At 49.8% G+C, this 279,185-nt stretch overlaps 11 protein-coding genes across 26 annotated transcripts in view; 7 read left to right on the top strand and 4 right to left on the bottom strand.

Moving 5' to 3' along the window:
• NMT1 (N-myristoyltransferase 1) overlaps positions 1-29,641 on the bottom strand; it is a 29,959-nt gene extending 318 nt beyond the window's left edge. The window contains exons 1-12 of the mRNA XM_045983953.1: positions 29,477-29,641; positions 16,994-17,102; positions 14,471-14,615; positions 9,289-9,407; positions 8,405-8,496; positions 7,302-7,418; positions 6,397-6,567; positions 5,493-5,601; positions 2,584-2,754; positions 1,826-1,993; positions 683-820; positions 1-39 (exon numbers count right to left, since the gene is read on the bottom strand). The exon at positions 1-39 is cut by the window's left edge and continues 318 nt beyond it. Of these exons, the coding sequence (XP_045839909.1) occupies positions 19-39; positions 683-820; positions 1,826-1,993; positions 2,584-2,754; positions 5,493-5,601; positions 6,397-6,567; positions 7,302-7,418; positions 8,405-8,496; positions 9,289-9,407; positions 14,471-14,615; positions 16,994-17,102; positions 29,477-29,607 (1,491 nt within the window). The 5' untranslated portion in view covers positions 29,608-29,641 and the 3' untranslated portion in view covers positions 1-18. The remainder of the gene's footprint in view (positions 40-682; positions 821-1,825; positions 1,994-2,583; positions 2,755-5,492; positions 5,602-6,396; positions 6,568-7,301; positions 7,419-8,404; positions 8,497-9,288; positions 9,408-14,470; positions 14,616-16,993; positions 17,103-29,476) is intronic.
• Positions 29,642-29,940: 299 nt separating this feature from the next.
• Positions 29,941-57,993, top strand: DCAKD (dephospho-CoA kinase domain containing). 6 transcript variants are annotated; one of them, XM_045983957.1, is made up of 7 exons: positions 37,279-37,330; positions 40,800-40,888; positions 43,567-43,707; positions 49,202-49,425; positions 49,802-50,005; positions 53,403-53,490; positions 56,742-57,993. In XM_045983957.1, the coding sequence occupies exons 4-7, from the start codon at positions 49,314-49,316 to the stop codon at positions 57,031-57,033; spliced, it is 696 nt and encodes a 231-aa protein (XP_045839913.1). In that variant the 5' UTR covers positions 37,279-37,330; positions 40,800-40,888; positions 43,567-43,707; positions 49,202-49,313; the 3' UTR covers positions 57,034-57,993. The 6 variants fall into 6 exon arrangements, with proteins under 6 accessions (XP_045839915.1, XP_045839911.1, XP_045839914.1 ...); XM_045983954.1 differs by having other exon boundaries at positions 49,198-49,425; XM_045983956.1 differs by lacking the exon at positions 40,800-40,888 and having other exon boundaries at positions 37,274-37,330; positions 49,198-49,425.
• A 41,696-nt stretch (positions 57,994-99,689) lies between these two features.
• On the top strand, positions 99,690-106,707 carry C1QL1 (complement C1q like 1). Its single transcript, XM_045986192.1, has 2 exons — positions 99,690-100,562; positions 106,030-106,707. Exons 1-2 carry the CDS (start codon positions 99,966-99,968, stop codon positions 106,207-106,209), a joined length of 777 nt encoding a protein of 258 aa, XP_045842148.1. The 5' UTR covers positions 99,690-99,965; the 3' UTR covers positions 106,210-106,707.
• A 2,873-nt stretch (positions 106,708-109,580) lies between these two features.
• Positions 109,581-111,706, top strand: LOC123930063 (60S ribosomal protein L27a-like). The gene is made up of 2 exons (XM_045986271.1): positions 109,581-109,617; positions 111,161-111,706. The coding sequence occupies exons 1-2, from the start codon at positions 109,581-109,583 to the stop codon at positions 111,652-111,654; spliced, it is 531 nt and encodes a 176-aa protein (XP_045842227.1). The 3' UTR covers positions 111,655-111,706.
• Positions 111,707-116,060: 4,354 nt separating this feature from the next.
• On the top strand, positions 116,061-136,108 carry KIF18B (kinesin family member 18B). The gene is made up of 16 exons (XM_045986191.1): positions 116,061-116,184; positions 125,141-125,467; positions 126,285-126,442; positions 126,734-126,838; positions 127,019-127,129; positions 127,229-127,426; positions 127,584-127,760; positions 128,314-128,388; positions 128,532-128,632; positions 129,109-129,271; positions 129,614-129,741; positions 132,338-132,537; positions 132,743-133,274; positions 134,210-134,299; positions 134,782-134,885; positions 135,087-136,108. The coding sequence occupies exons 2-16, from the start codon at positions 125,149-125,151 to the stop codon at positions 135,197-135,199; spliced, it is 2,574 nt and encodes an 857-aa protein (XP_045842147.1). The 5' UTR covers positions 116,061-116,184; positions 125,141-125,148; the 3' UTR covers positions 135,200-136,108.
• Positions 136,109-143,178: 7,070 nt separating this feature from the next.
• On the top strand, positions 143,179-152,289 carry LOC123930221 (glial fibrillary acidic protein). Of its 2 annotated transcripts, XM_045986526.1 has the most exons (10): positions 143,179-143,654; positions 144,568-144,628; positions 144,829-144,924; positions 145,630-145,791; positions 147,118-147,243; positions 147,422-147,642; positions 148,219-148,262; positions 148,622-148,741; positions 149,992-150,077; positions 150,736-152,289. In XM_045986526.1, the coding sequence occupies exons 1-10, from the start codon at positions 143,194-143,196 to the stop codon at positions 150,775-150,777; spliced, it is 1,419 nt and encodes a 472-aa protein (XP_045842482.1). In that variant the 5' UTR covers positions 143,179-143,193; the 3' UTR covers positions 150,778-152,289. The 2 variants fall into 2 exon arrangements, with proteins under 2 accessions (XP_045842482.1, XP_045842481.1); XM_045986525.1 differs by lacking the exon at positions 148,622-148,741.
• A 638-nt stretch (positions 152,290-152,927) lies between these two features.
• On the bottom strand, positions 152,928-154,256 carry FAM187A (family with sequence similarity 187 member A). The gene has a single exon (XM_045985466.1). The coding sequence runs from the start codon at positions 154,235-154,237 to the stop codon at positions 152,996-152,998; it is 1,242 nt and encodes a 413-aa protein (XP_045841422.1). The 5' UTR covers positions 154,238-154,256; the 3' UTR covers positions 152,928-152,995.
• Positions 154,257-154,264: 8 nt separating this feature from the next.
• Positions 154,265-158,288, bottom strand: CCDC103 (coiled-coil domain containing 103). The gene is made up of 4 exons (XM_045985467.1): positions 158,204-158,288; positions 157,138-157,289; positions 156,587-156,719; positions 154,265-155,703 (listed from the first exon to the last, which is right to left on the bottom strand). The coding sequence occupies exons 2-4, from the start codon at positions 157,278-157,280 to the stop codon at positions 155,251-155,253; spliced, it is 729 nt and encodes a 242-aa protein (XP_045841423.1). The 5' UTR covers positions 157,281-157,289; positions 158,204-158,288; the 3' UTR covers positions 154,265-155,250.
• A 290-nt stretch (positions 158,289-158,578) lies between these two features.
• Positions 158,579-200,319, top strand: EFTUD2 (elongation factor Tu GTP binding domain containing 2). The gene is made up of 28 exons (XM_045985634.1): positions 158,579-158,665; positions 161,737-161,845; positions 170,323-170,488; positions 171,748-171,826; positions 173,486-173,561; positions 174,057-174,122; positions 174,903-174,938; positions 177,267-177,357; positions 178,302-178,384; positions 181,120-181,286; positions 183,647-183,771; positions 187,572-187,635; positions 188,010-188,100; positions 189,809-189,944; positions 191,077-191,204; positions 192,104-192,297; positions 193,538-193,649; positions 194,019-194,159; positions 195,030-195,131; positions 196,059-196,141; positions 196,917-197,003; positions 197,184-197,310; positions 197,507-197,594; positions 198,228-198,346; positions 198,530-198,624; positions 199,125-199,278; positions 199,426-199,533; positions 199,850-200,319. The coding sequence occupies exons 2-28, from the start codon at positions 161,741-161,743 to the stop codon at positions 199,943-199,945; spliced, it is 2,919 nt and encodes a 972-aa protein (XP_045841590.1). The 5' UTR covers positions 158,579-158,665; positions 161,737-161,740; the 3' UTR covers positions 199,946-200,319.
• A 139-nt stretch (positions 200,320-200,458) lies between these two features.
• Positions 200,459-206,813, bottom strand: HIGD1B (HIG1 hypoxia inducible domain family member 1B). 5 transcript variants are annotated; one of them, XM_045985637.1, is made up of 5 exons: positions 206,700-206,812; positions 203,908-204,147; positions 202,281-202,430; positions 201,546-201,680; positions 200,459-200,927 (listed from the first exon to the last, which is right to left on the bottom strand). In XM_045985637.1, the coding sequence occupies exons 3-5, from the start codon at positions 202,378-202,380 to the stop codon at positions 200,863-200,865; spliced, it is 300 nt and encodes a 99-aa protein (XP_045841593.1). In that variant the 5' UTR covers positions 202,381-202,430; positions 203,908-204,147; positions 206,700-206,812; the 3' UTR covers positions 200,459-200,862. The 5 variants fall into 5 exon arrangements, with proteins under 5 accessions (XP_045841593.1, XP_045841594.1, XP_045841596.1 ...); XM_045985638.1 differs by lacking the exon at positions 203,908-204,147 and having other exon boundaries at positions 206,700-206,813; XM_045985640.1 differs by lacking the exon at positions 203,908-204,147 and having other exon boundaries at positions 206,715-206,813.
• Positions 206,814-211,333: 4,520 nt separating this feature from the next.
• GJC1 (gap junction protein gamma 1) lies at positions 211,334-255,702 on the top strand. 6 transcript variants are annotated; one of them, XM_045986626.1, is made up of 4 exons: positions 211,334-211,853; positions 232,145-232,255; positions 248,674-248,749; positions 250,515-255,702. In XM_045986626.1, the coding sequence occupies exon 4, from the start codon at positions 250,535-250,537 to the stop codon at positions 251,723-251,725; it is 1,191 nt and encodes a 396-aa protein (XP_045842582.1). In that variant the 5' UTR covers positions 211,334-211,853; positions 232,145-232,255; positions 248,674-248,749; positions 250,515-250,534; the 3' UTR covers positions 251,726-255,702. The 6 variants fall into 6 exon arrangements, with proteins under 6 accessions (XP_045842582.1, XP_045842580.1, XP_045842581.1 ...); XM_045986629.1 differs by lacking the exon at positions 211,334-211,853 and adding an exon at positions 230,118-230,148 and having other exon boundaries at positions 232,109-232,255; XM_045986628.1 differs by lacking the exon at positions 211,334-211,853 and adding an exon at positions 231,895-231,938.
• Positions 255,703-279,185: the final 23,483 nt, after the last annotated feature.

The following is a 279,185-nucleotide window of genomic DNA, read 5'->3' as shown; positions in this document are numbered from 1 at the left end:
AATCTCACTGGCAACTGATTACTGTAACACCAGCCCAACCTAGGAGAGCCAACGGGGAGAGGCAGAGTTGAGCTGACAGTTGTCCCAAGTCTGTCCCCCCTTCCTTTTCCCTCCATATCCCACTTCAGAAGTCCCAAAGGACGGAGTCCCCTCGGTGCCACTGGGCTGTTTGAGCAGGCTCACGGGGAGCCCGGACCTTTTGCTCAACCCCATGAGGGGCTTCCTACATCCCTCAGATCCTTTGAGGAAAGCAACCGCCAGTCCCAAGGCCTGTCTCCAGCTCTGTCACTGATTTTGTAAATGCTGATGACTCCACAGCCCGGGGCTGCCCCCTGGGGCTGGCAGAGGAACTGCTGAGGGTGACGCTGGGATGAGGGCAGGAGCCCAGCAGAGGAAACCCCTCAGATCCTTAGACTAGAACCTTCCTGGCTAAGCGCGGGCAGCAGTCCCCTGAGGTAGTCCCCAGTGTGCGGCTGAGGCGGCTCACCTCATGGGGGAGAGAAGCTGGAGACAAGCTTCTTGCTTTTGTGTGGCTCTGGGGCCTGTCTCCTTTGCCACCCTCACACCAGCTGCTGAAGGGGAATGTGGGCCCTGCCGATGCTGGGGCTCAGACCCGTGGCCCCGTCTCTGCTGGTGACATGAACCCCCTGAGCCCAGCCGCGCTGCTGGGCCCAGACGTTACCTTCTCCGCTCCCATGCTGGGGCATTTCCAATTGTAAAGGTAATACTGCAGGTTGCCGTCCCCTATGCCGAACTTGAGCTTCTCCAGGAAGGTTTTGTTCTCCATGAGATCCAGTGCATTGAACACGTCGAACCCTTTCTGCGGGGCAGCAGGGAGAAACAGGAACGGGTGAAGAGAGAGAGAAGCTGCCTTGCCTTCCTGCTCGTTTCTACCACATCCCAGCCATACAGCGAGGCGCCCGGGAGAACCACCTCCCTTCAGAAGCGCCGGCTGCATCTGTGTTCGAGCCGAACTCCTGCCAGCGCCTGCTCTCCAGGCTGGTTCTCGTGACTCTCAGAGCACCACGCCACCCGGCCCCTAGTGGCCACCAAGTGCATCCTTGTGTCCTCGGCGCCCCGGTCACTGCTCCTGTGCTTCCGTGTTAGGCCTCCCCAAAGCACGGCACTGGCACAGTCTTCTCCAGAGACCAAGCCCCAAAGCGCGTCCTCTAAGAAGCTGGCAGCGATCAGCGGCTCAGCACCTGTGCTGCCCCTTAGCTCCCTGACACCCCAACTACTAGGCCTTCGCTGTGTCCCCTGGGCTTATGGCAGCTATCACTCTGCTCTGAGACTGTGACAAAGGCACTTCCTAAATCTCACCTGGTTGACCAGAATGTCTTGCGGGGCACAGGCTGGACGGGCCGCCATCTGCCCGGCCCACGTGGACTGGCCTCAGTTCAGGTAGGACCCACGACGAAGGGCTGACTGACGCTGACCTCTTCGGGGGTCAAAGCACTGGCCCGGGCCCCACCCCCGCCATGCGCTACAGTCAGCCGCTCCCGTGACTCACCACGACAGAAACCCAGCTCCCCACTCCCACGCTGGGGAAGTCGTGAGGAAAACCCCTCTCCTCCCAGAGCAGGCCTCCTTGGCAGCGCCTCCCATGAGAACGAAACTCACTGAAATAAATCAGGAGTTCAATGCCTTTGCTTCCCATGGACGTTCCTCGCTCCCTCCAAGCGTGGAGCTGCTGGCTGAGAAGCGCTGGGCCCCTTCCTACGCGGAGCGGGAGGCCGAGCAGGGCCGGAAGCCCCGGCCTACAGGCAGCTGTGCCCACCACGGCTCCCACGGCCCCGTCCCCACGCCTCTCCGGTCTGCTCCTCACCATTTTGGCGAGAACAAGGGCGTCACTCATGAGGTCTAGAAGAGGGGTCTGGGTGTGGACGTTGTAGAAAGAATAAGCAGCCTTTAGACTCTTGTGGGTTGGATGGTTCATGATGGTGGAGGGAAGCGTGTAAAAGCTGAGGAAGTCTGTCACCTCACCACTTGTGTTCTGAAGGGAGAGCAACACAAAGAGGCAATGTCACAGGCCTGGGGACGAAGCCACCGGGAAGAGCTTCCTATGGCTCTCACACCACCCTTAGCAGCTCTGCCCCCCGAGATGACTGGGTACCCACCAAAACAGGGGGCTCAGCCAGGAGGGAACACACTGGCCAAGGGCACCTGGGGACAGAGCCAGGAGGAGAATCCAGGCCGGACTGCGGGCTGCCCCTGCAGAGCGCTCCCTGCGGCCCACATCCCCGCTGACCCTGGCCGGCACCACCATAAGCACGGCGGGCGGGTCTCCAAGGCTCACTGAGGAAGAGAGGCCTAGTTCTCTCTACTCTGTCACCCGCACGGAGACTGGGGGTGGGGCGGGGGCAAGAAGGGCTCACATCAAGGATGTGAGCTCACATCACAGGAGCTCACAAGGGCATCCTGTTAGCAAGTACAAGCTACAGCTTCCTCTCTTTAGGGAGGACCGAGCAAGGAGGCTTAAGGAAATCTAGGAGGCCAACACTGGCATCCATCAGTCGGGCCTTCGGTCCCCGAGCCGCTGGAGGAGAGTGCCTCTCGGGGACCAGAACTCCCTTCCCCCCTCACCTCCACCACGAAAGTGTCGATGATGTTCTCCTGGGGGTAGAACCAGTGCTCCACCTCCTCCTGGCTCATGACTGGCGTGAGGTGAAACTGCTTCAGGTACCTGGTGAGGAGCTGGTGTACTACTGGAATGTCCTTCTTTTCCATTGGTCGTAGCCCAGCTGTCTTGGGCGTCTGGAAGGCAGACAGACAGGACGGTATCAGATGTGCTGAATGTGAGCCTCCCGACTCCCCCTTAAGTTCTGAAGGCACTGGAATCTTCAGGCTGTCTCCCTTCCTACCCCAACCCTGGAGGCATCCACCCGGGCCGTCAAGAGAGAACCCTCAGTCACCACTGGCAGTGGCCTCTCGTGGCCCCCAAACCCTCAGGCACGAGTCCTGCCTCGTCAGGATCTTTGGGCCTCTCCCTCCCAGTGAAGGCCACCCTCTCTGGCTGAGGCTATTGCTTCCATCTCTTATCCACATGGCCCGGGCCACTTTCCGAAGAAAACACAACCCATCACGTCCCTCCCTCTGTATTAGGGATAACACGGAGCAGGAGACCTTCCACCCTCTGGACCGGTTGATAGTTCTGAGCCCAGTGGGTCTCAAAGAGGCTGATTCTGAATACAGGACAACATTCTGAGACAGCTTCGGCTGTCACAACTAGAAAGGGTGCTACCGACATCTAGCGGAGAGAAGCCAGGGAAACTACCAAACACCTTAGAATGTACAAGACGGTCCCCACAACACAATTACCCAGCCCCAAATGTCAATGGTGCCATGAGGGAGCAAAACCCTCATGGATGTGCTGGGGTGGGCACAGGCCCGGGCTACTCATCCACCCAGCAAAGCCCTTCTTGGCTCCTCTCCTCCAAACCTTCGCCACCTTGTCCCACTGCGCCGCAGCTGATCCGTCTGTGCTGGTGTGGGCACAGGCCCGGGCTACTCATCCACCCAGCAAAGCCCTTCTTGGCTCCTCTCCTCCAAACCCTCGCCACCTTGTCCCACTGCGCCGCAGCTGATCCGTCTGTGCTGGTGTCTCTCCTCTGGACTAGGAGAGCACTTCACAGACCAGCTCCTCACCTAGGCATGCTGGAACCCCAGGGCCCAGCAGAGTCGACACCCCAGGCCTGCTTTGTCTACTCAGACCCTGCCACCAGCCAGGCCTGCTGCAAGTTAAATTCTGAAGAAAAGCACCAAACTCCTGGGACTTCATCTTAAATCAAGATCCCACCCCACAGCTGCTTTTTCTTAAGGCAGGCTTCCGTGGAATGAACCCATGTGATGTTCTGGAGCAAATACTGGGTCTCATAGAACACCCCCAAAGACTCAGGACACAAGGCAGGGTCAGCCAAATCTGGCAGCAGGGTGGGGTTACAGTTTATACAGCTTGGTTACCGTGTGATTCAACTGCTTCTCTGTGCAGAAACTGTTTTGTTTTGTTTTGTTTTGTTTTTTATAAAGATTTTATTTATTTATTGGACAGAGATCACAAGTAGGCAGAGAGGCAGGCAGAGAGAGTGAGAGGGAAGCAGGCTCCCTGCCGAGCAGAGAGCCCGATGCGGGACTCGATCCCAGGATCCTGAAATCATGACCTGAGCCGAAGGCAGCGGCTTAAACCACTGAGCCACCCAGGCGCCCCTGTTTTGTTTTTTTAAGATTTCATTTGTTTATTTCACTGACAGAGGTCACAAGTGGGCAGAGAGGCAGGCAGAGAGAGAGATGGAAGCAGGCTCCCTGCAGAACAGAGAGCCCGATGTGGGGCTCGATCCCAGGACCCTGAGACTGTGACGTGAGCCGAAGGCAGAGGCTTTAATCCATTGAGCCACCCAGGCGCCCCTAGAAACTGCTTTCAAAGAGCTGTTCCAGCACCTCAGCCACCCAGATTCCTCACTAATCCTGGTATCTCCGGGGAACACTTATTGACCTCATTTCTACATGGCAGCTCCCACAACGACACCTCAAATTCTGCACTGAAAGGGGCTCTCACCCACGGGCGGGAGATCCAGAGACAGTCTTCTGGCTGCGACACTACTTTAAGAATGCCCTCTGCCCGCCTGGAACTCAGGATAAATCTGTCCTCACAACAGGAGGAGAAGACACTCATCACAGCCCCCCCAATCTGTTTTTTGAGGCGGCATCTAACTGTCACAGTCTCTCAAAACAGGACACGGCTGACCCGGACTCAGTGCTGGACCAGCCTGATCCCAGGGTGATTAAGCCAGCCTGATAGCTGACAAAGGCAGGCGGGGAGCCCCCTGATCGGTGGGCACCCAATAACCATGCTAACCCTGGAAGCTCTGCAGGAGGACAAGCGACTTTGAGGTCATCAGGCTTCCAAAACCAGGCACAAGCAGAGAACGAGCAGCGGCATTTCTTCCACTGGAAAATTAGGTAAACTGAGACCCAAAACAGAAAACCAGCTCACTCTAGGCTGCCTACTCCTTCAACTGGCCAGACCTGGACTGCGGGGACTGGGATTAGGAATCTGGGCGACCCTCCTAGGCTACGGTCACACCTTCTTCCACTCAGTGACAGAGGCCGGGGAGACGCTCTGTAGCTTATGTACACAGGCCCTGGGCAGCGCTGCGCTTCAGTAAGTGGTTTGTCTTTCTATTTATGCCCCGCTCGGGCTCCAGTCACAAAGAGTAGGTGTTCTCTGAGCTCATCAACAGCTGACACGGTAGCTAGCCCAGGTGCAGACGCAGGAGAACTGAGAAAGTCAAACTAAAATAAAACCCTTGCTACAGACAGCAGAGACAACAGAGACAGAAAGTCGAGGAATTAGGAAAACTCTGAGTTGGGTCACTTTTCTGATGCTCCCCCATTCCCACAGCTCCGCCAAAGCGTTGCTGCGTTCCTGCTGAGGGCTGGGCTCTCAGCCTCTCCCGCTCCCCTACCCCCAACCACCACCCTGGAGCACCACTGGCCTCTGGCAGTCGGTAGAGCTTCATGGTACGCTGCATGGTCATATTTCTGCTCAGGTGGGAGAACTTCACTTCAATCAGCTTCCGTGGATTTAGGGACCGATGCCAGTACCTGTGGGGGACACAAATGTCCTATCCTAAGAGGATTCTGGCAAGTCCCACGGAGAGCAATGGCATGGTACTCTCCAGATGGCCAGCAGGTGGCGTGAGAGACACACCAGGCCCCAAGAGTGCCCGGGGCCAGTGCTGGGCTCTCCAATGTGCCCCCAGTAAATTCACAGCTGTCACAGCTCTCGCTGAATCCTTCTACTTTTCTTGCCCCAATTCCAAAAGCCAAGTCCATCTCAGTTCTCAGAATGTGCATCCTCCTCCTCCTCCTCCTCCTCCCTCCTCTACTGCATTTGCCTGGTGTTTCAATTCTGAAGTTCTCAAGGCAGGGACTGTTTCTGCCAACTTTCTGGGGCAGAGGCTGTCCTTGGGTCCTGCTGGGATCAAGACATACTCTCTTTGGCCCACAGAATATTCAAAACAAAATGAAGCTAACCACTTAAAACTTCTGGACATTTACTATCAAAACCCAGATTTGGATTGGTCCGTAAAAACTACAAAAACCCCAACAGACTGACTCCCACTTCCAAAAGGCAGGAATCAGCAGGACTAGAGAATGGTGAACCCCTCTGGTCAGGGCAGCCACTCTCCAGTCTGTTCCTACAAACTCCCCCTTCACTCTTCTGTGCCCTGCACCTGCTCCCGCGGGCAGCCACCAACCCCCTTATCAGACAGGAGAGAAGCAGGATGCTCCCGGGCACGCACCGACTGAGGGCCAGAGCCACGCCTCAGCGATGCAAGCTCCTCAGCAAGAACGGGCACAGCCAAGACGGGGGAGTGCCTGGCGGGAGACCTTTACCTGCAGGTGCCAACAGGCTTTGGTAATACCACCCCGGCAGTGTAAACAGCTTGGAAAATGCCCTCGAGGTGAACCCGCCGGGTTATCTCCCGGATCAGGACTGGAGCCACCCTCTTGGAGCGCAGCTTCTTGTGGACACACAGGAAATTGATCTCCACCATCTTCTTCTCTCTGGAGAGAAAGGAAAAACCCCCAGTGACCAGCTTTTAATGAGGAAGGTAATCCCTTCAAGATCCGGGAGCCAGCACGTTGGCTCCTGCTGCCCCCCTGCTCTGGCAACACCAGGCAAGGAAGCCATTTCTTTCAACCAGACCTCACTGTCAGAGGGAGGTGGGACTCAAGCCAACTTGTTTATTTGGAGGCACCACCAGGACCTGCCTGGTGAAACCCCACGAGTAGGATGGGGAAGTTCCCCCCTACAGCTGGCAGGGTACCTCAGAGTAAGTCAAGGGCTAGCTTGGAATGGCAAGGGTTCTGACACCCACGAGAATCTCCGTCTTGAAGCCCAGAGGACTGTGGTGGTTGGTTCTGATGTTTCCAGGGAAAATGGAGAGCAGAGCTCAGAGCCCCCACAATTGGATGTTGAGTCACACTGGCTGGGGCCCACTTCTGAAGCCGCTCAAGTGCGCCACCAGGAGACAGGCGTTGTAAGTGCAAACACAGGTCCCTGTGCAGATAGCTCCCTGGACCTCAGGGTGGACCCCATCCAGCCCAGATCACCAACAAGAGAACCAGCAGCAACTCAGTGCAAGAGACGGACAGTTCCTGTTATGAATTCTATTCCCAGGACCTGAGTTCCTTCCCTTCACCCTTTCTTTCGTGGAAGGTATGCATATCTTTTCTACCCCGCTCTCAGACCAAGCAGGATGGCGGCAACGTGGGGAGCGGTTGGTGCTGGTGCTTACGTGTCATAGATGTGGATGTTTGCCGGAATGGCGCTGATGAACCCAACCAGCTTCCGACTTGAGACCACTCGAACCCCGCAGTGCCACTGGGGGAGCCAGCCAGGCGGCCGGAGAGCCCTAGAAGAGAGACAGAGGCCGTGGCTGCAGGAGACCAGTGCGCTGGGCAGATGGCTTGCGCTCCACAGCCGAGTCTGTTCTCACCTCCTCCTCTACCTCTCTGGGGGTTAAAAGCTAATTCTCTTTAGGGCCAAGCCCTCCTGGACACACATGGGCCCCTTCCTGCGGCTCAGCCCACCTGGCCCACTCACCCACCCAATCCAAGGCTGTCATGCTGAGGACTTTGTACCCGATCGAATTTCTTTGTGCTCGCTCACTTTGCTTGCTTAAGCCAGATGACCAGCTCAGAGTCTGGAGGGTCCCATGGTTGTGAGTCGATCATGGAGGCCCCTGAGCTCTGGTTTCCACCTGCTCTCCAGGCACCACCACCCCCTCTTTCTGCCTGCCCAGTCTTCCCTTTCAGGCAGTCCCTCTCCAGTCCAGCAGGGCCATTTTCAGATAACCAAGCATGCTCAGGAACTGGAGAGAAAATGACTCTTTTCTTTCTTTTTTTTTTTAAGATTTTATCTATTTATTTATTTGACAGAGAGATCACAAGTAGGCAGAGAGGCAGGCAGAGAGAGAGGAGGAAGCAGGCTCCCCACGGAGCAGAGAGCCCGATGCGGGGCTTGATCCCAGGACCCTGGGATCACGACCTGAGCCGAAGGCAGAGGCTTTAACCCACTGAGCCACCCAGGTACCCCCCCCCCCTTTTTTTTTTCTTGAAATCTCATTCCTCCTTCCCTTCTTATACCAAGTCACCATATAACATATGATCTCTTCTTCTGGGAACCAATGCCACCAAAGCCTCCCTCACCCAGTCATTCTGCCTTAAATAAGGTTTCGATACTTAGCTCCACTAGAAACAACTTTCCTTCAGATGTGGGAACTCAAAACAGACACCCTCATTTGCCACTCAGAGGCTGGTTCTTAACAGGGAAAGTAGGTCCACCGTGGGGTCCTGCCCCACGCCCTGCCCGAGCCGCCAAGAAGGCCTCATGGCTCACCACAGCAGAAAGTCCGGGGAGTAGTCAAACCGGAACATATTGTCGTCATCCTCCACGTAGTTCTCATTCAGGAGGCCGTAGAGCTCTTTCAGCTGCGGAGAGACAAGTGGTTGCCTCAGAGCCACCCTGCCATTGTGGGGGGCAGGGTAGGGGGAGGCAACCCCGACTTCCTGGGGCTCTAAGCTTTCCAGAAGGACAAGGCAAACTACAAAAAACCAGGTTTCGTCTCATAAATCCGTTTTGCTCCTGGCATGGCAGGGACTCTTTTGGAATAAGCACCCTAGCTGATTTAGGGAACCAAGCCCCCGAGAGCCAGAGTGGCAGACTTGAGTACATAGAGCGACAGAGCAAGAATGGCATCCTGCTACCCAGCCAGTCCACTGTAAGACAGGGAATGAACGCACAGACGACCCAGACAACAGCTGCACGCCAGAAAGGCAGCGCCTTGGGGAGCTACACAGCTTAACTCTCAATCCACCTGAGAAGCCAGAGACTATTTAATGCGGCATCTTGTGGGGAGGGGGGCACCTGGCTGGCTCGGTTGGTGGAGCATGCGACTCTTAGGCTTGGGTTTGTGAGTTTGAGTCCCACATTGGGTATAGAGATTACTTAAAGAATAAAATCTTAAAAAAAAAATGTGGTGTCTTGGGCAGGCCTCAGAGGCAACAGATGGGGGCCAAGGTGGGGTGTGTGTGTGTGCGTGTGTGTGTGCACGTGTACGCACACACATGCACACACATATGCGCGTGTCTGCTCCAACCTGCTTGGATCGGCTCTCAAGAAAGTCCCTGAGGAAGGCCTGAGGAAGGCCTGTCTCCACATGACAGCAGGGCTCACGGAAAATGGCGCCCAATCCACAGAGTGGCCTGCTCAGTCCTACTCACCACACCACGGTCCCCCAGGTCCAGGGCATCCCAGGTGAAGCCCTGGGGCAGGGTGTAGGGCTCCTGGCGGATGTTATCTTTGTCAGGCTCCACGGGCCCATGGGTGTTCACCACTTCTCCTGGAAGAACAGCACAGCTGTGAGCCTCACCCTTTGTCTTGGGGGGGTGGGGTGGGGGACTCAGCTCAAACATCGACCACAGCAAATTCCTCCTGTCCCTAGGAGCCCTCCATCTAGAAGAACACTTTGTGCTTGGCAACTGCAGACCGTCTCTCCAGCTACCCTTAGTCCCCAACTGAGAGCCAACTCGTAGCAAAGCCTTAGAACAATCACTGAGATCCAAGGTGGTTGGTTTTTTCGGAAATTCTTTTACATCTCCCTTTGGTTACTAAATGGCAAACATTTATCTTGACTCATTTGGCTTCCTGCCTCCCGGCTGGTATAAAAAGGACTGTCATGGTCCTGGCCCAGGCCCATCAACCTGGATGGATTTATAAGGAGTTGCAACAAGGCTGCTTTTGTGTCAACAGCAACAACAATGTACGGGGCCCACTGCTGAACCAGACAATGGCAGCGAGGCGCCAGGCTCAATCTTGGCCCTGCCAGCCTTGGCCTTCAGCAATGTGGGCCAGTTAACTGCTGCTGCCAGCTTGGGCCCTCAGTGTTTACAGAGCCCTACAAGTGTCTTTAGGCTGAATCACTGAATCTACACAATGCTGCCGGGAAGTTACCCTCTGCCACACCCCGGCCCTGGACGCCGCCCCTCCTCTGTGCAGTGTGCGGGACAGTGCTGGGGGGGGGGGGGCGGCTCAGATGATACAGCTCTGATGCCCATGCATGAGATACACCTGAACAAACTGACCACTTAGTTTTGGCCCTTGGGATGGTTTGGTTTCCACAGTTCAGAGCTCATTCATATTCACACTTGAAAGAATGCAATGTTTAGTACATTCTGAAAACAGAACCTTCAAAAGGGACCCACTCAGTACACTGCTTGCTCCCGGCATCCGGCTCTGTACACTCTCAGCACTCAATTCAGACTTTTACTGACTTGCAGAGCCCTGGCCCAGATATGTCACTCCAGTGTACTGAAGGCAGTGGTCACAGACCCGTGGGGCAGGTGTAGTAGAAGAGACCGCCGCAGGCTATGAGGGGAGGACAAGGCCATTAGGACTGACCGTCTCACTCTCCCTCACTCAGCACATGTACCGAGCACCGACCTGCGTCAGACACTGGGCACAGGTGCACAGCAGGGAAAAGACAAGGTCCCCGGCCCCACAAGATGGACCACCTTCTGGGGAAGTATTTAGTAAGTCATTACCAGTGTGCTGGGGGTCACAAACTGGAAAGCGTAGGCAAGGAAGCAACTGGCCACCTCCTATTTACCATCTGGTTTCCCGGGAGATTTGCTTGGGAAAGAGGCTATATTTTTCTTCCCTAGTTTAGAAACTAGTCTTTTGATTTATTCATAAAATAGCCCTAATGAATTAATTCAACGTAAGTCAATCTACTTCCAGTCCACTGCCATGTGAAATGTTTGGGGCTCACAAAGCCGAGAGGGCTACGTCCTTGGCAGGTCCCTAGGACCTCTCTGCCAGTCCTGTGGAGGTGCTGGTCGGTCCCTGCCTTGTACTGAATTTACACTTTTTTTTTTTTAAATTTATACCTTTTTTCAAAATACATTTAACTTCAGAACCTCTTTCTTATTTTTTCCTAAAATGATTTCCATGGGCAAGATATTGGTAGTCTTCCCCACTGTAGTACAATCATCTCAAGGACTAATCTTTCCCCTTAGGCTGGTTACTAGGCCCTGCGTGCAATGACCATTTCCATTCACTCCTTCACCACGTGTTCATGGAATCCCAGGGCGCAGCAGTCCTGGGGCAGGAGCTGATGCGATGGGATGGCACAAGCCCTGGTCACCACAGGCCCCGACAGACAGGTGAGCAGGCACCTCTCCTGCAGCAGGATGAGGGTCCCTGACCATGATAAGCCAGCTTCCCTAGGTCATCTCAAGGCTGTATGGTATCTGTAAGACACAGCTGACAAAGTAGAGTTCCAGGACTCTGGGATGCCAACGGAGCTGGGGAGCAGCCCTAGACTCCTGCACCGTCCTGCCAGCAGCTGCTACCTGCGGGAAGAAGCGGGTCTTCCACCTTCTCGGGGCTCTCGAGCGCCTCCTGCCGCCAGAGAATGGTCAGGGTACATACAGCCAATGGTCACTAGACCACCGGGACCCAGTAACCAAGTAAGGATGCTGGGAACTTTAAAAAGGAAACTTTGTACTTTCAGAGGGTTTCTTTCTGTACATTCTCCCCCCAAAATTCTCTCTGCCTTTCAACATCAAAGATCCAAAACCACACACCACAGCAACCATGAAAGACTTGGAAGCAAAGAATATGAGATTTGGGAGACTTGAAACCGAACGGACAGGGCAAGGAAGAGGGTGAGAGTGGGAAGGCTTCTCTCTCACAGCCCAGAGAAACCACGTACAAGTCTGAGTTTTCCCTTGGGTAGTTACTTGTACAAACGAGTCTAAGAATGGCGAAATTCCAATCCACAGAGGGGATTCAAAGTTTATTTGAGAACAGAACTGCGCATGCCTTTGGGAACATAGAACCGTCACTGTCACACAGCCTAAAACAGCTGCTGTTCAAAAGGCTCCTCCATGGCGAATTTAGGACTGTAAACCACAAAATCCCAGGTCTCTTTAGCGGCATACGACCTAATCGCACCTCTCCCGGCAAGGTGGGCAGTAAACAGTACACTTGAAAGGCTTCGCGACCGCTGGTGGGGAAGATCACGGCAAGAAGCTGTAAGTCACACTACCCCGAGGAGAACTAGGCTGGCACCTCAGCCACGTGGGCCAACCGAAGCTTCTGAGGTGGTACTCCCTGCGGGATGCCTCATGAAAACAAGGGAAGCCTTCCTTTGGGCCTGACCATGGACCTGAAAGGGAGGCTGGTCAGGTGCTCAGAGCAACGGCCCTCCCCCCGGGCCCCACGTCACACACAGCCCCAGAGGCACATCCAGAAGAAATAACAGCTGAGCTCGTTCCACCTTCCTGAGGGCGTCAGGGCTCCTACAGCAACCTCGTGGCTTTCTCACAAGCTTTCTGACAGTGAAACTGGAGACCCTACATTTACGGGAGGAGAAACGGAGGCAGGTAAGAAAGTAACTGGACTGATGAGGAACAGAAAGAAGTCTATGGACCCCAATTCATCTCTGTGAAGAATGGAGCTAAGTTACCCATTCGCAAATTCTTTTTCTTTTTATCCCCCCCCCTTTTTTTTAAAGATTTTAATTTATTTATGACAAAGAGAGGCAGTGAGAGAGAAAACACAAGCAGAGGGAGTGTGAGAGGGAGAAGCAGGCATCCTGCTGAGCAGGGAGCCCAATACGGGGCTCAATCCCAGGACCCTGGGATCATGACCCAAGCTGAAGGCAGATGCTTAACAACTGAGCCACCAAGGCGTCCCCATTTGCAAATTCTTTTTTTTTTTTTTTAAAGATTTTATTTATTTATTTGACAGAGAGAAATCACAAGTAGACAGAGAGGCAGGCAGAGAGAGAGAGAGAGAGGGAAGCAGGCTCCCTGCTGAGCAGAGAGCCCGATGCGGGACTCGATCCCAGGACCCTGAGATCATGACCTGAGCCGAAGGCAGCGGCTTAACCCACTGAGCCACCCAGGCGCCCCCCCTCATTTGCAAATTCTTAATGAAAAATAAAATTGGACCAAAAACCCTAAAACCCATCTGAAAACTGGGCCAAGATGCCCGGCGGCCACCACAAAATGCCTCATGAAGCATTTCACTCAGAGCTGGAAGGTGTCGCTCTTGACATTCTTCCTGCTCCTTGGTGGGGAATGGTCACTGGGACCTGCTCCTGGTAATGCCCTACTAACAGCATTACTGTGACCCACAGCCTTGCTGGAGGCCCACAGCCAGTGGGCCTGGGACCTGGCTGACCTGGGCAGCCTGACAGACAATGCAGATGGGTCGGGACAGGGTTCTGGAATAGTGCCTGCTATCAAATCACCACCCCTCACCACCCAGGCAGTGCTCTGCTTTCCACTCCCCGTGGGGGCACACCTCAGCTCGCTTCTGGATGGTGACTGAGCTGCCCAAGAACCGCATCTACTCTACAGCAGTGCCTGAAACCTGCGGAGTGGACACAAATGCCCTCCAGGTTCCGATGTCACAGGTCTGACGTGGGGCCTGAGAGTCCACGTGTCCACAACTCTCAGGCAATGCGCACCCTGCTGGTCTGAGGACCACAATGAGTAGCACTGTCCACCTCTCGAACAGATCATCTCTGTGGGCACAGCCGCCCCTTTCCCCTCTCCAGTCTTTGGCCCTGCCCTGCCCTCACCCCCTCTTCCCCATCAGCCGTTCTGGAAGAGACCAGTCACACACGCAACCTGAAGGCCACTTACATTTGGTATCTGAACGCATGTCTTCTCAACACACTTACTTTCTCAGTCACAGAGAAAATGGGCATTGGGCCATCAACAGGCCCAGAATCGTGCAACCGTTCCCGAAACTTCTCCACAGTCAGGTCTGAAGTTAGCCATCAACATTAGCTGTGGCTCAGTCTCAGAAGGCATCTCTAACTCTACTGTGTTGGTCTCTCTAGAATCTTTTTAGCTTTTCCGCCTGTCCCACCCCTTTACGAGCTTAGTAGAGCTTTTTTAAAGGATGCCAACCAGACCTGCAGAGGGCATTCCTGGGGCAGAGTCATCACTGTTGAGCAAATTGTCAGGTGCAGTTGGGAAGCATACACTGGCTGAGAGACAAAGGCAACGGACTGGGGACTCGGCCCACCCCAGGGTCAGATATCTACCCGACAAACAAGAGGGTCTTTCTACAAAATCTCTATGGGAAGACAGACCGGTGGGCGTACAACCCCACTCAGCCTGTGGCAATACAGTTTCTTTGTAGATTTATAGTAGATGATAATGGACTAAAGGAATAAGTGCTTGTTCTCGATACGTACTCCTGTGAAACAGTAAGGTCCCTGAACATTAGTGTTTCCTACACTGCATTTTAAAGCCTACCCTCTAAAAATAACCATCAAGGAACTCCAAGACTCTTCCATCCTCTCCCCACAAACTCAGTGTGGCATCCGACGCACAGGTAAGACACATTCCTCCCCATCGCCTGGGGAAGAAACCACATACATACCCAGTTTGGGGACAGGCTGCGTGTCCCAGAACTGGTAGCTTCGCTTGCTAGCCTCCTCCATGGTTTTGGCAGGCCCCTGACCCACTGAGAAGAGTTCAATGGCCTTCTGTATTTCCTGTATCCTCTCGGCTGGCAAAGAGTTCATCTGGATGAGACAAAGTTGGGGAGAGAAAAGGACCATTATATTAATAAGCACTTTTGATTAATCACAAGTGTAAGAGTTAAGGGGTATAACTCAAGGAAGGGGTGTGGTTCCTCCATCCCAATCCCAGAGGTCAGATGTCATATGTCAACCAGAGAAAGAGTGGTTGGCGATGCGCTCTCTGGATGGTGGGTGCTTATCCTTCTTAGCCTCTTCGTTTGGTGGCCAAAGGAATACACGTTCAGTGTAAAATTTCAAACAATGCAAAAATATATACTATATATAGAAAGTAAACAGCCAACAATCTCACCTCTTAAATATAATCCTTATCATCAACAGTCTTAATTTAGGAGGTAGGGTGAAAAGAGGTAAATATAATTTCAGGCTTTTTTCCATGCAAGCTCCAAGCACACACGCACAATTGCCAAAAAAACAGAATTGGGTCAGATGTTATTATTCTATATGCTGTTTGTTCTTCCTTAAAAACTATGTCTTAGGGGGGCGCCTGGGTGGCTTAGTGGGTTAAAGCCTCTGCCTTCGGCTCAGGTCATGATCTCAGGGTCCTGGGATGGAGCCCCGCATTGGGCTTTCTGCTCAGCGGGGAGCCTGCTTCCTCCTCTCTCTCTGCCTGACTCTCTGCCTACTTGTGATCTCTCTCTCTGTCAAGTAAATTAATTAATTAATTAAAAACAAAAAACAAAAAACTATGTCTTAGAGATGCCTGGGTGGCTCAGTTGGTTAAGCATCTGCCTTCGGCTCAGGTCACGATCCCAGGGTCCTGGGACTGAGTCCTGCACTGGGCTCCTTGCTCAGCGGGGAGCCTGCTTCTCCCTCTGCTTCTGGCTGCCACTTGTGCGCTCTCTCTCTCTCTGACACATAAATAATTAAAATCTTAAAAAAAATAAAAATAAACACTACATCTTAGAAAGCCTTCCATGTGGACACGCAGACCTGCTCATTTGAACTGAGTCCACTTTGTGGACGGACCACAATATATTTAGCAACCTTCACTGATGGGCATTTTCGTGGTTTTGTTCTTCAGCTTTACAAAAAATGCCATCATGAATTTTCTTATACATCTATTTTTGTTCACTGAGATATGTATTTCTGTCAAATAAAGTCTAAGAAAGAGACCTTCTGGGTCAAAGGATATGCACATTTGAAATTCTAATATATACTGTCATTATATATAATATAAATTACGTATTATATAATAATATAAATAATAATCCAATGAACAGTATGTTCATTTTTTTTAAAGATTTTATTTATTTGACAGAAAGAGACATAGTGAGAGAGGGAACACAAGCAGGGGCAGTGGGAGTGGGAGAAGCAGGCAGTCAATAATGGTATTTGTTTTTTTCCCCTTCCCATGGTGGATTTAATATTGAGAATAGTAAAAAATCACTGGAAGGAGCGCCTGGGTGGGTCGGTTGTTAAGTGTCTGCCTTCAGCTCATGACCCCAGGGTCCTGGGATCGAGCCTCTCATCAGGCTCCTTGCTGAAGCAGGCAAGCTACTTCTCCCTCTCCTACTCCCCATTTGTGTTCCCTCTCTCACTGTGCCTCTTTCTGTCAAATAATAAAGAAAATCTTTTAAAAAAATCACTTGAGGCCATTTCTCAACAAGGTAGGAAATTCAAGCTGGAGCACGACATTTGTGGCTGTGGGCTACTGGAGTGAGACTGGATTTCTTGTGAGGCTTAGACACTGTTCTGGAGGTAATTCTAAGAGAGGGATCATACTTTCAGGCTTCTCCCAGGGTCTACTTTGAAGGGGGCAGCACTTACCCTGAAAGAAAAAGTTTTCTTGTTTCAGTGTTGTTTTATTTCTGGAACTAACCCATCCCTCCCAGTTCTCCCGGTTCGGGTCGGGGTGTCAGTTCTGGGCCGGCCGGTCTAGGCCAGTGGCTCACAGCTGTGGGGGCCTCGCCGTTTCCAGCACGGCCACGACGGCCATCAGGGAATGCTGGCCGTATCTAAAGGGTGGCTTTCAAAAGAGCAGGCCTCTTCTCCTCCCAGGGGTGGGACTCAGGACAGAAAGGGCTGAGAACCGCCACTCCAGGTGGAGAGCCTGTCCCCTCGGGCTGGCTGTCGGGCACCTCGCACAGCCCCTCGCCTACGCGCACCGAGGGGGAAACATGCTCAGCAGACGGTGTGTAACGTGCTGTGGCTCCTAAGAGACCCAGAGCAGTTTCATCCCCTCCGTCAGGGGCAGCAGAGGGCGGCAGAGGGATCCACCCTCTCCGTCCTGAAGCAATACCAGTGGCCTGAAGCAATACCAGTGGAGAGGGTCAGCCTGAATTGCTCTCCGTACTGATGGGCGAACTCCCTCCTCTGAAAAAGCGACTCCCGGTCACACGGAAACAGAGCCTCCTTGTTACCTTCACAGGCTGATCCTGGGCTGAGTCTGTCTCACTGCCTTTCTCTTTCTTCTTCTTCTGTTTCTTTTTCTTCTTTTTGGCTCCAGTGTCATTGGCTGGACTCAAACCACTGTAAGACAAAGTAAATACTGATGCAGGGTTCTTAAAAAATCATCTGTTTTGAGCTACACCGACAAAGAGCTTTCTGTGGAGCCAGACCTTCCTTAATCAGGCCTGCTGGCTTCAGGAGCTGACCAGAGAATCCAGTCCCGGAGGGGCATTCGGAGGACACCAGCAGCTCGCCGCACTCCCGCCAGCTCTGGGGGGTGGGAGTAGGGTAAGGGGGAGGCGTGGGAGTAGGGTAAGGGGGAGGCGTGGGAGTAGGGTAAGGGGGAGGGCTGTGCGAGAAATGTCCTATTTGTCCGGATGGACCTTTTCAATTCTGTTTTTATTTTATGTTTCTTTTCTTCAGATTGCTAGAGTGCCGGCTCCAAAGGCAAATGGTAATTGTTAACGGTGGCAATTCATACCACCAACATGTCCTGGGAGCCCTGGATCTAAAACGATGACAGCCCAAAGCAGTCTTTTTGGAAATCCTTCCTCACCCCCACTCCCACCCACCCGGTGCATCAGGCTGAGTGAGATTTCTCCAGCTGGATCTAAAGCTCAAGGCAGCACTGCAAAGGGAGGAAAGAAGGAGGAAAAAGGCAGTTCCACGTTGCTGAGGTCTGTGTCCAAGCTAGTGAAACAGTCGTGAGCACTGCCTGAGTCAGGCCTGCAGGACCTGGGGCGACCGTCAGCTGGCGCAGACTGGAGGATCACCATGGGCAAAGCCCGGCACCTGGGATCTGGGGAAAAGAACAGTGAGGCACCCAGCCACTCCTGCCACAAAGCGACTATATGAAACCTGCCTGTCTGTGAGCCAGTAAAGGGGACAGGCCCTCTGCATGACACGGCCCACGAATGCAGCAGACAACAGTCTCGTAGCCACATTTAAACATCTCCTACAGCATTTCATTATTGTTTTCTGAGGCCTCTCATCTTTACGGAGACACAAATCACATTATACTGTGTTTCTTTCCCATTTTCCATTCATTTGCTCCCTAAAGTCTTCTCCCAATGCTTACTGATTTCTGGGTTTCCTTCCTTTTATTTTACCTTTGTATTGGGTTTTCTTTATTCTATTGATGAGCTTTAAGGTTCACCTTGCAGCTCAGCTTTCTTAACTATGGTTGGACAGCTGACCCCTGAACAACACAGGGGTTAGTTAGGAGCACCAACCCCCGACAGTTGAAAATCTGCACACAACTTGACTCTCCCCAAATTAGCTACTAATACCCTACTGTTGATGAGGCCTTACCAATAACATAAGCCAATTAACACAGATTTTCTAGTTGTGTCTATTATATACTGTATTCTTCAGATAAAGTAAGCTAGAGACAAGAAAATATTATCAAGGAAAGCCGAAGGAAAATACATTTTATAGTGCTGCACTGTTAAAAGTTCACATGTATGGGCGCCTGGGTGGCTCAGTGGGTTAAGCCTCTGCCTTTGGCTCAGCACATGATTCTCAGGGTCCTGGGATTGAGCCCCACATTAGGCTCTCTGATAGGCGGGGAGCCTGCTTCCTTCTCTCTCTCTGCCTGCCTCTCTGCCCACTTGTGATGTCTCTCTGCCAAATAAATAAAATCCTTAAAAAAAAAAAAAAGTTCACATGTAAGTAGACCCATGCAGTTCAAACCCCTGCTGTTTAAGGGTCAACTGCAGCTGGTTTCTGCCACGTCTACACTGATTTCAGCATTGTCAGTCTGAGACTAATGCCTAAAGTTACTCTGCCATCCTCCCTGGAAATCTTCCACTGAAAAGGTAAAGTCAGTAGTCCCACCCGAGAATCCAGGGAACGCTCATTTGCAGGATGAGCTAAGTGCAGGGCTTTGGCTGTATATTCTAGATAGCCAATTTCCAAAGAATTAAAATAGTATAAAATAAAAAAAAAATAGTATAAAATACATTTTCCACACCATTATGATAAATTCCATTTAAGCTTTATTTTATAATTCAGAAAGCGTACTTGGTCTTAAAATGTCTTGGAGTGATTATGAATATTAATTATCCTCTCATAACAAGCAGTACTGTGTAGGGAGAAGGCAATCTGCAGCCATGAGCAGCCATCTCCTGTGGGAGATGTACCTATTCCTAGGCCTGGGAGGAATGCTGGCGTCCAGACTTCATGACCTTACACTTGGACTAAAGTTACCTCCAGGGGTGCCTGGGTGGCTCAGTGGGTTAAAGCCTCTGCCTTCGGCTCAGGTCATAATCCTGGGGTCCTGGGATAGAGCGCCGCACCGGGCTCTCTGCTCAGCAGGAAGCCTGCTTCCCTTCCTCTCTCTCTGCCTGCCTCTCTGCCTGCTTGTGATCTCTGTCTGTCAAATAAATAAATAAAATCTTAAAAAAAAAAAAAAAGTTACCTCTAGCCTGTACTGGATTTCCCTGATGTGGCCATCTTTCTGCATCACTGTAAACTCTAGTTGGCTGTGGGACTCAGCTCTCTGGAAAAGCTTTCCATACTAGGAAGCATGTCCCTCCCAGGAAAGAAAGCCCACAGTGACAGCTGCCTCTTAACCAAGAGGGTATCGAGCCCAACTTTTCCCTAGGCCCATAATCCTCAGTCCCCAGCTAGCTCACTCGCTCTTCTCTCGCCCCGCCCTGGCATAACTGCCTGCACCCGTCTGCCAGGCCTCTAGATGGTCCCTGACGCAGGGAGACTATGAAGTCGGGGAATCTGGTAAAGGCTGGAGGTTACTTTAGTCCAACTGCACCTCCTAGGTATTATCCTAATGGGACACAGAAGGCATACCATGGAAGGAAAACCAGTAACATTCAGAAAGGGAGTAAGGTGAACCCCTTAAAACCAGATGCTCTGCAAAACCCCCAAGGCCACGGCAAAGTACAGAAACCAGGAAGTCTTTTATGGCCTAAAGAAAACTTTTCCAGTTAAGTAATTCAATGTTGTTATCGTCTACAGGCCTATTTATAGCCTATAAAAACTCTATGTGGGGGGACACCTGGGTGGCTCTGTGGGCTAAGCCTTTGCCTTCGGCTCAGGTCATGATCTCAGGGTCCTGGGATCACAACCCACATTGGGCTCTGTGCTCAGTGGGGAGCCTGCTTCCCCCTCTCTCTCTGCCTGCCTCTCTGCCTACTTGTGATCTCTCTCTCTCTCTGTGTCAAATAAATAAAATCTTAAAAAAAAACACAACTCTATGTGGTTTTAAAATTCCAGGCATAGTCTCACTTCAGTCTCAAGAGTATATGGAGCATTATAAAATTTAAAAACTGGTTGATGTTAGGAAACAAAGCAGGGTCCCACTGTTGATACAATGTTAGAAGTCCATTTCAGCTCACTGAATGAGTTACCTCGTCCTTGTCTATGAAGTACCATAAAAATATATTTTTAAATAGCCCTATGGTTAAACAAGTTCAAGGCAGAGTTGCTGTGTATCAACCTTTCAGATACTTACTAAACACATTTTCACATAAGGGAAATAGAAGAAATTACTTTTCCCAACTTCAGAAATCTTTCCAAGTAAATCACTAAGAAATGACCTTCCTGCCTTTGCACTGCTACACAGTGGAGACACTTAGAAGCAGCTATCGCCTCATGGACCCCCCTTTTGTGGAAGGATCTTCGACTGAATTCTTGTTCTCTTTTATACATCATCAATATATGTGCCTGAAAAACTGCAAAACCCACACTAAACCCAGAGAGCGAATCTCATTTTCCTTGTACTGCCTTGAATTTGCACACGCAGCTACTGAGCAACACTCCTGTTTCGACTTGTACATCAAGCACAGGGAAAGATGAAGAACAAAGGGAAGTTAAAGAAGAGCGGTTCTCACCGAGCTGCCAGTACACAGCTACACCCACGAGAACGCAGCATGAGCTCACCCTGGTCTCACAGTCAGCAACCAAGACGGGGGGAAGATGGATGCAGAAGAGATTTCTTTTTTCCCAAAGATTTTATTTATTTGAGAGAGAGAGCGAGAGAGAGCGCGTGCACGCACGCAATTGGAGTAAAGGGGAGAAGGAGAAGCAGACTCCCTACTGAGCGGGGAGCCAGATGCGGGAATGATCTCGGGTCTCCCGGGTCCTTGGGATCATGATCTGAGATCATGACCTGAGCAGAAGGTGGATGCTTAACGGATGGAGCCACCCAGGCACCCCGAGAAAAGATTTCCAAAAAGCTCACCAGGGTTTAGTTTTCAAGGTGATTATGGTAATTTTTTTTTTTAAGATTTTATTTATTTATTTGACAGACAGAGATTACAAGTAGGCAGAGAGGCAGGCAGAGAGAGAGAGAGGAGGAAGCAGGCTCCCCGCCGAGCAGAGAGCCCGATGCGGGACTCGATCCCAGGACCCTGAGATCATGACCTGAGCCGAAGGCAGAGGCTCAACCCACTGAGCCACCCAGGCGCCCCGATTATGGTAATTTTAATTATTCAAAAGAAACCAAGCTCAGAGGCCTTGAGAGTAAGTCTTCAAGAAGCCTCCCAAAGGGGCACCTGGGTGGCTCAGTGGGTTAAAGCCTCTGCCTTTGGCTCCGGTCTTGATCTCATGGTCCTGGGATGGAACCCCACATCAGGCTCCCTGCTCAGTGGGGAGCCTGCTTCCTCCCCTCTCTCACTCTGCCTCTCTGTCTGTCAAATAAATAAATAAAATTAAAAAAAAAAAAAAAAGGAAAAAAAAAAAAAAGGCAGCCTCCCAGGAAGCCATTTCAAAGAAGAGCTTCAACTTGGATTTGGGGAGAACCACACCAGAGGACCCCACTGAAGCAGGCTAGTCCTTCTCTAAGAATTCACATCATTTTTAAAGGGACCTGAAAACCACACCCAGTGGGTGGGTATCCCAGTATGCACAGGGATTCTGCGAACTCAAATAGCCATCTCTTAGAGAGCACTCTAAGCCTGCCAGTCACCTTAACACACTCCAAAGAGATGGGCCACAACCATGGAATACAGAAAATCGAAGTGTGACTTCGACTCATTTGGTTCCAAAATAATGAGAGAAGAATTAGCAGAATTTGCCTTGCTGGGGAAAAGGGGGTCCCTACAATGGAAATGGATATAGGAGTTCACATAAGAATGTTGAAGTCTACACTCTGACGCTGATAAACTCAAGTCATTAATGACCAACCTGGCAAATATGGAACAAATTAGCAGAACGACAGAGTCAGGAACAGGGAAGACAAGAAATAAAAAATGTCATTAAAAAAATTTTTTTTTATTTAAGTAGGCTCTATGATCAATGGGGGGCTGGAACTCATGACCCCAAGATCCAGAGTCTTTTGCTCTACTGACTGAACCAGCTAGGAGTGCCAAGAAATGTCATTTAAAAAATTTTCTTATTTATTTATGTGAGAGATAGAGAAAGTGAGAGAGAAAGCATGAGAGGGGAGAAGGTCAGAGGGAGAAGCAGACTCCCTGCTGAGCAGGGAGCCCAATGGGGACTCAATCCTGGGACTCCAGGATCATGACCTGGGCTAAAGACAGTCGCTTAACCAACTGAGGCACCCCGGTGCCCGATATGTCATTTTTTAAATGAAGGCCAAGATATTCTAAGTTCAAACACAGAAATCCCATGGGTGCTCTCCTATAAAGTCAAGGCTCTGGGGAGGAGATAGAAAATGAGCCTCAGTGCTGATTTCTAGAAACAGAATGCAGTACCAAGATGTGCGAGTGGGCGGCAGGGAAGGGCATGCTGACAGACGAGCAGCACAAGCAAAGAACTTCCAGAAAACACGACAAGCAGGAAGGGTCCATAACACAGGCCTCCCCTCCACCCTACCGGGAAACAAAATCCACTCAAAGGGGTGTGACTGGGGAACAGAAGGCTGTACTGTGGGGGAGTACGAGCTCAGCCACCAGGCCTGGAACGACTGTCAGGGCCGCCCAGCTTAACTTGCTGTTCACAGAAGCAGAAACCAAGGCCCAGACACGTGAGGTAAACTGGTCACCAACTAACCAACTGGTGACCAGGGACAAGCCACTAATCTCTAACGACGTGGACTGTTCCTTCCTGAACAGCACGGTCTTGTTTCTGTGGGAATTTCTCTGAGTCTCCTCCAAAGCCCAAAGACAGTTTCATCATACAAGGCCCTAAAACAAATTTCTGTGTCTCAGAGGAGCACGTACGAAAGGCCAGGAGGACCTGAGCCACACTTTACCCAGGAAGCCGCCTCTGGCTACACTAGCTCTCCCTGGTATCTTGCTAAGATTATGATCTCCCAAACGACTGAATATTTTACATAGAATAATGGTCTGCTTCCTACCTTTCCAGTAAGATTAAAAATTTCCTGAGGGGTGCCTGGGTGACTCCGTGGCTAAAGCCTCTGCCTTCGGCTCAGGTCATGATCCCAGGGTCCTGGGATCGAGCCCCACATCGGGCTCTCTGCTCCGCGGGGAGCCTGCTTCCTCCTCTCTCTCTGCCTGCCTCTCTGCCTAGTTGTGATTTCTCTCTGTCAAATAAATAAAATGTTAAAAAAAAAAATTTTCCTGAGCATAAGGACATCTGATACAGCTGTTTCCTACAGCACCCCCAGCTGCGCCCAGTGCACAGTTAAGAGTTCAACAAATAACGTGCTTGACGGACACTTTCCCAGCGTAATAGACTAAAATAAGACCCTAAGAAGCTACAGCCCAAAAGAGGGTCAGCAAAACATCTCCAGTTACGTTTCCACAGGGCAGCTGTGTTAATAGTCTATGAAAAGTGTGGAGGGGCGTGTGGCTGGCTCAGTCGTGAAGCATCTGCCTTCGTCTCAAGTCATGATCCTAGGGTCCTGGGATCGAGTCTCACATCCAGCTCCCCACTCAGCGGGAAGCCTGATTCTCCCTCTCCCACTCCCCATGCTTGTGTTTCCTCTCTTGCTCTCTCTCTCTGACAAATAAATAAAATCTTTAAAAAAGAAAAAAGTGAAAACAAGAAAGCTCCACTGAAACTATTTTAAATCGTTCCAAAGTCTTAAACGCAGACCGTGCGTTTAGTTTTGATTATGAGACCAACGGGGAAAAAAAAAAAAAAAAGAGTTCCGAAAATAAAATTCACAACTTTTGGTCACTTATTTCCCACCCCCGAAAACTGGAAGTTAATTCTTTTGGCTAAAATTCAAAATTTCCAAATTAAACAAATCCTAAGCTCTAACATCCTTTTGATTCTACTTTTGCATATCAGGAAATCCTTCTGCAAATCCATTTACTTATGAGGTGTGAGAGGTTCACCAACAATCCTCTTGGTACTCAGAAGGCCCAAAGAGGTGAATGAGAGGCATATGAGGGTACCGGGGTGGAAACCACACGGTCTGACTCAGTGTCACATGCCTATCCTCTGTATGGCTGTGGCTGCAGGGTCACTTACAGCAATACCCAAAACTCTGCACTCCCATCTATCAGTTATTTATATAAAAAACTGCGTGTGAATCTTAGATGATGGAGGGAAAACAAACAAAAACCACTTTAGTACTCTGCCATCAAGGTGCCCCAGGAGGCCTGTGAAAAGAACAGCAAGTTGTGGGAAGCGATTACAAAAATTGTTTTACTGCCATCCTCTGCCCTTCCTGGGACAGTTGGCCAGAATTTTGAGGGTGAACAAGCCAGTTCCTGCCATGGAGAATAACTGGGGCTTTTAAAAAAAAGGTGGGGGGGATCGCAAAGGCTCTGATAATACTAAACCGTTTAGAATGGGGTTGAGACAGAAATGTAAATTCCACATCCTCTGGGTTGCTTTGGCGAGCCACACTGTAACCTGGCAACTCCCAGGTCAAATCAGATGCTGTTCAGAGACCATTTTCAGTAATTTTCTGAGCAATGAATGAATCACTGCTAGCAGAAATTTCACACACCAGAACCTCTGCAAAAGATACTTGTCCACTGAGAAGAGTTTAAAGGGGCCAGCCATCTCCATCACCAACTGGCTCCCTAGTCTGGGAAAGTTCATGGATTACTGAATGGATCCAAAGGCAGGACTCACACTGCTTCAGGGTTGGGAAGCAAGAAATCAAGGCAGTAGGGAAAAAACATCCAGTAAATTTGGAATGGATCTTCCAGGGTGTCCCAAGCAAGAGGTGGAGATGCAAATCCCAAGCCTCACTACCAAAGCTCAATCAGTCTTCGTAAGTGAGGTCTAGGAGATAATCCACGGAAAGGGCTTAGCGTAGTGGCCAGCACATAGTGATAGTAACAACAGACATTTATCAAATGCCTGACAAGAGTGTGACCTCCTCAGCTGCCTCTCAAAGTCGCAGCAGGAGAAGCAGTAGAAAAAAACTTTCTAAGCAAGTACCGACCCTGTCCAAGAATTTCAGTTTAAGTTTGGTTGGTTGGTTTGTTTGTTTGTTTTGGTGCTCCCAGTAGAGCAACAATCCCAAGAGCACCGTCCTTGAGGAGTCAGAGGAGAGGCGTACAGGGTACAGGTTTCAAACAAGGTTAGAGAGAAGAGCTGAAGAAGCTCCTCCTAAAGTCATTCAAGGGGTGCCTGGGTGGCTCGGTGGGTTGAGCCTCTGCCTTCGGCTCAGGTCATGATCCCGGGGTACTGGAATCGAGCCCCACGTCGGGCTCTCTGTTCAGCAGGGAGCCTGCCTCCCCTCTCTCTCTGCCTGCCTCTCTGCCTACTTGTGATCTCTGTCTGTCAAATAAATAAATAAAATCTTTAAAAAAAAAAAAAGTCATTCAATCCGTGGTCCCCAACTCTATGGCTTCTGCAGACCAAGGGTTAAGTGCAGACTTAGTGAAGCTGGGAGATTTGAAAGTGAGCACATCAGTTTAAACAATGTGAAAAATCAGCAAAACTGGTGTGCCATGAGCAGCAGTCTCCCTGAAATAGGCTCTCATTTGCTTTTCATTTCTTCTGCTTTCCAGTCTCTTCTCTTTGAAGCGGCTCTTGATTAGTTTCTTTTTTAATTGCCACTTAATTGGGAAATAAAATTAGAACACTTATTTGATATCAGTGATGAGGTTTCTCTTTTCATTTCTGCTTTGATCTAGTTTTGAAAAACCAAAAGCTGAAGGGAGAAATTAAGAAAAAGGGGCGAAAAAGATTTCTTCTTTCCAAGAGCTAGATGCAGCTCTAAGCCACCGAATATGAATATGGAAAGAACCACTCTCGGAGAATCTGACGGGTAAAACAAAAAGCAAGTAAGGCTGGCTTTATGGCATTTCCTTTCAAAGAGATCGCCGTTTTCTCTTAAGTTTTTTCATAAGAGGTAACAGCTCAGGACTAGCGAGGAAAACTTATAAGAACTCTTCTTAACCTGTCCCCATGAAGTAAGAAAGCAGGATGGGAAAGAGACATTCTTGTCAAAGGGATGGCTTACCAGCATCTCAGTGGTATCAATGACATTGAAAAATAAATTCTAAAAGAATCCTAGGAACCAAATAATATAAAAGTCCTTTCCTGTTCCAATCATCCAAATAAACCTTGTCTGTTAACCCTAATCTAAAATCTACTGCCAGCTAGTAATTTATTCCTTAGTAACAATTCTTGGAAAGACTTTCACTAAAAACAAAGAAGCAAATTAAAGCATACGGATGGATGGTGAACTGCAGGGGAATACAGTATTAAGATGACCTTAGTCTGGGGGCATCTGGGTGGCTCAGTAGGTTTCTGCTCAGGTCACGATCTCATGGGTCCTGCAACAGAGCTCCACATGGGGCTCTGCGCTCAGCAGGGAGTCTTCTTGGGATTCTCTCTCTGCTTCTCCCCTAATTCCTCTGCACACTCTCCCTCTCAAATAAATTAAACCTAATTTATTAACTGTAACTTATGTCAGGCAAGTATACTGGGGGAAAAAATGCCACCTGCCTTTGTTGAGTAGATTAAAAAAACAGTATATAGAGAAACTATAGAGATACATACATAACAAATACAAACACACAAAATAGAACACACACCTACAGTGCATGTATGCATGTGCGCGTGTATTTCAGTGTATATGTGAAATCTATACTCATCAAGCGTTCACTTAATTATGGTTGTTTCGTTAGTGTAAAGTACTGTGAGCCCATCCTAAAAGGAAGGCCTCAGTGAAAGGCCTTGTGAAACTTGGAGGATCCCCAGTTTTTGTAGGTATTTCACAAGAAACTGTAGTTAAGGCTCACAATGAGACTGAGTTGGTGTAAGAAAGTGTGTAAGAAAAATCTAACACTCTTTCCCTCAGCGAGGAGAAACTCCGCCAATACTGAACTCTGAATTTTAACATTGGCTATTTGTTCATCCACCAAATACTCACAAACGCCCATTAAGTGCCAGGCGTCTCAAAGCCATGGTCTCTCTACTCCGGCACCTTACAATCAGGTGAGGCGGGGAATGGACACACGTTATTTGATAAAAGCTACAAAAAACGAAGTATGTGATAAGAGCACAAGCTGGGGGAAGGACGGGAAGATTTGAAGCAAGAACAGGAGGGAGGGGACAGGCTGTATTCCCCATGTTATCTCATTTAATCCCTACCACTGGAGGTTAAGTAACTTTCTCAAGGTTACAGGACAACTAAGTGTCAGAATCAAGCTTTGAACCCAGGTATGAATGAACCCAAAATCCATGCTCTTTCGGTGCCACACTGCTTCCCCAAATCATTTCCTCCAACAATTAGTGAGAAAATATTAACTCTACTTCAGATTCTGAGTGCCAGAATTAGCCAGTTCTCCAAGCTAGGTCTTCTGTTTTCACCTGTCACCTCCAAACTCATTTACACAGACCTCTAGATTTGGTATATGTGCTGCCGAAGAGAGCACACACAGACCTCTAGATTTGGGATGCTGATAAATTTGTTCACCCAGACCATATATAACCATGTACAACAACAAAACACCATCAAAGTTTTTTTTTAAGGTTACCACTTTGTTGTATTATAAATAAAACACAGAACTTTCTGCTAAATAGTTTTGCAAACTGATTCACAGATCATGGGGAAGAAAACTAATTAAAGAGCTACAGATGCTGGTCAAGGTAACAGTTTAGCAGAGAAAAATAAAAGCAACTACACACAGAGCAAACAAAAAGCTTTACTTTCACTTCTGAAAGGACTTCTGAATTCAGCAGCTCTCATCTATAATTAGGATTTCTACTCAGGAGGGCTGCACTTTCCCTTCTTCCTGTTTCTACTTCCTCTTTAAAAGCTCTTCCTTTCTTAGGAATCTCAAACTTCAAGGCTTTTGTTACATGAGATCTGTTGTGAGTTATAGCAAAAGAACACATTCTTATAAAACCAGATCTGACAAACTTCCTTTTCCTCTACATTCTTCTTGTGATTTTTTTTTTAAGCTGCTCAAAGAACATAAAAGCTAGATCTTTTAACCTAAGGATTCATCACAAACAGATTATAAACAACTTAATTAATCCTTTGTTCTTCCATCTCTACAAGACGGTGGAATTTTTTAAAGTTTATCCAAAGATTTCAACCTTTTACCTTTACCTACAGGCAACCGCTAATACTGCAAATGACTTCATGACTATGAAAATAGGACTATCATACACACACACACAAACACACAGGCACAAAATCAGACACTACAGGCTCCCACGCAAAGTTATACGTCCAAAAAGTCTCTCATAACTTTCCGTTAAAAAACATAGGGACAGAACTTCAGCACCGGCCACTGTAAGGATAAGAAGAAAGACTGATAGGGTGTGGCTTACAAGAATGAAAACTGATTTGGAAGTAGAACTCAACTCTGAAACGCCTGATGAATTTCTTCTGTCCAAGCAACAGTTACTAGTAGGCAAGACTCTGAAGTACAGGAACTGCAATATTAAACCCATTTCTAATCCCTGTCCAAGCTGCACCATCACTCAATTTCTTGAAGCTTTAAGGTTATTTCACAAAGTTAAAAGAACAAAGATCCTGGAAAACCTAATTATATACTGTTCAGGAAACTTATAGATTATCTGGAACCACGGGCACCATATACATCAAACCATTATCGTACAGTAATTACACTGTAGGGTTTATAAGGTAAGTTTGTATTTTGAGATTCTCCTGTTAGTGACACTTTACAACATAATTATGGTTTGTACAACCTGATATATTTCCTCATTGAAGGTGAGCTGCAGCGAAATGTTTTATTATTCGTTTATTGCTAATCACGTTGTTCACACACATCTATAAGTAACGTTCCCTTTGAACTGTACTGTTAGATTGACCCGTGTTGTGCCATCGAAAACCATCGTCCAACATGCTCTTTTCCCTGCACGCGGGTGAAGCACAAGAGTGGAACATTACACAGAAGAACTTTTATATAATAAAAGTATTCAATGTCTCCGGCCCTTAATATACTGAGCACCCACCCTGGTAAATGACAAAGACAGCAACCAATCGCCAGGCAAGATACCAATGTCTCAGCCAATTAGAATATGGGGGTGGGGTTACCCTAAGCTCCCGGTGACTTCCCCGCACCCCCGAGACCCAGGTTGTGGGAGACTGGACGGGAATTGGACTCCGAGAATATCGTTACCCCCGGCTGTAGCTGTTGTCCTCCTCGTTCTCGCAATCGCTGCAGTGCTCATGGCCGTTTCCGTTCCCTTCCATCATCTGCGGCAGCGGAGGTGCCGGCGGCTTCACTGCTGTCTCACTCTCGTCCGCCATCTTGAGTTTCGAGAGCCGCCTCCGCGCCTCGCTACATAGGGGGTTCCTATTGGACGAGAGGAACTTGCGATATATTCTGGGTTTTGTAGTTTTTGGGTCAAAGGGAGCCGTAGCTAGGTACCGCTCATTCTCGCGAAACTGGAACAAGGTGGACTACAGTACCCAGAAATCATAAAGGGAGGCTGCCCTGGGTGGGGGACCGACACTACCCGGAAGTCCTGGGCGTTCAGCCGCGTTTCCAGGAAAGAAGGGACCCAAGGTTGGCGGGGCCGACGCTCAGCGACCGGGCGGCGCATGGCATACTGGGAATTGTAGTTCGATGCTTGCTTAGGGTTTCGGGATGAGGCGCCAAAATCCAAGGTTTGACCTCAGCCTGCCCTTGCCAGTGCCTGGGCCACAGGTGAGCCGTTATTGGCTGCCGTTAAGGACCGTTACCATTACCGGGTAAGTAATGAGGCCTGAGGCCTGCGGGTGCTACCCATCGGGAGCCCGAATGCGTCGGGCCTTCTTGCAGAGCCTTGGTTGTAAGAAGCCAGATTGGCTCCTGGCCCCCTTTCCTCCCTCGGGACTCCAGGCGGCTCCGGTCGTCTGGAGTTCGAGGCCTCTTGAGAGACGGTGGATGCTGTGTGTGGAGCACTGATCCTGAGCCAGGAGACCAGACTGCTTAGTTTGGCTTTGCCGCTTCTTGGCCTCCAGCAACTGCTCTCCACGAAGCTCACACCGTTCCTAGGATTCTCCACATGCACTTTTTAATGAGCACTTACATGCCAGAGCCTGGGGTAAGGCTTTTCGTATATTTCATTTAATCCTCTCAACAAGCCGAGAAGATACGTTGTTGGCACAGACGAAGAAATGTGGCCCAGATTGGTTGGTAAATCGCTCAGTCACAAAGCAAGTAAGTGCCAAATCAGTGTACAAATTTGGATCCGTCTGCCCTTCGGCCTTCTGAATTCTCTATCACTACAAAAGTCCCATTGTCTGCTTGAAAATCAGTTATTAGAAAGTAATGGTAACATCTCATTCTAGTTTTAGCCTTGACTGAATGCTTCAGTCCCTTGGGTCTCACCCCAGTGTTTTTGAGTAATTGCATCTGAGGCTTGAGGCCAGCACCTTAAGACACGGTTCCCATTTCTAGGGATTTCCCATTCAGGTTGGATTGTGGGTTGTACCAGAAGGACATGTTCTTATCCTCAGAGAGCTCCATGGCCAGAAAAAGGAATGATCTTTGCCATTGGGAAACAACGTGGAAAGAGGGAGAAAGTGGGAAGAAACAGTCCCATCTAACTTAGGGAGACAAAACAAAATAGAGCTAAATATTGTCAGTTCTTCGTTTTTCTCAGTGGCAGGCACAGAAGTAAATGTGATCCCAGGGATGCCTGGGTGGCTCAGTGGGTTAAAGCCTCTGTCTTAGGCGCCGATCATGATCTCAGGGTCCTTGGATCAAGCCCCACATCAGGCTCTCTGCTCGGCAGGGAGCCTGCTTCCCCCACCCCCGCCCTCTCTGCCTGCCTCTCTGCCTACTTGTGATCTGTCAATAAATAAAATAAAAAATCTTTTTAAAAAAATGTGATCCCAAACAGCAGATAATCCCCAGTCATTTATATCGGACTTTAGAAGGGAAGGACATCGACTCAGACTGACTGCTGTCACCCACACTCATCTCTCCAGGACCAAGACTGCTGTCCGTATGATGTACTCTGTGCAGCTGCAGGCCAGAGGAAGGCGCCAGAGATGATGATGATAAAGCCTTATATGTGTTAGATGGATTTGATTTCTAAGTGTTTGGCTTGTAGGTCATGTGACCTTGTAAAGTAGGTAGGGAAGGGAACTTGAGAAAATTGAACTTGCAGCAAAACCACCACCACCTCACAATGATACTTAGTAGCAGAACCAGAACCCGCATCCCTATTCTAATTTCCAACCCTGTATTTTCTCACAGATAACCAGAGGTTGAACAAAAGCTAATGAAACATGACCAGGGCAGAGTGATTACAGGGTCCACTGTGAACCCTGCCGTTCTTGTGGTTCAGAGCTCAAGAAAGACACTGCCTTGGGGCGCCTGGGTGGCTTAGTGGGTTAAAGCCTCTGCCTTCGGCTCAGGTCATGATCCCGGGGTCCTGGGATCGAGCCCTGCATCAGGCTCTCTGCTCTGCAGGGAGTTCCTCCTCTCTCTCTGCCTAGTTGTGATTTCTGTCAAATAAATAAAATATTTAAAAAAAAAAGACACTGCCTTGTATTTTACTCCAAACTGCGCAGTTTTTGCTCAGTGGAGAGCCTTTCTGGGAGGCTCAGACAGGCAATGTGACTATCACATCCAAGCTCAGAATGCAAGTCCCAGTCGAAAGTTCTGGAATCCAGCACCTCTGAGAATTTCAGAGTTCAAAGGTAACTGAAAGGCCGTTATTCCCCCTCTGTTAGGATCTTTCAAGTTAGAATGCTCACTTAGATTTTGTAGAATCTGTTATTTCTCTGTAATAAAATGTAAGTGTTGTATTTTTAAAAAGAAATTGAGTGTATGTGTTACTTTTTTTAAATGACTGCTGAAAACTTGAATATTGCCACGTGTGATTTTGGAATGTAAGTTTACTTTTCAGTTTATTGTCACGTTGGGACAGTTTCCTAAATTGGGTTTGTGGATAGTTTCTTGGAATTCCAAGAGTTCTCACATGTTTTCCTCCCCGTTACCCCCTCCGCCCCCTTTAACAGAGAGCCTTCTACTTTCAGACAGTTCTTATTGGTGGAAAGTTGGCCAAGTTCAGCCTTCTGGAGTTACATGGAAGCTTATGATCCTGTGTCCTTCTACATAATTGTTACATATTCTTCCATTAATATATGGTTCCCTAAAATTCTTTTTTCCAAGGTAAACTTTCTCAGCTTCCTGAGTGCCTCATCACATTAAAATAGCAGGATTTTCCCATCTAGCCCTGCTGGCTCTTTCTATCCTCCCCATTCTGACAGAAGCACTCTACAAAGGCAGTGAGGTACAGCAGAGCCCAAAGGGTGGCTGAGGAATGTGCCTGTGAAACCCTGCAGATTCTAGAGTTTACTCCTGTGGATACCTCTGCTATCCCTTCACAGTTGTTACTGGAGACAGAAGACTATAGTGATTAAGAGAACATACTTCAGAGTCAAACTCTCTCTGGGTTCTAAATTCTAAAAGATAAAAAATTTTTATTTTTTATTAACATATAATGTATTATTAGCCCCAGAGGTACAGATCTGTGAATCTACCTCTGCCTGATGAGTGACCTTAGGCAAGTCACTTTACCTCTCTGAGCCTCAATGTCCTCACTTATGAGACGATGCAGGCAAAATACTTAGTAAAGTGTCTGAGACAGTCAGTATCTACTAAATCATTATATCCCTTCCCAGGAAGTCAGCATTCCCTGTGATGATCAAAGAAAAACTTTCTCACAATGTCCATCACAGATCAAGGCCCTTGCTGTACTCCTAGCATATCAGAGATCCATTTCTTCTAATGGGCCTAGGAAAGCATGAACCAGGTTGTGGTTCATTTTTCCAACACCTTGGGCACTCACCACATGCCAGGCTCCACGGGAGGAACTAGAGAATAAGGGATAGAACACCACAGTCGCTCCTATCCCGGCTTCACTCCACACGTTGGTAGCTACACAGACCGACTGTTCCGGTACAGTGTGTGAGAGAGTGGGAACACCAAATGCAGCTCAGCCTGGGGGCACCCTTAGCCTGGGGAAAGAGGTTCCGGACGAAAACATGGCTGAGCTGAGTTTTCAAAGGGGAGCCAGACAAATGGGGCGGGGGGGGGGGTAGGGGCGAGTCCAGCTGCCGGAGAGTCCCTCTCTTGAGGTCCCGCAGCAAGAATTATGTGAGCATTTTGGAGACTGAGACTGAAGAGGCAGTCAGGAGTCAGACCAGGAAGGGATGTGGAGGCCATGCTGAGGGGGTCGGGCTTTATCCTGAGGACTCTTGGAAGCTGCTGAAAGATTTTTAGCTGGGGAGAGAGGGGATGAAATTTTTTTAATTTAATTTTTTTTATTTTTAATTTTTTTATTAACATATAATGTATTATTTGCCCCAGGGGTACAGGTCTCTGAATCTTTAGGCTTACGCACTTCACAGTACTCACCATAGCACATACCCTCCCCAATGTCCATAACCCAACCACCCTCTCCCTCCCCCTCCCCCCAGCAACTCTCAGTTTGTTTTGTGAGATTTAGAGTCTCTTATGGTTTGTCTTGTTTCATTTTTTCCTTCCCTACCCCCCAAACCCCCCACGTTGCCTCTGAAATGAGGATGAAATTTTTGTCATTGAAAGATCATACTAGGCAGCAGCCTGGCTGTCCTAAGGAAGAGAGTTTTTCTCTGAGGAACAGGGCTGGTGTGCTCAGTTGTGAATAAGGGATGATCTTGGGCAGCTTCCTGTCTCTCCTGGAACTCTTTCAGGAAGGGTACCCTTCCTTCTCTTTGATAGCTCCTGACACATGGGTCTGGAACGCAGTGGGTCCAGCCTTCTGTGGCTTAAATCTGTGGGATTTAAAGTGTGCCAGCCACTCCCTGCTCAGTGAAGTTGGGAAAACCAGGTGCAATTTGAAAAAATAATACGGCCTGACTGGGTATGATTAAATGAGCTGGAGAGATAAGTTAACTGAAGTTTGGGGTGGGGCAGGGGGCGTGCAGATCTTTGGGTCACCATTGTTAGAAAGGAGAAAAGCAGACTTTGAACTTGGCCTTGGAGGCAACTTAAGTGCCGGATCCTCGGTTATAATTTCTGGGGGCCATGTGGGCCTAACCCCTGAGATGGCTCACAGGTGTGGTTTTACTTTTTTGTTTGTGTGGTTGTACAGTTTGCATCTGTTTTCTTCTGTGTTCCATGAAGGCGGGGAATTTGTTGGATTTTCCTGTATCCTTTGGGCCAGCACAGAGTGGGCCCTCAATATTTGTTGGATTACTTAATGTGTGAATGAATGGTGAGAAAGAAGGGTTAAAGGCTTCAGGTGTGGAAACATTACAGGGAAAGGGCAGAGGCAGGAACACGCAGTATGGTGACCCATTGTGTTTGTATAGTGTTTATTGCTCACAGAATGTGCTAGCAGTTTCTTTGATCCCCACCATCAATTGTCTCGCCTGACACCGTGCAATGAACAGGGCAGGTGTTACTCCCATTTTACCGTGAGAAAACAAGAAGTTCAGTGATTAGTCTGAAGTTGCAGTGCTACTTAGTCTGAATTTAGACTTGAAAATATCACTTTTTTTCTTGGCCTTCCCCAAGGGAGAACATATGGTGAGACATATGTCTAGAGGGGTGAACGGGGCCAGGGTCATAGAAGGCCTTAAGTTTCAGGCTAAAAAGTTTGGACTTTATCTTTCACCTGGTGACAACCTATGGGAGGTTTTTTTTTCCCCCCTGAAGCTGTTTAATAAAGGATAAATATTAATGGTATTTGTAAGGTGCGGTATAAATTTAATTGCATATTAATATTTATTTAAAATAAACATACGGAAAGTTAGTTTAATTTTAAGAACCAAGAGTCAAAGACCAAGGAGTCAAAAGAGTCATCCCTCTCGGACTCAGAGGGTGGTTCATTAAACAACTTGAAGCAGCACAATAGTCCATGTATCGTGCTTAATGCCAAGGACAGAGGTGACTGAGATGCAGGTCATTGTCAGGATGAAGTGAGACCGTGTAAGCAGCTAGAGCCAGTTTATTATTGCTATCCTGAATAAAAGAGAATATGTGTTGGAATCAAAAAAGCCCTTAATGGCATCAGCTCCAAACCACCAAGGCAGAACTTCAGTTCCGAGGATGTACTTGGGTTGAGGGCCTTGTGGCATCCTTCAGCCTTTCCTCTGGGATCATACTAGCAGAGATGCAGAGCAGAGTTGCAGCTCCTATAGGCCCATTGGACCACAAGGATGCCTACTTAAAAGACAAGGCCCCGGAAAAAAAAAAAAAAAAAAAAAAAAGACAAGACCCAGCCTGTAAACTAGTGCTCACAATACCGTAAGACAGTGTCTGGGAAAAGCAGGATCATCTGCAGGGGTTTCCTAACAATATGCCCCAAGAAGAGGTTGCTAATTTGAGAGAGGGGAAGGTGTATTCCTATCCCTGTCATTGCCATGGCAGCCACGGTTGGGAGTTGTGTATCCCTCTGATGTGACAGGAGTAGGGACAAGGTTCAGAACCACAAAGCTAGGTTATCTGTAAATTGTTTGATGCAAAAAGCAAACAGGACTGTTAGATCTGGCCTTATGGAATGAGAATTGGAATTGGTCTGCATGATCCCACAGGTTAGAAGTAGGGGAGATATTGTATTATCTAAGGAAAAACTTTCTTACTGTCAGGACTGGACTTGAAATTTGGACAGCATGACGCTCTCTTGAAAAACAGTTCCCGGGGCACCTGGGTGGCTCAGTGGTTAAGCGTCTGCCTTTGGCTCAGGTCAGGATCCCTGGGTCCTGGGACTGAGCCCTGCATCAGGCTTTCTGCTCTGGGGGAAGCCTGCTTCTCCCTCTCCCACTCCCCCTGCTTGTGTTCCCTCTCTCACTGTGTCTCTCTGTCAAATAAATAATACAATCTTAAAAAAAATAGAAAAGTAAAACAGTTCCCTGACACTGGGCATGGCCAAGCTTCGATGCCAGATGTAGAGGAGATTCAAATGCTGGATTGCTGTTTGGACCAAATGGGCCCTTTGATGATGAAATGCAAGCCTATTTATTGAGTGATGGCAGCCAGTGCTGTTGACATGAAGAGGAAAGGTTTCAGGGACTGGAGTGGTCAGAGAAAGATGTTGAATTACTTCTTCAATGTATCTGATCGCTACTATGCTAGGCACTGGGGATATTCCTGGTGAAGATAGACAAGATTCCTACCTTAAGGGCGCCTGGGTGGCTCAGTGGGTTAAGCCTCTGCTTTCGGCTCAGGTCACGATCTCAGGGTCCTGGGATGGAGCCCATGGGGCTCTCTGCTCAGCAGGGAGCCTGCTTCCCCCCCCCACCCCACCCCCACCCCCGCCTCTACTTGTGATCTCCATCAATAAATAAAATCTTTTTTAAAAATGGGGGGGGGGCAGAAAGCAGAGGTATTTAGGGAGAGGGCAAGGAAGCAGGGTAAGGACCACTTGGTATATGTGAGGCACCATTAGGTGTTATGTATTTCTAATGCTTTCAACAAACAGCCAAGTGGCCATTTATCCCCACTTTAATAGCGGAGACGGGGTGAGAGGCTAAGTGACTTGCTGGGCTTGCCCGGACAGAATGAGCTCTACAGCCAACTGACACTGTAAGAGAGCAAACGGATTAACTTCCGAGAATCAGCTGCCTCTTGTGTGAAACGCGGACGGTGTCAGTATCCACCTGTGAAAATTCAATGAGCTGATGCCTACACACTGCTCTTAAGACCTGTTGGGCTGGAGGCGCTCAGTTACCTGCCGTATCCATTGCCAGGGCCCGCAGGGCTGGAGGTGGCCAAAGCCTGAGTTTGAAGCTAGTACTTTCCAGGGTGTTTTGTTTGTTTGTTTTTCTTTATTCCCTCGGCGGGGAGGGCTCCGGCTCGGAAGACACGCGAGGCCCACCAGGCCCAACGCAGGGAACAACACAGCTTCCCGCCCACGTATCCCGCCGGCCGGACGTCCGGTCCACGTGCGCGCGCTCCCGAGGCCCCGCCCGCCGGCCGGGAGCCACCCAGTAAGCGCCGCAGAGATTGGGCGAGTGGCGGCGGCCCAGGCTGGGTCAGAGGCGTCGGGTACGTAGCGCGCCGCGCGGTCGGTTGGAAACGGCCCGGCGCACGGGTGGGGGTGTGGGGCGGACGGTGGCGCACGGGAGGGTGGCGCCCCGGGGCTGCTCGGTCCCAGAGGGCTGGGTCCACCCCCGGGGTTCCGCGTCGCGGCGCCGGGCCTGGCTCTAGGGCGCTCCGAAGCCCGCCCGAGGTGCACCGGTGGCCTTGCGCGGTGGTACGGGCAGTGCGCGCCTTGTTTTTCCAAAGCTCGGCTACAGTCTGTTGAGCACATACTGTATAGCAGCCCTTGCGTCTAACGCTTTGGCATCCCTGGCTCATTGCCTTGACAGCAGCCCTGTTAGGCAAGGTGTTCTTTCCCCTGTTTTACAGCTGTGGAAATGGACAAAGGTTTACGGCTAGAATTGCGGCAGAAATGGTGGGTTCAAACGCAGGTTCAGTTCAAAGCCGCTGTGCTTCAGAACTTTGTGGTCAGGTCTGTTTTATTTTTGTATTCAGCGTCTGCCCTTTCCAGTTTTCTGAAGCCGCGTACCTTTCCGACTCCCAGTTTGCTCATCTGGAAAACGGGAGTGATACCCATTTCATAGGATAGATTAACGGTGCTTCGACGGGTACTGCTGTTTGGCTGAGTGATCATCTCCGTCTTTCAGACAAGGCTTGGCCTCCACTTTTCTTTTTCCCAGGAGGCTGGACTGGATGTCAAGTTTTAGGGAAGACCGCGTCGCCCCCCGCCCCCCACCAGGCCTGGGTGACAGCATTGAGATTCCCACTCATCCACTGTTAAAGAGGCGCCCTGGCCCCTACTTTTCTTCCTTCCCCAGGTTCCCAAATGGAGACATTGGCACCTCCGTCATTGAGTTTGCCCATGAAGTTTTATTTCTCCCTTAGTTATGGGAAGATTATCACCTGAGTGAACATTGACATTGAGTCCTAATTTTAAAGATGAGGAAATTGAAGCCTTTGAATATAGGTTTTCGGGGATGGGGAGTGTTGGCGGGGGCGGGGAGGGGGGAGGGTGGTGGCTGATTTTTACCAGAATAAATCAGATGGATTTGGCTGGGTTCGGACCTAGGTCTTGGGCAATACTAGAGCTCTTGACTGATGAATAGAAAGTAGACAGGCCGGTTGGGTGGTTTTCTCTTCCGAGGGCAATAAATTCCCACCGGATCCTCTTCGGTCTTGTGCAAGGTCTGAATCCGTCCTCCTGAGAAATACATTTAAAGGGTTCAGATCCTTAATTGGGGCCTTGCCTTAGGAGAAAAGATTAGGGCTGGTAACTGAAGGCAGGCAAGCAGTGAACTTTGGTTTGTTTTTAAAACTATCCACGGGCATGTTTTTAAATAGCTAAAAATTTTCTCTGAAATTTGCAAAGGATATGATTTCTGGATAATTGTAAATATTAGACACTTAAAAAATGAAACTCTTATATTAGGCATGTAAATCTGCAATGGAATTTCAATACCATAGTGATTTGATTTCTTTTATCCTCTAAAAAAGTTACAAGCCAGTTTAACCTTTGAAATTTTGCATTGCCTTTAGTCCTCCAACTTCTATTTCTACCTAATTTCCTCCCCAGAATTTTTTTCTAGTATGATACATTTTATCCTCGAAAGCCTTTGGTTTGTCGTCCTAATTCTCTGCAACAAACAACAAAAAAATTAAAACTAAAACATTTTGAAAATTGTCTTGTGGTCATAATATTAAATAATTTCTCCTGGATTGAGTTTTTATCATTGTAAAATATAGAGTTGATTGAAACACCTGGTTTTTGATCAATTGTTAAACGTAAGTTTAATTTGAAATGCTTTTCCTAATAAGTTAAGTGGAACTTTTTTAACAGTTCACGTGTGTATTTAAAGTTCATGTATGTTTGCTAGAATGACCAGAGCTTTAATTCATGATGAGTAGCACTGAAAAAGTTGGTTCATGGAAATACATAGGACTTGAAGGCATTTTGTTGTGGTAACATTACTCAGTTCTTTGAACACTCTCTACGTTATGGGCCCAAAACCCCACAGTAATCTGTCATTGAAATCAATTATTTATTTTTAAAGACCCTATTTATTTATTTGTTTTTGTTTTTGTTTTTTTGACAGAAAGAGACACAGCGAGAGAGGGAACAGAAGCAGGGGGAGTGGGAGAGGGAGAAGCAGGCTCCCCGCTGAGCAAGGAGCCCGATGCGGGGCTCGATCCCTGGACCCTGATAACATGACCTGAGCCGAAGGCAGACACCTAATGACTGAGCCACCCAGGCGCCCCTGAAATCAATTACTAATGACCTTCCAGTACACAGTTCTTTCAGGTCCCTCTTGAACTTTATTCAAAGATTTGGACACCACCTGACTCAGCAGAAGCATTGGTTACTCAGTCATTGTAGGCAGGCACATCCTCAGCATGAACACTGATGGTTCCAAGTGCCCTTTGGTGGTGCCAGGGGAATTTTGCACTAGGGACAGAGCACCTTAGTAAGAGTTTGGCCTGGGTGGGTAGTTGTGCCTTTCTTTGAAACCTGGGACATGGGGCAGGTAAAGGGAGACCTGGGAAAGGAAAGGATGTAGGCATGTTCCAAAGCTGGTCTGTTCCCATTGGGGCTGTGGGCATTGAGTGGGAAATGTATTCCTCCTACACTGTGCCTCTGTGCCCCTTGGAAGATCTTTAAACATGCCCTAGGCGTCCTGGATCTACCATGCACAAACATCTTTTTCTTTTTAAGATTTTATTTATTTGACAGAGAGAGAGCCAGCGAGAGAGGGTATACAAGCAGGGTGAGTGGGAGAGGAAGAAGCAGGCTTCCCGGCGAGCAGGGAGGCCGATGCAGGGCTTCATCCCAGGACCCTGGGATCACGACCTGAGCCAAAGGCAGACACTTAACGACTGAGCCACCCAGGCGCCCCACAAGCATCTGACTTCTTTTAGCTTTAATTTCCTCGCCTTTAGAATGGGCATAAACCAAAGAACTGACTTCACTGGGTAGTTGTACTGGTCAGACGGGATGAGGGACATGGACAATGCTCAAATCATGGGCGGCTACTCTTTTTTTTTTTTTTTTTTTTGAGATTTTATTTATTTATTCATGAGAAGCAGAGGCTGAGGGAGAAGCAGGCTCCCGTGGAGCAAGAAGCCCAATGTGGAACTCGATCCCACCTGGGATCACAAACTGAGCTAAAAACAGACAATTAACCCACTGAGTCACCCAGGCACCCCCCACTCTTTTTTTTTTTTTTTTTAAGATTTCATTTATTTATTTTAGAGAGTGAGTGTGCACAAGTGCATGTGTGAGCGGGGGTGCAGTGGGGGAGGGAGGGAAAGAGGGAAAGAGACTCTGTAGACTGCACTGAGCTGCGAGCTTGCCCCCGCATGCGCACACACACACAGGGCTCCATCCCGTGACCCTGCGCCTGTGACCCCAGCCGAAACCCAGAGTCCCCTAGCCTCTTAACCGGCCGAGCCACCCCAGCAGCTATTTCTTATACTCTAGTGTCCCGCGTCCTGGAAACCTCGCCTTCCCAGCCACTCTCTGCCTCAGTTTCCTCATCTGTGAGTCCAAGATATTGTCATCCCAGAAAGGTAGGAGTGGGAAGTGATGTGGGAAAGGTTTTGTGGTTCTCGTGGTAGGTTTTCTGAAGCAGATATGCTGTTATTTTATTTAGTTATTTATTTTTAAAGATTTTATTTATTTTTTATTTATTTGACAGGCAGAGAGGCAGGCAGAGAGAGAGAGAGGTGGAAGCAGGCTCCCTGCTGAGCACAGAGCCCGATGTGGGGCTCGATCCCAGGACCCCAGGATCATGACCTGAGCCGAAGGCAGAGACTTTAACCCACTGCGCCACCCAGGCGCTCCAAATATGCTGTTATTTTAAAATAGTTAATTTTGAGGGTTACCGGGGTGGCTCAGTTGGCTAAACGTCTGACTTCAGTTCAGGTCATGATCTCAGGGTCCTGGGATTGAGCCCCTGTTGAGCTCCCTGCTGTTAAGCCCTTCATCAAGCTCTGTGCTCAGCAGGAAGTCTACTTCTCCCTCCCGCCCCTTTTTGCACATTCTCTCCCTCTCTTAAATAAAATCTTTAAAAATAATAAAAACTAAAATAGTTAATATGAAGGTCCTGCTTACCTATGAGCTGGACATTTTTCTGCATGCTTTATGTATTCATTCAACGGATGTTTTTGAGGGCCTTCTATTTGTCAGGCCCTGTTTTCAGCACCTTGGATACAGTAGTGCCCAGATTCTGGGGCGAGGCATATTACAGTAGATGAACACGTGGATACGTAATGCGTCGTGTAGTGATAAGTTGGTAAGTGCTATGAAGAAAAGTGGAACCGTGAGGAGACTAGAGAGTGAAATGAGGGGGCTATCTTATACATTCGGGACAGCCTCTGATAGGGTGATGGTCAGACAGAGGAGAGTGTAAGGCATGCAGCCCTCTGGGGGAAGAGATTTCCATGTGGAAGGACCAGCATATCCACAGACCCAAGGTGGGAGTACGCTTGACATAGTCAAGGAGCAGCAAGGTGACCAGTGTGCCTGGAGGGCTGCGGTTAAGGGGGAGAGTGGTAGGAGGTGCTGGGAACAGAGTTGCCTGCATCCATTGTGGAGCCCCGGTAGGACCCTGTAAGGATTTGGCTTGTGCTCTACGTGAGAGAGGAACCATTGGAGGGTTTTGAGCAGAGGGGTGAAATGATTGGATTTGCATTTTTAAGGGCTCGCACTGGCTGCTGTATCACGAGCAGACAGTTGGGGAGCAAAGGTGTCAGCAAGAAAGCTCAGACGCTACTGCAAATCCAGGAGCAAGACTGGTGGTGGAAGGACTGAGTGGGATCTCCCCGGGTTGTGAAGGTGGCTGGGAGCACAGCCAGCAGGGGGCGCTAGTGGGTGGGATGAAGATTGTGAGCCAGGAGCCAGGAGGACACCCAAGTTTTTGGCCTGAGCAACTGAGAGGGTGAAGATGCCCTTTGGGGAAGTGGAGTAGATTGCAATGACTGTGACGTGTCACACACTGCATGGGGGAAGAGGAGGTGACCGTGACACATGTCACCTCATTCAATCCTGACAAAACCCATGAGTCGTCATTATTAATCATATTTTATATGCAAGGAACGAAGCCACAATGCTGAAGTTGCGCAGGGCCACACAGCTGGTTAAGGGGCAGAGCTGAGATCCCAGCCGAGGCCTCTGTGACTCCGAAGCCTTTGAGAGCTGGCATTCCCTGTGATCCTTCTGCCTGAGCACTAGCATAGCAGTCCAGTGCAACAGCCTCCCTGGCGACCCGTAAACACTCCCGAACTGATGGGTTATGCTTGGAAAGTGCTTAGGAAGAGTGACCTGTTCCCTCCCCTTCCCTTGGTGTTGGCAGGGGAGAAGGGAGACGGCCAATACCTTCTCTTGTGGCTCCCTCCAGGTAATTGGCGGCTTGGAGGAGGTAGTGACTTAATAGGCCTAGCAGACGAGAACTTGCACTGAGGTTTAAACCGCAGCCTCTCCCCAGTAATGAAAGATTAGGAGGGGGGAAGCCATAGATAAAAATAGCACTTACTAGTTAACTGGAAAACAATATATTTTTGCAGCCACTGGTTCCACGAGAAAATAATTGGGTCCCAAGGCAGGGAATGACTCGTTTTCATGAATGATTATATTGATCATTGGAGCAAAATGGATACATCCCCTTTGGAAAGCAGTTCGAAGGAGAAGCGTCTGGCAGGTCAGGCATGCCCAGTGAGAAATCCTGGGAGGCTGCAGGAGGAGGAGGAAAGGAAGCTGCAAGCTAATGAGGGAGCCAGGTCCTGGCCCCCCCCCCCCCCCCCCCCCCCCCCCGCACAGGCAGGTAGGGGCTGTTGATTGGGAGATGCAAAGCAACAGAACTTGCTTAAGTCCTGAGCTCTCCCCAGGGAGGAAAGAGTGTCCATTCAGGTATCAGTTTCTTATTCTGTTTAACCCTTGGGGTGTTTTGTTTGTTTCCTCCCCGCCCCCAACCCAGAGGGATATACTGTCCTCAGGTAACATGTTCTCATGGAAAAGAGAGCAGGCTGGGAGATTGGTTCCAGCCTCCCCCTTGCCACTGACAGGAGATGTGACCCCAAGTATTTTCTGTCCCCTTCTGTAGTAATGGGCTTATTCAGTTCATTCTATAAAAAGCTTTCAAACACTTTCTCATAACTAATAGGGAACATTGGTGAGTGCTTGGCAGAAGTGTATGCCAGGCACTTAGAATGAAATTCTTGATATGTATGAAGTCTTCTACTCTTCACAGCAACTCAGGGTAGGTGCCGTTACCTCCATTTCATGGATGAAGAAACTGAGTCAACGGAAGTTTAAATAAGTCACTTGACCTGCATCACTCACCTGGTACGAGACAGATACTGGACGCTATGCTGGATGCCAGAGACAAAAGGTTGGAAAGGGCACGGCTCATGGCGTAGTGGAGCTTATTTTATTTAACATGTTGGAAACAGTCACACAACCATGATGGCTGCAGGGAAGGAAAAGAATGGCACAGAGAGAGGTTAGGGGCCTGATTTGAGTGGGGGGATGGACAAGGCTGCTCAGAGTGGAGCTACGATGTGCCCTCTTGCTGCTTTCAGGTCCTCACTTAGACCTCCCCGGTACTGATTTAAGATGTTGACCCCCCCAGGGCGCTTCGGTGGCTCAGACGATTAAGCGTCTGATTCTTGGTTTCAGCTCAGGTCATGATCTCAGGGTCATGAGATCAAGCCCCGAGTTGGGTTCTGTGCTCAGCACGGAGTCTGCTGGAGATTCTCTGCCTTTCCCACTGCACCTCCCCCCCCCCAACTGGTGTGCATGCTCTCTCTCTCTCTAATAAATGAAATCTTTAAAAAAAAAAAAAAAAAAGGACAGTGACCCCCGTTGCTCTTGATATGCTCCCGTCCAACATCCCAACATCATACATATTGTAAATTTATTGTTTCTGCCCTTGCCCTCCCCCATCTCCTACAGTAGACTGGAGGCTTTGCTTGGAGGGGGCAGACCCTCTTGTCTTGAGCAGGGCCTGGTTCCTGATTGACTGAAGGAGTGCATGCAGAATAAGCCCGGGGGAGTTAGACGGGAAGTGAGTGGGGTGGCAGGGGAACAGAGCCTGAATATTCAGGGACAGAAAGCAGGTGTGCAAGGCATGGACCAAGTTCCTTGACTAGGGGGTGGGTGGGGCAGAGGGGTCGAAGGTGAGTATGTTACATGGGGCCCAGAGGCTTCTGTGAGAGTCTAGGAGGATAGAAGGAGAGGGAAGAAGGCCAAGAAGGTTTTAAGCAGGAGAGTGACAGGATCAGAAGTCCACTTGAAGCCATGACCTTGGGCATCTTGGGAGAAGCCAGACAGGGGCTGGAGGGGGTCACTGCAGAAGTCTAGGCGCAGGGGATGGGACTTAGGTTTGGAGGATGGGCGTAGTGGAGTCGGGACTAGGACAAACAGCAAGGAGTGGCAGGGTTTTGTGTCTGGAGACCCATGAAGCAGCCTACTCTCATTTTTCCCTATGAGACACCAGAAGAGGAGATTTCAAGAGAGACTTTTTTTTTAAGTTTTTTTTTAGAAGAATTTATTTATTTGATAGAGAGAAATCACAAGTAAGCAGAGAGACAGGCAGAGAGGGAGGGGGAAGCAGGCTCCATGCTGAGCAGAGAGCATGATGCAGGGCTTGATCCCGGGACTCTGAGATCATGATCTGAGCCGAAGGCAGAGACTTAACCCTCTGAGCCACCCAGGCGCCCCGAAAGGTTTTACTAAAGTAATCTCTACACCCACCATGGGGCTCAGACTCACAACCCCGAGACCAAGAGTCGCACACTCCACTGACTGATCCAGCCAGGCGTCCCAAGACTATTCTTTTTTTTTTTTTAAGATTTTATTTATTTATTTGACAGAGAGAGATCACAAGTAGACAGAGAGGCAGGCAGAGAGAGAGAGAGGGAAGCAGGCTCGCCGCTGAGCAGAGAGCCTGATGTAGGGCTTGATCCCAGGACCCTAAGATCATGACCCGAGCCGAAGGCAGAGGCTTTAACCCACTGAGCCACCTAGGCGCCCCAACCGAGCCTTTTCTTTACACCCTGCTGTCTTTCCCCCAGACAGGGAGAATGAGGGAGAAGAAAGAACTTGGATGTGGCTCCCCTGGCTTGGAGGTCCGCCTTGGCCGATGCAGCCAGGCCTGGGATCCTTTCCCGGAATCCAGCTCCCATTTCTCTAGTGCGGGGCATTCGCTTTCTCTGTTACCATGGGACTCAGTGTCTCCTTTCTCTTGTGCAGGGCATTTGCTTTCTCTGTTACCATGGGACTGTGTCTCCTTCCTCCTCCGGCCAAGTGGCTCTGGGAGCAGCTTTTGGTATTGAGGAGGAGGATTCCCGGGCCACCAGCAGTCTCATCACTCATTGGTCACCCAGGCGAACATCTCCCGACAGCCGCACCACAAAGGGAGGAAGAAAGCCCCAGTTAGCATCAGGCCCTTGCTCATAGGTGTGGACACTGAGGACCAGACGAAGGGAAGGGGCAGACATGTGGGGGACCAGCTTATTGTCATTTATGGAGCACTGTCCATCCTGGGCCAGGCTGATGAGGAGGCTCCCACTGTCACACAGTTTTATGACAGAATGCAGAGAGACTGGGACCCGGGCTTTCTGACTTATGGTCTATAACCTTCCTTTTTTTTTTTTTTTTTTAACAGATTTTATTTATTTATTTGATACAGAGCGAGCACAAGTAGGGCGAGAAGCAGGCTTCCCACCAAGCAGGGAGCCTGATGCGGGGCCGGAGGCAGACGCTCAATGACTGAGCCACCCAGGTGCCTCTAACCTTCCATTGCAGCAGCGGTTCTGATGCACCGCTGGCTGGGACAGTAGGGTGGAGCCTGGGTTTCTGTACCTTCTCTGAAGTTTCGTAGGGAATTCAGATCAGGACCAGGTTGCGGAGTTGCTGTGACATTCCCACTGCTTGCATGTAAATGGCAATGGAATGAGGGGAAACAGGCAGATTCCAGACAGGGACTTCTATGCCAGAGCAGGAGTGGGATCGAAGGCACAGGTTACCAGAGGGGGTCACTTCTCCGTGGGTCTCCCTGGGGAAGAGCTGTGGATAGGTCTAGGTGAGCCTTAGGGGTGGTTGGAACCTCAGCCTTCTTTTCCTCTTTGCCAAGCCACGAGGGGCCATGGGCCCTTCTCTTGCTCACTGCAGCACCCTCCCTGGGCAGGCCTGTGAGTGGGTCTGCACATGCACGAGCACACACGTGCACGTGCGTGCACACACACACACACCCAGGCCCCGGGTGAGTACCGTGTGATTACTCTGGCACCCCTGTTGCTGCTCTGCTCTTCTTGGCTGCTTTCATTTGTTACTGTCTCTTCCTCCAGTTTTCCTGGGGGGCAAGACCTAAAAGTTTTCCTCTGGCTACCCGAGAGGTCCCCAACGTGGAGCTGCGAGGCACAGAGGCGCTCTGCCCGTGGTGAGCGGAGGAATGAGTTGGGCACGGCTTGTTGGACAGGAACAGCTGTTTTTTGTCTGGCCCCTTTCAGCCAGGGGCCCATGGCCTCCCAGGGCATGTGCTCCTCCATCCCCTTGGCCTTCCTGACAGAGGCCAAGCAGCTGTTGGTCTGTTTCCACAGATGGTCGTCGAAAGTGCAAAGAAGGGAAGCTACTCATTAAGTTACCCCAAGAGTCTGGGACAGAGTGGAGCCTGGAGTTGAAATCCATGCTCTGGTGGCTGCCATAAGACCTCACCCCCTGTTCTGCAGAGGGAAAACACCAGTATGATCATCTAGAAATCATTTTTCTTGGGCTCTGAATTGATTTGCCTATAGCCATAGTCACCGTCCTTATTTTCTCTTAAAGATAAATTAATTTTTCATTTCCTGAATCTGTTAAGGCAGGAGTCTAGACTCAGAGGTGGGAGCCCTGAATTCATCTCAGGCTCCACTCAGAGCTGTGGCCCTGGGTAAGTGCCTTCCTCTCTGGTCCGTCATCTCCTCACTGTAAACGAAGAGGCAGAGTCGATTCCAAGCCTGGGACACAGCAGAGCTGTCTCATCACTAGACTTGCCAATTCAGAGCGTCTCAGGAGGGGTCCTAGTCCTGTGAAGGGACAGGAGCTGAGGTCACAGGATCTGCTGGGCCTCCTCAGCCAAGTCTGGCCAAGTTGGGTGTCCAGATGACAGTGGCTTGCTTTCAGCAGTGAGGGGCCAGGGTCCGGTGGCGAATTAGCCCTTGCCCCTTCCCTCCGCCACTGTCTCTTCTCAGGTTCCGCTCCCATTCTTCCAGACTGGTTTTCTGCAGAGGAGAGGCAAGCTGACAGCTTCAGGGACAACAGGACAGAGCTGGGATTACAATGCAGTTGCTGGATTTTCCATTTCAAAGCTTCAACTGAGTGAACAAAAGAAAAAAATTTTGACAACAGAACCCTATCCTTAAGTCCTCTCTGTGACAGCTGGAGGGAGACCACCTGGGGGCCGCTCCTGGTCACAGAGGTTAAGGAGAAATGCTTCACGAATGGTTCAATGACCGAGTTAGGTCTCTCCATTTGGATGACGACTCTCGTGGGCATTCTCGTCTCTCCTCTGCTGGCTGCCCTGGGAGAGCGAACCTGGGCAAATTTAAACTTCTGGGTTGGTCCCCTCACCGCCCACACCCGAGCTGCTGCCTCCCCCGTCACTTGGTGCGTCCTCAGGGGAGGCAAACTCATTTCGGTATAAGCTCAAGCAAAGTGTAATTAGGACAGTAAATCTGCCATTTTAAAAAAAAAGTCCCATGACAGATTTCATGGTCCTGAAAAAGTGATTTGATGCTGAGGGAGGGATAGGGGAGACCTGCCTTCAATTTTATTTCTTTCAGCCTGGGAGCAAAGTCTGAGACACGGTAACCCTGAACCCTGTTTACTCCAGGAAATACAACATTACTTTAAAAAAGTCTTTTGTAAGATAGTCTGAGGCTATAAGAACGGGGACGTTACTTCACGAATGTCTGTTTTAGTCTCCGTGCCTTGCGGTGTGACTTTGGCATCTGCCTTCCATCCCACGTCTCTGTCCTCACTTCCTCCCCTGGACATTCCCGGTGGAAATGACAGTGTCCTGAGGGCTTCCAGTGCATTTTCTCATTTGCTCTGCAAACAGCCTTAGGAGGTAGGTTCTGTCACCCCCATTTTATGGATGAGAACACTGAGGTTCTGAGAGACAGGTGACTTGTCCAGGGTCTCACGGCATCCTAAGTACATGGAGAAATGGGCTCCAAAGAGACCCCCACGCCAGCTCAGGGTTACCTTCTACAGGCCGTCATCCTTCCCTCACAGTCCTCCTGGGCAAGTTCCTCACTCCTCTGACTTCAGACCTCCCGGCCCCCGAGCCATCGCTTCCTCCAAGCTCCCCATCTGGGCCACTTCTGGTTGAGGAGGGAGATTTCTTCTCGGACACCCAGACAGTGCTGGTGCTGGGGGGTGGGCAGGCAGGACCATCTTCCCCGGGAGCCTCAGGGTCCCAGACTATAAAGTGAAGGCCAGAAGGGGTGCTCTGTAGGCATCTGGAAAGTGCCTTGGATTCCCCACAGAGGGACAGGTGTCCCCTTCCGATGCAAAATTTGCCTGCAGCAGGGTACTGCTGCTTCCAGAAAGCACTCTGCTTAACAGCACCTGACATTCTTCTGCTTACTCAGCATTTTGGTTGCTAAATTTGCACTGTGTTGGTTTGTCTTGTTTATGAATGCTTTCTAAAGACTACTGGAGGCCCGTCCTGAAAGAGTTTTCTCTCTTAGGATGGATCCAGAGTTGCCCACGCTCAGAACAACACTCTGCCTGGGCAGGCCGCATCTCCCTTCCGCTCCTTTGCCTACCCGCCCCCCCCAAACCCTGCGCTGGGTCTTCAGGCCCTGACACTCATCAGGCCTACTGTTGTCCCCAGGCAGGTTCTTCTGGCATTCCTGGGACGGGGCATCCCAACCAGCTAAGCGTGCCCTACTCCCGTGATTCCTTGACTCCTGGTTCGGCATTCTTACGGGCCTCCTCTCTCCTGGGAAGATGTTCCTGGTGGGCCTCACAGGGGGCATTGCCTCGGGCAAGAGCTCGGTGATCCAGGTGTTCCAACAGCTGGGCTGTGCGGTGATTGATGTTGACGTCATCGCCCGCCATGGTGAGTTGGGAGGGGCAGGTGGCGGGCCCCTGCGCAGCAGCTCCCCTATACCCCTTTCTGCCATCGTGTCTCCCTTTTTTCTAAGTCCTTTCAAGGCCTTGGAGGACGTCAAGGCTTTCGTGTCGGCCGTGGTCTGATTTCCTATTCCCTGCCCCCCATGTCCTCGTCCCTCTGCTTCACCTCACCCTGTGACCCACTCGAGGGGTTTCATGCACTCTGCTCTCCTTTCCAACTCCTTACCCTCCTCTCATTTGGTTTTTGCTCCAAATGTAAGAAGCACTTGTGGGTTCCCCCATCCTTTTGCCTCTAGTCATTTGGGAACCTCCGGCTGGCCTGGAGGCTCTAGAGAGTGACCCAGCCCCCACCTCATGCACAGTGGTCCAGCCAGGATACCCCGCCCACCGGCGCATCGTGGAAGCCTTTGGCACCGAGGTCTTGCTGGAGAACGGTGACATCAATCGCAAAGTCCTGGGGGACCTGATCTTTAACCAGCCCGACCGGCGGCACCTGCTCAACACCATCACCCACCCCGAGATCCGCAAGGAAATGATGAAGGAGACCTTCAAGTATTTCCTCCGAGGTAAGACCCAGGATGTGGGACAGAGGTGAGGCAGAGCCTTCTTCTTCCAGGGCCGGGGCCCTCCTCCTCTGTGGAGAGGTTAGCCAGGGAGAAGGGGAGCTGGCTGGCCTTTGCACCCCCGATGCAGAGCCCCACGCAGCCCCAGAGGAAAGGCGCACATGTCCCTCAGCATTTAAAGAGGTTGGCAATTGAGTGAGAAGAGACACTTGAGGCTTTTGAGCCGCGATCCCGGGGAAGTTAAGTTGATTTTTCTAGCAGGGTTGGGAGTAATAACAGCTGACAAATGGTGGCATCTGGAGACCCGAGTTTCAGTCCTGGCCTCGTAGCTTCTAGCTGCGTGACTTTGTCAAATGAGCCAGCCCCTCCCCTGCACAGTGAGGCTAATAATGCCAACCTCGAGAAGCTGTTCGGGGGGGACTGGGTCCACATGAGTAACCATCGATCGCCACATGGTATGAACCGTGGTCGGAGTCAGATTTGGTGCTGGTCAGGCTCCCTGGGAAAGTAAACTTGCAGATTGGACCCTGGGGAGGGCCCAGAATGGCCAGGGCAGGTACAGGGTGATGGGGGGTGGGAGGGTCCTACACGGAGGCTAGTCCTTTGGGGTGAGGGCTCAGTGGAGAGAGTTAGCTTGGCGTGTGCTGGGACTGAAAGGAGGGACAGTGAAAAGCCAGGGTCTGTGCTCAGCTGGCAAGAACCTTCTGGAGGTCAGCAGCCTTTCCCAAGCTCTAGCTCCAGTGACAGCCCCGTTCGTAGGAGGGTTTGGGGCCAGGGTGACCTGATCGGGTGCAGTGTGGGGTCAGTCACCAGCAGTGGAGAAGGAGCAGAGGACAGTGGCTTCAGATCAGGTGGGAGGCTGGCCTGGGGTCCCTGCAGATCCACCTGCCAGCCTCTGGCATAAATGGCCACCAGCCCAGGCATCAGAATGGAAAGCCTGGCTGCTTGTCTCCCCATTACTAGTCACAGTGCTGAGACTTTGTTCCTGGAGGGTATGGGAGAGCCTTCTAGGTTTTCTCGTGGCTGTGATCCTGGCCTTATTCTCAAGTTCTCATGTGGAGTGGGGAACCTCTCCCCATCCCATCTTCCTCTGGCCTGCACCTCCCTTCAGAAGGAAAGAGAGGACTTAATAGACATCCACGGTGTCAACCTCCCCCAGCCCCATCCCCTTTCCCCTGCTCTGGCCGAGGCCAGAGGGGGCTCAAGGCATCCTCCCTGCTGAACCGGCTTGCTCTGTGTCTCAGGACCTTGCTGCAGACCTCCCTCCCTCTCTCCTTCCTCAAGGAGAGTCTCTGGACTCTTTTTGCCTTTGTCCAGCCTCTTGTGTCTGCACGAGGACCCCTCCCGGCCCCTACCCAGGAGCGAAGCCTTCTGTCTCTCCACGATGCCCTTTCCGCGTTCGCTCCCCAGCCAGTTGCAAGTACATCTGTAGGGTTTGGAGGCGGCGCGGCAGCTCTCCCCTTCTGAAATCAAGCAGCGGATAATGTCACCCGCTCCAGAGTTCTCCTGCTATGTCATCCACCCCGCCTCCCCTCTCCCCAACCACCACCACTCAAATAAAAGCCAGAAAGCTCTTTTCAGCTCGATAAGGTGAAAAATGGGGACGACAGCTGTGGCTTCCGCAGTCCCAGTTTTTCCCTGATGAGTATAACAAATACAACTGTCAAAGTTGGTATAATCAAACGTCAGATAAGATCACCAGCTGCTGGGGAGGTCTCTGTGTAGGCAGACGGATGTCTTCATAGAGTCAGGATAGTTTGCAGAGCTTATCAAGCAGGAGGGATGCGACAGCTGAATAGCCCTTTGCCGGTGAACCAAAGCGCTGGCCACAAGCTCCCGAGAGGGGCCGAGGAGAAAGGACAGTGCAGGGACAGGGACGGGTGGGGGCAGAGCAGGGACAGGGACGGGTGGGGGCAGAGCAGGAACGGGAGATAAGAGGCCCAGAGAGGCTCTGGTCTTGGCTTCTTCTCTGAGCTGGGAGGGGAGTGGGGGAACGGGGACTGTGGGCCCCCCCTTCTTCCAGGGAATGGTAGTAATAATAATCATCATTTATGGAGCCCTTGGGAGTGTCTGGGTGAGGTGCTGAGTGGTTTCCAAACCTTCGCTCATTTGATCCTTACCGCCTTCCTGGGAGGGAAGTAGCCTTCACACAGATGAGGTTTGTTCAGGGGCCCAAAATCAGACGGTGGGGAAGGGGGGTGTGTGCTGCAAACCCAGGTGTGTCATCAGAGCCCATTCTCCTAACTCCCTTGTTCAACTCAAGGTTTTTCTTGGGCTTCCCAAGCAGCAGATCCTGGGGACCAGGAGCCCCCGTGGATTGGGTCGCCCGCCCTGTCCCGTGTGTGTGTGTCTGACTCTGTGGTTGGAAGTATTTGTGGGGGGGATACCATCCAAGCCGGGCAGGCATCTCTGGGCAGAGGCAGTGCCCAGCCCTTTCCCTCATGGCTCCTGGACCCCTGCCAGATTTTTATACACACACGGGGGACACTGGCCCAAAGAGAACTAGGGGTGTGGAGACCGTGGTGTTTGGGAGATGGGCAGCCCAGGTACACGCCCTGTCACCATGGGTGAGGGTACCGCCCTTGACTGGCCTTGGCTTGTATCTGGAGGGCCAGCCATGTGACTTATATTTGCTTAGTCATAATCACCCACCACAACAAGACCAATCCGTGCAGTCCTTGGCTGGAGGCCCGCCTCCAACGTGAAGAAGTCACCTCTTCCTTCCTGGGGCTGCTCCGCTGCCCCTGATATGAATCTCTCATGAAGTGTTGGTAGAGATAGCCATGCAGGACACTTCAGCAGGGAGCCACACTTCTGGTTTTTTGTGGGGGTTTTTTTTGGTTTGTTTTTTTAAGCAAAGATGGGTGAAGGAGGGCAGAAAGGGCCCAGTTCCTCCTGGAAACTCCCCAGTCTCCTCCAACTCTGTGTTATTTCCTTGCTCATAAATAACAACCCTTTAGGTTCAAGATCAAGGTGAACTCAACTCTTGGCGCCTGCCCTGCTCTCCGCACCAGCTTCACCTCCCATGGTGCAAGGCCTCCACGGCCAGAGCAGTAGAACATCGCTGCCCCTGATCCTTTGCTGTCCCCCATTCCTGGAACCCCCACCTCCAAACACTCAAGTTCAAGTATCAGAAGCCCTACATGCATTTCAAGGCCAGTACAATGCATCCCTCCTGCAAGGTCTTCCCCGATCCTCTTAGGCAGGAACGACCTCTGCAGCGTTCTGTTCTGATTGGCATTGGCACTTGCAAGTATGCCTACCCTTGTAGGGTCTCCCCCTTTGCTAGGGAGCTCTCGATGGTAGGGGCCAATGGCTTCTATTCTGTCCCCTAGCCTGACACACCATCCTTAGTGTTTCCTTGCGGAATTGAACTGTGGGCTTCCCGGCTTCTCCCCAGGATACCGCTATGTGATTCTGGACATCCCGCTGCTGTTTGAGACCAAGAAGCTGCTCAAGTACATGAAGCACACGGTGGTGGTGTACTGGTGAGTGTGTGTCATGGCCTGGCCTGATCAAGGCTGGAGAGGTGGGCCCCTGGAGTAAAGCATCTACCTGCGGAATGGGCCACATCCCTTTGCCCTTACCCCACAGGGCCACCAGGAGGCCCTGGGGATTTGGGTGGCTGTGCCCAGAACCTATAGGAACGACTTCTGTACCTGATCCAGATATTCCCCCAAGTAGGTGTCAAGCGAAGGACCCCAGGCGTCTCTAGTTACTTAGGAGGGGCTCCCCCTGCTGGCTCTTGGGGGCACTTCAGCCCAGATGCCCTGAGCTGCCCTGTTCTTAATCCCTGGAGCCCTTTTCCCTCCTCTAGCCCTCCTCACCTTTCCGGACAGCTCCTGCGTTTACTCCTTCACTCAGTTTACCTTTCAGCATGTGGTGTTTAGAGCAGGAGCTGATCCTTCTGAATTACAGAAGAGAAACTCAAGGGGGGAGTTACTTGCAGGGGGTGTCCAGGGTCCATCCCGCCCCTCCCGCCCTGGGGCAGCACCTATGAGCGGACGTGTGCCAGGAGTGAACTGTCAGAGTCCAACTAAGGAGGGGGCTTTGTTCTCAGAATCCCTCAGGACACGACGCAAGCCAGAATCCAGGTTTGGCAAACAGAGCCAGATCAAACCGTCAGCAACAATGAGTCACAGTCCCAGTGGGGTGAGTGTAGATGAGGCTGTAGGATGTGTCCGCCTCCCAGAAACTTCCTGGATGCCACCCACAAGTACCGCACACACAGAGGTGGGCACTTGGCTCTGTGGGTATTTTGGGCCCAGGCGCCTCTCCAGAGACGGGTGCGTGGGAGGCTCCCAGCGCCACCAAAGCAAGGCCCCGAGCACTCATGCCCTGCGCTTCACCCTGCCCGCCCCCACAGCTGCCCACCACGGGCTGCCGTGGAGGGCCTGGTCTCAGGCATCCTCACAGCTCCTCCCCACCCTCAGCCCTCAGCCCGTGTCTCCCGTGGAAACCCGCAGCCTCTCCGGCTTCTTTATTCCCTGTCTGTGAAAGGCTGTCAGCGAAGGCCAAGCACACTCCAAGAAGAATTTGCCTTGGAGTCTTAATACAACTGGAACTTTGCATCAGAGGGTCAAAAAAAAGGGGGGGGTCTTCCAGCAGAGTGAGAACACTGGTTCTATCCACGGTCCCCAGGTGACCCCACGCCTGCCTGCCTTGCCGTACTTTCCTTCTGGTTCGGTCTGTTTGCTAAGAGCAGAGGGAGATGTGGCTCCCAGCAGATGCGTTGGGTTCCCTGGATGGGGCCGGAGATCCTCCAGGTAATGGAGATACCATCACCAGCGGGAGGCGCCTTTGCTGGAATCCCGGGTGCTGTTCACGCCCCACTTTCAGGCTCAAGAGAGAGGCCAGAGACCTGGGAATGAGTGATCATTTGCTTTTCATTAAGGGGATCTACACGGTACAAAACTAAAGATCCCCTCGTGGATTCCTTTACCTATCCGAGTATCCCCGGCGTGGCTGAAATAATAGGGGGCATTTACCAAATCTATGTAATACCAAAATGGGATTGTACCCAAATGGGATTGTTCACATTTTTTTAAAAAGATTTTATTTATTTATTTGATAGATCACAAGTAGGCAGAGAGGCAGGCAGAGAGAGAGAGGGGGAAGCAGGCTCCCCACTGAGCAAAGAGTCCGATGTGGGGCTCGATCGCAGGACCCTGAGATCATGACCTGAGCTGAAGGCAGAGGCTTAACCTGCTGAGCCACCCAGGTGCCCCAGGATTGTTCACATTCTTGAGAAACTGGCCAGTCGCAGAGTAAGGGTTTGGGTAAAAATCCTCTTCCCACAAATAGCTTCAGTCCTTGAACTGAGCATATGGGCCTCTCTCTGAGCCTCAGGAAGGGCTGTGAGGGACCTCTGCCTTCACGTTCCAGGAAGCCCTCCAGTCTAGGCCACATGTTCTGAAGAATATGTCCTCACAGGTGGCTCTAAGCCACCTTTGTTCACCCAGATTTCCCCAGCCCCAGGCTCACAGCATCCCTAAGAGGCAGTCCTTGTTTTTAGCCAGGCAGGAACTGGCCCCATGATCTTGACAGGACACTATCCCTGTAACAAAGGAAATCAGAAGTCCAATTTACTTTTTAAGGCCAGTATAGATACCATTCTCCTTCAAAGTCTTCTCTGATCGGCCAGCCAGAAATGATTTTCTGGAGCATTCTGGTCTGAACGGCATTAGAATTCACCAGTGTTCAGGTTGTGTCTGTCCTTGGAAGGTGTGTCTTCACATCCCAGGAGGCCCTCTGGTCCTAGGCCACACCTAAAAGGAGACCAAACAGTAGTGGTCAGATTCTCTCATCTTACCACCGGGAGAGCTCAGGCCTAGCGGCTCAGCAGACAGCCCCCAGACGGCAGAGCCTGCTCCCTCTTGTTACCCCTCAGGGGCTCAGGTAGCCACGGAGTTAGAGGGAGCTTAGAGATGACTCCCTTCCAGAGGACAGCCACAGGCAAGACAGGAAGTTTCCTGAGGAAGGGCCTAGCTGGTAATGTCAGAGTGGGCAAAAGACATATTCTTCGAATTTCCTTTGGAGTCAGGGGACTGGGCGGTGTTTAGCATTGTCTGTGATGCTTCTTCCTGTCCCAAGGATCAGATCCAGCTCTCAAGTCCTTGCTACATGGGGAAGCACCTTGGGGCTGGCTGGTCCCCCTGGGTCAGTGGCATCAAGCCTGACAGGCACTCTCTTGGCTCTCGGTGTCCAGGGGTGGGGGGGGAGGCAAGGAGAGGGGTCCCTGTGGTAGCTCAGGAAGCTGTGTTGGATGCAGCAGGCCCAAGCCCCAGGGGAACTACAGGAAGCGGCCGGCTGGCAGGCACAGGCCTGCCAGTAAAGGTCAGCCATCCAGGGACTCAGGATGTAGCCGTCGCCAGACGACCAGATCTTCCCAGCTTATAACTGGGAGATCGCAGGCCTAGTGGCAAGGAAGGGAGCCCCCAGATGGGGGAGAGCAGCCGCTGCAGCCCTTCCTCCTCCCGTTGACACCGAGGGGCTTCCGGAGCGCATCAGCGCTGCTAGGGTCCTGCGAATGCGATGAGGCCCCCCGAAACAGATTGGAGGGGAGGGGAGGGGAGGGGAGGGGAGGGGAGGGGAGGGGAGGGGCTGCCCACCCCCCCACCCCCCGCCCACCCCCCACCCCCGCCCACCCCCGCCCACCCCCCACTGCCCACCGTGACTTGCCTGTGGGAGGGAGGCTGGGGCCTGCAGTGCCTGAGCAGCCTCCCACCCCTGCCCTCAGTGACCGGGACACGCAGCTGGCGAGGCTGATGCAGCGGAATAGCCTGAGCCGGGAGGACGCAGAGGCCCGGATCGAGGCCCAGCTGCCCCTGAAGGACAAGGCCCGCATGGCCCGCCATGTCATAGACAACTCAGGGGAGTGGAGCGTCACCAAACGCCAGGTCGTGCTCCTGCACGCGGAGCTGGAGCGCTCCTTGGAGTACCTGCCACTGAGGCTCGGAGTCCTGACAGGTCTCATGGGCCTTGCCGGCCTCCTCTACCTGCTCACCCACTACCTCCTGCCTTCCCTCTAGCCAGGCCCTCCTGACGCCGAAAGCCCCAGGCCTTGATCTCTCAGAGTCCGGAGCAGGTGGCAAATGCATCTTGTTTCCAACCATGCCCGTCAACACACACACACACACACACACACACACACACACACTGAATCTGGGCTGAGCCTGGCACAGGGCCCCCCTTCTTTGGAGTGCATCCGATCTGAGGCAGAGAAACAGCCCTGTCAGTGGATACCCCTTCCCACCTTCCTAAGGGCCCCTCCCTCTGGAGCCACCCATGGAATGGTGTCCACCATGGGGCATGAAAGCAACAGCGAGAAGCTGTTGTGAAATTCTTGGGGGTGCAGGCAAGGAACACTGTCTCTGTGGCTATGAGCAGTGTTCAAAACTGGGAGGTTCCCTGGGCTTGACCCCTCTCCAGGCACATGTCCTGTCATGACCAAAACCTGCGTCCTGGACCTGGGAAATAACTGGTCCAACAGAATTCTCCCCTAGTCTGGAGCCCTTGGCCCGGATGCAGTGAGGGCTCCCTTGCTGGTCATGCTGTGGTAGAGCCTCTTGTGGGATGACCCACTGGTTCACCTTGGCCTTTCTCCAGCGTTCCCCACACCCGCTCCCCAGCTGCCACCTGTCGGCCTCCCACTCCGTGTCCTCCTTGCCCTGAACTCTCAGTAGTCCACGCGCACAAGGCTGTTTCTTGTCTCTGTGCCTTCGCTGTGCTGTTCCCTCACCTAGAATACCTTTTGTTTTTCTATAGCTGGATAACTCTCAGCTCAAGCACCATCTGGAGCCCCGGGCTATGTCGGGTGCTCTGGGAAAGCCCCCCTCCCCAGCCGCCCGCTGTGTTTTACTTTATTGGTCCCTCCTACTAGACTGTCAGCTGTTCGAGGGCCACGTCTGTGTCTTGTTCATCTCCGTGCTCCTGGTACAGAGCCTGACTCGCCATTGGTGCTTAATAAAATAGAGCGTGTTGATCTGAAATGCCCCGCACTGCCGATTTTCCCCTAGCACCGTGGACTGACGAAGGTTCCCAGACTTGGCTGATGCCACTTGGGGTTATACGTGGCCTCCTCCCACATGAGGCGTGGGTTCCTACTGCCCCAGAAGATTCAGCAGCCCTCCGAAGTCTCCTGAGGCCCCAGGAGGATTCCAGCTAGGCCCAGGGGTACCCTGTGGGAGGTGGGTGGAGGTTTGCTCGCTCCATCTTCCTTCCCCAACCAATTGGACCAGCGTAGGCTTCAGCTCTCTCTTGCCACCGTTGGCAGACCTGCTGAAGTGCTGATCCCGCCCAGCAGCCTATTAAGGTCAGAACTGAACGTGACAAGTGCAACAAGGCTGTGGTGGCCATATTTAGTGCTCCCTTTCCCAGAGCTGCTCAGGCCTTGAAGACCAGCTCGTGAATGCATTGCACCCCCAAGGGTGAAGAAAGGCTCAGCTAGGAGGTGTCTGGCTGCAGGGTGGGGGCTGGGGCAGGAGGGGAAAGCAGAAGGCAGCTGCCTCCCCAGGTGCCTAGGACCCGGCTAGAGGAGGAAAAGGAGGAAAGGTACAGACCCCTTACAGTGCCCTGCCACCCCCGGTTGGTGAGAAAATGACTCTTCACGAATGCCTGTGACCTTCTGGACAGAGTGCTAGACATGTAACACCCTCTGGGTGGAATAACTCTGATTCCAGGCCCAGAGAGGTCAAGGGATCTGATGCAGTTCACAGAGGCCGGCACTGGGCGGCCGGCAGCTGAACCTCTGAGCAGCCGGACCTCCCGCCTGGTGTTTCTTTGATCAAGTTAGCTTCGTGATGCCTACGTCAAAAGACCTGATAAGTGGAGGGCAGCGAAAGCCCTTTGCAAACTGTAAAGTTCCAAAGAATTACTTTCTCTCCTGCTGAATTTGATGCAAAAACATGGGAGGATAGCCAGACTGGTAGGTGTGCAGAAAAGGTGGGCCAGGCTTTCTGGAGCCCTGGTCCCGCCCTACCTCCCACCTCCCCATCATGTCTCCCTCCTCTGACCTCCCCTTCCCAGGCTTCTTGGCCCTAAGCAGCCTAAGGAGGCCTACTGGGGGCTCCTGGCTGGCCCAGTCAGTGGAGCATACAGTCGCTGGTGAATTCAAGCCCCACACTGGGCTTAGAGCTTATTTTTAAAAAGAAAAAAAGAAAAGAAAAAGGAAGAAAAGAAAAAGAAAAACGAGGAATGAGGCCTACTTTCCCCAGGACCTGACTTCACTGTTAGGCCACTCATGGGGCTCTCGAGCCCCTGGAAACAGCGGGAACCCAACTCTGCGCCCAGGCGGGCGGGCCGGTTCCCTTCCGACCGGCAGGTGGCAGCACCCGCCCGGGTTGGGGTCGGACCTCCGCGGCGGGCGCTCGTGGAGCGATTCCCAACTTTCTCCCGGTCGCGCTCCCGCCTCCGCTCCGGGACCGCGGCCGCCTCAGATCCCCGGCCCAGCGGCTGCGGCGGGAACGCGGACGCGCCGCCTGGCCTCGGGCGCTAATTAAAAAGCTGTGCTGCTCGCCGCGTCCTCTTTGCAGGAGCTGCGGGCCCCTCGTCCTCCTGGCGCCGCGGGGAGGAGGGATGTGTCACCATCCCACCCCCGCGAGAGTGACCGCCCCGGGACCCTGGCCTCCTACCCTTCAGCCGCGTGCTCGGGTCCCCGTGCTCCATTCCCGGACTCTAGGCCTTACCCACCCCGCGGAGCCGCAAAGACGCCTGCCACGGTGGGGGGAAAGGGGACAGGCGAGGCCCCTAAAACCGCCCCCATTCCCAGGCTCGGGCTGGCCCCAGGATAACTAGCAGAGCTTTCCGGTTTACAAAGCACATTCACGCAGTCATCTTGAAATCTGCCAACTCGGTGAAGGAGTGAAGGAAGCAGGGCTAGAATTCATGGTTGAGCAAATTATGGTATCAAATTATGGTTGAGCACCCGCCCCAGGTAACCAACAGGCACAATCCCCAAGCTTCTGGATTCCCACTACCTGCACCGCCTCGTTACTTACACCTTGACTCTGTGCCTAGGAGTTAACTGCCAACTCATCTTCAGATATCCAGTCTCTCCCTTTCCTTGGGGAGGTTGAAGGGAAGGTCAGGGACAGGTTCCTGACACTCCATAATGAGGCTTCTTGGCAAGACCCTGGATGGGAGAGGGACAGCCATGTCTGCTAAGTGACCCTAGTTCTCACAAAGGCACCTTAGATCAGGAGGAACCAGTCCCAGGGGCAGGAAAGGGAATGGGGCGGCAGTGATGACCCGAGGCCTCGGGGCCACACAGAGGCTGGCTGGAGAGACCCCCAGAGGTGGCAGAGGAGAAGGAGCACAATGAAAGGGGTAGTGAGGCACTATGCGCTGCTTTCCTGCTTCTTCCCAAGGGAGGTGGTGGTGGCTTCTCTTTCTCACCCACAGAGCTGAGGCTGCACCCAGCTGGGGCCCAAAGAGCCTCCTCCCTTTGCTTCTCACCCGCCCCTCCCCATCGCTCAGATTCCAATACAATTTCCAGCTAACCAGCATGTCGATAGAACAAGTCGGGCAGCCGGATTGCTGGCCAATTACAGGAAATCATTCTGCTCCACAGCTCAGCGCCCAGGGAGAGAAGGGAGGGAGGGAGGGAGGGAATGGGAGGGAGCGGGCGCCCAGCTTGCAGGCTGGAAAGCAGTTTGGCTTCAGCAGAGGAGCGCTGCAGTGCCTAGGAGGGACTGGGGTGGGAGAGCAGGGGTGGATGGGGAGGCTTATGAGGGCGGTCCAGTGGGGGGCTCTGACTCATCCTTACAGATTCTCTGTAGTAAAGATGCTCCAAGCCACAGAGAGAGAGAACTGGAGACTGAGGGCCCATGAAAAGGGTCCAGGAAGTGAGGCTTGGAGTAGAAGGGGGACAGAAGGGAGGGATGGTGAGACCAATCTCCCCTAGAGCCCTGGGGCTGAGAATGGGAATGGTTCCCAGGTCTCCCTGGCCCAGAGGAGCACCACCAAGCCATCAGAGTTCCTGGAAGCTGGGCACAGAGGCGGCACCTGTGATCCCACAACCAGCCCTGAACCAAGGGTATCCTGGGAGGCCAGGGGAGGGGGTTTGAAGGGGAGGACAAGAGGAAAGGGGCTGCAGCCTGCAGCTGAGTGGACCAGCAGCAGCCTTGCTTAGTGAAGGGGTAAGTCTGGAAGTGACCCTTCTACCCCAGAAGGGGCACAGCAGTGTGGGAGGGGACAGGGCTTCCGTGCTTCCCTTCCCAGATCCTCTGCCTTACTTCTCACCGCTGGCCCTCAAGAAAAGTTCACTTGGATAGAAGGACCCCGACTCCCCTCCACTGTCGTGAATCCATCTGAACTTACCCCTACCTTCCACACTGACCTGGATGTCTCTTCGCTCCCCCCCCCCCCAATGCCTCATCACACCTTTCCCAGAACTGTCTGATCCAGCCCCCAGGCTGCCCCAGCCAGCGGGCCCTGAGATCCCTCCCCTTCCCACCTCCAGTGACTGATTCGCTCCCCTTCCCAGCCTTCAGGGTCTCTCCCCCAAAGAACTGAAAGATCACCGGAGGACAGAAACTTTGTGGACTAATGCGCTCAGTGAATGACGTTGCTACGTTCATCTGGAACCCCACAGGGAGGCAACTGTGACCCAAAGATCCTTCCCCTGCCCAGGCTGTAGCTATCTCTCTGGAACCCCTCCCCAATTCCCCAGGACCTCTCTGCTCCTCCCAGCTCCAAACCCCGTCCTTCAGGCCCTGCCAGGGGTGGGACGTAGGTTGGATTCACCCTCAGCGCTGAGGCTAACCCAAGGGTAAACAAACGCGCAGACATAGGAGAGGAGATGGACCTCAGAGCCCAGTGCACCAGGCACGCAGCGGAGCCCAGGAAAGACGCTGAGTGAATGCTGTTGAAGGGCAAGGCAATCATCAGAGTTCCTTGGATGGGTTCACTGGGACGGGGGTCAGAGTCCTGGGACTCCTACTTCCCCGGGATCCCTTTCCCGAGTACACAGGCTTGGACGTTCGGAGTGGGGTATCCAGGCTGGCCCTATTCGTGTCCTCCGTTTGGCACACAGTGGGCGTCCGGCGCTCCGCGGAGCTGATTAAGCCGCAGCTCAAAGCGCCGCCTCCGCCTGCCCTCCCTCGGGCTCTGCCTGTCGCGGGCTGGGCTCCTGGTGCTCCGCGATCCGGAAGAGGGCGCCCGCCCCGCCCGCGTCCGCGGTGCCCCCCGCCCGGCGCGTGGCGCTAGCAGCCCGCAGGCTCCGCGCCATCGATCGGGCCGTGGGGACCCGCGCGCAGCCGCCCCCCACCCCCTCGCTTTTCGCTTTTAATTGAAGTTTGTTTGAGCAGAGTGCGGAGCGGGCAGAGGCAGAAACCAAATATTTAGTTGCTGCAAATTGGCACCTCCAGATCAATTACCCGGCCCGTGTCAGGGCCTGCGCCGCCCCCCCGCGCCCCACGGAATCTCAATGCCGCGCTGCCCCCGCCCGCGCCGCCTGCCTCTGTTCCGCGGCACGTTTCTCATCAGCTCCGGCCATACATCACCCGTGGCCGCGAGGGGAACAGATTTTCAATGGGAAAAGTTCCCCGGGAGGGTCCTCGTTGCTGATTCCCGCCGCGCCCTGCGCTGTCTGGCCCCCGCCCTCATCCAGCCTGTCTGATGGGGACAGCCCCCCAGTCGGAATGAGCTTTTTTTTAAAAAAAAAGAAGTAAGCTCCATAGCAAGGACTTTGGGTCACACGGACTTGACCCAATCCTAACTCCTCTTACCCTCTGGGTGACCTAGCAGAAGTTATTTATGCTCTCTGAGCCTCAGTTTCCCCAACTGTAATAGAAGGTCAGCCTTCACCTGGCAGTGTTGTGGAGGTCAACAGCAGAGAGGGTGAGAGCCCTGCACTGGGCTAGCACACCGTGGCTCTCCACAGATTCTAGTTCTCAGCCCTGCTGGGGGGTGAAACAGGTTCCAGAATGAAGCGAGAAACACTGGGTTGGAAGTGACTCAGTGAAGCCACTGGGAAATACCACAGGGAAAGCAGGGGGCAGCAGGGGGGCTCTCAGAGTCCCCAGCAGAGGCTGAGCCCGCCAGGCTCCATCAGGGAAAGGTTTGACCCCTAGCCCAGGTACATCTGGGTACAACCAGAAGAGGAAATGCTTCTCAGTGTCGAGGACAGAGAGTTAGCTGGGCCTGGAGCAAGCCGACAGAGCCATGACCCCATGGTTGGACCAAGGAAAGAAAGAGGCTGGGCGGGTTCTGAAGGTCACTGAAGGCTGAGTGCGAGGAGGCTAAGCCCATGGCGGGTTAGAGCCCTGGGAAGAGTCAGGAAGCTGGGCTGTAGCTGAGACCTGCCTTTTCCCAGCGGTATGACCCCAGGCAAGTTCCTTAACCCAAGATTCCCTGTGTGTAATTTAGGGGCCAACACGCCCTACCTCCCAGAGCATTTGTGAAGAATAAAGGAGACAAGGTATGTGACAGGGAAGGAAACACACCGACAGGCATTAAGAAGCTAGTCCTGGGGCACTTGGCTGGCTCGGCTGGTGGAGGGAGCAACTCTTGATCTTAGGGTTGTGAGTTCAAGTCCCACGTTGGGTATAGAGATTACTTAAAAAATAAAATCTTAAAAAAAAAAAAAAAGAAGAAGAAGATGGTGCCGGGTTTGAGTTCTCATGCTCAATGTTGTTTCCATTCCAAGAGCCCCTTGAGGGAACTGGAGTCAAATAGTTTGGCGTTTTTATTTTTTTTTAAAGATTTTATTTATTTATTTATTTATTTGACAGTGAATGAGCGAGAGAGATCACAAGTAGGCAGAGAGGCAGGCAGAGAGAGAGAGAGAGGGAAGCAGGCTCCCCGCCAAGCAGAGAGCCCGATGTGGGACTCGATCCCAGGACCCTGAGACCATGATCTGAGCCGAAGGCAGCGGCTTAACCCACTGAGCCACCCAGGCGCCCTAGTTTGGCGTTTTTAAATGGCTGCCTTGCCCGACAGTGTGACCGTCATTCCGGGTGGGAGGAAAGGTGTGGGGAGAGGCTGTGGGGCCCAAGCTTAGGGCTCTGAGAGCCTTTCCTCCCCTCATCTTACCTTAAAGAATGAGACTGTCTCTCCTCCCCCTGGCTTCCAACACCACCACCTCCCTCCAGGCAGAGACCCATGCGCCCACCTTGGGTCCTCAGGGCGGGGGTCACCCACGCCTGGAAGAAAGGTTCTTTCCCATCAACTTCAGAGTCTGGCTGGAAAGTCAAGGCTGACCTGGACTCTGGAAACCCAGTAGCAAGTAAACTCACTCCCCAGCCTCTTGATTTTCCCAGCTGTGAAACGAAACCATAAATGGTGAGCCGCTGATGACAAGGCGCTATTTGGACTGGTGGGTGACCTCTAGGAGTTACTGAATCCTTTGCCCCATCTTCTGTACAGGCTCCTACCCCTCTCTTCCCCCCCTTGCAATAGGATTATCTCTGCCAGCTTCCTTGGGGACGGCAGCCACTGTCAAAACAGGAAGACCTTCCGACAGTCTATCTTAAATCCCTTACCGCCTCCTTCAGGGAGAAGTTAAAGAACAAACAACAAAAGATAAATGCTTATGGATAGGCAATGCCACACTATTTTTTTTTTTTTTTAAATACCCTCAAAGAGGCCAGGGGGTGGGAATTAGCTTCGGACACAATGCTCTTTACACTAAACATCTTGGCGATAAATATAGCTATGTAATTCTTTTTTTTCTCCTTGGCAGAGAGAAAGGCTGAGGCTGGGCAGAAAGGCAGAGGGACCCAAAAATATAAATCAATATGTGACTTTAATATATGTGCTCTCGGTGTCTGTGTGTGCTGGGGGATTATTAGTAACCTTGATTCCAGCTCAGTGTCCATGTGAGGCAGAGAGACGCACGGCCCCCGGGGAGGAGAACAGAAATTAGGAAGCCAAATTCTTCTCCTGATTGACACCTGGGTAAACATTATCCCCGGCAGAAGGGGAAGGAAAAAAGATCAATGCCAGGTATTTTTATCACGTTCCAGGGACGGACAGGGGGGGGACATTAAAGAAACAGTCCCCTAGCCTCATTAGAATAGGCTCATCTCCGAGAAGGAGGCAGGCGGGGTGGAGTCCAGGTGGACAGAGGTCAGCAGAGGATCAGGACAGCAAGGGAGAGAAGTGGGTGCGACCCAGGGAGCGGTGGTGGCCCGCTGCTTCTTCTGCCCCGGGGCACTTCTGTGAGCAGCAGCCGGTAAGAAAGAGCACGCTCTTAATGAGAGGGCAAAGGCACCCGCTTTGATGGGGAGAATCACAGGCCATGGGTCTAATGTGAAATAAGGATCTGGCTTCAGTGGAGGGCCGAGGGGTGTCCGTCATCATGGGGTTACCAGTGGGGTTGTTCCTAGTAGGGGGGCTCCTGTAGCATGGGGAGAGGAGAGTGGCATCAGCAGGGGTCTGGGGAGAAAGACGGGGGAGAGGGAGGGTCAGCACCCATGTGGACAGAGGGGCATCTTTCCGGAGGGTCTTGGAAAGTGGGCCTCAGTTCTAGAGTCAGGAAACACCTGGGTTCATGTTTGATCTCCATCCCTTCCCTTCCTGGCTGTGTGACCTTGGCGAAGTCAGTTGACCTCATGGAGTCTCGCTTTCCTTAATGGTCAAACAGAGGCAGGTCACTGCCACGCCTCTCTCCCAGTTTACAATGGGATTATACAAAACGCTGCCCAGGGTGAGGGACTAATGTTATCTAGAGTAGCACTGTCAAAAAGAAACATAATGCAAGACACATAAGTGCTTTTAAATGTTCTAGCAGCCGGGTTGAAACAGTCCAATGAAATAGGTAAAATTAACTTACATCATTTTTTTAAACGGTGTAACCCAATATATCATCTCAACCTGTGGCACCAGCCACGTTCCAGGGCCTCAGTCACCGCATGTGGCCAGTGGCTACCGTATTGGACCAGCCCAGATCTAGAATAAGAAAACCACAGGGCAGGGGCTTTTGCTCCTGTGACAGTGGGAAGGCAGAGGGCAAAGTGCACCCCTCTGATCTAGGAAACAAACAGAGTTGCTGGAGGGGTGAGGGAGGTGGGAAAGGATACTTGGGTGACGGGCATTAAGGAGGGCACTTGACATAAGGAGCCCTGGGTATTCTAAGCACCTGATGAATCGCTAAATTCTGCCTCTGAAACAAATTAAAAAATAACAAATTAAAATAAAAACATTGTACCGATAGGATAATTCAGTAAAGTCATCAAAAGTATATAAAATAAAACTGCTATTTATGATTAAAAAAAAAAACCCTCCCCCTTTGCGTAAGGAGGCCCCAGCACCCTAACAGGATGGGGGGGAGGCTGACTGATGGCAGCATCTTTCTTCAGGGGGTCACCCAGGTCCCGGGCTCCCCTGGGGCAGGACCTGGTGCCGGGTGGACGCCGAGCCTCCTGGCATCCCTGTGCACTTGGGGCAGCCTGGTGTGGAGGGACAAGTCTGCCAGCTGAACTTGGAAATGTCTTTCATTCCTGGTGCCTCTGCTTTCTGGCTGGAGTCTGGAGTCTAAGGCAAGGTCCCTCCCTGAGCTTGATGGGCTCTCAGTGGGGATGGTCACGAGCAACTCTACTGCAGCCAGAAGAGAAGGTACACTTTGTAAGCCATGAGCCTGTGTGAGCAGAGGAGGAAGTGGGGAGGGTGGGCCACCCCTCCCATGGTGGCTGTTGCTGGGCATGTTCTCAGGGTCTGCAGGGGTCACCCTACAGGGAGTCGGTCACCCTGCAGGGGAGTTGGGCTCTAGCTAGAGGAAGAGGATAGGAGCAGAGGCCCAGGAAGGGTGTGATTTTCCAGGAGCCACACAGCAAATCCAGAAACAGCTTAGCAGAAGCTTCCAGGTTTGGAACCAAGACACCTGGGTCCCGCTTCTCAGCTGCTCTAGACTCTAAGATTTGTGGGAAGGAGCAAACAGGGCTTATGTCAGAGCAATGCAAGGGGTGCTCGGTCCTGGTAGGGGGGCAACCCTCCTGGGTCCAGCCTGACATTTTCTGCTGATGCTGGAAGCTAGAGAGGGGGAACTGGCAGCCTGGCACTCTCACGCCTGGGCTGGCTGGTCCTATGCCCGAGGAGCCCCCACCATATTGCCCAGTGGTACTCCCAGTCCTGGTGGCAGAATTATCCTGCCAGGGGACAGGTGTGGGGAAAGGCACCCAACGGCCCAGCACCAGGGGCCCCCGGCACTCCTGCAGGGTCCTGAGAGCCATGCTAAGGTCTGAGTTACAGCTTTTGCAGACCCTGCAACGAAGGGTAAGCGCCGAGATTTTAGGAGATCTAAACCCAGGGAGGTCTGGCACATGGACTTCAGAAGCTCCAAGGCCATGCCTCCTGTCCCCTTCATGGAAGGCAAAACCTTGAGTATGTGCATTTTTTTAAGCTGAGTGTCTAAGCTTCTGTGAAGGCTTAGAAGTGTCTGTGAATCCTAAAAGGGTAAGAACTACTGCTCCAGACACACACACACACACACACACTCACAAACACACACGCACATGATACACACTCACACAGACACACAAATACATATATACACCTACACATATGCACACGCGCACACATGTATCCACACACATGTGCGCTCACACATATACACACACTCTCTTCCTGTTTCAGTTTTCTTCCATCTTTCCATCCTGCACAGAACTTCCTCCACATACATTTTCTCTGCAAAACTGCTTTCAGCCTGTTTTTCCCAGCGAGAGACCCGGGGTGATCCCTAGTGCCCACCAAATGCATTTCAGATGCCTTGGTTTGGCATTCAAAGGTCCTTCCCCCGTAAGGCCCTCTCTCCTGGACACAGACAGGAGCCTCATTTCCAGGCTGGCTTGTGAGGTTCACTGACCCTGCCGGGTGCCATCCACCTCCCTGCCTTCCTGCAATCTCCCTTCCAGGCGACTTTCCCTTCCTGCAACAGCGGTCCTCTCCTTGACCACATCCCACCCAACTGCAAGGCCTTCTGTTCACAAGCCACCTCTTCAGGACAGCCTTTCACAGCCTCATCAGAAACGCCTGCCTTCCTCCCATTCATCCCCGTGTCCCTTGCATGTCCCTGGCCCTGGACGCTTATCTATCAGAGTCTCACACTCTGGGTCTCCGGGCCCTGCACCCAGGTGCCACCCTGTGAAAACTAAACCCAGGGCAGGGCCAGGCAGGGCTGGTCATGAGTCCTCTGAATCCAGATCCCACCATCACCCTTCCTGCGCTGCTCCCCTGACCCGCAAGTTAATACCAAGGTCAGATATAAGAAAAAGTAGAGGAAACAATGTTTTGCAAATCACAGGGTAAACTCCCTTCAAGGGCTCCCCTCCTCCCAGTATTCTTCCTGGACTGCTGCCCGCCCTTGGCTCCAGTTCCCCCCGCCTCTCCCTGTCCCCCTGGCCCAGATGTCCAGAGCCTGACTCAACTGTAGAGACTGCGTCTCTCTGTCTCTGAGTCTGGAACTCTGCCTGTGTCTCCAGACATCTGGTCTCCCCCATCAGACTGGGATCACTGGGAATGTGAGGACCTACCTTTTTTTTTTGGTCTTTTTTCCTCTTTCTTTCTCTTTTTCTTTTCCCTCTCCATTCAAATAAGGATTTCAAACAGCTTTCAGACACACGTGACAAGATAAAAAATGAGAGAGGAAGCCAGGGGTGGAAAAGGTCCTGCCTTCCCCTTCCCCGGGCTCTGTCGCTGGCACCCATCAAAGGGCACCTTTCAGAACGGCCCATCCTGGGCCTCAGCTAAGCCCATTCATCCTGCTCTGCAGGGACCTCAGGTGCGGACTTGGCCAGTGCCCTCCTCCCTCACCAAACCACCAGGCTGTGCTGCCAGCCCTGGCCCTGCCAGCCGCCGCTCACCTGACCCAGCCCTTCAAGCTCTGGCTCTTTCTCTCCGGCCTCCATCTGCAACCACAGCACATCCCAGCTGTCTGATTAACTCAATTGATTAATTAAGCTCTAATGAGAGCTGTGACTCACCCCTGCAGCTGCTGACCAGGAGGCCAGCCATGCCATGAAGGGCTTGGGGGCCACAGGCACAGGCTTCAGAGGGCCCAGGGGACAGGAAGCTCCTGTGGCTGGTGCCACTGGTAAGGGAAGCACGAAGCTTGCCCAGGGCTCAGTCTCCTCCAGAGCCCTGGCGGGTGAGGGGGTTCTGTGGGCTCTTTTGGCCAGCCAGTCAGCTCTAGAAGGATCCATCTAGCACCAACCTTGCTGAAAGGCAAGGAGGGCAGAGCAGGGATCGATTGGCAGAGAGGTGCAGGGAGAGGACTAGATCCCTTAAGTCTCACCATGTCTCCCGGGGGCCCAGACAGCACTGGCCACCAACCACAGCAGCCAGCCCCGCCAGCAGCCCACTAGCTCGGCAGTTTCCGGCCCCCACAACACCCAGTGGGGTGGTCTCCGGCTACTGGCTCCCAGTCCCATGTATCCTCGATGGGTCTGCAAAGCAAGTCCTGAATTCCAGTCCCTCCTGCCTCCAGCCTGCCCCACCAGCCCTGACCCCTGACAGACCCTCCCCCAGGCTCTGCCCCCTTGTCTGGGATGGGGGACAAACGCCTCCCCCTGCCGTTAACAACAATAATCATCTCATCACCGGTTTCCATCTCACAAAGAACATCCATATCTGGGGCGCCTGAGTGGCTCAGTGGGTTAAAACCTCTGCCTTCGGCTTGGGTCGTGATTTCAGAGTCCTGGGTCCTGGGTCCTGGGATCAAGCCCCGCATCCGGCTCTCTCTGCTCAGCGGGGAGCCTGCTTCCTCCCTCCCTCCCCCCCCTTCTCTGCTTGCCTCTCTGCCTACTTGTGATCTCTGTCTGTCAAATAAAGAAATAAAATCTTTAAAAAAAAAAAAAAAAGGATATCCATATCCATTCTTCTCCAGAATCCTGTGAGGCAAACAGAGCAGGGAGTCCATTCTAGAGATGAGGAAACTGAGGCCTCCGCTTGCCCAAGATGACACCTGGCTTTTTCTTGCTTCTTGGCCTTGGCATTCATTGTTGGAAACCATTCCTCTTCAGCTTGGAGACCTCAGTGTAGGGGTCACCTCGACTAGGAAGCTGCCTGTCTCCCCAGCTGCGGGAAGGCACTTCCTATCACATCCCACTTGGGGAATTGTTCATGTTGGCCATTGGGCCATGAGGGCCACTGCCGGTCTGTCTGTCCTGACTTACCCCTGGTGCCCTGCTCAGGGCCTCACGTGCTTTAAGGCATAGTGAATATTTTCGGGAGGAGGCAGAGAAGAAAGAAATGAATAAGCCGCTGCAAGTGACAGATATTCTGATCCCCAGCTCAGGGCTGGGAGGAAGGATGCTGCAGGGGACAGGCAAGTCTGACTGGTATGGGCATTCCAGCTGAGGGTTTGCAGGGAATCTACAGCAAGCCAGGGCTGCCCTGGGACCAGGCAGCAAGCATGGAAACCCCTCCCCTTCCCATCCCCCAGGGAGAATATGGTAGGGCCTGGGATGGGGGGTGGGAGATGGTGGGTGCAGGGCAGGAGAGGGTGGGGAGGGCGTAGCTCTGGGACACTGGAGCTTCCTACAGGAGAGACAGGAAATCTGGGGTGAAGACAGAGCCCTGGCTGGAGAGGAAGACTGCATTGGAGTCCTCGCTTTGCCTGACATGCCCCCCTCCACCCCCCTGCCCTCCCTGTGACTTTGGGCATGCGCTCTCCCTCACTAGGCCTGTGAATTGAGAAAGTCCCATGATAGAGTCTCAGCATCTGTCCTCCGCCGCTGGTCTGGGAGGCCTGCCGCCCCAAGAGACATCAGTGACCAGGGGAAGTAAGTAAATGGTGATGAACAGTAAGAGAGGGGGTTGTGACACAGCCCGGAGCCTCTGATCCACACCCAGGACCCCCTCCACTCCTCCCAGCTCCTCCTAGTCAATTACCAGCTCAGCTTTCAAATCGGGCTCCAGCCAGCGACTTTACTGGAGAAAATGACCACGTGATTATTGCAACCTTGCTCCAAACACCATTTTAATTGGATCTGAGAAAAGGCTATTTGGACATGGAAGGGCCATTCGGGGGGCGGCAGCAGAGCAGCATGGGAATGTCAAGGAGGGGTCTGCTAGCCCCTGAGCCTTGAGCAGCTGTGGATGCTTCTGCACAAGTCCTCCCAGACCACCACCCTCTCTCTGATCATCGTGGACCTGGAGTTAGCTTTAGCAGGAAAGAAGAAGATGGTGGTGGTAGTGGGGGCTTCGCAGGCAAGCAGGTTGCGGGGCCGAGGGGTTATGATTCCAGCAGCTGAGTTTCCTGCCCAAAGCAGCCCTCAGCGACTTAGGAAACTGCTTTTCTGCCAATCTCCTTTCTCTACCTTCAGCCCCAGACCACCTGGGAGTAAACTTTTGCTCAAACACTAGCCCCGAGGAAGCAGAATTGGAAAGAACATCTGATTTTCCAGAATCCAGCAAAGCCTTCTAGAGGGATTGGGGATTATCTGCTCCAGAGATCACTCTGTCAGCCTTCTCCCTATTAGGCAGATAATTGGGATTTGGGTACATACTAATCTTTCTGAGCTTCAGCTTCCCCAGCTGTCAAAGGGACAGTTGGTCCTAGGTGACCCCGAAGGCACCCTCCCAACTCAGACGGAAACCATTTCAGCTGATTCCCCGAGTGTCCTCCATGAGGCTGGAGAAGTCCAACCGCAACCCCTCAGTGGCCGATTCTGGGCGGCCTGTGGACTCCAAGCCTTGCAGGGTCCATCAACCCTGGCCCCTAAGTTGTCCCTCCCCACCCCTGAGCCAGAGCTCTACCAAGGGCCCAGTGGAGAGCATGAGTCTGGGATCGGGGCAGGAAGGCCGGGATGGGATGTGCCCCAGAAGTTGAAGTGTTGGGAGGAAGGACACAAGAAAAGCCACCTCCCCCCCCCCCCCAACTTTGACTGCATTTTCATGTGTCTCCACGTCTGGCCTTCCCAGGGCTCTCTCTAACAACTTTTTTCCATCGCCTTAATGAACACTGTGTCAACACTTTTTTTAAAAATTGCTTAAAAGCTGCCATTGTGGTGAATGGCTCCAGAAAGCTGCTCACGGCAGGAGGGAATGTGTCCCCCTGCACCTCCAACCAAGACATGGGTGCCGGGACTCCAGGGAAGACTGGCTGGACCCTGGGACAGCCCAGCAACTGCCAGTCAGTGGCAAGCACTTACGGGCACTTGGTGGGCATGGGTGGAGGGACAGTGGGGCAGGTACAAAGGGAAGAGAAAATGTTGGTTAAATTCATCCGTCTGAATTTAGCCCCTCCTGGAGCCAGGGAGGGGGCCAGTGTGGCCTCTGAGAAGCTGACAAGCTTGTCTGTAAGGCAGGACACCCCTTTCCTGGATTAACCTGGAACTTTAAGACATGGCAGAAAAGAGGATGAAGAAATGAGACCCTGGGCACTTAGGAGCCATTAGTGTCCATGGGATGAAACCCAGGAGGACTTCCTGCAGGAAGGAGGTCTGGGCATGGTTTGGCCTCAGGGACATTGCTGGGCACTCTGGAGGACCACACAGCCAGGGTGCTCAGGGAGAAGAGGCAAGTGGGAGAAAGCAAGCCAGCAAGCCTTGTGGTTGTATATTTTGCCTCGCAACACCTGAGAGAGGGGGCAGTGATTATCTCCATCTTACAGACCAGAATCCCAAGATAAAGACAGGCTCACACACTTGCTGGGGCCGCATGCAGCCAGAAGGGACAGAAAGAAGTTCCACCTGCCCCTCTCCCTGAGCCCCGAGCGGGTCGGCCTCATGCCAAGAGCACCAGCTGGCAGAAGCCCAGGGCTCCACTGGGAATGAGGAGGCCAGTGCCCTGGGGATGTCTGGGATCCACGAGGATCCAGGAATAAGATCTGAGACAAACAGGACCCCAGCCCTCCAGGCGAGTGGCTACTTGGAGTAGGGGGGGTGGTTCAAAGGCTCGGATGAAGGGAAAATTATATTGTCGAAGAGGAAAGCCAGTGCTGCCATCCCTCTTTCACTCATTAATTTCTGGGGAAGTATTAGCTGTCAGCAAGTAGCGGCCCTCCAATTCAAATTACAGAATTTGAATTCTTAATTTCTCCTAATCCATCAGTGAGCTGCCTTCCTGGGCTAATATTAGCAGCGCTGGCGAGGCTCATAGCGCAGTCATTGATGTCTCCCCCATCCCCAAGAAAGCCCTAATCGATAGGGTTGGGCCTGGAGTGGGCGCTCAGAGGCAGGGACCCCCCCACCCTACTCCTCAGCTGCCTCTAGTCCCAGGAAGAGTGCGGAGTTTGGGGGAGGTCCCTGGAGAGACAGGAGAGCAAAGGAGAGATCGGGAAGGCAGAATCAGAGCCTGAGAGACTCGGAACAAGAGAGGGAGGGAGGCTGAGACCGGGGGAAAGACAAAATTAGAGAGACTAAGAGAGGTTGGAAGCAAAGTGATGGGGAGATTGGGCCAGAGGCGCAAAGAGATGGATGGAGATGAGGTGGAGAGGAGAGGGAGAGCCCTCCAGAATCTGGGGTCGTAACAACCCACACGCTGACTTTGTTCACAGGAAAAGCACAGCAAAACCAAAGCCCTGTGGGACCCCACGGGGTCATGGACGCATAGTGTCTCATAGATACCATGGAGCCCATAGTCCACTTTGCCTATAGATGTTCTGGAGTCAGTCGTTTCAAATCAAATCTTAGCTCGAAGGTCTCCTCTGCCAAGAAGCCCTCTTGCTTTCTTTCCATCTGGCCACATCATCTCACCACCTTTCAGCAGCAGCGCCCTCTCCTGGTCAGCTATCTGGGTCCTGGAGACGCTCTGTAAGGATGCTTCTTTGTACAGGTGGATTGAGAAAGACAGGACAGGTGGGATGGCTGCTAGGCAAAGCATTTATGTGCATTTCTATCTCTCTCTTCAACAAGACCCTGAGGTAGGAACTATTCTTATCCCCACTTAATAGGTGACGAAACAGGTGTTAAGCCACAAGGTCATGGGGCCATGAAGTAGCAATGTCGGGATTTGAACCCAAACTTGCTGACTCCAAAGCAAGATGTTTAACACCATGTGACAGAATCTTGAGGGAAACCTCCAGGGGATTGTGATGCAGTCCCTGCCCTTGTTGAACTATGGAAGGGTGAAGGACACATCAGACCAGCCCCATGACTTCCTCACGTGACCCTGCTTCCATCAGCCAGACTCATTAACAGCCAGATGGCCTCGTAGCTTCACCCCTCACCCAGCCCACACCTCTTTCTCCTGCTTTTCCATCTCCCTAAATCCGACCCTTCATCCAGACAGGCCCGGTTCAGATCAGGCCTTTTGCCACAAGCCTTCCCGTGGCCCCATCTCTGGCCTCCTCAGCCTGTCCCTCCCTGGCCCAGTCCTCGTCCTTTCTGTGAAAGTTCTGCCTTCTCAGCAAGTTGTGAGGCTCTCCATGCAGAGCCCAGGTGCCCTCTGATGTCCTGGGAGCTCAGCCTTGCCCAGACAAGTGCTCAGTAAATATTTGTGGGCTTATCTACTGATTGATTAGGGAGTGAAGGCAGGAGGCCTGGGACAAAGACAGCTCAATTGAGCAGTGTCCCTCCCATCCTGGGCCCCAGGGAGGTATCAGGAGCTGGAGACACACAGGTGGGGACTCCAGGCCCCAGCACCTGTGAGTGGCCCAATATGGGCCGTGCAGCTGTCCCTGTTGTCCCAGTCCCAGCTGTCCCTTGGGGGATCCTGTCCCCCAGGCTGGAGGATTTGGGAATATGAGTGGGAAAGGGAAAAAGAGGGGTCCCTCAGCTTGGGAAGGGAGCTCTGTAGGCGGCTCTTGACGTTCCTCTTCCCTCCCCAGCTCTGCCCAGGTCCCCGAGCTGGAGGCCAACTCCAGGATCTCCCCCAGGGTTGAGGTCACTGCCCACACTCCCTTTGCTGTCTCTGCTACTCCTACTCCCCTCTCTGAGAGGCTGAGCCTTAACAGAACTATTTCAGGCCAAACTTCTGAATTATACATGCTCTGGACAATGAGGCCATCACTCCTGATCTGTGGCAGTGGGGATGGGAGTCGGTGAACACTGCGTCTCACTTTGGGCTCAAGTGTTCTGGGTCTTCCCTGAACACTTCCAGAACCTTCCAGAAGGAACATGATGGGGTTGCCTGCATGCACTAATATAAAGTTTGTGACCAAGGGATGGTGGGTGTGAATGAATCACTGTGGGTTCAAAGGTAGGACATAGAGTTTCTCTCTCTCAGAAGCTCCAGGATGGTGCTGGTCCAACACCTCGTGGTCTCCCAGTCTGTGTGAGGCCAACGTACAGGATGAATGGGGACCCAGATTCACGTGGGATGATACCACAAGTCATCCTGCCTTGGCTGGTGGTGGGATCCTCAGGAGCCAGATGGACAGAAAAGACATATTACCCCATCAGGACCAGACATGGGAGAAGTGAAGGCTAGGCCGTTAACTGCTGGTAAAAAATGGCAGTGATGTTCACCATGAGTCGAGGACTTCCTCTGTGTGCATTTTACATATAGGAACTGAGTTAAATGGCACGACACCTCTGTACCATACGTACTATTGTCCCCATTCTACTGACAAGGAAGCTAAGGGTCAGAAAGGCTAAGCAACTAGCTCAAGATTGTACACAGGAACTGGCAGAATCAAGACTAAGACAGCTAAGAAAATAACAGGGCAAACCACAGCCTGGGAGGAAATATTTACCCTACCTGGAGTTGGATCCAGCAACCTCTTACAACTCAATAATAAAAAGACAACCTCATTTTTTAAATGGTCAGGAGAAGATAGAGAATGACCGGTATGCACATGAAAAAGATTTTCAACATCATTCAATAACAGGAAAATTCAAATTAAAACTACAATGAGGGGGCGCCTGGGTGGCTCAGTGGGTTAAGCCACTGCCTTCGGCTCAGGTCATGATCCCAGGGTCCTAGGATCAAGCCCCACATCGGGCTCTCTGCTCAGCAGAGAGCCTGCTTCTCTCTCTCTCTCTTTCTCTCTCTGCCTGCCTCTCTGCCTACTAGTGATCTCTCTGTCAAATAAATAAATAAAATCTTAAAAAAAAAACAAACTACAATGAGATACCGCTATACACCCATTAGAAGTCTGCCCACGCTGAGAGCGTCGGAGAGGTTGTGAAGAAGCTAAAACTCTCCTACAGGACGGCAGAAATGTACAAGGGTGCAACTACTTTAGAGAATAGTCTGTCAGTTTCATATAAAGTTCAACATTCAATGACCATAGAACCCAGTCGTTCCACTCCTAGGTATTTACCCCAGCAAAATGAAAATATACATTCACACAAAGACTTGTACACACACGTTCACAAACAGCCCAAACCTGGAAACAACACAAATGTCCTTCAACAGGTGGACAAATGATCACATATTCATACAGTGGGCTCTGACTTGGTGATAAAAAGGTATAAGCTACTGACAGAACAAAGACAGGGATGAATTTCATAAACATTATGAAAAGTGAAAAGCAGCCAGACACCAAAGAGTACATATTACATAATTCCATTTATATGAAACTCTAGAAGAGACAAACCTAATCTATACTGACAGAAAGCAGATCGGTTGTTGCCTGGGGCTGGGGGGAGGCTAGGGATCGACTGGGAAGGGGCATGAGGGAGCTTTTGGGGATGATGAAAATGTTCTATATCCTGATGGTAGTGGTGGTTATATGTGCATATAAATTTGTCAAGACTCATCAAACTGAACACTTAAAATGTGTGCATTTCGTCGTATGTAAATTATATTTCAATAAAATTGGAGAAAGAAACCCAGGTAAGCGGAGCTGAAATCCACACCTGTAACTATTATATTGTGTCTCCTGAGATAGTGGCAGGTGAGCAGTGGGGAGGCAGGTGAGCAGGAGGAGGAGAAAGACCTGGGAATCTAGAATTGATTACCTGCCCCCACCTGGAGGAAGCTTTGAGCTTTCCTCTGCCTTATTGCCCCCCCCACCCTTAGGCTGTCCATGGCTTTCCCTATAACCTGGGGAACTGGCCACCTGGGAGTGTCTAGTCTCCTGCTGGGATTCCCCTCTTTGACTCACTGCATCCTGGTTGGTGGGTCAGGAATCCCCAGGGAGGGTTAGTATTTTGTTTCCTTCCACCTCTAAGGATCAAGTCCAGCCTGCGTGCCCCCAACCAGAGGCCCCGCCTCCCCACCACCCCGGGGACTGTTTGGTGCTGGGCCTCCAGTGCCAGGGGAGGGGTCATGGGCACTCAGCACTGGGGCAGGCCTCAGGGTCACCCACCCAGAAACCCCCAGGAGAGGCCAGTGTGCCAGTGCTCAAAACCCCTGGTCCTTGCTATTAGCATCAATAGTTTCTTTTTTAAGATTTTATTTATCTATTTGACAGAAGAAGAAAAAGAGCATGCGCATAAGCAGGGGAAGGGGGAGAAGCAGGCTCCTTGCTCAGCAGGGAGCCTACCTCAGGGCTCCATCCCACTACCTTGGGATCATGACCCGAGCCAAAGGCAGATGCTTAACTGACTGAGCCACCCAGGAGCCCCTCATAAATCGTTTCTTGAATGCCTATTGGGTGCTAGGCTTTAAGTTAAGCTTTATGCCTGCATTTTCTCCAGCAATCCTCTGGGCAGCCCTAGGAGGCTGAAGCTGTTGCTGTCCTCATGTTACAGATGAGGATGCTGAAGCACAGAGAGGGTAAGTAAGCAAGTAAGGGCACACAGCCAGAGGGTGGAAGGAAAGCGGACAGCAGCCAATGCATTTAACTTCCCAGCCACACCTGCACCAGCCCCATCTGAATCCCCTGAATTATTAAAAATACAGATAATAATTATTTAATTATTTAATATTAAATAATTTATTTAATTATTTAATAATTATTAAAAATACAGATTCCTGGAACACCTGGGTGGCTCGATCGGTCAAGCATCTGCCTTTGGCTCAGGTTATGAGCCCAAGGTCCTGGAATCAAGTCTGGTATCAGGCTTCTTGCTCACACTCAGCAGGGAGCCTGTTTCTTCTTCTGCCTGCTGCCCCCCCCCCAGCTTGTGCACCCTCTCTCTCTGACAAATAAATAAAATATTTTTAAAAATACAGATTCCTGGGTTGATGCTTTGCTTTGTCCTTATTCCTTCTAGAGTCTCAGGAGTGTATCCAGGTGAAGGACCAGCCCTGGCCCCACCGGGCCATGAGACTCCCCCACCCCCAGGTACAGAGAACTAAGCTCTACTTGGCTGGGCACCATGTCAGTCCATTGGACTGGGGAGAGAGGCAGGGCTGAATCTGGTCAGGATGGGCTGGGGTTGGGGGCTGGCAGGGAAAGAGGATCTACAAATAGCAGCAAATTGCTCATTGATTTCTGTCCTGTTGGGGGGAGCCCTGGGACCAGCAAGAATGGGATTGGGTTTTAACTAGAGAAGTGGAAAGGGCAGGTGTGCAAAATCAGCAAAAATACCAGAGCCCCTGTGCCCCTTAGGTACCAGGGCCTTGTGGTCCTGGGGAGCCCCCCCCCCGGGGTGCAGGTTCCTGGAGGCTGATCCCAGGGTCCAACTGGTATAATCTGCAACCAGGAAAACACAGAGGGAAGTGTTCCTCTACCAAAAATACCCACTTTTCCAAGATGACCCATAATTCAAACATTTACCCCTTGGGACCCTTAAGCACACACACCAGTCACACCAAATGCCTGGATGTGGGAATCAGAAAATAACCTGTATGCCTAGAAAGAGCACTGGAGAGGCCTCCTAACAAGTCTCCCTCGTCCTGCCCGAGCTCCAGGCTCCTCGGAGTTCTTCACATGTCCTGCCTGCCTTCCCCTGCCCCCATCCCCCGCCCCTCCATATCTCTGCACGGGCTCCTCCTTCTGTCTGGAACCTCTTCTCCATCTCCTCTCCACAAATCCATGCCCTGTGCCATCCTGAAGACCCAGACTAACTCTGCTTCCTGCCCAAACCTGCCTAGCAGTCAAGAGCCTTTTGGGGTTCTGCTTCCCCTAAAGAAATTCACACCTGGTGTCTCTTTGCGCGCGCGTGTGTGTGTGTGTGTGTGTGTGTGTGTGTGTGTGTGTGTGCATGGAGAGGCTCAGTGAATGCTGCTGTCCTGGGATTTCTTGGGCAGGAGTCCCATTTCTTCCACAGGACAGTAGGGGTCTGAGCGCCAGGAGCCACACCTTAACCATGACCGTCATGGCCCCTCCCACAGCAGACAGCATGGCACACAGATGCTGCTGGTCAGCCGTAGACTCATGGTCTCAGAAACCCCTGCAGCTGGAAAGAACCATGGTGGCATCTTGTCCCCTTCCCCCTGCTCAGCATGTTCTAACAGTGGACGGCTGTCCTTGCCTCACTCCAGGAATTTCTGCCCTGTCATCTGGAACGGGCAGGTATCTTGACCTCAGTCTGCCTTTCATCTCTGTCTCCAACTCCTTCAGCTCCCAAGGCCCCCTGTAATTCCCCCGACCCATCCTCTGTGGTGACCCAGTGGGCCCCAAGCCCACCCTGCTTTTGTGCCAGGGGAAGACAGTGACTCTCCTTGGATCCCTGAGATGGGGCTAGAAAGCAGGAAAGGGGTGGAGAAGCCAAGAGAAGGCATTACACTCAGCCTTGTTTTCAGCTCAGGACAAGTTACAAGGGTCTCTGGCCAGGCCCAGGAGAGGAGGTGGTGAGGAGCCCAGATATCACCCCTCAGGGCAGTGGGAGCAGCAACCGTCCTCCTTGGAATAATGGGGAAACTGAGGCCTGGGGAAGGGACATGACTTGACCACGGATGCCCATGTCAGAGTCCAATCCAGAAGCCAGGTTCTCACCTTGGGTGTGGGGTCTGCTGCACTCTGACTCCAAGGTCAGCGGCAGTCAGGGTACCATGGATGGCACACACAGGTCCCTGGACGAGCCCCCCAGAGGATGAGGATGAACAGAGAGCCTCCCGACCCTGAGGCTGGGGCTGGGCCAGAGCTTCTAGGGACAGAATGATTTCCTGTCACTTGGCCCCTAAGCCCAGAGCAGCTGCTCCCTCGTCTAATTAATGGCCCTGGTTCCAAGTCCTTGGTGAAGGGGGATCATAAGCAATCACTCTGTATGAGGCTCCACGGAGCTTTCCATTAAGCAGGGAACCAGGAGGGACCAGGAGCAGCCAGGGCAGCGCACAGTCCCGCCATGCCGAAGACTGCACCCCCTTCCCACCTCTCATCCTTTTCTCTCCCCCAGCCATTCCTCAGCTCTTCACTCCCTCCTCCCCTTGGCCAGGCTGCCCTCCGTCCACTGCCCTTACAGACCCCTCGCCTTCCAGTTCACCTTATCCCCGCCCCTCCTCAGAGCCTGCCCCTAACTCCTTCACCCTGAGCCCCCACGGTCCACCCCTTCCCGGGCTTCAGGAAGGGAGTGGGCAGGGAGCGGTGCCACCTTCCCCCTAGAGCTCACCTGGAGTGGAGCAGTCTCGGAGCTTTCCCTGTGAGATCAGCCCAGGTCAGAACCATGATCCTCCACAGACTGTCACTCCTAGTAACAAACACCCACCCTGGCTTGGGGGTGCGGGGTGGGGTGATGGAGGCATCCAGCAAGCAGCAGCCAGACTTTTCTGGGGACAGCCCTGAGATAGTGAGGAAAACCCTCCCAACCAAATTCTGCTGCTGGTCAGTGCCAGCTGGGAAGAGTCCTCAGGGCCTGGCCAGCTGAAAAAGAGCAAGACTAGAGACCCAACAGTCCACCACTGGCTGACAGGACAGGTCCCAGGAGCCAGAGAAAGTTTGGATTATGTGCCCAGTTAGGGTTAGGGCAGTCCAGCTGTGACCAGCAGATGTCTGAAGAATGGTAGGTAAAGCATGGGATCCGGCAGAAAGCAACAGATGACAGTCAGTGATAGGGGGTAGGGTCCTTGTTAGATACAGTGTCAGACGGCCAGTGGAGATTGGTTTGGAGTGGTTAGTTTGGGGTAGTCAATTTGGGGAGCTCCGTATTGAGGTCACTACTGGATGTTGGGGTAAAGATGTTGGTATGGGTGGCCAGTGTTGAAAGGATGTATTAACTAGCTGATGTTGGGCCATTAGGTATGACTGGTCAGTGATAGTCATTGTGGCTGGTCAGTGATAGATGGTTGACATTGAAGAGCTGGTTGGGTGGGGCTACCAGTGTTGGGAGGTTGGGGCTGGGTCAAAAGGTGGTCAGGACTGCTGGAGATGGTTACTTGGCTAGTCAGTGTTAAGAAGTAGACAATGAATGGTCAGTGCTTGGAAGCTGTCACATGGCACCCCCTTTCCCGCTCTGCATGTTGCGTGATAAAGCAACACCGAGCTCAGCCCCTGGTTCCCTACCCCAAGGCTTCCTCCAGTCCCAGGCTACATTCCTGCCTTTGTCAAAGCAAAGCTATCCTGGGCCTGAGGTGGGGGGTTAGTGTCTGGGATTATGGCAGACCCGGATTATGGCAGACCCAGACCCGAAGGCAGGTCAAGGTCTCTAGAAGTGATGGAGGGGGGCATAGGGGGAAGGCAGGGAGCAGAAGTGCTTAGAGATGCAGCAAAACTCCACAGGGGCTGTGGGCCTCAAGGCCAGGATGCTCATTGATGAATCGATTCCCATTATTGATGCTGCTTGGAGAAGTTTCGAAAGATGGAGCTGGGGGAGAGGATGGAGTTCTCCCGGAGAAAACCTCAGCACCTCCTGGTCACCCAGAATACAAATAAGGCCATTTACTCACCTGGCCCTTCACGGCTGTCCCCCACCCCCCACCGCCAGCAGTGCTGATGAGAGGTGGGGGCGTGCCCCGAGCTGCAGATGGGGGTGCAGGGGATTCATGGTGGGTGGTGGGCGGTGGGCTACAGCTCTTGGGCAGCACCCCAACTCTGGGCAAGCTGTAGGCCTGTGGGCCCATGTGCAGGGAGCTCCAGGTTTTCATGCGGCAGTCACAAGAGATGGAGTTCAACCACCTGTCAGAAGTTTTTCCAAAAAGCAGGTCATTCTCTGTAAGAGAAAGCTTCCCGACTTCCAGACGCACAGAGTGCCCCGGACTGAAAGTGTCCAGCAGAGTTTGGAAGGCCCCACTCAAAAGCCCCCAAGTCCAAAGGGAAAAAAAGACTGTGCCTGCTCCGAGTGCATTCATCCCTTGAGAGGAAAACAAGCGGCAGGTTGTCCCGGGGCACCTGGCTGGCTCAGTTTGTTGTCAGTTTAAGCCCCACGTTGGGTGTAGAGATTACTTAAAAACAAAATCTTTAGGGGCACCTGGGTGGTTCAGTGGGTTAAAGCCTCTGCCTTCAGCTCGGGTCACCATCCCAGGGTCCTGGGATTGAGCCCTGCATCAGGCTCTCTGCTCTCCTCCTCTCTCTCTGCCTGCCTCTCCGCCTACTTGTGATCTCTCTCTGTCAAATAAATAAATAAAATCTTAAAAAAAAAAAAAAGAAAGAGAAAAAAATAATAAAATCTTTGGAGGGGGGAAGAGAGAGAGAGAGAGAGGCAGGTTGTCCTGATTGAAGGAGAAGGCGGTGCCCCAGACCTGAGATTGGAGGCAGGGACGTGGAGGCCAGGGGAGTGCCAAGTCTGCAGGGGGAGGTACAGGCTGAGGACCCAAGCCCGAGGACCAAGCCCGAGGACTTCCCATCTCCAACTTCCCTGGGGCTGGCCTCAATTCACCACCACTTGCTGTGACACTCTCCACCCCACCTTCTGCTTGCTGTTCCGGACTCCTCTGTCCCTGATGAATTATTGAATATACTCAAACCAGCAGGAGGCCGGGCCTGCCCCCTCCTGGCAGAGAGGGGACATTCTCTGCATGCGCATGCGCACATGCCACCTCCCAGGAGGCCCGCCTTGTCCACCTCTTTGCCCCTCACCCAAGCACCCCGCCCACAGGATGTCTCCCAAGGGGACTTCGGCTCAGAAGGTGCAGCAACCTCCTCTGCCTCAGACCTGAATCCGCAGCTGAATTCTGGCAACTTGCTTTGGGACTTTGGACAAGTCACTTACCCTGTGTCCCTCTGGACCATGAGTGGGCTGGCCTGCCAGGTCCCTGCGAGGGCTGACCCTCTCTGAGCAGGAGTGATTAGGAGCAGTCTCTGTTTGAGACTGTGACTTGTGACCTCAGGCAGTGACTCAAACTCCAGGAGCCTCAGTTTCCTGTAAAATGGGCACAAGGCAGGGCGGGGGGGGGGGGGAAATAGGGCCCAAGAGCAGCAGTTGCCTCTTGGAATCATTAGAAAGAACAACGCGATAAAGGCAGGAAGTGCTCAGTACAGGGCCTGCCACGTGGCTACCTGCCTGGTAAATGTTGCTTATGTTGTGACAATTCTCCTGCCAGGGGTAGTAACTGTCTCCGACGGCTCTTCTGTGGACCCCATTCCTCGTCTCCAGGCAGCTCGGCCACGGCTGGGACTTCTGCCCAATTCTTGTCCCACGTGATCAGTGCCTGCACAGCCTACCGTCTGATTTCCGTAAGTGCCACCTTCGCCGGGCTCCCCTTCCCAGGGACAAGGCTGTGCAGCCCCCTCCCTGTGCACCCACTACCACTCCTACCACGGGGAGGGCCGCCTCCTGGCCCCCTTCTCCTGCAATTATGTAGAGCAAACAAAAGCAGCTGATGGGAAAGGAGCTGCTATTAGCTTAACCTTTCGGGACTGGAGCTGCTGGGACGATTCGGGGAGGCCCGTGGGGAGGGGGCTCCTGGTGCAGGTGGGGCTGGGAGAGGGAAGGCAGAGGAAGGGGGGTGGGGGGCACACTTGCTCTGAGCTACTAATGGGTAGGACGCAGGCTCAGGAAAAGCAAGGAAAGGGACAGAGAACGAAGACATGGAAGTGGAATGAAGAAGACTGGAGTGAGGAGACTGGTATGGGAGAGGGGGAGGCAGAGAGAGCCTGGGGAAATAGAGCCCAGAGCTGTTCTGCGAGCTCCCGCCACGGGGGTCAGAGTGCACTGCCCCTTCGCACAGTGGGATGGGACGTCCGAGGCCATGACAGCTTTTCTCCGTCTGTTGCTATAGAGAGTTGTAGAATGAGGATTGCGGGAGCTGGAAGAGGCCTTGGGCATCACATGGCCCAGCTCTCTCACTTTCCAGATAGGGAAACTGAGACCCAGAGAAGGCTTTCGACTCTCCCAAAGTCAGAGCAAATGCTCAAAGAAGCCAGGTGAACATTTAGTTTCCTGATCTCATGATGCTGAACTCTTCCCTCTCTATCCTTCTATCTCTGCATCCATCCATCCATCCATCCATCCATCCATCCATCCATCTCTCTAAGCAGGCCAGCTGGGTTCCCAGTCTGAAGGCATTAGGATTTGGTGGGGGGACACCACAAGGAAACAAAACACAGGATGGAGAGAGTCCAACGAGAGACAAAGTTCCCACAAGGCATGACTGCTTCTCCTCTGTAGATTTAATATTATGAAAGTGTGTCAGTTTGTACTGTGAATAAATATCTCCTGCTGGGTGAATCAGGGAGGCTTTCCGGAGGAGGTGACTTTTTGCTGGGAGGCCTGAAGGATGAACTGGAGGAAGCTGTGAGAATTGCAACTTTCCCAGCAGAGCTAGGGTCACGTGCTGCTAGAAGCTGGGGTTTTAGGGAGGCCTTTCCTCCTGTCTCCTCTGAGTTCTGGGAGGACAATGAAGCAGGTGTTCAAGGAGCTTGGACCTTGATTCCATGCTGGCCTCTCCTTCCAGATGGGCAGGGTGCTGGACGGGGCCATCCGTGGGCAATGGGTCAGGAGTTGCGAGGTGGAGGCATTGCTGAGGGTGATCCGGTAGCAGAAGGGGACTTCTGCCTTTCTTCCTCTTCCCACCCTTGTCTCAGTTCCAGCTCAGGTGGGTTAGCTGAAGGGGGGTGGTGAGTCAGAGACCTATAGACCCTGGGCAAGAGCCTTCCTTCTGCCTGACCTGGGCTTGGTCAAGCACGGAGACTGACTTCGACCCCTTCATCCTGCAGCCCACTCAGGGGGCCGCGGGAGGGGTAAGGGAGGGGGTGGGAGGCTTGACTCACACTTAGCCCACAGCCTCGGCGAGACAGCAAGGAATATTTTTAGGAGCTCATTAAACAGGGAAGAAAGAAAGGGAAGGGAAGGAAGGAAGACGAGGATTATGCATTATTTTTCATCCAAGTGACAGCTCTGAGCATCTCCACTGGAACTGTCATGCAAAAGAAATGGCATGTCTAATATTATTATGGGACGGGTGTGCATGTGCGTGCGTGTGCGCGTGAGCGGGTGTGCCACTGGTGTGCAACCCTGTGGGGTGGGGGGCCCTCAGGTGAACCTGGCAGGCCCACGTGGGTGACACCGGGCCAGCGTGCTCGTGTGTGTGAATAGCAGCAGGGCGGCTGTGCATGTGTGAAGGCGATGTGTGCCCTGGATGAGGGGACGGGAGCCCAGTGACTGTCACTGTGGGGGAGACTGTGCGGAACTGTGTGTAATGGGGCATGCAGACTGTGTACAACTCTGTGTAATTGGGTGTGTCTAACCGGGTGTGCGAGACAGTGCCGTGAAGCTTGTATGTCCCACCCCCCTCCCCGGAAAGGTGTGGGGAGGGCATGGGGGTGAGGGAGGGGACAGCGTCCCAGGTGAGGGGGCAGCGGGGACGCAGAGCAGGGTGGGGACGCAAGAGAGGAGGGAAGAATGGGTGGTGGGTACCACTGGCAGTCTCCTTGGCTTTCCACTGCCCTCTGCAGAGGCAGGGACTCTCATCCTTTCTGTTTCATAAGTAAAGTGCTCATGAGAAAGCTGAGGCTCAGAGGGGTTCAAAAGCAACCCCAGCCTCCCAGAAGCCAGCAGGGAGCTGAGCTGGGATTTGAACCGGCATCTGCTGAGTCTCCACGTGCTTGCGGCCTCCAGGGTTTGCAGAGCGGAGCCCGAGATCTGGGGCAGTGGGAAGGGATCAGTCCGGGAGGCTGTGACCATGAACTGGGAGTTTAGAGAGGCTTGCAGGGCTGCTTCGGGGTTCTCTGGAGGGTCTATATGGAGGACAGGTGTCCAGCATGAGGAGGGGTCCCGGAGAGCTGGTGGGATGCCCAGAGCGGCCAGCCTGGTGGGCTGTCAGCGGCTGAGCCGTGGCGCAGGCCTGCCGACTCGGTAACTAAAGCCAACCTCGTAAGTGGCTAATTGATTTCTGTTCCCTGATTAAATGTGCGGCACTTTACATGGCAGCAGAAGGAGGTCAGCACTCCCCCCACTTCTCCAGCGCCGCGTGCAGAGAGACAAAGAAATTGATTTTCCAATCGATGCTCTGAGCAATGATTAAATGTTCTCTGCACAGCGGGCCTAATGAGTCCCCGAGGGGCGTGCCGGTCCTTTAATTAGAGACTCCCATGGGGGCCTGGGGTAGGTGCTGTCCTGGAGAGAGGGGGTCCAGCCTGGGCGCAGCCCTCACCCACAGGGCTGGTGGATGGGGCCCCTGGGGGAGCACTCTGGTCCAAGAGATGCTCTGTAGGGGACTCTGGGCCTAGAGATCCTGGGGAGGGGGGTCCCTGCCAAAGCCTCTCTGCCCCCTGCCCCCCAGCATCCAGCTAAGCCAGCAGTTCTCTTTTCCGTGGGTCAGTCCAGTTCCTCCATGGCAGCGGCGGTGGCTGCTGCGATCAGACCAGACCGGACAGGAAATGAATCCCCTGTAAGCGACTGCGTTTTCATTACCCGGCTGCCCCATTGGAGGACTAAAGACTTTAGAAATTCAAATGAGGCTCTCGGGGGAGAGCGGGGCTTAAACATTCCCCTGCGCAGGCGGCTTTATTGAAGGAATAAAACTATATTTGCAAAGTAAGATATTGAGGCTGTCAGTTTCTCTTAGGGATATAATGAGATCCTGGGAGGGAGGGAGGCCAGCTGGATGGAGCTCCCGAGGGCGGGAGCCCTAGGCAGTCACTGGGGTGAGCTGCCAGCAGCAGGCCAGGCAGAGTGTCCCCTGCTCTCCCATTCTGTAACCACCAACTGGTGGGACCTAGACTCCTTCCACAGATCCATGATCCCCACCTCCCTTGCCAGAGTTCCCAAGAGAGATGCAGGCCAGAAGATAGTCAGATGGTACTGCTTGGCCATAGAAACCTCAAGACGGTGGAGCCTTAAAGTCCCATATACACACAACACACACACACACACACACACACACACACACACACACACACACACACCCTCTACCCCCCAGCTCTCTTGTATGTAGGAGACACTGGTGTGGGACTGTGGCTGAGTCTGAGTCTTGGTTCTGCTACTTTCTAGCTGCATGACCTTAGGCAAGTTACTTAACCACTCTGTGCCTCAGCTCTCTTATCTCTGAAGTATGAGTGCCTGGGCTATTGGGAAGAGTAAATGAATGATTACACATAAAGTGCTGAGCATACACTTGTTTTATGGGTGACATGCAGTAAATAGTGGCTGTTATTAAAGAGGTAGGGAAAGAGGTAGAGGAAGGTAGTGATCAGCCAAGCTCCCCGCTCCCTCCAGGAGGCCTTACCTTATTCTTAGAATCCAAGAGCTACTATCACAGGCCCTACAGCGCCACCATCACCGCTGCCGTCTCCACCACCACCCTGCAGTCACCACGACCACCACCATCATCATCACCAAGACTCAAGATTTAGAGTCAGAGAGATAGTTTCGAGATGGAAGGACTGGTCAGAGGAGTCAGAGGGAGTGAAACTGTGTGGGGTGAATCCCAGAAGGCTTCCTGGAAGAGGAAGTTTGTGAACAACGTGCCACCGAGGCGCCATTCTTCTGCTCTTTTTCCTTTTTTCACTAACTCCTGGTGGGTCGAGGTGTCCTTATCTGCAAAAGGAGATCGTGATCTCTCTGCATTGCTATGGAAACGATGCAAGTACCATGGGACCTGGCTGGCGCATGGTAGGCCCTCAGTGGATTAGCTAGAACTGAGCTCTCTCCTAGCTCTCAAAATCTGAGCATAGGATTCTGAACTGAGCTCCTACGCCACCATCATCTACCACCAGCAGTCACTACCAACCATCATCACTGTCTACCACCATCTACCACCACCCACCACCGCCTTCTCTGTCATTATTGCCAGCTCCACCACCATCAACACCCTCGCCACCTTCACCACCACCTTCTCACCGCCGCATACCCGCAGTGATGCCTTTTTTATTGAGAGCCAGAGGGGCGCCTGGGTGGCTAAGCGGGTTGAGCCTCTGCCTTCGGCTCAGATCATGATCTCAGGGTCCTGGGATGGAGCCCCGCATCAGGCTCTCTGCTCAGCAGGGAGCCTGCTTCCCCCTCTCTCTTTGCCTGCCTCTCTGCCTGCTTGGGATCTCTCTCTCTGTCAAATAAATAAATAAAATTTAAAAAAAAAATTATAAACTTGAGAGCCAGAGAGAGGTGAAACAGGATGAAGAAAAGGGTTGTTCCTCTGGAATGTTCAGATTGTCCAGGGGGCAAAGCCAGGCTTCTCCACCCTCTTCTCCTCAAAGAGGAGGCTCCCTTCAGAGCAGAACTGGACGTCCTAGGAGGACAGCATGAAGCACAGATTCGTAGTGCATGCACCCCCAAGTTCTCCTGCACACTCTGCCCGAGCTTCTTCCCCGCTGCCGGTGAAGAGAGATGCAGTGTATAACACTGGAAAAGGGGCGGGGGGGGGGGGGCTAGCATAAGCTGAGGTCCTACTGTGTGCCAGGCACCATCTTTGGTGTTTTATATACTTAAATTTTTAAAAATATTTTATTTATTTTATTTGACAGAGAGAGGTCACAAGTAGGCAGAGAGGCAGGCAGAGAGAGAGGGAGAAACAGGCTCCCCACTGAGCAGAGAGCCCGACGCGGGGCTCGATCCCAGGACCCTGAGATCACGACCTGAGCCGAAGGTAGAGGCTTAAACCACTGAGCCACCCAGGTGCCCCAGTATATACTTAAATCTTATTTGATGCAGATGGTACCACTGTGATGGGTACTAGTTACTGTCTTTTAGCAACTGGGAGAGAAGAATGATTTGCCTGAGGTCACCTGGCCAGTGAGTGTCCAAGCTGAGAGTCGTTCTCACCTTCACACTCTGTTCACCATCCTCAGATGGTCTGTCTGCCCAGGAGGCAAGACCTGCAGACGTGGGGGGAAGGGATGTTGACCCTGGGATGAGAGAAGGATTCTGCGTCACTTTCAAGCATTCAGCTGGAAGAGCAGGACATCTGGGTCCCCAGGCAGGGCGCCTGGACACTGCTCCCTGGCCTCCTGGGGGCATGATGCGTTGTTGTGCATTTGTCTTCTTCGATCAACTCTAAATACTGTGCAGGCGAGAGCCCTGTCCGGCTTTCACACTGGCTCCCGGGATGCAGCACAGAGCCTGGCACCTGGATGAATCATGGTTGTTGAGCAAATACATGAATGAACCCGTGAAAGCATGAATCAATCAGAACGTCAAAAACTGGGTGGAAGGCTGCACCGACAATGGAAAAACAGGAAAACAGCAGCCAACGCAATTTCCCCTGCTTTATTATTATTATTATTATTATTATTTGTTTGCCTTTCTGATTTTGTAGAAATGGTCATTCCCAGACTTCAGAGCACACACTGACTGATTGATGCCCCAGAACGAACACCCTGAGACAGACCCGAGGCGAGAGCGATGATTATTTAACGCGGCACCCAGGGGCCCAGGGCATAAGGACATCATTCTCGTGCATGGAAAAGCAGATGAAATAAAAAGCTTATGCCAAAAACATGTTTGGTTCCTCAAAGTGGCTTTCTTCCCCAACCCCTTCCTCAAGCCCCTGCCTAACACACGGGGTCCTGTCCATGTCTGGTGGGTCCTGGGTGCCCCGGAGCTGAGAGATCCCATGGTTCCCAAGCTCAGATTCAGTGGCCAGGGGCCTGGGCAAAGTCTTTCGGTGACCAGGGTCCAGTTGCCTCCCTCCCCCTGGGGTGGTCCTATGAGGTAAGGGCGGCTGGGCAGGTCACTGGTCGCATCTGGGCCCCTGTGGGTGATGAGATGGGTGCTGATGGGTGAGTTGGCAAGCCAGCCAGAGTGGCACAGCCAGCCGCCCTGGGCACTGTCTTCTCTGCTTGTCACCACTCCCAGCTGCCCAAGCAGCAAAGCAAAGTCACAGTGACAAGGTCCAGAGGGGAGAGCCTCCAGCTGGGGGGTGGGGCTGGTCTCACAGGCCACTGGAGCAAGAATGTGACAGCTTCTCATCCAGGGGGGCCCTCTGTCTCCAGTTCCTGCCCCATCTGTCCTGACCCCACTCAGCCTCCATTTCCGTGTCTTGCCTTTGTCTCTGTCTTGTTCCTGTTCCAAGCTGGTATCAGCTCTGAATGGCTCTTGGGCTACACCTCTATCCACTCCTCCTCCCTCCTCCTCACCCCCTGACCTCAGGGCCAATGCCCTCTGCTCCCTAAACACACACACACACACACACACACACACACACACACACACACACAGCCCACCTCACACAGGAAGCAAGAGTTTCCCTCCCAGGACATGTGATTAAGACCTGTGAGGAGTGGCTGGGACCTGGGAATCCCAGGGGATCGTGGGTGTGAGTTGGTGTGTGTGCAAAGGTGTGAGCATGTGTGAGTGAGAGTGAGATCAGTGTGGATGTTAGAAAGTGTGTGTGTACACGTGTGAGCGTGTATGTACAGGAATCCATGAGACGGTGAATGTACATGAGTGTTGAAAGGATGGGTGTGAGGGTGAGTCAGTGTGACAATGGGTGCATGAGCGGGCGGGAGCTGGGCTGGGGCTGGAAGGAGGAGGGCAACTCTCAGTATGGAAGCAGAGCCCAGTGGTGGAGAGACAAATGCATCCTTTGAGCTTCTGTTTCCAAATGTGGAGGCCACCGGCCCCATCCCCAGCTTGATCACCCCCATCTCTGTCATCCTGGGCTCCCTCAAATCAGGTCAGGGTGTGGGGAAGGGGGAATGGAGCTTCTGAGCTCCAGGCAGGGCCCCTGCCCGCTCCTTGGGCCTGTCAGCCACTGATCTGTTCCCTGTTCCTATAAATATTTACAAATCCCAGCTGCTGAGGAGCAAGATATCCTCCACCAGCTGGGTCTCCCAGCCTGGAAGCTGAAAGGGAGGGAACGTGGGGGACAGACGGGCAGGGCTGCACTGGAGGGGCCGGAGGCCAGGACTCCTGGGCTCAGCTCCTCATTTTGCCAAAGGGGAGCCTGTATGCCCCAGTGTGTCCTCTTCAGGAACGGTGGAGCCAGAAATCTCAGTGGCATCTGCTTCAGGACACCTGCACCATCCCTACCTGGGGGGAGGGGAGGCGGGGATGTTGGGCTGGGGGAAGGGTCCTCCTTTATGGCCAAGCCTCCTGCCTCCTATTAATGTTTCTCGATTAGGGGTAAAGGGAGGGGGTCTTATTTTTTAAAAGATGCAGAATTCTCCCTGAGCCCCTAAAGTGTGTAGTCTCTCTGAACTCAAAATCTTCCCCAGGACGCCTTGATAAATCTATCTGGATCTTTCTACACTGGAGGCTGAGGACCTGCAGCTGGGGCGGTTCCAATCACAAGAGTCCCTTCTGTAGCCTCCCTCAGGGTAAAGCATTTTCATCTGACCTCACGCTCTACCCCAGTCAGCCTTGTGGTTTCGGGAGCTGGGCTGTTTGGGGGACCTGGAGGAGGTTATGTTAGGTGACAGCCCTGGGGAAGGCTCACTTGTCCCAGTCTGTCAACTCCGTGGCCCAGGCTGATGGCCAGATGCCCTGAGGAACCAGCCCAAAAGAGTATCCCTTCTCGGGCAAAGATTCCTTATCAATTATCGATCTATTCCCGGTGTCCTGTGCAGTATCAGGCATAACATAGGTCCTTGGGCACTTGTGTGGAATCATCAGTCATATTCCAGGATCTCCAAATCGAGTTTTTCCAATGGCACTTGGCAGTGACTTCCAAGGCCTAGACCCAGAAGGCATTGCGTCCTGGGGGATGATACCAAGGTCCAAGATGACCGGGGTCTCCTCGCTCAGACAGGCCCAGCATAGACACAGGAATTCCCAGTGCCAAGTGAGTTGAGATCTCTTCCTCTATCTTAACAAGAATTTCAGATTTATTTATTTATTTATTTATTTATTTATTTTAGAATTTCAGATTTATTAATGGTAGACCCTCCTGGGCCCCAGTGGACTCCCCTTGGCCTTGCCCAGGTAACGCCTGTGTCCTGGCCTAGATTGTCTAGGAAGCCAGGCATGGGAGTGGGAGAAAAAAGTAGGAAGCAGGTATCCCATGACATTGTGGGTTCCTGGCTGCTTGTGTGGGACACCCAACTGGAAATTGGGCCCTAATGCGACATCAAAGTCAAGCAGGGAGTCGCCTATCAGGGGGCAGAGGCCACGACTGTGGTTTCCTGTCTTCTCCCGGGGGCCCAGGCCAGCTGTTCCCTATGGCCAGGGAACCGAACCAGCGCAATTTCACAGGGTGAGAAGGAGCTAGGGAAATGCTAAAATCTGCCAGTCTCCTTAGGCTAGAGCCACAATGAAGGCAAGAGGGAGAAGACACAGGTCAGGGCAAAAAGGGAAGCTCAGGCGGCCAGAGATGGGAGCTTTCGTTGGCAAGAAAACATCTGGCCTCACCTCAGAGAAAACTGTGACCTTCTCAGCTGCCAGAGAGGAAAAGCAGGGACAGGGGAGGAGGGATCAGGAAAAGGACGGTCTGGAGCTGGCAGAGAGGTCCGGTGATGGCAGCGGCAGGGGAAGAGTTAAGATTATTCCTAAAATAGCCCAGCCAGAGCCTAAACCAGCCAGCTAGTGCCTCTCCTGGAGAGCAGATCTATAGCGGGAAAAGTCAGCCTGCTCTGCGCCCACCGCCTGCTGCCTGGCTCAAGCTGCTAATTAAGCCTCCCATCCCACCCCACCCCTCGCCAGCCCCTTCTGTCCTAGCAGGGGACAGGTGCACACCAGCAGAGGGGCCCATGTCTCCCCCAGGGACAGGGAACTCCAGCTGGGACCAGCAGTTGTGTCCTGGAACCCACCTCCACACACCCTGCCTCCCCGCCCCCGACCTGGGTCTGGGATGGGCATACAGACAGATAGACAGGCAAAGTGCAGGCCTATGGACGAGAGGGACACTGACAGGTCAGAGCAGCCAGGTTCTCCCAACCCGCCCTGGCCCTGCCATGCACAGTCAGCCGTTACAGGCTAGAGACCCTCAGATGCCCTCATATGCCCGCTTCTCCTAGCTCTGTGCTCCCGTTTGCTTGGGACACCCTGGACTGAGGCTGGGGCAGGGAAAAGCCAGGGGAGCCCCTCCGAGAATAAACCACATCTCTGTTTTGGGGCAGGACCAGCAATGTACTTTACAGGACCCAGGCTTGAGAGGAAAATGCGGAGCTCCATTCAAAAATTGTGAAGAACTTCGAGACGGTGAGATCGCACATCCTTGGAGCTGGCCCTGCTCGGGGGTTTGGTTTAATGAACATTTACTAAGCCCCCGCCGCCCTGTTCCATGGCTCTTGGGGCTCTGCCACCTCAGAGAGGCTGTCTCAGTCACTGAAGATACAGAGCTGAGGCACTCCAATGTGAGCACCCGAGTACAGACAAGGGACCGGACCACCCCTCCCCAGGCTGATTTGGGGCCTCCAAGGATAGTGCTGCAGACAGTCCCAACCCGCACACCCAGCCGTCAGACCTCTCTGAGCTGCAACCTCTGCGATGCCCCCAGAGGGTCTGTGGGGACCACCTAGTACAGGGGTGAGCAATCAGCCCCTCCTCCTCTTGCCTCCCGACCCCCACTGATGGGGCCCCGAAAAGAGCCCAAGGGGCTCCCATCTGGCTCTCTTTCAGATAGGTATGACCTGGGGCAAGCCACTTCTCCTCTCTGGGCCTCAGTTTCCCCATCTGTCAAAGGAGAGGTCTCTAAGACCTTTCCAGACCTTAAGTTCTCAGTCTCCTGGGATAAGAATGTGGGAAAGCTTTTTCCTAGAAGAGACAGGGCTTCCAAAGAAAAGACCTTCCCCGGTCAATCTGGGGAGGAGGAAGCTTTCTCCCCAGAACCTAGGAAAACCAGCTGCTCCCCAACTCCCAATTCCTGATCCCCTGCCCTCTCCCCAGTCCTTCCCTTCTTCCTTGCCTTCCACCACCTGGCCTGGGAGCCGGGGGTTCTGGAATAGTCAATGCCTGTGGGAGGAGGGGAGAAGCAAGTAGACCCTGCTGGCCAGGCGGGGGCCTTCTCCCTGCTGCCTTTGCAAGAGGCTCAGCATAATTGCGCTGCCTGTCACTCCCGCGTCCTGCTATCTGTCTCTCAGGCTGACCCTGTGCACCCGCCATTATATTGGTTCCTGTTGGGGCTACAGAACCTCATTACTTATACATGAAGCCGGGAGATGCAGGCTGCGCTGAGGGGAGATGAACCTCCTACTAGGTCTCCTGTCCCACAGCCGGGGCTTTTCGGAGCTGCCTCCCGGTGTTGGGTTGGGACGGGCAGCAGGCAGCTGCTGGTCTGAGGTGGGGAGAGAAGGAGGTCCAGGGCTGAGCAGGTCTCTGGAGCCCCCAGGCACAAAGCCCAGACTTCTCTGGAAAAGGAACATGTGAAAACCTGACTGTGACTTGGGTGCTTGGCCTCTGCCCCCCTTAATCCCATTCACTTCTCCTCCAGATATGGGGCTAGGGGAGGGGCTCCTAAAGAGGGTTCCTCACTAGCATCTGAGACCCAGCCAGACCAAGGAATCCTAATCCCAGGCTGGTTCAGCCCACTGAGGTGTGTCCTGGTCCTTCACCCCAAATCCCAACACAACTTGCATTCTCCCGTACTTTCTGACTAAACGTTCCCTCTCCAATGGGGGTGAAATTATGGAGGCTTTTCCCATGGAGGATCTGGAAAAGTGTCTGAGTTAAAAGCTCATAAGGGGATTTTAAATATTTTAATGGATGTCCATGGAGAGTTTCTTTAATAGGAGAATTGCAGCCTCTCGGGGCTGCCCTGGACAGTTCTCCAGCGCAGAGAAAGACATGAAAGCCCTAAAAATGTGATGAGACTTCCCTAAACACACGTGTCAAGTTGACTGCTTACCAGCCTAGAGAGCCAGCCTGTCTTCTGCTCCTAGATCTCCATCCTGCCCAAGCCAGGACCAGAGGCCAGTGGCTTCAACCCAAAACCCAAAACATGCCTTTTATACAGCGGGACCTTGATCCAAGCCGTTCTTTCTCACTCAAGTGCCTTTCCTTGATTTTCCTACCAGGTACGTGCCTGTTGGGCTGGTAGTAAAGAACCCCTACCTGGGGTCAAACAGGCTTGAGTTCTAATCTTCTCTCTCTTACCAGCTGTGTGATCTTGAGCAAGTTACTTAACTTTTCTGAGCCGCCACATCATCATGTCCAAAGTGAACACGATGATGCTTATTCCCTAGCCTTCCAAGGAGAATTAAATGAAATACAGTATGTACATCTGTTCCCAGGTGATGACAAAAACATTGGTCCATCTTCACTCATTTTATAAAATTTCAAGATCCTTCTAGAAATCTGAAATCTCCTGCTCCCCCCCCACTCCTATCCCATCAAGATCAGGCCACAATCAGCTGTCACCTAGATCACTGCAACTTCCTCCTACTTAATCTGTCCATGATACTTACTCAGTTTTAACCCCTCCACCTCACAGTAGCCAGAGTGATCCTTCTAGTCTGAAAAATCTGATTATATCACTCACTTAACACTGTTCAATAGTTTCTAATGGCCCTTAGGATGGATGATACACTCCTTGTCACAGTCCACAATGTCCTGCAAGCTGTCCCTAGGCCTGGAATAATCTTCACGCCCTTCCTCATAGCTCCAACTCAGGTGGCCTCCCTCTTCAACTTGCCATCCTTTCATCAGGGCTTAACTTGATGTCACCTCCTCCAGGAAGCTTTCCGTGATTGCCTCCCTCCAGCTGAATTTAGCTGACCTTGCTGCGTGCTCCTACAGCACCCCACGTGTTCCCAGGCAGCTTGTCAAGCTACACAATCAGTTGCTTGTCCAGGTTCCTGCCATACAGTGTAAACTATAAAAGGTCAGAAGCATGCTCATCACTGTGTCTTATGATAATAAGAGATGTGGTGGACAGTCAGTTTATATGAGCTTATAGAATGAATGGAAGCTGGATGCCCGGGTAGATAGACAGACGAAAAAAAGTGACACCTCCCCTGTGAAGCCTTCCTGGAGTTCTCTGGGCATGGAGTTTTTCATCTGTGCTTCATAAAGCCTGGTACAAACCTCCTCTCAAGCCTTATTTTTTTCTCAGCTATAAAAAGGGGGAAATAACACAGCCTACCTCATGGGGTTACTGATATTAAATGATATAAGCCATGTAATAGTTTTAAGTCTAGGATAATAGGTTGTTAAATTTGAATAAGATAATCCACTTAAAGTGCTTAGAACAAGATCTTGCCCTTAATAAGAGCTGGGAGAACGTTAATAACTATCATAACATTTACCGTTGCTTGCTGCCTAAGTCACTTGTCAAAGAGCGAGCTCCTCAGGGGTATGGTTTAGGTCTTCCTCACTGGGGGGGCACACCAGCCCAACCACACCACATCCCCTCGCAAGACGGGGATAAATGAATGCAAATTTCCCAGCCTGATGATTCAGGGCACAGCACCACCGTCATCACTCACAAACTCAGACACACGCTAACACAAACCGTCTCTTACACATTCACACCCACTCACATTCATTCAAAGAACCCCAAAATACCACAGAGCAGCCACCTGGTTTCCTAAAGTCAGCCATGTGGAAATGAAGGATCTTACTCAATTTACCGCACCCTCCACACACCACGGCCATGGCCAGCACCCTCCCAAAAAACGACAGGGGCTGTAAGAGTGAGGGGGCTCCCCCTCACAGGAGGGAAAGCAAAGCTGGGTCTTCAGCCCCCAGCACGGCAACATCCCAGCCAGGGATAATGCTGTTCTCCATACACCTGTTCCATCAGGGTTCATATCTTCCTCCTTCTGTAAACGGGGTCCTTGGCCTTGGCAGGTGCTTGAGGAAAAGGCCAGAAAGCCAGAACACCTGGGGTCCTTCTTCACACTAGGGCTGTCTCTGAATCTGGAAGCATAGGCCATTGTCCTCCTATCCTAGTGCCAAGCAGAGCAACCTGTAGGAAGGAGTCAGGAGAAGGAGACCCAAGGCCTAGGGTGGTGGAAGGGACTTCTAAGCCTGGGGGTGAAATAATTGTATTAGCCACTATTTATTGGTCTAACCAGGGTCCCACACGGAGCCCAGTGCTTTCCATACATGATATCTCATTGAATTCTCACAGCCCTTTTTCTGGAGGAGGACACTTGAGGCGCTGCAGGTTAGACTATCCTAAAATCACCAGCGGGGACTGGCACGCAGATATCTAACTCCAGAATCCTCAACCACCAAGCTCTAGCGAATTTGGGGTGGGTGGAGTGGGAGGACTGGGAGGGTCCTCAGTCAGTAAACGGGGGGGGGGGGGGGACATCCCCCAAGGGATCGCTGGTCCCCTAATCGGCCAGGTCCTCACTTCCCCCAAGGAAAAGGGGCCCCAGACACCGCGGTGGGGGTTCGTCTCCCCCCCCCCCGGGGGGGGGGGACCTGGGCGGGGCCGAGGTGGGGCGGGGGCTGGGTGGAGATGGGAGCCGGTGGCCCAGGCTCACAGGCCAAGATGGCTGTTAATTAAAGTGCTGGCACCAGCTCCTCTCTGCAAAGTTTGAAGCCGTTATTTTCCACTCCAGCGAAGCGGGGAGAATCCGGCTGGGCTGACAGAGACGCCACACCGCGCCAGAGAGCGGGCGCTCTTTCGGGGGGCGGGGGGCAGGCCGCCTCGCCGCGCGGAGCTCGCCCCACGGACGCTGCGAGAGCCCGGGTTGGAGCGGGGGGCGGGCGCTCCCTCCTCGTCCTCCGCCCGGGGCGTCCGCCGCACTTTCCCGGCGGGTTCTGGGAGGGCTGCGGGTGACAGCCGAGTCCCAGCTGCACAGCAGGGGAGAGACCCATGTGCGTGAGAACCTGGGGGGAGGGGGGCTGTGCAAATCACACGCTAAAGACCACGCAATTGTCCCTCGGGTCACCAGCCTTGTCACTCTACGAAGAGACATATTGGGGGAAACCAAGGTGGGGAACAGGAGGCCGGCTGACAGCTGAAGGCGACTCTTTCTGGGAGGTCTAGCTCCCCAGCCTAGCGCCCCCCTCCTCCCGGACTTAACACTTTCCTCCCTTTGGGCATTGAACGTACCTGGAGACCCAGTCAGGCTCGGGTTGGAAGGGAGTCGGGCTGCCGGTTTGAATCCCGACTCTACCACTTACTAGTTGTGTGACTTGGGGAAAAATCTCTTCACTTGCCAGAGCCTCGGCTTTCCATCTGTAAAATGAGAAAAACGATGGGCTTTACCTCTAGGGCTTGGTGTGAAGCTCCAGTGTGATCGTGTATGGAAAGCATTCAATACAGAGCCTGGCACACAGTAAGCCCTGAATAAATGCTATTTATTGAATTGATTTAACTCCCTCCTTGGTGCTCGGGGGTCCCTCCAACTGGGCTGTGCCATCAGAGTCCTCTCTCATAGCCCTTCATTTGATATTCTCATGTCCTTTTCCTCCTCCCAGTGCTGCGTGGGGTAAGCAGTCTCATCTTAGGGTAGAGAAAACCAGAGAATCATAAGGATGGTTGTGACCAGTCAGCACTGGGAGAGTGGGAGGTGGGAGGGGGCCTCTCAGAAGAAAAGGAAGAGGCTGGAGGGTCATCCTTTAGCTGCAGCCAGAGGCCTCTGGAGGCAGAGCCCTCCTTGGTGGGCTGGATAAAGGAGGGTGAAGGAGAACAGTGGGGCAGTGAGAGCGGGGCCTCAAATAATGTGACAAATATTTTGATGGAAGCAGACACATTTCCGTTTGTGCAAGCTAAACACTTTACTGCACTTGAGGAAGAGGGTTGCCTCGTGCAGCCTGAGGGGGAGAAGCAGCAGGGGGCTGCTGAGGAGGCCAGGGTGGTGGAGGAGCTGAGGGCCTGGGTGAAACCAGTCTCCCCTCTTGGAGGCTGGAAAAGGGAGCTACCACCCAGGGACTGTTTGTATTGGTCAAAATGAAGAAATGAAGTGGGATGGATGCCCACTTTCTTAGGGCCCTCATTTCTCCCTTGTCTAAAAGCAGGGACAACCGGAGTGATCAGAGGAAAATGGAGGACACCCCCCCCCCCCCGCCCCCAAGGAAAAAAGCAGCCTTGTCTGGCCTGGAGCTCGTGAGGAAGGGGCAGAGGCAAAATGGACCGTCTAGAAGATCCCGCCCCTCCTGGAAGAAGACGGGGCCAGGGAACACCCAGGATCTAGAAAAGAGAAGGGGTAGCTGCTGTCAGTTACTTGGGATCTCACCGGGCACCCCGACAGGCACATGACCCCCAGATCTCCTGAACGGGTGGTCTGGGAGGGCTGAGCGCAGAATGGCCCCCTCCCCATCTTCCTTTTGCCTTCTACTCTTCTTCCCTCTCAGCGTCTTCCTTGTCCCTTTTTGCTCCCCACTCTATACGCCCCTCAATTGCTCTTTGTCTCCAGCAGACTGGGGAACCGTCCTCCCCGGCCTCCACCCCCTGCGTGGGGTGGCCCCTAGAGTCTCCCTCTCGATTTTCTTGATTTTCTTTAAAACCGACACTCGAGGCCTCTCCTCTCGTCTCCGTCGGCGCTCTCTAGCTCTCCCTGTGGCCCTCTCTTCCATTCGGTCTTTGATCCCTACTCTCCCCTTTCCTGTAGGAAACTCTACAGTTTCTCAGATTCTAGCATCCTCCCCATTTCCGAATCTCAGTCTCTGGCTCCGTGAGTCTCCCGGCTCCTCTACCGGCTCCGGCCTGCTTCTCCGCGGCCCCGCCCCCCTCGGTGGGCAGAGCCCTACCACCAGCGGCCCAATTAGGTGCCGGCCCCTCCCACAGCCCCACCCCTCGCGGGCGCCGAGCAGGGCGGAGCTGGTTGGGCGGGGCGGGGCGGAGGGGGCGGTGGCCCGAGAGCTAGGAGGCGGGAGGAGCCCGGCAGGACGCGGCCGCCGCGTCTCTCAGTCCGGCCGCGCAGCGGGAGGGAGGCGCGAGGCAGGAGCCGGCGGCTGGGCTCGGCGGCGCATCCAGCGCAGCGCGGCGCTCCGGGCCCGGCCCCATGCCCGCAGCCCCGCCGGACCGCCCCTGAGCGCGGGCGCCCTGCCCGCGCCCCCCGCCCGCCGGCACCATTGCCCCGACGGCGCGGCCGGGCGGCCCGGCGCTCCCCAGGCTCCGCGCCGGCCGGAAAACGCTGCTGGCGGCCGCTGCGGGCGTGGTGATGCTGCTGGTGCTGGTGGTGCTCATCCCCGTGCTGGTGAGCTCGGGCGGCCCAGAGGGCCACTATGAGATGCTGGGCACCTGCCGCATGGTATGCGACCCCTACCCCGCGCGGGGCCCCGGCGCCGGCGCGCGGCCCGACGGCGGCGACGCCCTGAACGAGCAGAGCGGCGCGCCCCCGCCTTCCACGCTGGTGCAGGGCCCCCAGGGGAAGCCGGGCCGCACAGGCAAGCCGGGCCCCCCCGGACCCCCTGGGGACCCAGGTCCTCCGGGTCCTGTGGGGCCACCCGGGGAGAAGGGCGAGCCGGGCAAGACCGGCCCTCCCGGGCTGCCGGGTGCAGGAGGCAGTGGCGCCATCAGCACGGCCACCTACACCACGGTGCCACGCGTGGCCTTCTACGCCGGCCTCAAGAACCCTCACGAGGGTTACGAGGTGCTCAAGTTCGACGACGTGGTCACCAACCTAGGCAACAACTACGACGCGACCAGCGGCAAGTTTACGTGCAACATTCCCGGCACCTACTTTTTCACCTACCACGTCCTCATGCGCGGCGGCGACGGCACCAGTATGTGGGCGGACCTCTGCAAGAACGGCCAGGTGGGCCCGGCGGGGGCATGGGGCTGGCCTGGGGGCAGGGCACCCAGGGAGCCCGGGACGTATGGGTACCAGCGGGCACAGGTGGAGACCCTACAGCGGCCCCGCTTAGGCAACACATGCGGGAATGGTGGACCGGTTGGCACTAACTCCTCGACTCCTGGGCACTGGCTGCAAGGCAGATGCTGCTGGGCACCCGCGCGCGGCATGAAAATGCGGGAGATAAAACCAAATAACCAGGGCGCAGCGCTCCCAGGCGCGCGGACTGGTGCTTGGGGGCTTGGCCCTTGGGATGCGCTATCTGGGAGCTGGGACTGTGGTTGATACCAGCGGGCGATTAGGGGAGGGCAAAGATGGGCTCTGAGGAAAGGCAGCCTCTGGCGCCCGCGGGCGTCCAGGCGCACCGCTAGGCGCGCAAACCGAGAAAGCAAGACGTTTTGGGCACAGAGGCAAAGGGAGCCAGGGGCGCAAAGCCTTAGCTGCAATACAGCCTCTGGCCCTGAGAAGGAATCCCTGGGCCAATCTGACACCCTTGCAAAACCCGGGCACTTTCCGCTGTGTTAGAGCTGCGGGCACAAGAAAGCAGCCTGGGGGGGAAAGTTTTACCTCCTTAGGCGGGGCAAAGAGGTGGAAACTCCCCCTCCCTGGATCATGCAGCTGCCGCTCCTGACTCCCAGAGTGTCTGGGGATCCTCTTCGTCCCCTATCCCCATCTCAGAGACTCATGCCTGCACTCAGATCAGGGAACTGGGAAGGTAGTGCATGGCGCTCTCAGAAACTGCTGCCTCCCCCACCTCCCGGATCAACCTCGACCTAACCCTGCCCCAGGGTGACAATTTTGCCCAGCTCCCTTCCCTTTTGATACACCCTCCCTTTCCAGTGCTCCTAGACCACAGTGGCCTAGGGCACTCCCCACTCATGAGGGTGGGGTGGGGGGGGGTGAGGCAGAGCATTCCTGTGGAAGAAGGAGACTAGCAAGGGTCTGGAGTAAAGCTGGGAGGTGGGAGTTGGGAAGGAATCTCCCACGCCTGGGACCCAAGACCCTGTTGGAACCCTTCCCACTGCAGTATTACCCTGAGGCAGAGCCTGGCTTGGGGGGTGGGGGAAAGGACAGTCATGGGAGTCAGCACAACGATTACAAGGCACCTGTAAGTCTACCCCCTCTTCTTTTTCTCCTGCCTGCCTCTTTTCCTACTCTCCCTTGTCCCTGGCTCTCTCCTGTGTCCACCAGTCCTATCTGCCTCTCTGGGGTTTCTGGCCTCTTTCCCTGGGCTTCACACCCCTCTTTATTCCTTGAGCGTCTCTCTCCCACTTGTGTCTGTCAGGCTTCCTGCATCTCTCCTCTTTGTCCTTGGTTCCTGACCCAATGGGAGGCCTCAGTGTCCAGTGAGGGCTTACTCAGCATACAGCCCCATGATTCCCCTTATTAATCACCTATAAGGGATGCCGCAATGTCACCTTCATCAATGGAATGTCTTCCTTTCCCAAAGAAAGTTTGGGCTGGCCCCGAGCTGAGGTTTCAGGGGGGCTGAGGGCCCATTTTGCCCAGAGAGGGAGCTGGTCACCAGACCCCCAGTGGGCCCTAGACCTTGCACGACCTGGGAAGGTTGCAGCAGGGCCCTAGAGATGAGGCCAGAGGTGGCCCCAAAGGTGATGTGTGCTTGGACAGGGGCACTTGCTTTAGTCACTGGGAGGTGAAACTGTCTCAAAGGCTCTCCTTTCCCCATCAGCAGGGGCAAGGCATTCACAGAGCCTCACAAGGAGGTACTCACGGGAGATGGGACCCAAGGCTAGCAAGAAAAAGCAGGTGGCTTTAACTAACAGTTTCACAGACCCAGCATTTTAACAGTTACTCAAACCATACCCCAAACACACAAAAGGGGGCCTACACCCCTCTCCCGTGCATCCTTTGTGATTGTCTTTCCAGATAGCTCAAGAGACTCATTCAATCTCACGAGTCATCCCCTGTATTCATTTTGAACCCCTACTGGGTGCCAGGTTCGGAGCTAGGTAGCAGGGGGCAGCTCCACCTGCCCTCTGGGACCTCACGGTCTGTGCGGGGGGGGGGGGGGGCAGTGGCAACCATACAACAACACACCCCAGCAATTAGTGTGTTAGAGGAGGACTGGGAGCCCAGCTGGCAACTCCTGCCCCAAACGTGTTAGCTGGAGGGAATGATTCAGTGGGCCCTGCCCCAACTCAGACCAACCTGGTCAGGGGAGAAGTCGGCGAACCTGGGGCGGTCCCCAAGGTAAGGAGATTCGTCTAGAGAGAAAAGAAGAAGATCAAGTGTAGGAAAAGGCTGCCTTAGAGGTAGAAGAGGACATTCAAGTGAGCAGAGAAAGAAGGACGGCAATGGGCAATGGACGGGAACAGAACAGAGGGGCTTCTGCCTCAATTGACTTCAAGACCAGGGGCAATGCTGGGCTCTGTGCTTTTCCTTTCTGGCTTCCCACCTGCAGAAAAGCTTCCAGAATTTCCTCAAAGAAGCTGAGCTGAAATTGTTCCCTGGCCTTCCCCTGGGCAAGACAGGGGGAGAGGACACTACCTTCCTGCCTGGTACAAGGCCCCCCACCCCCCCATCCTTGCCACCAGTCCCTCTCTCTAAGGGGACCCTGAGTCACCACTGCACAGCCTGATGGCACCAAGCCCTGGTCATTAGGACATAGGATCTGAGGAGCCCCAGGAAGGGGCTCTAGGTTGGGGGTTACCTGAGTGAGGTAAGCTCCCTGCAGCTGCCTCAAGGGTCCCCAGTTCAGGTGGGTCATGGAAGATAGGAAACTAATAAACTGGGCCGGGATAGTGGACTGTGTGGAAATGGGCCAGGGCCCATGGCCAGGGTGCCAACCGTCCAGGGCAGGGGCTTTGGGAAGGTGTGTGTATTACAAATGGGGGAGGGCTCAGACAGCAGAGCCTGAGTGAGGTGAGAGGTGGGGTAGTGTATGAGTTGAGGACTCCCGTGGAAAGGCCTCACTGGAGCCCAGCCTGGCGCCCGGCAGTGGGAGAGGGGCTCCTGCTGTCCTTTTCTAGCCTTGAATACCTTTCATGGTGCAGACCCCTGTGCCTAGCACAGTAGGGACCCGGTCAGTGTGTGACAGCACGTGTCCCCTGCGAGCCCAGTGGGTTGCCTGTGGGAGCCCTTCCTGCACCTCTGACACCCCAGCATGACCGGGGGGCAGGGGCATGCTTCTGGGGTTCTCCCCCTCCTCCTGCCAGGGCCCTGGTCAGACCACTGCCTCAGTTTCCCTTTGGGCAGCCCTCGCAGAGGTGATTCTACAGCGCCCCCTCGCGACAAGTCCCAGACTTGCTTTCCTGCTTCCATGGCAACCTCCAGTCCCCAAATTTCCCCTTGGCCCCCAGGAGGAGTTGGATGCCTCCACCGTTTCCAGCCGCAGGCAGAGAATCAGGACCCCTGGGTTCTGTTCCTGGATCCCCCACCGTCTAAGGATGGAGGGGCATAAATTCTCCCTGCCTCCATGGATAATTAGGATAATCACAGCAACAATCATGGTGATGAATAAATAATAAACATAAGCGTAACTGTTCTGATGCCTGTCACATCACCAGGAGAACCCCGATGACAGATGACTCTATTCTGATGGATTTGGCTATTAAGAAGCACATTGTTTTAATGAGTTAAGGCTAAATTAATCTGGGTAATAAAAATAATTGTTATTAGTAGTAATTTATTAGCAAAGATAATGAAATGCATGTGTAATAATAAATACTATGAGGATTAGGGCCCAGGGAACAATACAGAAGTTGGCTGCTTGCTTTGAGCGCTTGCCTAGAGCACAAAAGCCCCATCAAGATTAAAATTTTTTTCTTCAGCACCAAAGGCTTTTATAAAGGTTGCAGTGGGGAGGCGGGATCTTCTTATCCATTTTCTAAACAGAAAAACTGAACTTCTAGACAGACAGCACCTTCCCCTTGTTTGATTTTCTCTCCCTTTGGCTGAATTGCGAGCTTTCCTAGCTAAGTGCCCCCCCCCCCCCCCCCCCCCACCAACAGTGCCTTCCCTGAGGGGAGGGAAGGGGCTGGAAGGATCTGGACTTTAAATGGCAGACCGCATGCAAATGAGTCGAGTCCTGTTGCGACGTATTGCTGAGTCAGCAACTGTGGCCCAGCGGACCTGGCAATTCTGCCTCCCACCCAGGAAGAAGATGGGGCCCTTCCCCTTATTTGCCTGTGGCCAGGCCAGACTGTTAGCCCTTGGGGGAGAGCTGCTTTCGTGGAAGGGGTAGGGTGGAGAGGGGCTGATGAGGGGCCGGATGAGAGAACCCCTCCAACACAAGCCTGCACCTTGGAGATGGCCCCTCTCTTCCCATTCTCCACCCAGGCTATCCTGGAGAGGCCCCAGATTCTATGGCTCACGCCTTGGGTTGCCTCAGTTGTGGAAGAGGCATGCCTGGAGGGAATTTGCACACCGCCACCGCCCACCCTCAATACCTTATGATTATAATCAGAGCCCCCAAGAGTGACAGCAGGCTTCACACCCAAAGGCTGGGGCTCTCTTATTCACCATCCTGCCTGTCCCACCCCTCCCCCATCAAAACAAGGATCAGCAAGGATATCAGATCAGACTGAGGGTCACAGAAAGATGTAAAACCTGGATTTCTCTTCTTCCCACCTACTTCCTTTCTACCACCCTGGGGTGAGAGATAAGAGGAGCCAGAAGTCCTCTGCCAGGGGGCGGCAGGGGGGCAGTAATAGTCGCGGGCTATGTAGCAATAGCTCTTTGGAGACCAGGACGCAGGCTCAAACTGAGCCTTGGGAGGGGAAATAATTACCAGGACTTCCCTCTCACTGCTCCACTGTGAAAGACTCCAGAATGAACTACAGACGAGGAGTTGAAAGATTGGGTTCTGGTGCTAGGGTGGTTGCTTAGTAGCAGCCTGGCATTTGTCTAGCCACCTGGCCTTTGGGGCCAAGGAGCACCCTTGTGTCCATCCACTGATGCAAGCACAGGTGGGTATGGCTGAAAAGTAAGGCATTATTGCTACAGTTAAAGCAGAGAGGAAGGAATGATAAGGAGAGAAGGGATGGTCCTCCATCAGCTGGTATTCCAGAGAATTCCTCTTTGCAAAGAGGGCCATCCAGGCTGGGACATCCTGGAGGCATTGTTGAGGGCCTCAGCAGGCCAGAGGGAAAGACCTAGAGGCATTAAGGAGGCCAACTCCACCTCGGTTCCTAATTCAGATCCAGATGAGACCAGCCCTAGAAATCCAGGGCTCCTCTAGAACCCGGTCCCAAAACACAGTTAGCATTGGAAAGGGGTGGGGTGGGGGGGATGATGGGAGAGAAGCCGGCTGAGAGCTGAAGGCGGGGGCTTTGAGGTCCTCCAAGATCCGCCGCCCCCCACCCTCCCGTGGCTGCCATACCTCTGACAGTCCCCTTCCCTCCCCGACCCTACTTCTCTCCCTCCTCCCCTCTACCCTCTCACACACACCACCCCTAACCGCCCCCCTCAGGTGCGGGCCAGCGCCATAGCCCAGGACGCAGACCAGAACTACGACTACGCCAGCAACAGCGTGATCCTGCACCTGGACGCGGGCGACGAGGTCTTTATCAAACTGGACGGAGGCAAAGCGCACGGCGGCAACAGCAACAAATACAGCACATTCTCGGGCTTCATCATCTACTCCGACTGAGCTCCCCGCGCCCCCCTCCGTCCCGTATCCGCCCACCCACACCCCCGCCCGGGGCTCCCCTCCCGGCTGGCTGAGGACCACCCAACCCCTCTCTGCCCAGCCCCGGCTGCCGGCCCTCCCCGGCTATGACGCCCCACGGCCAGTCCTCACCACCGCCCCGGCCGAAGGCTAGGCTCTCCTGCCGGCTCGCCGCAGAGCCGGGTCCAGAGCGCGCCCCGTCCCGGTCCGCCAGAGGCGGTGTCGACCGTCCCCGCTCCGGCTCGCGCTGTATATTTGTACTATAGGACTGTTTATGGCCCACCCTGCTCGCCAGCCGCCCCCGGACTGGGGACAGGTCTTGGCGGGGACCCTTCCCGTGCTTGGATGCGCTGCCCTCCAGCTCCGGGGTGGCGCCTCCTGGGAGAGGGGTGGGTTGGGGCCGCATTGCGTCCCAGCACCTGCTAAAGCCCCAGCCTGGCTGTGCCCCGTCTGACCAAAGCTCTAATAAAAACACTTCCACCCCGCTGGCTTTGGGTCTGTGCCCTGGAGAGGAGTTGCAGGAGGGGACCACAAACCCTGCCCTCTTCCAGAAAGGAAAGGGGTCTGCCGAAGTTTCCCATGGATCTGGGGGCAGCCAGGTGCCAGAATCTGAGCTGTTCCAGCCTGGGCGGCAGAAATGGGAAGCAGCCCAGTTCCATCATCACCTTCCATGGCGGAAAAGTTCCATTTGTTTGTCCTTGAACGTGGCATCAGCAAGGTCTAAACTGGGACACCCCGGTTCTCAGTCCGGCACCACTGTGTGTGATCTTGGGCAAGTCCCTCCTCTTTCAGTTCTGGGTTAGTGACAGCAATGACAGGAACACACTTTGCACTGAAAACTGGTTGACTTTGGCCCAGGCGCTTCACCTCTGGGCCTCAGTTTTCTCATAAAATGTAAGTGACAAGACTCACCTCGCGTGACTGAGGATTCGAGAGGTGTCAAGTCCGTGTCCAATAAACACAGCTTTTATTATTTCTACGTCACTGAAGGCTTGCACAACGCTTCCAGTAATGGCATCTCGCTCAACCATCCCAAGAGCCCTAAGAGGCTGGGTGAGTAGATTTTGTTCTTCTTCCAGGGAGGTCAAATATCTTGCTTCATGTGACATAGTCACTAAGTTCTGTGACTGCACTCGAATCCCAGAAGCCCGGCTCCAGACAACACGCCGGGTCTCCTTGTCTTGTCCCTGAGGCCCTCACCTCCTATAACCGGGACCCACAACAGTTGCCATTAGGACATTTCTAAATAATAATAACTAATACGCAGGAGCAGCTGGGGGCACAGTCGGTTAAGCACCTGACTCTTGGTTTCAGCTCAAGTCATGATCCCGGGGTCCTGGGATCGAGCCCCACATTGAGCCCTGGGCATGGAGGCTGCTTGGGATTCTCTCTCTCCCCCACTGTGGCTCATGCGTGCTTTCTCACTCAAATAAATGAATAAATCTTAAAAAAAAAAAAAAAAAGGAAGAGCTAAGATTTAGAGAGTACCCACTGTGTCAGGCACCACATGACAACCTTATGAATACTATCTCATAGATATGTAGGTGGGGTGGGGCGGACTGGCAGGAAATGCTCCCCTGTCCGATAACATGGGCACTGTTATCTTACCCATTTCAGATGGGGAAACTGAGAGAGGTTCATACTTCAAACTTCAGAGAGGTTAATAACTTACCAGGGTCACAGAGCTAGGAAAAGGCCAATGTCAGTATTTGAACCAAAGACCTTGCTCGGGACGCCATACTTCATAAAGATTTGGGATATTTAAAGCAGAATTGGGGAAGAATGGCTTTGAGGCAGCTCTGTCCCTGCTGGGCCAGCCCTTCACTCCCACCCCCGCCCTACAGAAGCTTGGTGTACTTACAGGCATCTGTGCTGGGCAGCAGTCCTGGGGTGAGCCTCTTGGAGAGTCCCAAGGCTCTATATTGAGGAAAAGTCCCATCTGGCCTCCCCTCCCCCAGCCGGCTCAGCTGGAGAGACAGGAAGGAGGGGTGGCCTCCTTCCCAGTGAGGTCCCATGTATGGACCCTTGTCATGGCTGGCAGTCTTGAATGACTTTCTTTATTCTCCCTTCTCTCCCCTATTTCCCCCTACTGCCAGCTGTGGCCATTTAATAAAATTAGCTTAATGCTTGTTCCTTCCCTGTGGGGTCTGGAGATTGAAATCCGCAGGTCCCCACAAACCCAATAAAACCCCTGGCAGGTCTGGCTGGAATGAGAGTCTCCTCGGGAAAAGTGATTAGATTAGGAGGCACTTCCCCCTGTCCCCAGTGCCACCCACAGCCCCCTGTGATTCTTTAATGGCCACATTGGCCTGGAATCACACAGCCACATGCCTGGGAGAGCTCCCCACCCCTCCCCAGAGACAACAAGGACTGGTCTGGGACCTCTGCTACAGTAAAAAGCATGATGTTAATCATTTCTGTAGGGAGTGGCTGGCTGGCTTGTTTGCTTTGATTTCTGGTGACCAGACGATCCTCATGTCATTTTGAGGGATGGGCCTCATATCTCCATTTTGCAGATGAGAAAATCACAGTCTGATGAAAATCTGTGACTTGCCCATGGTCATGCAGCAAGTGTGTGGCATAACTAGGACTGGACTGAAGCCAAGTGCTTTTTTTTTTTTTTTTTTCCCTTTGCAGGGCACCTGGGATACCTGAAGTCACTCAGGCAGCATCCCGGCTGCAGGGGAAACCATTAGGGAAGTATCTCCCCCATCAGACAGGGCATCCCCAAGGGCAAAGTCTGTTTTGTTTTGTTTTGTTTCCCCTCAGACTTGGGATACCAGAAGGCAAGGACTGTGTCTTCACCATCAGAATGGGAAGCTTCCTGAAGGCAAGATCTCTGTGTCCTCCTTCAGACTGGGGGTCCTTAAAGACAGTGTTTTTGAGCAAGTAGAGGGTAAGGTGTGTATCTCCACTAAGACCAGGATTGGGGGGGTTCCTAGATGCAGAGATTGTGGCTTTCCTCTCAGTGGCTCTGAGGGTAGATACTGCTTTTTCTATTAAACGAGGGCATTCTAAACCAGCCCCTGGGACTGGGGGTTCCCTGAAGGACAAATTCTGTCCCTTTATCCAGCTTGGGGGGTCTCTGAGAGCAGGATCTGTGTCTCCCCTCAGACTGGGGACTCCCTGAAAGCAGGGCCTGTGTCTCTCCTCCTTCTCGGTCACAGGCTTTCTGGCACAAGATCATTCCGGCGGGGGGAGGGGGGCAGGGCTGGCTGGATGGTAGAAAGGAGGCTGCCCAGGCAGAATGGCAGTCCCACTCTGGAGGAAGGAAGAAAGCTCCCCAGACTGCCTCCCCTTTAGAAAGATGTGTGATTAATTAATGAATAATGTCCCTGCCAGAGGGTGCAAGGATGGAGGTGGGCCTGGAGCTCACCCACACAAGGAACGGTAGGCCATCCTGTGCCCAGCGAGCTGCTAGCCCTAGGGGCTGGGGCTGCCCTGCTTTCTGGGGTCATGGGCACCAGAGGGGACAGCAGGAGCCCACCGCTGGGGACTGTCCTAATTGGATGACTTTGCAGGATGGCAAGGCAGGTGCGCTCAGCTCGCCGCATCAGCTTGCTACAAACACATCTGCCATGGCGAGGTCTGGGGGTTAATTGCCTCCCGCCTCACTCCTGGTAACCGATATTCCATTTACTGCTCGGAGGGGGAGCTGCCCGGAGAATCAATCCCGGACAAGCATCCAGGAGACAGGGGAGCTGCGGAGGCATGGGAGCTGTTTCCCCGGAGGATCTCTGAACGCCAGAGGAGGAGGCAGGAGGCAAGGGCCCAGAGAAGGCAGCTGATTGCTCCAGGCTCCGGGGGCCTCACCTGCATTCTCGCAACCCTCACAGGACCCCAAGGGCCAGGAGAAAAATCCCAGGGGTCCAGAGGCCACACTACCCCAGCTAGCCGTGCTATTTCCCCTGCCCTGGTTCCTTCGGCATTTATTTATCTGTGTGCCCCCATAAGCTGTAGCAGGTTCGATGCTGTTAATAAGATTATTTTCACAAGCAATGAAGGTATATTTGAAAAGCGGAACTGGAGGTGTGAGCTCCTCGCTCCCTTCCAGGTAACAAACCTTAAAATCCTACAAATGAGGTGATAATAAAGTGGAAGTGAAGAGTCTGCACAGGTGCGGAACTGGGAGGGGGAGCAGGGTTCCTGAGAGGTGGCAGCTGGGGGCTGGGGGGAACTACCTGCTTTCAATGTGCTCCCCATTTGTCCCATCCACCAGAACTGAGAATCAAAACCACTGAATGGGTAACTCCTTATTCCACAGTCGGGAAAACAGAGACCCCGAGAGGGAACCAGGGTCGCTTAGGTTGGTTCAGAGACAGCAGAAAACGGTAGACATGGAGAAGTGTAGAAAGAAGAAGTGGGTTCAGTCCTGGCCAGGCTCGGTGTTTCAGGAAAAGACACGAGACTTCTGTGAGCCCCAGTTTCCTTATCTATATAACGGGGCCAGTCAAAATATCTACTTGAGGGGTCGTTGTGAGATAGTGCATTAAGAACCTGTTTTCCTAAGTTATAAAGCAAAATGCAAGTGCATTACTAGCATGACCACCCAAGTCCCCTGAGCCCCATGATTTAAACATCTTTTGGTGGCACTTCAATGCCTGGGATGGTGATGATGATCATCGAAGAAGATGAAGGTTCCCAGGGTGTTCTCCCACCTCGGTAAGCCCAAAGCGAATGTGGGGCACTAGGGAAAGTGTCTGTTGGGGGTACCTGAGATGTGGAGCTGTGTGTTGAGAATAGGCGCTCTGAGTTGTCCCGTGTCCCATGTGGACTCCCCCACGCCCCCGCCTTCTCTTCTATGGCCTCCGTTTTGGGGTGAGAACACAGGGATATCTCGAGGCCGTGGTCTGCCTATCTCTACTTGCTCTGCTTGTTCCAACATTACTGAACATCTTCAGTGGGTCAGGTCCTTGTTTGTGTGGGTTCCAAGAGACACCCAAGAAACCCTCTGCCCGCTTTTCTGTCTGGCCTGCCGACTTGCCTTCCAGACTGAGGAAGACCCGGAAACTTCGGGGCCCCGTGAGCCACGGCCATGGCCGCATCGGCAAGCACCAGAAGCATCCAGGAGGCCGGGGTAATGCTGGTGGCATGCATCACCACAGGATCAACTTCGACAAATATCACCCAGGTTACTTTGGAAAAGTTGGTATGAGACATGACCACTTAAAGAGGAACCAGAGCTTCTGCCCAACTGTCAACCCTGATAAACTGTGGACCTTATTTAGTGAGCAGACACGGGTAAATGCCGCCAAAAACAAGACTGGAGCTACTCCTATCATTGATGTGATGCGATCGGGCTACTACAAAGTTTTGGGAAAGGGGAAACTCCCAAAACAGCCTGTCATCGTGAAGGCCAAATTCTTCAGTAGAAGAGCAGAGGAGAAGATTAAGGGTGTCGGGGGCGCCTGTGTTCTAGTAGCTTGAAGCCCTGTGGGGAGAGGTTCATTAAATGCTAACAAGTGCTTTTCTTTTCTGGTCTGGGTGTAAATTCTTTAGCACCCCTACCTCCCAACCTGTATATCAGAAATCCGCCTAACAGATTTCCAGGAGTAAGGGTATGAGGGCCTGAGACTCTCTTGTCAACTCCCCTCAGAAAATCTGGAAGAGATAGCATCAGCACTTAGAGGACTTGGCCCAATACCTAACTAGAACATTCTCATTTATAAAGTGAGAATGATAGCACATGTATGTATCTTAGAGTTGAAAGGCCAATTTTGCATTGTGTATTCTGAATTTACAATGAGTAGGAGAATATACCCTTTAACTGTAATACATGGCTCAAAAGGGAAGACTCAGGGTTGGTTATGTTTTGTTTAAGTAAGCTCTTACCAGCATGGGGCTTGAACTCAAGGCCCTCAGATTAAGAGTTAGTTGCTCTACCAACTGAGCCAGTCAGGCACTCCAAAAGGGAAAACTCAGTTTTGATGGAGCATTCTAAAGAGTAGACAAAGTGATAGGATTGAAGTGATTGTGAAATTTCTGAGCCGAAGGTTTTTCCTCCTTGACTATCTTTTATACCATTCCAGAATCTTGAGATGGGGCCCAGAAGTCTGAATCTTAAACACACCAGGGCTTTTGAAAGTGGTTTGGAATCTAAAAAGCATTTGTCAGGGTGTACGTATCCCTGTGTATTAATGTTCAAAGAGCTACATCATGAAATGCTAAAGATTCTAGTCCGAAATTAGCATAAAATTTGGAAAAGCCAGAAGCTGTACTTGGGCTTTCTAAGGTTTGTATCTCCTCCAAACACATAACGATGACCAGTGCTTATGTGCAGATAGGACCTTCAGATCTCAGGGTAAATTGCAATTTGCTACAGTTTTTCTGGTTCTTTCCAAAAATTGTGAAATTTTCTTTGGCCCCAAATAAAGTTGGTGTCTACAACCCTGGCCAAAAAAATAGGATGACACTTAAAATGCAAAAAAAAAAAAAAAGAAAGAAAGAAAATAAAAAAAGAAACCCTCGCCCAGTCCTGCTTCCCTTCCTTCTCTTCCACACCTGTTCGTTCCAACAACACACCCCAGTAAACTTCCTGCCCCATGATCCCCACCTCAGAGTCTGCCCCACAGAGGACCCAACCTGTGATACCTGCCCCTGATCTCATCCATTTTCTAAACGCTTCTGCCAGTTTTACTGAGGACCTATTATGTGTTAGGCCTGAAGCTAATTATCCAATGGGTGATCACATCTCCTACCTGCCACCAATTCATAAACTTCTCTGCATCTGGGTCTCTCCTCTCCCCCCATTGCCTCCATGGGAGAGCGGTCCCCCCTTCCAAGGCCCAGCCTGCCCCTGTGCTCTACATCCAGGCCACCGCCCCCCCCCCCACCCGCCAGGATGACCAAAACTGTCCTTCAAACCGGAAGTCCCTTATTCTAGTAAACCCCTGAGTCCCAGCTAGGCTAACAGGATTGGTTGATCACTGTATCTCCCACCTCCTTGGGGACTTCTAACTGATCATCACACCTCTCCTTACTCTTCAGCAGCTCCCTCAGTATCTAGCCCCTTCCCATCATCATTTACGTGTCTCCTTAAAAATCCTCCCTTGACCGCACATCTCCCTCCAGCTTCTGCCTCCTTCCTCTGCTCCCCTGGACAGCCAGATGCCTTAAAAGAGTGGTTACTCCTTTCTCATCTTCCACTCCGGCTGCTGCCCTTCTCTGAAACTGCTCATGCCAAGGCCACCTATGATGACCTTCTTGTTGATAAACCGAGGGGACACTTTTCAATCCTCATTGCGCTTGATTTCTGCGCTAGGCCAGACCTTGAACAAGGTCTCGGACTTGGTTAAAGGACCTTTTAAAATCGCTCTATATCTGAAGCAGCAACTGCCACACCTGTGTGCAAAGGACGGGCAGTGAGAAGGGTGCAGTTGAAAGGATGTGCCCCCACCCCCAGCCTCCTCTGAGCACGTAGGGTGGGGGGTCCTGCCTGTTGCAGAGTGTAAGATATCCACATACCTCACAAGAGCAGAGAGCCTGTCGCCTTTCACAGCATACTGGCCACATCAGTTCAGAAACATCTGCCACCATAGAGGGCAAAAATTCTTCACCTAACCCTCACATCTGGGTTCTAGGCCTTGAAATTCGGATTAGGCCAATGCCAGGCTAATCTCCCTTTATCATCATCTGCAGCGTAGGGCCCGGGGGTCTCCCATTTGTATTCCTTAAGGTGGGCCTGGGTACGCCCTACCAAGGCTTCCCAGCATCACGAACTCCGTTGACTCTCTTGCCTGCAAAACCCCTTTCCCTTGACTTCTAAGATCCAAGGAACAGCTCCTTTTGCTCCAACTTGCATGCCACTTCCCCCCGACCCCCTCTATTGTTCTCGTTATCGTCCATATATCACATCGTTTTTAGTACTTGCTTAATTGTCTATTTTCTCCCATAGACTGGCAAGCTCCATGAAGGTAGGAGGTGGCGTTTATCACTCACCACTCTATCTTCTGGGCCCACCAATAAATACTTATTGGAAGAATGAACACAAGAACACCTAGGATCATTTCACTGATGTCTGCAGTGTGCTACACTTGCATTATTTCTAATGTTTGCAACAAGCTAAGTGTCCCCTTCCCATTGCCCACAGCCGGAACAGCCTCTGCCCCCTGCTTCGCCTCACCTTCTCCAGCTCACTGTCCAAACCAGAAGTGGACCAAGGCAAGACCTTGGCTGACAAGGACACAAGAGGAACTTGTTCCCCTGGTGGCTCGTGGGGACCCCAAGCCCTTAACTACACCCTGAACCTCCGTTAAAATGCATATACCCCCGGGGTGCCTGGGTGGCTCAGTGGGTTAAAACCTCTGCCTTCGGCTCGGATCATGATCCCAGAGTCCTGAGATCGAGCCCCGAGTCGGGCTCTCTGCTTGACAGGGAGCCTGCTTCCTCCTCTCTCTCTGCCAACTTGTGATCTGTGTCTGTCAAATAAATAAATAAAATCTTTTTTTAAAAAATGGATACCGCTGTGAGAGGGGAGGGGACCCCTAAACTGGAATCTGTTTTTTAACAGTTGTATTTCTCTTGGATAGTGCAGATGGCAAGAATACCCCGGTTTTCTTGTAGCTTTACAGTGACAGCACCTTTCCATCGTTTTCTCATTTTATTCTCCCCCCAAACAACAATGCTAACCCATTGTGTAGCAGGCAAGGGAGGTCCAGGTAGGTGAATGAAGAGTTGGGTCAAATCAACCAGGTGTTAAACAGTGACTCCACTATCTTGAGGGAAGTTTGCCTCCTGCCTTCTCACATGCCTCAGACCTGCTCATTGTCCCAGGGGACAGATCAGGCGAATGAAACTGGTAAGCTCCTGGCGGCCACCACCTGTTTCATCTTGATCAGATTCATACAAAGCTATCCCCTTCCAAATGCTGGGGGGCTTTCACATACATGCTGTGTTAGGTGAGAAGGAAGGGCAGGATATTCACCCCATTTTATGGATGAGGAAACTGACACTTCCAAGGTCTCGGCACTAATTGTGGCTGAAATCAGGCTTCCTGATTTCAGTGCAGGGCTCTCTTTTTGACCTCCACAACCTCCAGTGTTGAGGATCAGCATGACGTTGGCCTACCGGAATCCAAGAAACAGGTGGTTATGAAGGATGTAGACAGTGGTGCTCTAAGGGGCCGAGCTTCGTATTCAACAATCAGTCCATTATATTCCTGACACCAGCAAAAGGGTGGAATTGCCATTCTCTGTCTCCGATGGCTTTCCCGTCTGAAGGAGGTTCTCAAAGTCCATTCTTGGGAGGGTCGCGGAGTGAGAAGAGCCCCTGGACAGCGGCTAAAAAGTCCCTCTTGAGGGGCGCCTGGGTGGCTCAGTGGGTTAAGCCGCTGCCTTCAGCTCAGGTCATGATCTCGGGGTCCTGGGATCGAGTCCCACATCGGGCTCTCTGCTCAGCGGAGAGCCTGCTTCCCTTCCTCTCTCTCTGCCTGCCTCTCTTGTGATTTCTCTCTGTCAAATAAATAAATCTTTAAAAAAAAAAAAAAGTCCCTCTTGAATCGGTAGACGCCGTCTTAGCCCACAGAAAAAGACTTGAAAACATGTTCGATATCTGGTTGCTGCAGCTGGTGATGAACCCAGTCCCAGGTACGACAGAGTGGGCCGCGCTTTCCCGGTACCCCAGCCCCATACAGGTGTCTGTGGGTTTGGCGAGGCCAGCCCAGAGACGATCTCAAAACCAGCAAGCAGGAAGGGGAAGTGCGCAGGCGCACAGTTGACTGCACGCGCCACCTCAGAGCTTGTACTTTGTTACTTAGGAAACAGCCAATCAGCGGTCCGGACAGGGACCAATGGGAAGCGCGGATGAGCCGACCCGGCTAATTTGAACGCGCGGCGCGGGGCCCAGGTTGGCGCGGTTGAGGAGGGTGTGGGGAGCGCCTTCGGGTGGTCTGGGGCTCGGGACTGCGGCGGAGGGACCCGGCTGCGAGCGAGGACAGCGGCGGCGGGGAACCGACGAAGGGTAAGCTCTGACCCACGGCGGAGTCTGCCCCGCGGGCTCCAGCTCTCAGGGCGGAAGCGGTTTTTGTGCCAGATCCAAAGGTGCAGCGTGGAGACCTAGCCGGTTCTGGGTGGTACCCTCTGAACAGGACGGGGGGGCGGTGCGGGGAGCGGGGCTCTTCATTCCACATCTGCGTGGAGATCGGGGTCCCTCTGTTCATTTGTAGGGCACCTGGGCTGGGTCCGCACAGCTGCACCGGGTCCTGCCCTCTGTGCATCCGCTCTTTGAAAGGTCCTCCCGCTCACTAGAACTGGAGACCTGGGACTCCTGCACACCTGTGTGGAGTAGCTAAGACCCTCTCCGCACATCCCTACGGAAGAACTGATTGCAGAGCTGTGCCAGCTGCCGAAAATTAGTTACTGGGGTGCTCAGTAAATAATTTGATTGAATAGAGGAAGGAATGGAAAGACTACCTGTATGACAGAAAACTATGCCTTCTGCTACCGCTCCTAGGATGCCTCCCCTCTTGGTTTTGGCACTTGTGGCCCTTTAAGATAGAACAGAACAACAGAATACATGTGTAGGAAATTTTTTAAAAGGAGTTCAAAGACATTAATTAATGAAGTAGGATTTTATTATGTGATAGAGAGGATTAACTTAACCAAAAGCTGTATCTTGGAAAAGACTAGTTAAAAAAGCCAAACCTCTGGCAATGTTGGTTAAGATATAAGGAAAAGAAACATAGAATGATCTCAGGAATGAAAATAGGGGCATAACTTCAGTTACTTGGAGAATAAAGAGAAAAAGAGACTTCAGTGGAACACCCTTTTGACAATGCTTTTGGACAATTTTCTAGAGGAAAAAAAACAGCAAAATTGACTCAAGAAGTTATGGAAATTTTGAACACACCTAGAACCATTGAGGAATTGAATTCATTTAAAATCTCCCCATCTAACTAAACAAAACAACACCCCCCCATGAAACTCCACCAGAAATGTATAAGCAATTACAAGAAATTATTCTAATCTTATACAAACTCTCCCTAAAAAAAAAAAAAGGAAAACCTTCCCAATCTATTTTGTGATATTGACAATCAGACAAAGAAAGTTACCAGCCAATCTTCCTGTATAAATGTAGTTGTAAAAATCTCAAATAAAATATTAGCAATCAGAAACCAATAGTTTATATATAAAAAAGATCATGACCAAGTGGGGTTTATCCCAGGAATATGAAAATGGCTTGAGATTAGAAAATCTAATACAATTTACACATTAACAGATTAAAGAAGAAAACCTATCCCATTAGGCACAGAAATAGAATTCAATAAAATTCTGTATCCATCCATGAATTTTTAAAAATTTGGTAAACTAGGGTTGCCTGGTGGCTCAGCTGGTTAAATGTCTGGCTCTTGATTTCAGTTCAGATCATGATCTCAGGGTCATGAGATCGAGCCCTGCCTCAGGCTCTATGTTGAGTCGGCTTGAGATTTCTCTCTCTCTGCCCCTGTTCTCTCCTGCTTGCTCTCTCTCTCTCAAAATAAATAGACCGAAAACCCCTATTTTCAGTCTATTTTGTGATATCAACAATCAGACAAAGAAAGTTACCAGCCAATCTTCCTGTATAAATGTAGTTGTAAAAATCTCAAATAAAATATTAGTAATCGGAAACCAATAGTTTATATAAAAAAATCATGACCAAATAAAATCTCTAAGGGGTACCTGGGTGGCTCAGTCGGTTAAGCATCTGCCTATAGCTCAGGTCAGGGTTCCAGGGTCCTGGAATGGAGCTCCCTGTCGGGTCCCCTGCTCAACAAGGAACCCGCTTCTCCCTCTCCCTCTGCAGTTCCTCCTGCTTGTGCTCACTCACTCTCTCTCTCAAATAAATAAATAAATAAAATATTTAAAAAAATTTTTTTGGTAAACTACAAATAGAGGTAAATTTCCTTAAACCAGCGGAAAGTGAAATAACAGGAGATCCCCTGTACAATTAGGAAAAATATGATCATTCACTATTGTTGCCACCATTCAAGATTGTACTAGAGGTCCTAGCCAGAACCATAAGACAAGAGAAAGAAATACAAATAAAATTAGAAAGAAATAAAATTATCATCAGTTATGGCCTTATGATTGTCTATATATAAAGCCAAAAAAAGACCTCTCCTTCCTCTGAACGACCCTGGTAGAAAGAACCAGTGGTCTTTGGATGTTGCTCTGTGGGTACTAAAGTCAGGGGAGGTAGAACTGCAGAAACCAGGCTACAGAGCAGAATAGCCTAGGATGAAGAATAATGCCTCTGGTGACCATCAGAACAAGGTCAGGTTCTGGCCTTGCTACTTACCATCCCTGTGACAGGCGCCTTCCTGAGCCTCAGTTTCCCTTGTAGAGTAGGACTGTAACAATTGTATCAGTAACTACAGACTGAGATTGTTGCAGAAGTTAAATGACACCATTGGTAAAGCCACTAGCATAGGGCCTGATGCATAATTACGCGCTCAACAAATGGTAACTATAACAGTAATTCTTTTTAAACTTTGGGATTCAGACCCTGCTCTTCCCTGGCTCTCATTCATTCCTAGGACAAACACCATACAGCATCTAGTGCATGCTGAATTTGGTGTCTAGGTATCTGGGGTGCACAGACTACATCAGAAGGGGGTCCTGATCTCTTGAAGCTTGAGGACAAGAAACACACGCATGAGAGATTTAAGAGAGTGAGGAAGGGGGTTACTGCAACCCCTGTGAAAACAGAACATCCAGGGGCTAACTGCCTTCTCCACCTTCCCGGCTCCCAGTGTCTGCAGGCAGATCCCCTCAAGTCCTCAGAAATTCTCCAGGGGCTTCTAAAGAGGTGGGGCTTGTTCATCCCTAACCCTAAGAGAGTGGGCAGAGGAGCCTACCCCCAAAACAACTGAATCTTGGCTTCCCAGCCCCAGCTCGGCAGCGGACTAGCCTCTGGGTTTTAATGAGCTGCCCTGGGTTAGAAACAGGACGTGATTGTGGCTGGCTCAGAACCCTGAAGATCTTATTAAAGAATCATCTCCCTTGTACTTTGGGCTGAAATGCTCTTTCCAACCGGGGATCAAAGCAAACTTGACAAACGTTCTCTCATTAATCTCCCCATCCCCCTGGGGTGGGAGCAGATCCGGAGCTGTTCTCTCTCTGGCTCTCAAGGAGGGGAAGCTGATGCGACATTGCCATGGCTGGTGGAAAGAGCTCCCCACCGGTCAGATGCAGAGCAGACACCAGGACCCAGGCGTCCCAGCTGCAGCCCTGCCAAGTGTCACCCTAACTGCCCCCCCCCACCCTGTGCCCCCAGCGCAGTCTCAGGAAGAAGGAAAACATCTCATTAGGCAAACAGTCTGCCTCACTGGCCCTCAGGAGGCGGAGAGGAGAGGACTGTAAAGGTTACGCGCATTCCGTTACCAGTGCCCTTTTTAATTTCCTGCTTAGAATGTTGGGCTGCTCTGTGGCTCTTCCTCAGCTCAAACCCTCCCCGCGGGGCGCTGGGACTGCCATTAAGCCAGACAGCATAGACATAGACGGTGGGGCCAGGCACCCTCTGCCCTCACTTCTCTGGGTACAAGAGTGGGGCTCCCTGGGGGGCAGGAATGCAAAGATGAGAGTCAGGAACTCTCTCCGGGTGTTGAAAATTAGGTACAGTCCATATATCTGAAAGTGTTTGCTGAATACATAATGCTAGTTACATAAAAGGGATTATAATTATTATATAAACATATGGGACTATTACAACAATGTGATCATGAGAGCGTAATATATAATACCATTGTAAGGCAGTAGAGCAGACTCTGCCGTCAGACTGCCTGGGTTGGAACCAAGCTCCATCACTTACTAGCCTTGGGATCTTGGGCAAGTTGCTTACCCTTCTCAGTCTCAATTTTCTTGTTGAAAAATGAGCCTAATAATAGTATCTATCTTGTGGGATTGCGATGGAGCTGAAAAGGAGATTGTATGCATAGGGTGTTTAAAACAACCCCTGCCACAGTGAACACTCAGCTTTTCTGTTTATTGTGGCAGTCCAATGGCTGGGACAGGGAAAGAACTATGCAATGTAACAAGATGATTCTTGGTTGATAGCTTTCCCTTGTTCTGCTTGAGGAAGGAATGAAGATGTGTTGGGGGTAGGGGACAAGAGTTTCAAATCAGCTCAATTCTGCCTCATTCCCAAAGGAAAACATGAGTTATTTACTAGAGTATTAGAGAGAAATCTTACTTTTCTTTGCCGAATGACCTGGGTTCTAACAGTGGGACCTAAAAAAATCTTTCCTGGGGAAACATTTATCTATTTACATCCCCCAGAAACAGCCCCTGTTCCTTCACCCTTTTAATATATCCCAAGAGTTGGGATGAGCTTTTCCAGGATAACCATGACAATTCCAGAAATCCCATCTGTACCCTTGGTAGGCTGGCTTGATGGAGAAATGAGAAAAGCAAGAGAGAGGGTAGATTAAAGGATGGGGCACTTGGCCAGCTCAGTCGGTGGAGCCTGGAAATCTTGATCTCAGGGTTGAGAGTTGGAGCCCCACGTTGGGCACAGAGCCCTACCAAAAAACCCAAAAAACAAAAACAAAAAAAGATTAAAGGAGAAGCACTGTTACCATCTCAGCCCTTGTCAAAAACCATCTGATAAAATTTAATGCCCATTCCATGGGGCACCTGGGTTAAAGCCTCTGCCCTTGGGTCATGATCTCAGGGTCCTGGGATTGAGCCCCACATGGGGCTCTTTGCTCAGCAAGGAGCCTGCTTCCTCCTCTCTCTCTCTGCCTGCCTCTCCGCCTACTTGTGATCTCTGTCTGTCAAATAAATAAATAAATAAAATCTTTATTTAAAAAAATTAATGCCCATTCCTAATGGGCAGTGGAGGGTAGGGAACTCAATATAGAAGGGCTAAAGATAGAAAGTATCTGTCATTATTTGCAAACTATATCATCATTTAGTTGAAAAACCTAAGAGAACCCATGACAGTCTATTAGGGAGATCAGTAATGTGGCCAAATACAAGATCTGAGTCCAGAAAGCAGTTGCTTTCCTACGTTCTGGCAAATAAAAAAATGAATCAGAAAACACAATTTTATTTATTTATTATTTTTATCGCTTTTTTAAAAAACTTTATTTTTTAAAGATTTATTTTATTTTGAGAGAGAGAGAGGGAGTGTGTGTGAGCGAGCAGAGGGGCAGAGGGAGAGGAGAATCCAAAGCAGACTCCCTGCTAAGTAGGGAGCCAGACACGGGTCTCAATCTCACGACCCTGAGATCGCAGCCTGAACTAAAATCAAGAGTCAGATGCTCAACTGACTGAGCAACCCAGGCGTCCCATTAAAGATTCAGTTTTTAAGTAATCTCTACACTCAGTGTGGGGCTCAAACCCACAGCCCTGAGATTTTTTTTTTTTTTTTTAGATTTATTTGTTTATTTGACAGCGAGAGAGGGAATACAAGCAGGGGGAATGGGAGAGGGAGAAGCTGGCTCCCTGCTCTGCTGAGCAGGGAGCCTGATGTGGGGCTCAATCCCAGAAGTCTGGGATCATGACCTGAGCCAAAGGCAGACGCTTCACTGCCCCATCCACCCACGTACCCCAACCCTGAGATTAAGAGTCGCACACTCCACCGACTGAGCCAGCCACGTCCTCTTGAAAATGCGATTTTGAAAAGGGCCTATTCACAATATAATAAAGACTAGACAATAACCAGTAACAAACCTATCAAGAAATAGGCAAAACTCATGTGAGAAAAGCTATGAAATTTTACTGATGGTTTATATAAAGCAAATGAAGAAAAGAGATATGGGGCACCTGGGTGGCTCAGTGGGTTAAACCTCTGCCTTCAGCTCAGGTCATGGTCCCAGGGTCCTGGGATCAAGCCCCGAGTCGGGCTCTCTGCTCAGCAGGGAGCCTGCTTCCTCCTCTCTCTCTGCCTGCTTCTCTGCCTACTTATGATCTCTGTCAAATAAATAAATAAACAAAATCTTAAAAAAAAAAAAAAAAGAGATATGAAGTTCCTAGATAGGAAGACTTGATATCATAAAGATGTCAGTTGTCCTCATAATAATTTATACATGCAAAATACTCCCAAAATCTTAAGCAAGTTTTTTTCATAGAATTCTGTAAGCTGATTCTAAAATCATATGCAAGACAAGATGCCAAGGACAGTGAAGAAAATGAACAAAGGGGGCGCCTGGGTGACTCAGTGGATTAAGCCGCTGCCTTCGGCTCAGGTCATGATCTCAGGGTCCTGGGATCGAGCCCCGCATCGGGCTCTCTGCTCTGCAGGGAGCCTGCTTCCTCCTCTCTCTCTGCCTGCCTCTCTGCCTACTTGTGACCTCTCTCTCTGTCAAATAAATAAATAAAATCTTTAAAAAAAAAAAAAAGAAAATGAACAAGGTGAGGTGTAATATAGAACCACAGCAAGTTCCTGCAAAAGGAGCTTATCAGTAGAGTAGCACAGAGCGCCCCAAAATAAATTCATGTTCATATGAGAATTTAGTTCTGTTAAATGTGCCATTTCAAACTGATACAGAAAGAACGCACATTAGTAAATGATATAATCACTTACCATTTGGAAAGAAAAGATATTTAGAAGCCTCATTCATTTAAAAAAAAAAAAAAAAAAATTCCATCTGGGTAAAGACCTAAATGTAAGAAAGAAAAAGTATCAGACAAAAATATAAGAAAATTACCTTGGGGAAGGAATGTCTTCTTAAATATGATATTAAAACCATAAAAGAGAAGGTTGGCACATTTAACCATTTAAAAATGAAAAACTTGAGTATGGCGAGGGTAGGATTTTTTTCCCAAGAATGCATGGTTGGTTTGATACCAAAAGTGATATCAAAAAATTTACCACATCAACAAAATAAAGGAGGAAAAAACCCACATAAACATCAGGGGGTGCTGAGAGATCATTAAATAAAGTTCTAGACATTTCCAGTAACAAGTCTAAATCAAATAAGAGTGGAGGAAATTCCTATTATGATAATTAACTATTTGTCCAAAACTAATTTCTAATTAGTGACGCACTAGCAACAGTTCCTTGAAGATGAAGAGCAAAACAAGCACGCTCATTATCATCACTATTATTTAATATTGTTTTGGAAGTTCTAGGAAATGCAATACATAAGAAATAAAATAGTTAGTATAACCATGGAGAAAAAAAGGGGGGGAGGTTTTCTGACATAATTGTATACTCAGAAAACCCAGTAAGCTTTAATAAAAAAACAATTGGAACTAATCAGAGAGTTTAAGGGTGACGGGCAGAAGGCAAATGTATAATTCTCAATTGTGTTTCTCCATACTAGCAATCAGTACAGAAATGGGGAAGGGTGCTCCGTTCATAAGAGCAATTAAAGTACTTGGGAATTATCTTAAAAAGACAATTACAGGGGCGCCTGGGTGGCTCAGTGGATTAAGGCCTCTGCCTTCGGCTCAGGTCATAATCCCAGGGTCCTGGGATCGAGCCCCGCATGGGGCTCTCCGCTCAGTGGGGAGCCTGCTTGTTCCTCTCTCTCTGCCTATCTCTCTGCCTACTTGTGATCTCTGTCTGTCAAATAAATAAATAAAATCTTAAAAAAGAAAAAAAAAGACAACTACAGAACCTATCTGAAGAGATTAAAACTGTAACATCTTAGTGAGGGGCATAAGAAATACCTGAATTAACAAAAGGCAATAGCCATATTCTAGCATGAAAAGGGTTTGTTTGTTTGTTTCTTTTTTTTTTTCCCATTTTATTTATTTTTTCAGCGTAACAGTATTCATTCTTTTTGCACAACACCCAGTGCTCCATGCAAAACGTGCCCTCCCCATTACCCACCACCTGTTCCCCCAACCTCCCACCCCTGACCCTTCAAAACCCTCAGTGTTTGTTTCTTTTAATCTTTTATTTATTTATTTAACAGAGAGAGAGATCATCACAAGTAGGCAGAGAGAGGGAAGAAGGGAAGCAGGTTCCCCGCTGAGCAGAGAGCCCGATGTGGGGCTCAATCCCAGGACCCTGAGACCATGACCTGAGCCGAAGGCAGAGGCTTAACCCACTGAGCCAGCCAGGTGCCCCAAAAGGTTTTTTTTTTTTTTTTTTTAAAGATTTATTTATTTATTTTATTGGAGAGGGGCAGAGGTGGAGAGAGTGAATCCCAAGCAGACTCCCCACTGAGTGCAGAGCCTGACACAGGGCTCAGTCCCACGGCCCTAAAATCATGACCTGAGCCAACATCAAGGTCGGCTGCCTAACCTGACTGAGGCACAAGGCGCCCTGCATGAAAAGCTTTCATATAAAATAAATATGCAAACAATACTATTTCGCTTGTAATTCCAACTGGGTGGGAGGGGGTGGTGCTCTGGGTTGGAGATGGAATTGATAACATTTTCTTAAAGGCAAGTAGAACAGGGGCGCCTGGGTGGCTCAGTAGCTTGGGTGTCTGCCTTCACCTCAGGTCGTGATCTCAGGATCTTGGGATCGAGCCCCCCATTGGGCTCTCTGCTTAGCAGGGGGTTTGCTTTTCCCTCTCCCACTTCCCCTGCTTGTGTTCCCTCTTTCGCTGTGTCTCTCCCTGTCAAATAAATAAATAAAATCTTTTTAAAAAGGGGGGAGAGGTAGAACAATAAATGCCTGAAAACAGTTCAGAAAATCAGGAGAAAGAAAGACTAACGGTAGTGGTTGGGAGGGGAATGGTTCTTGCCTTACTAGGTAAGCAGCATGCTGTAAGGGACTGGAATAGAAACGGGGGTATATAGACAGATTAGCGGGACATAAAAGCCCAGTCATACGCCTCTGAAGAAACCTCAAGTCATTTGGCTATGACAAAGAGATATTTATTAATAATAATACTCTTATTCTCTTGAGGTATCACATGGAGATCGGCTGCTGGGGAGGGAGTGGGAGAAGGTGCTCGAACATTAGTCAGGCTAAGGGCGTACCTCGTCAGGGCTGGGGTCAGATCGGTCCTCCTCCCTGTTGTGTGTCTGCCCAGGTGTTGCCATGGTGATGCCAGTGGAGGACAGCAAGGTGCGGGTCGTGGTGCGGGTCCGGCCCCCCACCCCGCGGGAGCTGGAGAGTCAGCGGCGGCCTGTGGTTCAGGTGGTGGATGAGCGGGTGCTGGTGTTTGACCCCGAGGAGCCCGACGGGGGCTTCCTCGGCCTCAAGTGGGGCAGCACCCACGACGGCCCCAGGAAGAAGGGCAAAGATCTGACGTTTGTCTTTGACCGGGTGTTTGATGAGGCGGCCACCCAACAGGACGTGTTCCAGCACACCACCCACAGCGTTCTGGACAGCTTCCTCCAGGGCTACAACTGCTCAGGTGAGAGCCGGGGCAGGGAGGAGGGAAAGCCCCAGCTGGTAGCAGCCTTGCCTCCCTGCTTCCTTTTTTTTTTTTTTTTTTTTAATTTATTTATTTGACAGACAGAGATCACAAGTAGGCAGAGAGGCAGGCAGAGAGAGAGGGGGAAGCAGGCTCCCCACAGAGCAGAGAGCCCAATGCTGGGCTCGATCCCAGGACCCTGGGATCATGACCTGAGCCAAAGGCAGAGGCTTAACCCACTGAGCCACCCAGGCGCCCCTCCCTGCTTCCTTCTGAGGGCTTCCTGAGTCCCGTGACTGTGCCCTCCTTCCCCTCAGCTGGCCCTTTCGTTCTGTGTGCGACACACCCTCCCAGGCTCTAGTAGTGGGTCACACAGACATGGTACCTGTCCTCTTGAGGCTTGTGCTCTAGACGGGGGAGAAGATACTAATCACAAATCAGCCCCACAAATGTGTGATTATAAACTGAGGTAAGCGATATGAGGAACAGAGAACCACAGGCCTTTGGTGGAGGAAGCTGCCCAGCCTGGAGAAGGGCCCCCTGGGAATGAGAGAAGCTCCCACGAGCAGGGGAGACCCCTCTGCCCTGCATCCACAGGCCCGTGGGGAACTAGGCCATAGGCACCGGGAACTGCAAAGCTGCAGTGTGAACATGGGGGGGTGCGAGTGCGTAGGAGCCCTGGAACCGAGCGCAGAAAGGCACAGGAAGGGGCTTGGGGAGAAAGGGGGCACTGGTCTGGATGGCAATGCACAGAGGGACTCCTAGGGAAAGCAGATCGGGCCCCCCCACCGCCCTCCCCCGACTCTGTCCCCCACAGTGTTTGCCTATGGGGCCACCGGGGCTGGGAAGACACACACCATGCTGGGAAGAGAGGGGGACCCTGGCATCATGTACCTGACGACCATGGAACTCTACAGGCGGCTTGAGGCCCACCAGGAGGAAAAGCGATTCGAGGTTCTCATCAGCTACCAGGAGGTAGGGCTGTTCCTTCCCAGGCCTGAGCAGCCCCAGTGATCGTGGGAAGAGAGTATGGGAGGGAGTCAGCAGCCCAGAGGGCACAGATGAGGCTCTGAGAGACACCACATTGGAGTAAAACCTGCCTGTCCTGCTCTCACCGCGTACCAGTGTCCTGTAGAGGGCCACTCCTGGCTCGGCGTCCTGCCAGGCTTTCCCAGCCCTGCACCTCTGCCCGCCCCTTGTCTCTGGGGAGAGGGTTCCTGAAGGGCCCTCTCTCTCAGGCCTCTCTCTTGCCTCCTTCCTCCTCAGGTGTACAATGAGCAGATCCATGACCTCCTGGAGCCCAAGGGGCCCCTCGCCATCCGGGAGGACCCCGACAAGGGCGTGGTGGTTCCAGGACTCTCCTTCCACCAGGTGTGGGATGGGGTTCGGGTGGCAGGAGTAGCCCCGCTGCTTCTCCAGGGTTCTCTCAAACCAGGCGGTCTGGGGATGCCCTGGATCCTGGGGGGTGGTTCTGGAGAGCAGCTCTTCCGGCTGGGGGAGAAGCCCCGGCTGGGGAGACCACAGCGCCCTTCCTGGGCATCTCCTCTGTAGCCCACCTCCGCGGAGCAGCTGCTGGAGCTGCTGACCAGGGGGAACCACAACCGCACGCAGCACCCGACTGATGCCAACGCTACATCCTCCCGCTCCCATGCCATCTTCCAGGTGAGACGGGTAGAGGGTTGGAGCCCGAAACTAGGGCTCCTGATGCCCAGCACCCCTCACCCCTGCTGTCTGTCCTCCCCCCTCCCCCTCCTGCCCCAGATCTTCGTGAAGCAGCAGGACCGGGTTCCAGGTCTGACTCAGGCCCTTCGAGTGGCCAAGATGAGCCTGATTGACCTGGCCGGTTCGGAGCGGGCGTCCAGCACCCATGCGAAGGGGGAGCGGCTGCGGGAGGGCGCCAACATCAACCGGTCCCTGCTGGCCCTCATCAATGTCCTCAACGCCCTGGCCGATGCCAAGGTAAAGCCACACAGCCCCAGGGGCCTGCCTGGGACAGCCACTGAGTGCCCGAAGCCCAGGGTCCTTCCTTCCAGCCCTGGGCCGGTGGCCCCTGGGTCTTAGCCGGGATAAGTCCTGTCCAGCCATCTCAGCTCATGCCCTCTTGCTGTCCCCCCAGGGCCGTAAGTCTCACGTGCCCTACCGGGACAGCAAGCTGACCCGTCTGCTCAAGGACTCCATCGGGGGCAACTGCCACACGGTGATGATCGCTACCATCAGCCCCTCCAGTCTGACCTACGAGGACACCTACAACACCCTCAAGTATGCCGACCGCGCCAAGGAGATCAAGCTCGCGGTGTGTGCAGGCCAGAAATGGCCCACCTGGTATGGGGTGGGGGGCAGGAGGAGGAAGAAACAACCCACCAGCATTTTCCAATACCCGGAGCAAGCATTTCCCCAAGGCAGAGGGGAAAAGTTCCCTAGTCTCTGTCTTCAGGGAAATTCTTTGGGATAGAAGTGACTCAGTGCCCATCCTTGGGCAGACTCCACCTGGGGGAGAGGCAGGACAGTCTCCAGGCTTGAAAAAGAGACGAAGCTATCACAGCAGTGGGCTAACAGGCAGAGTCATCTCAAGACGGAGACGACAGAAGGGTGGCCAAGCGCTGTCCTGTGAGAGCTGCCCTGGCCTGGTGAGGGCGTACTGGTCAGGGAGTCAGGGGTCTCAGGTTCAAAGGCATCCTTCTGCCTTTTGCAGTGGCCTCAGGCAAGCCACTCACTGCCCTTCTGCAGTCTGGTTCCCCCGTGGGGAGGGTGAGGGAAGTGCCTCGCTCAGAACCTGACTCTTGCAAGCGGTTGCCAAAGCTGTTTTGAGTGAACACATGAACCTCTCCCCTGGGCCCCCATGTCAGCTTAAGAGCAACGTGATCAGCCTGGACTGTCACATCAGCCAGTATGCCGCCGTCTGCCAGCAGCTGCAGGCTGAGGTGAGGGGCCCACCTGGGGAGCTCGATGGGGGGGCCGGGCAGGGTGGGGCGGGAGGGCCAGAGCCGGGCCCTGGGGCTCACGGGGCACAGCCAGGGCTCTGTGCTCTCCTGGGGCTCTGAGGGACTGGTTGCTTTGATGGCAGGTGGCCGCCCTGAGGGAAAAGCTCCAAGTATATGAGGCGAGAGAGGGGGCCAGACCGCAGGACCTCCCGAAATCCCCCAAATCGGGCCCTTCCCAGCAACTGTGAGTCCTGTGGGCGCGCTTGCCCTCTTCGGTTCAGCAGGGAAAGCCCCCCTTCTCCAGCTTCTGTGCTGCCTCCCGGGGTCCGGGGTTCCCAGCCCGTGCCCAGCACACCGATTGTCACTCTCGGTGACACTCTGGGTGACAAGACACTGACTGTCGCCTCTAGTGCTTGCTCTCATATGACACAGTGCCTTCTAGACAGTCCTAAGAGCAACTCTAAGTAACATTAAAGTAGAAATGCTCCACATCAGATGACTAAGTGACACCCCCAGCCCACAGAAGCAGCATATACTACTTAAAAGCATGTGAAGTTAGGGAGGGGGCAGCATTGTTTCCTAAACCAGGAAATCATGGACGCTTCCTACCGTCCGCTACTGCCCCCTTGTTACCCAAGCTGGGCCCTCTACCACCTCGTGCCACAGAGACCCTGCCCCTCCCTGCTTTCCTACCACTCAACCCTTCCCTCTCCCGACTAGCCTTCCCATCCAGCCCTGCACTCTAGAGCTCCCCCCAGGGTCTGCAGTCCTTCAGGAGGAGAGCCTGGGGCCAGAGACCCAAGTGGGGAAGGTCGTGGAAGGGAACTCACCAGACCCGGAGCTGCCCCAGGAAGACGAGGACAAAGACGCGGTGGAGAAGGAGGTAGGAGAGAGGGGATGGAATTTGGGAAGCAATGGCCCTCCCCAACTCATAGACTCCCTTCATTTCTGGGTTCCTTACCTGGATGTCTTGCGTCTTAGTCATTGGGGGCTTTCAGATCCTATGCAGGAAGGGTAACTCCTCTGTGTCTGCACTGAGGCGGAAGCCCCCAGAAGGGGAGCAGGGAGGGGGAAGCGGCCTGGGAAGGAGAAAGTCTCAACTAGGACCCAGTCAATCCAAGAGTCACCATTCCCACTCTTGGGGGATGGAAAGGTTTTAAGATCTGCTTATGTAGGGGAGGGTGGCCGTCCAGGGCCCTCTATCTATGACTTCCTTCCTCTTTAGGTTCCCATCCAGGTACCAGAGCAGATCCTCGGACACCAGCTGCCAAGGTCCCCTAGCCTGACCCTGCAGCCCAAGCCAGATGTGGGCTGCCTCTCCCCACAGAACTTGGGCAGAGACCATTCTAAGCAGTAGGTGTCTTCTTGCTCTCCTCTGGGGTTCAAGGTGGCAGTTGATGGGTTCCAGACTTCCTGGGGTGGGAGCTGGTATTAAGTACATCGCAAAAATTTTAGTTTTGCCCTAGTTGAGAGTTGCGTCTTTTTTCCTCAACATTGTCCCTTATCCGCTTCCAGCGAACTGGAAATTCTCACCTACTCTGTTTACTTACTGTCCTCTCTATTCTTCCACTCTGTCCATTTGGTGGAAAAAACACCCAATTCCATCCTGGATTTGGCTGGCAAGTTAGCCCCAAGTTAGCGTGGGTCTCCCAGGCCTCGCACTCTTCTTCCCAGTCTGGGGGCTGAGCTGCCTGTCCCCTGCAGGGAGGAACCAAGCAGCCGAGAGAAGCTGGGTGGCAGACTCAGGAAGGGACCACCTTCCTGAGCCAGGTGCTTACCATGTGTCTTCACCAACAGATTATGGCCATTTGTTCTCAGAAGTAAATACAGACCACTACCCAAAGCCAAAGAGAAATGGATTCTGGATCCTTCTTTCTGTCTTTAATAGAGAGGTCCTGCTAGTATGTTTTTTCTTGGCCCCTAGAACATAAATCCCTGGCTACTTAGCTTTGCTGCTGCCAACCCCACTCCTGCCTCCCCAGCACGCTTCACGCTAGGCAGTATATTTAAAGCTTCCGGACAGAAGGGCTTGTTTAATTTTATTTCTTGTTGGGGAGTGTCTGTTCCCGACTCAGCAAAAATGCCGCAGCCTGAATAATCAGCGGCTCATTATCTGTCCGCGGTGCTGACTCCCCAGGGCCCTGGAGTGGCAGGGATGCACTGGCAGGAGGTCCCCTTGGCCCCGGGGCTCCCACCGATGAGTCAGGGTCTCTGTGCCCTGGTATCCCCCCACTGCCAGGACGGAGGACACCGGGGTTCTCATTTCCGCTTTGCCTCTAGTTTTGTGGTCCCTAAAAGGTGCTTCAGTCCTAGCTATGATTTGGGGATCGGTCTTCATTCTCTCCACTTCTTAGAGCTAATAATAGATACTAATAAAATGTGACAGATAGACCCCACATATAAGGGGCTGCAGAACATGCTAGATCTTCTCCATACTTGGAGACACCCTAACAACCGGATAATGAAAAATCATTTCTCTTTGGCTTTAGACTTTAGAATCTTAGACCACCAGGGCCCTGAGTGGATCTTAGATTTTCCAGTTCAATGGTTTTTTCAGCATTTTTTTAGCCACCAAGTCCTTTTTTCAAATGGAATTTTACGCTGAAGTTTAATATGTAGAACAGATAAAGCAGAGTGACTCCCATTCTCAAGGTCCTCTGATGGGTTTCTAGAAAACTAATTTGGAAATCTCTGGTAAAGACCTGCTGCCCGCTGGCCAGATCGGGACCTGAGGCATTCACCCAGGGCCACATGGCCAGAGGGACAGGGAGAGGCTTGAGTCCCCGCCAGCCAGGCCAATGCATTTCTCCCTAGACGCCCCCTTCTCTCAGTGGTCTAATCTTCTTATAATGTGTGGCTCAGGCAGACGTCGAATGAGTTTCTGCTATGTCCTTTTTAATTTATATCCTGCCTTCTTTCAGAAAGGCCTGGAGGCTGCTTTGTAAAATGAGTTTGGATTCCCTGAGCACACACTGAAGGCAGAGGAGGGGGTCCAGAGATGTCCAGGCAGGTCCTGCTACCTGAGGATAAATGATTGGCCATGAATAATCCCCACCGAGATAATTGTGTTCATTCTTTTATCACAGGTGTGCCTCACAGGAAGGAAATTTGCTTTATTAGAATCTAAATTTATACCATCAATAATCGCATTACCCTCATAATTCCCTTTAAATAGCCCCTCAGCGCCTGTGAAGTGGGCACTGATTCACACGGGCTCTTCCGGGATCCCAGCCACTGAGTAGGGAGTGCAGACTGTGTGTGCTTTTGAGGGGCCTCTCAGAACCAAGACCAACACGGCCTATCTCATTCTGTCTCCTCTTGTCCTCCCAAGGTAGACATTTTCATTTTACAGAAAATCGTTAACCTTACAGTGCTTCATACGTGGCTGGTACTCTTTAAACACTTTACGTATCTAAGAATTCATCTGCTCTTCCCATAACCCTAAGACATGGGTGCATCGGTTATCCCCATTTTGAGGATGTGGAGACTGAGGTCAAGGAGTGCTTCCAAGGTCACACAGTGGGAAGTGTCAGAGCCTGGGCTTGAGCTGATAGGCTGACTTGAGCCTAGCTCCTCCCTACCGTTGCCTCATGTTGCCGCTGGGTCAAAGAACTAATTCGAGATCATAGGTAGTGGTGAGTGGCAGAGCTGAGAGGAGACGCAGACCTTCTGGGCCGAGGCCATTTAGTGCCCTTTCCTACTTCCCAGGTCCCTATCTTTTTTGGGGGGCATATTTAGGGATGAAGCCCCACCCCCGCCTTGCTTGTGGCCGTCTCTGCCAGCCTTGGTCTTTAACAAGGGCCCGGCAGAGCAGGACCCACTGCTGGGAGGACGGGGTGAGGCCAGGCAAGAGGGAGCCAGGGGACCGGCCCCTTGTGGGCTCCTCACCACACCTGGAGCCATGGCGCCGGGTCTGAGGAGGGCTGGGACCCCCTTCCCTCTCTTCCAGGTTGGCCTTGAAGGTGCTGTGCCTGGCGCGGAGGCAGTACTCCCTGCTCCAAGCGGCCAACCTGCTGACCCCCGACATGATCATGGAGTTCGAGACGCTGCTGCAGCTAGTGCAAGAGGGAAACGCTGAGCCTGAGGCAAAGGCCTCAGGCACACCCAGCCCGGCTCAGGGGCTGTCTCTGGAGCCGTGTTCCGAATCTGGTGAGTCTCGCCCCTGCTCTGTGTCCAGCAGGGCGCCTCGGGCCTCCAATGCTAGGTCATGTTGCGCTACACGGGACTCGTGGCCCAGCTGTGGAATTAGGGGCTCCTGTGTGTCTCTAGTGTCTCTCTCCCCAAATTCTACCCATTCGCCTTCCTTCTGGCCAGTCCCTGATCTCCCCTCAGCACCCGCCTTCTCTGTGCCCAGATTCTCCAGGCTATTCCGGCCCCGTGACCCGGACCATGGCAAGGCAACTGAGTGGCCTCATGCCCACCCTCGGGGTCCTACCAGGGCCCGACCGCACCCAAGCCCAGGTTTCCCGGCGGCCCACAGAGAAGAAGAAGAGGAGGAGGAGACCAAGCCCCTCGGAGCCAGACAGTCCCCGAGCCCCAAAGCCGGGAACCAAGCGCCAGCGCCAGTCTTTCTTGCCCTGCCTGAGGAGAGGGTCCCTGCCTGAGGCTCAGCCTTCACTCGGGCCCACCACCCCCAAAGGGGAAAAGGCCTCCACGACTTGCCACTCCCCTCGCATCTGCTCAGCCACAGTCATCAAAAGCCGGGTGCCCCTGGGCCCCTCTGCTGTGCAGAACTGCTCCACCCCTCTGTCCCTGCCTGCTCGGGACCTCAATGCCACCTTTGATCTCTCGGAGGAAGCCCCCTCGAAGCAGGGTTTCCAGGAACGCGTTGGCTGGGAGGATGTCCCCCAGGAGCTGAACAGGCTGGATCAGCCCTTCATCCTCAGGTGGGTCCTTCAGGCTCCCTCCCAACCTCCCTCCCAGCCCTCCAGGCAGGGACTTGGGTCGGCAAGGGACAGAGGTGCTGCCGAGAGAAGTGGAAGCAGGCCTGACTCTCGGAGCCTGGTTGGCTGTCTCCCTCCCTTTGGTCTGACCAGTGTCAGTCCCCAGGCCCAGGAGGGATGCTCCTCTTGGGGGCCCTGCCTTGTCTGTCCATACTCCAAAGCCACCAGCTCTGGGACGGTTGTGGCATGCCCCTGAGGGGCTAATGGGGACCCCCCACACACTTGGGGAGGATCAGCAGGAGCAGGAATAAGGAGGGGGCCTTCTCCTCTCTATTCCTCTGTATCACTCACACCCTCTGGCCCAGTCTTAGTTCCCATCCTGCTGAGAAATGCGTATTTCTGCCATTTCCACCCCGGATTTTACCCTCTAGCCCAGCATCTGGACCTGGGAAGGGGATCCTCAGAAAACTCTATTCAGCATTTTTTGGTGAAAAGATGAAGCTCTCACCTGCCAGGGTTAGGGGAACAGTGACCAGCTGAGGAAAGTCCAAGGCCAAGAACAAACAGCAGACTGACCTTGTACTTGTGAGGCCAAGGGCAGCAGGCTGCCCATTGCACCCCCTGCCCCTCCTACCGCCTGAGCCACCTCTCAGTAACAAGCTCACAGCCGGGCAGGTGGAAGGGTCAAATTGTTTGAACTCCAGTTCCCTGAACGTGCCAGAAACTGACATCTGGATGTTCTCCCAGAACAGACCTGTCACTCAGCTGTCAGCCCAGGCTGAGCGAGGCAGGGAGAGGAATCCACCTCTAAGTAGGAAGAAACCTCAGAGGTCATCCTGTCCAACCTCCCCACCCTCCAAGCTTCGGGCTGGAGGGAGGAAGTGCCCTTTTCTGGTTCCTTCCTGATCTGCCTCCATTTGCCTTCCTCCCTCCCGCAGTGGACCTGTGCCGCTGTTCACCATGAAAGGCCCCAAACCAACATCTTCCTTCTCTGGGGCCTCAGCCCGCAAGAAGAGGCGAGCTGCCAGGTGAGGCTGGGGCGGCGGACGGGGAGAGACAGAACTTTCCCCAGGGCGGTAAGCACTGAGCCAACTACGGGGTCTTGGCTGTGTCTCTAGACCCCTCAGAGCCGGTAGCAAGGGTCTCATGGGCAGGGCCAGCGTCAGGTTTCCTGACTGAAAGGGGTTCCCTTGGCCCTTGCGAGTACAGGATTATACCCGAAGGGAAAGGTAGCTAGCTCCCTTCTTCAGTGAAAGACTAGAGGCTCCTTCTCCTTGAGGGGGACATTCAGTGTTCACTGGTTAAACTGGGGAGCAGACCCCACCCCCCACCTCTACTTCCCTCCCACACGCCACTAAGCTCCCTCCCCAGATCTGCCTTCAGATCTGGCCTTGTTGGTGCTTAGCCTCCCCCTGTTCTCAAGACTTAGTGTCCAGCGGTACCCCCTAACCCTACCCCATAGCCCAAAGCACGGCTGTGACCTTCCTACCTTCCTTCCTTCCCTCTCCAGTTCCTCAGTCTCCCGCTCCCTGGGAGTGGCCCGGGGCCGCAGCCGCATCGCCCGCCTCCCCAGCAGCACCTTGAAGAAGCCAGCTGGACCCTTCGCAATCCCAGGTGACTGGCACTGGGGACAGGGATGGTCTGGGCCGATGGGGACAGGAAGTAGGAGGGGACAGGATGGGCCAAGACCCAGGTGAAAGGAGGGCCTGGGGTATTTTCCAGCATCGCAGGGACCCTGATGAGAGAGGTGGAGGAGGGGTGGGGGAGGGGAGCAGTGGGACAGAGGCTCACCATCTTCCTCCCTGCCTGCCCCAGCCAACTGGCCCGTGGAGGCCCCCTCCAGTCCCCGCTGCCCTGGCAACCAGCAGGAACTGATGGGGATTGGGAGAGCCCTGTCGTCTGGGAGCTGTGTCGCCAAGGTGTCCTGACCCACCGACCCCTCCTGGTCCCCAGAACTGCCTGTGCCTGGAGCCCTGACCTGCCTTCCTGCGCTTGGAGCAATGAATGCCAACACCCTCTTCCTTTCTGAACACTCATCGCCATTCATTCTACCTGCCCTCTTTATCAATCTCTTGTTACACTCAGCTTCTCGGTAGGCAGATATTCATCTTGAGTGTTAACACGTTGCTATCCTGAAGGTGCAGCCACTGAGGTGCCTGGGTGGCTCAGTCGGTTAAGCATCTGCCTTTGGCTCAGGTCATGATGCCGGGGTCCTGGGATCGAGTCCCACATCAGGCTCCCCACTTGGCAGGGAGCCAGCTTCTCCCTCTGCCTGCCACTCCCCTTGTTTGTGCTCTCTCTCTCTTTCTGTCAAATAAATAAAATCTTTTTAAAAATAAATGTAGAAAGAAAAGGGGCAGCCATCATACCCTGCTAGTTCACAATGTTCTCCATGCAAGCAGGTGGCTTTGGGGGAAATTGCTCCCCACCTCCCATCTGACAGAGGGCTCTGTGCGCTCTTGGCCACTGTGCAAGGGAGAAGGGATGAGGACAGGGTGGGGGTCCCAGCTCAACTCTCCCTGGTTGGTGAGAGAGGGGAACACACTCAGCCTCATCCCCGCGGCCTGGAGCAGGAGCCCCAGCCCCAGGCCACCATCCTGGCGATGATGCAGAGGATACTAGTGTCTCCATTTCCAAATGAAGTCAGCTTCATTGTTTTTGCCCTATTGGGAACAGGATGCACACTCCATGTAAAAAGCATAAAGAAGAAAGGGACACTCAGTTTTAATGCTACTACCTGGGCATGAGCGCTGTTCGTACTCGATTTATAGCCTCTGATCCTTTATTTCTGCATATATACTTCTATATGTACCTGTAGATATAGATACATTTTTTTATTGTAATGATTAATAAACCATCTCCATCATCTGTGTATGTGTCTTTCAATGTACCTGGGTGGGGTAACAACACCTCCCCACTCTCCCAGACTTCAGGAAACTTCTAAGTATAGAAAACATCCCCTACTGCCTCCTCCAGGGCCTTAGTTTGGGGCCTCGGGGTGATCCCCCCCCTTTACTCTGTGGCCCCATCTCCCACTAAGGGCCACTTCTCCTGAGCAGGTGCAGAAGCCGTCACACCTACAGGCCTGCTCCATCCATCTGCAGTCGGGCATAAGTTGCAAAGAGTTCTGCTGTCAGAGACAGTGTTTAGGGGCCCCAGACCTCAGGCGAGGCCCTAGGCTAAGCCCTGACCGCAGGAACCCCATTCAGTCTTCCTCCTGCGGCCCCAGAAGCCCCATTCCCACCCCGGTTCAGTTCGTGGGTTTCCTCTGCATCCGTTCCGATGGTGAGGGTTCCACCCAAGTTTACCTCCGTCTCTCTAGGAAGATGCGGCGGGCTGAGTGAATGAATAGTGTAAACAGGATGATAGGAGTCTGTGTTTAACTTGCTCGGGAAAACAAACATGTTCAAGGTATTTAGCACATTGCGAGCCGTGTGTGTAAATAACGCTGCTAATTTCAAATGAGTCCTCGCTGTGCTGGGGAAGCGGCCGCCCCCTCTACCTGGTGAGCCCTGCCCCATTCAGTTTTGCCTCCATTTTTGGAGGAGGAGAGAGAAGAGCCCACAAGAGGAGCACTGGGTCCCTCCCGGCTGCAGGCAGCACACAAAACTTTGCGACCTAAGAGGTATAATGAGGACAGATTCCAGAAGGTTCACAGAACGTGCCCAGGGTTAGACAGCAAGCGGCCGTGCCAGGATTCAGACCAGGGTCTGGTTCTTCACATGACACAGAACTGCTTCCCTTTAGAAGCGAACAGGCATCATTTCTTTCCGTGCGCCTGGCGTTCCCGCCTCTGCAATTAGTCTTAATGAGTTTTTTTTTTCCCCTTGGTGCTCCGTGATTCCCACAGAAGCCGCCACAGCCTCCCATCTGTAGCCCCCAGCGGCCTGGTGTGGTGCCTTGACCTTGGGAGGCCTTGTGGAGCGCAGGTTGGATTCAAATTGAATAACTTGCCCGTTTCCCGGGGCGCTCACATATATTATCTCATCTGATGGTCACCGTCACCCCTGCAAGCGCCGAGGCAGCAGGCGCAGGACACGGCGGCTGGTAACGAGGGCCAGAAGGGCGAGCTTCACACGACGGGGTCCGCGGCACGAGGCAGATTTCTCCGAGGCTGGGGGCAGCTTGCCAGTGGAAGGGGTCACTCTTGACAAGGATGTTCTGCACCCGGCCATTGGCTTGGCAAACATTCGTGGCTCCATGGTGGAAAATGTGTTCTCGGGTGACCCATTAAATGTACAAAGACTCTGCCAGTGGAGTTAAGGACGTGTGGCTCCTGCCCTCAATCACAGGAGGTCGGGTGAAGAGTGCTCGCCGCATGGCGTCCTGCTGGCTGAGGGGCCGCCTGGCTGGTCTCAGCCTCACAGGGAGCAGGCAGGGGCTGGGCGGGGTGGGGGGTGGGGGGTGGGGGGGGTGGGCAGCGAGCTGACAGCCAGTTCCCAGCTGACCTCTGTGGGCGGCAGCGAGGCTCCGAGATCGGATTGTTCTTACATAAAGAGTCATCCCTGAGACGCGGCCAGACACGGCAGACCCCTCGTCCCGCTTCGCTGGCCTTCTCCTACCTCGGGGCTCTGCACAGAGCCACCCAGGAGTCCAAAGTCCTGCCCAGTTCAGAGAACCAGACTCAGTGCCAGGAGCGGCAGACACAGAGAACAAGACACTGTCCCTCCCTGCGGGGAGTCAGGGGAGCACCTGTCCCTGTCACCTGAGGGTAAGCCCAAACCTCCTTTGGTGTTGGGACCTGTCAAGGTGGGGGGGCTGGGCTCTCCCTTCCGGGTCCTCCCACCCCCAGCCATCAGCTCTGCAACCCACCCCCACAGGGGACTCTGTCACCACATGGGGAGCCCTTGGCAGCTACTAACTCAGGAGTCCTCCCTCTCATGTCCCTGTTTGACTGTCTCTGGGTTTTCCCAGGAATGCCCCTCTGGCTTTTAGCTAAGTTTGGGGGATCCTGGCTCCCAGACAGAATCTAGTTTGTGGTTGTCTTCCCCCCTCCCATGGTTCTTTTGTGAAGAGGGCTCTCAGAGGGCTTGGAATGGAGGCTATTGGGGGGAGAAAGGGGCCAGAGTCACCCCGAGGGGCCTGGAGATCATGGCTGTGTTTTCCAGCCCTCCCGAAAACGTTCCCCTGAGCCCGCCTGCAGCCCTTCCATCCTGTTCCCTGGCTCATCCTGTCCATTTGGAGGACCACTGGATTGGAAATAACAGGCTGCCCGCCAGCCTTCTCCTCCCACCAGGGACACATCTGGGCCCTCGCTTCTCACCCTCCCAGAGGGACGCAGTCAGGCAAGGAGACAGAGGGAGCAGAGAGCAGAACAGATCAGGGAAAGCAATTAAAAAGCAGGTCTCAGGGTTAGAGGCTAGAAAGTGGGGGGCAGGCTGGGGCGCCCAGGAGGGTGGGAAGAGGGGGATTGGAGAGAAAGGGGCCGCACTTATTAACTCCAACACAGCAGCCTGCTGCCTTGGTGTGCAAGGTGAGCCAGCGAGCTGATGCCTCCAACAACGTGCTGACCGATGCCAGGAAGGAGGCAAGGGAAGGAGTCTTGGGGGGTGGTTCATCTAGGAACCCTTCAACAGCCACAGGAGCTGGGTACTTCTCACCAGTGGAGCTGGCTCGGCACAGGCTGACAGATGATAGGAGAGGGGACAGACCCTGGCCTGAGGCAGCCCTCCTCCAGGCTGAGAGAGGGAGAGCCCCTGCCCTCGAGGAGCTCCCATCCGACAGTGAACCATGGGTGCTCACATCAGGGAGCCCCCACAGCAGAGAGGGTGTCCTGATGGACCCTATCCTTAGGGAGATTCCATTCTGATGGGAGGTCATATAGGTCCTAACATCCGGAAGCCCCTATCCATGGGGGCCCTTCTCCTGGGGAAGCCTCAGGCTGAGGGACAGGAGAGACCCCCCTCCCACGGGACGTGATAACACACCAAGAACTTCTCAAACTGATGGAACTGTGGGCCTCAAGTCTGTGGCTCGGGAAGGGCAAGGATGGAAGGACAGAGTCCCAGGGGGAGTCAGGGAGGTGAGAAAGCAGGCTGGGAAACAGCTTCTACTCTCAGTCTCCTCCAGGGCAGGTAGAGATGACCCATGTGTGGTCCCTGGCAGACCCAAAGCCACGAGCAACTTGTGGTCTGGGTGCAAATGGGGCCACCTGCCACCCTCTCTCCCTTGGCTGCTGCCACCTGTGTCCTGTCCACACTCCCAGGTAACGGTGCTGGGGAGATCCCTATATGGTGTCCCTGTCCACCCCCAGCGGGGTCAACAAGACACGGCAGCGCCCAGGGGCCGGCCCAGCCCCTGTCCCTCCAGGCTCACCCCATCGCTGACACAGAAATAAGTAAAGCACCCGGTAGGTGTTGTTAAATGCTGTGATTTGTCGAGCAACTGCTGTGTCCAGCTTTCCCTGAATTTATCCTCCCCGCTACCTTGGAAGTTCACCCCGTTTTACAGGTGTGAAAATGGAGCTTCTGAGAAGTTCCTGAAGTTGTCCAAGATCATGGAGCAGCTGAATGGCCGTGACCTCGCTCTCCTCTAGAGGGCACTGTCATAGCAGTCAGAAGCTACGCTAGAGAGTACGTGAGATGATCCTTCTTCTGGGTGATAGAAATCTGGGTTTTGGAAAGCAGGCTTGCGGCTTTGAGACCCGCTCCCTCCCTACTGCAGGACCCTGCTGCCGCTCGGACACTGCCATCTAGTGGCCAGCAGGGCCTGCTTCCATTCCTCAGGGAGGGGGCTCGTGTGGGAGGGATGGACTCAGTAGTAGCCAAGGAGTCCACCCCTTCTAAACTCCCAACTTCTCTACCTCCTGCGGGCACATGAGGACCACCATGCTGTGCCAGGCACTGGGAACGGGGTGGGGGCCCGAGGGGAGCCAGTGGGCAGCAGTCTAGTGGCTTGAATCTAAGGCTGGCAATTTAGAAAACGCGGGGCACCCTCGTGGGTGCTTTGAGGCCGGGTGCGGTACTGATCTGTCCCAAGAGGCAGGAGGACATCCTGGCAGATTCTCCCGACGCAGGGGAGGGGTGTGGGGGCAGGAGACCATCTCGTCTCCCTCTCAGCTTGAACTGGGTCATGGCTTGGCTGAAGGTCCCGCTGAGAGGCATCTGGGCATCCTCCCTCCAGGGCCTGCAACTTTCTGTGGTCTGTGCGGAAGTCAGTCTAGGGATTGGTTGGGGCTTAGGACGTTGAGGCCCTCCGATTAGGGAACCAGGAAAGGAGAAGCCACATAAGGGCCCTGAGCCAGGCCAGGAGGACAGGAGTAGACAGAGGCTGGGAGCTGCGTCTGCCTGGGGCAACGGTGCAGCGGAGTGGTATCTAGACCAGAACCAGAGAGGGAGGGAGGCAGGGAGGGAGGGAAGGGAGGCGCGGCAGGGGGTAGGAGTGGGAGTGGAGGGAGGGGGGAAGACAACTGTGTGTCTAACAGTAGGGCTTGGGTAAATTAATGCATACCGTGGTAAACCATGCAGCTGTTAAAATGATGATGTGGATAAATATTTATTGATATGGAAAGATGTTCACAACATATTGCTGAGTGAAAAAAAAACAAATTACAAAATAATTTGTACAGCATGAGCCCACTTGTAAAAAAAAAAAAAGGAATTTATATATGTGGGGGGAAATCTGGTACTGTTTATCCCCAGGTGGTGAAATCATGGCTAATTAAATTTTTTCGTTTTGCTTATCTGTATTTTCTGATTTTTCTACCACGAATGTGTCATACAAAATAATGAAAGTCTGGCAAACAACCACGGCCGTATCTGTCTACCTCTCTGGTTCTTGCGTGGACATCCGTGGACAGTTAAGGGCTGAGTGTGGCGAATGGGTCTAGGGTCAGATGGAGGTTGAAGGCGGAGCCAGGAAGCCTGGGTGACACAGGTCGGTGGGGGGGGGGGGTTCTCTCTCTGTTACTGCTGCTGCTGTTGCTGCTGAAATAAGCCTGGGTCACACACCACACAGGGACCCGTCACTGAGCCTCATTGACAAGCCTTTCCTGCTCTCGTTCCATCTCCCCCCTTCCCCAAGACTGCTTTACACTCATTGCAACTACATTTCACTGGAACAAAGAAGGCTGCACACTGTGACTTGCCCAGTGAGCTAGATGGTCAGCCACTCCTAGTCACAGAGAGACTTGGGAGGAGGGTTTGTCCCATCTTTTTCTTCTTTTAATGCCCCGTGACTTTCCCAGCTCCTCCACTCATAGCAGGATCAAAAGTCACGGGGCATCCCATCCCCAAGGGTCCCTTCCCCATGTTACTGCTCAGGTCCAGGGTCAGGTGTGGTTGAAGACTTAGAGACCCTCACCTTCCCTCTCTGTGCTGGGATTCACCAGGGAAAACCACGGCAGGCAGCCCATAACATGCCCAAATGGAGCGCGTCTCCCCAGCGTGGGGTAGGAGCTCAGGGGTGTGAGCTGGCTCTGGGAGCTGGGGAGGGGCAAGCAGCCAGGCCTTGTCTGCAGAGCTGGAGACCTGGCAGTGCCCAGCTGGCTGCCCCCACGGGGCCTTCCTCTTGTGCCCACTGAATGACTCACCTTGGCACAGACCCAATGGCCGGGGGTGGGCACAGAGCCTGCTCCCCACTGCACCCCGGCCCCCTCGGAGGCTTCCGAGAAGCTCTTTGAGCTGGGGGCTTGGGCTGTACTCTGCCTAACAGCCTGGCATCTTGGGATTAAAAACAGCGCAGCCCCCCGGGGGCTGCCCTCTCCGTGTGGCGCCCTGACCAGTGGTGGAAAACAAGGCTCTATTCAGCAAGTGTCCAGGAGAAGGGATCAGAGGCCCAGGCATGGGCGGCGGGGGGGGGGCGGTGCGGGGAGAGGAGGGCTTCCCAGAAATCCAAGGGCACAGAGAGGTGAGGGGCCTGGGTGAGGCTCTGGCCCCCAGCAGGATCAGAACACAAGGGTGGACAGATCTGAAGGGTCAGGCTACAGGACGCCAGCTCTGGGCTCCTAGTGTTGATCCAGTGGCTCCTGGGTTCCCAAACGGACCTGTCCCCAGAGTCCTTTCCATCCTCTCAGCCTGATGCATGGGAACTCAAAGGAGATAAATCTCCAGTGTGAAAGGGAGGTGAGGGGTAGCTGGGGAAACAGGGTGATGCGGGAACAAAGATGGGAGCAGGGACAGCCAGCTCATCCGTAAGTGTTTTTTGTGTGGCTGTCAGGGCCGGCTCCAGACGGGGGTGCAGGGCGGCCAGGCAAGGGGTGAGGGAGCCCCGTGGGACTGAGGCAGGGGCTTATGTGTGGTCCAGGGAGAAGGTCAGGGAGTCCAGCACCCGCCGCTCTGGCCCCCTCAAAGCTTCCATATTCCTCCCTTCATTACCACCCCCCAACTGCTAGACAGAGGCCTCAACTGACCCTCTAGACAAAGGGCTGGTGTCCGGTTGCAGCCCACAGCCCTAGACCTCCGGGGAAGGGAGAGCAGGCAGGAATGCTGGACGCCCATGTTCGGACCGAGGAGTCCAACAGTCTGCTGGGAATGGGGCTCAGCAGGACACTGTAGCACAGGCTGCTTTCTGAGAGGGGGGAACATGTTTGTTCTTTGCAAGTTCCCAGACTTAGCAGGAGGAGCACTGTGATGGGGTCTAAGAGGTGGAAAGCAGGTCAGAGTTTATCTGATCCAGACCTTTCTTGGCCCGTCTTCCCAGGGAAAGGGCCTCCTGGCCCAGTGGTTGCGGACGCTGACCAAGTATCCAGCCCCAGGCGCGGCCCATGAGAACCTCTGTTGGTGGCCAGGCTGGGGTTGCCCTGCCTCTGGGCACAGGGACCTCAGTGGGGTGAGACGAGCTCTCCTCATGGCCGAGCTGTGGCCCAGCCCCTCCCCCTCAGGCTATGCCAGGGGGCGTTGCAAAGGGCAGCCTGGGCAGTGCCAGGCCAGCCCACGCCTCCATAAAGCCCTCACTTCCCAGGAGCGGCCAGAGCCCAGCCAGCATGGAGAGGAGACGGGTTGCCTCGGCTGCTCGCCGCTCCTATGCCTCCTCCTTGGAAGTGGTAGGGGGAAGTCTGGTCTCTGGCCGCCGGCTGGGGCCGGGCACCCGCCTCTCCCTGGCCAGGATGCCACTTCCACTCCCAGCCCGGGTGGACTTCTCCCTGGCCGGGGCCCTCAACACCGGCTTCAAGGAGACCCGGGCCAGTGAGCGGGCGGAGATGATGGAGCTCAACGACCGCTTTGCCAGCTACATCGAGAAGGTGCGCTTCCTGGAACAGCAGAACAAGGCGCTGGCCGCAGAGCTGAACCAGCTGCGGGCCAAGGAGCCCACCAAGCTGGCCGACGTCTACCAGGCTGAGCTGCGAGAGCTAAGGCTACGGCTAGACCAGCTCACGGCCAGCAGCGCCCGGCTCGAGGTTGAGAGAGACAATCTGGCACAGGACCTTGGCACCCTGAGGCAGAAGTGAGGACGGGGCCCGGGGAGAGGGACTTCATGAACAGGGGAGATGCCCCCGTACCCCAGCCCAGCCCCAGCGGGAGCACCGCAGACCTGCATGATCTTGGGCAGGGGACTTTGCCTCCATGATGCTTGGCTCCGCCGTTTTCCCCGTCTCTGGGAGGGTAGGGCTGTCCTTGCTCCCCGAGATAATGGGAGGCACAGGGAGGAGGCCCAAAGTCTCAGGGGTCTGATTGCCAAGGAGCCAGAGTACTCTCAGCACCTCCGCAGTGGGGAGAACTGTGCAGGGAGAGTCAGGGACTCTGCAGGCGGGGACCCCACAGGCAGGGGCCCCACAGGCGGGGTCTGCGCATTTCATTCACTGGGGGGCCTGATGGCCTTGTGGGTCCGTAGAGAGGAGGAATGGGAAGGGAAGATTGCTGTGCACCAGGGGGACAGGACTCCGGAGGAGAGGAGGAGAGGAGGAGAGGGAAAGAGCAGGCAGGCCTGGCCTTGGAACACAGGTGATACTGCCTGTCACCAGCTCATGACCCTGGTCAAGCCACTTTGGCCTGCAGAGCTGTGAGGGATTCTAATAAAACTGTTTCCAAAGGTCAGAGGAGATCCCAGGGACGGCGGGTTTTGCTGAGCTGGCAGGGCACGCGTGTGTGCCCTCCAGGGCGGGAGGATGAGTGTGTTTGTGCATGCAGCAGTGAGTGTGTGTTGGTAAAAGCACTGGTGTGAGCAGGAGCAGGTGCTAGTAATGAGCTAAAGCAAAGGCCCTTGTCTGCTCACCCTCCTGGCTAGGGCTCCTGCCATTCCACTGGCTCTGGGCAGGGGTCAGGGGAGGGGTCTCTCTGGCAGCACCCTCCAGGGAGATTGGGGAGGAGTCCAAGATCCTCAGAAGAGCCTCACCCAGGGATGTGTTCCCCTACCCCAGGCTCCAGGATGAAACCAACCTGAGGCTGGATGCTGAGAACAACCTGGCCAACTATCGACAGGTGGGGGCGGAGGCGGGACGGCTTGAAGAGAGGGGAGGGGAGGGTAAATGGTAGATGGCAGTTCACATAAACAGCCCCAAGCCCAGCCCTCCAGAGCAATGTGCTGCTCTCCCCAGCCACAGAAGGAGGGATCAGACAAGGATAAGGAGTGGGGAGAAGGAGTCTGGGGTCAGAGCAGCCTTTGCCCCTCCCTGCTCCAGGAAGCAGATGAAGCCACCCTAGCGCGCCTGGATCTGGAGAGGAAGATTGAGTCTCTAGAGGAGGAAATCCGGTTTTTGAGGAAGATCCATGAGGAGGTAAGGCCAACATGAGGTAAGGCCCAGAGATTGGGATGGATAGAGACAGAGAGGCTGAGCCTGAGAAATACTCAGAGAGAGAGAAAGAAAATGAGAGAGACTGAAGGAGACAGACCTAGAGACAGGAGAGCACCCTCAGCCCCTGGTGAAATTCACACGGACACACCCCACTTACTAAGAATTATAATAGACCTTGTTGCCCCATTTTTTATTTCACTACAGCCTTGTGAGATAGGAACCCTTCCAGCATGACCTCTGTGAAACAGAGGAGGACATCCAAGCCCAGACAGGCTAAAGAACTCGCTGAGGTCACACGTCTCTCTCCATTTAAATGAAAGCCATTCATTTTAAAAAGACACCACTGAGCTCTCTGACTTCAGATTATGGATTCCGAGTCCACGATATGGTAGAATCTGGGAACCCACAGACACACCCACACCACAGGGACTCAGTCACTCACAAGAACACAGGCACGCTTTCAGGGCTTCTGCCTGGCCGAACCTGGGAGGAGGACACCAAGAGGCCCCCAAACTACCCACTGCTCCCCTAGCCTGGGCCATGCCCTTTCCTCTAACCAGAACTGCCCCGTTTCCCTTAGCCAACGTCAGTGTCCAAGGGGCAGCCAGACAAGGGTGTAAAACCGTGGGGAAACCCCAGGGGCAGCCTGGGCCCCCGGCTGGCCATCCCTTCTCTCATTCTGGCCAGGAGGTGCAGGAGCTCCAGGAGCAGCTGGCCCGGCAGCAGGTCCACGTGGAGCTGGATGTGGCCAAGCCGGACCTCACGGCGGCCCTGCGAGAGATCCGCACGCAGTATGAGGCCATGGCGTCCAGCAACATGCACGAGGCTGAGGAGTGGTACCGGTCCAAGGTAGACCTGACTGTGGGCCAGTAGGCAGCCCTGCTGGTTCCATACCAGAGAACTGGGGAACAAGGGAGGAGGAAGCTGGGAGAGGATCCTCTCTGGGTGACTGACCGTCACTAGAGAAATGAGGTGGCTTGCCCAGGGTCACACAGGCACCATTACTTTCAATAAGTATTTCTTTTCTTTTCTGTTTTTTAAGGATTTTATTTATTTTAGAGACAGAGAGCATGAGCAGGGGGAGGAGCCAAAGGGGAGGGAGACAGAGGGAGAAAGAGTCTCAGACTCCCGCTGAGCATGGAGCCCCATGCAGGGCTCGATCTCACCACCCAGCTCGTGACCTGAGCTGAAACCAAGAGCTGGACACTTAACCGACTGAGCCAACCATGCGCTCCCGCAATAAGTACTTCTTGTTACTATTACTGTTATTATTAGCCAACATTGTTGCTGCCAGGCCTTGAGCTTTACATGCATTATCTTACTTGCTATGAAGAAAGTACTGTTCTTTGACAGATGAGAGAACTGAAGTCCAGAGAGGTTAATGAGTTTGCCCAAAGTCACACAGCTCCTCAATGGTAGAGCCGGATGTCTAACCCCAGCCATTGCTCTTGGGAGCCTGCATTCCTGATGCCTCTGCTGTCTGTGTCCTGGGTTACTGAACAGCAACTGTGTGTCAGCACAGCCCGGGGTCCAGAGACCTGTCCCACCCGGGGGACGTGATGTGCACCCAAAAAATGTGTCTAGAGAGAACACTGCCAGGCAGAGTTTATACAGATGCAATGTGTGGGACAGGGAGGGTATCGTAGAAGGGAGGGACTTGGGGCTAGGCGGGCCTGGCAGCCAAAGAACAAGAAGAGAAGAGGGAAGGGGCATTTGGAATGCAAGAAAGCACAGGGCAAGGGCCCAGAGATGCCAGCCCAGGGCAACGTGAGTGGCAGAAGCTGGCGAGGGCTCCAAGCATGTTAAGGCGAGAGCTTCACTGCAAGCTAGGGGAGAGAGAAGGATCAGACCCCAGGGTACTGCTCGCCAGAACGCCCCGGCCACCGTGAGAGAGGCCAGGGTTCAGGCTCCTGGATAGTGCAGGGGATTCTGGGTCTGGGTTCCGCGGCAAACATCATTTGGTCCTTCGTTCCCTACCCAGGCACTGTGCTAGGTGCTAGAGACGTGGCGGGGGCCTCCTGTACCCTCTGCCCAAGGGTCCCAGTCCTGGGGAGACCTGGACACCAAGCCTGGGGTCCTGCCCATCTCCCTGAATTCCCAGAGACCAACTGGCCCACACGGCTCCCACGATGTGGAGCCCAACCGCCCCTCAGCGTAGGGCCTTCTCCCTGCTAGTTTGCTGACCTGAACGACGCTGCTGCCCGCAACGCTGAGCTGCTCCGCCAGGCCAAGCACGAGGCCAACGACTACCGTCGCCAGCTGCAGGCCTTGACCTGCGACCTGGAGTCCTTGCGGGGCACGGTGAGCGCCAGCAGGGCCACCAGTGGGGCGGAGGGGACCCGGGTGCAGGCGAGCCCAAGCCCCAGGGGGACCCGCAAGACAGGGACAGGACCGGGACTGAGGGCGGAGGCTCTGAAAACTTACTTGGGGGACGGGCCAGTGTGATCCCGCGCTGAGGCACCTACATGCCACCCTACAGAATGAGTCCCTGGAGAGGCAGATGCGGGAGCAGGAGGAGCGCCACGCACGGGAGGCAGCGAGTTACCAGGAGGCGCTGGCCCGGCTGGAGGAGGAGGGGCAGAGCCTCAAAGACGAGATGGCCCGCCATCTGCAGGAGTACCAGGACCTGCTAAACATCAAGCTGGCCCTGGACATAGAGATCGCCACATACAGGAAGTTGCTGGAGGGCGAGGAGAACCGGTGAGCTGCAAAGCCCCCCCCCCAACCCCCACCCCGTGGCCCTGCAGCATCCTCCCTGCTGTCCCTCCCCGGACTCTCCTTTCTCCCCTCAGGGACTGTCAGATTCCGCCTGTGTCCTGCCCCCTCCTATCTCAGTGCTCAGCACGTTGCTCGCCTAACACACAGTAGGTAGTCAATAAAGGGTCAGGAAATGAATGGATTTGAGTTAAGCAGTGTTGATGAGGCCACGGGGTGAGGACTTGGGTCACCCCCCCAAATTAAGAAACTCACTCCCCACCCTCCCAATGAAGACTGGACTTCTTTTCCCCTGACCCATCTCTTTTGGTCTCGGAAATTTTCCCCCCACTTCCTCCTCCCCCTGCCATCCTCCAGGCCTCCACTCTTTCAAATAGAGACTTTCCCCCTAGCGGACAACACCCAAGCCCCTTGCAGATTCCTAGCCCCAGGGAGCATGTTGGAGGCTGGAGAAAGCCAGGAGATGGGCCTTGAGGCTGTCATGCTAAGCCCGGACCAGGGCCTGGCTCCAGGGATGTCCCTGGGCAGCGCGGTCACTATTCTGCCTTTGCTGTCTTGCAGCATCACCATTCCTGTGCAGACCTTCTCCAACCTGCAGATCCGAGGTCAGTAGAGCAGGGCCTTGTGGGCAAGGGGTTGGATTCCTGCCCTCTCCCCCAGGTGGGCTGCTACTCTGGCCTGGGGCTGAGGACCAGGGCAAAGGGGTCCAGTCCAGGGGTCTCCTTGGGATCTTCATAATTCACCGCAGAGCTTCCAGCCAGAACACAGCAGTCCAGGGCATTCCAGGTGGGGCTTGTGGCTGCTCCTGTCCTGCGCCCCATTCCCTACCCCTGCACCCCCTCCTACAGCAGAACTGGGCGGAGGTCTCAGCCTCTGCCCTGTCTGCAGATCCCTGAGCAGGCGCTTCCCATCCGAGTGTTTTATGTTTTTGTTTTTGTTTTTTTTTAACTGCTTGTCACTACAGGGGGCAAAAGCACCAAAGAAGGGGAAATTCACCAGGTCACAAGACATCTCAAAAGCCTCACAATACAAGTTATACCAATACAGGCTCACCAGATTGTAAATGGAGCCCCGCCGGCTCTCGGTTAGCAGCCTGCCCCTCAGACTCTCAGACACGGTGCTTTTCTCGTTTTCCCTGTCCTCCTGGGCTCCTTCCTCCCAAGTTTCCCTAAAGGGCCAAGCTTGTGTCGTTTTCCCAATGACCTCAGTGCGCAGCCCAGAACGTGGCACTGGGTAAATGTAGGCTAAACTAGCAGAGCTGGCAGCTGTTCAAAGTAGTACATCCTCTGGTACTCAGAGGAGATGCTCTTGGGCCTCTGGGCGAGTGCCAGCCTCTGCCTCACCTCTTCCCATCCCTGGGAGGGCCCCCCAGGTCTTGCCGTGCCTGGTGGCCGGATTCTCTGCTCAATTCTTCTGTCCCCGAGGCTCCGCGGCTCAGCTCAGTGCTGATTCAGCCCACAGGATTATTTCCCCCTGGACCGCTGCTCTTGCAGTGAATAAAGTTTTATGCTCCCTGCTCTTAATTTTAAATATTAGTGAGTGTGACATGTTACATTTTTCTCTCGGGGGCGCCGGGAGCTATATTACTTCTTACTTGGATGTGGCCCTCAGATGATTCTTATCTAAAGGGGGGGAAAAATACTTCTGCTCTAGAAATTGAAGAACATGAGCTATATGTGGCCTAGGGGCCAAGTTCAGGATCAGAAGTTTAATCAGGCAGAGCAGGTGGAGGGAATACTGCCAAGTGCCAAACAGTAAAGGCTCAGTAGGGCCCAGAGAAGTGGCAGAGAGGAGGGAAGGAGGGACAGGGGAACGGGAAAGGGACCCATGTGTATTGGACACTAATATGTGCTAGGCACTTAACATGTATGATCTCAGTGAACTGACTCTGCTCCCACCTAGAGAAGTAGACGCCATCATCCCCATTTTGCAGATAGGAAACCGAGGCTGGGACAGGTAGATTAACTTGCCTACTGCCTTGTGGCTGAGCTGAGACTTGAGCTCTGGCCTGCCTGATTTCAAAGCCCGTGTGCTCCTTCCTTAGCCCAGTGCTGGGGTGTCAGAAGGCCGGGGGCAGATGAGAGCTTGCAGAGGGACCGAAATGCAGCCAGACCAGGAAAATGGGCAAAGCACTGGATGAAGCGGTCAGGTCTTGCCTAGCACCATGGGGATTTGGGGATCTCCAGCCCCTTGGAAAGAGCCTAGGCTCTCTCTGCCTGGTTGGATAGACTTTCAGTCCCCATCACTGTGGGTTTCATGGGGAAGCTGGGTGGGGGGAAGATGTTTGGTGCCTCAGGAGCCAACAGGAAACATCTCCTGTCCCCGTGCCTGCAGAAACCAGCCTGGACACCAAGTCCGTGTCAGAAGGCCACCTCAAGAGGAACATTGTGGTAAAGACCGTGGAGATGCGGGACGGAGAGGTAAGGGGGGAAGACCTGAAATTCTGGCCCCAGCAGCTTGGGCTGCCTCCAGGAATTTTTGAGGACGGGCTTTGGAAGAAAGCCTAAACTGGCACATAGAAGGTTCTCAGTCACTCGGAAGAGCTTCCGGGGAGGTTCTGGAAGAGGGGAAGGACCCTGGATGTAATTCAGTTCCCTATCCCCTCCACTGGCGGATCCAGGGAGCCTGGGTGTGGAGGCCACTGGCTGGAGTCCTGATTTGGACTTTTTCCCTGAAAGCCCGCAGGCTCCCCCAGCACCAGGCCTGGGGAGAGATAGAAAGAAAATTAAAGTTAGTAGCTTTCACTCCCAACTTTCAATTTCTGGCTTGATTAAAGGAACCAGGAGGAGGAATAAGAAGGTGGGGGGGGGGGATTTGGCATAAGCCCTCCCTGTCACACCCACGACGGTCCTAGCCAAATTTACATCAGCTCGCCACGTGCTGGGCAGGGTACTAAAGGCTCACGAGTGTTACCTCATTTCCTGGCGGCTGCGAGGCGGGAGTCCTGGTTACTCTCATAGAAAAAAAGGATCCAGGAAGTCTGGGGATTTCTCCAAGGTCGCAAGGCCTAGCAGGGGTGGGCCTGGTGTCCGTGTGAGCCCCTGACTAGTGTGCTATGTGTTTTTCTGTCCCCTGCAGGTCATTAAGGAGTCCAAGCAGGAGCACAAGGAAGTGATGTGAGGCAGGACCCAGCTGGTGGCCCCACAGTGGGCCTGAGTAGATGGGATTGTTGCCGCCTCCTCTGATAGCGGACTTCCCCAGACCCGAGTTCCCACCCACCCCGGCTGCTCCCCTCATCCCTCCACCTCCACACCAGCTTGTTGCCCTAGACTCTGTGGGTACTAGACCTGCAGACAGCACCTACCTACACCCAGAAACTCCAGCTAACAAGGCACCCAACCCAAAGGTGCAGCCTGGAGGGGCGTGGCCAGCATCTTGGGTTAGAACTGGGAGATGTTGGGGAGGGCCTGGGACCCCATACATCGCCCTCCACATCCCTAATCCAAATTGTCATGGCAACTGTTGCCAGAGCCGGAGGTCCCTGGGGGTAACTGGGAAGTGGGCCTTTGAGTTTCCTAGGGCTGCTGGAGGACAACAGAGACTCTGAGACAGGAAGGGGAACTCCCCATAGGCAAGATAGCCCTGGCAAGAGGTTTCTTCTTCTAGACTGACCCTGAACAGTCTGAGAGTGGGCGGTGACATCCTACCACTTGGGAATAGTCCCCAGACAGAATGTCTGGCCTGCCCGGATCCCCAAGGGGCCTCCTGAGTGACGATTCAAGTGTCTCAGTCCCACTGACCTGACATGGGGGCACACTGTGGGCATGCCACGGGCGTGTCGGAGTGTGATTCTCAGCACTTGGGGGATCTATAGTGTAAGTAGAGAGGGAAGGGGTGCTGGGAAGGAGTAGAGGGGGGCTGCCTGGCCCCTAGGTTGGATACAGAGAGAGGTCAAGCCCAGGAGTCCTCCCTCCATAAGGTTGGAGGGGAGGCAGGTGGAGGTGGTGGAGGAAGCAGCTGGGAGGACGCCAGACACCAGAGCTGGGGGTTGTGGGCAATCAGGTGCCCCTGGCCTGTGGGTCGTGGGAACCAAGGAAGTGACTCATCCTCTTGAAGTTGCTCAAACAGGACAGAGAGGCTGTTGTCCCCAGGGCACGCTTTGTCCCGTTTCTAAAAGCCCCTTCCTTGCTGCATAACCCCTCCATCCAGGCCTCGGAGCCACCGCAGCTGCTGCCTCACGACCCCAGCAAACACGGCTGGGTGAAGCCACCGCCGTACATGTGACACTCTCCACCCTACGGTGACCTGCTGCTTTTCCCTAACCAAGGGCCCTTGTGGTTCCCCTCCTACTCAAATACAAAATGTGCCCTCGTATTGTAGGTAGCACTCTATTTTACCATTCGTGAAGTGGAGGGACGAGCAGAGTGAAGGCTCTGGTTTGTGCTCTGCTTTTCCATGGAAGGACCGTGGGGGACAGCCACAGGACTATCTGTGCTCAGAAGTAGGCTCAAAGGGCCCACTCCAGGGTCCCCCTCGCCTCTCTAAAGCCAGAGAAATGAGAGTCCCTCCCTCTTTCTGAGTCCCGGTGCCCTTTCCCCCCTCTCCCTCCTGCCACCCACTGCTGCTAACCTTCAGGGCACCTCCGCAGCCTTTACTCACTAAGGTAAATAAAGACAGTTGCCGTGGCCTTCACCAGAGTGGACGCTGATCTGTTGGGGTTGGGGAGAGGGCAGGAAGTAGCCTTGGAAAAGACTCAACTTGCTTATTGCTGATCGTCTCAGGACCCCAAACCCCCCAGCGGCAGCCACAGGACAGATCCCAACTCCAACCCTGCTTCACATGGCACCCCAGTGCCCTCCACTCGGCCCCTCTTCTCACTCACCTCCCAGCCCTGGGGAAAGCCCTGACTTTGACTTCCACTTTTCTCACCTGTTTTCCTTGTTCTGGTCTTTGCCTTTATTCCCAAACCTGCCGTTCCAGAGATGAGGACATATTCTAGGCTTCCCCACTCCCTCTTCCTCTCCCTGCTGCCCCCAATTCAACCAGCGACCACTCAGCAATCCTCCAAGGCAGGAAATAAAAGCACCCCAAACACTGTTCCAACATCAAAAAGGCCACTTGATAAATATCAGCTTCACTTCTTCCTTCTCGGAGCATGAAGTTGGAAGAGGCACGCTCTGGCTCCTTCCATACTGGCCTCCGTCCCCCGTCTCTCGTCTGCCTCAGGCTTCTCCACCTGCCAGGAGCAGGTTGTAACTAACAGATTTACACACACACACACACACACACACACACACACACATACCCTTGCCACACAGACCAGCCAGAGGCATCCGGGATCGCTTAACACACACATCTGAGCACAACTGGTCTTCCAAGCGGGGAAAGAGGAGGGGACCTAGAGGGAGTAGTTGGGCCAACAGCGAGATACGTAACAGCAGCAGCGACAGAGGTGAATGGTGACAAAGACGGCCGTGATGACCAGGTAGCCTATCAGGGTGAGCTGCACAGCGGAGCGAGTCTCGGGGTCCGAGAACGAGGCCCGGTGCTGGCCTCGGGCTGTGACACCCAGCCGCAAGCCGGCGACCCTCACGCCCTGCCGCCAGCAGTAGTAGATGCCCCGGTCACTGAGCTGGGTGAAGCGGATGTGGAGGTGGTTGCCGTGGTCGATGAACACCCGCATGGACCGGTTGACACCTCGCAGGTACTGCGTGCGGTAGAAGTACTGGCGGTCCTTGTCCCAGGCCACGGCGTGCTCTGGCCGGGCCCCGGGACAGGAAATAATGAGTCCTTGGCCCAGTCTCTGCTGGTGGAACTGGATGGGCACCTGAGGCAGCCAGGGCCGGCTGCCCACCTTGGACACATAGCTGAGGATGGCCACCATGCCCTCACGAACCTCCTTCTTCTCACAGGGCACCACGCAGCTCTGCACCAGGAGCTCGGGGGTGTGCTCCCTGGCCTGAGCCCGAAGCTTCTGGGGCACAGCCTGCGAGCCACAGGACACCACGTCGGGCAGGGTCCTGCGGTAGCGTGGGGACAGGTCCGGGCTCTGCAGGTAGCAGAGGCCAATCCGCCACTGCTCCCCTCGCACTCCACAGCGGTCACACGGGGTCCACTCCCAGAAGGTGGTGAAGATGTGCAGGTTCCCGCGGTGCTCGTCTGCGAATGGCTCCTGGCCCTGGTCCTTGAAGGTGGCCACCATGCCCTCCCCACTTTGGACGTCCACGTCGTAGGCATAAAAGTAGTCCCCCTTGCGGGTGCCGCAGAAATACAAGCCCGAGTCCTCGGGCTGCGCCCGGAAAACCAGCAGGCTGAACATGCGGATGCTGAAGCGAACCAGCATGTCGCTGCCCACGCGCACCTGGGACTCCTCCGTCAGCACCCGCCCGTCGAAGTCCGTGAGCACTCTGGTGTGGTCGCTGCCCAGGTGCTTCTGGTAGTACCAGACCACGGTGGACACCTCCTCGGGCTTGCAGCGGCAAGGAAGCTCAAAGCTCATGTCTGCCAGGTAGGCTGCGTTGTCGAACATCAGAAAGGCTGGGCAGGGGGTCTGCTGGAAAATATTCTCCTTCTCCACAATTTCGAAGGCCTGGAGGCTCCCCCACACCCACAGGAGCACAGTGGTGTGGGCAAGGTTCATGCCCACAAGAGGCAAAAGTCAGAGGGGGCGGGGCAAAACCAAGGCCCTCAAGGCCTACGGGGCTTCTAGAAATCCCTGCCAGGAGCGGGCAGTCTCTAGGAGAAAGGACTGAGCAGCCAGGAGAGGAGTAAGAATCTGCCGGGGAAGCGGTCAAAGGCAAGGCAAGTTTATTCCCAGCTGATGTACAAGATGCCCTTCTCGTGTTCTAGATGCGATCTTGAGGGAAAGACCATTCTAGAACCTGGCCCTCTCTCCCCTTTCTAGAACACTGGCGCACACTCAAGAATGGGTCAGGGGAAACCGGAATGAGGAGCAAGGGCACAGGTGCTAGAACAGGCAAATCTCTCACCTTCCTGCTTCAGGCCCTGCCTGCTTGCTTGGTGGAAAGGTCTTCCCTTTGGGTAATCCAGGAGTTGAAGAAGACCCACCTGCCTGCACGTCTGGCCATCTGAAGACTGGGAGGCTGGCCTGACCCAAGCTGATGGCCTGGGGCTTTCCCAGGCCCAGCCTACATAGGAATTCACCCCCCGAGGAAAATACTGGACCTCAGTGAGGTAGCATTTGATTATTTGCTGATTAAATGTCCCATTCATTGATTTGGGGTATTCTTGTTAAGAGCTATGGAGATCAGTATTTGTTTACCACGGAAGATTGATGATTTTCTTTTCTTTTCAAGTAGAGGATTTAACTGGTATAGCCAGCATTTGTTTGGGCACACACTCATCTCTCAGGACTGCAGGCTAGAGGCTTGGCAGACTCTAAGGGTGGGAAGCAAACCTCTTTCAAGTTCTTGGGCCTTTGACCATCCTGCTGCTCTACATAGATCAGAATACTGAGCCACCAAGGTGGCTGGAGAAGTGGGGAAGAATCGATTCCTGCATATCCTCTGTAAATTCCAAGTTGAGAAGGGAATTAGGTGTGGGCACTCGTTACAGTCCTGAGCAGCCCCCAGGACAACAAGCAAAAAAATGCCTCCAGTGGTCACTGGGGGCCTCTGCAGGTAACTGGCCCTGTCAATCCACCTGGTACAGCGCTCGCAGCTCCTGCAGGAGCCTCTCCTCCTCCTGGAGCTCACCAGGCTGCTCCTCCAGACCCCGCTCCTTCTGGCTGAGCCCCTCCATTGTGGGCCTGGGAGCACTCGTGGTCTGCAGCTTCTGAAACAGGCCTCTGCAGCGCTCTCTCTCCGTGGGGCTCAGCAGGCTCAGGTTCAGGGCGAAGCGCCCAGTGCCAGCGAGGCTGCGCAGGATCCCTAACACCACCAACCGGTCGACTGGCCTCACCTGATCAGCCAGTGCCACCAGCAGCTCCCCTAGAAGTCCAAACCCCACGTCCGTCTGGAAGAGGTGACCCAGCTTTGGACCTCCGAGCTGCAGCAGGGCCTCATAGCGCTCTGGCCCGCTCCGCAAGTGCCGACGCCAATCACGGTAGAAGTCTGCGGAGGTCTCAGGCTGGAAAAGTGTTTTCTCCTGGATCACAAGGAAGGAAAAGAAAGTCCCAAGCTCTTCCAGCTGCTTTGCGGCACTGAGAGAGTGACAGTGAGCGGAGCCTGTGGGTTTTTGTCTTAGCTGTAGCGTTGCTCTCTGAGCCCTGAGTAAGCTGTGGGCCTGGTTTTCAGATCAGGGAACTGGGAAGGGACAGCAAGGGAGGGGGTCCCAAGGAACCCAGGCCACGATTTGAGAATCTCAGTTGCACCAGGATTTTCCACTGATGAACGTGAACATAGTCCTGCTCTGTGAGAGTAAGTCAGGCTTTACTCTGAGCTGGGCAGAGGGGATGATTGGAAGCTTCAGAAAGAGAAAAAGGAATTCAAGGGGAGTGTTAAAAATCTGACGGGCAGGGCGCCTGGCTGGCTCAGTGGGTTAAGCCTCTGCTTTCGGCTCAGGTCATGGTCTCAGGGTCCTGGGATCGAGCCCTGCACCAGGCTCTCTGCTTGGAGGGGAGCCTGCTTCCCCCCCCACCCCTCTGCCTACTTGTGATCTCTGTCTGTCAAATAAATAAATAAATATATTTTTTTAAAATCTGGCAGACTGGGCCTCTCTCCCAACACTGACACAGAGGATTACACTATATACCATATAACGTGAGGGCAGAGCACCTTAAATCTGATCCGGGAGTGCAAGCAAAGTCTGAGTGAAGAAGACCAGCCTAGCCCATTTTTCTGACTTGTTCCACCCAGTTTAACTCACCCTCACCATCTGCTGGTTGCTTTTCTCTCTGGGATTGGAGGCATTAACCTGCCTCTGTTGGCTTAACGTGAGAAAGAAGGAAGACGTGTGTGTTGTAAGAAAAAAGGATTGGAGGTTTAGGGCAGAGGATCCTACTGGGCTGAGGAGGCTGGGCCTCCCCTACCTGGGAGACTTCAGTGGCCTCATCCTGAGAGGTCTCTCTCTGAGTAGCACGACAGTTCCAGGCCACAGTCCTCTTCCCTCCTATCTTGTCCTTCCGCTCCAGTGGCTTCAGATGTGATGCAAGGACAATCCCTCTGTGGGCAAAGGAAAGAGATCGGAGGATAGACTTCATGCTATGAAATGGGCGTGGCTGTGAGGTGGCTGCACTTTGCATCTTAGAGGTGAAACTTCCAGCAAGCCAATAGGACAGCAAGAGTGACGGCAACAATGGCTGACCATTTTGAGCGCCTCCCATGTGCCAGACACTGTGCTCAACATCTTACATGTAACAATTTACTCAACAGTAACAATAGTCGCTCTCTTTTACAGATGAGGAATAGAGGCTCAGAGATGTTAAACAACTTGCATGAGACCACACAGGTAGAGCCAGGACGGAGCCCCAGATTATCTGACTTGAAAGCACATGCTCTTATCCACTACAGTTCATCAAAACAGGAGGGTCTGAGAAAAACTGCATTAAGCTGAAAAAAAGAAAAATTGCATTACACCAACCTGAACTCCTCATAGGAAGCCACCCTCTGTTCCACGGCCCGTAATTTGGCAGCATTCTCGCGTTTGTATTTCTCGTCAGCAGTGAGTGCAGCCTGTAGCTCTTTCTCCAAAGCCTTGAAGTCAATGATGTCATTCCTTTCCATGGCCTGTTTCTAGGAAGGCAAAGGGAATGGACATCAGTGGAGGATCAATATCGGGGGAGGAGGATGCGTCTGTATTCTCTGCTAGCAAACAGAATGACCCCAAAGTGCTCTGGATAACTTTCTACTTATCTTGAAGGGTGTTAAAACAATCTAGTCCTCTACTTTACAGAGAGGAGCTGAGTTGTTGCACAGTGAGGACTTGCTTAAGACTTGCCACTGAAAATAGAATAGAGTTCTGACTTTCAGTTTGGAGCCCTGTCTTAATTTTGTTCTCTGCCTCCAGAAGTATTTTAATTTTGGTGCTTCTGCTGAGGACACATTTGGATTCAGAATTCAGTCCCTTCACTCTTCCATATGGGCTCACTCCATACCGAGTGACAGAGGACCTCCCACAAAAGCAGAACTATTGTGAAGTATACTCCTGAGCCCAGGGATAAAATTTCACCCATCATGCAGTGTTTTCAATGGGGAAAGATACTTCTCACCCAAACCAGATGCAATGACTGAGTAGGAAGTCAAGCAAAAGTGGCAGAGGAGGGGGGATCTCCGTTCCCAAATCCCTCAGTCCAGACCAGGTCTGGATCACAGGTCTGTAGGTTCTTGAGCAACCTCTTTAGTTCTGCCACTGTACTTCTGCGCCCTCTACGTATGTGAGGCTGATTGATCCGTTCTACAGGGAAATCATCGTATGAGTGCTAGTGAGGGCTCTGGCATTTACTTCGGCGCGCTGAGCTAGGGTTTGTGGCCAGCCGTAGGGCAGGGAAGCAGGAGGTCTGAGACCAACCCCATTCCTTTTCCCTCCACCCCGGCGTGGGTAAACGAACACCGTGAAAGGGGCGGGGCAGGCCAGGAACTGAACTCGGGTGTCCCGGCTCCTGTCCAGTTCTGTGCCCTCCCCAGATTGAAGAGAGAGAGCAACTAACCCTTCCGCCCCCCAGCACTGCACCCCAGGTCCTCGGGCCTAGGTTTCCTTGCTTTCTTTAGGAATACTTAGACGAGAACAGCACAGCTCAGCGTAGACCAGGCCCAGCAGCTGTGGTTGCTCAGCAACTGCTCAAACAGTCTGACCACGTGATCGTCCCGAAGGCCCCCTTTCAGGGTGGCTCCGAAGCGCCTGACCAGATTCTTGCCTCCTAAGGCCTCGGTCTTTTTGGAGCAGTCCACGCCTTGGTTTGAGGGCCCACGACCCCACGTCGCCGGTGTCTGGATCCGTGGTTGGAATTCCTCCCAACTGGTCCTCAGGCAGAGGGCAGTCCTCGGGGCAGAAACGCGACGGCAGCGTCTTCGGGGTCCTTCCTGACGGCGGGCGCAGCGGCGCGGCGGCGTGTGGCGGAAGCACGGTCTCCAGCGGCGTACTTGGAGCTTTAGGCTGAGCAGGCCCGCAGGTGAGGGGGCGCGGGTCAGCGGCGGGAGAAAGTTGCTCCTGGTGGGATGGGAAATTAAATAATGTCAGATCTGGAAAAGACGTTGTAGGTTTTCTGTCCCCTTTCACGTTACGGATGGGTAAACTGAAACGTGGAGCGGGAAAGCGAATGAAAGACTCCCCCCCCCACCCCAACCACCACCCCCAGCACATATCTCGATTCCAGGGTTCCCTCACTGTCGACCATCCATAAAATCCCTTCGCTGGACAGGGGTCGTTGTCTTACTCCCTCTTCCATCTGTGCCTTCACCCCTTCTCTACTAAGCTCCCTCCGTCCTTACTGTGTATTCGTTTGAGAGCCGGTGTTATAGCGGGAAGCTGCAGTGAGGTTTGGTGACTAGTTTTGTGCAACTGTGGGCAAGTCAGCTATCTTCTCTGTGCCTTGTAGGAGCCATTCACTCATTCAACAAAAACTTATCGAGGTTTCGTTTTGTGCCAGCACAGTTCTAAGAGGAAAAAAAAAATCCTTTACTTAAATTGTAGTTGGGGAGATGATAGTGAAAGTAACGTGAATAGATATATGTGAGCGAGGGACTAGTACTACTACCAATAAAGTAATAATAAAACCGTTAAAGTGGGGGGTTGGAGAGTGTGAGGGGAGGGCCGTTTTATGGTGACATTCTCAGAAGTGACATTTTAGTAGGGACCTGAGTGAAACGATAGAACAAGGTATAAATATCCAAGGGAAGAGCATTTCAGAAAAGAATTTCAAGTGCAGTGGCCCTGGAGCAGAAATGAGCTTGATTTGCTACGAGCAGCCTTTTATAAAAATGTGTGCAGGCACTTCGTGGATCTTGGAAGAATGAAATGAGCACAGATGTGATGGCTCTTGGGAAATAAAAAGAATCCCTATGGATATGAAAGTTTCCATTATAATTTACATTTCATTACAAGGCCCTGGAGCTAGTCCTTTACTTGGATAGATACCGCTATCTCAAAATTAAATATTCTGTTCAGGTAACATCCAGTTCCTGCTTATGCAAGGTGCTGTGTTGAGCATTGGCAGGAAGGCACAAGGAACACAGGGTTCCTTTATTCAAGAAGGGCCAGAAAATAATGCTTGCTGACACTTACTGAGCTGAGGACTGTGATAAGTTGTTTACACAGACTGTTTTGTTTAAGTCTGAAAACTTTATGCAGGGGGGATCGCTCACTCCGTTTTCCAGTTGGGGAAATAGATTTGGAGAAGTGAAGTAATTAACCTGAAAGTACCTTGCATAAGTGACAAACTTAGGATTCCAGTCTAGGCCTTTCAACCCCAGAGCCCTAACCCTTACACCACCTCTGGTTTGCTGTTTATTACTTATAAACGGTACGGTTGTTGGGGAGGGTAATTAGTAGTTAACTGCCATTCAAGGCAGAATCAAATGCTGATTAAGGTATGAAAGGTTGAGAAAATGAGGATCTAGAAAAGCTTGAAGGAGGTGGCATTTGAATTTTTACTTTGGATAGAATTTCAGTAATTGAAGTGGAGAAAACCCACAGAATACTTAAGAATTACAAAGAGAAAACAAATAACTATATTGGAAAAGCCTGGCAGATACTACCATAATCAAGTACTTTAATTAACATCACCACTAATGGGACAGATTAAAATCATGTACCATCTGATAGGAGATGTACTGAAAAGAAGACCGCATTACTTCTGAGATATCCCTGCCCAAAATGCAAAACCTGACTCCAATCATGAGGAAACAGACATACCCAAGTTAAGGGATATTTTACAAAAATCAGTCGCCTGTAATCTTCAAAAGTGTCAGGTCGTAAAAGTCAAAAGAGAGACTGAGGAGCTGTTCCTGAGTGCAGGAGACTAAACACCTGACCGTTAAATGCAAACATGTGATCCTGGATTGGAACCCTTGCTGTGCAGGGCATTATTAGAACAGTTTGTTCTAAGGACACCTAGGTGACTCTGTCGGTTAAGTGTCCAACTCTTGATCTCAGCTCAGGTCTTGATATCAGGGTCATGAGTTCAAGCCACGTGTTGGGCTCCACACTGGGTGTGCAGAGCTTACTTTAAAAAAAAAGGAAGAAAGAAGTTTGTTCTAATAATGGAGGTCTGTGGATTAGGTGGTAGTAACGTGTCACTATTAATTTTCTGATTTTGATTGTCATATTGTGGTTATGTGGGAAAATGTCCTGGTTTGTAGGACTCACACTAAAGCAGGGGTTGGCAAACTTTCTATCAAGGGCCAGATAGTAAATATTTTAGGCTTTGTGGCCATATGGTCTCAGTTACAACTACTCAACTTTGCTGTTACAGTGTGAAAGCAGCCACAGACATTATAAATGAATGAGCCTGGCTGTGTTCCAATAAAGCCATTTTTTTAGACGCTGAAATTTGAATTTTATATAATTTGCACATATCATGAAATATTCTTTTGATATTTTTCAACTATTTAAAAATGTAAAAGGCATTTCTAGCTTGGGGGCTGTGTGAAAACAGGCAGCAGGCCATGTTGGCCCCAGGCCATAGTTTGCCATCTCCTGCATTCAAGTATTAGGAGGTGATGAAGCACTGTGTCAGCAACTTATCCTTGAGTCATTTAGGAAAAAGAAAAATATTTGTGGTACTTTGCAACTTTCTGGTATTAAGTTAAAAATTTTTTTAGGGGGCGCCTGGGTGGCTCAGTTGGTTAAAGCCTCTGCCTTTGGCTCAGATCATGATCCCAGTGTCCTGGGATCGAGTCCCACATTGGGCTGTCTGCTCGGCGGGGAGCCTGCTTCCCTTCCTCTCTCTGCCTGCCTTTCTGCCTACTTGTGATCTCTGTCTGTCAAATAAATAAATAAGATCTTTTTAAAAAAAATTTTTTTTTAGTATTATGTAAGAGTGGGAGAAGAGAATGTAAACAGGTAGAACGATGAGGACAGTAAAGTACAGAGCTTTGGGAGGAGCTGCCAGTAGGTTGATCTAACTGGAAAGGAGATATGTTGAAGGGATATGGTCAACCATAAGGTTAGAAATGTGGGGCCGAGTTGTGGAGGCCTTGGTTACCTCGCCGGAATCTAACGCTTCTTTTCCTTGAATTTTAGCATCATGGATACCGACTTGTATGATGAGTTTGGGAATTATATTGGGCCAGAGCTTGATTCTGATGAAGATGATGATGAATTGGGCAGAGAGACCAAAGATCTTGATGAGGTAAAACAAATATATTGCTGTTTTCATCTCTCTCTTTAAAAAAAAAAAAATTAAAAAGACACTGTATCCTCTGTTCTCCCTTAATATCCTGTGTACATCTCTCACATTGCACTTCTTAAATATATGACTTGTTGGGGTCTTATTCTGCCCCTACAAAGCTTAGCTACTAAAGGTCCAAAAGAGGATATAAGGTAGTTTCATGCATGGGGTGGGTTTGTTTGGGTTTTTTTTTATTTTTTTATATTTTAAAGATTTTGTTTATTTGACAGAGGGAGACACAGCGAGAGAGGGAGCACAAGCATGGAGAGTGGGAGGGGGTAAAGCAGGTTTTCTGCAGAGCAGTGGGCCCAGTGTGGGGCTCGATCACATGCAGGACCCTGGGATCATGACCTGAGCTGAAGGCAGATGCTTAGCGACTGACCCACCCAGGCACCCCCAGGTGTTTTTATAATACAAGCTCTGGTTCACGGTAATAGCTCTCCTTCCATTTACCTGAAGTTCTTTTTGACAGTTATGAGTAATACCAACTTAGAAAAGGGAGTCTGTTTTTCCAAGTGCAGCTGCACTGACAACTTCCTCATAAGCTTAGGTTTTGAAAGGTGAATAAAAGCAATAGAAAGGGAAGATAGAGGGGTGCCTGGGTGGCTCAGTCGCTTAACCGTTTACCTTCAGCTCAGGTCATGATCCCAGGGTTCTGGGATGGACCTGCATCCAGCTTCCTGCTCAGTGGGGAGTCTGCTTCTCCCTCTGCCCCTCCTTACTCATGCTCACACTGTCTCTCTCTCTCTCATTAAAAAAAAAAGAGGGGGAGGATGGTACAGATTCTCACGACTCCCTTCGGGAGAGCTATGGAGGATGAGTCCAGAGTGGTCTGAGGCTTGCAGAAGACATCCGAGGTTAGCAGTGTTCAGAACAAGATGAACAAGAAGTAGACGGGCCCACTGCTGATCAGTGGAGGTGTAATACTAATAGGACGGCAGGAAGGCAGAACCAAAGTCCTGGCTGCTGTCTGCTCCTTTAGGGAAAATGTCCTTCAAATAGAAAAAATAGAATAAACATTGGAAGAAGAAAATTGAAGGTGAGGTAAAAAGAGAACATCTTGAAGCTTTAGGTGTGTTCAAGTCTTCATGCCCAGGTGAATTATTTCCTGGGTCGGCGTGGTAGGGGAGACCTGGCAGAGGTAAGCCGAGAGAGCCATTGTGGTCATCTTTAGTAAACTGGGGAATGGCTGTAGTGCTAGCAAGTGAATTAGGCAACTTTTCTACTTTTCAAAGATGGAGATACAGCACTGCTTTTCCAGGAACTACTGACTAGTGGGGCGCCTGGGTGGCTCAGTTGTTAAGCATCTGCCTTCAGCTCAGGTCCTGATCCCAGGGTCCTGCGATCAAGCCCCACATCGGGCTCCCTGCTTAGCCAGAGGCCTACTTTTCCCTCTCCCACTCCCCTTGCTCATGTTCCCTCTCTTGCTGTGTCTCTCTTTGTCAAATAAATAAATAAAATATTAAAAAAGAAAGAAACACCAACTAGTATGTGTAATGTATATCCACGGTAAAAATGATGGAAGGAATTTTAAAACAAATGATTGTTGAACTCAGGAAGCTCATATGAGTTTTATAAAAATGATTTTCTCAATATGATTGCTAGATTGAGATACAGGTCAAGGGTATGCTGTGGGTATTATATATATTGATTTGAGCAAGGTATTTAAAGTTTTTAATTCTTTTTATAAACCAGGTTTTTCTTTTTGAAAATATTTTAAAGAGGTAGTTTTCATTTTACAAGCAATTTGTAAATACTTTTCATGCAGTTCTAATAGATAGAAAGTCTTCTTGGTCCTTATTCCAGTTCACTTTTCCTAAGGTAATCACTGTAACTCACGATGTCCCTGTGAAAAGAATATGGGTTGGGTCATAGTAAAGTTAGGAGAGGTCACAGCTGATAGAACTGTGAGACCCAAAGAGTGTTGATTAATGGATCATCACCAGAGGTGACATGCCCCAGTCATCCATGCTTGATTCCATTCTTTTCAACCTTTTTTTTTTTTAAGATTTTATTTATTCATTTGACAGAGAGAGATCACAAGTAGACAGAGAGGCAGGCAGAGAGAGAGAGGGGGAAGGAGGCTTGCTGCTGAGCAGAGAGACCGATGCGGGACTCGATCCCAAGACCCTGAGATCATGACCTGAGCCGAAGGCAGCGGCTTAACCCACTGAGCCACCCAGAAGCCCCTCTTTTCAACCTTTTAATCAATGGCTTAGGTGAAGATAGGGGAGTTTATAAAATTCACACATGATGGGGTGCTTGGGTGGCTCAGTGGGTTAAAGCCTCTGCCTTCAACTCAGGTCATGATCCCAGGGTCCTGGGATTGAGCTCCACATCGGGTTCTCTGCTCTGCAGGGTCCTGCTTCCTCCTCTCCCTCTCTCTCTGCCTGCCTCTCTGACTGCTTGTGATCTCTCTCAAATAAATAAAATCTTAAAAAAAAAAATTCAGGGGTGCCTGTGTGGCTCAGTGGGTTAAAGCCTCTGCCTTTGGCTCAGGTCATGATCCCAGGGTCCTGGAATCGAGCCCCACATCGGGCTCTCTGCTCCGCAGGGAGCCTGCTTCCTCCTCTCTCTCTGCCTGCCTCTCTGCCTAGCTGTGATTTCTCTCTGTCAAATAAATAAAATATTGGAAAAAAAAATTCACACATGACATAACTTAATACATTGGATAAGAAACTCTAAATTCGGGGCGCCTGGGTGGCTCAGTGGATTAAGCCGCTGCCTTCGGCTCGGGTCATGATCTCAGGGTCCTGGGATCGAGCCCCGCATCGGGCTCTCTGCTCCGCAGGGAGCCTGCTTCCTCCTCTCTCTCTGCCTGCCTCTCTGCCTACTTGTGATCTCTCTCTCTGTCAAATAAATAAATAAATAAATAATTTAAAAAAAAAAAAAAAAAAAAAAAAAAAAAAAAAAAAAAAAAAGAAACTCTAAATTCAAAGTGATCTCAACATACTTGAATTCCAGGCTAAATAAATAAATAAATTCATTCATTAAATATTTGTAATCGGGGCACCTGGGTGGCTCAGTGGATTAAAGCCTCTGTCTTTGGCTAAGGTCATGATCCCAGGGTCCTGGGATGGAGCCCCACATTGGGCTCTCTGCTCAGTGGGGAGCCTCCTTCCTCCTCTCTCTGCCTGCCTGCCTCTCCGCCTGCTTGAGATCTCTCTCTCTCTGCCAAATAAATAAATAAAATCTTTAAAAATAAATAAATAAATATTTGCAATCACATGTGTAATCCCTATATCCAAGGAATCACGATACTGAGAGCCAAGGCACTATCTCCGCCCTCCAGGAACGTACTGCTCACCAGGGGAGATGACGTACAAAAAAAATTTAAGTATAAGGCAGAGAAGGACAAGTACCATTTAGATTATTTTATCTTACTTTATTATGTTTTTTAAAGATTTTATTTTATTTTTTTTTAAGATTTTATTTATTTGACAGAGAGAGATCACAAGTAGGCAGAAAGGCAGGCAGAGGGAGAGGGGGAAGCAGCTCCCTGCTGAGCAGAGAGCCTGATGCAGGGCTCAATCCCAGGACCCTGAGATCATGAACCGAGCGGAAGGCAGAGACTTAACCCACTGAGCCACCCAGGTGCCCCAAGATTTTATTTTTAAGTAATTTCCACACCCAACGTGGGACTCAAAATCCTAAGGCAAGAGTTGTGTGCTCCACCAGCTGAGCCAGCCAGGTGCCCCATTCAGATCATTTTAACTTAGTACTGTAGTAATAGCTAATAAGAGGGGAATCATTCTCGGCTGATGTGACCGAGAAAGTATCTTGAGGAAGTGACATTCCTAGGGCAGCTGAAGACTGAGTAGACATCTGCAGGGAGAGGAAGTGGAGTGAGTGATTAGTGGTTGTCTTTGTTTTGGGGCATGGAATTGGGGAGTGATGGCCAAAGGGTACAGGATTTCTTTTTAGGGTGACAGCCTGACATCGTGGCGATGGCTGCACAGTTCGGAATATACTAAAAACCACTGAATCGTGCCTTGAAAATGGGTGAATTGTGTGGCATGTGAATTCTGTTTTACTAAAGCTGGCAAAAAACATAACCCTGTAAAGGAAAAGGACTGCTTAGGCCCTGTGCGAACGTTTTCACCGCAGTACCGAGTGTTGAGTTCATCCCGCTCCGGTTCCTGTGCTCCTCAGCAATGTCGCTTGTGCCGGGCTCTGCTCTTGTGTAGTGAACTTATTGATGCCTTTGTATTTCTCGCTCACGAATTACTGTTGTAGCGTGTGTGTGTGTGTGTCTTTTTGCGTGGATGAGCTACCAAAAGTGAACGGTCGTGTTGTTGATACAAGTAGTGTAAGGGGTCGGCTTGTCTGCCTCATTCCGCTTCTCACCTTTGCCTCCCAGCCCTGGCAAGTGATGCGGTTTAGGGTCCATCTCTGGTGCCGCGTGTCTGTCTGGTCTGGCATCTGACTGCTGCTCGGTCATCCCTGGTGTGTGGTACTCTCTCAGCGATGGGCACAGGGTGACCTGCCACCACGGTCGCCTTCCCTCACGACAAATAACACTGCAGTTGATGGATATTTGCAGATATGTCCCTCCTGCATCACATGAAAACGTCTTTGAGTTCTATTCACAAAAGCAGAGTTGCTAATCACAGCATCGTGTCCATGTTTAATGTGTTTATAGTTAATCAAGCGTTTTTTACGAAGTGCGGTCAGATGGCGCCTCAGCTTACCAGCACCAGTCCATACTCCTCCTGGCAGAATGGGAGTTCCTATAGCCTCCCAGTCCACACAGGGTGCACGGATTTTCTTTTAAAAAAATTTTTTTTTGGGGCGCCTGGGTGGCTCAGTGGATTAAGCCGCTGCCTTCGGCTCAGGTCATGGTCTCAGGGTCCTGGGATCGAGCCCCGCGTCGGGCTCTCTGCTCCGCGGGGAGCCTGCTTCCTCCTCTCTCTCTGCCTGCCTCCTCCTCTCTCTCTGCCTGCCTATCTGCCTACTTGTGATCTCTCTCTCTGTCAAATAAATAAATAAAAAAATCTTAAAAAAAAAAAAATTTTTTTTAAATTTTGTTTATTTGAGGGAGAGAAAAGCGAGAGAGATCACAGAGGGAGAGGGAGAAGCAGACTCACTGCTGAGTGGAGAGCTCAACGTGGGGCTTGATCCCAGGACCCTGAGATCATGACTTGAGCCAAAGGCAGAGCCCAACTTACTAAGCCACACAGGTGCCCCTGTAAACATTTTTTTATTGAAGCATATACAAGTAAATAGATGCACAGGATTTTGATAATGGAGACAGGAGAGAAGGAAGGACATTCTCGAAAGGCATGCAGTGCCCAGAGTAGTATGTTAAGAGGAAAAGATTTCTCCTCCCAATTGCCAAAGCAGTTGGTCCCTGGGGGACAGCTCAAGAGGAGGGACCAGACCCTGGAAGGCCTTGGCTGGAGAACGTGGAGGAAGGGGTGACATGATCAAAGCAAGATGCTGGGACCCTTTCTTTAGTGAAGGGAGGGTCAGGAGGCCAGGAGCTCATCACAGTGGAAGGCTGCACAGCTTTGGAGTTGGAGGGGAGAAATTGGGGTGGGTGGGATAATTAGCAGAACACTGGTTATTAACAGACAGAAAGGAGAGAAAGATGCTTACATAGTTTTATTTTAGACTTGTCACGTTTGGCTTACCGACAGGACACTTAGCTAGAAGTAATTACAGGTAGTTGGAAGTTATTGCATAAAATCCTACCATTAATTGCAAAATGCATTCAGCAGTATGGGGCAGGAAGAAACTGGCTTGATAGCTGTTTTGGGGCCCCCACCAGTGGGATATGTAGGGCTAAGCCAGGAACTACTATAATGTCAGGCCGTGTTCATTGAAGAAGAGCGTAAGGACGGGAGGAGGTAGTGGTGGTCAGCACACCACTGGAGGGTTTTCTGTTCTTTTTAAGAAAGCAGTTGACATGCTGGGATTTGTGTGAAGGAAAATGGGCTCCCACCAGTACCTCCACCCGCCTCCCTACATCTGTGCCATCTGTCTCCCCTCCTGTTCATAGGGATGATCTGTTTATGTTTTTATCTACCAGAAATTAGGTCCCATCCCTCCTCACCCGCACCAGACACTCACCCCGGCAGTTCCCCCGCTCCTGTGTCAGTTTTCCCTCTGCTAGACCATCCCCGTCTGCATACGGGCGTGTCGGTATTTCTCTGAGCTCATCCCAAATCCCCCTTCCCATCGCCCTGCTTCCTCCTGTAGCACACTCAAAACAGTTTTTTTTTTTTTTTTTTTAAGTTTTATTTATTTATTTGACAGAGAGATCACAAGTAGGCAGAGAGAGAGGGAGGAGGAAGCAGGCTCACCTGCGGAGCAGAGAGCCCGATGCGGGGCTCGATCCCAGGACCCTGAGATCATGACCTGAGCCGAAGGCAGCGGCTTAATCCACTGAGCCACCCAGGCGCCCCTCAAAACAGTTTTTGATACTTACTGTCTCCACATCCTCTCAAACCCATTTTTGTCCTTTGCCTCTCCCGTTCCACAGCACCTGCTCTTGTCAGCATCACCAGTAACCTCGGCCCCAGGCCCTGTCCTCATCTTACTTGACCTGTCCGCAGGGTCTGACCTGCCTGATCACTCCCTCCTTAAAATCCCCTCTTCCATCAGCTTCCATGAACCCCCTGGTTTTCCTTCTCCCTGGCCCGTTCCTTCATCATCTTTGCTTCTGCTGCCTCCTCATCTCCCTGACCTCTTGAGTGTCAGCAGACCCCAAAGACTCTGTTCCCCATACCTCTCTTCTCAGTACACTCGCTCCCGGTGAACTCACCCATCAAATGCGTTCTGTTCGCTAAGGACTCACGTTTCTCTGCTCTTCTCCCCATCCTGGCTTCCTTGCTAATCCTCCTGGCCCAGGTCCTTTGCAATTGTTCCAGTCAACTAGAATGTTCTTCCTCAGCCACTTGTAGAGCTTTCTCTCTTTCTTCAGAGTTTTTTTTTTTTTAAGATTTTATTTATTTATTTGACAAACAGAGATCATAGGTAGGCAGAGAGGCAGGCAGAGAGAGAGAGAGAAGCAGGCTCCCCACTGAGCAGAGAGCCCGATGCGGGGCTCGATCCCAGGACCCCGAGATCATGACCTGAGCTGAAGGCAGCGGCTTAACCCATTGAGCCACCCAGGCGCCCGTTTCTTAGTTTTACTCAAATGTCATCACCTTTTTTTTTCCATTGCTGTATTATCAATACCAGAGCAGTGCCTGGGACGTAGTAAGTGCCCGGTAAGTATTTGTTGAGGGACCCCTGGGTGTCGCAGTCCGTTAAGCTCTAACTCTTGGTTTTGGCTCACGTCATGATCTCACAAGTGATCTCGGTTGTGAGATCGAGCCCCGTGTCAGCCTTCACATGGAATCTGCTTCAGACTCTCCCTCACCTTCTCTCTGCTCCTCCCCCTGCTAGCTCACTCTTGCTTGCTCTCTAAAAATAAATAAATAAGTCTTTTTTTTTTTTTTTTTTTTTAATGGTATTTGTTGAGGGGTGCCTGGGTGGCTCAGTCATTAAGCCTCTGCCTTCGGCTCAGGTCATGATCCTGGGGTGCTGGGATCGAGCCCCACATCGGGCTCTGTGCTCAGCAAGAAGCCTGCTTTCCCTCTCCCACTCCCCCTGCCCATTTTCCTGCTCTCACTTTCTCTTTCTCACTGTCAAATAAAATCTTAAAAAAATATATATATGTATTTGTTGAATAAATGAAAAAAACAGGATGTTTTAGAACATAAAAGGTGGTGTAGTAGCCACTTTTAATTATTCAAAGGACTCTTTGGCAGAAGAGGGCATAGCTTCGTTCAGTGTTGCTTATGACTATGGTTCACTTATAAGGAGGTGTTTTAAAGTCCTTTATAAAGACCTGCTTTCCAGCTGTGCTTTCCCACGGGGAAATGTGCCATCTTGTGAGTGAATGCCATGTTACTGCAAGTATTCAACAGGGGCAGGAATATGTAGAAAGAATTCATTCGGGGCACCTGGGTGGCTCAGTCGGTTGAGCGTCTGCGTTTAGCTTGGGTCGTGATCTCAGGGTCCTGTGATCAAGGCCTGCTTTGGGCTCCCTGCTCAGTGGTGAGCCAGCTTCTCCCTCTGCTCATGCTCTGTCTCTCACTATCTCTCTGCCTCTCTATATGTCAAAGGGCTAAATAGAATCTTTAAAAAAAAAAAAAAGGATATGCTATGATGCTATGATAAGCCATTTCTTTTCTCCAATCTCAATCCACTTGTGAGTGGTGACCCACATTTAAAGAAGGGACTGGCTTGGAGCAGGATTGCTGGCGGTAGCCATGGCTTACCGTGAAGGACCACGCAAGAGCAGGACCTGCCCTGCTGATTCTTTGGCCCAGAACTCAAAATAAGAAGCTCTCCAACCTGAGGAGCCATTGCTCTTAACTCGTACAACACAGTCACCGAGAAGGGAGGGCACGCACCTCTCCTGACCTCGTCCCCTCTGTTGCTCTTAGATGGATGATGATGACGATGAGGATGACGTAGGAGACCATGACGAGGACCACCCAGGAATGGAGGTGGTGCTGCACGAGGACAAGAAGTACTATCCCACGGCCGAGGAGGTGTACGGCCCTGAAGTAGAGACCATCGTTCAGGAGGAAGACACCCAGCCTCTCACCGGTGAGTCAGGAGGCAGCGGGCTGGGAGAGATGAGGGAATCTAGAACTTGAGGTCATGGCCGTCGGCAGTGTTGATTGGTCAGTGAATGAACTGATTCGTTTCTCTCTACTACTTTCTGGTACTGCTTCTGGACTGAGCTTCCTTTCACCCTGTTTTAATATTCAGTACAACTCGTAGCTTATTACGACGCAAATGGGAGTTACTTTTTTATTTACTAAATATCTGTTTAGGTGCTTAAAGTCTTTTTTTTTGGGGGGGGGGTCTTTGATTTTTGTTTCATTTTTAGTATTTATTTATTTATTTTTAAAGATTTTATTTATTTCTTTGTCAGAGAAAAAGCACAAGCAGGGGGAGCGGCAGGCAGAGGGAGAAGCAGGCTTCCCACTGAGCAGGTAGCCCAATGTGGGACTTGATCCCCGGACTCTCGGATCATGACCTGAGCCGAAGGCAGACTCTTCACTGACTGAGCCACCGAGGCATCCCGTGTTTTTTTTATGTAGGCTCCATGCCCAGGGTGGAACCCAACAAGGGGCTTGAGCTTACGAACCCGAGATTAAGACCTGAGCTGAGATCAAGAGTTCGACACTTAACCCACTGAGCCACCCAATGCCCCAACTTCAAGACTGTTTTTAAGTTCTCCCTCTGGTGAGACTGTTTTTCCATTGAAATAATCCTAACTCCTTTAACCAGTCCTCATAGTGCCGATTTTCTACTTCTTTTATCCTTTTCATTGACTTTCTGGGAAGCGGTGAGATTTTATAAATGGGAGGAGAGGTTTTGAACTGACATTAACCTCAGCCTATATCCAGTCCCTCTCCCTTCTTCCACAAAGTGAAGTCCAAATCTCTCAGTCCACAGTTCCAGATCCTTCACTGTCTTGTGCCGAACAGCATTTCCAGAACTTGTTTCAACCAATGAGTAGTCCTTGAAAATAACAAATTAATGTCACATATACATTATGAAAGCTCAGTCTAGGGGTGCCTGGGTGACCTCGTCTGTTGAGCGTCTGACTCTTGCTTTTGGCTCAGATCATGGCCTCAGGGTTGTGAGATCAAGCCCTGCATCAGGCTCCATGCTCGACGGGGAGTCTGCTTGAGATTCTCTTTTTCCTTTTTCCTCAGTTTCCTCTGCGTATTCTCTCTGTCTCTGTCAAATAAGTAAATAAATTAAAAAAAAAAAAGGAAAGCTCAGTTTAATGGAATGGAATTGTGTATTTTTACTTTATGCCAACCTTCACATCACTACTCTTTTCCCCCCAGAACCTATTATTAAGCCAGTGAAAACCAAGAAATTCACTCTGATGGAGCAGACATTACCTGTCACGGTGTATGAAATGGAGTAAGTTTTCATGTCTCTCTGCCTCTCTGCACAAATAGTGTGGGTTCATTTTTCTGTGGAGGTGGGATGTGGTGTGTGGTTGAAGTACCTAGTGAACTGAAAAAGCAAAGATCCTCTCCTACAATTTGCCAGAATTTTCCTTGAGCATGCATGGTTGCTGGAAAAGTTAAGCATCTTTTTTTTTTTTTTAAGATTTTATTTATTTATTTGACAGAGAGAGATCACAAGTAGGCAGAGACGCAGGCAGAGAGAGAGGCAGAGAGAGAGGAGGAAGCAGGCTCCCCGCGGAGCAGAGAGCCCGATGCGGGGCTCGATCCCAGGACCTTGAGATCATGACCTGAGCCGAAGGCAGCAGCTTAATCCACTGAGCCACCCAGGCGCCCCAAGTTAAGCCTATCTTAACTTTTCTCTTGGCTCTCATTCAGATCTCAGCCTTTTCTCTTCCAACCCTTTAGTTGGGTAAAAGAGTCTGGCCTTTGAGGCAGAACGGTGGATTGTAATTGTCAGTGTTGGGGCCACCAGAACCTATTTTGACGTGGTAGGATCGCTTAGCGTTGGGGGAATATAACAACTCTTTATTTTGGAGATGAGGGCACAGGTAGGTGGATTCATGTGGAGAGGGCTTTAGACTTCATGCCACAGGCTTTCTGAAAATATTTTCATTGATGCAATGCACTTGTAAGTCCTCATATATTAAAGTACTTGGGACTCATTATCAGATAATGAAATTTCTTTTTTTTTTTTTAAACATATTGACATCTAATTTGTCCAGAAGAGTGGGGTCCCTTCCAAATGCTCAGCTCGCCTACCAACGTTCAGCCATTTCAAAACAGCTTTTCAGTTATCTTTAGAATTTGCTTCAGATTCCCTTGTGTTCTCAATAGTGATTTTGTAAAATCTCAAATCTTTGAAAGTGGGCTTGATGTTTCAAAGAGCCAAAGTCCTCTGAAGGCGACTTGCCGTGAGTTAATGTGGGTGGTAAGCAAGAAAGTGCTGGTTTTCATCAAGCTGGAACTCCTCAGCATCATTAATGAGGTGGAATTTTCTGAAAAGTTTCGTTAACTAGCTCTGAGGGCAATTTTGAAAGAAGCTGAAGCACCTGGGGGGAGCTTAGCGTCCCACTCTTGGTTTCGGCTCAGGTCGTGATCTTAGAGTCACGGGATCAGGCCCCACATCAGACTCTGTGCTTAGCACAGAGTCTGCTTGTCCCTCTCTCTCTGCTCCTCACCATACCCCCCCACAGTCTATCTCTATCTCTAAAATTTTTTACATCTTTTAAAAAAGAGAGAGAAACTTTTAAGTCCCCTTTGCATTAATAGAGTAGATGCATAAATGGAACAAGTCTAACCTGAGGATTTTGAAAGGAACCAGGCTTGTGTATGTGCATGCATGCCTGCTGGTCTTTTTTTTTTTGCTTTTCTTCTTGCTTGCTTTTGAAATCTCATTTCGTGGGTTGTGTTACATAAGTCTGTTCCTTTTCCAAAGCCAGACCTGTGTAGATACAGAAATTCATGTAGATACAGAAATTCATGTCTGCCTCTGAGCATTCTCCAGTTGGTCTGAAAGTTGTTCCTGACAAGATACCTGAAACACCTTTGCACCACTTTGCATTTGGAAGCTTTTGCCAAAGCCCTTTTCTCTTTTCCTATCTCCTTTCAGTTTCTTGGCAGATCTGATGGATAACTCGGAACTCATCAGAAATGTGACCCTCTGTGGCCATCTCCACCACGGCAAGGTGAGAGAACTTTCAGCTACTTGGAACAGGATTTCTCTTTGTTCCTGCTCATTTTTTCAGCCCTCAGAGTCACAGGTTGGGGTTTGAGGCCACGATGCTGGACCTCCTGACTCTGGGTGTGTGGGCGGGAGGGGGCCTCCATGCCTAGTGTGAAAACTGCTGTGAAATTCTAGCTTTTCCTGAGCAGCAGATGGAGCCTGTTTCTAAGCCACTTCCAGCCTTGTGTCTACATCTGGACAGAAGAGGGGAAATTGAGCCGTACTCTGATTTTATAAGTTTTCATTTCCTGGGGGAATGCTTGTCCAAGAAAGATTTCATCTTTCATTTGAAAATAATCCTGTGGCTTCAGTGTTAATCCCTTGCTGTCCCATAATCCTCCTTGCTCACTTCTTCCTCTCCTTATCCCTAAATTATGTGGTGTATTGGGCACTGAGAGAAGGGTAGAGTAGATTTTCCTTTGTGTTTGGCAGATCTTAACCTTCTCCTCCCTTTCAGACGTGTTTTGTAGATTGCTTAATAGAGCAGACTCACCCGGAAATCAGGAAACGCTATGACCAAGATGTAAGTAGAAAATCTGTGGAGGGTTTAGGATGAACCATTGAGAATATACAGGGGTGTCTCTCTCCTTCCCCTTCCTTCCACCTTCCCATTTTCATTATAAATAATGATGCCTCCAAAGTGCTGCTTTATAATTGTAATCTCTATTCATAGCCTTAAAGAAAGTAATTTTAACTTTCTTAGGAGCGTAGAGAATATTAACCTGCAGTATTTTTGGATGATCTGTTCTGCGCTTGGGATCTTTCCTCTGTTCTGATATATCCTGACTTTTATAGCCTTTTCTTTCCTGTCTTAGTATTAATAGCCTACTCTATAAATATAATACAATTGGACCTTGTTGTTTCCATGATAAATTTAAATGCCTGTGAATGAGGCCGAATATGGCTACAGGTCTCAGCGCAATAAATGCTCCATGTCTGCTAGATTGAGTGTTCTGACACACGGGGGTTCCATAAAGGCCGCACGTGTCTCCCTTTGCCACTTTAGAATTCAGTCCATTTGATAAAATTTAGCTCTCCAGCCATACCTGGTCCTCAGTGACTGCCCTCACCGCCGCCCCCCCCCCCCCAAAAACACCCATCCAGGAGCATTTTCCATCTGAGAGGCACTGGTTTTATTGTCTAGAATTTCTGTAGGATACCCTTTTGTCTTCCATCTGTCCTCCTGAGGCAGAAAGCCTTGAGTTGGGAGCTGGTGGAGGAAAGTGATTGATGGTTTGTGTGGGAGAGGAGTCTGGAGTCAGGTGGTAACAGCACTTTTTTTTTTTTTTTTTTTTTTTTTAAGCTGTGCTATACTGACATCCTCTTCACAGAGCAGGAGGTAAGTGTGCCTGGGGAAGTCTGACTGTCCCCACACTGGACCCAGCAGGAGTTGTGCAGGGAATGTGGGGGAGCCTTTATGCTAACAGTTTGCTCTGTACCCTCTCCCGTTCCCACCGCATACCTCTTTATCCTGCAGCTTCTGCCAGTTATCCCCTGATGTAGTACTTAGAAGAGGGTGAGGCAAGCAAGTGGTGGGGTGGGTGGGGGGACCTTCCTACCCTTGACTGGATTTAATTTGGCTTAGTAGGGCAATGCTAAGAGATGATGTCTGCATTTATGCTGTAAGTTATACAGAAACTCAACAGAATTTTTTTTAAAAATTTAATTATTTGACAGAGATCACAAGTAGGCAGAGAGGCAGACAGAGAGATGCGGAAGCAGGCTCCCCACTGAGAAGAGAGGCCGATGCAGGGCTCGATCCCAGGACCCTGAGATCATGACCTTGGCCTAAGGCATAGGCTTAGCCCACTGAGCCACCAGGAGCCCCAAATAACATCATTCTAAAAATCTGTACGATGATTCCATCCATATGATGATCTCTTTCTAGGAGTAACTTCTCTTTGAGAGTGCGTTCCTCTGTCTTTGTGCTTCTCTGCTGTGTAAAGCAGTGAGCATACATCGCCGTCTTTCCCACTCCAGCTGGTGGGTCCTTCTTCCATCTGGATCTTTCCCCTACTCTCTAACCCTTCTCTTTCCTCTCTCCTTTATTTACTGCTGTCTCTTTTTCTTAAATCACCATATGGAGAGCTCAAGTTCGTAACTGTGAAAAGTTTTGAAATAGTGCAGGCTTATGAATGGTGCAGGCTTATGACATGCAATCAACATATGTTAGCTATTACTGTTTTTTAAGTATGTTTGGCTAGATTTTTTTAAACACCTATTTCCTGTTAAAACTTTTTGGGGGGGGCACCTGGGGGGCTCAGTGGGTTAATAAGCCTCTGCCTTCAGCTCAGGTCATGATCTCAGGGTCCTGGGATCAAGCCCCACATCGGGCTCTCTGTTCAGCGGGGAACCTGCTTCCTCCTCTCTCTCTGCCTGCCTCTTGGCCAACTTGTGATCTATTTCTCTCTCTCTCTCTGTCAAATAAATAAGTAAATAAATCTTTTTTAAAAAAAACAAAACATTTTTTTTTTTTTTTTTTTTTTTTAAAGTAGGCTCCACCACCAGCATGGAGCCCAGCTCTGTGCTTGAGCTCACAACTCGGAATCAAGAGTTGGGTATTTAACCAAATGAGTCACCCAGGTGCCCTTTTTTTTTTTAATAGATTTCCCTCCCCCCTTTTTTTTAAAGTAATCTCCACACTCAATGTGGAGCTTGAATTCCCAACCTCAAGGTAAAGAGTCTCTTGCTCTACTGACTGAGCATGCTAGGAGCCCCCCTTGTTAGAGCTTCTGTATATCTATGTGTGTTGCAGGGAGTTGGTTTTTTGTTTTGTTTTTGTTTTTAGTGAGATATTTCAAATACCTTTTGGAAAAAGGCACATCAGAAGTCAGAGTAATCTTGCTTATGCACCTTTCAATAGTTACAACTCAGTCTCCACCAGGATTCCCAGCTTTGCCGTTCACTTTCATTCTCTTTTGAAGAAACTGCTCGAAATTAGAGGCATTCATGATTCTATCTTCCGCAGGGTGGGTACAGTCAAGGTAGACTTCAGAACTTGCTTTTTTTGCTGGGTGGGGAGCACCCCCCCTCGCCACAAGCTTTTTCACAGGCTCCATGGTGGTAGCAGGGGCAGAAAGGGTACCGTGGTTTTTTAAATCCTTAAATGCCCAGGATGTCTCTTTTTACTTACATGATACTTCAGTTGTTGTTTTTTTCGTTTTGTTTTTTTTTAAGACTTTATTTATTTGTTTGACAGAAAGAGAGACAGCGAGAGAAGGAACACAACCAGAGGGAGTGGGAGAGGGAGAAGCAGGCGCCCCTCTTATCAGGGCCCCATGCGGGGCTCGATCCCAGGACCCTGGGATCACAACCCAAGCTGAAGGCAGACGCTTAACGACTGAGCCACCCAGGCACCCCGATACTTCAGTTATTTTTGTTAACTGTGTATGAAGTTAAGATTGTAGGACACTGGGTTCTCTGTTAGGTTTAATCCTGCTTTATTTGTTCATTTTTATTTTTACTTTTTTTTTTTTTTATTTGAACCAAACCCCTGCAAAAACGATGTTTAATACCAAGATATTTCATCTGCAAGGGCCATTCTGGTTAGAGGCCACTCAAGGAGAGAGGTCAGTGTAACTTACTCACAGCTGGCAAGCCCCAAGAGCAGAAGGAAGCCCTCTTGTGTAGGACGCAGTCTTGACCTCTCTGCCTTTGTGACTTTCAGAGAGGTGTTGGCATCAAAAGCACTCCTGTGACGGTGGTCTTGCCAGATACCAAAGGAAAATCTTACCTCTTCAATATCATGGACACTCCAGGTAGGACATTCCGTTTAATATCAGAACCTTACCCTCTGTTTTTTTTGTGCTTTTGCTCTTTCCAGCACAGAGCAGAGCATTTCATCTTGGCGTTTATGTTCCCTTCACTTCTCTTTCCATTGAAATAATTTCCGTTTTCCTCAGTCTCCTTTGCTTCTGACTAGTTAATTAGCAGGGACTGTGCACCAGGCTTTCTATTTTGCTCCTCTCTTTGCTCTGCTCTAAAATATTTAAACCTCATTCATTTACTCATTTCAGCGTGTCAGGCCCCGTGCTAGGTGCTTGCTAACAAGGGTAAGTCAGACATGGCCTTGGCCTCAGGCACTCCCAGTCTTTTGAAGGAGGCCATGGGGTCAGCACACCAACTGGTAGCGCCCGTACAGGTCATCGCAGGAGCAGCGTACCTTGCCCTGTGGCTGCCTCTATCTTCATCTTAGGGAAAGGATCAACTCGGGGCAGAGTTTTAAATAGAAACATTGGAGTTTTGACAAACTGACCTTCTCACCCTCAGGCGCCCAGTGCCCTGATACCTTTCAGCCTCTGTCCACCAGACAGAGAGAGAATTCCTTGCCAGGAATTGTCTCCTGTGCATCAGGCCCTTCTTGCCCTTTCTCTTGCCTCTGAATTGTCCTGTGCCCCCACAGAACTCTGCTGACTGCTGTTGAGACCAAGCTGGTGTGTGAATGTCGATCTGTTATGTCCTCCTAGGGCATATGGAGCACTTTGTTCTTTTGATGTTTGGGGACCTGCTGTATGAAAGTTTAATCCAAGCATGTGACTCTAACTGGTGGAACTTTGTACACGGCAGGGAGCCGTGGGGAGAAGGGAAAGGGCATATTTGGGGGTTCACATGCTTTGCAGTGTTCCCTCAGACCTTCTACACGTTAACTCTGCCTCATCCTGGTACCCTGCGGGTAGTGACTTATTTGGTATTTGTCTTACAGGACATGTGAATTTTTCTGATGAGGTCACGGCTGGCTTGCGCATCTCAGATGGAGTTGTCCTGTTCATAGATGCCGCTGAAGGCGTGAGTCTGCCTCTACTCTTACGACCCTTCCTCCCTGTTGGGGTTGCCCCACCCAGTGCCCAGAGTGTAATCAGAGAAGATTACAAGTCTGTGGGATTAAGGCTCACATTTGCTCTGAAATTAAGGCAGCATATGAAGTTCAAAATTAGTTCTCAGTAGGAGTCCCTCACTCCCTGCTCAGTGAGGCGCAAAATGATAGGACCCAAAATAAAATGACAAATGTAATTAAAAGGCAAGTATATTCATGTAAATGGATTTTAAATATTAATACGCTTTTCGAAACTAGAGAGTCTGGAGTTAAAAGGCCCAAGGTGTCTTGTATATTTCTAAATTGAAAGATAGGTGATTTGGCTAATCCCGTTTATGTTGTCGTTGATGAGATAGCCAGCAGAGGGAGCCAGAGTTGCTTTCCCCCCCCCTTCCTAATTGACTTCATTTTGGAATAATTTCAAATTTACTGAAAAGTTGTAAAAACGGTACAAGGAGTGCACTCTCAACTGCTTTGTAATTCTTTCTCTGTACACGTGCCCGCACAAGGACGTTCACTGATGTGACCAAAATACAGTTACCAGAATCAGGGAATTTAACGCTGACGCAATATATTGTATAGATCTTTTTCTTTGGATCTTACTGTCCCAGTAGTGTCCTTCATGGAATTTATTTTTTTCCTGATCAAGGATGCTGGCTAGCATTCAGTCCCCATATCTCCCTGAGTCTCTTAATTGAAACTGTTCAGTAACCTTTCTTGGTCCTTTGTGATGGCATTTTGGAAGAGGGTAAGCTATATTTGTTTTGTAGAATGTCTCCATTTGGGTTTGCTGAATGCTCACTCATGATTACGTTCAGGTTATTTTTGGCAGGAATGCTACATGGACATAGTTGTGTCCTTCTTAGTCCATCACATCAGGAGGCCCTGGGTGTCACTTTATCCCATTACTGGTGATACTAACTTTGGTTGCTCAGTTCAGGTGGGTTTGCCAGGTTTCCCAGTGTAAAGTTACTATTTTCCCTTTAGTAATAATTTGTGGGGATATATCTTGAGTCTGTACATACATTCTCCTTTCCAAAGTTTGCGTGCTAGTTTTATCATCAGTTACTTTTTTCTTCTTCCTTTTTTTTTTTTTAAGATTTTATCTATTTATTTGCCAGAGAGAGAGAGAGAGAGAGAGCAAGTGAGCATAAGCAGGGGGAGCAGCAGGCAGAGTGAGAGGGAGAAGCAGACTCTGCACTGAGCAGGGAGCCTGACGTGGGACTTGATCCCAGGACCCTGGGATCATAACCTGAGCTGAAGGCAGCCACTTAACCAACTGAGCCACTCAGGCGTCCATGTTACTTTTTTTCTTAAGATTTATTTATTCATTTGAGAGAGAAAGAGTAGACACAAGTTGGGGAGGGGCAAAGGGAGCGAATCTCAAGCCAATTCCCCACTAAGTGCAGAGGCAGATGCTAGGCTCAGTCCCATGACTCACCATATCACGACCTAAGACAAAACCAAGAATTGGAAGCTAGACCAACAGAACCACCCAGGTGCCCCACATTTCTTTACTCTTTGCACCTAACACGGGGCTCAAACTCATGACCCCAAGACCAGGAGTCACACCCTCCACCGACTGAGCCAGCCCGAAGTTGTATCTTCGGTAGATCATTCCTAGTTTATTTCCATAGTAGTTGCACGTGGTGATTTTCTAACTTTTATTATTCCTTCTATATTTTTTGGTTGGAATTGTTTTAAAGAAGAATTTTCCTTTTTCCCTCATTTGTTTACTTATTGTCAGTATGGATACATGGATTTTTATTTCATCAGTGGATTATACTCCGTTGCTATCCTTACTTGATACCCTTATCCATATCTTGATACTCTGGCTATCCCAGATTCAGTTAGGTAGAGCTCCTTCGGGTTGGCTTCTTTGTCTTTTTGACATGTCCCATCTTTTTTCTTTTTCTTTTTCTTTTTTTTTTTTAAGATTTTATTTATTTATTTGACAGAAATCACAAGTAGGCAGAGAGGCAGGCAGAGAGAGAGAGGAAGGGAAGCAGGCTCTCCACTGAGCAGAGAGCCCGATGCGGGGCTCGATCCCAGGACCCTGAGATCATGACCTGAGCCGAAGGCAGAGGCTTTAACCCACTGAGCCACCCAGGTGCCCCTTCAAGTACTTCCTTTCTCTTAGGCATAAAAAGATGTTCTAGACTCATTTTGTGCTTTCTCTGCCCTAATCCTGGAATCAGCTGTTTCTTAAGGAGCTCTGGCTCCTTACAGTGGGGACTAGTATTTAGAAACAAAGGTCAGGATGTGTTCACTGCTTTGGGGTCCATTCCTTCTAGACCCTTTCACTGAACACAGGCAGTGCATCCCTGCACACATCCATAACAATTTCTGCACATGTACAGGAAATGTGATTAACAATAAAAAAAGAAGAAAGCGTGTGTCGATTGTAATACCCGTACTTCTGTCCAGCACCCCAAGTGCTCCCTGGGCCTGGCTCCACCCCTTCTCCAGGCCTGAGAGACCCGGCCCCAGCATCATTCGTGTGATTGTCTGTCCTGCCAGGTGCCCTCTTCAAGGTCCTGAATCAACCTCTGGCCAAGATACCCTCTGCTTCCACCCAACAATCTATTTCCCCAGGTCCTCTTTTCCTCATATTTCGCATTTTCTGATAGTACCCTCTTTGGCTTTGCTGTGGACTTTTCTGCCCGTTTTGCTCTTCTCACCACCTTCTGGGCCTTGCGTGTCTCAGGTGATGCTGAACACAGAGCGACTGATCAAGCACGCGGTGCAGGAGAGGCTGGCGGTCACCGTGTGCATCAACAAGATTGACCGGCTAATTCTGGAGCTGAAGCTGCCTCCCACCGATGCTTATTACAAGCTGCGGCACATCGTGGATGAGGTCAATGGACTCATAAGGTATAGGACCCCGGGCGTGGCTTTCCTGTCCTTGGGAGCTCTGTGTTTTATCAGTCTTAACCTTGAACACCCGTGGGAGGCAATGCTGATCTCTTGGGAGTGCTTAATGGGCTTTTTGGACCAGGCTCTGGGCATGTTCCAGGTTCCTCTAGGGTTTGATTCGACACCCTTGGCCTCATTGACCCTGGGCCTTCACCAGCTGTGCAGCTGAAGACACATGTCCACTTCTGCATTGTGCTCAGTACCTGGGCCTCTAGAGCTGGTCTCACTTTCACCCCATACCAAGTGTGTGAAGCTAGGCAAGTGACTTACGCTCCTAGAGCCTCAGCTTCCACCTCTGTGAAAGGGGAATAATAATAATATTAGCTTAATGGGGTGTTTTAAGAAGCTGGATAGATATTTAATGCAACACGCTGAGCACACTGCTTAGCATACAGGACCTGCCCAGTGAATCATTAGCTGCTGTTACCTTCTAACATCAGACTCAGTAAATGAAGGAACTGTTGGCTCTTGTTTCTGTGGCCGTGGTTGCTTTTCAGCAAGATGCATCTTGGGCTTCTGTTAACAAGTATGAGTGACGGCTGGGAGACCTTAGAACGCGATATCAAGGTGACTTGGAAGCATAGGTTACATATATCCTAACCACAGTGTTATCTGCAGGCTGCCAGCTGGACTGCATGACTTCATGAGGCCCCTCAAAGGGCCCAGGACAAGGCTGTCCTTTTGAGGGAAAACCTCTCCAGTTAAGGACACAGATTTACCTTCAGGAACCTCCTCAGTGTGTAGTCCTAATTTCAACAGCAATCTCCTCTCCCTGGCCCCAGAAGGGCTAAGAATGACTGGAGACTAACATAACATCAGGAGCCCCAAAATGAAATGTTAGATGTCTTTATGCATCCCCATTAAAGTGGGGGATGGGGTAAATCCTGATCACCAGAATAGGAAGTCCGATCTCAGCCTCTAAACAAATTGACGGCAACGTAAACATTTTCTTTAGGAATACAGGGCAAGTGGTCTGAGAGCTTTAAAAGAGTTGAAAGCAGGGGCGCCTGGGTGGCTCAGTGGGTTAAAGCCTCTGCCTTCGTCTTGGGTCATAATCCTAGGGTCCTGGGATCGAGCCCCATATCGAGCTCTCTGTTCAGCAGGGAGCCTGCTTCTCTTCCTCTCTGCCTGCTTGTGATCTCTGTCAAATAAATTTTAAAAATCTTTAAAAAAAAATTATTAAAAAAAAAAGTTGAAAGCAGTTGCTTCTGGGGAGCATAACTTGAGAGATGGTAGAATAGGTAGGGAACTGCTCTTTAAAAGCCAGTACGTTCACCTCTCAATTCTTGGGTGCCTGGGTGGCTCAGTTGGTTAAGCGACAGCCTTCAGCTCGGGTCATTATCCTGGAGTCCGGGGATTGAGTCCCACATCGGGCTCCCTGCTGGGTGGAGAGTCTGCTTCTCCCTATGACCTCTCCTCTCTCATGCTGTCTCATTCTCTCTCTCTCTCTCAAATAAATAAAATCTTTTTAAAAATAATAATAAAATGAGTTAAGATATTCTGTAAAATGGGGTGGCTCAGTTGGTTACATGTCTCCCTTTGGCTCAGGTTATGGCCTGGGATTGAGCCCCACATCAGGCTCCCTGCTCCTTGGAGAGGCTGCTTCTTCCTCTCCCTCACCCTGCCCCTTCCTCTGCTTGTGCCCTTGCTTGCATGCCCGTGCGCTCTCTCTCACTGTCTCTGTCAAATGGATAAATAAAATCTGAAAAGAATGAAATTCCATATAACAATCTGTCAGTAAGGCTAGGATTATGGATTGGATTCCTGTGTTCAACTGGTTTTCTTTTAAACCTCAGTGAACGTGGGATGCTGTGGCTTCTGCATGGCTTTTAAGACAAAATTTTAATGTGATTTTGTATAACAAAGCCAAACAAAACAATAAAGAACAGGGTAATTAGAGTGGGGAGCAAAGTTACCCTTATCTTCTGTTATTTATCCATTTCTAGTGTTTATGTCTGTATTTGTGAAATTGAGATTTCTCCAAAATAAACTCCTCTTCCACATTAGATTGATTTCCTGTTTTCCAAGAGCTTTGTCTCTGACCTCCAGGTTTCCCCTTGTCTGTCCGGAGCGGTTAACTTCTCTGGGATGGTGCATGAAGTTCCCGGCTCTGGGAAATCCGTTCGTTACTGGGAGCTAGGGCACAACTCCACCGTGTCACTTTCTTGGGCCAGGCCACAGGCAAAACTGAGTATGTGATGCCGGCGCGTGCCGAGGGCAAGGGCTAGAGAGAGGCTGGGACCCTGAGTGGTGGGACCTGCGCGGTGTCAGTGTTGCTGCTTGGCCTGGCTCTGCGCTCACGACTCTCTCTGTTTCAGCATGTATTCCACGGATGAGAACCTGATCCTTTCCCCACTCCTGGGCAACGTCTGCTTCTCCAGCTCCCAGTACAGCATCTGCTTCACGCTGGGTTCCTTTGCCAAGATCTATGCTGACACCTTCGGTAAGCTCCGGCTGGCGGTCTGCCTCCCAGCTTCCCCGGAGCCATGTGCGCCTTTCCTGCAGAAGAGTTCGGAAGTGGCTTCATGCCGTTGTCCCCTGTTGGGGGAGCATCTTATCAACTGTTATTGTCACAACCATTATTGTCACTCTCTTTGGCCCCTAGATCCTTTCTGTTGGCTAAGTGGTTCCTAAAGAATGGAAAGATAAAGGTGCCTGGGGAAGAAGTGGGGAAAGGGGGAGCTCGTTTTAGGAATAGGAATCTCTCCCTGTGTGAGACAGGTACTGTCCGAAAGGAGTGATCCATGCCCACGCAGCCCTTTTAGACCTCTTGCTCAGAGGTGGGATCTCTCACTAGTGTGCTTCCAGCTGTCTTTCTGACCATATGTAGGCACATCGACATTTTGTAGGCCTACCCGAGAGCTCATGTTGGATTCGCAGCCCGCTGGGATGCCTGGCCGAATGATTTTACAGGTCCCGGAAGCCTTGACGCTAGAACCCTGGGACCCACTTCCCAACTCAAGAGACTGGCGCTCTCTGCCTCTGGGCCTCCCAGTTCCCTCAGATTCCGATGATAACAACCGTGTCCTGAGGATCGAATGCTCTGCCCACTTAGGGGGTCATGATCACCCCATTTTGAGAGCTGAGGAGAGGCTCTGGGAGCAGGATTGCAGCGGACAGGTGCTGGAGCTCCAGTGTTTCTGTACTCTCCTGAGTTGTCCTTCGCTTGCTCTTATGAAAGAAATGGACAAATACAACTTTCTTCTTTAAAATATGTACATATTTACCATGTCCTCACTGAGTAGAAAACTGAGAAATACAGTAAAATCCAATCCAGAAAGCAAATCTACCTTTAACTTCATTATCGCTAAGTGCTGCAGACGTTTGTCAGCGCTCTCTCTGTGTAGTGTTCTCCATAAGAGATCACGTTTTATAGAGAGAGATAACACATATAAAATATATAATAACGCAAGATAAATTTTCACTCAGCAGTGGCTTATAAGCATTTGCCTGTTTTATTAAAATTCATTTCTAAAAATTATTTTGCATAATTGCCTGTGGCTCCAGGGTACAGATAGATGTGTTGTGACTTAACTGCTTTATCATCAGGCGTATATTTTAGTTGTTTGTAGCTGGCTCTTTGGAACGGGAGGAAATAGATGGACTATAAATGAAACTCCTCTGAGCAGAGTTCTAGTTTATAGATTTCTGAATGTTCTTTATGTCAGCATGTGAAGCAAAGACTGTTTCTGTAACTACCATGTATTAATGGTTCAACTCCTGACTGGAAATGGCCCTAAGCCTCCGGAGAGTATCACCCATCCTCAGACACACTGTTCATTTACAGAGTCGCCAGCTGGGGGCTCTGACGTCATCGTGAAAAACCACACATGGACTTCTAGAAAGTTAGCTCTGGAAGGAATATCAGAGATCGTTGAATCCTTCTTTTTCATTTCGTATATGGGAAAGTGTGCCCAGGGTTACAGAACCTGATGGGTTGGGGACTAGAATCAACTTGGGGGTTTTTCCCATCACACCGTACTGCCACAGATGATGCCCGGTCCTAGTTAAGAGGGGGTAGACAGAAACCCACAGAGTGATGAACAGCAGTGTATGGCATCAGCTTGGGCAGGAGGAGATGGGGTTTGGTGGACAGGTGTAGAGTAGGGGAGCTGGGAATCCCAGACTCACAGTGTTGGGCAAGGAGGCTCAGAGGCAGGTGGTTCGGACCCATGGCCTGCTTTAATAATGGTGGACCGTCTCACCAAGGAGAAGAGTTGAAGTAAAACTGTGGGCAGGCAGGGGTGAGACCACATCGAGGAGGGTTTGAAATGCCCGATGAAGGAATTTTGACTTTATCCTTTAGGCAGTTGGGAGCTGTTAAAGATTGGGGGTGCTGTAGCCACATGGTCTCTTTCAGCACCATTTCACTTCCCTGACAGAGCACAAAAGCAGCCGCAGACGATATGTAAGTGAATCAGTGTCACCGTGTTCCTGTAAAACTTTACTTCCCAGCAGTGAAATATGAACACACATGTCACAAAATGCTCTTCTTCTTTTGATTTAGTCAGCCATTTAAACCTGCAGACAGAGCCTGTCCTTTGCTAGAGGGACATGCATCGGCTGTGAGCTGAACTTAACCTTGAGGGGCAGAACCTGCACCAGGCTCCCCTGCACCAGCCTGCGGCCCTGACCCTTCTTTGCCAAACATCCAGAGAATGCTCTGAGGGGGGACGGGGAAGATTTCTTGCGTAAATCAGTACCTCAACTAATTCTCCTTTCCCAGGAGCTAGACTTCCTGCACGGTGGCCGACCTAAACCTGACTCTGTGCTTTGACAACATTCCTTCCACCCTGTTCCCCTACCTGTTCACACACCGACCCCAAAAGTCCTCGAGTAAGATTGGTGCTTCTGGGCAGGACAGAAGCCTGTGTCCCGAGGCAGCTTCCTTCCCCAGGCCGTCTCAAGCAAACAAGACATGAAATTCATGTCCCCAGGCCACTTTCCCAGCCCCTGTAGTATCCTGGGATCTATATGTATTTCCCAGGATCCCTCACAACCTGATTAAGAAAGAGATACATATAAAGTAAATGGGGAAAATGCCACAAAGTAATGTTTAAAGAATTAATAAATGAAAATAAAGATTGGGGTGGGCTGACATGGGCAAAGCTGATGGAAGGTGGGCCTGAGAGAGGAGAGAGGGTGCAGGAAGGAGCGCCCACTTAGACACTTCTACCAATATTCAGATACAGGCTTGCGAGTACTGGATTCCTGTTATCTGTGAGATCAAAAAGGAGGAGATGGGTTGGAGAGCCGTCCTCCTGTTCTTCCAGTGAGCGTTTATTATACTTTCGTAGCATGCTAGGCCTGGTTCTTGTGAGTGTGCTCTGCCGTCTGTCGAGAGCAGTAGTAGAGGTACGTGTGCAGAGGAGAGCGCTTCACTAATGGGGGAAAGAAGGGGGAAACTTGGTAATCAACAAAGTGCAGAAGAAAAAGATTTTGAACTTGGTTGAAGTGCCACGGAGCCTGCTGAGAGAGAGAACAGTCTGAAGGAGAACGTAGCTTTAGGGAAAAGATGATGAATTCCCTGTATGCCATCTCGAGTGAGAGGAAACAGTCTGACATCTGGATAGAAATACTCGGGAGCTAGTTGGTGACGTCAGTGATCTAGCTGACTGTGTTACAGGAGCTCTTGACTGAGAAGATCTTGAATTTTAAAAGGCCCCATTGCTTGGCTTAGTCTGACCAGGATTAAGGGTTACAGTCAAACTAAAAAGATGAATTGGTAAAAGATGGGACGAAGGTTGGCTTTGGTGTTTTTCTCTTCAGAGGACTGGCTGGCTGCCTTCCAGAAGCTTAGGGCTAGTCAGAACTTCAGCATGGCTTCAGCATGGCACTGCAGCCGGGAGACTGCCCACACTGGCCGCAGAGAGTTTCTGTAGATCCGGGAAGAACGAGGGAGCCATTAAGCTCCACTTCTAGAAGGAACAGGGTTTGCAGAGCATAACACGTGAACAGCTGAGCCTGTTTTCTCACAGGAAAGAGTATAAACCATACCCTTGTCCATAGCTCAGTTTTTTGCTTGCTAGACATGGAGAGCCATCTAGGTGCTCGTTTTGGCTCCAGCATAGTCTTGTTGACTTTGGGCCAGTCCTATCCTTGTCTGCCTGCCTGGGTAGAAGGAAATGTCGGGACCTTGGAAAGGAAGATGCTAGAATTCCTCAGCTGCAAACCACTTACACACCTGAAACAGACTTTCAAACAGTACTCAGGCAGGTTATAATCGTATGTCTTCTCTTACAGGTGACATTAACTACCAGGAATTTGCTAAAAGACTCTGGGGTGACATTTATTTCAACCCCAAAACGTAAGTAGAGTGGGGAAATGACTCTCTAGAGGGAGAATCCATTTTCCCAGGAAGTGAGGACAGAGAAAGAGTTCCTAAGATTAAAGTGTACATTTTTATAAGCCATGATCCTTCCTTCTGTAAGTGGATTGGCTTCATGAGCTCTAAGCAGAATGAGGCTGTTCCTCTTGAGGACGTTCATAGCTCAGTTGAGGCGTGCGTGCAAGTCATAACCATATGCCCTCTCAGGAATCTCTCTTTGGAAATGTTATAATCACACACACACTCCCTCCCTTTGACCCTGCTCAGATTCAGAACTTGAGATACACCCTTAGGATCAGTGACATACCTTCTCCCTGCTGGCTCACCCATAACTCTTGTTTTTTCCTCTTTAGACGAAAGTTCACTAAAAAGGCCCCAACCAGCAGCTCCCAGAGGAGCTTTGTGGAGTTTATCTTGGAGCCCCTTTATAAGATCCTCGCTCAGGTGAGTGTGTCAGGCCGCCTGATTCAGGTTTGCCCTCGTAAGCATGAGGTGAAAAAGCTAGTGAACTCACACTTCCCCTTGCCCCTAAACTGGCTCAGTTTCGTATCACTAAGTGTGAGGATAGTTGATCACCAGTCTTCTCGATCTAGAACACTATAGTCCTCTAGATGCTGTTGAATTCAGAGTGAAGAGGAAAGATACAGAAGATGGAAAAGGCTCTGGAGAAATTGGTGTAAAGATTTTGTATTCAAAGGATTATGACACTTGAGAATTAATCATTTCAGTTGTGGAGATTTGATTTACAGATCGAGTTGAGAAAGTCCTCCAGGTTTAACATATGTATGTAATGTTGAAGTTAAAGCATTATTTACAGCACCTGGGGGGAAAAAACTGGAAATAAGTTAAATGCTTACCAGTGAGAATCAGATTAAATGAATTATGGTACATCTCAAATGATTTAAGTATTTTGTATCCATTAACAGAATGGCTTATGAGCTAGCTTTTAATGACTTTTGTGGGTATGGATGTATGTGATGTTTGTCAAATTGAAAAGGATGCGTCATGGGGCCCCTGGCTGGCTCAGTGGGTAGAGCATGCGACTCTTGATCTCCGGGTCATGAGTTCAAGCCCCGTGTTGGGCATAGAGCTTACTTGAAAAAAAGAAGAAAGGATCTATCGGACAGTAGTAAGGATGTAGTTAAACATGTGAGATGTGGGGCGCCTGAGTTGCTCAGTGGGTTAAAGCCTCTGCCTTCGGCTCAGGTCACAGGCCCAGGATCCTGGGATCAAGCCCCAAATCGGGCTCTCTGCTCAGCAGGGAGCCTGCCTCCCCCTCTCTGCCTGCCTCTCTGCCTGCTTGTGATTTTTCTCTCTGTCAAATAAATAAACAAAATCTTTTAAAAAAAACAAAAAAAAAAACGAAAAAACACGTGGGATGCCTCCTAGAAAAGAGCATAGCATTGCATTTGCATGAATTTGTTACCTAAAAGGCAGCAGTAAGCAGTAAAACGGTGACACTGTATGGGAATTTTCATAGACCTTTTTTCCAAGACAGTTATAAAATATTCAAGTGTTTAATAAGCCCAGTGCACAGTGGGCACACACACATACACAAAATGTGTGTGGCCATTCCAACTGACAAAAAAGTAGAACATAGCAACAACAAAACAAAATAGCATGATTAAAATTTATTGGTGCTGCAAAATGCTTAGTATCTTGTGTCAGACTGGAATGGATTAATAAAAGAAATTTATAGAATCTGTCTCAGTAGAGACCTTGAGTCTGTTGAGAATGATTTAGCTTGTCTTTGCCCTACCAGTGGATGGACTGCTAGGTGACCTTTTTTGGTTCCTTCCAGGGCAATGATGCTCTCCATTGGAGAAGTCTCTAAAATAGGGGAGGGGGAGGGATTTCCTGAGTTTGAGGAGTTGCTGCTTTGCAGACACCAGGGGGCAGTACTGAAGGTCCATTTGAGAGGTCGAGGTTTATTGCCTGGTGTGGGCATTTAACCAAACCCCTTTCACCCGGGGTTGGTTTAAAGAGTAGGTACTGAAGATTTCCCTGGAACCTAATGGTTGTCCTTGCCAAGAGCTCTTCCTATAGAAGAGAACTTAGTGCAGTGACCCTTCAAATTGCCGTCTGGTCTTCCCTGGTAGCAGCCACCAGACTAGGGCTGTCACTGTAGCTGACATGTCTCGTACCCACACAGGTGGTGGGTGACGTGGACACCAGCCTCCCCAGGACTCTGGATGAGCTTGGCATTCACCTGACCAAGGAGGAACTGAAGCTGAACATCCGCCCCCTCCTCAGGCTGGTCTGCAAAAAATTCTTTGGCGAGTTCACAGGTAACAGAAGAGCTCACGGCCCCTTTCCCATCCCCATCGTCACGTCCTGCCACGGGTGTCACGCGGAGCTCTTCCTCGTCCCACAGGGGTGTTCAGAGGTGTGAGGCTCTTGTATATAAACTGCAGGCTGGGATGCCTGGCACCCGGATTTTCTCCCAGCTCTCTTCTTCAGTGGACGGTACCAAGGACTCTCTCTTGGGAAACAGAAGCAATTAAATTTCCCTACCAGGAGGAGCATGCAAATAAAGGAGACGGGGAAGCAGATTCTGAAGTTCTAGTGTTTTTGCCAGGGGCCCTTCAGGAAGGTAGACTCCTGAGGGATATGAAGTAGTGGGAAAGCACCAGACGCGGATTTCTTTCCCCCGAGCTCCTGTCTCCTCTATTTGAGTGACGCGGAAGGCAGGTGCCTCAGTGGAAGAAGCCCCAGTCTGGTTAGGAAAAGACCTGAGTCTTGCTCCTGTTGTGGCCCTGACCCTTCCACGTGGCGAGACCCTGGGCCAGCCCCTCAGTTCTTCTGTGACTCGATTTCTCATCTGTAAAATAAGGGAGGCAGAAAAGGCAATGGCTGAGGGCTCCCTCAGCAGTCTCTTTGTTCTGAGTCGGATGGGAATTAGGTGTCTGAATCCTCCAAAGGTATGATTCTAGTAGTTCATTCTGGGCAGGCCATCGGCCCAACCTAGGAGATACCCACTGAAAACAGATCTGCCTTCCACAGGGTGCTAACGGAGGTCCCCTCTGGCGTGGCTCTTTAGCCATTAGAAAAACAGGAACAAGTATAGAACAGAAACGTGTGCAATGTTTCCCAAAAGGAAAGAGTCAATTTAGGGATTGTTCTAAGTAGATCTTAAAGAGATGGGGTACTAACTTAGTGTAAGTGCTCAGTGAGTGTTTGTATTCAATAAAAGATTGTGGATTGGTAGAGATACTTGAAAATTTTTGTCTGCTGAGTTCCAAGGAACCGCTGAGCCCTGCTTCTTGCTCTTTCCTGGCATAAGTGTGGCGCCGTAAGTTTCAGAGCTGAACATCAGTCCCTCTTTTTTTAGCTCTCTGGCCATCACAAGTAGACCCATAACGTGCCACCCACTTCCCCCGTGAGAGCGTATGCTAATGGCCTTCTCTTCTCCCTCCACAGGCTTTGTGGACATGTGTGTGCAGCATATCCCCTCTCCAAAGGTGGGCGCCAAGCCCAAGATTGAGCACACCTACACCGGTGGTGTGGATTCTGATCTCGGCGAGGCCATGAGCGACTGTGACCCCGACGTAAGGGAAAGCCCCCATTTCTCTTAATGTTTTTTCCCTCGTGTGTGGGAAAGCTGTTTTCTGGGTCACAGAAAGAATGCCTTCTTTCCATCCTTGCTTGTCACCCACTCTCCGTGAGCAAAGTGAAAGAGACCTGAATTCAGAGCCCGGTGTTACGGTGGTGTGAGCTTGGGAACATTATTCAGTCTTTCTAAGAGTCTTGATCTATAAAATGAGGATAATAATTTGTATGGGATTGTTACAGGAATTGAGTAAGATATAGAAAGTATTATACTGTGTTCAGTGCAGTGCCTGACAAGAGAGTAAAGATTCAACAAATGGGAGCTAACCTTGTTAGCCTTGGGCTTTAAAAAGATCTTTCCCAGGAGTGCCTGACTGGCTCCGTCAGTAGAGCGTGTGAGCATTGATCTCAGGGGTCATGAGTTCAAGATCCACACTGAGTGTACAGCTTACTTTAAAAATAAGTAAATAAATAAAATTAAAAATAAAAAAATAGAACAGTCTTTCCCAGCCATTCCTAAGTCAGTCTAGTGTCTCGGCATAAACACCCAACCAGTTGAGAACTGAGTTACATCTTCAGAAAGAATTTGGGACAAGCAAGTCTTGTAATTTTGCAAGTGAATAGTGCCAGTCTGCCATCTTAAACCTGCTTTTCTTTGCCATTGCCCTCATCCCCCTAAAGAAAAGGAAAAGAGTTCTGTTGCTCTGCCTGTGACATCTGTCAACTAAGCAGGGGTCCGGGCGTGGTTTGGAATTTTCCCAGGAGATTGACGCATCTTCCTCTAGGTTTGGGCAGTCTTTTCTCAGAGCTCATGTCATTGCTGTCAAGGGAGATAGAGACCGTGGTGTTTACCGTGGGAATATATGTGGTTGAGCCTGCACTCTTTCCCCATCTCCAGGGTCCGCTGATGTGCCACACGACCAAGATGTACAGCACAGATGATGGAGTTCAGTTTCATGCCTTTGGCCGGGTGCTGAGCGGCACCATCCACGCTGGGCAGCCTGTGAAGGTGCTGGGGGAGAACTACACCCTGGAGGATGAGGAGGACTCCCAGATATGCACCGTAGGCCGCCTCTGGATTTCTGTGGCCAGGTACCGCCAACCAGAGCCCATAGAGGCACACCTTGGCCTTGTCACTGGAGCCACCACGAGCTGGAGGGAGTGGTCCTGCTTGGAAGCACAGTAGCCACATGGCCCCCTGCAGTAGATCAGCTGACCCTCCCTCACATCTGCTGACTTCCAGTTCTTACTACCCAGAGTTGCTAGGGCCAAAAGGCAGCTACTCTTGGGCTAATGCCAAGAGCCTTGCCTTTGCGGTTTGAATGGCTTGTATAAACTTTGGTGGCAGGATTTCTATTTTTACTCTTAATCCTCTCTTCCTTTTCTGTGTTCCTAAGTCATAACCTTTATATTTCTTCCCAAAAGAAATGGTCTCCCAGCCTCCACTGACTTCTTTGACTAAGACAGAAGATTTTGCTGGATCCCTTGTAGCTCCCCCATCTGCAGAATCAGACTTAGCTTGGGCCTCTGGGCTGCTTGTGAGTTCCTGAGTTCGGCTTCTCAGCTAGCAAGCAGAGCAGAGGCAGTCCCGTTCCTGACATTGCTGCCCCACCTTGCCAACAGCCCCCGTCCACTCCTCCAGGCCCACCCGTTCCCGAGAAGGCAGAAGACTGATGAGCCAGGACAGTTAGAGTATCTCCTATGATGCTTTGGCATGTCCTTACCTTGTACCCCTTGGCCAGTGCCTTGCTTACCACTAGTACCAACTGGAACTGGGTTTTCCTATATTGTCCTCTTATAGTACCACGGGCTTTTCTCTCATGTGCTAATCTGTTGGTAACTCCACTTGACCCTTGAACAACACAGGTTTGAACTACATGGGTCCATTTTAATGTGGATTTTGGTTTTTTTGTTTGTGTTTGTTTTTTTTTTTTTTTTTTCAATAAATACGCTATAGTCCTATAAACATTTTCTCTTGTTTACGACTTAACAGTATTTTCTTTTTTTTTTTTAGTTTATTGTAAGAATACAATGTAGAATACATATAATACACAGACTATGTGTTATTCGACTGTTTATGTTATCATAGCCAACAGTAGACTGTTAGTAGTTAAGTTTTGGGAGGAGTCAGGACATATACGTGGAGTTTCAACTGGGGGGTGGTTGGTGCCCCTAACCTCCGCATTGTCGAGATGTCGCTTATACATATGTGAGGTTTTATGATTGGTTGTTTATTGTGTCCCTCCCCTGCTGGAATGTGTCTGTCTGCTTCACCCCTGCTCCTGGCTCAGTGCCTGGCACCCTTCCTTATTTTGCTTCTCTGTTGCTCCAGGTACCACATTGAGGTGAACCGTGTTCCTGCTGGCAACTGGGTTCTGATCGAAGGTGTTGATCAACCAATTGTGAAGACAGCGACCATAACTGAACCTCGAGGCAATGAGGAGGTAGAGTTTTTGAAAAGGCAGCTGGATTCGTTTAAGCTAGAGGGTCACATGGAGCCATACCGCCCATGAACAGCCAGGAGCAGAACTCACGGGGTACTAACCCGGAGTCATGGCTACTTCCGGGTCCTGGACCTCGGGAAGGCCCAGTGTTCTACATCTGACCCTGCCTGATTCTCCCTGTACTCTGCTCAGAGGCTAGGAACTACGGGGAGTTCCTTTATCTTTCCCTCTTTGTTCTGCCAGATTATGCAGGAGTAACTCCAAGCAGCACGATGGCTGATGGGGGGGGGGGGTGGTCTGCTCCTCTCTGACCTCTGCACCTCTGCACTCAGGCCAGGTGCCCTCATTCTTCTGCATTTTGAATTTCAGGCTCAGATTTTCCGACCCCTGAAGTTCAACACCACATCTGTTATCAAGATTGCTGTGGAACCGGTTAACCCCTCAGAGCTACCCAAGATGCTAGACGGTCTGCGCAAGGTCAACAAGAGCTATCCATCCCTCACCACCAAGGTACGTTCAGGGCATGTGCGAGCTGCCAGGCCCCACTGCCCAGCCGATGGGTCCATGCTGCCCACGGCTTCTTGTCCACCAGGTGTGTCTGATCTGCTTCCAGCAGCCTGCGTCAGGAGCGGATGTTCCCATCTGCTGCTGTCATTTCAAAGCAGGACTTGTTGGGGAGAGGGTGAGAATGCACGTGTGTGTGTTCATAGCCCACAGTATGGGAAAGAGATGTGTCCTGGAGAGTACACTTTGAATTTATTTTTCCAGAAAATATAGAGGGAAAAGTGAGTCATTTTGATCCTTCTACATTCCTGAGACTTCTGGCGTACTTCTCTGAGTAGCTGGCTGGGGCTGAAGGGTCAGCTTATGTCCTTAGACATAGGGCAGAGTGTTCCCTAAATGGTTGTGACAGGAGTAAGTCAGTGACCTTATGCCTAGCAGCACCATGCTGAATGGTCCAAGTGTCTTGAGGATTAACTCATAGGCCCCTGCTCTGCACTGGTCTTTCTTTCTTGTTTTTTTTTTTTTTTTTATATTTTAGTTATTTATTTGACAGAGAGACAGAGATCACAAGTAGGCAGAGAGGCAGGCAGAGAGAGAGGGGGAAGCAGGCTCCCTGCTGAGCAGAGAGCCCGATGTGGGACTCGATCCCAGGACCCTGAGATCATGACCTGAGCCGAAGGCAGAAGCTTAACCTCCTGAGCCACCCAGGCGCCCCCGCACTGGTCTTTCTTGAAGAGGCTAGAACAGGCTGAGCAATGGCTCGCTGAGACTGGGTTCAGGCACCGCCTCCTGGGCTCTTCGTGTTGTTTTTGTTGCTGGCTGTTGTGGCTGGCACAAGAGGTCCAGGCTGTGATCCCCAGGGCTGTTGCATTTCAGGTGGAAGAGTCCGGGGAGCATGTGATTCTGGGTACGGGGGAGCTCTACCTGGACTGTGTGATGCACGACTTGCGGAAGATGTACTCAGAGATTGACATCAAGGTAAGTTAGCGTCCCCTTTCTTGAACGCCTGCCCGGCCAGGAGCTTGACTCATATCTCCAGACTGATTTTATAAGTAGCCAAACCCTTGATCCGCCTGGAAGGCCTGCGCAAAGAGGGGGGCTGCTGGGGAAGATGTGTTTGGGAAGAGCATGACCTGTTGCTCCCTATTTGGGAAGGTATTTGAGATCTGGTTTGCCCCTTTCTGCAGGGTTATTCTCAGTGTCATACGTTTAAAGTCAAAGCTCCCAAGCCAAAGTGATTCTTGGTCTTCTGTTAAAGAGACAGTTATACAACCCGTCTTTGGCAGTGAGGGCTCAGTGGATGGTTTCAGGGAGTGAGGATTGGCCCTCCTGAGTTTGCTGTCAGGTCATGATGTAGCCCCTCAGTTCAAGTGCGCCTTTTTGGTAGACATGTTTTCTCCCAGCCCCTGTGGTGGTGGGGGCGAGTGCCCTCACGTACCTGTCTTAAGCTCTTCTCCTGATGTGCCGAGGATGGGTGCTCTAGAAGACACTGGGTTCCCGGTAGCCGGCCCTGTGGGAGCTTCAGGGAGGGGCCGAGAATGGAACGGGGACCTGCTAGGCTGTCCCTAGTGCCCACAGTGACAGAACCACGGGATGTTCAGTGAGTGGTGGGGGGGTTGGCTGAATGGGTATTGGAAGAGACCTTGGGGGACTATCATTTACACCCAGGTTCAGCTCACACTTACCCTTGGCTGAAGAACACAAACTCCACAGTCTGCTAGGTTTTCTCAGGCTGCTTAGTGCCGGTCTGCACTTTGCACCCGCTGTGGGGCTTGTTGCCGACGCTGATTGAGAACAGAGTGTTGTCGCAGAGGTGGTGCCAAGCAGACCTCAGAATTCCCTTTGGCACAAGATTATCCTTCCAACAAATTGAGACCTTGCCTAACAATTTATTCTGTTCCCCAGGTGGCTGACCCTGTTGTCACATTTTGTGAGACGGTAGTGGAAACATCTTCACTCAAGTGCTTTGCTGAAACACCCAATAAGAAGTGAGCTGGGGGGCGCCTGGGTGGCTCAGTGGGTTAAAGCCTCTGCCTTCAGCTCAGGTCATGGTCTCAGGGTCCTGGGATCGAGCCCCACATCGGGCTCTCTGCGCAGCAGGGAGCCTGCTTCCTCCTCTCTCTGCCTGCCTCTCTGCCTACTTGTGATCTGTCAAATAAATAAAAAAATAATCCGGAAAAAAAAAAACTGAGCTGGTGGGTTTGAGTGCCCCTGGGACGGACAGGGGACACTCTCCTCTCCCCCCGCCTCTCCACCCTAATCACAAGCACTGTGGAGAAGGAGACCCCCAAGCCTTGGGATGGGGTCTTAGGATGCTTGAATTTTACCCCAGCACTCTCATCCCTTAGGCCTGTAGACATGATGCTGTGAGGTTCTTTGCCGGAGGTACCCCAAGAATGAGCGGCCTTGTCTTTCTGTATCATATGATCATTTTAAAATTTTGCCCTCGCAGCAGCTCCACTGTTTTTTGGTTTTTTTAAGATTCTATTTTTAAGTGATCTCTACACCTAGTGTGGGGCTGAAAGTCACAACCCTGAGATCAAGAGCCACCTGCTGCACTGACTGAGCCAGCCAGGTGCCCCAAGACCTCACTGTTTTAAAGAGTGATAGATTTGAATGAAAGAAGACAGAAAATGAGCCCTTTTTGCTCTACTCTAGCCCTCCGGCTTCTACTGGTGTCACTGCCTTGCCAGCCTTTTCTTAGGAATGCCCCTTCTGCAAGTCCTGCTGATCTTCATTGTTACCTGTGTCCTTTATTACTAGGAACAAGATCACCATGATTGCTGAGCCTCTTGAGAAGGGCCTCGCCGAGGACATAGAGAACGAGGTGGTCCAGATAACGTGGAACAGGTGAGAACATGGTTGTGGTTCCCAGGCTGAAAGATGAGGCGCCATAGCCTGCCCACCCAGTCTGTAATGCCACCTGTCCCAGGAAGCGAACTGTCCTCCAGGAAGGCAGGATCTGTGACCCCAGCAGGCAGGAATCAACAGAGCTGCCGGATGCCTCCATTGTCTCCTCCTTCCCCCCAGGAAGAAACTGGGAGAATTCTTCCAGACCAAGTACGATTGGGATCTGCTGGCTGCACGTTCCATCTGGGCTTTTGGCCCTGATGCCACCGGCCCCAACATCCTGGTGGATGATACCCTACCCTCTGAGGTACAGCAGAACTGGTGGGAGCCATTGGGGTGGTTTCTTTGCTGTTGAGTGGAAGAAACTACAAAGTGTAATTCTTTTCCCCAAAGTGTTTTGTGGCTTCTGGTGAATCTTCTTACCACTATACCTACCTTCTCCTCCCTCTAAACTCTGGTTGTTGCCAGGGTCACTGCTCATACATGCCCTCGGTTCTGTGCAGGTGGACAAGGCTCTTCTTGGCTCAGTGAAGGACAGTATCGTTCAAGGTTTCCAGTGGGGAACCCGAGAGGGGCCCCTCTGTGATGAGCGTAAGTTCCACCCGAGCCTCGGCCTCCCCTGCCCCAGCCCTCTAGGGGCCTCGTGCCTGGGCATTTGAGGTGAGTTGGGCTCATCTATGGGCCCTGGCAGGAGAAGCAGCTCGGGACACACAGGGCCAACCCCCGTCCTGGGGCAGCGTCCTCTCCCCTCCTCCTTCCCTGTCCGAGTGCTATTGCTTGGGACATTCTGGAAATGAAGTTACTCCTAGACTGACATTTGCTCCCCAGCCCTGAGAAGGAATGTGTTCGAGGAGGGGTATCAGGTGGGAGGTGGGATCAGAGTGGTTTATAGACCAGGATTGGATTTAGTGGGAAGCAATGTGCAATTCCTCGAACTTACTCTTTATCCAAAAACAATTAAACATCTGCAAGAAAAAACACATAAACTTTTAGGAAGGCTTTACGATGCTTGAGCATGATCTGAAACGAGCACAAAGAATGTGTGCTTGACTTCTGTGCTCTGCTGTAGGACTTGGTACCCTATCAGAACGCCCATCTGCAGGGTGATTGTGTGGCCTCAAGCCAGCTCCCATGCTGCTGGAGGCTCCTGGCTGCTCTGCTCTTGGGCCCTTGACGAGTACCGCAACTGCTCCTCGCTCAGCTGCTCCCCCATCTCCGTTTCAGTGATTCGAAATGTGAAGTTTAAGATCCTGGATGCAGTGGTTGCCCAAGAGCCCCTGCACCGGGGCGGGGGCCAAATCATCCCCACGGCAAGGAGAGTCGTCTATTCTGCCTTCCTCATGGTGAGTGGATGGCACTGACCACTCACCAAGGATCCGGGTAAAGAAAAGGGGGTGGAGGCGTTAGGTAGAAGTCCAAGTTTTGGGGGCATCAAGACTACGGCCCCTTTGGTCTTTTCTTTATCCGGATCCTTGGTCCCCAGCCTTCCCCAAGCTGAAGAAGCCTTTCTTCTTGCCCCATTGCAGGCCACTCCTCGTCTGATGGAGCCTTACTACTTTGTGGAGGTCCAGGCCCCTGCGGATTGTGTCTCCGCTGTTTACACGGTCCTGGCCAGGCGCAGGCGAGTCACCGGAATGGTGTGTCAGGGAGGGTGCAGAGAGCAGGAGCACAGCAAGAAGTTGCCGGGCTCCTGTGGGGAAGCAGATGGGCCTCCTGCACAGTCTCTGTTCCTAAAAACCCACTGAGCTGGTTTTTCAGAAGGAAGTGGGAAAGATTTAAGGCAATCCCCAGCTTCACCGCAGATAAAAATTTTGAGATTCCTTCTTGGGTCCTCTCTCCTTGGAGAGCCCTTGGGGAAAGTACTGAAATGTGTCAGTGGGGGGAATGTCTGTAGGACCTTGTCTCGTCAGTGTTTCCACTCTCGCCTAGCCATCACTGCCCCCTTTGACAGCCACAGGAAAGGACACTGAGGGCCCCAAGCCTTTTCTGCCCACTATAGCATGATTGTGGTTATTCTGTCTTTGATGGGAACTCTGTGTTGTGATACATTTGGGGCCAGATTTTTTCTCTGCTTTTGGTCTCCGTAGGACAAGGGACTCAGCCTTTCTTTTTCTGTTGCAGGGGGCATGTGACTCAGGATGCACCCATCCCAGGCTCCCCTCTCTACACCATCAAAGCTTTCATCCCCGCCATTGATTCTTTTGGCTTTGAGACTGATCTGCGGACTCACACCCAAGGGCAAGCCTTTTCCTTGTCTGTCTTCCACCATTGGCAGGTGAGAAAACGGTGCAGGCTGGCCAGTGTGGTCTCTCACCTGTTCAAGGACAGTCCCCTCTGGCCTGTTCCCCTTCCAAGCCCCAAGTAAGATTTCCAACATCCTGGACAAGAGTCCTAGACCACCTGAAACCACTTTACCTTTCAGATTGTGCCCGGTGATCCTCTGGACAAGAGCATTGTCATCCGCCCCCTGGAGCCACAGCCTGCTCCTCACCTGGCCCGGGAATTCATGATCAAAACCCGTCGCAGGAAGGTATGCGTCCCTCCGGCCCATGGCCAACCCTCATTCCCCGGGGCTCTTGGCAGGAGTTGGATCTCTTCATTTCTTCCTTTGAGACCTTTTTCCCAAAGAGTGGGAGCAGCTCACTGCACAGTGCAGAGAGGTGGTCTGTACAGCCCTCTGGCCCCCAGACCCAGGGCCCAGTCCGGCTGGCAGGGGAGCACCTCGTCCCATTGGCCCAGAGTTCTCCCGCACCAGCACTCCCCAGCCCCAGCACAGGTCTCAGATGGCCTTCAGCTCTGTCGGCCACCACACAGGGCTCTTTCCTGCGTCGCCCCAACTCCTGCAGGGCCTGAGCGAGGACGTAAGCATCAGCAAGTTCTTCGATGACCCCATGTTGCTGGAGCTCGCCAAGCAGGATGTTGTGCTCAACTACCCCATGTGAGTGCTGGGGCTCCCAGCGGCCCCTGCTCCCTGCAGCAGACCGTGTCCTGCACTTGAGGCTGGGACCTGGCGGACATGGACTCCATGTTGTCAGCGTTGGAGAGTTGCTGTGGCCGTTTTTAACCACCCCAAACCCTCCGGCCCAGAGTCCCAGCAAGGAAGAAGTATCTGGCCTCCCAGATACTCTGGGAGCCTCTGCAGCCTCTGCCTGGCCCCATGCCCAGGGACCAGAGCAGAGCTTGGACTGCGGGAGGGAGAAGGGGACGCCGAAGTGTTTAACCCCAGGGGGCCCTGTCTTCAGGATTTACATGGAATTTTTTTTTTTTTTTAAAGTTTGACCTTAGACATGGTTTTTAAGTGAACAGAACATTCTGACCTCTGCCTTGCTCTGTTCCTTTCATCTTCACCCCCATCCCCTTCCGTCCAGCACAGTGTGGTCCTGCCACTTGCGTTCTGAATATATGTCGTCTCCTATGTCTCTTCTCCCAGCTGCAGTCTTCCTGTCTGGATGCCCTGGGCAGCAGCCTGTGGTGGGAGGAATGCCTGTTTCTCGATTCAGTGCTCCCGTGAATGTTGAGGCCACTTTCTTACCTCTGCCTTCCCCCTCCCGCACTTGCCTCTTTACTTTCCTCCTTCTGGGTAGGACCTGGGCTGGCTTGGGAGGTGTCAGGCTTCTGGGACCAGAGGCTCTTGCCCCTGGAGAATGTCCCTTGCCCTGGGGCTGCGGGCTTCAGTCCAGGACTCTGACTTCTAAACCTTTCTCTAAACCATACACAGACAGACACACACTACTATTAGTCCCTTACTCTACTATCTCCCATGTGAAGAAGAGACTTGATTTTCTTCAAAACTGCTTTATTAGGAACGTACCAGGGATTGATGGAAGAGGCTCTGGCTGCCCCAGGCCCTACAGGAGTCCTACTTCTCCCCGGGGTCCTGTGCTGATCTCTTGATGTAGTCTCTGTACATCGTGTACACAGCACCTGCAGGAGGGAGAAGGGAAAACGTCCCATAACACTGAACCCTGTACCCATCCTCAGGAGTCTGACTCCAGCCATTCCCCTGAGAGTCCAGCTTCCCTGCTCGTCTTATTGCTCTAGGTCTCAACAGCTACTGCCAGCACCCGGCCACAGGGCCTAGGGAAACACCCCGCTGGCAGTTCATAGAGCACTTCCACGCAGATCACCTGTCTGGGACGCCTCACAGCAGCCTGCGAGGTGGGCTAGCCAGGGTGCTCATCATCCTGTCAGGGCAGCTGAGGCTCAGAGAAGGGCGTTTGTCCATTGTCACCCAGCTAGCCCGGAGCTGTCTGCCTCTTGACCCAGAAAGGAAGAGAAGTTTAGCATATGTTCTGCTGTGTGATATTTCTCATCTCTAGGACAGACTGTCACAAAACCAACGGACCGCCACCCCCACAGACCTTGGGATGGGAGATCAAACAGGGAGCCCTGAAATGGCTTGGGTTGAGGACTTCACCCAAGACTTGCTGTGGAGCCCAGTATAGGGAACAGGGACTAAAAATCATAATTCCTTAACTGTCCAGACTCAGCCAGATTTTGCCTAATCAGTTCTGTTCTCCTGAGATCCCAGCAGCCACTCACCTAGCATGACTGCACCCACGGCACAGGCCTGCGCCGCCACGCGGGTGTGAATCAGGTGTATGGACATCTTGGTGGAACCACGGGCCTTCAGCCGATAAATCCGGTAGGCTGCCACTGCCAGGCAGCCTCCTAAGCCTGTAGGCAGAGAACGTGACCATTGGGCCTAAGTCACCATTCACATGGCTCCCCTGATGAGCGACCCCTCACTAGGCAGCCTGGGCATCTGGAATAAACCCCAGCTTTCCTGCCACTTTATGGAGGGAGAGGGGGACCGTCATCCAAATATTGTTTCCACTCCGTGGCGTTTGCAGAGTGGCTGCTTCCGTCCAGTGTCACCCACCCTGAACCCCCTCCCCCCACTGGCTCTGCTCAGGCCCTTCTCCAACCGCTGTTGGCTCCCACAGTCGCTTTCCTGCTCTCTCAAGACCCTGAGGAAGGAAGGCCTGGGAGACACCAAGCTGCTCCTTCCTCTCCTGACGCTGTGTTGATGCCCCATATTTCCCTGCACCCCAAGCCCTTAGTTGGCCACCGCCTCCACCCGTCCAGACCCCCTCATTTCCTTGTGGGGCATGTCCCTTTGTTCCTTGGTACCTTTGCTGCTGGTTCACTCCTCTCCTGGCTGTTGAGTGCTCAGTGGGTAGAACACTTTAGTTCTTTGCTTCATTTGAAAAGACTAGGAGATCATTCTCTGAGGGCAGGCCACTCCTTGCCCTCTTCCCTTACTTTCCTACTCACCGACAGGCACCAGCGGAGACTCCCTGGTCTTCCTCAGGAACTTCTGAGACACACTGTCTTCGCCCTCAGGTGGTGCCCACCAGCCTTTGTTAGCAGACATGATCCTGGCCCCAGGGTATTCAGCTGGGTCTCCGAGGCTTCAGCCCAGTCCTAGAAAGAGGAACCCCATAATAACAGCTCTGATTCTCCTCAGTCTAGGGCAGAAAGGAGGGAATTGCCTGCTAAGACCCTCCTTGCCATGCCCCAACACAGCCACTACTTGAAAAGATGTCCCAAGTCTCCTGTGTCAGATGGCTGGACCACTAGAGCCATTTCTCCCATCCCTTCTTTCTAACATATGCCTCTTCCTCTGCTCATTCTGACTTCACTCCTTTCCCTGCTCTCTCTTCCCCTCCCCAAACTTCCATTTGTATCCCTATGTGATCCTCGGGTCAAGAAAAGCAGCTGGAAAAATCCGCAGATGAGGTTGGGAGGAACAGGCCTTGAGCCTTGGGACCCCCACTGGCCTTGAATCTGTGCTGGTTGTTCCTGAGGGAGCTACAGAACAGGATCTGGCCCCAGGGAGCCAGAGTCATCCCAGTGTTAGAGCACTGGTTACTGAATCACCAGAGCCAAAGACTAAAATGAGTGGACATTGATTTGTGAATAATTTAGCATAGATTTTGGACATTAGTACTAATGGAACTAATTCTGGTCCCTGAACTGCTCCCATTTCCATTTCTTGCCAAATTCTTTGCCATTGCGGAACCCCTGCCTCCCTCCCTGGGCAGGTGACCCCTATTGCTCTACCTGCTAACCCCAGTAAACATCTGCTCTGATCATAAACTAGACCAAGTCGCAGAGTCCTGGTGCACAGACCAGGGCTTCTGCCTGTGAGGTGCCTTCTAGGTCTGACCATGAGACCGCCTCCCTGCAGAAGGTGGCCTCCATTCCTAGTTGCCTCTTCTCTCCTGGAGGATCGAGGACTGTCGGCCCCACAAGTTCTCAGCATGCTGGTGCTTACCCCAGGAGATGGCTAGAAAGTAGAGTGCGAGCAGCCCGGCCAGGGCTCAGCATCTGCTGTTTTGAACCGGCCAGGAGCCGATGATGGAGCTGCCACCGTGGGGTCAGGGAAGCAAGCTTTAATGGGGACTTTGAAGTCAGGAATGGAGAGGGGAGGAGATAGGCCAGGGCATCAGTCTTAACCCCCCATTTGCTGAGTTCCAGGCCGCAGCTCCAAGCACTGGGAAGTAATGAAAGATAGATGGCGGGAGCCCTTAACTAGATTCAGTCTGTTAATTCCCATGGCAGTAAGGGGCTGGATCAGACAGGGACTTGCTACAGAGAACAGAGCTGGAAACACAGAGGCGAGAAACTATAGAGTTCCTTGGTTCTCCTGCAAGCTACGCTGCTTCAAACATGAACAATGTGGGATGTAAATGAAACGCCCCCAATCCCGATTGTGGTCTTGATCCTTCAAAGGAGGCTTTCTAGATCAAGCAGATTCATCCAGGGTATGACCACTAGGACTTCCTCACGTCTCCAGGGCTCCTTGGACTGCCTGCGGGGCTGAGATGCTCGCTCATGCTCTCTCGGGACAGAGATGACAAAGACCCGTATTATCATCTATTTTGTTTGAGGTGCTTACATTTCAGGCCTCCCAACTGTTCTGTACTGTAAGTAGTAGCTTGTTCACAGACCGGAAACTGAGCTTCTGAGAGGCTCAGTGACTTATCCAAGAGTGCACAGCACCCTTGGCCATGTCAGGATCTGAATCTAGGTCTGACCGTCTCCAGGCTTTGTACTTGTAGTCTGCTTCCCACAGGCTGACCAAGCAAAGATCCTCCATCCAGGCTGAAGCTTAGGACTGCTTATCAATTGCGGCACCCTGGATTCAGAGAAGAGGAAAGAACCTTCTTGTTCGTAAGCAAGTGGACAAAGATTGAAGTACACTATGGAGAGTCCCACTCCATCCCAGGCCTTTGCTCCTTCCCTAGATCCTCAGCCCCACGTGTCTGTCCAAAAGGGGCTTTTCAGCCCTGGATATCTGTCCAGCAGCTGAAGTCTTTCTTTTCTCTCCCCAGCACTCACTGCTCTAGGAAAAGACCCGGGGTCACAGCAGCTCCCCAGGGCCTTCACATATCCCCAGCGTCCATGGGAACTCTCCTCTCAGTCATTCACACACACTCTCCCTGGCCGCCTCTCCCGGTCCCAACGGTGGCCTGAATTCTCAAGAGATGGATGGTCTGGGCCAGAGGCAGGGGGATGGAAATGCCTGGATGAGACAGAGCAAGAATCAGGATCAACTTCATGCTCTTTGGAGAACGGGGCCAAGCTATGGAAAGCAAAGTTCAACTTCCTTGAGAGGTTCTCCCTTCTTGCTGGGCTAATGTTGATGCTCCCGGAGCCTCTCAGCCCAGAATTGAGAAAAGAATAACACACATGGTTGCTATGATTTTCTGAGCACCTACAGGGCCAGAAATGTGCTCATTGCTTTAAGTAGGTTATTTTATTTAATCCTCACAATTCTGTTAAGGTGGGCACTATTATTCCCATTTCATGGATGAAAAACTGAGGCTTGGGTAAAATGTCTTGCTCCAGGTCACAGTAAGTGACAGAAAAAAACAGCCAGACTAGTAACTGTTCCTAAAATCAAATCTCACTGCTCTGGACTAATGGGAGAAGGACTGTAAACTGGAGGGAAGCTCTTGAAACCGAATAAATAAAATTGCTTTTTACTTCTGAGAGCACACGAAAACTTCAAAGAACAGACTTCTGTAGAGTACCACTTCAGTTAACAGCTAAGATAAATTATCATAACATTTTTGTCACTATGCCAAGTCTTCAATAATTATTTCTCTTTAAGCATTTCTACATTAGCAATTTACTTAGTAAACCTTTTTTCCTTCCAGGTCATGTCACACTCATAGAAATTCTAATTTAGAAGGGTCTAATTGAGTGATGCAGACAGACTTAATGGATCTGGAGCGTAGGCCACACGCAGACATGGGGTCAGTCAGCTGCTTGAATGACCACTCTCCGAATACTTGGTCTTTTGCCACTCTTGTCTTTTGAGTCTATGCCGTCATCTGTAAAATGGAGGTAGCATCTACCCATAGGATCATTGTAAGAGTTAAATAAGATGATTGTTAGAATCCCCCTGCACACGGCCTGCTCCTATTCCTCCAGAATGAGCAAGCGTCAGGAAAGGGGGAGCAGGCTGGGGGAGAAGTGGAAAGTCCCAACAACAGATAGAAAAGTTGCCACGTTCCGGGTAGTCCCAATTCAGCATACCCTTGTCCCTGACTGGAAGCTTCAGGGTTGTTCTCCCTATTGTGTTGGGAGGCGGGTGGCTAGGACTTGAAGTGCGTGAATTAAGGCATTTGCTATGCTATATATAGCCCAAGGGAGCTGAGGGACCAGACAGGGAAAGGAGGGCCAGCAACTCTTTCACCTTGAGCTAAGGAGTGCTGTGAGTGAGGGGATGCTGAAGAATGAACTGGACAAGGAACAGAAGATGCTTGAATTGGGGTTGGAATGGGGAGGACCCAAGCTGAAGGGCTGGGGGAAATCACAGGAGAGAAAGCACGAGGCCATATATAGTAGTGTCTCAGGGACTTGAGGTGCCGGGAGTGGGGGGGAACAGGAGCAGGCTGGGGCAGTGGAAGTTTCCAGATAATAGGGCTAGGCTGAGGCAGCCTCTCCAAAGTGCCTGGGTGACATCCCCTCCCCTAAAAGCAGTCAGTGAGTTCAAAGGACCTTGCAGTATTTGTCCCCAAGGACAGCCCCAAGAGCCACAGGCCCGGGGCCAGGAAAGTGCCTTTGTTACCACCAATCTTTCTGGGGAGACTACTCACACACATTTAAAAAGCTTCTAAGAGGGTGTGGATGGTAGTGATTGGAAGGCTGCCTCCCGCTGTAGTAGTGCTGACGATGTAGGATTACTTCTTGTGAAGGATCAATTTTGAGCACACCTGTCTCAGATGATGAATGGATGTGCCAGAGATATGAATGTTTTGCTAAGATCCCTGTGTTGGGTGCTTTTGAATACCCAAATTACCTGGCTTCCTCTGAAGAGCACTGGGAGGACTAATGCCTTTGGAGCCTACAAGATTTAGGCACTTCACGTATTTTACTTAATCCTCACAACAACCCCCAACAGATGGATCTCGTCCCCACTTTACAGATGAGGAAACCACGGCTCAGAGAGGTTTAGTAACGGCCAGATCGCACAGCAAGTAAATGGCCGAGCTATCCAACCAATAATATTAACCAGTATAGACCAGCTGACAGTGGAAAATTAACATAGCAAATAATAATGAGACTCCATGTACATTTCACCATCACTTTCTCCCACCAGCCACCATCGTAGAAATATAAGTAAACAAGTACAAACAGCTGGGCAGAGAGAACTTCCAGAAATTCAAAGACTGCACCTACCGCACCACTTCTCACCAATGCAGGGTAGTTCCTGAGCCAGCACACTGCGATCTAGGTGCATCCAGAAGTCCTCGCCTGGTGGGTGGTACCAGCACCGGTCCTCTCCCAGATGCTTCTCCCCACCCCTATCTCCTGCACACACTTCACCTATCCCCCATTTGCAAGTAAATCGACCGTAATTTAAAATTCTGCCTTAGTACACAGGAACTGCTAACTGAGTTCAGGGAAGCACTGGGGGGAGGGTGGAAGTTGGGAGGGGGAAGGGAGTCATCCTACTGTTCTTTCTTACACTACTTGTATAAACACATTCAAAAAAATTTTTGACAACAAAAATATCTGCTTCACCCACATTCCCTGGAGGCAGGGAGAAATAATATAATGTGTCCCACAAGTCAACTGAAACTGCCGGGCATTCTGGGGAGAAGGGTGTGCTACTCATCCTTGCGCCCCCCCCCCCCCCACTAGCACGTGCAATCAAGACCTGGTTTAACTGGAAGCTTCCTCACCACCCAGCCGGTCTGGGACCCACAGGGCTTCCCGTTGCCAGCAGGCAGCTTTCCGAAAATCCTACCTTTCTGAGCCTTTGCTCCCATCCCCCAGGACACAGCAATCTACTCTGAGTTTATCAGCCAAGTGGGGACCCTGGAAAATGTGTAATGGAAATAGTGACACACTGCAGTCTTCAAGTTGACCCGGCAGTTCCCAAACCACAGAGCCCCAGGGTGACTCTCAAGTTCTCAAACTGGGTTTTGATCCTTTCCTGCCTGGGCCTCATGTGAATAAAAAGTGATGCGATTCTCACAACACCCGCCTCCACCTCTCTTTGACAGAGGCTTGGAATCCAGACCCCTTCCCTGTTTGAAGCTGGGGCTCTTTCTATTCCTTCCCTCGGGTAGCCGGTCTTTTTGTGCTAGCCAGGGCAAGCTCTCAGTCACTCATTCACTCTGTATGTACTTGCTAAGCACCTACTATGTGCTCTGCTCTAGAAGCTGAGAGGCAGTGGCCCTCCCTTCAGGGAACTCACATTCTAGCGGATGCCCTTCTGCTCTAGATCCTGGTTGATGAGGGAGCAGAAGGCAAGCTGAGGACACAGCACAAGCTGACAGGCGACGACGCCCTCCCCCACCCAGGTGGGATCTCTGTGACATTCCTCAGCCCTACAGCTAAGGGAATGAAAAACAAATGGCTCCCCACAACGAACCTTTCCCCTAGGTAACCACTATAGAGGTTACACTCCCTCAAGACCGAGTTTCCCTCCGTTTACAATTGTCTTAGTGATTTACAGGGGGAAAGCCTTCTTATCAATAACCTAGCTTCCAGAAGGAACTGTAGATAAAATGAAATGTCCTTATACCTGCAGCCCGTTGACCCATACTTGAGGAAGGCAAAGTATAACTTCCTCCAGGAAGCTCCCAACAGTCTTAATGTTAATGCCTTGCTAGAGGGAAAAACAACCTTAGCTTGACAAGGGCAAAGCCTCCTGCACCTGGTAGGTCCTCTTTAGCATATGAAAGTTCTTCTGAAAACCTCCCTTTTCCCTTACCTCCCCCAGCTCCAAGTACTTCATCAATTGCTCCTCACAACCCCTGCGCCGCTCTTTCCGCCCATGGTCCAGTCCCCGGTGCTTTAATAAAACCACCTTTTTGCACCAAAGACGTCTCAAGAATTCTTTTTTGGCTGTTGCCTTTGATCCCTAACATCTTTCCTACATCACTGGTGACCGCCTGGATCAGAGATCCTCTGGCTTGGGTTTCTGGCTTCAGTTTATCACCTATAACTAAATTAAAAGATGTCATTATCTGGGAAGGTGATAAAAGAGAGAAGAGTTACATTTCTGGAGTTATTTTCAACTATCCGCAGGTAAAACAACTTAGCTTCCATGGGTCTTATTATTTCCATTTTTTAAGATATTTCACTTATTTATTTGAGGGAGAGAGGGCATGAGCAGGGGTTAGTGGCAGAGGGAATGGGAGAAGCAGACTCCAGATTAGCAGGGAGCCTGATGTGCGGCTCCATCCCAGCACTGTGGGATCTTGACCTGATCATTATTTCCATCTACCAGAAGGGAAACGGGCTACAGGCTTGGTAGTAAGGTAACAATTATAGAAAGTGTATTGTTCCCAAGCTCCATGAGGAATGGTCAATCCTAAAAGATCGTGAACCTTCCTCAGCAGATTCATCCATGAACAGAAAAATAATACCTAATGGACATTTATATAAACTATTAATATATAATATATACATATGTAATCAAATATTTTGACACCCTTTAAAGGTTTGTGTTTGTTTGTTTGTTTAAGATTTATTTATTTGAGGGGTGCCTGCGTGCCTCAGTCGTTGAAGTGTCTGCTTCCAGCTCAGGTCATGATCCCAAGGTCCTGGGATGGAGCCCTACGTCGGGCTCCCTGCTCAGCTAGAAGCCTGCTTCTCCCTCTCCCACTTTCCTTGTTTGTGTTCCCTCTCTTGCTGTGTCTCTTTGTCAAATAAATAAATAAAATCTTAAAAAAAAAAAAAAGATTTATTTATCTGAGTGAGAGAGGGTGTGGGACAAGAGGCAGAGGGAGAGAATCTCAGGCAGGCTCCCTGCCAGGCGCAGAGCCTGACATAGTGCTCAATTCCACAACGCCGAGATCACCACTTGAGCAGAAGCCAAGAGTCAGACACCCAACCAACTGAGCCACCGAGGAGCCCCACCATTTTAAAGGTTTTTGTTGAAGTCTTAATATGCTACACAAAGCGCACTATCAAAAGTGTATAGCTCAGATGTGTATGAACACATTCGTGTATTTAACCTCCAGATCAAGAAAAGAACAGAATCAGTCCCCCAGAAGCCCCCTCATGCTCCCCGTGACTAAACTTACCCCTAGGTATCCACTAACCTAACAGCACAGGACACTTTAACCTGGTTTTGAACTTCATATAAATGGAGTTTTGTGAGATTTATCTATCTTTTTGTTTTGTTTTGTTTTGTTTTGTTTTGTTTGACAGAGAGAGAGAGATCACAAGCAGGCAGAGAGGCAGGCAGAGGGAGAGAGGTGGAAGCAGGCTTCCCACTGAGCAGAGAGCCCGATGCGGGGCTCAATCCTAGGACCCTGAGATCATGACCTGAGCTGAAGGCAGAGGCGTAACCCACTGAGCCACCCAGGCGCCCCTCTTTCTTTTTTTTAAGATTTTATTTATTTGACAGAGAGATAGCAAGAGAGGGAACACAAGCAGGGGGAATGGGAGAAGGAGAAGCAGGCTTCCCTCCAAGCAGGGAGCCCAACACGGGGCTCAATCCCAGGACCCCGGGACCACGACCTAAGCTGGCGGCAGATGCCCAACCAACTGAGCCACCCAGGCACCCCCTATCTTTTTTTTTTTTTTTAAGATTTTATTTATTTATTTGACAGAGAGATCACAAGCAGGCAGAGCCGCAGGCAGAGAGAGGGTAAGCAGGCTCCCTGCTGAGCACAGAGCATGACGTGGGGCTCGATCCCAGAACCCTGAGACCATGACCTGAGCTGAAGGCAGAGTCTTAATCCACTGAGCCACCCAGGCACCCCAAGAGATTCATTTATATTGTGTGTAATTGTAGATTGTTCATTCTCCTTGCTGCATAAGGGACCATTGTGTGACTACAACATTTCATCCATCCTTTCTACAGTTGTTGGACATTTGGGGGGTTTCCAGGCTTTTTTTGGCTATTGCAGATAGTGCTGCTATGAACACACTGATACATGTAGTTGTACATCTGTACACATTTCTGTGGAATTTCCATGGAATTCCAGTCAAAGTGTAGACATAGTTTTGGTTTTAGTAGATACTGCCATTTTCCAAAGCAATTCGTACGAATATAGAGTTGCACTAGCAGGACGTTAGTTTGAATATTTTAATCAGCATAGTGATGTTGTCTCCTGTGTTTAGTTTGACATGTCCTTTATCATACTTCCATATATTTACAAGGTCCTCGCACTTGTCATCTTAAATACATTTGTAGAGAGGGAATGTGATAAGGAAGGTAGTTGGGGATGACTGGGGCATGGCGAGTTCCGTGGGGAGAGAGGAGAACTTAAATACAGAGGCCAAGCAGGTAATGAAAATGATTCAAGCAGCTACGTGGGAACAGAGCCTGTCCTGCATAAAAAATACTACTCAGAAGTAGCCAGTAAGGGGTGCCTGGGTGGCTCAGTGGGTTAAAGCCTCTGCCTTCGGCTCAGGTCATGATCCCAGAGTCCTGGGATCAAGCCCTGCATCAGGACTCTCTGCTCAGCAGGGAGCCTGCTTCCCCCTCTCTCCGCCTGCCTCTCTGCCTACTTGTTCTGTCTGTCAAATAAATAAAATCTTAAAAAAAAAAAAAAATGAAGTAGCTGGTGAAACTAGAGGGCTCAAAGGAAACAATTTTTTTCCCCACTATTTAGAGAGAAGCCAAAAATCTGGATTTTAAACTTTTGGCAATTAATTCATACTTTTAGAAAACATCATACTGGCCAAACAAAACTTGTCAGCAGGCCAGATGGCCAGCCCTCTGGACTAGCCGTTAGTTCCGGCCTGGCTTTGGGGATGGGAGGGTTTGACCTGTAGCAAGTCACCTCATTTGTTAGAGCTTAATTTCCTCTGTGGTCAAAAGGGTAAAATGGAAGCCTATTCTTGATGGTCAGATGAGATAATTCAGGAGTACAGGAGTTGTCAAACTTCATACAAAGTGAAGCACTCTCCCATCTCCTCCGGATGCCTTCCGTTGTTATGCACGGACTGGCTGGACTTAAAGCATTTGAGGAGTTTCCAGATTCCTTGGAGGCGAGGCCGTTTAAAGCTGGAGATTCCCAAGTGTACAAATGCTTCAGAAAGTCCTTTGAATGGGATCCTGCTGGAATGCAAAGGGTTAAGAGGAAATGGCCTATTAGGGTCTTGCTAATCTGAGAAGTCCAGGACCTCCAAAGTATCTAGAACGCCACTAAAAGCCAAGACTCAAAGGAGATAGGATGATTAACCCGACGAGGGCCAGTAGGAGCAGAACCTAGAACCGGGCGTCAGCAACCTGATGTGTCACACTGGACCCAGGCCTCGGCGGAGCGCACAGAAGACAACTCCGGGGCTCACACCGGACCCAGGCCTCGGCGGAGCGCACAGAAGACAACTCCGGGGCTCGTAGGACCGACTTAGGATGCTCAGGTAAGACGTGTCCTCACCGCGCCGTTAGGAGCCCGCCCAAAGTGAGGCACTGGCCGCGGGGGACGGCTATCCCGAGAGCCAAGCCAGAGGAATGAACTGTCCCGCGGGCGAGGTCTGCGCCCACCCAGGTCCAGACTCCACGCGGGGGGCACCGACAAGCTCGGCGCCCCCGGCACCGCCCGAGAGCGCGCGAGGGCCAGACCGTAGAAAGTTGGGACGCCCGCGCCGCCGCCCGCGCGTTCCGGGGCGCCCCCTCCCACCCTAGCGCCACGTGCCGCGCGCCCCCTGCTCCCAGGCCGCGGCGGGACGCCCCCGCCCCCACCGCGGCGCGTAGTGCGCAGGCGCCTCCCCGCGGGTCCCGGCGGCGGGAGCGGGAGGCGGCGGCGGGAGCGGCTTCGGCCTCGGCTGGAGACTGAGGCGAGGGCGGTGGCGGCGGCGAGAGTTGGAGGAAAGGCGCGGGTGGCGGCGAAGGCGATGGCGACGCGGGGCACATGAGGCGGCGGCCGGCGGGACGGGCCGAGGCCCGGCGGAGGAGGCGGCTCCGGGGGAACACGCCGCCCGGTGAGGGGCGGCCGCAGGGCCGGCTGAGGAGCGGGCAAGGGGCGGGGCCCGGGGGGGACGGGAGAACTTGTGGGGAGGCTGGAGGAGGGGCGGGGGGTGAACGCAGGGGACGGGGGTCCCGGGAAGAGTGCGGCGAGGGGGGGCCGCTGCTGCCGAGACTTCCCGCCGATCCCGGAGGGGCGTCTGACCAGCGGCCACCCGCTGTCCCCTGCGCGCCCTCCCTCTTTGTCCATGGGCGCGCGGTTCCCAAATTGGGAGGGAAACGGCCCGGGGGTGGGCCCGGGCGGCGGGGGCCGCGCCGGGCGGGCGGAGAGCCCGGAGGACCCCGGGCGCGCACTTGGGCGGCGCTCGGCGGTGCTCGCAAGTCCTCGGGGCGGTTAGGGGCGCAGGGCCGCGCCGGGGCCGTCCCTCGCCGCCGGGGCGCTTCGCGGGCTGGTCTTTGTCTCCCGACGCTCGGCCCCTGACATCTCTCCCGGCGGCGTGCGGTTCGTTTGACTCCTTCCTGGAACACCGCTGCCGGGTCTCCTACCTCCGGTCAGTGTTTGAGACAAGATTTAGTTCGAGGGCTGGAAGGAGGGAATCGGGGGGCGGGGGGAGTGGGCGGTGAATAGCGCGGTCGCCTCTTGATTTACATGTTTCCTTTACTTAAAATTGTTTTCCCCCTCCCCCGCTACGTGAAACTTTGGACAACTGTTTTGTTTTCCCTTCGATCTGCAGATTCAAAATTAAGAGAAGGCGCTAAAGCTGCGATTGTAGCCAATTGTGTGGTTGGTGGCTGCGTTTGGAGCTTTGAGTTGAAAGGCTTTACGTGAATGTGTGGTTTAGAATTTGGGCTGTTTTCCTTCCCTTGAGATTGTTTTCTAAGATTGGGATTACTTTTTCTTTGCGAAGCGGGCGGGTTCGGATTTATGATTTGAAGGAATGTTTGTTCATTGAGAACCTGCGATGCTCCAGATTTCATTGTGCTCACGCTTTATTTTGTTAGCCTCAAGACCGGACTTGGTGGAATCGAGTAAATCAAGATAGAATAAGTTCTGGATAAGCGTTATCTTGAGCCTGATTAGTCTAAAATTATTATATGTTCGTATTGTGTATACTTGGAAGTGAGTATATGGGAAAGCGCTATAAAAATCAAACTGTGTACATGAAGGGGATTTTGGTTTCTGATAAACGGAGAACAGCATATCTCGAGTACATCACATATCCGTAGAAAAGGGGATTAATAATGTAATTTAGGGATCAAATCCTTTACCCCCTAAAGAGGGTTTAGGTATTATTCAGAGTAAGAATGCAGAAGAATAAACTTAATTCCAAAGGTTCTGATTAAATGTATTGTGAATTGTAGTTACCACGTTTCCAGGAGTTTTGTTGGTTTTATTTTTTTGGAATTTATCATAGTATATTGTAGTTGCTTTAGATTTCTTAAGTGCTGTATAATGGCAGAATTGAAGAAATGCACCGACCCCTCTGGGTAGAAGGTAAAAAGCAGTGGTCTTAGTGTTCGCCAGATCTTTGTGAGCAGAGTGTTGTAAGGAAAGGGCATTTTGAAGAGAATACAGAGCAGCCGCATGGAAGTTCTTTCTTTTTTTTTATTTGTCCTGATTTGTAGTGGTTTGATACTGTCTGCTGCTTGTCTTAAACTGTTGTGCAGTTTTCCAGAGCATTTGAAACATCCTTTCTAAAAGCCAACGCTTTTAGCTTCTTTTTTGGGTTGTGTGACTTCAGAATTGGTTTTCTGTCTGTGTTAGGTAGCCACCACAGTTCTCTCAAAAAAAAAGCAAAGGACCCAGAGACTTTCAATTCAGTTCATGAAGGTAGAATTGACTTTCAGCCTTCAATCCAAAGGATTTAAGAAGCTAACATATCTTCAACATAACAATTTTACTTAAATACTATTCCCCTTAATAATTATTTTTATTCATATTTTATGTTTGTGTTAATTAGCAAAAGGGAAGGAATAGAGGGTCTGTCTCTGATTAGCGGCACCACCACCCTAACTCCAGGCTCTCCTATAAAGTCAGTAATTGGGATCCTAGAATACAAAATACATAATTAAAATCTAGAGTATCATAGTCTTAATAAATGAATAGTTTGTTCTATGCCTAATTCAGTGCAAAGAGATGAGTTCCAAAAAGCTGGGCTTTTTTTTTTTTTTTTTTTTTTTTTTTAAGATTTTATTTATTGGGCGCCTGGGTGGCTCAGTGGGTTAAGCCGCTGCCTTCGGCTCAGGTCATGATCTCAGGGTCCTGGGATCGAGTCCCGCATCGGACTCTCTGCTCAGCGGGGAGCCTGCTTCCCTCTCTCTCTCTATGCCTGCCTCTCAGCCTGCTTGTGATCTCTCTCTGTCAAATAAATAAATAAAATCTTCAAAAAAAAAAGATTTTATTTATTTATTTGACAGAGAGAGATCACAGGTAGATAGAGAGGCAGGCAGAGAGAGAGGGAAGCAGGCTCCCTGCTGAGCAGACAGCCCGATGTGGGGCTTGATCCCAGGACCTGAGATCATGACCTGAGCCGAAGGTAGCGGCTCAACCCACTGAGCCACCCAGGCGCCCCAAAGCTGGGCTTTTTATTTGAGGTTTGTACACATTTCAAAATAAATGAGCTGTGTTCTTTTTTTTTTTTTTTTTTTTTTTATTTGATAGACAGAGATCACAAGTAGGCAGAGAGGCAGGCAGAGAGAGAGGGGGGAATCAGGCTCCCTGCTGAGCAGACAGCCCGATGTGGGGCTTGATCCCAGGACCCTGAGATCATGACCTGAGCAGAAGGCAGAGGCTTAACCCGCTGAGCCACCCAGGCGCCCCTCCCTTTTTTTTCCCCCCCATTATCATTAGTCTGGATAGTTAGTGCAACTGGGAGTATAGTTTACTTCCAAATCGGTGCTTTCTTCTTTTTTACTTGCAAATGTATTTTTATTAATTGGTGCTTGTTGCATAGAAACATATGTGGCTCCTATCCAAAATATCTGAAGAAATTTAGGCAAAGAAAAACGGGATTACTTTTTTTTGTAGACCATTTCTTTGAGAATACATATGATAATAGATTTTGGTTGATATCATTAACCTAAAACACAGTTCAGAACTGTTGATATCAGCTAAGAGCCAACAATTTTCAGACATAACTACTGCAACTGATGAGTTTAGTTTTTGTGGGAATATAAGGACTTATTCTTTTAAGTCTGAGCATTGCTATTTTCTACTGCTCTTTAGAATGAATGACCAGACAGTATTGTCTGGCATACTGTAGTAGTACATTGTTGAATTTTGGAAACATTGTAGGGGTTGACAACCTTCAAGTTTGTCATTGAAACCTGTGTGTGGAATGTGTTCCCCAAAGGGTTTTTCCCCCCTAGGACACGGACGAGATCGCTTTGCAGATACCATTTTATTTCTGAGAAAAGAAGTGTTCTGTGGAATGAGTAGAGCCCTCAGTTAAAGTTTGTATTTTTGAGCTGTATTGCTTATAGCGTCAGCACAACTTGGACAAAAGTTCTCAGGTTCATTCATTTAGGGAAGTTTTTTGGTTTTTTTTCCATTCAGTTATTTTCGAGAATGCTCTAAGATGCTGAAGATGAATACTATGTGGTTTTTGCTCTCAAAATGCTTACAGTTTAGCATGATGAAAGGTTTAGAAATTTGGAAATTCTCTGAATATTTGAAACAAAAGAAATGTATAGGCTTTTGGAGTAAATTTTTGTTTTTTTCTGTATAGAGATGGAATAAACTTCATACATCCCTATTATCCTTTAATCTCTAAACTGGATGTTCAAGTTTTATATGGTTACAAGGATTATTTTCATCTACATCTTTGTATGATTTATCAGTTTTGACTGAGTTTATTGTTACTTAACTGAGTTATAACATTTGGGAGGGGTGTTCAGAATAAGGTAGATCTGAACTTTCTGTTTTTAGGGAATTCCATTTGATTCATTCTTTTTTTTTTTTTAAGATTTTATTTATTTATTTGTCAGAGAGAGAGAGACAGAGAGAAAGATCACAAGTAGGCAGAGAGGTAGGCAGAGGCAGAGGGAGAAGCAGGCTCCCCGCCGAGCAAGGAGCCCGATATGGGACTCGATCCCAGGACGCTAGGATCATGACCCAAGCCGAAGGCAGCCGCTCAACCAACTGAGCCACCCAGGCGTCCCCATTTGATTCATTCTTGAACCTCAGGTTCCTAAATGCCCATTTCAGAATAGGTGTTTATCTTATTTTTATTTCCATTTTTTAAGATTTTATTTACTGAGGTGCCTGGGTGGCACAGTTGGTTAAGCATCTGCCTTCAGCTCACATGAACCCAGAACCCTGGGATCAAGTCCTGCATTGGGCTCCTTGCTCAGTGGGGAGCCTGCTTCTCCTTCTGCCTGCTCTACCTGCTGCTCCCCTTGGTTGTGCTGTCTGACAAATAAATAAATAAAAATCTTTTTTAAAAAAATATTTATTTATTTGAGAGAGCTTGCATGTGATGAGCACAAGGTGGGAGGGGCAGAGGGAGCAGCAGACTCCCAGGAAGCCAGACATAGGGCTCAATCCCGGGACTCTGAGATCATGACCTGAGTGGAAGGCGGACACTTAACCAACTGAGCCACTCAGGCATCCCAACAGGTGTTTATTTCTATTCAAAAATTTCTTCCTGAAGTACTTTTTATCTCCTGGCTTCTGATTTTAACACCTTGCTCTCTGGCTATTCCTTCAAGTCCCCTTGGCCGCTGCCTGCCATCCTCTTCTACCAGATTTTATTTTTTTTTTTTTTTAAGATTTTATTCATTCATGAGAGAGAGGCAGAGAGAGAAGCAGGCTGCCTGCAGGGTGCCCAATGAGGGACTTGATCCCAGAAGCCTGGGATCAAGACCTTAGCCTGAGCCGAAGGCAGAGGCTTAACCGACTGAGCCACTCAGGTGCCCCTCTACCAGATATTTAATTGATGGACTTTCTCAAGTCTTGGTCCTCTGATTTCATCCATTCTGTGGCTTCAGTTACAATACGTATTTTGAATGCTCCCAAATTTTTGTCTGCCTTCCAAACTTCTTTTCTGATCCCAGCTGTCTGCTCAACATCTGTACTTACTTTCAAGAGACACTTTGCATCGAGATGCCCAGACTGACCTCTTGATCTTTGCTCCAGACCTAGACCTTCTCCACTGTACTATTTAATTAAGTGGCTGGTATCAACAACTTACTGAGGCCAGACTTGTGATTTTTCTCTACCTTTAGTCTCTCCATCCTAGTCTAGGTCATCTTTTCCTAGGATTATTACAGTCAATTATAAATGGTCTTTCCACATTCACTCTTGTTTTTAAAAGGGGGGGGGTTAGTATGAGATATTTAAGATAGAAAAAGTAATAAGTAATACTATAGTAAATACTTAACATAACCACCTTGCAGCTTAGGAAAATAAAATATTGCCAGTAAAATTCAGGTGTTTCCCCACCTGGTTGCATCCTACTTTCCCCAACCTCCATTGTAGACCTCCTTGCCAGAGGTAATTACTAATTGAATTTATTTTTATTTATTTTTTTAAGATTTTATATATTTATTTAATTGACAGAGAGAGACAGTGAGAGAGAGAAGACAAGTAGAGGGAGTGGGAGGGGAGAAGCGGGCTTCCTGCTGAGCAGGGAGCCCGATGCAGGGCTCCCCTGGGATCACCACCAGAGCCAAAGGCAGATTCTTAACCAGCTGAGCCACCCAGGCACCCCACTAATTGAATTTATTACTCCTTTGCATTTCTTTGTACTTTTACTACAGACATATATGCCCTAAGCAGTATATCCTCATCTTTTCTTCTCACAACAGCTAGAATTGTCTTTATAAAACAAATTTAACCAAGTCACTTACCTGAAAACTTCTGTTTTCCTTTTAAGACTTTCCCTCTTCATTTAACAAGGTGTGAGCTGGCCTTGCTTACTGCTCTAGCATCATGTCTTTGTACTCACCTTCTTATTACGAGTGGTCTGGCTTGCTGATCTTGCTGATCTTTTTTTTTTTTTTTCCCCCTCCTCCCTGCCCCCCTCCCCTTATTCCTTAGAGGTTCAAAGCTTGGGGCGCCTGGGTGGCTCAGTGGGTTAAGCCTCTGCCTTCAGCTCGGGTCATGGTCTCAGGGTCCTGGGATCGAGCCCCGCATCGGGCTCTCTGCTTGGCGGGGAGCCTGCTTCCCCCCCCCCCCCTCTCTGCCTGCCTCTCTGCCTACTTGTGATCTCTGTCTGTCAAATAAATAAATAAATAAAAATCTAAAAAAAAAAAAAAAAAAAAAAAAAAAGCTCACCCAAGGCCTTTGGACATGGAGTAGCTAATTCTTCTGCCTGGGAGGTGGCTCCTCAGTTCTTCAAAATATGCTTAAATAGCAGTTTTGTGGAGAAATCTTCTGATCCTCCTCGATTCAGTTAATAGCATGCTATACTTCTCTTTTATAGGGTTTATCACCATTCTGATTAATTATTTGTATAATGCCTATTTCACCATTAGTCTGTTCTTTATATTTCATAAAGTCGAGAGTAATATCTGTCTTGGGCAGCCCAGCATCACAGCACCTAGCTCGTAGTTTGTATCTGTATTCAACAATTACTTGAGTGCTTTCGAATTATTGTAATTGCTGATAGTAGCAAAGAACTTCTGACAAAGCTTTTGTTCTTCTAATTAGAAGTCTCGTTATTGGGGCACCGGGGTGGTGCAGTCAGTTGAGCATAGTTATGATGAGGTTGTAAGATTGAGCTTCACATCAGGCTCTGAGCTCAGTGCGGAGTCTATTGAGTTTCTCTCTCTCCCTCTCCCTTTGTCCCTCACCCACTCACTCTCAAATAAGTAAATAAATAAAATCTTTATTAAAAAAGAAAAGAAGAAGCCTCATTATTTTATGGCTTTTTTTTTTTTTTTTTTTTTTGCTCTGTTGGTCTTATATGCTAATATAGTGTTAGTTCCTTGGTAAATATTTATTGATGTAAACTTGCTAATAGCTATGGCCTGAGCAATCTTCAGTAGTTTTAGTAGACTAGAAACACAGTGGTCACCACTGGTATAATATACAGAATGGGTACACTTGCCTTCCAGGAAAATAATCATAGCTGGCTTAGGCAGGCTGTCAGATGTAATAAAGAAATTGAAGATTAGGTTTTTCTTTGACATTCTGTACCTAGTTCTGATTTTCATTTCTTCTTCCTATTTGCTGGGCCAAGCTTCAGTGTACTTAATGTCCCAAGAAACTGGGACAGTTTATACATTACAGCCAATGTTGATAGTTTCGCACTTGAGTATTTTACTTCGTAGACTTTTTTTTTTTTTTTTTGACAAAGATCACAAGTAGGCAGAGATGCAGGCAGAGAGAGAGAGGAGGAAGCAGGCTCCCCGCTTCCTGAGCAGAGAGCCCGATGCAGGGTGCAATCCCAGGACCTTAGATCATGACCTGAGCCGAAGGCAGAGGCTTTAAACCCATTGAGCCACCTAGGCGCCCCTGTAGACTTTTTTAAACATTGCTTTTTGGGGGGGCGTCTGAGTGTCTTGGTCATTAGGCGTCTGCCTTCGGCTTGGGTGGTGGTCCCAGGGTCCTGGGATTGAGCTCCACATGGGGCTCTCTGCTCCTCGAGAAGCCTGCTTCTCCCTCTCCCTCTGCTTCTGCCCTGCTTGTGTTTCCTCCCTCACTGTGTCTCTCTCTGTCAGATAAATAAATAAAATCTTTACAAAAGGATTTTTTTTAATTGCTTTTTTGGAGTAGGTAATGTATTAGATATTATAAAATCCCAAAGGTATAAAAGGATTTGCAGTGAAAAGTAAGTCTTCCTTTATTCTCTTCTCATTCATTTTCTTTCTGCTGAAGCAATTATTACTTACCCATTTTTGTGAATTCCTTTAGCAGTATCCATGGACTCAGTAATTCTCCACACATACACATAAATGGTAGCATACTATATGCACTGTTCTACAGCCTGCATTGTTGGCTAATATAGCTTAGTTTATTTCATATCATTAGAGATAGAGGTGTCTCATACTTTTTGACTACGAGGTGTGCTGTAATTTGTTTACCCAGTCCCTTCCTGATAGACTTTTAAATTTTTTCCAGCACGTTATCAACAGTGCTACAGTGAATATTCTATGTCTGTAAGCATATTTATTAGATGAACATTCAGAATTGGAATTGCTGGGTCAAAAAGGGTGTGTGTTCTTCATATAACCAGTTCACCTCACCGTATACCCTATTCTGTGTTCTTCCTTATCAGTGATTGGCTGTCAGTTCTTAAATTTTTTCCAATTGGATAAATAAAAAGTAGTATGTTGCTGTAGTTTTAATTTGGAAGTCTGTAATTACAAGTGATATTATGTATCTTCTCATATCATTAAAAACCATTTATATTTCTAGGGCACCATAGGCAGTTGAGCATCTGCTTCGGCTGAGGTCATGATCCCAGGGTCCTGGGACTGACCCCCATGTGGGGCTCCCTGCTTAGTGGGAGTCTGCTTCTCTCTCTTCTCCCCTCTTGTGCTCTCTCTCGCTATCTCTGTCACTAACTGTCTCTCTTTCAAATAAATAAAATCTTTAAAAAAAATTTATATTTCTTTTTCTGAGACCTCTATCCATTGCACATTTTTCTATTGAGTGGTCTTTATTATTATTTTTTCTTAAAAGATTTTATTTATTTATTTGACAGATCACAAGTAGGCAGGGAAGCAGGCAGAGAGAGAGGGGGAAGCAGGCTCCCTGCTTAGCAGAGAGCCCAATGTGGGGCTTGATCCCAGGACCGTGAGATCATGACCTGAGCCAAAGGCAGCGGCTTAACCCACTGAGCCACCCAGCCACCCTTTTTTATTTTTGATATTAGAGTTCTTTATGTGTTAGAGAAATAAAGCCTTTTATTCTGAGAGCTGCAAATCACTTTAAGCATTCAGTATATCTTTTGAGTTGTTTACAGTATTTATTTCTTGCTTTCCAAAAATTACATTGTGTATAATTGAATTTGTCATTTATTTCATTTGACTTTTAGGTTTTTGTATCATTTTAGAAGTCTTCTCTACAGGGCGCCTGGGTGGCCGGTGGGTTAAATCCTCTGCCTTCAGCTCAGGTCATGATCCCAGGGTCCTGGGATTGAGCCCTGCATCGGGCTCTCTGCTCAGCGGGAAGCCTGCTTCCTCCTCTCTCTCTGCCTACTTGAGATCTCTGTCTGATAAAGAAATAAATAAATAAAAGAAGTCTTCTCAGATTATCAAGGAAAAAAAAATGTTCATGATTTTTTCTAACTGCCATTGTTTTTAATTTAATTTTTATTTCTTTAAAGGTGTGCTTGGCATATTAGTAAGCCCTCAGTATGTGTTAATTTTTTTTTTTTTTAAGATTTTATTTATCCATTTGAGACCGAGAGATACAAAGAGAGAGCATGAGTAGGGGGAGGAAGAGGAAGAAGCAGACTCCCCTCTTTGCCAGGAGCCCACTGTGGGGCTCCATCCCAGGACCCCAGGATCATGACCTGAGCTGAAGGCAGATGCTTAACCATCTGAGCCACCCAGGCACCCTGTTTTTAACTTTAAATCCTTGTTTCATCTGGAATTTATTTATTTGACAGAGAGAGAGAGAAAGCGAGAGAGGGAACATAAGCAGGGGGAGTGGGAGAAGGACAAGCAGGCTTCCCACTGAGCAGGGAGCCCATGCAGGGCTCTATCCCAGGACCCTGGGATAATGACCTGAGCCAAGGCAGACGTTTAACAACTGAGCCACCCAGGTGCCCATCATCTGGAATTTAAAGACCCAACTTTAATTTTTTCCAGAGAGCTACCCATGGTAGTTTATTACCATTTATTAAATATTCCATGTTTTGTCCATTGCTTTGAAATGCCACCTTATCATACATTACATTTCCAGATGTATTTTGATCTTCTGGACTTTGTGTTATGTTCCATTCCATTGATCTATTGATCTTTTTGCCAGTTCCACCTTTTAAAATGATTAGTTTTATAATCTATATCTAGAGAAGCTTGTATGCCCTCTTACTCTTTAAGAAAAGTTCCCAAATGGGGCGCCTAGGTGGCTCAGTTGTTAAGGGTCTGTCTTTGGCTCTGGTCGTTATCACAGGGACCTAGGATCAAGCCCCATGTTAGGCTCCCTGCTCAGCGGAAAGCCTGCTTCTCCCTCTCTCACTCTCCCTGCTTGTGTTTCCTCTCTCGCTTTCTCTCTATCAAATAAGTAAATTAAATCTCAAAAAAAGGAAAAAGTTCCCAACCATTCTTAACTTTATTTTTCATGTCAAATGTGTTTATTCGTTCTTTGATTTATTTAAGTTTATTTTTTTAAGTAATCTCAACACCCTATGTGGGCTCAAATGCACGACCCCGCAGATCAAAGCTACATGCTCTTCTGACTGAGCCAGCCAGGCACCCCTACACGTTAAATTTAGAATCAGTTTGTCTGCTTCCTAAGAAATCTGATTGGCATTTTTAGAAATCAAGGTTGCATTACATTTTAGATCAGTTTTAGGAAAACTAATATCTTATGATGGCTTTTGTATCCAAGAATATGTAATATTTTAAGCTTTTTTTTTTTCTTTTAAGATTTTTTTATTCATTTATTTGACAGAAAGAGCCGGAGCGCACAGGCAGGGGTTAGCAGCAGAGGGAGAGGGAGAAGAAGCATGCTCCCTGCTGTGCTGGGAGCTGGATGCTGGGCTCAACCTCAGGATCTTAGGATCATGACCCGAGCCGAAGGCAGTTGCTTAACCAACTGAGCCACCCAGGCGCCCAGTTTTCAGTCTTTTAAGCATTTTTTAAAAAAATTTTTTTAAGATTTTAAAAAAATTTTTAATTTATTTGACAGAGAGAGAGATCACAAATAGGCAGAGAGGCAGGCAGACAGAGGGGGAAGCAGGTTCCCAACTGAGCAGAGAGCCGGATGCCGGGCTTGATCCCAGGACCCTGAGATCGTGACCCAAGCCGAAGGCAGAGGCTTAACCCACTGAGCCACCCAGGTGCCCCTAGAGCTTACTTTTAAAAAAAGAAAAAATTTCCTGCTGTATTTTATTTATGCGCCACAGAAAACTGTTGGTTTTTGTTTTTTTTTTCTTTGTGGTTTGAAATTACATACATACTGGCATGGTTTTTTGAGGTAGGAAAATGGAGATGAAATCTGTGCTCAGAATAGTGGTCTTATTAGATTCCAGTTTAGCTAATCTTCAAAGCCTTAAAGTAATAGATGATTTGTTTTAAATAATCAGCATGTTAGCATTTAGTATTTTCTCTCAGGAGAAATCTCTTGGGTTTATACTGAATCTCATGGGCATTTCTTAGCCCAACAGAAGAATCCTTGATATGAAGGAGAAAAAAATGGAGTGGAGTGATTAGGACAGAAAGTATGAATTTTATAACATTTTCACATGTCAAATAAAGATTTACTAGAACCCACTTATAATAGAGACTGGGAGGCGCCTGGGGGCTTGGTTGGTTAAGCAGCTGACTTTGGCTCAGGTCACCATCTCAGGGTCCTAGGATCAAGCCCTGAGTCAGGACTCCCAGCTCAGCAGGGAGCCTGCTTGTTCCTCTCCCTCTGCCCCTCTCCCTGCTCCTGTGCATGCTCACTTGCTATCTCGCTCTCTTAAATAAATAACATTTTAAAAAAGAAATAATGGAGACTGGTTAAGTTTTGATGGCATTTTAATAATCATTTCCCCAAATAAGGTAACTCTTTCCAAATACTCAGTAGCAGACATTCAATAAGCAGCAGGTAGCAATGGCAACAACTGTATATTTCAAGGGACTGTTGGATGTGTTAATTTTCCATGTTGTTTCTGGACCATTTTTAAATCTATCTATTTATTTATTTGAGATAGAGAGGGAGGGAGCATGAGCAGGGAGAAGGGTTGGAGGGAGAAGGAGGAGCAGACTCCCTGCTGAGCAGTGAACCTGATATGGGGCTCTATCCCAGGACTCCAAAATTGTGACCCAAGCTGAAGTCAGACACCCAACCAAGTGAGCCACTCAGGCACCCCTTGATAATTTTATAGTGTTTCTAAAGGAATGGAAAGAGCAATATCATGATATAATAAGCTGCGATATATGACATCATGTCAGAATACTAGTCTTCTGGGGTGACTGGCTGGCTCAGTTGGTAGAGCACCTGACGCTTGATCTAAGGGTCATGAGTTTGAACCTCACATTGGATGTAGAGATTGCTTAAATAAATAAACTTTTTTAAAACTTAAAAAAAAAGAATAGTGCTATCTTTTGATATATCCTTACAAATTACGAATTACCTTCTAGACTGTTTTACTCTGGAGTGGAATTTTATGTAAGTTCTGTCTTGGACCCCTTTATGCAGGGGGGTGTAGTAACTGTATCAAAGGTTTTATGAGATAGTTAACACTTTTCTGTGATATACCCATTACTTAATTAGGTTTTTATGAATGTGTGCAAATAGGAAATTTGTGCCCTGACCTACTTTTTTAAATTTCCCTCAGGGCTTTTGTTGCATAGAGAAAAGCTTTTCCAACTCCTTTATTACATGTTTGTTATAGAAAATACTGAAAAGCAAATAGAAATTGTTCAAAGGCCATTGTCAATGTTGATGTATTTCCATTCAGACATATTATTACTGGAGGGCTTTTGTTTGGTTGGTTTTTGTCTCTGCTACATAGGAGCATTTTCTTTTTTTTTTTTTTTTTTTAAAGATTTTATTTATTTATTTGACAGAGAGAGATACAAGTAGGCAGAGAGGCAGGCAGAGAGAGTGAGAGGGAAGCAGGCTCCCTGCCAAGCAGAGAGCCCGATGCGGGACTCGATCCCAGGACCCCGAGATCATGACCTGAGCCGAAGGCAGCGGCTTAAACCACTGAGCCACCCAGGCGCCCCATAGGAGCATTTTCTTACATGATGAAATATTCTTTTTAAACAGGCCACAAATTGACAGGCTTTATTCAGCCAATAAGATTATCTGGCTCAATATTATTTAAATGTTGGGTTACGTGTGTGGTGCAGTCAGTTAAGTGTCCAATTCTGGATTTTGGCTCAGGTCATGGTCTCAGGGTTTTGAGATCAGGCTCTGCACTGGGCATGGAGCCTGCTTAAGATTCTCTCTCTCCCTCTGCATCTCCCCTCCCCTGCAAAATATATATAATATATACTTTATAATATATAGTAATTTATATATATTATAGTTAGTTGCTGACATGAACGAAAAGGAGACAAGAAAGAATGTAAATTGATACAACCCTCTTTGGAAAAGTACTAACCTATGGAAGCTGACATGACATAGCTTCTAGGTATTCAACAGGAATTCATACACGGATTCACCAGAAGACATACATGGAATGTTCATAGTAGCATTATTCATAATATTCAAAACTGGAAACTGCTCAAATGCCCATCCCCAGTAGAATGGATACATTGTGATACATTCACACAATAGTAATAAAGTAAAGAGAAGAGAATGAACAGACTAGAGCTAAACTCAACAAAATTGGTGACTCTCAACAGATGTTGAACAAAAGAAGTCAGACACAAAAAAGAGTATATTCTTTGTGATTCTGATACAAGAAAGCCCATTTTGTATGATTCCATTTATATTAAGTTCAAGAACAGGTAAACAAGTGGGTCTCAATGTGGTATAATATTGTACCCCAAGGGGGATTTGGCAATGTGTAGAGACATCTTTGGTTGCCACAACTAGAAGAGACCAGGAATGCTGCAGAACACCCTACAGTTCATAGGACAGTCTCTTAAAACAAACAACTATTCCTGGGCTAAACTTTCATATACTGTTGGAGAAAGGATGGTGGTTTCCCTTGGGTGTGATTGTGGCTGTGGGTAGATGGTAATGTTCTTGATTTTAGTGCTGGTTACAGGGGTATGTTCGGTTTGTGACAATTCACTGAACTGCATGCTTACACCTTTCTCTAGTTATTTTCCACTTCAGTCAAAAATTAAAAAAAAAAAAAATCAGGGCACCTGGATGGCTTAGTTAGTTAAGGGTCTGCTTTCGGGTCAGGTTATGATCCCAGGGTCCTGAGATCAAGCCCCACGTCAGGCTCGGTGGGGAGTCTGCTTCTCTCTCTGCCTCCCCCTGCTTGTGCTGGTGTTTTCTCTCTCAAACAAAATCTTTTAAATAATTTAATTTTTAAAAATTGTAAAAAATCAGACTTGACATAAACATCCAGGTCAAAGACTTTTAGAAGATATGAAAGTCGGGGCGCCTGGGTGGCTCAGTGGGTTAAACCTCTGCCTTCGGCTCAGGTCATGATCTCAGGGTCCTGGGATCGAGCCCCACATCTGCTCAGCGGGGAGCCTGCTTCCCCCCCAATCCCCTGCCTGCCTCTCTGCCTACTTGTGATCTCTCTCTCTCTCTCTCTGTCAAATAAATAAATAAATAATCTTAAAAAAAAAAAAATATGAAAGTCTTGAGGTGCCTGGGTAGCTCAGCTGGTTGAACGTCTGACTCTTGGTTTTGGCTCCGATCAGGATCTCATGGGTTGTGAGATCAAGCCCCAGGTCGTCCTCCCTGCTCAGCAGGCAGTCTACTTGAAGAGTCTCTCCCTCTGCCCTTTCCCACACTTGCATGCACATGCTCTCTCTCTCCCCTCAAAAAATAAATAAATCTTTTTTTTTTTCCTAAAGATTTTATTTATTTATTTGACAGAGAGAGATCACAAGTAGATAGAGAGGCAGGCAGAGAGAGAGAGAGGGAAGCAGGCTCCCTGCTGAGCAAAGAGCCCGATGCGGGACTCGATCCCAGGACCCCGAGATCATGACCTGAGCCGAAGGCAGCGGCTTAACCCACTGAGCCACCCAAGCGCCCAAATCTTTTTTTTTTTTTAATAAAGATTTTATTTATTTATTTGACAGAGAGAGAGATGGTGAGAGAGAGAACACAAGCAGGATGAGTGGGAAGGTGAGAAGCAGACTTCCCGCTGAGCTGGGAGTCTGATGCGGGGCTCAGTCCTGGGACTCTGGGTTCATGACCCGAACCAAAGGCAGGCGCTTAATGACTGAGCCACCTAGGCGCCCCAAATAAATAAATTTAAAAAAAAAAAGAAAGAAAGGTATGACGGTCTGGTAGCTCCATAGCTGTAGCTAATAAGCAGTAAGCCCCCACTTTGGTTGGTATTTTTTCCAGGCCCCATTTTCCTATTTTGGTTACTTTCATCTCATCACTGGTATCTAGATGTTTAAAAAATACCTTAAATAGCTTGGGTGAGATATAATTCATACCCCGTACAGTTAACCTATTTAAAGTGTACAATTCAAAATTTTCAGTGTATTAACAGGGTTGGGTAGCCATCGGCACAATTTAATTTTAGAATATTTTCATTGTCCAAAAAGAAACCCCCTACTTACTAGGGATCACTCCCTGTTTCCCCCTGCCCCATCCTTTTCAGATCTAGGCAACCACTAGTCTATTTTTTTTTGTCTTTAGATAATTGTATACATTTGAATTTTGTGATCTCTAAAACTATTTATAGTAGTTGTGCAGTATTTTGTCATGAGGTTATATCCTAAATTGCATAAAATTTGTCTTATTTTTGGTCATTTATTTTAGATAAATTACTAGATGTGAAGTTACTGATCAAAGTATATAAACACCTTAATATTTTCTTTTTTTTCTAAGTTTTTTTTTTTTTTTTTTTTTTTTTTTTAAGTAGTCTCTGTACCCAGCGTGGGGCTTGAACCCACGACCCCAAGGTAAGAGTCGCATGCTCTTCTGATTGAGCCTGCCAGGCACCCCAGAATGTAAACACTTTAAAGTTCCCAGTAAGATTTACCACAGTGCCTCCCAGAGAGGTTATACCAGACTGCCCTCACCATCAGTGGATGATAGTATTTTTTTTTTTTGCAAATTTTATGCTGTGAACCTAGTCCTGCTGGAAATGTTACACATTTTTTGTTTTGTCTTTGAGGTGTTCATCTCCTAGAGTGATTATTATTCAGACAGTTGATCTGACCTAAACTCAAGCTGTTTTGGGTAAGTGTACCAATACTGTCCTTTTTTACATGAAGATAGTACCACTTAGGATGTGAATGAATGCATTATTCCCAGGTTCCTCATACTTCTCCAGCTGGTTCCTGAAGGTTCTTAGATTCAAATAGAGTGGCTTTTTGCCAGCACAAATTGACACTTCAGCCCACAGTGATGTATTTTGTATCCTTGTTGGTTAATAGAGCCAAGATTTCAAAATACATTCTCTCTACTAGGTTTTATAATTCGACTCACAACAAATTATATTGTGTTTCTCAAATACTGTCCATAGCCAAGAGCTCTTTTGAAAACAAGTTGTTTTTATGTTTGTAATACGTAGATTACTGTTTGCTAGTGAACTGCCATAATGCTTTTGCTTGGAAATTGTCACTAGCTAGTTATTAAACATCTATTACCGCTCATGCAGAATTAACTTCCACTTAAAACATTCCAGTTTAACAAAACTTCATTGTAAACCCTTTAATTGATTCCTTGTCTCTGTACATAAAGCAGTCTCATTCAGGAGTGTGAGTCACTAGCACGATTCTTAGTGGATTGCTCAGCTTGTGACCCAGGATACCCAGATAGTTAATATTTTAGAATCATGGTGAGTCGGTATTGAAATCTTTTAGCTTGATTCAGCCACAGATTTTCTGGAATGACTTGTTTGGGAAGTGCCTTCTTGACAATTTGACATCTTATCATTGTTAATTTCACTGCAGTTAGTTCACCTCTTTCTTGCTCCCTAGAGTTCTGAATTCCACATAATTTGTTGGGTTTTTTTTTTTTTTTATTCTGCCTGAGGTGATTTTCATCAAATGTTAATAAACAGGATCTTAGAAATCATCTGATATTCTCCACTTATTTTACAAATAAAAAAATGGAAAGAAATATTCCTGAAGCGCCTGTTAAAAATCTCTTGGCTCCTAGTTCAGTGCTTACTTCATCTCGGTTTCATAAAATTCAACATTAGGAATGACTGTTCTAGAAAATTAATTTTAGTTCATCCTGGACTTCATTTTTATTTTAAAAAGAAACTAAGATTTTAAAATCTGGCTTATGATAGGTTTGGGGTATTGTTTGTTTTTTTAATTAGAAGGAGATTAAAACTTGGCTCTGACCCATTGGGACTTCGTTGTTGTATTTGCAAAACATTTAGAATAGCACTACCTACTTTAAAATTTTTAATTTCCTGGTTATAATAGTTTAGTAAGATTAAAAATTGAAAAGGGGCAAGTTACTGGGTTTTTTAATTGTTGATCTGGAACCCTTGGGAGCTTTTTTAACATAAATACTAGAGAATCATTTCCAAAGATATAGATATATATATATATATATATATTAAAGTGATATTTTTAGATTAACAGTTGTTTTTTTGTGGCCAACATAGTAGTGAAGAGCTTGCAGTGGAAAAAATGAATCAGATAAACTGAAAAGTAAAGCATTTCCCTGTAGTGTCACTATACTCTAAAATGTTTAAACTGTAACAGATGATTCTAGTTAGCTTCCTCTGCTCCTTTGTTGCTTGGCATATATAACTGTATATTAAATATCTCTTGAATACAACTGTAGTTTTTTAAAAAAGTGTTTGTAAATTTCCTATAAACTGCTAGATTGCAAGCTTCTTGATGGTAGGTGAGTACCAATTGCGTGAATGAATTTTAGTCTAAAACTTTTTTTATTTTATTTTATTTATTTATTTGAGGGAGAGGGAGACGAAGGCTCCCCACTGAGCAGGGAGCCCAACTTAGGCTGGATCCCAGGACGCTGGAGTCATGACCTGAGCTGAAGACAGATGCTTAACTGACTGAGCCATTCAGGTGCCCCATCGTCTAAAACTTTCTTTATCCTTTTTTATTGTGGTAAAATATACTTAACATAAAATTTATCATTTTAACCATTTTTTTAAGTGTATAGTTCTGTGGCATTAAGTAAATTTACATCATTATGCAACCATCTTCCCAACTTCTGAATCTTACCAACAGAAACTGTACCTATTAAACATAGTTCCCTGTTCCTCTCAGCTCCTGGCAATCACCATTTTATTTTGTTTCTATGAATTTGCTTATTGTAGCTATTTCATGTAAGTGGAATCATATAACATTTGTCCTGTTGTGACTGACTTCTTTCACTTGGCATAATTTTGTCAAGCTTCATCCATGTTTCAGAATTTCCTTCCTTTCAAGGCTGAAGAACATTCCATTGTATATTAACGAGATGTACTATTTTGTTTTTTCATCTGGCAGTGGACACTTGGGTTGCTTCTTACCTTTTTTGGCCCTTGTGCATAATTCCGTGAACATTAGTATACACAATCTGTTTGAGTCCCTGCTTTTGTTTCTTTGGGTATATACCCAGAAGGAGAATTGCTGGATCATATGGTAGTTGTATATTTAGTATTTTGGGGAAATTATCGCCATACTGTTTTCTCTGTAGCAGCCGCACCATTTTAGATTCCCAGCGAAGGGTTCACTTTCTCCACAGCTTTGTCAGCACTTGTTCTGTTCTTGTTCTGTAATACACATTCTGCTGGGTGATGTGATGTGGTATCTTATCCGTTGTTTGTCTGTTTTCAGATTTTGTTTTGGGATGCCTGGGTGGCTCAGTTGATTAAGCAGCTGCCTTCGGCTCAGGTCATGATCCCAGCGTCCTGGGATCGAGTCCCACATCAGGCTCCTTGCTCGTCAGGGAGCCTGCTTCGCCCTCTGCCTCTGCCTGCAACTCTGTCTGCCTGTGCTTGCGCTTTCTCTCTCTCTCTCTCTGATAAATAAATAAAATCTTTTTTTTTTTTTTTAAGATTTTCTTTATTTGTTTGTCAGAGAGAGAGTGCGAGTGAACAAGTAGGGGGTCATGGCAGGGCAGAGGGAGAAGCCGGGTCCTTGCTGAGCAGGCAGCCTGATGTGGACTCTATCCCAGGCGCCCCAGTTTAAACTCTTATTAACCCAAACTTTGTTTCTTAAAAAATATATTGAAATCGGGGCACCTGGGTGGCTCAGTGGGTTAAAGCCTCTGCCTTCGGCTCAAGTCATGATCCCAGGGTCCTAGGATGGAACCCCACATCAGGTTCTCTGCTCTGCGGGAGCCTGCTTCTTCCTCTCTCTTTCTCTCTCTGCCTGCCTCTCTGCCTACTTGTGATCTCTGTCTGTCAAATAAATAAATAAAATCTTTTAAAAATATATATATTGAAATCATTGGTGAGGGAGTGAGGAAACCAGCATTCTCATACTCCAATAGTGGAGATATAAGTAGATACCAGCTTTTTGGAGGGGTAATTTGGTAATACAGATAAAAAGCTTTAGAATTTTTGAAGAGATAGTGGGCAAAAAAGTTGACCTTTTCTTGTAAACACACACACACACTGCCTCTCTGCCCTCTTGTGATTTAAATAAAATCTTAAAAAAAAAAATTAGTCTCTTCCCTTCTCTGAGGTTTTTGGGGGGTTTTTTTGTTTTGTTTAAGATTTTATTTATTTGTTTGTTTGTTTGACTTGAACAAGCACAAGGATGGGGAGCAACAGGCAGAGGGAGAGGGAGAAGCAGGCTACCTGCTGAGCAGAGAACCTGATGCGGGGCTCCATCCCAGGACCCTGGAATCATGACCTGAGTGAAAGGTAGACACTTAGCCGACTGAGTCACCCAGGCACTTCCTTCTCTGAGTGTTTTCACATTTCTTACTTTTACACTGTTCATTGTATTCTGTCCTGAAATATGATTGTATCAGTGAACATGATTTACATTTTCTCCTTCATGTGTATTTATTCAAATCTTCTGTTTAATATAGCACACATTCATTGAGCGCTTTTTGTGTCCTGGACAGCATACTCAGAGCTAAGTGTCCAGAAAATTTAAAGAAACATAGACTTTCCAGACATCAAGGAACTCCTATTCCAGCAGAAGAAACCAGTATCGCTAATGTTGATTTAATAGAGTAAGTCCTGATATTGGGGGAATGAAGAATTATTATGGGCTTGGGGGGGTGGTTATTTGAGGAGGTCAAGGAAACTTGAAGTGACCTTCGATTAGATCTTAAAGGATGAAATTTTTCCAGGGAAGAAATTGTGAAAGACATTTTAAAGCGGAGGAGGGTTGCCTGCCTGGCTTAGTTGGTAGAGCATGCAACTTGTGATCTCAGGGTGGGAGTAGAGAATACTTAAGAAGGTTGAAGAAAAGTCAATGACAGAGATTTAAATTTATTTATTTATTTTTATTTATTTGAGAGAGGGAACACAAGCAGGGGGAGTGTGAGAGGCAGTGTGGGGAGGCGGACACTTAACTGACTGAGCCACCCAGGTACCTCAGGGGAAGTGGATTTAATAGAGGAAACAACAAATCATATATGAAGGTGCATAGTGTGAATTAATACAAATAATGAATTTTTTCAATTTGAAGTAAAACACATTAAGATGAACACAAAACATTGAGGTTTTTTTTTTTTTTTTAAGATTTTATTTATTTATTAGAGAGAGAGAGAGAGCAAGCACAGGCAGAGGCAGAGGGCAAAGCCGGCTCCCTGCCAAACAAGGAGCCCGATGTGGGACTCGATCCCAGGACGCTGGGATCATGACCTGAGCCGAAGGCAGCCGCTTAACCAACTGAGCCACCCAGGCGTCCCAACATTGAGGTTTTTGAAGAAGAATTTGTTTAAAAGTTTACAAAAGAATTTTTTTTTTTTTTAATCTCAAGCAGACTTTATTCTATAGGGCACAGAATGCCTTTAGAGGCATTTTCTTTTAAAAGCTGATATATTCATTTAGTTCAAAAAAAAACAAGACAGGGGCACCTGGGTGGCTCAGTGGATTAAGCCGCTGCCTTCGGCTCAGGTCATGATCTCAGGGTCCTGGGATCAAGCCCCGCATCGGGCTCTCTACTCCGCAGGGAGCCTGCTTCCTCCTCTCTCTCTGCCTGCCTCTCTGCCTACTTGTGATCTCTCTCTCTGTCAAATGAATAAATAAAATCTTAAAAAAAAAAAAAAAGACAATATTAAAGGATGCATAGGGGCACTTGGGTGGCTCTGTCAGTTGGAGACTGACTTTTGGTTTCAGCTCAGGTCATGATCTTGGGGTCTGAGTTGATGCCCCATGTTGGGTTCCACCCTCAGCGGGGAATCTGAGATTTTTCTCCCTTTTTCTCTGCCCCTACCTGTGCTCACTTGCACGCGCACTCTCTCTCTCTCTCAAGTAAATCTTTTTTTAAAAAAAAAGATATATAGGGCACTTGGGTGGCTCAGTTGGTTAAGCGTCTGCCTTCAGCTGAGCTCATGATTCCAGTGCCCTGGGATCAAGTACAGCATCAGGCTCCCTGCTCAGTGGGGAGTCAGCTTCTCTGTCTACCCCTCCCGCTGCTCTCTCTCTGTCTGGGTGTCTCTCAAATAAATAAAATCTTTAAACAAATAAAAATTTAAAAGATATATAATCAAAAGTGTTGATCCTACCGTGTCCTCCTTACTCTCGTACTTTTGTTAGTTTTTTTTATGTCCTTGTAAGCTCTTTTTTTTTTAAAAGTTTGTTTATTCATTTAAGTAATCTCTACACCCAGTGTGGGGCTCGAATATACAACCCCGAGATCAAGAGTCCCATGCTCTTCCAACTGAGCCAGCCCATCGCCCTCTTGTGTGTCTTTATAGAAATAAAAGGAAAGGGGCGCCTGAGTGGCTCAGTGGGTTAAGCCGCTGCCTTCGGCTCAGGTCATGATCTCAGGGTCCTGGGATCGAGTCCCGCATCGGGCTCTCTGCTCGGCAGGGAGCCTGCTTCCCTCTCTCTCTCTCTGCCAGCCTCTCTATCTACTTGTGATCTCTCTCTGTCAAATAAATAAATAAAATCTTTTAAAAAAATAAAATAAAATAAAAGGAAAAACACATTGGGGTTTTTTTCCTCTCTACATAAAAGGCATGCCGAAATATATACTTACATACCTTGCTATTTCCACTGATTAAATGTCTTGGATGTCTTCCTGTACAGGGAGAGCATTCTTCCTTATTTGTGTAGATAGACCATAGTGAATTTAACCATTGCTAGATAGTGGACATTTGAGTCCATTATAAAAATAATGTGATTATTCCCAAACGTGAGATTATAGGTCAAAGGATAAGCGCATTTATACTTTTGTTAGATCTTCCCAAATTGCCATCAGAAGTTATACCACTCCCATCAACAATGTATGAGAACATCTATTTCTCCATAGCCTCCCCAACTGTTTTATTTTATTTTTTTTTTAAGATTTTATTTATTTATTTGACAGAGAGAGATCACAAGTAGGCAGAGAGGCAGGCAGAGAGAGTGAGAGGGAAGCAGGCTCCCTTCAGAGCAGAGAGCCCGACGTGGGACTCGATCCCAGGACCCTGAGATCATGACCCGAGCCGAAGGCAGCGGCTTAAACCACTGAGCCACCCAGGCGCCCCAACTGTTTTATTTTTATCAACATGATGGAAGAATTATATCAAAGTAGTTTGTTTCATTTTAGAGATATAATTCACATGTCTTAAATTTCATCCTTTTAAGGTGTACAATTCAGTGACTTTTAGTGTATTCAGAAGGTTGTGTAGCTATCACCCCTGTCAAATTTTCATCATCCCAAGGAAATACCCTGTATCCATTAATAGTTACATTCTATTTCTCAAAGCCCCAGACAACCACTAATCTTTCTGTCTTTGGATGTACATTTCATATAAATGGAATCATATAAAGTTTGGCTTTTTTGTATTTGACTTATTTCACTTAGCTTTATTTTTTCAAGGTTCATCCATCTTGTGCATCTTTTTTAAGGGGCACTTTTATAGGGGGTTCTGCCATGGAATGTCTGTTTGTGTACCTTGCCTATTTTCTGTTGGATTGTTGGGTGGGGTTTGTAAGTTTGGGGTTTTTTTTTCTTTTTTTTTTTGTAACTCTTTACATGGTAGGGAAATTAGGTCTTTACCTATAAAAGAGTTACCAGGGGCGCCTGGGTGGCTCAGTGGGTTAAAGCCTCTGCCTTCGGCTCAGGTCATGATCCCAGGGTCCTGGGATCGAGTCCCGCATCGGGCTCTCTGCTCTGCAGGGAGCCTGCTTCCTCCTCTCTCTCTGCCTGCTTCTCTGCCTAGTTGTGATTTCTCTCTGTCAAATAAATAAAATATTTAACAAAAATAAAATAAAATAAAAGTAAGAGTTACCAAAGGGACGTCTGGCTGGGTTAGTGCAGTGTGCAGTTCTTGATCTCAGGGTTGTGAATTTGAGCCCCACATTGGGTGTAGAGTTAGCTTAGAAATAAAATCTTAAATTTGGTGTGCCTGCATTGCAGTCATTCAGCCAACTGAGCCACCCAGGAGCCCCTCTTCTAAGAATTTTTTTTTTTTTAAGATTTTATTTATTTATTTGACAGAGATCACAAGTAGGCAGAGAAGCAGGCAGAGAGGAGGAGGAAGCAGGCCCCCGCTGAGCAGAGAGCCCGATGCGGGGCAGGATCCCAGGACCCTGGGATCATGACCTGAGCTGAAGGCAGAGGCTTTAACCCACTGAGCCACCCAGGTACCCCAACTTCTTCTAAGATTTTTTAATGCATATATTTTATTTGTTTTCACAAATTTGGGATTACTCTGTTTTGTATCCTATGTTTTTCTTTTCTTTTATTTTTTTTAAGATTTTATTTATTTGACAGGAGAGAGATCACAAGTAGGCAGAGAGGCAGGCAGGGGTGGGGGAAGCAGGTTCTCTGCTGAGCAGAGAGCCCAGATGCAAGGCTCAATCCCAGGACCCTGAGATCATGACCTGAGCCTAAGGCAGAGGCTTAACCCACTGAGCCACCCAGATGCCCCTGTGTCCTGTATTTTTCAGTTACTATATCATCAACATTTTTATTTTTCCAAATGTTTGAATTTATTTATTGAACAGATACTTATTGAGCACCTACCACCCTTTGTCAGGCCATAGGGTTTTAGATACTAGGGATAAAGAAACAAAATCCCGCCCTCAGGGAGCTTCTATTCTATAAACAATGAAATTATAAAATAAGAAATATATATATATTTTGAGAGTTAAGTGCTTAAAAAGAAAATTAAAGCTGAGTAAAGGGGCTGGTCTGGGGTAGGTTTCTTTTTTTATTACTACTATTTTTTTTTAAGTTTTTTTGTTTGTTTTGTTTGGTTTTGTTTTTTTAAGTAATCTCTATGCCCAGCATGAGGATTGAACTTAACCCCAGAATCAAGAGTAGCGTGTTCTACTGACTGAACCAACCAGCTGCCCCTGGGGGACATTTCATTATGGAGGTGACATTTTAGCAGACTTGAATGAGACAGTCCTGCCAGCTAGCTTTGCAGTGTTCAAAGCAGTGAAAATAGCAAGTGTAGAAGCCTTGAGATGAAAGCATGGCATATTAGGTATGATTTGAGGAGGATAGGACGCAGGTGTTCCTGAGTCAGAATGAGCAAAAGGGAGAATGGAAGGAGTATGCCACCAGAAAGTGAACTGTGGCTGTATGATAGGGGGTGTTATAGACTGTGGTAAAGATTTTTGGTTTTATTCCAAGAGTTTTGAGCAGAAAAGGGAAATGATTGACTGACTTTTTATTTTTTTTATTTTTTTCTAGATTTTATTTATTTATATGACAGAGAGAGAGAGATCACAAGTAGACAGAGATGCAGGCAGAGAGAGGGGGAAGCAGGCTCCCCGCAGAGCAGAGCGCCTGACGCGGAGCTCAGTCCCAGGACCCTGAGATCATGACCTGAGCCAAAGGCCGAGGCCCAAATCACTGAACCATCTAGGCACCCCCGACTTACTTTTTAAAGCTTTACTCTGGTTGCTTTTTGGAGAATAGATTTGAAAGGGATAAGAGCATAAGCTAGGAGACCAGTAAAGAAGACTTTTGCTTTTACCATAGTCTTTGTTAGAAATGAAGGTGACTTGGATCAGAGTGGTTGTAATGGAGGTGGTAATAAGTGGTTGGACTGTGGATATATTTTGAAGATAAAATTAATAGGATTTACTAGTGGCTTGGCTTGAAGTAACAAAAAGAGTAAGGCTGACTTGAAGGTTTTTGACTAGAGGAACTACATGAATGGTGGAGCCATTTACTTAGATTTGGATAACTGAAGACAGAATAGGTCTTCAGAGGATAGGAGGATTGGTTTGGGGTATGTTAAATTTGGTGCCTATTAGACATCCAAGAGAGATGTCAAGTAGCAGTTGAATTTCCAGTCTAAAGTTCAAGGGAGATGTTGAAGCAAATGTGACATCACTTACAGCTTGAATTCTGGTTGGAGGAACCCACAAAGAAGACCGAGGAGGGTAGGCTAATAAGATAGGATAAAGATCAGGATATGTATTTAGAAGTTTGCAAAGGAGAAGTGAGACTGAAATAGAAATTGGGAAGTAATAGCTAGAGGACCATATCAGGGAAGCTACAGATGTGGGGGCACAGAGAGTATTTCAGAGAGGAAGGAGTGATCAAGTATATCAAATATAGCTTAAAAGGTTGAATAAGAGAATTGACCATTGAATTTGGCAGTGTAGAACTTATCTTTGGTAAGTAGTTTTGGTAGATTGGTGGTGTGAAAGTTTATTGGTATGTATACTGTACTCACCACTCATCACCAGTTATTAACCATTTAGTAGTTTTCAATTCTTTTTTTAAAAATGTTTTATTTATTTATTTTGACAGAGAGAGAGATCACAAATAGGCAGAGAGGCAGGCGGGGGGGGCGGGGGGGAAGCAGGCTTCCTGCTGAGCAGAGAGCCTGACGTGGGGCTGGATCCCAGGACCCTGGGATCATGACCTGAGCTGAAGGCAGAGGCTTAACCCACTGAGCCACCCAAACACCCCAGTAGTTTTCAATTCTTGAGATATTTTAGATATTTAAATTCAGATGTGTATGATGTATTTGAGAACATTGTGAAGTAATGATTTATAAATTAATGGTTTATTGGATATTAGAGTTAAGAAAATACTACATAGCAAAAAAAGAAGACTTCGGTGTTGGGGCACCTGGGTAGCTCGGTTGGTGGAGCATCTGCCTTTGGCTCAGGTCATGATCTCAGGGTCCTGGGATTGGGCCCCACATTGGGCTCCAGCTTGGCAGGAAGCCTGCTTTCCCTCTCTCACCCCCTGCTCTTGCTGTCTCTCTCTCACTCACTGTCAAATAAATAAATAAGTAAATAAAATATAAGAAAAAGGCTACTTGGGAGTTGAACCAACCTATGCCAGTAGTTGTGACTTTGACCACATTATTTAACTTTTGTCAACCTGATTCTTACTTAAAAGATAAAATTTTATGAAGATTAAAATAAATGAGCACCCTTTATGGTTCCTGGCACATATGTGTTCAGTGAATCCTAAATTGTGTCTTGTTCTTTATAGGGAAAATAAAGATTGCTTTCTGAAAAAAAGTCACAATGCTATTAATTGGTCATGGAAATGTAGGAGGTAAATTTTGAGGATGGAGTGGAAGAGGAAAAGAAAATGGTTCTTTTCAGACATAATGTGGAGATTTTTCAGTGATTAGAGAGCAAGAATATGGGAATTAGCTAAATTTGAGTGGTTGCTAATTTAATTCTATTGTGCTCATTGTGTATGATTTTAATAATTTTTTAAAAACTTTTGTTTAATGATTTCATTATTCATGAGAGACACATAGAGGGAGGCAGAGGCAGAGGGTGAAGCAAGCTCCCTGCTGAGTAGGGAGCCTAATGTGGGACTCGATCCCAGGACGCTGGGATCATGACCTGAGCTGAAGGCAGTTGCCCAACCATCTGAGCTACCCAGGTGCCCTGAATAATTTTTTTAAGATTTTATTTATTTAAGATTTTATTCATTTGACAGAGATCACAAGTAGGCAGAGAGGCAGGCAGAGAGAAAGAGGAAGGGAAGCAGGCTCCCCACTGAGCAGAGAGAGCCCGATGCGGGGCTCGATCCCAGGACCCTGAGATCATGACCTGAGCCGAAGGCAGAGGCTTTAACCCACTGAGCCACCCAGGCGCCCCAAGATTTTATTTATTTAGAGAGAGAGAGAGTGAGCAGGGCAGAGGGAGAGGGAGAGAAAGAGAATCTCCAGCAGACTCTATGCTGACTATGGAGCCTGACACAGGGCTCTATCCCAGGACCCAAGACCATGACCTGAGCTGAAACAGAGTCAGATGCTAAACTGACTGAGCCACCAGGCTTCCCTGATTTGAATAATTTTTTTTAAGATTTTATTTATTTATTTGACAGAGAGACAGAGATCACAAGTAGATGGAGAGGCAGGCAGAGAGAGAGAGAGGAGGAAGCAGGCTCCCCACTGAGCAGAGAGCCCGATGGGGGGGGCTTGACCCCAGGGTCCGGGGATCATGACCTGAGATGGAGGCAGAGGTTTTAACCCACTGAGCCACCTAGGCGCCCCTGATTTGAATAATTTTAAAGGTACTTGAGACTTTTTTTTTTTTTTAAGATTTTATTTATTTATTTGACAGAGAGATCACAAGCAGCTAGAGAGGCAGGCAGAGAGAGAGAGAGAGGGAAGCAGGCTCGCTGCCGAGCAGAGAGCCCGATGCGGGACTCGATCCCAGGACCCTGAGATCATGACCTGAGCCGAAGGCAGCGGCTTAACCCACTGAGCCACCCAGGCGCCCCTACTTGAGACTTTTGTTGATGGCCCAGAATATGGTCTATGTTGTAAATGTTCTTTTTGTCTCTGAAAAAATTGTGAATTCTTTTGCCATTGGGTGGATTGTGCTCTAAAATGTCAGTCGGTTAATGGTTAATAGTAAGTAGTGTTTTTCTCTTATATGTATACTGGTTTTTTTCCTATTTGTTCTATGAATTACTGAGTCAGAGGTACTAAAATCTCCAACTATTAATGGTGGGATTGTCAATTCCCTTATCAGTCTTTGCTTCATCTCTTTTGAAGCTCTGTTAATATGTGTATAAGCATGCAGAAATGTTTCCTTAAAGATAGATCTATCTATTTATTTAAAGAGAGAAGGAGAAAGACTCCAGCCGACTCCCTGCTGAGTCAGGGCTTAATCTCATGACCCGAGATCATGACCTGAGCCAAAATCAAGAGTCGGACACATAACTGACTGAGCCACCCAAGTGCCCCTAAAAATGTAGAAATTTTATGTCCTATTAATGAATTGATCTTTTTATCATTGTGAAAGGAGCTTCTTTATTTCAGGTTATTCCTTGCTCGAAATACACATTTTCTGATATTAATATATACTCTTCTTTTTTTGTCTTTTAAAGGTTTTATTTATTTATTTGACAGAGCACAAGCAGGGGGAGTGGCAGAGAGAGGGAGAAGCAGGCTCCTTGCTGAGCAGGGAACCTGATGTGGGGCTTGATCCCAGGACCCATGCTGAAGGCAGATATTTAACCCACTGAGCCACCCAGGTGCCCCTACTCTTTGTTGTCATTACTGTTAACATGTGATGTCTTTCTCCATAGTTTTGCTGTTAATTGCTTTATGGCTTTATACTTAAAGTGGATTTCTATATAGGCATCATATAGTTCTTGTTTATTTAATCCAGTCTGACAATTTCTGCCTTTTAATTGAATATTTAGACCATTTACATTAAATGTGATTATTGATACCATCGGATTTAAATCCACAATCTTCCTATTTGTTCTCTTCATCTCATTTATTTTTTATGATTCCATATTGTCTCCTTTGTTGTTTAATAGCTGTAACATTGTTTTGTTATTTTAATGGTTGATTTGGGGTTTATTGTAGCTATCTTTAATTTATCATAGTCTGCATTTAAGTAATATTGAATCACCTCTTGTATTATAACCTTACGATATTATATTTCCATTTCCTTTGCCTTGATTTTTTTGTGGTATTATTTTCATACTTTTACCTCTAAGAAAAAGAAGTGTGATAAGAAATATAAATTCCAGGGGCACTTGGGTGGTTCAGTCATTAAGCATCTGCCATCAGCTCAGGTCATGATCCCAGAGTCCTGGGATTGAGCCCCACATCAGGAAGCCTGCTTCTCCCTCTCCCACTCCCCGTGCTTGTGTTTCCTCTCTCACTGTCTCTCTCTCTCTCTGTCAAATAAATAAATAAAATCTTTAAAAAAAAAAAAGAAAGAGGGCACCTGGGTGGCTCAGTGGGTTAGGCCTCTGCCTTCAGCTCGGGTCGTGATCCCAGAGTCCTGGGATCGAGCCCTGCATTGGGCTCTCTGTTCGGCGGGGAGCCTGCTTCCCCTTTCCCTCTCTGCCTGCCTCTCTCTGCCTACTTGTGATCTCCGTCTGTCAATGAATAAATAAAATCTTTTAAAAAATAAAAATAAAAAAAAGAAAAGAAAAAGAAAAATATAAATTCCAGGGGCACCCACCTGAGTGGCTCAGTTAAGCATCTGCCTTTGGCTCAGGTCATAATCCCAGAGTCCTGGGATTGAATTTCACATCGGGCTCCCTGCTTGGCAGGGAGACTGCTTCTCTCCCTCTGTCTCCAGCTCTGCCTACTTGTGCTCTCTCTCATTCATATAAATGAATAAGATTTTTTTTTAATATAAAAATAAAAAAATAAAAGACTTCAGGGACACCTGGGTGGCTCAGTCAGTTAAGCATCTGCCTTCAATTCAGGTCATGATCCCAGTGTCCTAGGATTGAGTCCCGCTTCAGGCTCCTTGTTTAGTGGGGAGTCTGCTTCTGCTTCTGCCTCTACACCTTCCCTGTGCACATGCTTTCTCTCTGGCTCTTTCTCTCAAATAAATAAAATCTTTTTTTTTTTTTAATTAAAAAAAATTTCACTTCGAGGTGAAAATTCTTAATTTCTAGCCTAGTCTTCTGCCTAACACCTGACTCCGTACAACAGTCCTTTTTCTGCTTAAAATGTCCTGTAAAACAAGCTTCATTGCTTCATGAGACTGCTTTTAAAAAAAAAAATTATAGATTTATTTATTTTAGAGAGTGCACACACATGTGTGAGCAGAGGGAGAGGTAGAAGGAGAGAGAACCTCAAGCAGACCCCACTGACCATGGAGCCTTACACGGGGCTAGATTCACAACCCTGAGATCGTGACCTGAGCTGAAATCAAGAGTCAGACACCCAAGCAATCACACCCTGAGCCTGCTTATTCTTTTTATGGACGGGTTGACGCAGTGGGAATCTAGGAGGAAAATATAGAAAAGATTATAATAAGTATAAAGCAGGTCCCATAGGAATGTATTCATTCGTTTGTCAGACATTTATTTAGCACTTAACATGTGTCAGTTATGGACTAGATGCTAAGGAAGCAGAGGTGAAAGACACATAACCTTTAGGGGCTCCCAGTTCAGATACGGTGACAGGCCCCTGAAGCAGCACTGGGAGTAAGTAGTAATGTCAGGCACAGCTTGTAGCTCTGTATGTGTATACGCTCATCCTAGTAAGTCCCCTTTCACAAAGCGTTCACATCTCAGACTGGTGGCTTCTGAACTGAGTTTACCAACTTCTCTTGGCCCTATTCTCAATGCCCAGATAAGTAATTAAACTTATAAACTTATTAATTAAATGAGTGATTAAACCATTTCTGTTAGAGATACTGCTTTTATAGTTTTAGTCCCTCCCTCCCTCCAGCTGCCAAGAAATCTTTGAGTTCTTTTTGGTTTTGGTTTTGTTTTGACTTGAATTTTTCTGCAAATAAGGTCTTAAATTCTGAAATTTCCCCCTTTTGATCTTTGTGAGTTTATTATTTAGGTTTTTTGGGTTTTTTTAGATTTTATTTAGTTGACAGAAAGAGACATATCAAGAGAGGGAACACAAGGAGGGGGAGTGAGAGAGGGAGAAGCAGGCTTCCTGCTGAGCAGGGAGCCTGATGTGGGGACTCCATCCTTGGACCCTGGGATCATGACCTGAACGGAAGGCAGACACTTAACAACAGAGCCACCCAGGTGCCCCTTATTATTTAGTTTAATTCTGATGCCAAAGATTGAGTTTAGGTCCTCCCTTCTGTGTTCACGTGGAACCTATATATAGTTTCATCTGTAATGTGATTCTTTTTTTTTTTTTTTTAAGTTTTATTTATTTATTTGACAGAGAGATCATAAGTAGGCAGAGAGGCGGGGGGGGGGCGAGCAGACCCCCTGCTGAGCAGAGAGCCCGATGTGGAGCTCAATCCCAGGACCCCGGGATCATGACCTGAGTCAAAGGCAGAGGCTTAATGCCCTGACCCATCCAGGCACTCTGTAATGTAATTCTTTATTAGTGGTTAAGGCCTAGCTTCACCCGTTTAATAACTGTATGATCTTGGGCAACTTTTATATGGTTTCTAGATTTCATTTCTTCATTTTTAGAAGGGATCTAGTCATATAATCTGCCTCCTGGAATAATCCAAATAATATGCTTTATATTTAATCTTCAAAAATCCTATTAGTTCTTTTTTTTTTTTACAGAAAAATGTGGTTAACTTTGACTTGATCCTGTTAGGGTATAAGTGTAGAAAACTTCAAATAAAAAGAATTTGGAAGGGAATTAGGTAATTTATTACCATGTTTATGCCAACTAATTTTGAAAATTCTATTTTCTAGTACAAGACAAGGTAGATTTGTAACTGTAGTTATTTGGAAAATGGACTAAAAATAGCACATTTGGTTTCTGCCCAATAAATGTTATATAAGCAAACATAATTTTCTTTAGTGTGTTTGTGTGTGTGTGTGTGTGTGTGTGAGAGAGAGAGAGAGAGAGAGAGAGTCCTTTTGAATTATGGGCTACCATGAATTGCAGTATTCTTTTTTTTTTTTTTTAAGATTTTATTTATTTTTTTGACAGAGATCACAAGTAGGCAGAGAGGCAGGCAGAGAGAGGGGAAGGCAGGCTCCCCGCTGAGCAGAGAGCCCAATTCGGGGCCCAATCCCAGGACCCTAGGATCATGACCTGAGCTGAAGGCAGAGGCTCTAACCCACTGAGCTACCCAGGCGCCCAAATTGCAGTATTCTTTACTTAAAAATTCATCCTAGAAAAAATAATTTTTCCACCTTTGAATTTAATTAAGAAATTGATCAATGAGACTATATAAAATAAGAAAATTGGAAGGAAAGACGATAAACTGAAGTGTTTATATTAAAGGTCAGATGGTTAATGTCTATACTATGTTGAGAATACATTCTGCAAATAAATGGGGAAAAGTCTAGAAATAATCAGTGAAGGGGGGTGGATATGGGATAACCGTGTCCTGTCCTGATACATTAAAAACAAAAACTGAGGGGCGCCTGGGGCACCTGGCTGACTCAACCAGTAGAGCATACAACTCTTGATCTTGGGGTTGTGAATTTGAGCCCCATGTTGGGTTTAGCAATTACTTTAAAATAAGATCTTAAAAAAATTTTTTTTCAGGGGCACCTGGGTGGCTCAGTGGTTTAGGCGGGTGGCTCAGTGGTTTAGGCCGCTGCCTTCGGCTCAGGTCATGATCTCAGGGTCCTGGGATCGAGTCCCACATCGGCCTCTCTGCCTACTTATGATCTCTCTCTGTCAAATAAATAAATAAAATCTTTAAAAAAAAAATTTTTTTTTTTCAGTGCACCTGTGTGACAATCAGTTAAGCGTCTGCCTTCAACTCAGGTTATGATCCCAGGGTCCTGGGATTGAGCCCCACATCAGTCACCTTGCTTAGCAGGGAGCCTGCTTCTCCCTCTCCCTGCCTCTCTCCCTCTCTCTCTGACAAATAAATAAATAAAATCTTTAAAAACCACGTACAAATTGACATAATTTTGAAATGGGATTGGCATCCGTGTGAAGTAGCATAACAGTGCTAATGAGGTTGAGGTGAAATTGTAATCATTCTTTGCCAGGCATTGTAAATTGCTAGGATCTTTTTAGAAAGTTGGATGACAGTGGTGGCTCTGAAGGTTAAGGGTCCAACTATTTATTTATTTATTTATTTATTTATTTGACAGAGAAAGCACAAGCAGGAAGAGGGAGAAGCAGGCTTCCTGCTGAGCAGGGAACCCGATGTGGGACTCTGGGCCCATGAGGGTCCAACTGTTCATTTCAGCTCACACCTTGATCTCAGGGTTGTGAGTTCAAGATTCACTTTGGGCTCCACACCCAGCCTGGAGCCTAATTTTAAAAATAAATAAATATATAAATAAATAAGAAAGTTAGATGACAGTACAAAGCAAGAGCCATGCAGGTTTACATTTCCTGTGATCTAATACCATTTCTTAGAATTTGTCTATAGATAAATTCAACAAAAGCATAAAGAATATATTTTTTCAAAAAGCTATTAAGTACAAAAGTACATGTAAGTCAATTGGGGCTTTCTTAGCAAGAAACTTTTAGGTATTTGCCATCCCCCCTCCTCTTACCACCGCTTGTCACATGCTCCCTGTCACTTCCCTTCAGAGATAGAGAGTATGGAAATGACTCTTACTTTTTCATGAGAGCCATTCACAGGTAAATTGCACACTCTCACTCCCCATTCCTTATCCATGTCTGTTTGCTGAAACAGGGAAGCCAGAGAAGACTGTCCTGAATTTTAGGCTTCTGATAGCAGAGCAAAAAAAGGCAGAAGAGAAGGAACTGTAGTAGAGCAAGAACACAATGAGACCACACTTGGTAATGACATGTTCTGCTTAGAAATGTCAATTCCAGGGGCACCTGGGTGGCTCAGTGGGTTAAAGCCTCTGCCTTCAGCTCAGGTCATGATCCCAGGGTCCTGGGATGGCGCCCTGCATCGGGCTCTCTGCTCAGCGGGGAGCCTGCTTCCTCCTCTCTCTCTGCCTGCTTCTCTGCCTACTTGTGATCTCTGTCAAACAAATAAATAAAATCTTAGAAAATTTAAAAAATAATTGAAAAAAAGAAATGTCGGGGCGCCTGGGTGGCTCAGTGGGTTAAGCCGCTGCCTTCGGCTCAGGTCATGATCTCAGAGTCCTGGGATCGAGTCCCGCATCGGGCTCTCTGCTCGACGGCGAGCCTGCTTCCCTCTCTCTCTCTCTGCCTGCCTCTCTGTCTGCTTGTGATCTCTCTGTCAAATAAATAAATAAAATCTTTAAAAAAAAGAAAAAGAAATGTCAATTCCAGAACCCACCCTTCTACTTATTCCATTTTCTCTCTCTCATTACCTCCCTCCCGCTCTCCACCACTCCCCCCACACACCCTTGGAGTAGTGTAGTCTGATATTTTCTTTAATGTTTGCAAGGAAAGGAAAGGAATTTGGAAAGAGTATCAAATCTGTTGACTATTCAGCAGGATGGTGATGGCTGCCATTGATTTTAGGAAGCCCATGGTTATTTTAGAAAGAAAATTTCCCAGGACCCTTTTTATGAGATGCTGAAATTAAGTTACTAAACACAGCATTGCTTGTACTCTAGCTGTGGGTGTGGGGTGCTTTGGCACTTAAAAATGCCCCTGGGAAAGCCGGTTCTAAGGGTTCGGCATTTTCTACGCCTACCCTACAACTTAGCCAATGTGCAGTGCTCACTTCCGGTGTGTTTCACTACTTTATAACTTATATGAGGTTTGAGGGACATACGCCATTCCTCCTCCCCCAAAGAACTTAGATTATTACATGAGATTGTGAACTGTTGAGAGATTCTTTCATAGCAATAATTACTAAAAAGTTACTTGTTGGGGTAGCTCAGCCAGTTAAGCAGCTGACTCAGTTTCTGCTTAGGTCATGATGTCAGACGCATGAGATCAAGCCCCACGTCAGGCTTCACACTCAGCACAGAGTCTGCTTCAGATGCTCTCTCCCTCTGCCCCTCCTGCTCGCTCTCACTCTCTCCCAAATAAATTTTAAAAACCTTTTTAAAAAATGATAATTCGTTTGTCTTTGGTATGGAGGAAGGTATAGAGGATGAATTTTCTAATTAACAATAGTACTTTGATGATTTTGACTCACTGGAATAAACAGAATTTCAGGCTTTAGGGGAAATGCTTTAGATGGGGTATTTGGGAACAGTCTGAACTTGGATGGGAATCATGACAGGAGTTCCATGTTGGAAACTTGAGTTATGTCACCATTTAAAGAATATATATTTCTATTTTGTGGTTTTATAGCTTGTGTATTCAGTAAGAGAAGTGCTGAGCTCATTTAGACATTAGGGCTGGGAATGTACTTGGAGTCCCATGGTGAGATGCTTGTGTGCTCAGATTCTGTACATAAGGAGATACTCGCATGTTTTGTAGGTGCCTGGACTACTATCTTTTCTTATTTTCATCTGCCTTTGGCCCAAGTCATGATCTCAGGGTCCTGGGATCGAGCCCCGCATTGGGCTCTCTGCTCAGCGGGGAGCCTGCTTCCCCCTCTCTCTCTGTCTACTTGTGATCTCTCTTTCTGTCAGATAAATAAAATCTTTAAAAAAAAAAAAGAAAATTGTTTTAGGTTTTTTCCCCTATATCTTAACCCCCTCCCCAGATTTTTCTAAGTTACCATGAACATGTAACATTTATGGATTGTTTTAAATTTATTAAATTAAATGATAGCCAGTGAACAAATTTGCCACCTTATGGATGCCTCTTGGCCACAGCTACTCAGAGTTTGTAGAACTTGATAATAAACAATACTTTATCCTGGGTTGGTTGGTTTGTTTTTAAGATTTTTTTTTTTAAGATTTTATTTATTTATTTGAGAGTGAGATAGTGAGGGAGAGCATGAGAGGGGAGAAAGTCAGAGGGAGAAGCAGACTCTCTAAGGAGCAGGGAGCCTGATGTGGGACTCGATTCCAGGACTCTGGGATCATAACCTGAGCTGAAGGCAGTCACTTAACCAACTGAGCCACCCAGGCACCCCTTAAGATTTTATTTTTAAGTAATTTCTATACCCAGCATAGAGTTGAACCCACAACCCTGAGATCAGGAGTTGCATACTTCACCACCTGAGACAGCCAGGCGCCCCCCCCGGGACTTATTTTATTTTTTTAATCACAATACAGATGCAGGTGTTTTCTTTCTGTGAGCAGTTTCTTTGTGTGAATTTATAAATCACCCCATGTGGATTCGGATGTCCCAATGACTGAGAGCCAGCTGTTGGGTGTTTTAACTAAACAGCTTACTCCCAGTTGGCCGCTTAAATCCTGGTGAGAGGTATTAGCTGCTCAGAGCATCCAGGGTGAAGATTTTCACAAGGCCTTTTGTGACCTGTTTTAAATTTGTTGAGATTTTTCTGCTTTGGCTTTTTCCTATAGGTGCCAGAGTTGATCTGCTTCAGATTTCCACAATGACTCATCTTCCTGTCATAATTTCTTAGACTACAATGACTTAAGATTATCTCTGGGTTACTTTTAAACATAGTTTTTTCTACTGCATGCATTGGGAAAAATAAACAGTGGTATTGAAATTCAAGCCTGTTTCTACCACATGCTGATTGGTTCCTGCGCTCCATAGAAAACTTCGTTTCTTCCTGAAAATGGCACTTTAATGATTCATTATTTTCTATGGGAGGAAGCTTGTGACCTTCTTTTGTTCTTTTTTCCTTCCAGAGGGAATCTGGAAAAGTTGTAAGAAAAACAACATTTCTCTAAGAAAGTACTGGGTAACAGAAGTTCTGGATAACAGGTAAAGCATAAACTTTGGTCATGCTGATAATCACCGATAATCTGCAAAAGTAAACTGGGAGAGAGAAGGAGAGAGAAGTGTGCTTTGTGTCAGGTGTTGCGTTAGGGATTTTAATTTTTTTTTTTAAGATTTCATTTATTTATTTTTAAAGATTTTATTTATTTATCTGACAGAGAGAGATCATAAGAAGGCAGAGAGGCAAGCAGAGGCGGGGGAAAGCTGGTTCCCTGCTGAGCAGAGAGCCCGATGTGGGGCTCGATCCCAGGGCCCTGAGATCATGACCTGAGCTGAAGGCGGAGGCCCAATCCACTGAGCCACCCAGGTGCCGCAAGATTTTATTTTTATTTGAGAGAGAGTGAGAGAACATGAGAGGGGAGAAGGTCATAGGGAGAAGCAGGCTCCCTGTGGAGTCGGGAACCCAATGTGGGATCCAGTCCTGGGACTCCAGGATCATGACCTGAGCCAAAGGCAGTGACCCAACCAACTAAACCAACCAGGCGCCCTGCATTAGGGATTTTATATACATCACCTCATTTAGATGATTTTTAGTAGGATTCTGTGCAGAGATCTAAGACTCTCAGAGTAAAGCTGCCCTTGAAAACGCAGTTTCAGGGGCACCTCGGTGGCTCAGTGGGTTAAGCCTCTGCTTTCAGCTCAGGTCATGATCTCAGGGTCCTGGCATCAGGCTCTCTGCTCAGCGGGGAGCCTGCTTCCTCCTCTCTCTCTGTCTTCCTGTCTGCCTACTTGTGATCTCTCTCTCTCTCTGTGTCAAATAAAAAAAAAAAAAATTTTTTTTAAATGCTGTTTCAAATGGATTTGCCTATTGATTGGATTTAATGTCCTCACAGTTCAGTTTGGAAACATTTTTAACATCTACCAAAAACAAAGTACAGCAACAGAGAATCCTAGATTCTGTTAATGCTGTGCAGCCCAGCTAGGGGGTGAGTGACTTCCTAGTTCCTTTCTGTCTTTTGTTTTAGTTCTTGATCTTTGCCAGTTATTTGCAGCTGTATCATCTCCTTAATTTTTTCTAATACTTTGTCACCAGGTCTAAAATTTAAATTTCCTCATACAATTTAAAACTTAAATTTCCTCTTTACAATGGAGTCCAGCTCAAGTGTCCACATTATGTTTGTTTGTTTTTAAGATTTTATTTATTTATTTGACAGAGAGCGAGAGAGCAAGCGCACAAGCAGGGGGAGTGGCAGGCAGAGGGAGAAGGAGAAGCAGAGCTGGGGGAACCCGATGTGGGACTCAAACCCAGGACCCCAGGATCATGACCTCAGCTGGAGGCAGTTGCTTAACCAACTGAGCCACCCAGGCGCCCTCCACATTATGTTTTTAGTGATAATCTCACCATGTCTGAACAGAATAAGCTACACTTTGTTCTTTTTTCTTATTTATATCTCACAAATAAGTCTTATGACATGATAGTATACATAAAGAATCCAGTATGCTGGGTCTGAGAAATATATCTCAGATGGTAGCTACAATTTGACCTTTGGGACTAGGGAAGACTGGAAAGCCAACCAGACTTCCTAGGGTTCTGCAGCCCCAAACAAGTGCTCACAGACTGAGGTGAATTATCCTATGTGAGAGAGTAGAACGTGAGGTGCTCTTCATGCTGTCATTCTAACAGGAGCCTTAGGGTTAGATTTCAAGTATTGAGAAAAGTAGTTCCTAGAGATACATCAACAAAAAATTAAGTTGTTTCAGATTTTAATAATTTGTTGATTTTCCTTTGGGGTTTTTCCATTTTTATCAGGGCAAAGCAGTTTTGTCACCATGAGCTGGAGCTTTCTGACACGCCTGCTAGAGGAGATCCACAACCATTCCACATTTGTGGGGAAGATCTGGCTCACTGTATTGATTGTCTTCCGGATTGTCCTTACAGCTGTAGGAGGGGAGTCCATCTATTACGATGAGCAAAGCAAATTTGTATGTAACACAGAGCAGCCAGGCTGCGAGAATGTCTGCTATGATGCCTTTGCGCCCCTCTCCCATGTGCGCTTTTGGGTGTTCCAGATCATCCTGGTGGCAACCCCGTCTGTGATGTACCTGGGCTATGCCATTCACAAGATCGCCAAGATGGAGCACGGCGAAGCAGACAAGAAGGCGGCTCGGAGCAAACCCTATGCTATGCGTTGGAAACAGCACCGGGCTCTGGAGGAAACAGAAGAGGACCATGAAGAGGATCCCATGATGTATCCGGAAATGGAATTGGAGAGTGAAAAAGAAAATAAGGAGCAGAACCAACCTAAACCCAAGCATGATGGCCGACGGCGGATTCGGGAGGATGGACTTATGAAAATCTACGTGCTGCAGTTGCTGGCAAGGACCGTGTTTGAGGTGGGTTTTCTGATAGGGCAGTATTTCCTGTATGGCTTCCAAGTCCACCCATTTTATGTGTGCAGCAGACTTCCTTGCCCTCATAAAATCGACTGCTTTATATCTAGACCCACCGAAAAGACCATCTTCCTTCTAATAATGTATGGTGTTACAGGCCTTTGCCTATTGCTTAACATTTGGGAAATGCTTCATTTAGGGTTTGGGACAATTCGAGACTCGCTAAACAGTAAAAGGAGGGAACTGGAAGATCCGGGTGCTTATAATTACCCTTTCACTTGGAATACTCCATCTGCTCCCCCTGGCTATAACATTGCCGTCAAACCAGATCAGATACAGTACACCGAACTGTCCAACGCTAAGATCGCCTACAAGCAAAACAAGGCCAACATTGCCCAGGAACAACAGTATGGCAGCCGTGAGGAGAACCTCCCAGCCGACCTGGAGACTCTGCAGCGGGAGATCAGAATGGCCCAGGAACGCTTGGATCTCGCAATCCAGGCCTATAGTCACCAAAACAACCCCCATGGACCCCGGGGGAAAAAAGCCAAAGCGGGGTCCAAAGCTGGGTCCAACAAGAGCAGTGCTAGTAGCAAATCAGGGGATGGGAAGACCTCCGTCTGGATTTAATCTTGGCGGGGCTTGAAACTAGTGCTTTTCATAGTTCATGGTAAGCAGCGGCTCACTGAATAATGACTTCCATTGAGTAAACATTTGGCTCTGGTTATCTTCAGGGATGCTGTTGGCTCATGATCCAAGCTCAGGGGACTCTGAAAGTGGGGCTGGGACAAGGGGGAGAAAAGGGGAAAACACAGTGTTCCTGGGCACATATTCCAGCAATAATACAGTTATGGAACTTTACATTTATGTCTTCCAGATCTGGAAAAGAACAAATATATTTAAATCATTCTTGTTGAAAAGTTTTTGTATGTACAGTATTATGGTACATTTTTTTAGTATGAGAATTTTTTTTGTATTTGTATATTGGACCACTGTAGTTATACTTTTATATTAAAGGAAAAAAATCCTTAAGGTAATGCCTACTAGGCTAGTGTTATTACTTTTCAGCAAATGCAACCCTGGGTTTAACGTTTTCATAGATGCTACACCTAATAAAAGTGCCTCTTGTGTTGCTGGGAAGAATTCAGCTATGTAAGGAGCCAGAGGAGGAAGCATCAGTTTTTAGTCTTGGAAAGAAAGTCCACAGTAGCGGGAGGTTGAGGTCTTTTCTCCTTTACTTAAGAGGTTCTTGAGTCTCATTCATGTACCCAGACTTGTATCTAATCTTTGAAAACCCATTTGTGTTTTCAAAGGGTATAAATGATTCCCTGCAAGTTTCCTGTAGTGATCAAGCATTACCGGCATTTCCCTTGGTGGTGTGCATATGATTTAAGTTCTTTCAAAAGGCTTGCATACAGAGGTATCCCCAGCCTGGTAGCAGTGCGGAGAATCTGTCCCTTGGTGTGACAAAGAGTCCTGTTGCACAGCAAAGCCTCAGAAATGAGCCCCACTACGCTGCAGTTCAGTTGTGGACCTGATTTGCCTGAAATCTCTACCCAGAAACCTACCTCTTGGGTTGCTCAAGAAACCAGTGGTGGATATTTTCTTTACATATTAACATTAGAAATATAAAAATTCCCCTGTAGGCTAAGAAAACTCAAAGCTTCTTGCACTGTATATGGCAGAAGGCCTAAATCTGAATTCAATAATTTTTTATAATTTACTGTGAAACTTAAAATCTCTATACTTCTGCCAGTGTGGATTTCTGTGTGGAAACCAGTCAGGACAGGGATTCTGTCTGTAAATAGACCTAAAGAGAATTTCGGTATTTATTCCTTATAGGCATATCTGTTTGTTAATGACTAGCATGAGAGTTCACATAACACCCGTAATTTGTAGTATTTTACTGATGTTTTCAGTCCCGGATTATGTTGGAGAGCTTTGCTCTCGCATCATGTTCACATTTGTCTCCCAAGTTTATGAGCATCTAAGTAAGAACTTGGTAAAGATTTAAAGGAAGGGTCCTTTGCTTCCCAGGGAGCATTTCCATTTGAGTGTGTCACTCTCCTAAGAGGAAGCAAGCCACCTCTGACTTTGGAATTCCCAAAGTATTACTTTTTATGTCTTGGTTTTAGAACATCAGTTCTTTATTATTTAGGAGAGTCCTGGAACAGCACCCTTAGGTCTTTTCTTTTTCATTTCTTTCTTTCTTCTACTCAGTAGAAAATTTAAAATGATCTTCTAGCTATGCGTTAACCCTTATTTTGCTTTTCTTTTCTTTCTTCTTCTTTTTTTTTAAATCTATAAATTTTAGCCCAGAGAAGCTTCTTAGAATCTCTAAACGTCTTAAGCAGAAAGGAAACTCAGGTGAGACTAAAAGGGAATTTTCAAAGAACAAGAGACCTGATGTGTCCTGGATGATTAGTAAACATGCATAGTTTCCTTCATACTACATGTTTTATAAGGAAATTCAAGTGATTCTTCTTAGAAAACAAGCAAGATTTTAAACACCAAAGCTTAGCTAAGATGAGCCATCAGTTCATTCTTGTGTCTCTAGAGCTTCAAGGAGATTTCTTAATCAAAGGACAGAAAACACACAGACACTCGCATCCATCTACACAGAGCCTGAAGGAGAACAGAGTGGCTTCGCCAGCGGAAAGGTTGGGGACTCGGGATGACTGAGAGGGAAAGGAGCCGAGCAGAAATGCCAGGCAAAGACGTGCGGCGCCAGGAGCATCCACTTAGTTCCTGCACACAGTGCCCGGGGCGTTTCTTCTTGGCTTGTTCCGAGGAGAATGTTATTTTGTATCTGGATAATTTCTTCAACATCTAAGTCACTTCACATGTACACACACTTTAAAAACCTATTTTTTTATTCTCTCACCAAAGCTTTATGACATGGAGTTCCCAACCCTCACTGCTTTCCTGGTACATTTCTTTCAGCCTTTGAACATGGGAGTTGGCCAAAGCCATTTTCCCCTCATGGCATGTCACAGACCTCCATTAGGAAGACGGCCCTACCAGTGTCTACCTTAAACCATTAATTGGGTTGACGTTGAATCTATTAAAAATGCCGTTTTGGTTATCCTGGAACGTGCAGTTATTAGTATAAAAAGTGTGTGAGCAGTATTTTTTTTTTTTCCCAAAATCCTGTTCCTTTGGATTGCCACATTGACCTGCTCTATTGTGTGACCTTTACTTTTCTAAATAGCTGAGGTCTTAGTCTTCCCACACCGGAATTAGGGAACAGTCACACATTTATATTTCTTAACATGGTATTAGAGTTACTCAGATGTGGTGTGTCTTTTTGCTCATCATCTGTGTTAAAATCTGTTATTCAGAAGAGATTATAAAACAGACATTTTTCTTAGTCAAACTGAAAGGGAGAATTAGAATACATTTTTGCCTAAGAATTGTTAATGTTCTCTTTGTGGTTTCATCTTCGCTTAGGACTTCATTTCTCTTGTTTCTTTATTTGCTTACTTAAACCCACAAGTGTGTTACCTCATTCGAAGTCATTCTTCTGGGGATTTTCCTTGACTAATATCTATAGAATTACTTTTGATAAAAATGAACTTTGCCATCTAGAATGTGTTTCATGGCCCCAACAGCTCTTACCCATCTGTCTTTCAGAAGGACACCTATGTCTTTAAAGAGAAAAAATGTCATCATTTGGTACCTTAATTCTGTCATTTCTCCATGGTATGAAATTAAGCAGTTTACTTGCCCTTTCCAAGTTTCGGGAGCTGCTTGCTTCTCCAAAATGTTAGGAAGTATTAGACCCTCTGGTAAAAGATACTAAAAAATCATCTGTGGGTCATTTGTCTGAACCTGGAGCTTCAAGGAAAAGAGAGTTGTCAGAAGAGCATGACGGCAGTGAGACATCCTTCGGTGCCCTCCATCACGGGCATCAGTGGTGGTTCAAAACACTCGCTCGAAGCAGTCTATACCAAGAATGGACTTCAGTGTTAACTCCCGTTAGTCATACCAATGCTTTGCCCTTTCAGCTTGTAAATGTCCATGTTGTATTCCTCTGTCTCACTTAAGAGACAGTACACCTCCAAAAATAGCTTCTATAGTTTATGATAAATTTTTGGCCAGCCAGCTTTCAGTAAAAGGCAAGTATGTTATACTTGAACCTACTTCAAGAACCTTTTTATAAAAGGGTCTTTTCTGACGGAAGAAAAGTACCTGAAGTCAAAGATACACAGTTGCTGGTCATTTTGATTGGAAGATTCCAAATATTAGATTAATTGTATCTCTATAAAATCATGTAATCTCATGAAGAGCCTTGCCACCTGAAAATAAGAAAGCCCCGGCGCCTATACGGTATTTGGAACTAAAACTTCAGTTCACCTCTATACTCTAAATCTGTAATAACTCGTAGTCACCATCAAATGTTAGAACCATTCGGTTGAATTGCATACTTGTCACTCCTGGCCACAGATCATGGAGAGATTAAAAGATTTTTATTTGTTGTCCCTGATGCAGTTGTGTTGTTTTTAATAATGATGTTGAGTTTGGGTCATGCCTATTCCACCTTAATAGTCATAATTTAAAGACGCAATCCATAGTATTCCAAAATACAGGAGTCCAAACAAAAGAAAACCGTATTCCCATGTAAAACCTCTACAGTAGTAAAAGGGGTAAGCGTTTTGCATTTCAGGATTGGCTTGTTGAGCCAGCAAAGACCTTTGGCTATATGCTTCCAAGTTTGGAAATGCTTTTTATTACACTATTTTGGGTGGTTTTTTTTTAAGATTTTATTTATTTATTTGACAGAGACCATGAGAGAAGGAACACAAGTGGGGGCAGGGGAGCTGGAGAGGGAGAAGCAGGCTTCCCTCCCACTGAACAGGGAGCCCGATGCAGGGCTCGATCCCAGGACCCTGGAATCATGACCTGAGCTGAAGGCAGCGGCTTTAACCCACTGAACCACGCAGTTGTACTCCCCTTTTGTACTCTCACTTGTGTTTTCTTTAATAAAGCTTTTAGAGAAGTCTCTTCCCCAGGCACTAAGAATTAGATGTGGTTAACATATGGATATGAAAAAAGTAGCTAACACCTCCAGTTATTTAAGATAATTTAAATGTAAAATTCGTCTCTTAACCAGCAATTTAAGGTCATGTGGTGTGCAGCGTGGATGTTGTATGAACAGCTAAAGAATTACCATTCTAGTGCCAGAGATCACCCGATGCTAATTTTGTTCTGTATGTTGATGTAAAACTTAGTGGTGGGGACAGACTGCTCGTGGCCTCGTCTCGGGAAGACTGGTCCGTGCCACATACAGTTAAGATTAATTCGTGGTCAGTGCATCTTTTCCCAAACTTGAAAACTCAGCTGCCAGTAAGTGTCATATTGAGTATTTACCCCATTCTTTGTGTAAAATAGTACCTGAGAGCTTAATGGTTTGTGCAGAAAACCTGATACCAAACCCTGTGGACCTGGCATTGCCCAGTAAATTGATCTCAGTGGGAATGCACGACCAGGAAGATTTCCAAGTAGATGTTTGGACTCAAAACCTGTCGTTTTTCACAGCTGAGTTACAGCCCCTGGCAGTGCTGTGGTTCTATGGACGGGCTTATATCTGGCATCCTGATCCGGGAAGGGTGAAATCTAAGCATAGAAACTGGGATCACACCCTGTCTCAGGCTCCCTTTGGTTCTCAGGACCTTTACTCCGAGAGGAGCGCCTTCTGGAGGGCTGTTTGCCGCAGACCCACCCCAATCTTGGTATGGCTAATCTGCCCTCTGTGGTTCGGAAGCGCAGGAGAGGGTAGCATCTGTTGCAAGCATGGCCTCTGTTCCGCCAGGCACAGGAGGCTGGCTGGTAGGTCATGCACAGAGCGCACCCTCAGCAGCACAGATTGTAAACTGGTCAGCCAGCCATATTTGGTAATGAACTTGTGAGCTGTTGGGAAAGCTGTCCAAGCAGGGAAGGCCCTCTCTTCCTTCTGAAAGTGGATTCTTTGGCAGATTTGCTGTCAGAACAGAGACTAATACCTGGAAAAGGTATCCTCAGAGTTAAAATCTTTGCTACATGGAGTTTAAAACTATTTCTAGGGCTTATATGAATCATAATATACAGTAGTTTTAGGGTTTTCTCTCTTTTAGTCACCTCAAACTGGAAACATGTTACCCAGGGGCATGGAGAATGTGGAGGTTGAGGCAGAGCTGGGAACGGAATCCTGGTCTGCACAGTGGCTCAGTCTAGCACCCTTGGAGCTTTTCCTGGAGGGGCATGCAGCAGCTGCTGGAGGGGCTTCCTCAAGGGGGCAGGCGGGTCTGTGGATCTTTGCTGCGGGGACCTTGCTGTCTAGAGCGTGTTTTCCAAATGTGACCGTTGAGCTGCCTGTGGAAGAAACAGGAATGCCTATTAAAATGTAGGTTCTGGGGCGCCTGGGTGGCTCAGTGGGTTAAGCCGCTGCCTTCGGCTCAGGTCATGATCTCAGGGTCCTGGGATCGAGTCCCGCATCGGGCTCTCTGATCAGCGGGGAGCCTGCTTCCCTCTCTCTCTGCCTGCCTCTCTGTCTACTTGTGATCTCTCTCTGTCAAATAAATAAAATCTTAAAAAAAAAAAAAGTAGGGGGGCGCCTGGGTGGCTCAGTGGGTTAAGCCGCTGCCTTCGGCTCAGGTCATGATCTCAGGGTCCTGGGATCGAGTCCCGCATGGGGCTCTCTGCTCAGCAGGGAGCCTGCTTCCCTCTCTCTCTCTCTCTGCCTGCCTCTCTGCCTACTTGTGATCTCTCTCTGTCAAATAAATAAATAAAATATTAAAAAAAAAAGTAGGTTCTGGGGCGCCTGGGTGGCTCAGTCATTAAGCATCTGCCTTCGGCTCAGGTCATGATGCCAGGGTCCTGGGATCGAGCCCCGCATTGGGCCCACTGCTCAGTGGGAAGCCTGCTTCTCCCTCTCCCATTCCCACTGCTTGTATTCCCTCTCTGTGTCTCTCTGTGTGTCAAATAAGTAAATAAATAAAATCTTTAAAAAATAATGAAATGTAGGTTCCTTGGCATTTCAGGCCTTTGTAATCAGATCTAAGTTCTCTAGGCAATCGTTTAAAAATCTTTTAAGGTAGGGGCACCTGTGTGGTTCAGTGGGTCAGAGCCTCTGTCTTCAGCTCAGGTCATGATCCCAGGGTTCTGGGATCGAGCCCCACCTCAGGCGCTCTGCTCAGGCAGGAGCCTGCTTCCCCCTCTCTCTGCCTGCCTCTCTGCCTGCTTGTGATCTCTGTCAAATAAATAGAATTTTTTTTTAATCTTTTACTGTAGAACTTCACATGTGGTGAAATTCACTATTTAGTATATAGTTGCAAACGCATACGGTTAAGTAACCACCCCTGGAAGGTACAGAATATGGGCATCGCCCAGCAATTTTCTGTATGTAAGAATCCCATCAAGTTTTGAGAACCACTGACCTTAGGAAAAAGAAACAAAAACTTCAAGTGTGTGCCAGGGTGAAAGGGAGAGGGTTTATTTTGAACGGTCTCATTTCAAGGTTTGGACCTGGCATTGCGCAGGAGCCCACAATGCCTGATGGCCCGGAGTGAAGGACTGGAGGGATGGGCAGAAGAATCCGTAAGGGACTTGCAGGGGTGGGGTGCTGGGAAGCAAGCGGTCCTGGACTAGATGCAGAAGCGTTTTAAAACCTCGTGCGATATGGACTCAGGCTTCCACTTGATGGCTATGACCAGTTGCATGTAAAGAGTATCCTCTCCCCTTCTGTGTCATGAGTTGGTGTCATTACTTAGAAATTCCTCCACCCTACGTTGAATGACATCTTTGAGGAAATTAGAAATGGGAAGTGACTCAGAAGTGGAAAACGAGAAAAAGAGAAGAGGACAGGGTGACAGGCATTCGCTGTCTGTTGGCTTTCTCCTGCCCTCTCAATCCTGAGGAAATGGCACAGCATTTCCTTGCCCTGTCCTTGACACGGTAGGCCTATTTTCTACTAGATTCAGGGATTGTGAGAGAAAACCCAAGGAAGCCCACTGCTAGTGCCTGGAGGAAAAGCTGACCGGATTCCCTCTTTACCCTCGGCTGAACCTTCCACAAGTATCCTTGTCTGCTCTGCTCTCTGGGGCCATCACAGAGGGCACGGCTGGCTGACAGCCTTAAACCCCAGGCAAGGCAGAGCCAAGCAACTGTTCATAACCGATTTCCCTGCGCAGCCAGTGACCTGAATGGGACCTGACCATGGGGAAAAATGACACAGAACGAGATCGCTTTTTTCCCAATTTTATTTTTAGTTTGTGTAGTCCTGTGAAAGTGAAATTTTATCTTTGCACTGGGAACATTGAAAAGCACTGACAGGGAGCCCCTTTGGCCTGGCCCATTTTTCTGAAAGCACGTTGCAGCTGTGGCTTGCGCCCAGCAGGCAGAGACTGATGTTCGATTCTGTACCCAGGTGCTGTGGACAGCTGTGACAAGCCGCAGCCTCTGCAGAATGGTCTGCATGAGGATCTGGGCTCCTTGAGATGCTTTTAAAGGCAAAAGCCCTGGAAATAGGGTAAGTGCAAATTGTCAGCGGATCATTTACTTCACATTCTGATGGGAAAATGATCGTGGACAAAGTCTGCAGCGTTTGGCCCCGTCTCGATTATAGACCAGCTTGTCATGATGCTGCCTGATTCCACCGGTCGGTCTGCTTCTGGGGACTCCGCCTAGAAGAGACAGCGTAGGGTGGGGACTGCTTTTCCTCTCATTTAGCTCATTGCCCTTAGGCAGTGAGTGGCCACTCAAGCTGGCCCTTCTGAGTAGTCTCCATGATCCTGGGAAGAAATAGGGAGAGGGAAGGGCTGAGCTTTCAGCATGGGCCTGGGGGGTTGCTGGGGGGGTCTTGTGCGGTCAGGAGGGATCTGATGTGCCCGAGCACAACCAGGGACTGCCAGAGAAGACTGAATAGATCAGATCAGCATAGGTTGGCCTGAAATACATGGCCTGGCCAGGAACCCATTACCTTTGATTTAGGGTTGCCAGATAAAATACAAGACGCCCCGTTATATTTGAAGTTCAAATCAACAACGAATCAGTTTTTATAATTGTATCTTATCTATCGGAAATACTGATATGTTCAAAATTATTTGTCATTTTTCCAAAATTCAAATGTAACTGAGTGAGTGTCCTATGTTATTTGCTAAAACTAGCAACCCCATCTTGATTGGACTCAGGCACGGGTTCTGAGGCTGGTAACAGAGGATGGAAAAGGATTGTAGTCTGGGACACCTGGGTGGCTCAGTTGGTTAAGCATCTGCCTTTGGCTCATCACAATCCCTGGGTCCTGGGATCGAGTCCCGCATTGGGGGCTCCCTGCTCAGCAGGAAGCCTGGTTCTCCCTTTGCCTGCCGTTTCCCTGGCTTGTGCTCTCTCACTCTCTTGACAAATAAATAAAATCTTTAAAAAAAAAAAAAAAGGCTTTAGTCAACTATTAGAAAAAACACAAGCATAAACACTGTTCCAAGTCTGAGCCACTCGATGAGGAAAGGTAAGAAATCATGCTCCCGGTACATAGTGTGTTTTGGGCTTCCCTGTTTATAGCAATTCTCTAATGCAAACCATTTTTTGGTTCTGTGATTTTATCAGCAATTTAATAGCCATATCGACCCAAACTCAGGCCAGCAACCAGCCTGCTCTTTTAAAAACTCATTTATTGGCGGGGCACCTGGGTGGCTCAGTGGGTTAAGCCGCTGCCTTCGGCTCAGGTCATGATCTCAGGGTCCTGGGATCGAGTCCCGCATTGGGCTCTCTGCTCAGCGGAGAGCCTGCTTCCCTGCCTCTCTTGTGATTTCTCTCTGTCAAATAAATAAAATCTTTAAAAAAAAAAAAAAACCAAAACATTTATTGGGGCACCTGGCTGCTTCAGGCAGTAGAGATGTGACTTTTGATCTGGGGGTTGTGAATCTGAGTCCTATGTTGGACAGAGAGCTTACTTTAAAAAAGAAAAAATGGGGGCCCCTGGGTGGCTCAGTGGGTTAAGCCTCTGCCTTCAGCTCAGGTCATGGTCTCAGGGTCCTGGGATCAAGCCCCACATCGGGCTCTCTGCTCAGCGGGGAGCCTGCTTCCCCCTCTCTCGCTGCCTGCCTCCCTGCCTACTTGTGATCTCTCTCTCTCTGTCAAATAAATAAAATCTTTAAAAAAAAAAAAAAAGAAAAAAAAAAGAAAAAATGGGGACGGCACCTGAGTGGCTCAGTCTGTTAAGCATGCGACTCCTGATTCTGGCTCCAGTTGTGATCTCAGGGTTACAAGATCAAGCCCCACGTCAGACTCTGCACTGAGTGTGGGGCCTGCTTAAGAACCTCTCCCTCGGGGCGCCTGGGTGGCTCAGTTGTTAAGTGTCTGCCTTAGGCTCAGGTCATGATCCCAGGGTCTTGAGATCAAGCCCCACATCAGGCTCCCTGCTCAACAGGAAGCCTGCTTCTCCCTCTCCCTCTGCTTGTGTTCCCTCTCTTGCTGTGTCTCTGTCAAATAAATAAAAAAATTTTTAAAAATCTCTCCCTCTCCCTCTGCCCCTCCCTAGCTCACACTCACTCTTTAAAAATAAAAATGACAAACTTACTAAAACGAAATAATAAAAGCATCTTGATCAGTATTAAAAGATATAAAACAGTAAAAGTCTCTCTCACATTTCTTCCATTACTGTTCCTCAGAGCTAATCACTGCAGGAATATTTATGCACATACAAGAATATACACATGGCTGTTCGTTGCTTAAACCATTTATTTGTGGTTTTTTGTTGTTAAAAATTTTATTTATTTAAGTAACTGCTACACCCAGTGTGGGGCTCAAACTCATGACCCGAAGATCAAGAGTTGCATGCTCTTCCAACCGAGCCAGCCAGGCGCCCCATTAAGCAAACTATTTATTCAAGAGAATTACAAATGTCATCTTTAGTGACAGGCTACAGGACCCCAAACCCAGAACTGGTGACACAGACGTTAGAGAGCTTTAATGAATTGTTTTGCAAGGGGGCACGTAGAAATGTCACAGGAGCGGCTAGTGCTGGTGTTCATGAATTTACTCTCCAGGAAGTTGATGAGTTCTGCACTACAACATGGACGGCTTAAAATGAAATGTAAGAGCTCTAAAGCTTTTTTAATTTCTTAAAATGAACTTTAGTGGGGGCACCTGGGTGGCTTAGTCGATTAAGAGTCTGCTTTCCACTCAGGTCATGATCCCGGGGTCCTGGGATTGAGCCCTGAGTCGGCTCTCAGGCTCCCTGCTCAGCGGGGAGCCTGCTTCTCCCTCTGCCCGCAGCTCCCCCTGCTTGTGCTCTCTCTCACTCTCTCTCTGTCAAATAAATAAAATCTTAAAAAAAAAAAAAGACTTTATGGGGCATAATTTGCAGACAATAAAGGTGACCTTATCTAGTGTACAGTTCAATGACTTTTTTGAGGGTTTGTTTTTGTTTTTATTGTTTTAATACAAATACCATTGCCTGCTGGGGCTTTTTGCATTCTGGTTATGAGGATATTATTACATGCTCCTTATAAAAGACTTGGAAAATTCAGGAACGAATGAAGAGAAAACAAAAGATATCAATACTTCCCCCCTCCCTAAAAAAGTCATTCTTAGCAGCGTCTCTTGTTCAAAGCACACATGCATTTATTCACCTTCAAACGCATGAAAGTGTGGGGGGAATAAAAACGGCCCACAGCTTCCACAGCTGAGCTCCCCAGGTGCCCAATACACCACATCCTTAAAAATTAAAATTACCACCCTGAGGTGCCTTGGTGGCTCAGCAGCTTATGTCTCTGCCTTCAGCTTGGGTCATGATCTCAGGGTCCTGGGATCGAGCCCCGCATCGGGCTCTCTGCTCAGTGGGGAGCCTGTTTCCTCCTCTCTGCCTGCCTCTCTGCCTACTTGTGCTCTCTCTCTGTCAAAAAAAATAAAAATGAGGGGCGCCTGGGTGGCTCAGTGGATTAAGCCGCTGCCTTCGGCTCAGGTCATGATCTCAGGGTCCTGGGATCGAGCCCCGCATCGGGCTCTCTGCTCCGCAGGGAGCCTGCTTCCTCCTCTCTCTCTGCCTGCCTCTCTGCCTACTTGTGATCTCTCTCTCTGTCAAATGAATAAATAAAATCTTTAAAAAAAAAAATAAATTAAAAAAAAAATGAAATCTTAAAAAAAAAAAAAAAAAAATTACCACCCTGAGCACTCAGTGGGGCTAGAGTGGCCTTTGGCTCCACGGCCCAACATCCCTCCCCACAGAGGTTTCCACCAGCCCACAAGCCACAGCCTGGCAGTGGCCTCATTCACGGTCACCCATGACTGTCACCGGTGCCACGGGGTGCCATGTCCAGTAACAGGTCCTGAGCAAGAGCAGAGGATCCTGGGGAAGCCATCTCCCGCTACGTGGGTCTCTGCAAGATGCACCCGGGGCACTGGGGCACAGGCTTCTTTTGCAGGAAGTCCACTCTCCCATCCATGGCCACCATGTTGGAGTCCCCGGAACAGGAAGTCCACCCACCTGGGGGCCAGTGTGGGAGATGGGGGCAGGTGGAAGCAGCCTCTGACCACACGTTCTCCCCAGCGGGGACTCTCCCTGGGCCTCCAGTGGCATGGTCACCTGTGACTTGGCTCTGGAAACCCTGAGGAAGCAGCCTGGTGGCCAGCCTGGCAAAGCCAACAGTGGGCCCCAGCCCTGAGTGGCCATCGCCAGGCGTCAGGGGTTGCTGAGCTCATCAGAGACCCTCTCCTCCCCGTGGACTCCAGGCTGCAGCCTGCGGAAGAATATGGGTTCTTTTAGAGCAAAACAGCAAAACACCAAAAGGGAAGTTGAGAGAACCCCTGTCCCCTTTACTATCCAAGCCCCATGTAAGTCTTCGTGATACCCTGTAACCGCATGCCTTGCATCAAGTGGAAAATAAACTCCAAGCAGCCAGTAAATAAATTAATTAAAAATAATTAATTAATCAAAATTTATTAAATGCTTTTTTGGGGCGCCTGGGTGGCTCAGTGGGTTAAGCCGCTGCCTTTGGCTCAGGTCATGGTCTCGGGGTCCTGGGATCAAGTCCCGCATGGGGCTCTCTGCTCAGCAGGGAGCCTGTTTCCCTCTCTCTCTCTCTCTCTCTGCCTGCCTCTCTATCTACTTGTGATCTGTCTCTGTCAAATAAATGTTTAAAAAAAAAAAAAAAATTATTAAATGCTTTTTTTTTAAGATTTTTTATTTATATTGACAGAAAGAGAGAGAGGAGCACAAATCAGGGGAGTGGGAGAGGGAGAAACAGGCTTCCCGCTGAGCAGGGAGCCCGATGCCGGGCTCGAACCCAGGACCCTGAAATCATAAACTGAACTGATGGCAGATGTTTAAACAACTGAGCCACCCAGGCACCAAAACGTATTAAATGAATGAAAAATAAAAATCCCTACATCCCGTTACCCGGCAGCGTTTCTCCCCCGTGTAGCCACTGCTCCACTTCTGCGAACTCTCCCACGGTCTTTTCCTCTGCGGATCGCAGCCAGCACGGAAGGTGTCACCTTGTAAGGCTTTCGTCTCGGTGCTTTCTCCCTTACCGCGTCTGGGCGTGCTTCTCACACAGACGCGTGTGCGCCCGCCTCACTGTGTCAATGACCACGTGGCCGGCGGCACAGCTGAGCCCACCTTCAGCCTCAGATTTCCAGCCCCCGGTAACATGGCCTCGCCTGGCTCCACGTTCTCAAGAGAACAAGGGAGATCACCTCCCGGAAGGGACTTCGCAGGTACCAGAAGGAAAGAGCTTGCAGATCTTTAATGGGGGTCCCCGGCTGTTCCTCCAAGCACAGCTTCTAGTTTCTCCGTGTAGTCAGTTCTTCAAACAAGGACTGACGTGCAGTCTCTGGGACCTTCCTAGAAACGAAAAGCTACATGAAATTTCGTTCAAAGAACTTCCTCAGGGGCACCTGGCGTGGAGCGTGTGACTCTTGAGCTTGGGGGTGGTGGGTTTGAGCCCCACGTTGGGTGTAGAGATTATTTAAAAATAAACTCTTGGGGCACCTGGATGGCTCAGTCATTAAGCATCTGCCTTCGGCTCAGGTCATGATCGCAGGGTCCTGGGATCAAGCCCCGCATTGGGCTCCCTGCTCCTCAGGAAGCCTGCTTCTCCCTCTCCCATTCGCGCTGCTTGTGTTCCCTCTGTCGATGTGTCTATCTCTGTCAAATAAATAATAAAATCTTTTTAAAAAATTAAAATGAATATAAAAGAAATTTTTAAAAATCTTTTTTTTTTTTAAAGATTTTATTTATTTATTTGACAGACAGAGGGATCACAAGTAGGCAGAGAGGCAGGCGGGGGGGAGGGGGGGGAACAGGCTCCCTGCTGAGCAGAGAGCCCAATGCGGGGCTCAATCCCAGGACCCTGAGATCATGACCTGAGCCGAAGGCAGCGGCTTAATCCACTGAGCCACCCAGGCGCCCCAATTTTTAAAAATCTTAAAAAATAGCAACTTCCTTAGATTTCCTGTCTACAGATTTAGGCCAAATCATGGTAAGACGAAGGCGGATGAAGGTACATTGCTGCTGTGGTCTGATCTGGGCACAGTTACTATTGGGTAGAAATAGGATTCCTTATCCACGAAGGCGACGGGCCCACGGCTCTGGCTGAGCTGGGCACGGCGCCCTGGGCTTCTCTCTGTCTCTGGGCGGCTAGGGGGTCCCCAGAAGACAATGGCAGCACCGGTCAGACAATGAGGAGCACTTGAATCCAAAGGAGGTCGAGCCTGAGGAAGAGAAGTCTTGCCCCCGCGGTCTTCACCTACTTCAAGGACTGTCCCGGTCCTTCGCCTCCGGATCCTGCAGTTCTGTCTGAATAAGCAGGATTTCAGTCTCCATCCCCTTTGCAACAACATTGGTCACTAAATTCTTTTTTTTCACATCTTTGATTCTTTCTCCTTGAGCTCCTAGAGATGCTGGGCAAGTATTTTAGCAAATAAACACTAAGTCTTTGACATTTATGAGAGACTCAGACAGGGGAAGCACCCATAAAAGTCCTTTGAAGGGAGCGGTTGGCCCTGGTGTTGGAGCCGCAGACCTGTTGTCCCTCGAGTTCTGGGCCACGGGGACGGCGCAGGGTGCCGTGCCCTCAACCACGAGGCTGTGCGAGGTGGTCCTGTGTAGAGAGGCCCTGGGGAAGATGCAGGGAGAGAATGAGACTCGTGGGGGACTTAAAACGCTGCAGAAAATGGGACCTTCACATAAAAACGAGAGTGTCAGACGAGTGCTACAGAAACAGTGAGTTCAAGGGGGTGCGTCCTCTAAGGCCAGGTGCGCTTATCTGTGCCGTGGGGCTAGTGATGGTGAGTGAGGACAACGGGAGCTGCTGCCCCAGTGCCTGGCCCCCCGGGGAGCACTCTGCTGGGGACTCATAGACAGGGGGTGCCTGGTGTTGGAAGCATAATGTTTCCACAGATCCATCTGGAAAGGCTAACAAGGGAAGCTAGTTGGGGAGGGGGTGGATTTGCGAATATATTCCTAATTCTTTTTTTTTACAGCAGCAAGTCAATTCTTTTTTTTTTTTTTTTTTTTAAAGATTTTATTTACTCATTTGAGAGAGAGGCAGTGAGAGAGAGCATGAGTGAGGAGAAGGTCAGAGGGAGAAGCAGACTCCCCGTGGTACTGGGAGCCCGATGTGGGACTCGATCCCGGGACTCCAGGATCATGACCTGAGCCGAAGGCAGTCGTCCAACCAACTGAGCCACCCAGGCGTCCAGCAAGTCAATTCTTTCTGTTGTGCATTGGGAAAGAAGTTTCCACGGTGACGGGATACCTGGGTGGCTCAGTCAGTTAGGCATCAGCCTTTGGCTGAGTCCTGGGATCTAGTCCCTCATCGGGCCCCTTGCTCAGCAGGAAGCCTGCTTCTCCCTCTGCTTGTGCTCTCTCTTTCTCTCCGACAAATGAATAAAGTCTTAAAAAAAAAAAAAAAGAAAGAAAGGAAAGAAAAATAAATTCCCACTGTGAGCACATGCCATGGGGTACAGGCTCAAATGAAACTTTTTGCCTCCGCACCCCAAAGTCACTCAAATTCCAGATTAAACTCCAGCTAAACAAGGACAATAGGGAGCCAGCTGGATGTCCAGGCCCAATTTTATGTTTCTCCTTTTTCTTCTAACCCAACACACAACCCGCCAGCCTGCTCTAGTCTTTGGATGGCCCCACTTCCGCAAACATTGACTGAGTGCTGTGGAGTGTTGTATGTGCTGGGAATATGGTAAAAACCAGAGCTGGCCCACCCTTCATGACCTTGGGAGTGCTGGAGAGCCTGTGGGGGACACCCAAGCCAGGCTGGCCTTCTGGAGCAAATGACATAAACTGAGAGCCAGGAGGCGCCTGGGTAGCTCAGTCAGTTACGGGGCTGCCTTTGGCTCAGGTCATGATCCCAGGGTCCCGGGATCAATTGAGTCCCCCCATCGGGATCCCAGCTCAGTGGGACTTCTGCTTCTCCCTCTGCCCCCAGCCCGACCCAGCTGCTCATGCTTGCTCTCGCTTGCAAAAATAAATAAATAAAATCTTTAAAAAAGAAATAAAATAAGTTGAGAGTGAAAGGTAGAATAGGAATTAGCCAGGTAAAGTGAGAGATGAAGCTGTAAATGGGGAGAAATTCCAAGGGCAAGAATTGTCAAGGAACCGAAAGACATTGGAGCCCAGAGGTGAGCATGGCCCTGAGAGGAGCTGGAGAGGGAGGAGGGGGCAAACAGGTGAGCCAGAGCTCGGGGAGCGGGGGGCGGGACGGGGCCAGAGGTAGGAATGGAGAGAGCAGGCCCAGAGGTGGCCGTTGCCAGGATCTGGATCCGGATGATGGGGCGGAGAAGGAGCTGGATTCCGAGTTGGCAACCTCCAGTGTTTGCTCCGAGGACTGGATGGGTGGTGAGGAAACAGGGCTGTTCTATCAACAGATGTGGCTCTGAAGACGTGGGGCTGGCGGCCATCGGCTGTTTTTGTCGTGATGGTCTTGTTTTTATTTATTTATTTTTATTTATTTTTTATTTTTTAAGATTTATTTATTTATTTGACAGACAGAAATCACAAGTAGGCAGAGAGGCAGGCAGAGAGAGAGGAGGAAGCAGGCTCCCTGCTGAGCAGAGAGCCTGATGCGGGGGCTCGATCCCAGGACCCTGAGATCATGACTGTAAGGACCTATGTAGCTAGAGGCTTCCATCAAGGTTAAAACAATAACGTTGTTTAACCCTTAAACTGTCCCTGCTCCCCTTCCCCCAGGGGACTTACTTAAAAACAAGTCCTGGAAACCAGCCTCAGGTAACAAAAGCCCAGATACAAGGGTGGGTCAGGCCAGGTGGAGACACGCGATCAGTGGGGGCACATACTGTCTGCCTAGTTACCAAGGAGTATGGGCCCCGCCCTTTGGGCACCTTTTGGGCGCCAATTCTGACCAAGGCGATAGGCTGGTTCAAATGTCTACTAGGGTGAATTGTAATTCAGTTGGTCACCTAGCATGACTGTGCAGCTTTCTCTGTGTGTTACAGTGTCATTGGCCACCTGTGCGTGGCCAGGCCCAACCGCATGGCCTTTGCCCTTAAAAGCTAGTCTGGGAAACAGAGAAAGGTCGCCCTCTCTGTAAGAGGCGCGGCCCTGGCCGGTCAGTTTGATTCTTGATGCTTGGCGTGAAATAAAGCTTTGCTTGACCTTCACTTTATATCAGTCTTGCTCCTTTAATCACGGACCCATTTTTGGGGGGGCATAACATATGGGGACTCTGCCGGGATTAAACGACGAGAACTGAGCCAGCATCAGGATTTCTGGGAAAAGCCTCAAGGTAAGATCTCACAGATTTTACTCTGTGGGATCCGCCGATCTCCAGGTGCTCTGTGAGGTATAGCCCACCGGGGAGAAGCTGTACGCGGCCATGCTCCCCAGGGCTCGAGAGGATGCGGGGACGCCCCTTCCCTCCACTGGGAGATCGCCAGGGGGTTCGAGTCCCCCTAGGCGGTCAGGGGGTTCGAGTCCCCCCAGGTGGTCACTGGGGGTTTGAGTCCCTCTAGGCGGCCAGGGGGTTCAACTCCCCCTGGACGGCCAGAAGATCAAAAAGTCCCCACCGGTGGCAGGTTCTGGGTAAGAACTGCTGGGCCTGCGGTTGTCTTGTGTTGTTGTCTGCTGTGCTGTTTGTTGTGTTTGAAGGAATGGGGCAAACAGAGAGTAAGGGACTCTAACTTTTAATGGCTATAACTGGAACCAGCTGGGGGTAGTCTAACTCGAGACAGAGACTTTAAGGAATATTCCCAAGCAGCTGCCGAAACAACTTTGTTTTGGGGACATTCCTTGCCCTCTCTGGCCTGACAGGGACTGCCTAGCCTCTCCCCCTTGCTGGCGGGAAAGCATGGCGTGTGCTCCTCTCTTGGAGCTGATGAGGCCTAGAACTGGGAACCCTTTCTCTGCCTTCTGGTGGCCCTTTGTTCTGTTCTTCACTGTCGGGAAGCAAGAAGAGCGCCCCCTGGACCTAACACCCCCCATTCCGGATCTTCCCACCCAGGTGTCAGGTAAACATTCGAAACGGAGTGGGCCCAGGTGGAACGTAAATCAGTATTTGAACTAAGTTAAGTTTGTTAGGTTAATTAGGATAAACATGTCTTTTGAGTTAACAGTAGTAAGTGTGAAACTTCAGAATTTTTACTTCGGGTCAGATAAGCTCGTGTTATTTGTTAAAATCTGTTAAAATCTGTGTTAAATCTATTAGCAAAGAGATGACTAAACTGATGGTTAATTTTCTGTCTCAAAGTTTTAATTGGGTAATTGTTAAAGTAGTTTTCAAAGTCTTTTTTTTTTTAATATTTTATTTATTTATTTGACAGAGATCACAAGTAGGCAGAGAGGAGGAGGAAGCAGGCTCCCCGCTAAGCAGAGAGCCCGACACGGGGCTTGATCCCAGGACCCTGAGATCATGACCTGAGCTGAAGGCAGAGGCTTTAACCCACTGAGCCATCAGGCGCCCCTCAAAGTCTTTGGTAACCTGAAACTTTAAACCAAATGGGATAAAATGCTAGAGCGCTGGTTGCTGGAACTAGGTTTGTGCTTTTGAAATCTGTTGGTAAACATGTTTTGTGCTTAACTGATTGATAAATGTGCCACCTAAAGAATTCTGTTGTGACAGTTCACATTGGTTTATATTTAGTCTTCAGTAGAGGTTAACGTATTTTTTTTTTAAGATTTTATTTATTTGACAGACAGAGATCACAAGTAGGCAGAGAGACAGGCAGAGAGAGAGGAGGAAGCAGGCTCCCTGCGGAGCAGAGAGCCCGATGTGGGGCTCGATCCCAGGACCCTGAGATCATGACCTGAGCTGAAGGCAGAGGCTTTAACCCACTGAGCCACCCAGGCGCCCCAAGGTTAAGGTATTTCTAAGAGTACAAAATTCCTCTAAGTGTAACTAAGACTGATGGAAATAAGGGAAACAACTCTGTATGTAGAAAAGCAGGAGAGGGGAGGGGAGGCGAACCATAAGAGACTATGGACTCTGAAAAACAACCTGAGGGTTTTGAAGGGTCAGGGGTGGGAGGTTGGGGCAACCTGAGGGTTTTGAAGGGCCAGGGGTGGGAGGTTGGGGGAACAGGTGGTGGGTAATGGAGAGGGCACGTTTTGCATGGAGCACTGGGTGTTGTGCAAAAAGAATGAATACTGTTACGCTGAAAAAATAAATAAAATGAGAAAAAAAAAAAAAAAAAAGAAAAGCAGGAGAAATGTAAAAAGGAGAGAAAAGACCAGATGCCTGATCCCGTTTGAATAAGAAAGAAAAATAGCCCCGGGGCCACTGTCTGAGCTAGATCCATTCATAAAGAATGGAAGGGGAGACTGATGGCCTCCCATTAGCCAGGGATACCCAGAGGGGAGTGTCCAACCTGTTTGAATGAAGAGTGCCAGACTGTGTGAATGTGTCTGTACGGCTCCACCGCTTTGGCTACGGAGTCTGAGTGGGCTGCACCCTGAGTCTTGCAGGGCGTCATATGGCATAATGGTCATCTACTCCAACGAGTAGCCTGGTCCGGGACTTATACGGACAGACCTTAGCTAAGACGCTCCTAAGTTCCCGCAAGGGATGCGAGCAGGACAGCATCTGAAAGATCCCCCTCCCTTTGTCTGTGACATCATTCACGATGGGAGGGAAACCCAGAAAACTCACTATTTTAGAAAAAGAGGGAAAAGACAGTGGTATACAAAAACAAACAAACAAACAAACAAAAAAACCCCAACTGGTTTTGTCTCTGTTGAAAAGGGTGAGGTTTTCTTGCTCTTTGATTGATCTGTTAAAAAAAAAAAAAAATGTAAATGGTTTTCTCTTTGCCTGCCCAGAGTTGTAAATTAGATCTCTTTGACTCAAGGTTTTTCCTTGATATGCTAAGTTACTCAGGGAGTACTGCTAAACCAAAGATAAACCTTGGGTTACATTTCGGTAAATGCTGTAACTACTCTAGAGGTTCTATACATTTCCTAGAGTTTAATGTTTTTTGTTTTTTTTTTTAAAGATTTTATTTATTTATTTGACAGAGACAGAGATCTCAAATAGGCAGAGAGGCAGGCAGAGAGAGAGGAGGAAGCAGGCTCCCTGTGGAGCAGAGAGCCCGATGCGGGGCTCGATCCCAGGACCCTGAGATCATGACCTGAGCCGAAGGCAGCGGCCTAAACCACTGAGCCACCCAGGCACCCGAGTTTAATGTTTTGATAAGGATCTCCATTGATATTTAACCATATCTATTCTGAGTTTTTGTCATTTGTAATTGTTTTAATTCTCTTGTAAGATGAATTCCACCTTAAAGGAAATTCATATGGGAGACTTTCAGGATAAATACAGGTCTTTGATATGTTAAAATCCTGGGAACTGAAATGGGTAAGAATTTACAGAAATAGGGGCTACATTCGGACTAAACCAGAATTAGTAACATGGGACTAGGTGAACTGAAAGTTTGTAATGTTGTGTTTCTTTTTTTTTTTTAAGATTTTATTTTTTTATTTATTTGACAGAGAGATGACTAGTAGGCAGAGAGGCAGGCAGAGTGAGAGGGGTGAAGCAGGCTCGCTGCCGAGCAGAGAGCCCGATGCGGGGCTCGATCCCAGAACCCCGGGATCATGACCTGAGCCGAAGGCAGAGGCTTTAAACCACTGAGCCACCCAGGCACCCCTGTAATGTTGTGTTTCTTAATGTTTTGTCTTATTTTAAACATTACTGCTTCTGTAATGTTTGCTCCTCCAGACTAGGAAACTTTTTCTTCAGTTATCTATAACTTACAGAGATGTAAAAGGACTCATTTGTAAACGAATCAAGGCATTCAACTTTTCTCTCAATCTGAACCCTCTGAAACCAAAAGATCTCAGTAAGTATTCTTTCTTCCTTGGCAATCAGTCATTTGCATAAGTTCAGTAAGAATCTGTTCTCCTTGTAACAGGACACCCCTGGAAACTGTTTATTTTACCAAGGCTTTGACTGGAATGTCATATTTGAAAAGACTCAGATATGACCAGACAGCTTAAAGGAACTAAGGTTGACTTTATGAAACCTGGAGCCATAAAGCCCTTTGGAGCTGTTGGCCTGATACCTTGCTTGCGGAGTTCCCAGCAGCCTCACCAGGTGAGTAAAGAATGTCACTCCCTGGCAGGTGCAGGAGCCTCAGGATACTTTGGGGACCTCAGGGAGAGGAATTTGCCCAAGTCCACAGGTATTGCAGGCATGTCCGATGGCAAGTACGTGGCTTGGCTTCTGGCCCGGAGAGGCTACTGAAAGTTCAACCTAGAGATTCCTTATAAGAAGTTCCAGCAAAGCAGATTCTAAAGGAGCTATATGATCACTGACTGTTCTTGCTGAGCTTATGTAAATAATTAGGCCAAGTTTGTTAAAACTGGACTTGTTTTTCAAATGAATTAGTCCTCCTGCTTCCTCCTCTCTCTCTGCCTGCCTCTCTGCCTAGTTGTGATTTCTCTCTGTCGAATAAATAAAATATTTAAAAAAAATTTTTTTTTAAATGAATTAGTCCTGATTTGGCTATCTCTGGAAATGAGGGTTATTTTAGAGAGAAAAGTTGTGTTTTAATAACATGGCTTTATGGGTGTTAAATTCTAGATTAGATTGTTATTAAATGTTTATTTACCTAAGCTAGACAGCTTAAGGTAAACTTCAGAGAAGTTGCACGATAACTCGTGTAGACGATCTTGCTTTTGCCAGTCAGTCAGCCCCAGATATAAGGAGGAAACTCCAGAAAACTGAAGAATCTGACTGAGTTAGTGGGAAGTGGGAATAGTAGAAATAGCCGCTGAGGACTATGGGTCTTGCTTGCGGGGGACGAGAGCTGTCGTACAGACTCTGCAGGGAAAAGGGTATTGGGTGTCAGCAATGAAAGTACAGCTTTGTACGAGCCACGCCACTTATTTAGGCTTTGGTCTCCATGAGGGACTTCCTTTGGACAATGGGCTACTGCAGGTTGTAGATACTGCGGTTCGTGGAGATGGTGCGACCTCTCTACGAACTGGCTAAGGGAGGACTCACTATGGTAGAGTGGACAGCTGAGACAGAAGGAGCATGTCGGGAATTACAAACAGCCTTACTGAGTGCCCCAGCATTGGCCATCCCAGACGTTACGAAGCCCTTCCACTTGTATGTAGATGAAAAGGCAGGGGTAGCTGAAGGAGTTTTGACTCAGACTCTGAGGCCTTGGCAAAGGCCAGTAGCCTATCTTAGCGAGAAACTAGATCCAGTAGCGGCTGGGTTCCCCCTTTCCTCCGCATAATTGCTGCCACGGCCCTCCTGGTCAAGGATGCAGGTATATTTACAGAAGTGGACTAAATTAGACTAGAACAGGAAAGTTAATTCTTCCTCGAAGACTAGGAAGAAAATTAGTGAGCCAAATACATCAGAGCACTCATCTGGGGACACGCAAGCTTAAAGAGCTTCTGGGCAAGCAGTTCCGGGTTTCTCAATTAGGGCGTATGGCTCAGGATGTGGTTAATAGATGTGCTCAGTGTCAGGCGGTAAATGCGGGAGGAACTAGAATGGGAAGAGGGAAAAGAGAAAGAAGTAAGGAACCAGGAGTGTATTGGGAAATAGATCTTACAGAGATGAAACCGGGAAAATATTAGTTTTTGTAGATAACCTTTTCAGGCTGGGTAAAGGCTTTTTCTGCCACACATGAGATGGCAGGAGTGGTAGCCAAAAAGCTACTAGAGGTTTGGGTCACCTCTTGGGATCGGGTCAGACAAAAGCCCTGCATTTGTGAGTTCAATCTCACAGGCATTGGCCAAAGCCATAGGCATTAATTGCAAACTACATTGTGCCTACCGGCCCTGGAGCTCCGGGCAAGTAGAAAGAATGAACCAGACTCTTAAAGAGATCTTGACAAAGTTAATTCTGGAGACTGGCGGTGGGTGGGTGGGTCTCCTTCCCTTCACCCTTCTCAGGGCGCGATGTACACCCTACTTACATAAGGTGACCCCATTTGAAATAATGTTTGGGAGACACCCCCCCCCCAGCTCTGCCCTCAATTACAAGAGGTTGCTGTAGCAGAAATGACTGATCGGTCTGTACTCCAGTCACTGCGGGCATTACAGTCTGTCTTAAAAGAGCCCATGCAGGGATCCGGACTGCCCACACTGCAACAGAGACAGAGGTGAAGAAGCCACATGCTTACCAACCCAGGGACTTGGTTTGGATACGCCGCCACCAAATGGGAAGCCTGGAGCCTCGCTGGAAGGGACCGTTTACTGTCATCCTGACCACCCCTACAGCAATAAAAGTAGAAGGCATCAGGGCCTGGATTCACGCGGGTCACGTCAAACGAGCTGAAGACGAGAACGTCCCCCAGAGGTGGATGCTGCTGCCGCTGGACCCTGCCGATTGTGGACTAAAACTAAAACTCATTGTTGCCCCTGTTAAGATACAGGCGGGAGACAAATGCAATTGCAGAATAAAAAGGGGGGGCTTGACATACTGTTTCTAATAAAAAAGGAGGGGGGACTCTGCATAACCCTAGGAGAGAAATATTGTTTCTGGGTAAATCACACTGGAGTCATTAAAAGAGTCTATAACAGCTGTTAAAAGTGGGGTATAAAACTGGCTGAAAAGTCAAAGATTTGACTAATCTCCAAAGAAAAGGGGGAATGTAAGGACCTATTTAGCTAGAGGCTTCCATCAAGGTTTAAACAATAATGTTGTTTAACCCTTAAACTGCCCTGCTCCCCTTCCCCCAGGGGACTTACTTAAAAACAAGTCCTGGAAACCAGCCTCAGGTAACAAAAGCCCAGATACAAGGGTGGGTCAGGCCAGGTGGAGACACGCGATCAGTGGGGGCACATACTGTCTGCCTAGTTACCAAGGAGTATGGGCCCCGCCCTTTGGGCACCTTTTGGGCGCCAATTCTGACCAAGGCGATAGGCTGGTTTAAATGTCTACTAGGGTGAATTGTAATTCAGTTGGTCACCTAGCATGACTGTGCAGCTTTCTCTGTGTGTTACAGTGTCATTGGCCACCTGTGCGTGGCCAGGCCCAACCGCATGGCCTTTGCCCTTAAAAGCTAGTCTGGGAAACAGAGAAAGGTCGCCCTCTCTGTAAGAGGCGTGGACCTGGCCAGTCAGTTTGATTCTTGATGCTTGGCATGAAATAAAGCTTTGCTTGACCTTCACTTTATATCAGTCTCGCTCCTTTAATCACGGACCCATTTTGGGGGGGCATAACAATGACCTGAGCAGAAGGCAGAGGCTTGAACCCACTGAGCCACCCAGGTGCCCCTATTTATTTTTTAATTAATTTTAATTAAATTAAATTTTAAAATTTTATTAAAATAATTATTTTATTTATTTTATTTTATTTTATTTATTTTTTTTAAAGATTTTATTTATTTATTTGACAGAGAGAGAGGTCACAAGTAGGCAGAGAGGCAGGCAGAGAGAGAGGAGGAAGCAGGCTCCCCGCGGAGCAGAGAGCCCGATGCGGGGCCCGATCCCAGGACCCTGAGACCATGACCCGAGCCGAAGGCAGCGGCCCAATCCACTGAGCCACCCAGGCGCCCCGATTATTTTATTTTTTTAAATTAAATTAAAATTTTTAAATTTTAAGATTGATGACTTTTTTATTTTTATTTTTTTTAATTTCATTTATTTGTTTGACAGACAGAGAACACAAGTAGGCAGAGAGGCAGGCAGAGAGAAAGAGGAGGAATCAGGCTCCCCGCTGAGCAGAGACCCTGATCCACAGCTCTGTCCCAGGACCCTGGGATCATGACCTGAGCAGAAGGCAGAGGCTTAACCCACTGAGCCACCCAGGCGCCCTGGTGGTCTTGTTTTTAAAGATGGAAAAGGATGGAGTTTTCTAGAACGATCTCCATCCGAGCTGTGCTCGGCGGAAACTGGGACACATTCCTCACGGTGGAATGATGGTGGAACCTTATGGGCAGTGGCAGCTAGGACCAGGCTCAACCTGGAAGCTGCTCCGGCGGTCAGGCTTGGGAGAGCAGACAGTGAGCTTATTTTTAAAAATTTTTTTTTTTATTTTTTTATTTTTATTTATTTGACAGAGAGAGATCACAAGTAGAGAGGCAGGCAGAGAGAGAGAGAGAGGGAAGCAGGCTCCCTGCTGAGCAGAGAGCCCGACGCGGGACTCGATCCCAGGACCCCGAGATCATGGCCTGAGCCGAAGGCAGCGGCTTAACCCACTGAGCCACCCAGGCGCCCCAGTGAGCTTATTTTTAAACCCAAGTGGGCACTACACCGCCTGGGAGAAGCAGACGGCTCTTGGGGAGAACAGAGATTGGCATCTGCTCAGACACTTGACAGGAAGTCTGCAGGCTTCCAAGTGGGCTGACAGCCAGGACCCGGCATGAGGGGTCAGGGTGGGAGGGAGTGGGAGGGGTCAGGTGGGAGCAGCAGTTAATACTCCGCAGCCCCGTGGGAGGTCTGGGGTGCTCAGTCGCTTGAGCAGCCGACTCTTGATTTCCGTTCAGGTCATGGTCTCAGGTTTGTGGGCTCGAGTCCCGAGTGGGGCTTCATGCTCACTGTGAGGTCTGGGATTCTCTCTCCCTCCCCCTGCCTCTCCCCTGCCCCCGCCACATGCTCTCTCTCTCTCTCTTTCAAATATGTAAGTAAATCTTAGAAAAACGAAAAGAGGGGCTCCTGGGTGGCTCATTCGGTTAAGCAACTGCCTTCGGCCCAGGTCATGATCCTAGGGTCCTGGGATCAAGCCCCGCATCAGACTCCCTGCTCTGCGGGGGGCCTGCTTCTCCCTCTGCCTGCTGCTCCCCCTGCTTGTGCTCGTGCTCGCTCTCTCTCTGAGAAATAAGTGAAATCTTTTAACAACAACAACAAAACCAAAACAGAACACTCCAGAGCCCAACTGAAGCATTGCCCAAGAAGGCGGCTGGGAGCCCGCACGTATACTGAACTCGGGGACAGGCTCGGTCTCAGCTGGTGGTCAAATGGACTGGTTGAAGGGCTGTGTGCAAGGTGAAGGGCTGTCAGGCATTAGGGGCGGCCTGTCAGCATTCTGGAGCACCAGGGAGCACCCTGTTCCCTCACAGTGGACCTGCAGGGCAGCGTGTGACCAAGCAGAGACTCTGGCGGAGCAGCATGGGCGATGTTATCCGTGTCTCCCAGGCCTCGTCAGTCTCCCAGAGCAGGGAGACACTTCTCTCCCAAGGGCCCAGGTGATGACCGGCCCCCCAGGGCCCCTGCTGCCAAGGCATCCCCTCTTCCAGGCTGCAAGATCTAAAGACATCTTGGGGGCCACCCTAGCCGTCGCTGAGGCACAGGGCAGGGACATCGCCTGTTCCCTGCTTTTGCTTTCAACCCGGGGAGGCCTAGGGTACCCCCACAGCTGCTGGATCCCCGGGTCAGAGGCGTATAGGGTGTCAGGGTCTGGGGGGGTAGGGCTGGGGTACAGATCTCACTCCCTCACTGTGTCTGTGGCTTCTCACCAAATGAGAATGAATCTCCGGCTTCAAAGGCCAGAAGCTGAAGCTCAAGCCGTTGCTGACAACCCTCGCCTGCGAAGTAGTTTTGGCAAGAAAAGGCTTCCTGGGCACCAAGCCTCAGGCACGGGCTGGCCCTGGGCTTCCACTGCCCTTCTGAAAAGCGGGATAGAAATCGCACTTTATCTGCATCGCGTTCTGGGGGCCAGAGCCGCTTTCAGGGCGGGACGCATCTAGCTCTCTCACTCAAGATCAAGTTAAAATTGCCCAGTCTTGCCCAGGTCATCCTAGCTGCCCCCTTACCTCCGAGTTTGAAGGAGCTCCTTTCCTCTACAGCCCATCCTGGTCTCTCCTGCCCTCCTTGATTTCCTCTCTCCTGGCCTTGCCTTCTTTCAGAGTTTCCTGGGTTGAGACAGTGCAACTTCGTACTTCTGGTCTAGACCTGCACCGTCCAGTATGGTGGCCACTGGCCACATGTGGCTTTTGAAATGTGACTAGTCTAGGGGCGCCTGGGTGGCTCAGTGGATTAAGCCGCTGCCTTCAGCTCAGGTCATGATCTCAGGGTCCTGGGATCGAGCCCCACATCGGGCTCCCTGCTCCGCAGGGAGCCTGCTTCCTCCTCTCTCTCTGCCTGCCTCTCTGCCTACTTGTGATCTCTCTCTGTCAAATAAATAAATAAAATCTTAAAAAAAAAAAAATCTTTAAAAAAAAAAAAAAGAAATGTGGCTAGTCTAGACTGACGGGTGCTCTAAGTCCAGAATACACTCCTGATTTCTAAACCTTAGCACCAAAGACAAACCAAAAAAAAAAAAAAAAAAAAAAAAAAAAAATCAAACAAAAAAAATAATCATTTTATGTTGATTACATGTTGAAATGAGAATATTTTGGTTATATTTAATTTGGTACGTTGTATTAATGCTAACTTTACCTGTTTCTCTTTTTACTGGGGTTACTAGATAATTTAAAGATGCACACATAGCTTGCCTCTGTGGGCCGCACACTTTATCCTTTTGGACAAACCGGTTTAGGCACGGGGATGAGCCATAATGAATCTAGAATCATTCCTTCAACTCAGCAAACAGGGAGCACCTGCACGGCGCAGGGTGAACTTTGTGACCCCAGCTGTCCATCGTGGCCACGTTCAACTCAGGATGGCACGAAGGAGACCCACACGTAGAAATGGGAACTGAAATCTGGACCCACAATCCATCCAGAAATCCTGAACAGGTGA

Source organism: Meles meles, chromosome 18, assembly GCF_922984935.1.
Source record: "Meles meles chromosome 18, mMelMel3.1 paternal haplotype, whole genome shotgun sequence".
NCBI classification, from domain to species: domain Eukaryota; kingdom Metazoa; phylum Chordata; class Mammalia; order Carnivora; family Mustelidae; genus Meles; species Meles meles.
The sequence above is the reverse complement of the archived record's forward strand: the minus strand, read 5'-3'. Positions and strand labels throughout refer to the sequence as shown.

Bases quoted from the DNA above. Each gene is read 5' to 3' on its own strand.
- KIF18B (XM_045986191.1), top strand. From the start codon at position 125,149: ATGGTGATGCCAGTGGAGGACAGCAAGGTGCGGGTCGTGGTGCGGGTC. The intron at 126,839-127,018 runs GTGTGGGATGGG...TCTCCTCTGTAG, and splicing joins CAGGACTCTCCTTCCACCAG to CCCACCTCCGCGGAGCAGCT. The intron at 129,272-129,613 runs GTAGGAGAGAGG...CTTCCTCTTTAG, and splicing joins AAGACGCGGTGGAGAAGGAG to GTTCCCATCCAGGTACCAGA.
- LOC123930221 (XM_045986526.1), top strand. From the start codon at position 143,194: ATGGAGAGGAGACGGGTTGCCTCGGCTGCTCGCCGCTCCTATGCCTCC. The intron at 145,792-147,117 runs GTAGACCTGACT...TCTCCCTGCTAG, and splicing joins AGGAGTGGTACCGGTCCAAG to TTTGCTGACCTGAACGACGC. The intron at 150,078-150,735 runs GTAAGGGGGGAA...TGTCCCCTGCAG, and splicing joins TGGAGATGCGGGACGGAGAG to GTCATTAAGGAGTCCAAGCA.
- GJC1 (XM_045986624.1), top strand. From the start codon at position 250,535: ATGAGCTGGAGCTTTCTGACACGCCTGCTAGAGGAGATCCACAACCAT.
- EFTUD2 (XM_045985634.1), top strand. From the start codon at position 161,741: ATGGATACCGACTTGTATGATGAGTTTGGGAATTATATTGGGCCAGAG. The intron at 161,846-170,322 runs GTAAAACAAATA...TGTTGCTCTTAG, and splicing joins AGACCAAAGATCTTGATGAG to ATGGATGATGATGACGATGA. The intron at 199,534-199,849 runs GTATGCGTCCCT...CAACTCCTGCAG, and splicing joins TCAAAACCCGTCGCAGGAAG to GGCCTGAGCGAGGACGTAAG.
- FAM187A (XM_045985466.1), bottom strand. From the start codon at position 154,237: ATGAACCTTGCCCACACCACTGTGCTCCTGTGGGTGTGGGGGAGCCTC.
- LOC123930063 (XM_045986271.1), top strand. From the start codon at position 109,581: ATGGAGGTGGGCCTGGAGCTCACCCACACAAGGAACG. The intron at 109,618-111,160 runs GTAGGCCATCCT...GTGGGTTCCAAG, and splicing joins GCTCACCCACACAAGGAACG to AGACACCCAAGAAACCCTCT.
- CCDC103 (XM_045985467.1), bottom strand. From the start codon at position 157,280: ATGGAAAGGAATGACATCATTGACTTCAAGGCTTTGGAGAAAGAGCTA. The intron at 156,720-157,137 runs GTTGGTGTAATG...CTTTGCCCACAG, and splicing joins GCTTCCTATGAGGAGTTCAG to AGGGATTGTCCTTGCATCAC. The intron at 155,704-156,586 runs GTAGGGGAGGCC...CTTGTGATCCAG, and splicing joins AGGCCACTGAAGTCTCCCAG to GAGAAAACACTTTTCCAGCC.
- C1QL1 (XM_045986192.1), top strand. From the start codon at position 99,966: ATGCTGCTGGTGCTGGTGGTGCTCATCCCCGTGCTGGTGAGCTCGGGC. The intron at 100,563-106,029 runs GTGGGCCCGGCG...CGCCCCCCTCAG, and splicing joins ACCTCTGCAAGAACGGCCAG to GTGCGGGCCAGCGCCATAGC.
- HIGD1B (XM_045985638.1), bottom strand. From the start codon at position 202,380: ATGTCTGCTAACAAAGGCTGGTGGGCACCACCTGAGGGCGAAGACAGT. The intron at 201,681-202,280 runs GTGAGTAGGAAA...CTCTGCCTACAG, and splicing joins GTCTCCGCTGGTGCCTGTCG to GCTTAGGAGGCTGCCTGGCA. The intron at 200,928-201,545 runs GTGAGTGGCTGC...TCCCTCCTGCAG, and splicing joins CGTGGGTGCAGTCATGCTAG to GTGCTGTGTACACGATGTAC.
- DCAKD (XM_045983959.1), top strand. From the start codon at position 49,314: ATGTTCCTGGTGGGCCTCACAGGGGGCATTGCCTCGGGCAAGAGCTCG. The intron at 50,006-53,402 runs GTAAGACCCAGG...GCTTCTCCCCAG, and splicing joins CTTCAAGTATTTCCTCCGAG to GATACCGCTATGTGATTCTG. The intron at 53,491-56,741 runs GTGAGTGTGTGT...CCCTGCCCTCAG, and splicing joins CACACGGTGGTGGTGTACTG to TGACCGGGACACGCAGCTGG.